The sequence below is a fragment of the Biomphalaria glabrata genome, chromosome 6 (assembly GCF_947242115.1).
Source record: "Biomphalaria glabrata chromosome 6, xgBioGlab47.1, whole genome shotgun sequence".
Lineage (NCBI taxonomy): Eukaryota > Metazoa > Mollusca > Gastropoda > Planorbidae > Biomphalaria > Biomphalaria glabrata.
This window is the reverse complement of record NC_074716.1, coordinates 104,732-366,042: the sequence shown is the minus strand read 5'-3', so window position 1 is coordinate 366,042 and position 261,311 is coordinate 104,732. Positions and strand designations below refer to the sequence as shown.

At 35.7% G+C, this 261,311-nt stretch overlaps 1 protein-coding gene, 3 long non-coding RNA genes and 1 pseudogene across 11 annotated transcripts; 4 read left to right on the top strand and 1 right to left on the bottom strand.

Annotated features, from left to right (window-relative positions):
- Nucleotides 1-34,491: 34,491 nt before the first annotated feature.
- LOC129926745 (uncharacterized) lies at nt 34,492-38,654 on the top strand. Its single transcript, XR_008778466.1, has 3 exons — nt 34,492-34,657; nt 36,388-36,461; nt 38,201-38,654. It is a non-coding gene; the product is annotated as an uncharacterized LOC129926745 (long non-coding RNA).
- A 284-nt stretch (nt 38,655-38,938) lies between these two features.
- On the top strand, nt 38,939-185,936 carry LOC106061156 (dynein axonemal heavy chain 6-like; annotated as a pseudogene).
- Nucleotides 116,545-117,608, bottom strand: LOC129926733 (uncharacterized). The gene is made up of 2 exons (XR_008778452.1): nt 117,487-117,608; nt 116,545-116,784 (listed from the first exon to the last, which is right to left on the bottom strand). It is a non-coding gene; the product is annotated as an uncharacterized LOC129926733 (long non-coding RNA).
- Nucleotides 185,937-186,846: 910 nt separating the features above from the next.
- Nucleotides 186,847-200,361, top strand: LOC129926723 (dynein axonemal heavy chain 6-like). Its single transcript, XM_056032475.1, has 8 exons — nt 186,847-186,853; nt 189,381-189,485; nt 190,162-190,276; nt 191,689-191,835; nt 192,238-192,383; nt 192,979-193,065; nt 198,574-198,683; nt 200,201-200,361. Exons 2-7 carry the CDS (start codon nt 189,423-189,425, stop codon nt 198,610-198,612), a joined length of 597 nt encoding a protein of 198 aa, XP_055888450.1. The 5' UTR covers nt 186,847-186,853; nt 189,381-189,422; the 3' UTR covers nt 198,613-198,683; nt 200,201-200,361.
- Nucleotides 200,362-214,585: 14,224 nt separating this feature from the next.
- LOC129926730 (uncharacterized) lies at nt 214,586-236,842 on the top strand. 8 transcript variants are annotated; one of them, XR_008778442.1, is made up of 12 exons: nt 214,586-214,770; nt 226,570-226,711; nt 226,989-227,061; nt 227,172-227,280; nt 227,755-227,847; nt 228,082-228,195; nt 230,490-230,644; nt 231,501-231,687; nt 232,314-232,446; nt 233,741-233,807; nt 234,009-234,142; nt 235,665-236,842. It is a non-coding gene; the product is annotated as an uncharacterized LOC129926730 (long non-coding RNA). The 8 variants fall into 8 exon arrangements; XR_008778440.1 differs by lacking the exon at nt 227,755-227,847 and having other exon boundaries at nt 214,683-214,770; nt 230,490-230,580; XR_008778436.1 differs by lacking the exon at nt 227,755-227,847 and having other exon boundaries at nt 214,683-214,770.
- Nucleotides 236,843-261,311: the final 24,469 nt, after the last annotated feature.

The window sequence follows — 261,311 nt, the reverse complement described above, 5'->3', positions numbered from 1 at the left end:
ATGCAGATAGTTACATTTCATTGGGCAGTGTTGAAAGGGAAACGAATGTTGTTGTTGTTTTAATCATATATATGTATGTGTGTGTAATGTTTGTTTAATAATGTGTGTATAAAACCTTGTTTGACTTTTTTATTTTTCATTCCAAAGAGCAAAAAAAATGTATGTGGTACTGAACATAAAAGGAATGGGGGAATATCATACCTTCTCGAAAATTGTAGTAAATAGGCCATATATTAAATTCGGTTTATGATAGAGAAGGCGGGGTTAAATTGGAACATCAACGATCTGCTATAAGCAGACTAAGTATCTACAAGAGACCAATATTCCATTAAAAAAACATGAAATAGAAATGTTCAACTCATCTGTCTTTTCAAAACATATTTGATCGTGATTTCTAGCCGTTTTGCAATTTCCAACCATATACATTTTATATAAATATTATATTACATAAATTTACATATATATTCAATAAAAATTAATTACCACAAATACTATTTGAAGGAGGTAACACACCTACACACTCACACAATAGATCTTCACAAAGGGCCTCCCCATTAAAAATAGAAAGAAGGAGTGTTGATAATAGAGATTAAGACTGTTTATAAAATATGAATACTATGTAAGTTGATCAGTATATTTTAATTCCTATTAGTAACGCGCATAAAACCTTCCTCCCCATTCCCACTCTAATTTTAACACCTTCAACCTTGGTATACAATGCTGTTCCCTGCCCTGCACTCCAGTGTGTAGCCTTGAGACTCATTGCGTCATTTTCACGACCTAGCTCAACAACTACCCGCGACTAATCCTCACCTTTTAGTGGGAGTGCGTGGAGGGGGGAGGGCTAAGGAGGTGAAGAAATGAGAGGAGAATCATCATTTTATAATGGCTCTTCATCCGGAGTCATTAATTCCACACATTCTCGTGATTGTCATTTTCCCCCGTTTTGTCAGCTTTTCTTTTATATCAAGAAAATTCAGTAAGAATCGTCATAGATGCTATTTTTTTTTTATAACGTCACCGATAGCCCATGGTCTAAGGATGAAATATACGTTAAAATTTTAAAATTATTTTCAAAATTAAGGTCGCTAATTAAAGAGTGCCTATTTTCCAGTGCCTAATTTTCCGTATTGTCAAAAAAGTGCCTAATTATCCGGGTGCCTAAATTTCCTAAATTCGCTAAACCGAGAGGGAAATAGAAAACCAGAAAGAAAAAAAAGAGAAAGAGAAAGATTGAAGCCCCGCCTCAAAGAGAATCTTTTGTCACCTTCAGCCCATCGTACAAATATTCGTGTCCCTAATGACACTCGCCCAGGGCCAGGTCCAGTGATGAGACAGTCTCTGATTATTTGTTATTGTAGTGATGCTATTTTAATTTTTTTTAAACAAATTTTTGTAGGAACCAAAGGAGGATACAAGAATAATTGCATACTAAACGACGAGAGAGAGACAGAGAGAAAGAAACACAAAGAGAGAATAAGAGAAAGAAAAATATAGAGATGTTGACATTGTGCTTATGTGAATGTGTTTGTATATTCCCCTTGGTAAGAAAGCTCCTATTGTGTGTTGTGTGTTAAAGAGTTTGATGTACCCAGCGTCGCATACTGAAAATCTAATATCGACTACCGGCGGACAATGGTTATACTTGCCCTAGAAGTGGTAAAATATGTAGGTCACAGATGGGATTGCGTATCCACGAGAAGTATTGCATTCCTCTTGGGACTCGAAGACAAGCCTTATTATTATTATTTAAGCTAACATAAGAGGGAAAGAGAAAAGGAGAGAGATTGGAGCCCCGATGATACTCGCCCAGCGCCTCGTCCAATGTGTTATTGTAGTAATGCTGTCCTCATTTTTTTAAAATAAATTTTATTAGAAACCTAATGAGGATACTAGACTCAAAGCATACCAGACGAGAGAGGCATAGAGAACGAGAGACAGAGAGAAAGAAAGAGAGAGAAAAAATAGACATGTTGACATTTTATTTATGTGTATGTGTTTGTATGTAGTTGTTCCCCTTGGTGAGAAAGTTCATACTGTGTATACATATATTAAACATAAATGAATAACAGCACCAGGGACCAAGTTTTTAAGAGAGAAAGTAGTGAACTAAAATGCTACGAAAATAAGGGCATGCGCCGACCGAGGCTCGAACCTGTGACACTGGATTCGACACCACAGCCTAGCGATAACGCACCAAGCGAAACTAGCCTCTAGACCATCGGAATGTCCATAAAAACATTCTTCTGATCCAGAGTCATTTCGCCCGTATACAAATTACCACCCCAGTGGTCAAAGGTCACAAGCCCAGCTATCCTCTGCCCCACCCTCGCAGCATCCGTTCACTAACAACTTCGATAGAGCCGACACAGACAGCCGTTAGGCATGTATTAGACATCTAATATCTAATTGTTTATCTCTCACAAAGACAAGTGGACAACATAAACACATTACATATAGAAGCTTCAGTGGGTACGAGCAATAATGCTGTAAACGTAAATGTAAGAGAGTGTGTTATGAAAGAGTCTCGTGTATCTAGCGTGCTGTGTTCTTTAGTGTTATATTAGGTTAATGAGTGTATCATTATTTTAAGCTAACAAGAGAGGGAAAGAAAAAATAGACATAGAAAGAGAAAGATAGAGAGGGAAAGAGATAAATATATATATATATATAGAGAGAGATCGGAGCCCCGCCACAAAGAGAATCTTTCGTCATCTTCAGCTCATCAAACAAATATTCGTGCCCCTAAAGACACCCGATCAGGGCATCATCCAATGCTAAAGTCGTCTCTGAAGACTGGCCACCCTTGAGAAATAAAATACCATTTAAAGATGCTTTACTCATTTTAAAGATTAGAAGTAGTAATACCATCTCCCAATAGAACTAGGCCGTCGCAATAGGACGAATTATAAAGACTCAAGAGATGCCTACATGCCAAAATAGAAATGTGTATTCCCAGACCTGGAAATGTGTCTTTTGAGGGGCAATTGTGTATTTTTCTAAATATAAAGAAATATACTCAGGAAAGACTAAAATCATTCAATCTCGTAAGATACACTAATACAGGCGTGCAGCAATCCAAAAAATAAAAATAAAAATAACACAGTATAAGAGTTATATAAGACATGCTGTAAAGTTTTCAAAATATTAACACTTTTACTCTTTGTCGTAGTTCATAGACTTTTCTAGAATATGAATAAGTTCTTTACATTTGGCAATGATGTTATGATCATGGTGCTTCTAGTGTTTTATTCCTGATTCCGTAATGGCACCAACAGAAAATTCATTTAAAAGAATATGACTTTATGCTAGAAGTGAATTTAGACTTAAACCAGATGCAATGGTTTGTTTGTCTGGATCTAGTGACATCTAGTTTTGTTTATGAGCGATTTCTTTGCAAGCTATAGAGTATGCAGACACTGGACATTTTTTTCACATTTTTAAAGTATTCAAATTTTCATTTTGAAACCATTATTTGCAGACTCAACAATGAAAGCTTTGGCATGCTTTACTATCACCAATAAAAATAAAGATTTGTTTTAAAAGACATACAATCCTAACTAGTCATTGAACTTGTTTCTAATATAGAGTCTGCTGAATTATATAAGCTCCCTAGCTGTTGTAAGATAAGGCTATTTATTCTAGGTTCTTATGCTTGAAAAAAAACAGATGTGTTGAAGAACAGCACATGGGATAAAAAAGTTAATGCTTTTTTCTGCATAAGCAAAGGCTTTTCTTTTGTAATCAAAGTAAGCCTTGAATATTCCTGATGTTATTTTTTGAATTCAGGCTTTCATAAGTAATAGAACATAGTTAAGATACTAGTGACTATAACTGTAGCTTTAGATCTTCCTACTTTCTGTAATTTTTTAATCAGGGCACATCAGTTTGATTCCCTTTGTCATGCTAAGGGAGAGAGAGATTAACCACCATTTTGTCCATTTAAACCTCTGCCCTACTCACTTTCATCTGCTGTATTATAATAGCTTACAAAAATCATATCTAAATCTAGAGCAGTGGTCTTCAACCTTTCTTGGCCTACCTCCCCCCTTTTTTTTTCTTTCAAAAAAAATCTGCCAGCGCCCACTCTCAAAGAAAAACACTTATAAAAAAGGTTAAGAAGGCAAATTTGAACAAAATGTCATTTTTAAATTAATTTTTATGCTGATGAGAGATGACTGCATGCCAAAGGTGATCTTCTTTGTTGCCCTCACTGGCATAGAGGAAAAATACCTGGTAGCAGATGTCCCCTGAAAGAGACAGTTGAAGAGCTATCACACTAAAGCTGCAGAACTAACAATTGAGGCTCAAAGAAAAGCCATTATTGAAGACAGGTGCAAAAGAAGGAAAGAAAACTAGAATAGACCACCAGCAGACAATGGCTTTGTCTGCACAAAATTCTGGAAAATATGCAGGTCTCAACTGGGTCTGCGTAATTATGTGAAACACTGCTCTCACCCGTAATCTTCGGAATTGAAGGCGAAAACAGCCATTATTATTATTATACAAAAATGACAAACAAAAGTTAATCTCACTGTCTTTCTTTCAAATCCTTAAGAATAACCCCCTTTTAAATATTTGGGCCTACTGTTTTTAGTTTAATTGTAAATTTAGTTTTATTCTTTTAATATAAACATTATTATTGCTGAATTCACTACAAAAAGAAATTAAGCTAATGGGAAACTTGTGCCTCCTGCAGTCTGACAATATTAGAAATTTCAAGCTTTAAATTAGCCAAAGCAAGTTAAAGGTTTCCTCTAGTCGCTACATCCAGTCTATTACTTTGCTTATTCATTAAGTTTGTCACCCACTAAATCTTGGTTAACCATGTACGTTGATGAAAAAGCTAAAACATAACTCCATTTTTGACCACAGTTTTGGAACTTTACTGAAACATTTAAATGCAGCCACATCTCAGTTGTGCCTCCAGGGGCGAAGCTAGGAATTTTCCATCATTTGGGGGCCAGGAGGGCTTGAACTCTTTGGGGGCCCCTGCATTTTGCGTAATATTTAATTTATTTAATTAAAAAGACACTCATTTGGGGCCCCACAAAGTGGGGGCCCAGGGGATTTTCAAATTGTTCCCCCTCCTCCCCCCACCATAGCTACACCACGTGTGTGCCTTCTATGTTAACATCCCAGCGAACTTAAGTTTTAAGTCTAATCTCTTTTTTTATCATTTGTTTCACAAAACTGTTGAAAGATGAGATTATTTTTTGGCATGGGTTTGTATTTTATTTACAATTTTATTTAATTAGATTCAAATAGAAAAGAAATTGCAGGCTTAACTTTTTTGTGTATTATAACTTACTAGGTGAATAGTGTGAATAGGTCTGTTCTTTATTCTATATTACTATGAAGTCATTGTTGCGTTCAACCACTGATGGTTTCCTATATGTGGTCATTTATAAGCTACATAACTAGACAATTTTAAAATAATATTTCATCACTAACAGATCAGATGTATAACATGTTTAAAAAAATTTTTTTGTTTTAATCAATTTTCAAACAGTATCATAAGACTTTTAAAAAAGCTATGCATTTTTCTAAGAGGCTACCAAAACATATCCAGCTTTGCCGTTTTATGTTTTTAATGTTGTTTTAATAGTAGATCTTTATAATTGTTCATGAATATTCTTTTAAAAATTATTTTTTATATTGCTATATGTTTGTGAAGCCGACTTGGTTTCATAACCTCATCTGAAAATGCAGTCATTCAAAGTAGAACATACTTTTTATCTAGTGGCAATTCACTAAAACTCTTAGTACGGCTGATACGCCGATAGCGTTCCCATCAGAGACCACTGGTGACTGATCTGGAGGCTGAGGCAGATTCATTAATGGTTTGTTGGTTTTAATGTGCATAGGGCCTATGCCATAGGCTATTTAATTTAAAGCTATTTTAATAATTCTATGGAATTGTAAGCTAATGTCCTGAATGTGAAATACTAGAATCTAGAATTCTAGATCTACTACTAGACTAGTCACTAGACCTATATTTGCCCAATTTTTAAAGCTACAATGTACCTAGTCAGTTAAATTTAGCCTTTTTTTTTAGGTCGATAAATAAAATACTAATACTTAGACTCTTAGTACTTACTTATACTACTTGTAGTAATGCTAAAACTAAAAGAATTTAATAAATAGATCTAGATTCTAGATTCAAAATTTCAATCTAGATAATAAGATATACTTTGTGAGGTTGGAGTTAGATTCATCTAATATATAGAATTATAGATCTATACTCAAACGGCATAGTCATACTCATGATACTCAGGACTCAGGATACTCGATACTGGTAACTGGTTCTACTTTTCTAGATCTATATATATAAATATATATACTAGATCTATATCTATATTATATTGTCTAGTACTCTAGTATATATACTAATAAATATAGACTCTCTAGTTCTAGTAGTAGATCTATGATTCTAGTCTAGTACTAATATTAGTATAGTTACAGTATAGTAGTAGTACTAGTATAGTAGACCTATCTATCATAATCTATGATCTATGGCTATAGCCTATAGAAAGTATATAGATCTACTAGTAACTAGTAAATACTACTATTTACTATTAGTAGGAATTACTTATTACTAGGACTAGAGACAGAGAGACTAGAGTCTAGATTACTCTAGATTAGTCTAGAATTAGTCTAAGTCTAGATCTAGACTATCTAATACTAATAGTAATAATATAAAATAAATATAGTCGAAATAGATAAAAATTAATTAAGTCTAGACTACATACCATTAGTTAACAAGTCTAGGAATAAGCTGACACATTGAAAGGTACTCCACTTTGTTGGCATCAGCAAGATCTAGATATTCTATGTCTAATTAGATCTAGAGTGTAGATGTAGTAATAATTAGTTGAAATCTTCGCGCATCAGCGCAAGAAAAGAAAAAGTAAGAATAATCCATTTCCGGCATGGATGCACTGATCTATATAGTTCTATATGATTGAAACAACTTTTTGTTTTTGGTTTTGTTCTTTTTGTTTTTGTTAGTTTGTTGTTGTTGTTGTTTCTTGTATTAATTTTTTTTATAAATTTTTATAAAAATTTTTAAAACTTTTTTTTTTTGCTTTCGCGGGAGGAATGCGTATTTCCTTTTCAGATGTTAAACCGTACTCGCGTATTTCCGTGTCCATTTGCGTACAAAAATACGCAAGATACTTGTAGGCAACTCTGTGAAGATATAATTATTTTGTGTCAATTTTGTACACCAAAAATTAGGTGATGCTTTCATTATCTGCTGGTGTGTGAGCATTTTAAATTACATAGACTAAGATTTATAAAAAAAAAATAAAAATCTAATTCTTAATCAGTAAAAAACAAAATACAAAAGAAAACTTCGGTGTATTCATAAAGTTGTTTCTGCCTTTTTTTCAGAAGCTAAATCCTACTATAGAATTGTATAGGGCCTATTGATATTTTAATATATAACTATTAAATTTTTGACATCATTATTCTCATAGTGTGTGTTGCTATGTCTCGCCTAGATTGTAATTTGGTTCTAGATGACAATTTCACTTTTTGTGAATCGTGTGAAATTGGGAGGGGAGGGGGGAGATTCATTACTAGTAGAAGAGGAAAAGAAACTAATTATTCAAACAATGTAAACTTATCGCGAATACCGAATAATTGTAAACAGCTGTATATGGGACGGGAGGCGAAGGAGGTAGAAATAAACATTAATTCGGTGACGGGTGCAGATTTAGCCAAGCTATGGTAGGCCATTTATCTTATCTTATATAATACAGACGTTACTTCAAAAAAGAAGATGATAACGTCATACGCGTCATGCTTTTAAAACAGAAAACTATGCTAAAAAGAAGAACTAGAATCTATTCAAGTTCTAAGATAATACAGGGTGAGTAGGGGAAGGGTAGACCTACATAATAAATATGTAAGGCTTTCAAACTTTCAACGGAAAAGTCGGGAAATACAAGTAAATAATGTTTTAATCCATGTCTCTGTGGGATAAATTTTATCGGCACCAAAAGAAATAAATGCACCGTTCTAACATGATCCCAAAGCAGATCATAGCCCAGCGACATAGAGCGTGACCTCCGTGAGCGCATAGAGGGGCTCGCGCCTTAAGGGAGAATACTTTCTCACTGTCAGGACATCGTACGAATATTAGTGTCTGATATGACACTCGTTTAGCGACCAAAGCAAAAAATGTCCATGTTGAATAAAAGACTAAAAAGAGTTTTTGTAAAAAAAATATCCACATTGCAATGAAAAAAAAAAGTAGATTAAAAAAAAGTATTGATAACAATTAGGAGTTTATAAAATCTAGATCTAGTAAATAACATGAAAAATGCATTTGCAAAATGTTGGGTTTATTTCTCATCTTCTTTTTTTATTACATTTACTTAACATTAAATATGAAACTTGTCTTCGAGTCTGAATATTAAAGAGGATTGCATAATTTCTCGTGGATACAGCTGTGACCAACATATTTTGCCACATCCAGCGCAGGCATAAAAATTGTCTACTGCGTGTCCATTTAGATTTTCTTTACGCCGTCTACGTCTGTCATCGGCAGCGGATTTTCTTTTGGTCTGAAATATGTATCCCGCGGCCTTTGTAAGTGATCTCCATCTGTCTTGTTCTGAAGCCGCCTGCAACCAGGAGCTCTCTTCTATGTCAGTTGAAGTAATTTGGTGCCTAAGCAATTCTTTACAACGTTTCTGTGGGACATCTCTGTTACGCTGACTACTTCAGCTCAACAAAAAAGATTGCCTTTGGCATACTGTCGTCCCCCATAAGGGAGACGAACTCTGCCAAGCATAATTGTCGGACTATAAAAAGTCCATCTATACTGTCCATACCGACGTCCGCAAGAATATCGCTGTTTGTAGTGTGGGTTTAACAGTCCAGCGCGCAGCCATCCGTAGCGACATGTGAATACCCACTTGTTCTCCCCCCTCTTGTTTTTTCGTGGGGTTACAATCCGCAGAAATAAGAGAGTGATCTTTCCTTTACTTCTTGCTCGTCCAAACTGTTGAGCGAAGAAGAGAATTATATATATAGATTCTAAGAGGTGCCTTCATAATGTGGTGGAAATGTACATTTTTAGTTCCTATATGTAGGCCTATCTTATAAATACTAGAGACATGGTGTGCATTTGGGGTAATGTTTTATTCTTTTATTAACTGTGCTTTAAATCCTCCTCATAAACAGAGCCTGTAATAAACAGGACCATTTGTATGTTTAGTTGACATTTGCGTATTAAATATTCTAGTGATTTAGCGTAAATCTAGATCTATCGTATCTCTAGAGCAGGGGTGGGCCACATGCGGCCCGCTGAAGTGTTTTATGCGGCCCGCGAATACCTACAGAAATCATGTGTACCCACATTATATACATATAAAAATGCTAATCTATTAAAAATAATTCTAAATTTCCCTACAAATTATCGAAACTCTCTCATTATATAAAGTCAAAGACACAATCTCATGCCAGTATTTCTTCAATGCTTTGAAGAACTGTGTTGAATGTTGGGTATGATTGGAACAAGATGGCAATTGTAACAACTGATGGAGCTCGATCTTTGACTGAGAAAAACTTTTTTTTTAAAGAATATCCCAACCATAAACTCTATACAGAAAAGTTTGCACAAAGCTGCATGAATTCTAAACATATTATGCGAAAGAAAGAATGTTAATAAAAACATTAGACTTACGGTCATAACCACAGGCAGTATAGAAAAGTACTTGTAGATATATAAACTAAATATTCCGATGCATCCGCTGGCTTAGCATGGGCAAGGTAATGAGAAGAATATAAATTCTCAAAGTAGAAATGTCCATATTCTTAGATGGATATTGACTGTGACTTTGAAACTAATATTTCTAATGAAGAGTGGAAAATATTTTATGTTTTTCATGGTAGCTATTGCAATGGGCTGCTTGCTTATGTAATGCATGTTAAATTTTTCAAACAAGGCTTTCTTATTTCTCCAGGCCAGCAGGAGAAAATAGGTTTTGTCATTTTCCTTTGTTGAAAGGTGAAAATATTTCTAGTGAAATGGTTAATATTACCAGACTTATTTGGATTATGAAATTTATGAAGGCAAATTTTAAGACGTCAAGAACCAGTTTTCAATACCATCAGCTCACCATTTAGTGCAGAAGCTGATTCAGCTCCAGAGGACATAACGCCATGCAAATTATAACCTGTAAGAGAAGTTCAAGTCAGTACTTCCACGGTAGCTTAATGGGTGCCAGAAGCTGTATTTCCAAACTTTAAAAAAATTTTGCAGCTAATTTTTTTACATTCTTTTGGTACACATACATATGTGAACAAGTATTTTTCTTGTGGAAAATAAACAAGTGTAATCACAGGTCGATGGTGAATGACTATAATTTGACAGCAGTCACAAGTATAACAACTGGAAAGCTAGTTCCACAATTCAGGAACATTACGCACGAGTGTAAATAGTTAAATTCCTCACATTAAGTACAACTGTACATTTGTGGTGAAATGTAATATGAAAAGACAATAGCAAATTTAAAAAAAAAATTGTTAAATTGGTTTCAGAAATTGCTAACTCTAGTAATTCCTCAATTTGGAATGTGATAAAAAGGAAAAGTGAATGTATAATACAGTATAAATATGAATTAAAAGACATTATACAGTTAACTAGCGTATTTTTCTAAGTTGTAAGTATACACACACACACACACACACACACACACATATATATATGGCTCCTTTTGTCTCGAAAGGCAATGGATGCGCCCAAATGAGTCACTGGTTTTGGCTTAATTTTGAGACGGGTCAGAATCTGGTGTGGCTAATCAAGCCAATTCTAGAACGGCAGACTTTGCCACAATTCGTACATGTGTATGCCTCTGATTTGGGGCTAGCAGACAGGGCAGCTTTCTTTTTTTCCCTCTTGATTATGCGGCCCCCCATTCCCAAAATTTTGTTAATGCGGCCCTCGATACAAAAAGGTTGCCCACCCCTGCTCTAGAATAATCTAGACATTAGATGTATAGAGATCATTGAATTGACTAAAATTTACGGAGTTTTCAGGTTAGGTGCGAATCGTCTTCACTAGATTCACTAGATCTAACGTATATCTAACTCAATCTAGATACTATTTCTAGCTAGATGATTTACGGACTTTCTTACGGTCTTTCTTACAGTTAGAATAAGAAGATTTTAGGTAAGGGTTGAGGGAGGACCCGGAGGGATGTTGTCCACACATTAGGCTGGTAATTGCTCTAATTATAGACAATAATCACTACAAACTAGATCTAGCGCGCCTTTAGTCGTAACAACGAAAGGGAACAACCATTTCTACGCTGCCAGGTGAAATGCTTGCTTGAGTCAAGGTCATCTTCAATCACGAGATCGCGGGTCCCGGCACATTCAACATAGAGAGAGAGAGAGAGAGAGAGAGGGACACGGAGGTCACGGTGAAAGGCGGTGTAAACGCGTCACTGGTCAGCTCATTAACACAGTCAGCCCGTAACGTCATGCGATCAGAATGCCTAGTTACCTGTTGTTTTTTTCCACCCACATTGTTAGCAAGAAATAAGCAAAATTCTAATTTCAAAAAAAATATTGGGTAACAATTTTAGGAGAGTGGACAACATTTTAGGAGAATTCTGGCAATTTTTAGTAGAATTTTAGGAGACTTTTAATTTTAGGAGCGCTAAGAACCCTGTGATAAGGAGAGGGGAGTTTTATTAATGTTGCCAGGGGAAAAAACTAATTTGTATTTCCATTTAAATTATAAATAAATTTTGGAACATAAACCTCAAAAAAAAAAAAATTAAACAAAGACGTCTTTTGAGTAAAAAAAAATAAGACCTTGCTATACTAGATAGGCTCAACAGGTCGACCTTTTTTGTTTCTTTTTTTTTATTTGAGAACTGTCAAATTTCTCTCATTACATATGGATACTGATGGGCAAAAGTTAACTAAAAAGTTGCTAACTTTTAGTTTAACTAAAAAAATTTAGTTAAGGCCAAAGTTTAATTAAAAAAAAAAAGTTTAGTTAAAAACCTAGTTTAATTTTTTTTTTTAGTTACAAACTAAAAAGTTTAATTACAAATTTTACAAACTTTTTTAACATACATACCAATAAATATTTAGACCTATGTAATTTGGGGAATATATATATAACGGAGAATAGAGAGGAGAATAAACTAGCTGCACAGGTCACTAGAAAGCCTTTTGACCTTTTCCCTATAATGGTCGCTATTCCCGCCAATTCAAGGTATTTGAAAGGCGAGAAAAATAAACGTGTTCATTATATTTCTAGCAAGTTTCGCTGCTTGATAAATCCTGATTAATTCCTTGCTTCTAATGTGCTATAGATCTACATTTTGCTGCTTTTTATTAAACACCAGTGTGTTCCTGTATAGCTGCAGGCAAATAATTTTGCTTTACTATAGATGTAAAAAAAATGTCGACTCTTATTTTAAAACTTTTTACTAGATAGATCTAGATCTAGTAACCTAGTTACAGTCTAGTGACGTCTAGTCTATACTACTATTAGATCTATAGTCATAAGTCTATATTTAATTATTTTAGTGTCTTAGTCTTAAGTAGAGTCTAACTCTTTGTAGTCTTAGATCTAGATGTAAATATCTATTAATTGAAATCTATATTACTTTGTACTTTACTTTATTAGACTAGATCTTTTAGTTTAGAGATTCTACTATTCTAGAATTAGAGTCCTGATAAGATCTAGATATATTTAGGTTACTTATTATACTAAGACTTAAGATGCATAGATGATAGATCTATAATGACTATAATACTAATAATAGTCGTCAACTAACTATTATACTAAGACCTAAGATGCATAGATGATAGATCTATAATGACTATAATACTAATAATAGTCGTCACTATACTAGGTCTAATACTAAATTAGCTAAATCTAGACTAGATCTACATCAACTTCTATTATAATTATACTTATATCTATTATCTAGATCTATTAGATCTAGTATTATCTACTAGAGTATATAGATCTAAATACCCATATCATCTAGTTATAATCATAATTATAATAATCTAAAATCTCTAGATCTAGAGTTACTAAGATATCTACTAGACTATCTAGATTTTAGATCTAGTAGTAGTAGTAGTAGTAGTAGTAGTAGTAACTAGTATTTCTTTGATTATTTTTAGATTAAAATATTAATTATTTGATCTAGGTCTAGTAGCTAGATCTAATAACTAAAGTTTCTTAGTTTAGTTTAACTAATTTTTTCAATTTGTGATTAACTAAAAGTTTAATTACTTTTTTTTTTAGTTCAAACTTAGTTTTAGTTTAACTAAAAAAATTTAGTTTAGTTCCCATCACTACATATGAATATTAAAGCAAGCAGCGGATACAGACAGCTGGATATCTCTTTCAAAGGCCGCGGAACACACATTTAAGGCCAAACGAAAATCTACTGCCGAGGACTGATGTCGACGGCGACAAGAAAATCTAAATCCACCAAAATGGAAAATGGTTTTGTCTACGCTGAATGTGGCAAAATATGTAGGCCGCAGCTGGGACTGGTGAAATACTGCATACCTAATTAATCTTCGGACTCGAAGACACGCCTTATTATCAGTATATTGAACGAATTTCAACTGCTACATTAGTTTTACACGTAACGTAATTCATTCAAGCGAAGCAAAACATTGCATTGACCGGAAGTTAACTTTTTTTTTTTTCTCATGTAGAGATAGTTTGAGGCCACCTAGATCTAGAATAGACCTACTTTGAGTGGAAGCAGACGTGTTGTTATTGGTGTTCTTGTGTAAAATATTTCTTTTTCAATCATCTACTTTTTTGGATAATTTAATGTGATTCAACTATTGGATATTCCTTACAACTTTTGGATTATTGAAATAGCACGGATTATTGGAGCAGATTGGATTATTTATTACTCAAAGGTAGGACTCTTCTTAGAATCAAAAATAGAAGAAAAAACTAACATTGAACCTCGTAACTGTCGTAAGTTTAAAATTCATTTGCATGACTATCTTTAGATTCTAGATATATAGATCTAGAATCTAGATAGATCTAGATCAACTGACTTGTCGGGAGAGCGTGTAGATCTACATAAGGAGAATCGAGAACTAGATCTAGATCTATATATATATGATCTAGAATAGATGATAGTAGATCTAGAGTAGGCAAGATACATAGACTGATAGATCATAGAGTCTACTAGACTAGTTGAGTACTAGCTTCTGGATCTAAATGATTTGTCTATAACATTAAGTATTGAGAAATCTTACAAATAATGAAGAAATTATATAAACATACTCATTATAGACTCTAGATCTATGAGAGATTTATTGTAGATCTAGATATAGTCATATAGAGTCTAGATCGATTACTAGATCTAGATCTTTTAGCATTTTCTAGTTTTCATTTGATGCTCAATGAAATAAAGATCTCTAGAACTACATCTACTAGTTTAACTAGAATCTAGATCTATATTTATATATTTAGTCTATCTACTAGAATCTATGTAGATCTAGATCTTCTTCGTTCTCTAGATTTAATTTATAGCTACAATGCAGATTTTTTTCTTCTATTTTTCTTCTTTTTACAAATATAATCGAATGCATCTTACCCGTCCCAAAAACTTTTAATTATTTAAATTACTAATTATTATACGCACGCACTTAAAACACACATCAGGGTCGGCCTTTGGCATAGGCAAACAAGACAGCCGCCAAGGCCTAGGGGGGCTACAATTGGCGGGGGCATCGCACAGGACTTAAAACATTTTTTAAAAGAAAAAATAGCAAAACTTGTGCCCAATCTTATTGTTAGTATATACTAGCCAGGTAGCCTAACTAGGTTTTAAATAAATTGCTTAATTTTCTTTTTCGCGTTTTTTAAAATATTTTTTTGATTTGATATGGGGATACCAAATTCACTTTGCATAAGGCCTGCAATTATCTAAGGCCGGCCCTGGACACACACGTACACACTTAATGCACTCACACAAACTCACACACACACTATGATGCTTAATCTCCGTTAATCGTGCTGCAATTGACGTCTGCCACTGTAAGGTTGGAAAGAGCAATCCAATTAGCCGTAAGGTAAGTGAAACTCTCAGACATTCACAACAGTTGTTGCTGCATCAAAAGTTTCAAGCAATGACTGCACATACAACACCACAATATAGAATAACACTTTTAATTCCCATGTATCTCTAATAACCTTACCTCGATTTTTATGTTCTCTTCTGCATGTTTCTTTTTTTTTTTCATCTGTTCTCTTTTTTGTTTGTGATCAAATTCTCACGTTTTCACTTTAGTTTCATTATATTATCGTGTTACATTAGTTTGAATGTTACATTTAAATCGTCAACGTCTCTTCTTCTATCTTTTTACGTAGAAATAGTTAAAAAAAACTTTAATATTTTTCTGAATAATAATACCCCCTCCCCAATCTAACCTTTGTAACATAATTTAATTTTTAGATTTAGAACTAGTAATTGAACATCAAAAATAAGATTACTCTCGTGTCATAATTATTATTTTGCAATTTCTTGATACATAATCTAGAAAGATCTAGGTAATCAATCTATTTAAATGTACATAGATGATTAAAAGCAACAGACATGAACTATTTCGAGCTAGCTTTTTTGAAACATCTCAATGTAAACTAACAGGAAATGGCTTTGTTTCAAATATTAGCTTGAATATATAGTTATAGGATTAATAGTCCATTCTAAAGAAAATCCGAGAAATGATTTTGCATTATTTCTAAACTTTGAAAGCTAAAGATAAGACATTATTTCTAAGCTTTGAAAACTAAAGATAAGACATTATTTCTAAACTTTGAAAACTAAAGATAAGACATTATTTCTAAGCTTTGAAAACTAAAGATAAGACATTATTTCTAAGCTTTGAAAACTAAAGATAAGACATTATTTCTAAACTTTGAAAACTAAAGATAAGACATTATTTCTAAACTTTGAAAACTAAAGATAAGACATTATTTCTAAGCTTTGAAAACTAAAGATAAGACATTATTTCTAAGCTTTGAAAACTAAAGATAAGACTTTATTTCTAAGCTTTGAAAACTAAAGATAAGACATTATTTCTAAGCTTTGAAAACTAAAGATAAGACATTATTTCTAAGCTTTGAAAACTAAAGATAAGACATTATTTCTAAGCTTTGAAAACTAAAGATAAGACATTATTTCTAAACTTTGAAAACTAAAGATAAGATAAAGATCATGTCTTTTCTAAGACAGAAAAGATTGATTGGAGTGACTTCTATTAGAGCTTGAATAAGAGTTGCGTATATAATATATATCTATGTGTGTGTGTGTGAATCGATCAATCATGGATAAGAATTAGTTTCCGGTTTCCAGTCTAGATATAATATATAAGTTTATGATTAGGACTTAAGCAGCTCTTTTATTTTAATTATGACTTTAGTAACTCGTACTATTTAGATTATAACTTAACTTTTTATTTAGATTATAGATAATTAAAATTATGGCTTTAGCAACTTTAGGTTTTGGCCTAAGCAATGTCTGTCTCATTAATGCCTTACAATGTATTTCTATAATCACACGTGCATTTCATCTGACCAATACATTATTTATCGATTTCTATCAGTTAAAAGATGCAAGTAATTTTGATAGGAAATGTCACCTAACTTTAATAAAACATATTCTAAGAAGTATTTTCTATGGACGAATGTTTAAGAAAGGCAAATAGAGCTGCTATATAAATTTGCTTTTAAATATTTTTAAATTTAAAAAATTCAATCATAGTGTTAATGTTAAAATAAAATTTTGATGTGATAACTGTTCACATTTATTGTATAAATTTAGTGGCGTACGTGAAGGTCCTGACCTAAGTGTGATGAGTTGACATGCTATCACATTGTGGTGTACTTTGTCTCGACCTAAGTGCTATTACTGCACACAATGTCATTATAGACTTGTGATGTTCGCATAGGTGGTTCTGATCTAAGTGTAATGAATTGACGCAATGTCATATTGTGTGGGCCAGCGATTTCCAGCATAGGGGCCGGGGGCTTTTTCCGGCCCACTTTGCCATTCTATCCAACCCAATGAAACATTGACCCACAGTGAATGAGTCTGCTGAAGCTCGCTAACCTTGGATTCGACTTCTACTTTTTTTTTTTGGAGGGGGGGGGATTGATCCATGAGTCGGTAATTATTTTTTTTTTACCCACGTTCAAAAAATGTTTGGACATTACTTGTGTTCACTACAAAGGGGTCCCTGCTGTGATCCTTCCTATAATATTTTTAAATATTGGTAAGAATAATTATCGGTATCGCCGCCTGTAAAACATAAATGGAAATCATGGGAATGGCACCCACTCAAATCCAAAAATTTACAAGTCTGGCAACTAAATCCTGCTAATAATAGCTGGTTTTGTTCCTGGATTTATTCCTTCCTATTATATGCTTAAATTTGGTAAGACTCCTCAGTGTCTAGTCTTTGATACAAAAATGGATTGTAAGCAGCTTGTATGCAAGAATAAAATTTGAAACTACTTAGTCTTATAATAATAACTGTTATCACGCAGTCCTTGTTCCTATACTACTTATATTTATGTCCCCTTAATTTGAAGGCGGCAAATTTGACACGCATTATCTCAATCTCGACACGCCTGCTGCACACAGAATCAGAGACGTGCAGACGGAACTCATGAACTGACACGTCTGACCCAGCGGGTCATTCTCCTCTCACCCACTGACCCCATTTCAAACAGACCACAATTGTACTCTACATTTCAGCGGGAATAAAATGCTATCATAATAATTGCAGTGTGGTGTGGACTATATCAACCCACATTTTGTAGTTACGACGTTGTCACTTGATGCCACTTATAGCGGTGGGAAGGAGGGTCCATCTCAGCTTCAAGTTCTGTTTTTTTTTGGTCCATTTTTTTCTTCTTCCAAACAGTCTAATGAAACCAAAGTTAAATTGTCTTTTGTTTTGTTTAAAACAATGTTTCTTTTCTTGAGGTATATTTTGAATTTTTTAAAATAAAGTGACAATGGACCTCATTCATCAATCGTAAACAAACAACATTTAGTCACGTGATCTTATTGATAAAACAATGAAAAAAAAATGTCACGTGACAACCATCATGAATTAAACATGAGATCGTAAATTATATAGAAGAGATAAAGCACCACGTGGCTAAATGTTGTTTGTTTACAATTGGTGAATGAGGTCCATTGGACCATGATTGGACTTTGTAGCCATCTTCGTATTTATTGGAAAATGGCAGAGGTTCCCTGTGTACGCGGCCTCCGACCGAGACTCTAGTCCGCGAGTCCGCAGCGACACTGTCACTGGAAATGACAGCGTCAAAATTGACACAAGACCCTCAGCCAGACAGAACACACGGTTCAATCAGGCCGGTGAGAGGGAGCTCTTGCTCGCTTTTGCTGGCCTAGAGTTTCAAGAACCTATGGTTCAGCTCTACTCAAAATATTGGCGTAGGCCTATATGCTGATTTTTCAAAAGGCGACATTCAAACAGGAAATGCGAATGGACCTCATTCACCAATCGTAAACGAACAACATATAGCCACGTGATTCTCTATCTCTTCTATGCAAAATACGTAATCCATAAAGGCTGTCACGTGATGTGTTTTATCAATATTATTACGTGGCTAAATGTTGTTTGTTTACGATTGGTGAATGAAGTCCATTGTGTTCATCTTCAACCGCGAAAGAGGAGCTGTATATATCAAACCAGATTTGATTTTATATAAATAATAAGAGAAAATAGAAAATAAACTAGCATCTTCTCTTATTATGTGTTATTTAGTACAATAAGTTATCAATAGGTGGACGTCATAGTGAAGGCAGTGGTCACATCTTCGCGAACGATAATATTTCTGATATATGCAATATATGTCTAGTCTGTTAGTGCGGTATGCGGTCTGGACTGTTGTTCGGTCGTCTTGGTGGGCCCTTTTTATTCATTAAATTGTTGAAGTTATCAGCTGGAGTTATTGAATCTATCTCTTAACTGTTCTGTTGATTGTGTCTAGTTCTAACTCGCATAAAACATCTACATTTATCCACACATCAACAGGAATGGCGACTCTTCTCTGACTACAGGCTAGGTCGTCATCTTCGTAGTTTGCTAGATCTAGATCTACATCTGGATCAGTGGCGTAGCATCCATGGCGCGAAGGGGTTCAATGAACCCGGGCCCACGACCATTTAGGGGCCCATACCCGATGGTGTAACAACCATGGGCCAGGGTCGGATTTACCTCAATGCAACATAAGCTTTAGCTTAGGGCCTCCAAGAAATATTTAGCAGTTACATACAATATTTAGACTTATATGGGGCCCCATATCTCAAATAGGTTAAGGCTTTTTCAGCTCTAAATACGGCACTGCATGGCGCGTAGGGGTTTCATATCACTTGGTCCCATGACTAATGACCAACTGTGGCCTGTCCTACACTGTAATTTTGTAACAATGGTTCAAAATTTAAAAGTTTCCTTAAAATATCCTAAACGTCATATCAAATATCATATTAACTTCTAAACATTAACCCGTGTTTTCACCTACAGTCATTGTAAGGAACTGCCTTCATCAGGTTTATTGTAGGTGACGGTGCGTTGGTGTGACAATTGGGTCCCAAACTCCCATTATTTCTTTTTTGTTCCTCTATGTTAATTAAACCGTTGATAGTTTTACCTTTTTTTTGGTGCTTTTTTTTAAAGTAAGCATCCTTTTTGTTTTCATTTTTCTATTATCAGAAATCTATATATAGGCCTAGACTTACAATTAGATATTAAACATACAAAAGAGACATCATATACTGTTACTTACGAAAACGTTAAAGCTGTTGACATTTTAGCTAATTACTATAACTGAATTAGGGAGAAGGCTTATAACAAAACTTTTTTTAGATAGAGCGATAATTACATTTATCATGGAACAGTGTCTTTCACTTGAATGGCTGCCTTGTCGTCTAGTATGTGCACTGGACAGTCGTTCGGATGGTCTCGATGGTCTCGGTTTTATATCCTGACACAGCATCAATGTTGTTAGTTTTTTTGAACCGTATCGTCAAATAAAAGGATAGGCCTAATAATGACTTAACTTCAGCAACAAGCTTGTCAAACATACAGACAACATGAAAGACTGAGAACGGTGGATGATGCAAACAAAGAACACATTGAAGAAGTTGATAATTACTGTCTGAAAGTAATTAATCGCATTGTGAATGTTAGTTTTAACTTAAGCATGCAACAACCTTTCATTTAGTGGTCATCGCGAAGAGTGTCGTTTTTGGTGACACAAGTAACAACGACAATATCTTAGCAATAAATAAATTCTTAAGAAATCAAAAACATAAGCCTTTACCTCGACTCACAGATTCAAAGATATAATAGACCTGTTGGGCAATGCAATTAAAAAAAATACTAAAGGAGATCCAATTTGATATCATGATTACAGCCCTCAAAGAGAATTACAAATTTATTAAAATTGCATATTCTGAAAATGTTTTGTGAACTCCAATGACGAACTACCCAAAGAAATTGTAATCAGAGAGTCATTTTAAGGTTTTCATATTTGTCCGAACCAGAAGTCTTCAGGTTTGACTGAACAAATACTCTAAATTAATAAAATATCACCATCTTTCTTTAAATTACTTACGATGCCAAGGCCATGATGGTTTTCCAATATGAGTGGACAGTACAATAGCCTTCAGTTATTTTTTTCAACAAAAGCACCCACGGGCGCATTTTGCTCAGTGTGCTAACTAGTACTTAACCATGATCTTAAATGATCCTTTCATTTGGGGGGTGGGGCCCATCAACATATTCTTGAACCCGGGCCCAAGAGTACCTTGCTACGCCACTGATCTGGATAAGTACACTACTGGAGGATTACTGTAGGATTACTGGATTAACATTTGTTTATTCATTGTGTCTACTTGATCTGGTCTACCTTTGTGCTCGTGTAATAGAGTGTTATGGTCATCTGATCATAGGCCTGCGCAAACCAAAGACAAGAGTGTGTAAGGCAGTGCAGTTCAAGACAGGACACGGAGGAGACCGGGATTGTGAGTCGATCATGAAGTCGGTCCTGGCGGAGTCCTCAAGTGTTATGTACGAGTCCAGGAAGAGATAGAGGCAGTATAGTTTAGTACGGTGATGTACAGTGCACCATTAGTAGTTGTTGATTGTGTTGCCAATTGTCTAGTATTGGCTGTTATCTATTTAGTTGACCATTATTAAAGTACCAGATTATTTGGAGCTCTTGTTGTCAGGTTCTTGTGTTGATGTGTTGTGTGTTTAGTAGTGTTTTACAGAACGCCTGATTAGGAGAGAGAGAACAATATTTACAAGCTGACCGTTAGAGTCACCTTGTTGTGTTATTGACTGTTGCAGTGTTGCTGAGCTTGGAATCTACTAGATCTACACACGAGTGATGGTATGCCCTACTACCACACTGCGTGATCGTCTATTCAACCTGTGAGGTTGCTTATTTTATTCTTTGAAGAGAGAGTTGGGCTTAGCCATTTTTTTTATCTCTCTTGAAACAGCACCACCAGCTTTTTTTGGAAAACCTTACCATATCACTATTTAAGTCTTAAGAGGATAAAAAGAGGTTCATTCTTATGTGCATTGACCATTTTATTACTCTGAGCTTCAACTCTTACTGGAAGCAATCATTGATGTAGCAGATAAATATGGAGAAATCCAACCGAAAAATTCTATAGTTCAACATCCAACAAAGTATTGTAGATGTTAGTTTCAAAATATTCGCGTATGACTATATGATGATTTTTCAAAAGGCGACATTCAAACAGAAATACCATGACTGAGAACGGATCTAAAGACAACAAAAGTTATTCTTAAAGAAAATAAAAGTGGGCATTTGCATGTTTCATATGCCACTAAGGCTTTCAAGAATATCTTTAAATCATTTAGCAAAGCCTCCCACCGTTTCTTACCATCTGCTTATCTATGGCGTCATGTGAAAAACGATTTTTAAAATTAAAATTAAGAACTTTTTGAGACAAAGGAACAAACGACACTTTCACAAAGCGGAATTTTATTAAAAATGAGATCGTTACAGACATAAACTTGAAGTTAGCGATACGTTTTCAAGTTAGAAATCCAGAAAAAAAGTGACATTTACTTATGATTGCGTTGTTGCAAAGTTGAACTATAAATTAATGGCAATGTTTTCGATTCCAAAGATTAAGGATGCGTGCATAATTTCACATGACTACGCAAACCCAGTGAAATGTAGATAACTTGTAATAAACAACTGAATTTTAAGGTTTAATATACACGCATTTCTATAGCTGTTGACAAATCAAATAACATAGGTAATTATTGTTATAACCATATTGGCGGCGCGAAAGGGTTAACTGTCGGTTCAGCTGACACACGTGAACTCAGGCGATGGAGAAGGGACAGTACTACGGTTACACGCTAATATGATCAATGTTATGGTCATGTGATCCAAAGCCTGCGTGGACTAGAGCGTGACCTCCGTGACCCCGAAGGCGCTGACTAGAGGCACAGTGTGTAAGAAGGCGGCGGTTCAAGAAAGGACACGAAGGAGACCTGAACTGTTAGTCTGGCTATGAAGTCGGTCCTGGTTGAGTACTCAAGTGTTATGTACGAGATAGAGACAGTAGAGTTTTGTACGTTGATGTACAGAGTAACATTTTAGTTGTTGATGTGTTTGTTGCCAATTGTCTAGTATTGGCTGTTATCTACTTATTCACTCATTATTAAAGTAACAGATTAACCAGAGCTCTTGTTGTCAAGTTCTTGATGTGTTAGATGTGCTGTGTTGTGTTTAGCAGTGTTTACAGAAGGCCCGATTAGGAGAGAGAACGTACCATTATAAACTATATGTATTACCGCGCAACAAACAAACGAAAAAAAAAGATTTTTTAAAGGAGGGGGGGTGACACCTTGAGCTGACCGCACCGGGTGACACCCACCATAGTGACGCCACTGATAGTTACCATTATATTTAGTTAACACCTAGTGTTGTGAACTCCTGACATGGCTTTGACATGGACATATAACCTTTTTCTTCCAGGGATTAAGAAAGAAATATAAATTTAATAAAAAGCAATCAGAATATCTGTGATTATAGACAATGCATCAAATGTTAAACTATTAAATCTACACAAACTGCCTTGTACAGTACTTAAACTATATGATTAGACTTCAAAACTCATGCCTCTGATTACAATAACGATCTCCCAAGGGTCGTAACTGTACTTACAGACCAATGAAATCATAACATAGAAATCGTTATATCTTACAACCAAGATTCTATCAAATGCTATATGTAATACTGTATACAAATACAATCATCACACCTAGAATATGATAAACTTTTTTTTCTGCCTTGGGGGAAAAGTCCTTGCCAGCTATCTTTCGATTTGACATATGTGAGAGTTTCTTTGAACAAGCTTGAAGAGTGCAGTCATCTTGGTACATGTATTTGCGGAGTTGCGGTCAGTGTTAGCGCTCGATAAAATAGAAGGTTAACGTCCACCAGTTGACGATAGAAGAAACTTAAGAAAGTTCTTCACTTGCCATTGTCTTGAGTCAAAATGTTGATTTGTATCGACGGAGCTCTGGCAGCAGCAAGAAACAAAATACGAGCAGAAGCATCATGAATGAACTGCGTTTACTGGGTATTTTGGTGATAAAACTGCAGATATCTCTGGCACTGAATAGATGTGTTTGAGCATTGGTTTTGTTAAGGACGATTGTATTCGAGAAGAATTCATTTCTTTTGTCACTATTGTTAAGAGGGACGCACTGCCTGTGTCTAACGTCATTGTCAGCCAATACATTATGTACATTTTACACATGAACAAACTTCTCGGCCAAGGCTACGATGGCTGCCCCGTGATGGCTAGCATTTAGTACTATGTTCAGACAAGGATTGGTGAAAAATATCAAAAAACAGCCTTTGTCCGTTGCGCGTCTCACATTCTTAACTTTGTTATCAATGACCTGAATGACGTTTCAGATATACGTATGCTGTCAGTGTCATGAAGAAGATTATCTATTTCTTCCGTAACAGTCCCAAGCGAGAGCGTTTGTGTTAAATTTACCTCTTTTGAGTGAGACAAGATGGACTGAGAAATACGAATTCATTCGCAATTTAAGTCAAAACTTTTGTGTCGCGTGTCTCAAAATAACGGCTGTAAGTGAAACCAGACAAACTGCATATGTGTAATCAATGCCTATTTCTCGTGTGTTTCTGATTTTTCTTTTAATTGTCCTCAATTATTCATCTGTTCTTTAATCAGTATCCCTGATGTTGCATTCTGTCCAACTTAGCAAAGTTCAACAACACATCAGCAGTCACATTGATGACATTATCAAAAACCAACTTGACCATGCTGAGGTACACTTAAAGGATGGCATCTTGAGGAAGGCGAGACTGCTGTCAGATACACTTGGTATTGGATTGGTGCAGCCGAGAATTTGCATTTGACAGACACACCGAGCGAAAACCACATGTTCGGATTTAGAGAGTTATTACAGAACACAGCTTTACACTCCGTATCTTGATTCGATAGTTTCTTCATTAACGTCTAGCTTTTCAAGTAATAATAATGCTCAGTTCAACTTGTTTTGTCTACATCAGGGGTGGGCAAATTACGAACCGCGGACCACATGCGGCCCGCCGGAGTGTTTTATGCGGCCTGCGGACACCTACAGATATATAAGGTGTACCCACAGTATATACATGTAAAAATGATATATAAGGATATATAAGGTGTGCCTACAGTATATACATGTAAAAATGCAAATACATTAACAATAATTCTAAATATCTGTATAAATTATTGAAACTGTCGCATTATAAAAAGTTTCAAGTAGACGAAGCTTAAGCTAATTGACTATACTTCAATACACTCAGACTTCACTCAGTCTAAGACACAATCTCAGGCCAGTATTTATTCAATGCTATGAAGAACTGTGTTGAGTGTTAGGTATGCTTAGAACAAGATGGCAAATGTAACAACTGATGGATCTCGATCTTTGACTAAGAAAAATAGTTTGTTTGTTTGTTGTTGTTTTAAAGAATATCCCAACCATAAACTCTTAACAGGAATGTTTGCACAAACCTGCATAAAATATCACATTATTGTCTCATATATTATTGTGATCTCGTCAGTTCCAACACATATTCAAAGATTTAGAAACAAAATATTCCGATGTATCCGTTGGCTTAGCATGGGCAAGGCAATGAGAAGAATATAAAATCTCAACTAAGAAATATTTATGTTCCTTGAAGGACATTGACTGTGACTTTATTTCTAATGAAGAGTGGAAGACAGATTTCATGTTTTACGTGGCAGCTATAGCAATGAGTTGTTTGCATTTGCTATGTAAGTGCATGTTAAATCTTTTCAAACAAGACCTTCGAATTTCTCCAGGCAAGTAAAAGAAAAAAGATTCAGTCAGTTCTTCCACGCAAGTTTAATGGGTGCCAGAAGCATACATTTGTGAACAAACATGTTTTGTTTTTAGGAGACTTAACAAGTGTAAGCAAAGGTTGATGTTGATTGACTGTAATTTTATAGCAGTCACAAGGATGACAACTAGTACCACAGTTCCGGAACATTACGAACGAGTGTAAACAGTTAAATACTTCACATTAAGTACAACTGTACATTTGGGGGTTAAAGGTTGTGTTGTAAAAAGGCAATAGTCTTTGAGAATCGTTCATAGAAACGTTCTTCAAAAGAAAATAGGTAGCCGAACATATTGACCTGATTCAATGGAAAGTCTCTCTCCTCTTTTTTACATTGCGATGGCTGTGTGTCGATCAGCGAAAACATTTTTGCTTTTTTAGAAGAGTGGCTTAAACCGTTCGGCTACCTACTAATTTTGAGTTCAAAACTCGAGTTGTGTTTGCTGAGCGTCTAAAGGAAGGGAGCTTAAAAACTCTCTCCCATAATCCCCCCCCCCCCCACACACATACAAACGAAGTTGGACAAGAGAGTACTGAGCATGTTATAAGTATGAACGCTGCGCTATAGAAAAATATTTCAGATTATTTTATCTTGAGGAACTCTGAGTAAAATAATATTAGGAACAAAAAAAAAAACGTAAACACGGTTGGTGGTTGTGCCGGCCACGTGACATCCCCGTTAACTGCGGCCTCAGAAACAAATGACCTTTACATCATCTGTCTCATATTTTTTTTTCTTTTAGGATACCTCAGCTTTTTAGCTTTTGACTTCAGTTGTCGAGCTGCTTACATCCTGGGAATCCTTGGGCCTTTGCCTTTCTTTTCTTTCTTTTTTGGGCATTGCCTCTTTTTTTGGCTATTGGCCTCTTTATTGGGCTTTTTTTTATTTTTTTTTAATTTTTATTTGTATTTTATTTTTATAAAAAAAAGGTGCATATTTTATTAGTAAGCATACAAATTAAGTAGTTACTTTTTAAAGTACAATGATTGCAAAACATAGCAATGCATATAGTTACATTTAGGTTGTCATAATATTTTAATGTTTTAAATTGCTTTGTATATGGCGTTATTTTTTTTCCAATAGCATATAATGAATATTTTTGAAATTTAAGGTCTTAAAATATATGTGGTGAGAATGTCAACAATAGGTAATTAAATAGAAACAATCAAAGAGTGAAAGTAGAAACTTAAATGATATTAAAACATTTTAAACATCGTAGTCACATTTTTATTCCACTCTGTCTACATTGCTTATGGTTGTTTCCTTTGTGCTTTGCTACATTACCCTAGTTCTTTATATTAACTTCTATCAAACATGCATACACATCTATGTGTGTACACACTTATGCGAACATAGGCATTTAAACTTTTATATTGTTTCTTTTGTTGTCTCCCTTTTAAAGACAATTTTTGATTTCCTCCCTTGAGATTTGGAAAACTACTTCCTCATCATCAAGGTGGAAATCCTGTCTGCTATAGTCAGTATATCGGGAGTTTCTGTTCAGAAACAATTTCTCTGTGGCTGGTCACAGGGACCAATTAGAGTCGTTCTGAAAGTTATTTTATATGTATCTTTTTATCTCTCTCTATATGTATATATATATATATATATATATATACTTTTTTTTTTGAATATTTTTCCCCTTCTCCTTTTTTTCCCCCCTCTGTAGACTGCACAAGCATGCGCAATATTGACAATGGTAGTGGAGATTTTTTTTTTTACAACTTTTGACAATGAAACTAAATACTAATTTAGTAACAATTTGATCTAGAAGCTTGTTGAGATATGAAGTTATGTTGATGCTCAATATTAGAAAAACAGAAGAAAAATAATATATGTACACACTGTAAACTTCTGCAAGGTAGTAAGAAATAATATATTTGTATGTAGACTGCACAGGTATGCACAATACGGATAGTGGTGGTATTTTTTCAATATTCGTAAAGAAGTCACTATGGACATAATTGTTAAAAAGTACAAATTTATACAAAGAATTGTTTGCTTAGATATCATGTGGTCATGCCTGATTCTCAATACAGTAACAACAGAAGAAAAACAATGTTTACATAAAACGTAAAGGTCTGCCCTTGTTCTTGATTTCTTGGAGTTACTCTTTTCTTTCCCTTTTCTTGGGTTTTCACGTGTTCGCTCCTGGTTCCTCATTGTTTTTTCCGTTCCTTGACTTGACGGCCTAATGTTCCATTTCGATATGATTCTCTGTTTTAATCGAATGAGATCTCTCGTTTTCTCCTGCCTAACTCGCTCGTCTTTGTAGATCAAAACTTTGGTTAAAGTCTTTACAGTCACAAGGTCAAGGCGTGGCCTTCGTGATTGTGTACTGTCTTGAATTGTCTTAACTCTTGTCAATTTTAAGGGGCGATCACTGTTTTTTTTTATTTGGAGTACTAGCTTTTTTAATGATATGGTTACAGGGTCTTCAAACGTATAAAAAGGATCATTTAGGATATATATCTATACACACGCATACACACTCGCATACACATATTCATATATATATATTCCCTTTTCTTTAAGTTAATGGACAATCTTGGTATTTTTATGTAGCGCTATATTGTTTCACTTTGCGTTCAATAATTTTCTTAAAAATGTGATCTAATAATACTTTGGAAGATTGTTTATTATGGTAGACAATTTGTAAGTAGGTATTCCAGATAAGGTTTCTATATTCTGATAAAATAATTACATTGATGTCTCTTAGTTTTTTATTTATGGCTTTAGGTACTTTGTTAAAGAAAATAGCAGTATTTACATTTGCACAGGTTTGACTGTTTGCGTCAATAATATCTTCTAAAGTTTTTTTTTGCTTCCTCAACCAGCTCACATTCACTAAATAAGTGTTTCTCTGGGTTTTGGTTTTCTTTTTTACAAATTGCACAGGTATATTTGGACCCTGTTGTAGTTGAGTCTTCCTTTTATTGGGATCATCCCGAAGAGTAATCTGTAGGCTACTTCTCGTGCTTTGGGTGTTATGTATTTGTTGTGTAAATGCATGAATGTGTCTGTCCAGTTGGTTGGTTTAACCCCTAACTCCCTGACCCACTTTATTCTAACTTCTAGGTTTTCTTTCAACTTGTCTCTGAGTATAGTGTATATTGTTTTTGAGTCGTGGTGTGTTATGTTTTCATTGCTGGGTAGGTGTCTTGTGAGTGATCTATAGAATGGATGTGTATGGTTACCAAAATAATGGGGTGTGTTGTTTTGAATGGGGAGGAGTTTGTTTAGTCTCCAAAATAATATAATACTAAGGGGAAGTTATTGGGAGACCTTACTACTTTCCCTACAAATTTTATTCTAAGCGTTTTGATTTTTGTGATTTTTGTGTGAATGTCTTGTAAGCCTATCCCTCCTTCTTTTTTGTCTTGTATGAGAGTTGTGTGTTTTATGTTCCTTATTGTGTTTTTGAAAATAAAATTTCTGATAGTGGTATTGATGTTGTTTATGAAATTATTAGGAGGTTCTACTATATTTGCTAAGTAGATTATCTTCGGGATGACCAAGTTGTTTATTAATATAGCTCTCCCAAATATGGTTGTCGCCATGTACTGAAACATTCTAATCACGTTCTTTGTGTGGGCCAGAATCTCCGCCCACTGTTCACGGCAATAGTGTGCTGGGTTGCTAGTCCACACGATGCCACATACTTTTATTTCTTTCTGTATTTTAAGGTTAAAGGGAATGTTGGGGGGGATTTCCCACCTACCTAGTCCCATAATTGAGGATTTATTTATGTTTATTTTGGACCCGCTCGCCCTCCCAAATAATGTAAATTTCTCTATAATTTTAGCTATGTCTTTTTCTGAGGTGGGGAAAAGGGTGGTATCGTCGGCATAAGCTTTAATTTTTACTACGGGGGTTGTACCGGGGATTTTTATTCCTAAAATTTCTTTGTCTAACCTAATATTCTCTAACAGGGGTTCTAGGCAAAGGGTGTATAAAAAGGGGGATAGGGGACAACCTTGCCTAACAGATCTTCTAATAGAAATCTTGGTGCTTAGTGTTTGATTTATTATTAGTGACTTGTTGCATCGGTGTAGACTAGCTTTATGTATGTTATCAAAGTCTTGTCTATGTCAGTCTTGTCTAGTATTTTGAATAAGTAGTCATGGTCAATTCTGTCGAAGGCTTTTTCTTGATCAATGGACATGAGGGCTGCTTTGAAGTCTTTGCCTTTACAGTAATATATGATGTCTCGTAGAAAGTGGTTCAGTTCGTCTATATTTTTTTCCGGGTTGCTACAGTACTGGTCTTGTCCTAGTAGGTGGGGTATAAGGGGCCTAACTCTTAAAAAAATCATTTTGGTCAGCAGTTTATAGTCAGCATTTAAAAGGGAAATGGGTCTAAAGTCACTAGGTGTTGTGTTGTTTTCAGTTTTTTTTGGTAATAGTGTGATGTATGCAAGATTAAAGTCTGCAGGCGTCTGTCCTGTTTCTAACATATCATTGTATAGTCTTAGTAGTAGGGGTCCTATTTGGGAGAAAAAGGTTTTATAGAATTCATATGTCAAACCGTCTGGGCCAGGGGATTTGTTATTTTGTGTTGTGTCTAAAGCAGCCCTCAGCTCCTCTAATGTAAAGGGTCTATTTGTCTTTTGTTTTTCTGATGGAGGTAATGTTTTACAGTGTTTTAGAAGTATGTTTTGTGCGTCTGTATCTGTTTGTTCTTCATTATACATGTTGACGAAGTGTTTTGTAAAAATTTCTATAATTTTGTCGCTCTCCTGTATTTTGTTTCTTTCTTTGTCTGTTATGTTGTTTATTATTCTATTTTGTTGTGTATTTTGTTCTAGCGCCAAGTATAATTTATTAGGCCCTTCCGACATTTGGGTGTTTTTGCATCTGATTTCGGCTCCTCTATATTTGTGTTTGTATAACTCTTCAAGTTGTGTGGTTAGGTCTGTTTTTTCAATTTCATCCTGCGTTTGAGTAAGCAGATTTTTTATTCTGTTTTCTTCATTTACCCTCTTTGTTTGTTTGATTCTTGCTAAAATTTTGAATTGTTGTTTGATGGAATTTTTAATTATTGTCCACGTCTTGGTTAATTTGTATTCGTTTTCTATGTCTTGTGTTGTTGCTAGCAGGAGTTGGTTTATTACTCTTTGGATTAGTGGGTCTTCCAAAAGGTTGTTGTTTAATTTCCAATGGGATTCTTTTGTTTTTTTTCTTTTTATTATTTTTTTCCAAGTTCCAAAAGTACACCTTTATGGTCGGAGTAATGTAGGGTTTCTCCTAAATGTGTCACACTAAGTATGTTGGTGTCCGTGGGTGCGTAAAAACGGTCAATTCTGGTTTCAACCTGGTAGGATCTGTGTCTTAATGTAGTTTCCTTGCCATTCGGTTCTAATTTCCTATAAGCATCTACCAGGTGGAAATAGTTTACTATTTCTCCCATGTAGTTGTGTGTTTCCGCTACCGGCTGAGAAGGTGGATATTGTGTGTGTGTGTATTGTTTGTCTAACTGTGCCTCTATAAAGTTAAAATCCCCTCCTATTATTAGTTGTTCTCCTATGTTTATGGTTTGTAGTGTGTCATTGAGGTTTTGGAAAAACTCACGTTTTTCTCTCCCTCTCTGAGCGGGTGCGTAGATATTGACTAGTGTGTATTTCTGTTCTTGTGAAACTACTCTAAGTATTACTACCCTCCCATTGTTGTCGTTGTGAGTGTGTGTGATTTTGTATCTATCGGATGTTTGTAAGATGGCTACCCCCTTATAGTCTCTGCCTAAGCTAAAATAACCTCCCATGAATCCCAAGTGTGTTGTAGTTTGTTTTGCTTGATATGTGGTAGAAGTATTTGTTTCTTGAAGGAAAATAAAATCCGGTTTATATTTTCTAGCGAGATGTACTATGTATTTATGTTTATTATTTAAGCTACGGATGTTGAGAGTTAAGATTTTAATGTCTGCCATGAATACGTGATGATGGGTTGTGTGTATATGAGTGTGGGTGTGTATGAATGTTTGTGATCATTTTATAAAATGTTTTTCATTAGCCTGTTTTGTTGTTTATTTACTGTATGGATGTGGGGCTTCCCCCCTCGTCTATTACTAATTTAGTCGAGGAGTCGGAAGAATTCTCCTCGATCTCCCCCTCTTCTTCCCCTCTCTCTTCCTCCAACCGAGGATCTTCATTCGTCCTCTCTAGCTGTGTGTCCCCGTTAGGGTCGTCTGAGGAGGAGGATAGCGTTCTTTTTCTTGTCAATTTGGTTGGGGAAGTTGGTGTTGAACTGTCCCCCATCGTTTTCATTTTTTTGTGGGTTTTTTTTCTTATCGATAGGATTTGTAGGGGAGAGATCCCAACCTCTTGTATCTGTGTCTACTGTGTTGGCCACGGCCCCATCCCTTTTGTGGTTACCCACCAAAATAAAACCATCTCTCTCTAGCCATGTGCCATTTTGTGTTTCATTTTGTGCGTTTTGTTTAGTACTTTTTTCTACTGTTTCCTCCCCCCTCAGGACCGAGGCATGGGTACCTTTAGCATTGTGCTCCTGTTTTTTATCGGGGATTTTTCCCTTCCCTTTCAGGGTGGTCCTATTTGGACACTGATTTGACCAGTGTTGGTCTTGTCCACAGTGCCAACATTGCTGTCTTCTCCCCGGAATGGTGATAAGCACTTAATATACTCTGGGATCATCTACATATTTCAGGTGGATGTAATGAGGGACTTCTGTCCCTTTCTTGATTTTCAACCAAGCGGCCCACTTGTCCGAATTGCCTAACTTGACAGGCTCTACTTTGGAACCTTCTTCACTGAAGGATTGGAAAATCTCAATGATTTTGTTTTTTACAATAGTGGGTGCCACCCAATGCAGTGTTATTTTGACCTTTTCATCCTCAATGGTTGAAACTTCAACTTTGAGGGTGCTTTCAGTCCCAAAAGTCTTTCCTAGAATACGGGCTCTCACCCTTGGTCTATTGGGAACTAAGAACCAGACGAAAAGGTTCTCGAATCTATAGAGAGAACCCACTTCGTCAGGAGACAGACTTAAAACAGTCATGAGGCTAGCCATGAAGCCTTAATAGACTCTTGCCCTATCAATTTGAGCAGCAGAGTACCAGAAGGGTGAACCAAACCACCTTCCAAGTCTTTCTTCTCAATTAAGAAAGTTTTTATTGACATGACTGTGTAAATAAATGTAAACTCAAATGAATTAATCAAATAGTAAATCAAATAGAAGTAAAGATGAACGAGTGAACAAAAAATTGAAATATCTAGAATAGAGTGTGTAGAGTGAATACACGAGTGAACAAAAAAATAAAATATTTAGAATATAAACACTATGGAGTGTGTAAAGTGAATACCAAAATAAAAGGGCTTCTCACGTCACACTAATAATCCATAGAATAACACAATAATCCAATAATGAATACACAAAAAATACACAAAATACTTTTAAGAATTCATAGACAGAGACCGTCAAGATCAACTCAACTCGACAACCTCAAGAACGACAACAAAATTAAAAGAAGGTTGATTTTGTACTTTTTGGAATATGTGTCTCATATATAGCCAGGTCTGAAAGAGAAACTTTTACTTTCACGAAAAAGTAATCTTTCTGTTCTGAAAATTATTTCAAATTACAGGTAAAGTGGTCGAACAATAGAACATCGTTCAAATCAATAGTCCATTTATGATCTGCATGATCTGTCCTTTGTGTTCCTTATGGAACATAGGGCCTAAGTAAAAAACACTGCATTTTCCACCGTCTCTCGTTAGTCTTACCAACTCTTTCCTGTCTTCTCAAGATTCCTCTAGTACAGAGATGCCCATCTTAATTCGGCCTGCGGGCCATTTTCATTTCCTACACTAGTGTCGCGGGCCACATCAAAGAAAAGGTAAATAAATTGGATAGTGGAAGTTATTGATTTTTTTTTACGGAATTCGGCTTAATTTCTCTACTTAAAATGTAAACAAAATTGTAACAAGCTTTATTACTGACTCATTTTCTTGTTTCTTTTTGGTAAATATTCTACAAAATCTTTCAATCTCTAGGCTTAGTTTAAAAATCTTTTATTTGCCGTTCAAATCAAGAATGACGTCATATTTGTTTCACAATACCGTTTATCTATTGTTGTTTTTTTTAAGTATCAAAAATTTCTTTATAAAACAAATTTGTTGGCTTATTATCATGTTTCACAAACAATTAAAGATCCATCTACTTTTCCTGGTAGACTTAATTCAGAATCCCAGTCATTAACAACTAAATGTTAACGGTCATGGTACCGATCCTTCAGAGAAATAGTGAGGACCCCAGCGTAAGTAAAGATACATTTTTTTCAACCTCTTTTTTTTTTATGAAGGGAGGATTTTCTACACTTTGTGCCGACGTTTCGCCGGGCCTGATAGAACCACATCGTGGGCCGGATCTGGCCCGCGAGCCGCATTTTGGGCATCACTTCAATAGTACAATGTGTCACCATGTTTGTTTTTTTTTGTCTTCCTCTGCGTCTTATTCTCAGGGAATTGTAATTTAAGACCTGTCTAGCTCTGTTGTTGACATCTTTTCTTAGGGTGTGATGGTGGTGACTTGTAGCACCAAACTGCTGGTTGACAATTTTAACTTGTAAAACTTGAATATAACTTCTTTATGAGCAAAACTAAATATAACTTTTATTAAAATTTAGACCAAATCAACTTGTGATGATGCACAGTAATTTGTAGTAGACTTTAGTAATAACATAAAATGGCATTTTAAATAAAATCTCACTCACTACAACAACTGGTCAGTTTTCTGTTTCACGTTCTGGAGTCGTCTGTCCTAACTAAGACCGCTGACGACAATGCTACTTATCTTGCATCATTCACTGCATAACTAACCATTACCCGCCGTCACCATAGAAACACACACACACACACACACTCCATAACACCCCAATATAACGCATTTCTTATTCTGTTGTTGGCATCTTTCTTAGGGTGTGACCAATCCATCTCAATTTCTTTTTAAGATCTTCGCCTATATTCTGCGTTCACTTCATCTTGATTAGTTATTTTTGTGTGTTTCAAAATAATATATAAAGTAATGTATTTTCTAAATACTATGACAGCACTATAGGAAACGACAGAGTACACAAGATGAATGAGTTTACATTTTAAAACTTCGACGGGCGTCTGATAATCCCAGCAGTAATGCGACAACTATAAGGTTTGTGTGAGAACGGTTCATTTCCCAAACTCTATATTTTGAGATCACTAAGGCCATTGTTTAACTAGAAAAAAATGAGGTTGTTCCGAATTTTTTTGTGAGCCACGTGGATGTGTTTCTGTTTCTAGTGGGAATCTGATTAGTGGGTTAGGTCAATATTTAGTGGTCTTAATCAATTCATTTGCGGCGAACATATTTTTTTTAATTGCAGGAACATCAAGTACACCCTTTTATAGTCTTAAGACTTATTATTGAGATCTATTAAGTCTAAATCAACAGCTAGGCCTATATAGATCTAAAAGCATTAGGGTAACCAACTCTAGAAAAAAAATCTTAATCCACACCCTCTCTGACCATAAAGTAAATAGACCGTGTCCAACTGATTTTAACAACCTGGTCAGCTAGACATACACATGACCACATGTAGGCCTAGTGTACTGTACGTGTGTAGTCGATAATACTGTAAGACTACCCTTCATTAAGCCTTATGCAATAGTGTTTGCTTAATGTGGAGAGGTCAGACAAGAAAATAACACACTGGCGTGGCTAGTCAAGCATGTTCGCAGATATATCTGTACACTAAAATAGTTATACACCCTCCCTGCCCAGAAAGTAAATATACAGTGTGCCCGACTGATTTTAACAACCTGCCATATAGACGTAGGGCCTACACGTGTAGGTCTATATAGTGTACTGAGTGTGCAGTCCATAATGACAAGATCACCCAGTTTTTTTTTTCTTGAGCGCGTTACGGTTATGCACTAGTGTTAGTTGTATTTTTAGTGGTCAGACAAGAAAATAGCACATCTGCATTGTTAGTCTAGCATGTATTTTACACTATAAAATAGTTATACAGGTCAAATGTTTCTTAAAACTCCAACAATTTCGTTTCTATTTCTTTGGATACTAGATCTAATTTGAAATTCTAAATCTATGTTATTTAGTGAGATTTTAAACTTTACCAGTATAAATAAGATTTTCCATTATATTAATATATAGTTAATATATTAAAAAAAAGAGTACCATTATTTTCTAAAGGTTTTAATTCAAGGCAAAAATACAAGCACACATATTTATTTAGACATTTTATTTTATTGTGCATTAACGTTTTTGTAGGAAACATATTCCTCAATACTGATTTTATCATAGATAAATATTACTAGAATGTTAAAAGAATAAGATTGAAACGTATGCATATAGTCGGATGATTATATCTATATAGGTCTAGTTCAACTCCGCCCCCCCCCCCAAAAAAAATAGTTTGTAATAGTTTAATTAACTTTCTTTAGTCTAACTATCTTTTGAAATTCATGATAAACTAATAGTTTAACTACTTCATTTTAGTTGGAAACTAGTTTTAGTTTAACTTTTAAAAGTTAGTTTAGTTCCCATCACTGCCTGTTTGGCGTTTTTGACTTGTGCTTTATGCCTACATTTCTACCGACATTCTGCCCCTCGTTACTTAAGCCACATTGTGATACATCGCTTAGGTACCAAGCTTTTAAGAACTGTTGTCAGATTTTTCCATATTGTAACTTTTATATGATTAAGTTTAAGAAATATAACAGGAATGAGATTTGGCCGAGAAGTATCGACTATTATAATTTTTCTTTTGGTCACCACATCATTAAATGTGACTGATTTTTTTCTTAGCTGGATTTCCCCCCCCCCCTCTTGTACTTTCAATATAAGATTTATCTTAATTACGTGTTCCTACAATTGTCATGCAGAGCTTCAACGTCCAGCATACAATCATAAGACTCTTCCTTCATGGATGGCAAGGAGAAGTTCATTTTAACCGTAGGTAAAGGATGAGTTTATGGCATCACTACCATAATTAATATCTCCAGCCATCCCCCATTCACACGCCCAATGAACTAGTAAAGTTTCCCTTTCAGACATTCCGATCTATAGGGCAGATCGATGTAATTATCATCTGTTGCTGTGGCCCACGATTAACGAGGGTGTCATGTGGCCAGGACAACGACCAAACGCCTTTACGTTTCTCACACTAATGTCAGGTATCCATTAGAGCTGATTGGACAAGATCCAGAAATTAAGAATCCCAGTCTTCACCAGGATTTGAACCCGTGACGCCCGGTTCGGAAGCCAAGCGCTTTACCACTCAGCAAGCCTCCTCCGAATGTACTCAAATAGAACTAATCTGTTAATGCAACAGAAGATTCATTCTCTTGACAGTGCTGCAAGCTAATGTCCTTTCACTATCCATCATGTCAATCTAATGATGAAGATAACGGAGATATTTATTCCCACTCCAGACCACGGATTTTCCTCCCCTCTTTTCTGCTTGACTGATGTAGGCTATAGATGTAGGATCACATGACAAGCTCTTCAGAATTAGAAATCATCCAAATTGATTCCACATTGATCTTAGTATTCAATTCGAGCGTCGGGCCTATTAATTTAAAATATCGTGAATTCCCGATAACACGTCCTAAAGAGAAAAAAAATCTCACGAGAGTCAATATATCTTAATCAAAGACCTATTCGATAGTTATGGTTTTGATTCTTTCTTATGAAGAAATATTATTATGAAGGGAGATTGAAAAGATATATGTAGATTTAGTTTGCTATACGCGATAGTGAGCAAGATAGTTCCCCTTTCAGACCCTGCGATTTATAGGCGAGGCAATAACGAGGCCACGGTTAACGAGGGTGTTATGTGGCCAGCACAACTCTCTACCCCTTATATTATATGATTAAAGGGAGCTCTCAATGTTTGGCCTAAGCTCGTCCTTTTGTTTCTGTTAAGTCATACTATAAATAGACATGCAACGAAAAAAAGATGACAATGAAAATAATTTAATGTTAAACTTTATAAATGCGTTTCTTGGCCGAAATTCAAAACCCGAACCCGAGACCCTTTGCTTCGGAAGCCAAGAGCCTTACATCTCAGCTCCCAAGCAAACAAAATTACCATAACTATAGTACTTTAAACATTTACAATTATCGCATCTCGGCGTAAAAGATTCTTTATCTTTGTGTTTATCTGAGTATTTTAGTAGGTTTATGTTTTTGTATTTGTAAGTTTATGATTTATAATCTACATCTAAGAGTTTCCACTTACTTGGGATCCTTCAAAATAGTTTCCAGAGATATTTTTAATCGTTTTGAAGAAATGGACAATTTTGATTACAAGGGGCCCCCTCTCTCAAAAAGCTTAGGGTCTTATTAAGTTTAAGTCCGGTCCTGATGTTATCGCTACTTTTCTTTTTGATATAGATCAAGTACTGGCTTTGACTGCTTGCGGCAAAATATGTAGGTCGCAGCTGGGGCTGCGTAGCCAATTTAAATACTGCACTCCTCATTAATCTACGGACTAGTATCAAACATGTAACATATATACATTTGCATATATACATTTGCACACTAGCGCGTCAGTGCAACACCGCTTGTGTTTACGAAATATTCACGAAATAAATGGAATTCCTAATATGTCTTCCCTCTGAAACACTAGTTTGTTATTTGTGTAACACAAGTATTGTTTTAAACATTGTTTTTCTTTCATGACATTAAATTCAGACGAGCACTGAATTATCAGGTTCTAAGACTCTTCTTCCGAGGTTAACTTCGAAAGTTCTTCATTAGAAATCCAAACACGCGTAAGTTGATGACGTCATTTGTTCGCTTTCATAATACAAGTTGAATTTAACCTTACTCTTCAAAGGATGCTGTTTGTATATTTTAATAAGCTAGAATGACAGGACAACACTTAATATAGCTCCTGGTGGCAAGTCTGAAATTTGACGGAACTATTGTATTAACTTTTTGCTGTCTCTGTTGAGGAGAAATGCATAGAAATGATTAGTAAAGAATGTATTCTCCTTTGAAAAATCTGGCCACACAAGTTAAACTAAAGAAGCCAGGAAGAGTTGGCTACTTTTAGTCATTTGACTTTAAAGGCTATAGAGCCCTATTCTGAGACAATGTCACAATCTTCCACACACACAGGTTGATGTGGCACTCGCTTTGGTGGTAGATCAACAAATTATTTTACATTTGGCACGATTTTCTTCCAGAACCAGAGGCGGCCTTAGTGGGACGTGATTTTACGCTTGTTTCCCCCTCTTGTTATTATTCATCCTCTTTGGTTAAAAAAAAAAGAAAGGTTGAAGGTCATTGTCGCTTTAGTTTTTGGAATGTTCCAGTTTCAAATGAACATTTCAGACATTGTAAGCTTTGGTGCTTTATGTGTTGTAGGTTTGGACTGCAGTTTTCTTGACCTCGCTGTTGGCCTAGTGTTGTGTGTGAACTACGTCACCAGAGTGTGTTTGGATGACGTCAGCCAATACGAATGGTAAGGAGTTACATGACAGTCGCATCGGGTTAAAAACATGTGTACACACTTCCGGCGTGTTGACTGTAACATCTTTCTATGATTTTTATTTGTTTTTAACTTGATATTGTCCAAGAATCGGAATTTAAGTTGTAATGTAGGCTACTACTACATTACTACTTCTACTACGTGGGGACTTGGTGGCTGAGTGGTAAAACTCTTGGCTTCTGAACCAAGATATTTGGGTTGAAATCTCAATGAAAACTTGGATTTTGAAATTAGGTATTTTTAGGAGTTCACCCAACTACAATTAATGCAAAGAAAATGAAAGTAGACCCCTATTAAAATGATTATAATTTCCAAGCATAATCTAGAGTGCAAAGCTTGCTTTTGTCCTATCTCTAGTCACTTAGAAAACACAACTTATCTTGAGTCAGTACATCTTGAGTCAGATCTCTAGTTTTTTTTGTTTTTTTTTTGGGGTGGGGGGTTGGGGGGGGGGGCAGTTGAGCGACACGTGCCAACAACACAGCATACTAATTTATATGTGCCTTACTTTATTTCAATTTGAACTGTTTATCTCCACGTATCATTGAAGTTAATAATAATAATTATTGTAGTAGTACGGATTGTCTTTGAAAACAAAGATTGGAATGCAGTATTTCCCGTGGATACGCAGTCTACCTGCGACTGCCTGCTACCTAAACATTTTACAACATACTGCGTAAACCAAACAATTGTCTGCCAGTGGTCAATTTAGGGTGTCTTTTCGCCGTCTACGTCTGTCCATGGCAGTGGATTTTTTTAGTCTGAAATATGTATCCCTGGGTCTTTGTGAGAAATCTTCAGCTGTTTTGTTTGTAAGTCACCTGCTGCCAGGTGCTCTCTTCTATGTCAGGTATAGCTAGCTGACCTTTAAAGCGTTTCGGGGGAAAAATGGGGGGTGGTGGCTAATTTCCATCCATCATTCAGCTCACTAAAAAAATAATACCTTTGGCATATGGTAGTCCCCTATACGGGATTCGTATCTATCTATCTATCTATCTATCTATCTATCTATCTATCTATCTATCTATCTATCTATCTATCTATCTATCTATCTATCTATCTATCTATCTATCTATCTATCTATCTATCTATCTATCTATCTATCTATCTATCTGTCTGTCTATCTGTCTGTCCAATTGTCTGTCTGTCTGTCTGTCTGTCTGTCTCTATCTATCTATCTATCTATCTATCTATCTATCTATCTATCTATCTATCTATCTATCTATCTATCTATCTATCTATCTATCTATCTATCTATCTATCTATCTATCTATCTATCTATCTATCTATCTATCTATCTATCTATCTATCTATCTATCTATCTATCTATCTATCTATCTATCTATCTATCTATCTATCTATCTATCTATCTATCTATCTATCTATCTATCTATCTATCTATCTATCTATCTATCTATATATCTATCTATCTATCTATCATCTATCTCTATCTATCTATCTATCTATCTATCTATCTATCTATCTATCTATGTATCTATCTATCTATCTATCTATCTATCTATCTATCTATCTATCTATCTATCTATCTATCTATCTATCTATCTATCTGTCTGTCTGTCTCTATCCATCCATCCATCCATTCATCCATCCATCTATAATAATAATAATAATAATAATAATTTTATTTATAAAGCGCTGTTAACAAACAAAATGTAGGCTTAAGGCGCTGTAATAACATTACAAACACAAACACGACAACGGAAATCAAAAAGTAATCTAAAAAAAAAAATGTTATTCTTAAAAGTGGTATAGCGTGTTGTCTGTCTGAGATCAATGGGGAGTGAGTTCCAAACCTTTGGTCCGTGCCCTGAAAAAGCCCGCAGACCGTAGCTTTTGAGGGAGAAACGTGGCACCACTAAAAGCGTTGAGTCCATTGAGCGCAGGGCTCTCAGGGGGACATATGGAGTAATCAGTTCTCTAAGGTACAAGGGCATCTCATTGTTATATATACACTGATGACAAAGTGTGGCGACCTTGTAATCGATTCTCGCTTTTACGGGAAGCCAATGGAGCGTGCTCAAGAGCGTAGTAGCAGAATCTTGTCTTGTTTTTCTAAGTACTATTCGTGCGGCGTTGTTCTGTATACGTTGCAGTTTAGCTATTTCGTCATTAGGTATACCTGCTAGCACGGCGTTACAGTAGTCAAGGCGGGCGAGTATGAATGCCACAGCTAGCGTTTTTGTTGACTCCGTTGTTAAATATGGTCGGATCTGGCCAAATCTATGCAGCTGTAGATAAAGACCCTTGCAGAGCTGACTTATGTGTGGGTCGAAAGATAGTGTTGAGTTGAAGAAAACTTCCAAGATTCCGCACTACTTGGACATAAGGAAGCTGGCAGTTCGTGATAAAAAGAGAATCTGTGCTGTCAACTTTTGAGACGTTGTTCCGAGTGTCAATCTTAATTATTTCTGTCTTATCTTCGTTCATCTTGAGTTTATTTTCAACCATCCAATTGTTCACTCACCCTTGCAACGGTACTACTGATTTTCTCTGCCAGATGCGACACCTCTGAGGGTACTGAGGAATCGTATAACTGTGAGTCATCGGCAAAGAAATGGTATAGGATCTATCTATCTATCTATCTATCTATCTATCTATCTATCTATCTATCTATCTATCTATCTATCTATCTATCTATCTATCTATCTATCTATCTGTCTGTCTGTCTGTCTGTCTGTCTGTCTGTCTGTCTGTCTGTCTGTCTGTCTGTCTGTCTGTCTGTCTATCTGTCTATCTGTCTATCTATCTATCTATCTATCTATCTATCTATCTATCTATCTATCTATCTATCTATCTATCTATCTATCTATCTATCTCTCCATCTATATTTAATAATGTTTATTTAGGCAACCGTTTCCCGGGTAGTCAACTAAAGAGACTTTATTTTAGGGGTGTGACTGGGTGATAGTGTTAAAAATGACGTGCATAATTTTCTAGTATTTTGTAATGAAGAAAAAGAAGCATTACTTCCCCTTGCAGATCTAGCGATCCAAAAGGACGGATAAAATATAAAACTTATCTGTTTATATAGCCGACGATTAACAAGGGTATCCTGTGGACAGCACATCGACCAGCCGCCTTTACTTTTTCAAACTAATGACAAAGATCTCTTGTACCAACACAGTCGTAGACCTGAGTGCACGAGGCAAGCAGTTATTGGTCACGATTGACCACTTGTTGCCACGATCCCGCAAGTATTTTCCAGTCACATAAATTGATTATGCATTCGTCAAGAGTCCTTTTTAGAGTTTATATGCATGTACTGAGTTGATCTAATTGAGAGCACTTTCCATAGCTCACTGTAGAAATAAGTTTGAATTAACTAGAAAACCAATAAGCAGAGTTTGAGTCTCAGCATGAACCACTAGATAAACACATGGATGCTGTAATTATCTTCTCACTGCCATTGATTCCTAACCCAACTGGTTTGCCTTCTAGAAGTATGACTAAAATAAAATGCTTCAATTTTGTCTTCAAAAGTTATGGATATTTCTGTGGTCAAGTTGACAACACATCGACTAATGAAAGAGAAGTTCTATTCGCTAAGACTGACTTCAACTGGTTTGTTGACACACTGATCTATTTTTACATAGTTTATATTAACTCACTGCGTCTGTCTGTCTGTCTGTGTGGATTCTTAACACAATTTTTTTTTCAATTTTTTAATTTATAATCAAGTGGAAATTTCGCACAATTATTAATTGTCTATGACGATTCTATGACTGTTTTGACAACACCTGAATTAACAAGGTTACAAAAGACAGTTTGTGTGGAAACACAAACTCAAAATCGGTCCCCGAAGTGGTCCACCCAGGCAGGCTTCAATATTTTCAGAAAGAACATCCGAATGAAATTATATCTTAAAGACAAATGAGAGATAATGGAGAAAGAAGGTTAACAGATCTTGTGTAGTGCCCCAACGGTCCCGCAGATCAAAGGATAGGTGAAAGTGAATATAAAGTTAGATGTGAACCTGGCCTAACTAGTTCCCCTTTCAGACCTTGTGATCTATAGGGCAGATGATGTAAAGTTCATCTGTTTTTGTGGCCTACGGTTAACGAGGGTGTCATGTAGCCAGCACAACGACCAACCGCCTTTACTTTTCCCAACTAATGTCAGGTACCCATTAGAGCTGAGTGGACTCAGAGGCGCCCAAAGATTCCAAAGTTGAAAATCCCAGTCTTCACCAGGATTTGAACCCTTGACCCCCGGTTCGGAAGCCAAGCGCTTTACCGCTCAATCTCTTATTCTTTTTTTTTTCCCAAGAAATTACAATTCATTTAATATCTAATAATTTGTTGACATTTTCAAAAAAAATAAAAAAAATAAAACATGAGTGGTCAAGAAATAACAATTCATTTAATATCTACTAATTTGACAACGCTAAGGTTGTCAATTGTAGTCAACCTGACTTTAAGTTATCTTATCTTGTAGACATTTTCAAAAAAATTAAACGAAGCAAAAAGAACTCTGTAGTGTAATTGTATCCAATTAGTTTATGTTTCCTTTCAAGCACTTGGCATTTGTCGTTGTCACTTTATGGCTAAAGGGGACATAATGTATTGAACTTGATGGTAGTGCGAAGAGGAAAAAGTGACTGATTTCATCCTAGGCCTCCATTCTGTCTCATCAAATAGTATTTTAGACATATAATAATATTTAATTTTACACAACAGAACCTCATCTTTTCTACGAAGTAATACAGAGAAAAAGGACTTCCTTGATAAGTAGACTCAGTATTATTGCTTTAACAGTAACAATCTTCAACATAAATGAGTTCATTAACAAAGTTGCACATTAACAATCTTTCAGGACATTGACTTTGAAGCAATGCTATGTTCCCAGGTAGTAGCAAGTAATTAGACAAGGCAAGCCAATATAGGGTTTTATACCGCTGCCCTGTATTTAAAAAAGACTGGTCAGGGAACAGGTTAATCCCTCTCACGACAATTTTTTACGGGTCTCCTTGAGATGTAAGAGGGCTACTCTGGTATCATCAAGGTGGCCCGTGAGTCTGTTAGTCATTTTGGGATAGTTAACCAAGCAAACGTACTGCTGTATCACAATTGTTCGGGGTTCTGTGTAAATTATTTCAGGATAGGGGTGTCGATTAAGGATTCTTTTTTCTCTCATTACGAGGGGTTTAAAAAAATAGTTAATGTCTTAAAATATTACATTATTCATAAAAGATTCTTGACTTTCAATTGTCTGCCCTTGTCTATATTCTTTAGGATTATGGGTTTTGGTTATTTTTGTTTCTAGTCTCTTCGCAGGCTCCATTCAGTTGCGTCTTGTTTTCTTATTCCTTTGTTTCCCAGTATAACTAGGATGAGGCTGCCGCTAAGATATAGACATTGTCATAGTGTTCTTGTTACGTTTCCACGGGCTTGCCGTGTTCTGTGAGTGTACTACAGACACACTTGATGTTGACTTGTGACATGCTCTCCGATCATGTGATCAAAGAGGACGTAACCGCGAGGGAGAAATAATTCTTCAAAAGTGTTGACTTCCCTTTAAAAGACAGTTCTTTAGTAGTTTTCCATAGATAAATAAAGTTCAACTTGATTCCTATCCCGCATCTCTCAGCCCAAACTCTCTTTAACCCAGGTACATACACACTCTCACACACTCGCATAACCACTTAAACTAATTGACATAATACCAATAGAGTAACTTTACAGATTGATTACAGTATTTAGATTTTTATCTCTGAGGCCTGACAATTTAGTCAGGGACAATAAATTATACAATAATTACAATTTCTATCTAACCAGTATAGTTATCAATTCTATCTTCAATTTTTTTTCTAAATATTAACTCTAGATCAGTGATGCCCTGCCTAATTCGACCCGCGGGCCACTTTTATTTCCGACACTCGTGTCGCGGGCCACATGAAAAAAAAAGTAGGCCTAAAAAACGATATTAACTTGAAACCCGTAGATCCTGTGCTTCATTAATTAATGGGATATTTGAAATGTATCTTTTTTCCCCGCGTCAGAAGATGGCTTTATTTCTCTACTTAAAATATCAGCAAGTTTGGGCTTCATTTCTGTGCTTAGAATATGAGCAACATTGTAGCTAGCTTTACATTCAGTTCACGGACCAAAGGTTTGGAACTCACTCCCCATTGATCTCAGACAGACAACATGCTACACCACTTTTAAGAAGAACATTAAGACCTATCTGTTTAAAACTTTTTTAGATTAACTGTCATTTCAGCTCTCGTGTTTTTGTTTGTAATGTTGTTACAGCGCCTTGAGCCTACATTTTGTTTGTTAACAGCGCTTTATAAATAAAATTATTATTATTATTATTATTTTCCTGTCTCTTTTTGGTAAATATTCCCATCAATCCTCCAATTTCTAGGCGTAGTTTAACAATCTTTTATTCGCGGCTCAAACCAAGAATGCCGTCATATTTGTTTCATAATGTCGTTTATATGTTGTTGTTTTATTTTAAATAGCCACACTTTCTTTATAAAACAAATATGTTGGCTTATTATCATGTTCCACAAACAAGTAAAGAACCGTTCACTTTTCCTGGTAGAAAACGTACATTCTACACTCAGATACCTATTTCATAATCGCACAAATGTTAAATGTCAAGGAACTTATCATCAGGAGAGAAATTCAGGGCCCTAAGCCCCTAACGTAAGTAAAGATACATTTTTACAATTTTTTTTTTGGAAAAAGGGGGGATTTTCTACACCTTGTGCCGACATTCCGGCGGGCCGGATGGACTCACGTCGCGGGCCGGATCTGGCCCGCGGGCCATACTTTTGGCATCACTGCTCTAGATTATAATGATTTAAAGATACATTGTTATTAACAACTTTAATTCTACTGTGCCACACAAGACTTCTGTATTCACTCACTATTATTAGATTAAATTTATGAATCATCTTACTTTTGATTTTAGGCAATTTATTTAAAACAATAGCTAGGTTAAGATTAACAATGGTGTTACAGTTTGCCTCTAGTATGTCTTTCATAGTGCATCTAACATTATCAAATATTTTACATTTTAAAAACATATGGCTTTCATTGTTACCATTATCTGTGTGACATAAAACACGTGTGTACATTTCTTTTCTTACTTCCGACAGGGGTCATCCCGAAGATTAGTCTGTATGTTATTTCTCTGGCTTTGGGTGTAATGTGTTTGCTGTGTAGATTTATAAAAGTGTCTCTGAAATGTATTACACCTAACTCTCTACTCCATTTGATCCTATTGAATAATCTTTCTTGTAATTGTTTCTTAAGTGTTGTGTATGTGTCTTTTAATTTACTGTGTATTAGATGTTCATTGCCGGGGAGTATTCTTGATATGGATCTGTAAAATGGATGTGTGTTTGTATCAAAGTGGTGTGGGTTGTCATTTTTTATTGGAATTATTTTATTTAACCTTAGGTCGTAGTAGTATAATGTTCATGGAAAATTGTTTGGGTTCTTGGCTATTTGTCCTATGTATTTAAATCTAAGTGCTTGTTTTTTGGTTCTGATGTCCTGTAAGTTTATCCTCCATCCTCTTTGTTATGTATAAGTGTTGTGTGTTTAATGTTTCTGATAGTGCTTTTAAATATAAAATTCCTAATGATTGTGTTTATGCTTGGTATAAAAGTTGGTGGAGGTTCTGTGATGTTTGCTAAATAAACTATCTTCGGGATGACCAGGTTGTTTACTAGTATTGCTCTACCAAATATAGTAGTTGCTGCATAATGAAATCTTTTAAGTGTGTTTTTGGTTTTCTTTAAAATATTTTCCCACTGCTGTGTGTGGTAATATGTTGGGTTGCTTGTCCACGTGATGCCGCATATTTTAATTTCCTTCTCTATTTTAAGGTTAAAGGGGATGTTTGAGGGGATTTCCCACCTGCCCAATCCCATAATACAAGATTTATTTATGTTGATTTTTGACCCGCTTGCCCTCCCAAATTGAATAAACTTATCTGTGATTGCGGCTATGTCTTTTTCCGAAGAGGGAAAAAGGGTGGTGTCATCAGCGTATGCTTTAACTTTAACTACGGGCGTGGGCCTGGGATTCTTATCCCCGTGATTCCACTATCTAGCCTGATGGTTTCTAAAAGGGGTTCTATGCAAAGGGTGTATAAAAAAGGTGAAAGGGGACACCCTTGTTTAACAGATCGTCTAATAGGGATACTGCCACTAAGGGTTTGGTTTATTATGAGTTTGCTTGTGGCATCAGTGTAAACTAGCTTTATGTATTTCTTCCATCTGTCTTCGCCTTGTCTAGTATTTTGATTTATCATGGTCTATTCTGTCAAAGGCCTTTTCCTGGTCAAGTCTTTGTCTTTACAGTAATATATAATGTCTCTTAAAAAATGGTTAAGTTCGTCGATGTTTTTGTCTGGGTTGCTACAGTATTGGTCCTGTCCTATTAAGTGTGGTATGAGGGGTTTTAGTCTTAGAAAAATCATTTTCGTCAGGAGTTTGTAGTCGGTGTTTAGAAGTGAGATAGGTCGAAAGTCGCTAGGTGAGGTGTTGTTTTCTTGTTTTTTTTTTTGGTAGAAGTGTGATGTGTGCTAAGTTGAAATTTCTAGGTAACTGTTCTGTCACTAACATGTCGCTGTATTGGTTTATAGTAGGGGTCCTATTTGGGGGAAAAAAGGCTTTGTAAAATTCAAACGTCAGACCGTCTGGGCCAGGGGATTTGTTGTTTTGTGTTGTATCTAAAGCAGCCCTCAGTTCGTCTAGTGCAGGGGTTCTCAACCTGTGGATCGCGAACCCTTGGGGGTCGATTGACAATTTGCCAGGGGTCGTCTAAGACCATAAAAAATATGGATTGTTATTGTCTATTCTTCTATTGCTGTATGTGTGTGTGTGAGGTGGGGTCGCGGCAGAGTGGGAGATTGTAAAAAGGAGTCACCGTGCTTAAAAGGTTGAGAACCGCTGGTCTAGCGTAAAGGGAGCGTCTATCTCTATCTGTTCTGTCATTGGAATTTCTTTGCAGTTCTGTAAAAATACTTTTTGTGCGTTGTCGTCCGTTGTTCCTTGTCATACAAATTAGTAAAGTGTTTCGTAAATAGGTCTGTTATTTTGTCCAGGTCGTGTATAGTTTCTCCTTTACTATCAATAATGTTGTCAATAGTTCTGTCAATTTGTATGTTTTGTTCTGCTGATTAAAAAAGTTTGTTAGGCCCTTCGGTTATTTTTTTACTTTTGCACCTCAATTCCGCTCCTTTGTATTGATAGTTAAATAGTTCTTCTAGTTGTTTTAGTATATGTGTTTTGGCTGCTTCGTCTTCTTCGTGTGTTAGTAAATTTTTAAGTCTTTCCTCTTCTTTTTTCCTTTTTGAGTTGACTAGTGTGGCCAGTATTTGGCTTTGCTGCTTAATGGAGCTTTTAATTAGCGTCCATATTTGTGTGACTTTGAAATGGGGTGTGTTTGAGTCATGTATTATATATTTGAGGAGGTTTGCGATTGTTTTTAAATAGAGCGGGTCATTTAGGAGGTCGTTGTTAAGTTTCCAAATCGGTGTTTTTGTTTTTTCTGTTTTAGTTTTGGGTTCAGCAGTTCCACTAAGACTCCTTTATGGTCTGTATATTGTAACGTCTCTACGAGATGTGTTACACTATTTGTTTCGCACGCCCTTGACACTCTATCTATCCGTGTTTCTATTTGGTGTGCCTTGTCCCTGAACGTGGTGACCCGGCCCGTGACCTCTACTTCTCTATAGGCATCTACTAACCGGAAAGCCTTGATGACTCCCCCCCAAATAGTCATGCGTTTTAATTGTTACATGAGGAGCAGGACCCTCTGTGTTTGTGTTTTGCTTGTCTAATTGGAAATCAATGTAATTTAAATCACCCCCTACTATCACATTTTCTCCTGCGTACTGAGTGTGTAGAATGTTACTTAGCATTCCAAAAAACTCGTGTTTCTCTTTTTTTTTTTGAGCGGGTGCAAAAATGTTGACTAATGTGTATGTGTGTTTTTGTGAGCTTGTCCTAATTATTACTATCCTCCCGCTATTGTCTTGATATGAGTGTGTGATTGAAAACCTATTGGATGTTTGTAAAATGGCTGTTCCTCGTGGTTTTCTACCTTAACTAAAATAACCCTCCTGGAGGCCCATAAGAGAGACTGCTTTTTTGGCCTTGTACTCTGTGTGTTGGTCTCTTGCAGAAAGATAAAATCTGGCTTTTATTTCCTTGTGAGGTGTGCTATGTATGTGTGTTTATTGTTAATCCCTCTGATGTTGAGTGTCAAAATTTTGATGTCTGCCATGATTGTGTAAGATTGGTTTGCGTGTTTGTTATTCTATTGTGTGTGTATGCATTTTATCTTTAAGAGTTGCTATGTTGTTTATGTATTTGAATGTGTGTTAGGGTCCTCGCCCTCATCTATGACTAGCACTGACGGGGAGTCTGGAAAGTTCAGCTCGAGCTTGAACTGTTCTTCCTCTCTTTTCTCCTCCTCTACTCGGGGATCCTCGTTTAGATCCTCTGATGAGGAAGAGAGAGATAGAGGGCCCTCTTTCTTGTTATTTTGGTTTTTGGTGGTGGGTGCTGAACTTGCCCCTCCGGATGTTTTAATTTTTTTTTTACTTTGCTTAGATTTGTTTTCAGGGCTGTTAGGTGGGGGGGGGGAGACCACTTGGAGTAGCTCCCATAGCTTCTTTTTGTTTTTTTCCCCCCTCCTTTGCTGCTTTCAACCATTGTGAAGCCATCTTTTTTAGCTGTTGATCAATCTCGGATTGCTTTTTCTCTCCCTCCCCTTTTAGGGCCATGGCATAGGAGATTTTCCCTTTGCACATTCTGTTGGGTTTTGGTCCCGTCTGGGGTTCGCTATATTTGGACACTGGTTTGACCAGTGCTGATCCTGTCCGCAATGCCAGCACTGTTGTCTACGTCTTGGGATGGTCACGAGGACCTTGTAGGTCCTCGGATCGTCCTCGTATCGTAACTGAATATAATGGGATGTTGCTCATAAAGATTCGTGTATGGTTTGCTTATTCGGCTGTCTCTCACTTATCTGTTGTTCCAGGTTCTCCTTCGGGGTGGGGTAAGTTGAAACTCCGTTGTGCTGGCAGCCAGTTGCTGGTGGCCTGCAGGTAGGCAGGCACTAGTGTGAGGAATATGAGGATGCCACGCGGTGGGCTTACTCCTGCGGTAGTTGCAGACCGGTCCTGGGACTTCAGCCTGGAATGCCTTCAGTTCTGGTCGAGGGCGATGAGTGACTCACCCTCAACGGGAATGTGTGGAGAGCTGCTGAGGACTGCCTTCAGGCAACAAAACACGCCTGCCCTGGTGTAGGAGGCTATGAAATGAGACATGAGAGGAGCCTGAATTATTAAACCATACAGGCTGGTTGGCGAAGGGCGCATCCTTGATAGGAGCGTCTCCCTCAGACTAACTAAGATACATGTTAACGACAGTTCACAAGGTCTGATAATAATTACTATACAAATGATATAATAACAATATTACGAATACACATATTAATGTACAAGGCAGGGGCATAAATGAGGAGGGAAACAGGGGGACCGTATTACTGGGTTGTAGCCCCTGTGACCTCATTGACCCACAGGTAAACAAGTCCACGATCCGTGACCTCCGCACGATCGCTCTTGACCAGAGGGTCGTGACAAGAAAAGGGGGGGGGGGTAGAAAAGGGCACATAACTATGCAGGCTGACAAGCCGAAAATGGTGGGGTAGACACGCGAGACTGATTCTCGGGCCTAAGGATGCATGGTAACAGCACAGTATGTGCATAGCAAAAACAAGCATAATTATAATGTATATATATATGCACATATACAGTTACATATGCACAGGCAAGGAAATAATCTAGACGCGAGTAGGTCCAGATGAATATGGATATGAATAAATAACAAATGCATAAATAGACATTAGGATTAACTAAATTGTAAGGTGGATGTCCACCGTTGGGAATACAGTCAACATTGACGAGTTATTAAGGAGCACATATTCATAGAGATTTACAAATATAATATTTGGAAGCAAACAAGTGTTAACATGGTAATGATACATGAACGTAAATGTTACAGGCGAAGACACACTAAATAATAATGATAAAGTTTTTCCAACTCACCCGCTTTGCCTTACACAAGTTCCCAAATGAATCGTTGACTTGAGAGTCTTCTGACTTCTCAGTGATTCTGATCTAGAATGGCATTAACCTGAAACTTTCGAATCCGGCTTTTATAGGTTCCCGAGCGGTATGTTAAGAGTAGTGACGATCCAATGGCCAGCGAGTCTTTTGAGTTTAGAATTGTTAAATTGGACCAATCTTTTCATTTGGGGCTCACTCACATGACTTCTTTAACCCGCGACCCGGGGGGGGGGGGCGAAGGAGGATGAAAGCGGAACCATGCAACAATTATCAGGCTGGACTATCGCTCGATGGTACAGCGGATGGGAACAATTTGAATAGCCCTGGGCGTTAGGAGTGTCGACTCAAAGGGATGTACGTGGACACCAAAATTTAATGTCCCTGGACTCTACGGTTGCGTGCTTTTGTTTCGGCGTTTGGGGCGTAACTTTCAATTTTAATGTTCCTGAACTTAACGGCTGCGTACGTTTGTTTCGGGTGTAACTTGGGATGTGTGTTTATGGCCTATAATTTGGGGGTTGGATCTAACCTTGGTGTAATAGGATGTTCGTCTTCTACACTGGTCGGTTTAGTGTAAAAAGGGGCTATACAATGCTAACTAGTGGTTAAGAGGGGGGGGGGGGGTTAGTTTCGCACTGGTCAGTTATGTATTGAGAAGGGACGCGTTTCGTCACAGAGAGTTCAGTCTGTTTGCGGAGTTTTATCCAAGCCGCCCACTTATCTGAGTTGCCTAGCTTGCTTGGCTCTATCTTGGAGCCTTCTTCTGCAAAGGCTCCAAAGATTTCTCCTATCTTTGATTTGTTTATGGTTTGTGCTACCCAGTGAAGGATAACCCTGATTTTTTCGTCTTTTAAGGTACAGACATCTACCTTGAAGTCCTTCTCATTCCCAAATGATTTCCCTAGTATACGGGTTCTCACTCGGGCGGATGTTGGGACCAGGAACCAGACAAAGGGGTTCTCGAAGCGATAGAGAACTCACTTCGTCCGGTGTTAGTTTCAGGCACTCTATTAGGCTCGCCATAGTGGCCTTAACAGCCCCTTGGCCTGACAGCTTTAGAAGCAATGTACCTGGGCGTGGACAGGTCCACCATCCAGGTCCTTTTTTTCAATAAGGGTTTATCACAAGTACAGAGACAGAAAAGAGACGATAACTACACTACAAACTACACAGTACTTTACTACACAACCCTCGCGCCGTCCACTCTAAACAGTAACACAAAAATCCACAGAATCACAAAAAAAACCCACAGAAACACAAGTAATCCACAGAATAAATCCTCAAGTGTTAGCTACTCAATCAATCTCTTATTCGAATGCTCAAAAAAAAATAATTTCCGCAATAGAAAAAAAAAGTTAAGGAAAATGAAGTTTACAAGATTACTATTCGTCTCAATGATAATAATAATAATAATAATAATAATCTTTATTATCCGTAAGGAAATTTGTCTTACAATTTGGTCTAACTTATAATGCATACTAATTAGCTTTTTCTCCTTAAAAAAACTGAACTGCTTGCATAACTGATTTTAAAAATTAGATTTTTCGCTTTCAGAAAAAAAAAGTAGCCGTTGCATCAGAACTTTAAATGGTCTAAAATATTGTGATGTCGGATTTTCAATATCTTTTGTAGTTTACGAGATCTAAACGGGACAGACGGACAGACATTTCGCACAAAACTAATAGCGTCTTTTCCCCTATCGGGGGCCGCTAATAAAACATTTTTACCAATTAGTTAATCAATTAGTGATAATTGATTAATTTTGTTGTACATAGAAAAAGAAGAGATAAGTCTTGTAATATTGAGAGATATAGCCGCGATTGATAGAGACTCTCCTTTCACTCAATGCTTTGTTGTTTTTTTAAAGTGGCCTTTTTTTATTTGCTTGTTTACATTTTTTTATTCAGCCCTCTAACATCTCTGGCCAATGTTGCCTTCTCTTTTCTAAGGTAACCATGTTTATTTTTTTTTTTAAACATCTACGTCCATCCCCTGTTAAGAAAATTAAAAAAAAATACATTAACGTCTTTGATTTATCTTTGACAGGTATGTTTTACTTTTGGTCCATCGGACTTGAGCCATCGTCCTTAGAAATATGATTGACATTAATTTGTCTTTTTAAAGCACTCTTGTTGATCGCTATGTTACATGTTATATGATGTAGCACATAGACGTAGTCCGTGGAGTAGTCTCCCGTTTTCCTGATATTGTTTACTATTATGTTGTAGAAAACTACAAATTATTATAAAAGAAAAAAATTAGAAAATTTCAGAAATGCTTGACAAGCAAATGAGGGTCCATTGTCATGCCTGATATTTTTGAAATGGACACCCCAGAGGCAGTCATTAATGGTCAAACAAAACAGCCAGAGAACGTGAGCGATACAAATGTGCAACAGGAACAGACTAACACTACCAATCCGCCGCCTGTAATAACTCGATATGGTAGGCAAGTTCGGCCACCAGTACGTTACCCTGACGCAGATAATTAGATACATGTATATCTTTTTATTATTATGCAATTTGTATATAATTAATGTCTATTTGTAAACCTAGACTGTTATTGTTTTTTTTACTACACATTTTATAATTTATATTGCTACTATTGATAATATTAACAATTGATGTATTCACTTTACTCATTAGTTTATAGTGAGACAGAAATCATTTGTATAGTCAATTGATATCTCAAAGCTTTTAAGGAGGGAGATGTGATAGTAAGTGTATGTGTTTTGCGTGGCTGGTAGTGCAGTGTGTGTGCCTGTGTATGAAATGACCAGTGGACCTTGAGTGTACATGCTTGAGTGTGTAAAAGGAAGTCAGAGTATAGAGAACAAGTGGCTGGAGTAGAGAGCATAAATAAGGACGAATAAAATCATTGTGTTTATTGAAGCTCGTGTTGTTTTAGTCTATTACATATTCTCCCTTAATGATAGGCCCGTCTTTTCCTTTATGTTCTTTTTCCATATCTGTCTCTGTCTGCCTTTTCTTCTTTTTCCCTGAAGGAAAGCCTTTGCGAGCCATGAGGACGTTGTAATATCGCCATCTAATTTTAGTTTTTTTTTTTTTTTTACAGTAGTTAGCATGTGATCGTGCGTCCAATCGCCGTAATAAAAGATTTTTCCAGTGTTTATACAATTATTGTATAGGCTGAAGACTCTCATCTTTATTACGTCACATCCTTTCAAGTAATTTCTCACATAAACTTCACAACAAACAATGAAGTAATATAAACATATTAACTCTTCCTTCCTTTTAACCCTTAAAGTGCTGAGCTGTTTTTCAGTGGGGTGCAAACAAAATCGAATTACAATTCTGATGTTTAGAGGCTAAACTGCCATACGCGTTTTAGGGGTTAAGGTTGTTATCACATCCTTCATTTTAAATTTCTTAAGATTGATATCTACTAGGAACTTTAACAACTCGACCACTTCGGGTTGTCTTGACTGGCACAAGTTGTGTAGACGTTGATCTATAACTGTCTGTTTTATTTGTTCAACAGTTTGCTGTTCGTTGTCTTCATCGGTATCATAGTACCCAGAGATGTCTTCTACGAAACGTATTTAAAAAGCATTGATTTCGTTTGTAGGTTTTTCCATCGTTTGTCTTTATGATGTAAGATCTGTATGATGTTTTTTAACAACTGCTTTCTGCCATGGTTGTCCTAGACGAATTCTCACTTTCTCTCCTACAGAGTAATTTTAAAGTAATCTTGCATGAACATCGTATTTCACTTTGTTTCTCATATGTCGTTCTTTGAGTAATGTCTCTGCATTTTCAGCTACCGATGGTTTTAATAGTTTAGGATCTGTTGGAATGATGCCCCTCATCACTTATCGGAGTATTTCTATACTCGAATATAGCGAGATATGGATCCTTTCCACTTTGTTTCTCATATGTCGTTCTTTGAGTAATGTCTCTGCATTTTCAGCTACCGATGGTTTTAATAGTTTAGGATCTGTTGGAATGATGCCCCTCATCACTTATCGGAGTATTTCTATACTCGAATATAGCGAGATATGGATCCTTTCCACTTTGTTTCTCATATGTCGTTCTTTGAGTAATGTCTCTGCATTTTCAGCTACCGGTGGTTTTAATAGTTTAGGATCTGTTGGAATGATGTCCCTCATCACTTATCGGAGTATTTCTATACTCGAATATAGCGAGATATGGATCCTTTCCACTTTTGTATGTTTTGTTGAATATCTGCTTTACGATACATACATACACCTCACTTTGACCATTTGATTGAGGGTAAATGGGGCTTGATGTTGTTTTCTTGAAACCCCATTCAGAAGCAAACTCTCTATATTGATAGCTGTCGAATGGCATATTGAATGTTGAATGACTCACTATTTCTTCTGCTATGCCATGACCAACAAAAATACCTTTCAGTGCTCTGAAAACACTTTCTGCTGTTTTGTTATAAAAACAATAGGCCTACTGTAGACATTAATAATAACAATTAATAAATAGAGACTTTGTGTTGATATAAGTAGACTTTGAAGACTCTCATTTTTATTACATTATCCTTTCAAGTACTTTCTCACATAAACATTCACAACAAACAATGACGTAATATCAACATATTAGCACAAAACAATTATTGTATTGGCTAACCATCTATACTTTATTATAGTTTTCACAAGCTGTTTTTCGGATGTAATATTGTCTCACAAATGGACTTGACATAAGCAGATGTGCCTCTATTTCAACACACTGATGATTTACTGCAGTAGAATATATTTTCCTTGAGTTTAATGTTTCCGGAATCAAACTACCGTATGCCAAAGGCAATCTTTTTGTTTAAGGAAGTCGGAGTAACAAGTGCCCCGCGAAAACGATTTCACGATCAGTTTAAACGCCGGATGCTTAAACTCTTGATCTTAAAAGAACACCTTTTTACTTTAAAGGGAAACTCCGATGGTTTTTCAAATTTGAGTTATTGACATATTTAAATTCTGCGTAAAAAAGTTGTAATAGTAAATATTTTACCATTTTTTATTTAAATGCTTAGAAACATTTATATTTAATAAATTAGTTAGTAAATTCTTGACATCTAAAAAAAAAACGGGGTTCTATGAGATTTTGTTTTAAGCTAGTTCATACGTCACTTCCATCAACAACACTGAAAGAGAAACTAGATTTGACCAATCGTATCGCTTCATTCGTACAGTAGCTGTTAGGCTTAGTGACGGGCTAGTCCAGAGATATGATACAGTTATATATATATATACACACACACATGTATAGATAGATCTAAAAGCATTAGGATAATCAACTCGAGAAAAAGAGTACCATTTTTTTTTATCTAAGCCTTTCTCTGTCCCAAGAAGTAAATAGATCGTGTATACACACACACACACACACACATGTATAGATAGATCTAAAAGCATTAGGATAATCAACTCGAGAAAAAGAGTACCATTTTTTTTATCTAAGCCTTTCTCTGTCCCAAGAAGTAAATAGATCGTGTATATACACACACACACACATGTATAGATAGATCTAAAAGCATTAGGATAATCAACTCGAGAAAAAGAGTACCATTTTTTTTATCTAAGCCTTTCTCTGTCCCAAGAAGTAAATAGATCGTGTATATATACACACACACACACATGTATAGATAGATCTAAAAGCATTAGGATAATCAACTCGAGAAAAAGAGTACCATTTTTTTTTATCTAAGCCTTTCTCTGTCCCAAGAAGTAAATAGATCGTGTATATACACACACACACACACACATGTATAGATAGATCTAAAAGCATTAGGATAATCAACTCGAGAAAAAGAGTACCATTTTTTTTATCTAAGCCTTTCTCTGTCCCAAGAAGTAAATAGATCGTGTATATACACACACACACATGTATAGATAGATCTAAAAGCATTAGGATAATCAACTCGAGAAAAAGAGTACCATTTTTTTTATCTAAGCCTTTCTCTGTCCCAAGAAGTAAATAGATCGTGTATATACACACACACACACATGTATAGATAGATCTAAAAGCATTAGGATAATCAACTCGAGAAAAAGAGTACCATTTTTTTTATCTAAGCCTTTCTCTGTCCCAAGAAGTAAATAGATCGTGTGTCTGACTGATTCGAATAAGCTGGTCAGTGTAAGGCTAGTCGAGACTACGTGTAGTCGGTCATGACAAGACAACCAAGCGATAGTGTTTGTTGTGTGTTGAGTGGTCTGGCGAGACAATACAGACTGCCGTGGTTAGTCAAGCATGTAAATCTATTTAATACGCATTTTTTCTTTACTTACAAGATCTAGATCTAACTGCATAGACCAAGATATATTTCTTTTACAACAATGTAAACTTTGCTTTATGGTCTTCTGTTATACAATAAGTCAATAGATTAAAACACATTTGTGGCGTCACATAGAAACCCGGTGAAAGTCTGACTGTTTTGGATGCGCAGGAAAATTACGTCGGAAAAACATCAAATACTATTGCAAAGGAAAAAAAAGAATCATATATTCATTATCTGTACATCAAAACACATATTATATCAAAAATTGTCAAAACCATCGGAGGGTAATTTCCGCTTTTAGCTGGCGTATTTACGTCTCTAGGCAGCACCTGGCAACCACTGGCCAGATTTTTGCGATGCCTCAGCGTTGAATCGATTGTAAAAAAAATTATTTTCAGGGGGAGATAACCTAGTTGATTTTTAATATCGCCAGCTGAAACCATACTCGAAGAGAGAGGAAATAAAAACATATCCTATACTCTTAAGCGAGCAATTCTTGTATGTATATATATATATATATATATATATATATATATATATATATATATATATATATATATATATAAAAATTTTTATTTCGAAAACGGCTCTAACGATTTTCTTTAAAAGTTCATGGTATGTGCATAATAGTGAGAAAAAAATTCTCAACTCATTGGCCACATCGGGAAAACTCGAGGTCGACCGTTATATCGGTTTGAAAATGGCTCATTATCGAAAAATTAATTTTGGCTAGAATGTTTTATGAATGAAATTTTCTGTATGACGTCAATGGGAAAAAAACTTGACACCGCTTACGTCACTAGGCTCACAGCAGTACACTAAGACATTTCTTCGCAAACAAGAACAAGTTTTAATGATTCAATTGGCGTAATTAAACATTTGCGCACCATCTTATTGTACATTGATCCATTAGGAATTTATGGAAGAAAAATAATGAAATTAAATATCTTAATGTAAGATTAGTTATTGTGTTTTAAAGGCTTTATAAGTTGTTTACACTTTAATTGCTTATACCCGTAGGTAGCTTTTACTTTGTTATTATTTTGCTAGTGAATTATTGCAATGTGTTTAAGCTTCGAAGTCTGCTGTCCAATACCAAAACATAGGAAATGGTCATAACACAGCATATCTATGCCTTACTTGCACAATCAGGGCCGGCCCTAACATTTGCGGGGCCCTATGTGAAATGTGAGGATTGCGCGCGGATCAGTAAGGGTAGAGATAAAGATAATAAGTGAAAATAAAGATTTTGTATTAGAAAAAAATTCGTATTTGCATTACATTTTTATTAAATGAAAGCTGACGATGCCGTTTTTTTATATCACGCGTAGGACTGGCGTTTACCATATTGATTGACACCCCCAAAGTGACAATTTTGTCTTTTTAAAGACATTTTTATGAGTTTCAGGAGATTTCCAGGAGCTCCTTGAAAACAATGAGACCACGGGAACCCTATTATAAATTATAATGGTTTAATTTAATAATTTACACCTAGAATTAGCGCGGGGCTTTTGAACCTTCGGAGTTTAACACTGTGACAGCATAGGCCTAGGGCTGGCCCTGATGATATCCAGCTCGCGGTCAACGAATTTTCATCACGCTGCTGCCTTTTTTTTATTTGTTAACCTATAAACCTCGGTAAAACAGAAGTCATGTTCCAAAAGTCACCCAATAAAACCTACTCAGCCCAAAGATCACTGCGCATAGACATCCCTTAAAGTGGTAGATAACTTCACATTATCTGGGAAGCATTTTATCAATTGACGCATTGCTTTAAAGAGAGGTTGATATGTGATCATGGATAGTCGTGCTTTTGGACGCCTCCAAGCGAGAGTGTGGCGAAATAAATCGCTCCGCCTGTCTACAAAAATCAGTGTCAACCAGTATTCTCTCAACCCCTCTATGTGGATCTGAGACATGAGTACTTTATAGAAAGCATCTAAGACTTCTTGAACGACTTCACCAATGACCACAATACAAACAGCGATATTCTTGCAAAATGGTATGAAATTCGAGTCCGAAGATAAGTGAGGAATGCAGTATTTCCCTTTGCTGTGCAGCCCCAACTGTGACCTACATATTTTGCCACATCCAGGCAAGCATAACCATTGTCCGCAGGTGGCCGATTTAGATTTTCTTTTCGCCGTCTGCGTTTGTTCTCGGCAGCAGATTTTCTTTTGGTCTCAAATGTGTATCTCGCGGCCTTCGTGAGAGACCTCCAGCTGTCTCGTTCTGAGGCCGCATGCAACCAGGTGCTCTCTTCTATGTCAGCCAAGGAAAGTTGACGACTAGGCTGGTCTTTGAAGAATTTCCGTGGAGCGCCTCTGTTACGTCGACCACCTTTTAGCTCACAAAAAAAGACTGCCTTTGGCATTCGTTCGTCTCCCATACAGGATACGTGCCCTACCCGGTGCAACTGTCGGACCATAAGAAGTCCCACTATACTGTCCATACCGGCGTTGGCAAGGACATCGCTGTATGTAGTGCTGTCCTGCCACCGTATGTCCATGATGGAGCGCAAGCATCTTTGGTGAAAGCACTCAAAAAGTCTTAGTTTTTTCTGTAAAGTGTCCATGTCTCAGAGCCATAATAAATATACTAATTGCAGTATTAAATGTCATGAAGTAACCATTTTAGAAGTTATACTGCAAAGACTTTCTTACAAGCCTATAATAGCCCAATAGTTCTACATGAAAGAAGCAATGTAAAACGTTAAGACGTGAGCTGTGGTTTTCTATAGGCCTACTATTGGAGGGACTTTCTATTCTAATCGCCATGTACAATTACATTGAGAACTGAAAGAACTAAAAATCAACTCTTCGGATTGATAGTCTTTACCCGATAGTTCATTTTTGTAATTACTTCGGGTAAATATCCTTCCTTAACAAATTATTCATCCGAGCGAGGCTCGGTCACCTGATATTAGAAATAATCGAATTAATAGCGCTGTAGAGCCGACTCACAGACCTATATAAATATCGCCAGCTTATAGCGGATTGCAAGAGAGAGAAAATAAAACAAATAGAAATAATAGGAATATTTACTATTGTAGTAGAAGTAGGACTTTAAAAAAAGGAATGGGGAGGGGGAGTAAATTATTATTATTTAAAATTGGAATGACATTAATAAAGCGTAAATTTAGGTACCTATTTTTTTTTTCATAGAAATTAAAGAAATTGAATTTAAATAGATTTAGGCCTATATTGCCCTATATATGATGGGATTATTTATATAGATCTATGAAGTTATATTTTAAATGATTTGATAAAGATTTAAGGTGCTGACAGCTTGTAACATTTTTCAATAAAGCTGAAATGAATGTTGAATTTAAATAGATCTAAATCTAAGCCTAAATCTAGTGGACTAGTCTAGTGTAATGTGTGTTATGAGACTTGTTGCATTGTATCTAGAATGTGCTTGAGGATACATGCAATAAACAACTGATGTCCTTATAGAAAAGAATTTCATATATAAATATTTATTCATTTAATAGAAATATCCCAGGTAAAATGACTGTCTTCTCTAATCTAGCCTCAACAAGAGTCAAGGAATGTGGCTAGGTAACCAAGGTCACTGAAACTGACTGACTGGCTCAAGAAATTGTTGAAACTTTGGGAGCGGGCTGGGAGGGTCAGGGGTGGGGGTTAAACAGCGGGAGCAGACTGGGAGGGTGGTCAGGGGGTGGGGTGAAAATGCGGGAGGGGTCAGGGGAGGGGTGAAACTGCGGTATGGGGCTGGTAGGGGAGGGGTGGGTGTGTATAGCTGGATCCTTTGATCGGGAAACAACAGATTGACCAGAGAATGATGAAGTCCAGGTCTTACTGTAATAGGGCGTGTCGAAGGTGCCGAATAGGGCCAGATGCATTGCGCAATCCTGTCACTGTAGGCCAATGAAAGTAACTATCAGTGCTTGCTTACAGGGAACTTCTACTGTCAAAAACAGTCTTTAGATCTCTATCGGCATTTTCTCTTGTGACCAATCCATCTCCACTTCCTCTCTAAGATCTATATTTTTCTGCCCACTCATCTCCCACAGTTTGGTGTTTTCTACTTTGTCATACCAGTGTATTTTTAGGATATTTCTCAGGCATCTGTTGATGAAGGTCTGTACTATTTTTGTTGTCACTTCAGTTGTTCTCCATGTTTCCGAATCATTCAATAGGACAGCCTTGACAATAGAGTTAAAGATTCTTAGTTTAGTCTTGTTTGAGAAGTGAGGAGATTTACAGTCAGGTTGGTATTAGCTGTGTAAATCAGTAAATGTCTGACGCGCTAGATTTATACGAGGGTTAGGGTTAGGGTTAGTAATTTTTTTTGTTAGATTTATCTGAAATTGACAAATTTATCATTCTGTTCTGCCTTCCCTTCCACAAGCACATCTTAAAGGTTAAGGTAGTTGGGGATAAGGCGATTATATTTATCGTCATCACACCCGATCCGACTCTGTATCTATCATCGGAATCTTTTGCTTTATCGTTTAAAGGGGGGGGGGAGCTGAAATGGTAAAATTCAATACTCTACCATCAAACTTGACTTTGCATTTACTACTGACTTATGAGTGGCTGAATTTTACATTAGAGAGAGGTAGCGACATAATATATATTTAAAAAAAAATAATAGGAACAATTAATCTAAAGGGTTGGTGGTGGATGTGAAGCATTAAGCGGGAAATCATCTCTACCTCCCCTCCACAGAATCCTTTGATATGCAGGCCTAAATTATATAATGTGATTTTCCCCCGCATTCTTGTGATTGTAGGCCTACTTTTTTCCGTTTGTCAGCTTTTCTTTTGATTCATGAACATTCTGTTGAAAATTAGTTATTGTTGGTATTTTCGGAATAAAACATGCGCTAAAAAAATCAATTATCTTCTAAATTAAGTCTCTATTGAAGAGTGCCTAATTTTCTGCCTTGTCAAAAAGTGCCCGATTTCCCGGTCCCGGGTGCTTAAATTACTGGTAGCTTAAATATTTCCAGACACCAGTCGATTGTGAGTCAGAAAGAATAAAATCATATGTTAATAGTTAATAGCAGAGCTGAGTTTGTCACCTAGTCCATCTACTGTACATAGACACACACCGTTTTCCATTCATTGGACCAAGGCAGACTCAGCTTCGGGTCACAGAGGTCGTTTAGCTTCCCTCCCCTTATCACTGTTAAAGCAAAGAGGGACACCGATGAGCCGCTAGCCGAAAACGCCATCGTCTGGATGTTATGTCATCCTGGATGTCTTGCTAACTTCGGTCCCCCCCCATCCCAGTAAGACTTAGTTTTCTTTCGCCACTTTCTCTTCCCTCCCCTCTTCTTGACATTCTTTCATTTTCCATATATGACTCCCCTCCCCTCCTGTGAATGGTAATTGGTGTGCGTGTGAGGCGTATTGTATGAGTGTGACTTATATAACGCACCTGTGGTGTATTGCTCCAGTGGTCAAATATGGGACGTCTAGTAAGTGAGGTATGTCTTTGATGGTTGTGAGATATGAACAATATGGGTATTTGGCGCAGTGAAAGTGGGCGCTGTTTTCTTTTGAACTTCCAGACCGCCGAGCAGCAACTTTAGAACAGAATTAGAATACGACTAATTTCGTATTTATCACCAACTACCAGGATCCACTTGTCCGGGTATTACGTTATGTTGTAATTATCTTTGACTCAACTCTTTTGACACACAAAATAATCAGCTCTGCAAAGGTTTAAAGTGCTTTGTTAACAGCGCTTAATAAATTAAATTATTATTTTGTAGTTATTTGCAGGAGCTTGCATACCTAGATAAACCTAACTCTATCCTAACCCTAACATTAACGGTACCTAAACAGTAGGCCTATATCTAGAGGAAAAATGTCGATTTTTGCACATTAACGTAACCTGTAGCTAATCAGTTAATGAGCAGATTAGCTAGCTTAAATATATGGCTCCTCCTTCGTAGCTGAAGATGAGATTATTTCCCATTTTCTATGAATTTGAAGATGGCTTTGGAGTCCATTTTTTCTTTTAAAAAGCCGACCACATAGATGGCATGGATTGCTGCAGATATGCCTGCTTTATTTCTCACCTTCCTTTTTTTTTTTAATCTTAGATCTACGTTCTTTGTTGATTACCAAGCTCCTTGCGTTATATCATGAAACACGACACTCACGGCCGCAGTCAATAAGAAAGGACCCAGAGCTATAGCGTTTCCCTCACACTCCTTGAGAGAACTCTTAAGGGTGTCTTTGTAACGTTTGTGTTGACCCTCCCACGCAATTGTTGCTGTGGCATGGATACTGTTTATCCGTAACAACGTCTGTTTTGTGGTCAAGCCAATAAACCAAATGGATTATTCTTTAATGCAACTCTAATGTCCAACTCAAACCAAAGACTAGCCAAGTAATGTGCACATTGACGGATTTTAAGCTTTAGCGGTACTGTGTCAGCGTGCACTTGTCTCCTCTACCGCCTTAAAATCGTTTTCTAAACTAAAATGTACTAAAATGATGGTACTGATAAATCTACCTTAGTCTAGTCCCCTGCCTAGAATGAGAAAGGAGGGGATGGTGGAATTAATATGTCTCATTAATTGTTTTACCATTAATAAGATACTTGATAAGCTAAGTATTTTTTAACTCTCAATAATTTTATATAAAATACACGCGCAAGTACGTACGCACACACATACACATATATACACACATATGTACATACACACACATAATGAAATAAAGCATCATCAAATTAAAAAAAAAAGAACATCTATGTGAAAAAACAAAAAAAAATACCGATTTTTTTTTTTTTTTTTTTTTTCAGATTCAATAGAACACAAAAACATGTATTCTTAACAAACTCAATCTACACCAACACATACAAAATAAAATATTGAGAAATAATATAGATTCACACTAGTAAAATGTACATCTATTTCCTGTTTAAATAAATAGGTCTACATTCCCTCTTATCTAAATGTATTCAGATTTTATTCATGTAATAGTTGGCAGCACACTATAACTCATTTTATTTATTTTAACCAACAAAATCCATCTGGCAACAATTCAACAATTGGTTGCCTGGGAGCTGTTGCTATCATCATTTTAATATGGCGGCCGCCAGCTAAAACATGATCATACCCCATCGGAGTTTCCCTTTAACATTTTTAAGAGAAGTATATTAAATATTACAAAAGATGCTTTGTGCTGGCCACACGACAATCTCGTCAACCGTGCCAATAGAAACAGATGACTTTTACATCATGTGCGCTATAGATCGCAATGTTAGAAAAAAGGAACTTGTTTTTTTTTTACATTAAATTATTTTCTTTAAAGGGATCAATCATTTTTAAAAAATCTAATGGAGGTGTAACTGTTTATAGTTTTTTTTTGTTTTGTGATCGACCGCAGACTTCCATGTTCCTATTATGTACTTATTGAATACTGATATCAAAATATTTAATTGAAATTCTACTTGGGTCTAGGCTTAATTAGGATTATGGGCTCATTAAATAACAATTTTGATATAAAAACGTATTGTCAATCATAACAAAAACTTCGGTAAAAATTAAAACAAAACAAAAGAAAAAAAAAGTAACTATTAAGCTTAGGCAAATTTAATAATTTTTTGTACACCCAAATCTTTTTACTTGAAATTTCTTTTAAAGCCTTGAATTTTTTTATTGTTCCTGTTATAGGGGCATACGACTTTGTGCGTAATTCACACACTATCTCAGTATCTACACTGGACTCGCATACCTCTAAACCAGGGGATAATTACGGCCCGCGGGCCACATGCGGCCCGCCGGAGTGTTTTATGCGGCCCGCCGACACCTACAGAAATCAGGTGTGCCCACAGTACATACATATTAAAGTGCAAATATATTAAAAATAATATCTATATAAATTATTGAAACTGTTTCATTATAAAAAGTGTTAAGTAAACTAAGATTAAGCTAATTGGCTATACATCAATACACTCAGTCAAAGACACAATCTCATGCTAGTATTTATTAAATGCTATGAATAGATGTGTTAAATATTGAATATGCTTGAAACAAGATGGCAAGTGTAACAACTGATGGAGTTCGTGCTTTGAATATAAAAATAGTTGTTGTTTTATTATTATTTTGTATATATCCCAACCATAAACTTTAAACAGCAAAGTTTGCACAAAGCTGCATATAATTGCAAATTTCTATTTGGGAAAATTTACATAGTAATAGTACTGGTTTCCAGATCTGGCAGTTCTCCAAATAGGTTTTGTTATATGGAAGGGTTTCGGGGTCTGAGTGCTGTTCGGGTTCCTTGTTTTAGTATGCACAATTGAATGACATGGTCATCATAATCTGGTGATGCTTAACAATGACAGGCTTAGCTCGTCCCGACATTTAACTTTCGGAACATATATTGTCTCATTCAGTGAATAAACATTTTTCAAAAACCTAAACAGGTATAATCACTGCTCGAAGTTGACTGACTGTTATTTGACAGCAGTCACAAGGGCAACAACTAGTAAGCTAGTTCCACAGTTCCGGAACATTATGCACGAGTGTAAAAAGTAAAATACTGCACAATATGTACAACTGCATATTTGCGGGGATATTGTTTTTATAAAAAGACAACTTCAATTTTTTTTAAATCGTATATGCGGCCCGCCATTCCCATTTTTTTTTAATGCGGCCCTCGATGCAAAAAGGTTGCCCACCCCTGCTCTAAACTCTAAACCAGGGGTCTCAAACTCATATCAGCATGTGGGCCACAGTGGAAAGTAACAATAAGTCAGCGGGCCACACCACGAAAAGAGAATGCTTTTTCATTAAATTTTACAAACACTACTGTCACTGCAGTTAAATGCTAAAATAAAGTTTTTATATAATTATTAATTACATTTATTGTAGTTTATACATGCACAGGCAGTTTAGTTTACTAAAATAAGTTGACATTGCCTCTGTCACTAATAAAAAAAAAAAGCAGAAACTGTAGTCCCCCCAAAAAAAAACAACAAACAAACAAACAAACTATAATTACTATGCCTACTGCAGATGGCTCGTCACTCATGTTTCTGTCCACTCAGCTGAGAGCGTCTGGCAGAGACCAGACCATCGACGTTATGCCTGAAGTCGCGTGTAGTGGAATTATAGTTCTGTAACAAAACAAAGTTACAAACAGGCCTGTTGAACAAAATGTATCACTTACAAATGAGATTATTACTTAGGTGTCTGTGAGGGTGGGTCGGGTTTGGTAGGTTGGGGGGGGGCTCCATTCTGTCTAGCGCAATGTCATGTGCCAAACTGTCCAATGGGGAGAAATGGAGGAAAGGAACGACGTAGGTATTAAGAGGATTGACCTTAATTACTGGATGGCATAGATATGTTAAGATTAGAGGACGATAGCCACATAGCCGTAGGGAAAGAGCAAACATTCGCATGTATGTAAATAGAATGTATATACGGCGTACCGGCACCTTTTTCAATTTTGGGAAAAATATTACCGAATAGAAGTAAGTATGATGCTGATACCATCCCCTTACCAGGCTAATTGACCCCACTTTTTATTTGGGGGTGGGGGGGGGGGGAGTCAATATGTCCGTGTTTTATGGCCGACCGTCTAGGGAGTTTGATAGCAGACGTGAGAAGAACTATTGCGCCGGAGAACAGAGATCCTATACGTTGGTTATGGTAAGACACAACGCCGACGGGGCAGTAAAGCACGCGTAGCAAATAAATAGGAAATGGTGAAAATGTTTCAAATAACTATACAAATGGGATTTTTATATAGCTTATTTAAATAAACACACTTTTTATTTAATTATTCTAATAATTAGCTAAATAAATAAACAAAATCTACGTATCTCTCTTTCTGTGCATCCATTTATCTATCCTCTCTCTGTCTAACTTATCTCTCTCTCTCTCTATCTATCCCTCTCTATCTATCTATCCTTTCTCTATCTATCCCTCTCTCTCTCTCTACCTATCTATCCTCTCTCTGTCTAACTTATCTCTATCTATCTATCCCTCTCTCTCTCTATCCCTCTCTCTACCATTTATTTATCCTCTCTCTGTCTAACTTATCTCTCTCTCTCTCTATCCCTCTCTCTCTATCTATCCCTCTCTATCTATCTATACTTTCTCTATCTATCCCTCTCTCTCTCTACCTATCTATCCTCTCTCTGTCTAACTTATCTCTCTATCTATCTATCCCTCTCTCTACCTATCTATCCTCTCTCTGTCTAACTTATCTCTCTCTATCTATCTATTTATCTCTCTATCCATCTATCTATCTATCCTTTATCTCTCTACCTCATCTCTGTCTATCTATATATCTAAAATGTTTCTTTTTAAAAGCTATACAGTTGAAGATACATTAATCTTTTTAAGTAATAAATGTAGGTTTATATACTCAATACATACAATACATCATGAGCACGCAGGCCATATAAGACAGATGGACATGTTACGTAACTCCCTCGCCACATGCTAGACTGTCAACATCCACCCATCCCTTCCTATCACCCCCCTTGCTGTTTTTTCATGTAACCCTCACTTAAATGGTCAAATCACACACATTTGGATAACCCACGACAGATTTGCATGATTGGTTTGTTTGTCTTAAGTCACATGTCCACATTTTAGTTAGGGCAGTTTATTATCAAGCTATCCAACAGTGAACATCGCATCGTCGCTTTCCCTTTTTTATTTCTGCTTGATACAAAACCCAGTGTGAGTTTCAATCTTTTCAATTCTTTAGTTGTCTCATATAGTTTCATGTCATGACATAATTTAATAGATTCCGTTAGCTTATCTGCTTCTCACTTTCCCAACTGATTATTTTTTTCATAATTTCCTATTCACTTAATGCTTACTTTATTACATTAGAAGTTAAAACTTACGTCACTTGACTTTGTCTCTATAAATATTTCTTTGATCATAAATTGGTACCTAGCTGTAATTCACTTAAACATCAGTGTAGAAAATGGGGAGACATATGTTATCATTATCTATTAATACAGTTGATATCAATTCACTTCACTGGTTTTATGTAAAAGCCTTAGAGTTGCTTCTAGTCTCACTCTAGTGTAGCTGAAATAAGTATTTAATTTAATTATGACATTTGCGAAGTCTATGTGGACATAAAAGTAGTCGCTATAGTTTAAATATATCATTCTTCATACATACAATTAATGATGTAGCTCGAAACTATGTCTATCCCAAATTAATACCGAGCGCTCATTTATTATCGGTTCCCGAAGACAAAAGTGGACATCATGGTCACACGTTAGAACTGAATCACAAATATTCTTATATTTGAACATCTTCTAGTTTAGGCTTAGCTTTCATCTCTTTTATTTTTTATATCTATATTCGTTTATACGGTTTAAATGCAACTGCAACTTATTTCATTTACATCAGCACTGAGCCTTTGTATTGTATAGCACATGTCTCCTCTACCGGCTTTAATAAATATAAAAAAAAAAACCAGTTACATTTTAGTTAAAATGCCGGTAACTCCTCCGTTGTCTGGTTCCAAGTCCAGAATGTGAAAGGAGGAGGGGCGAGCATATGTTAGGCTACACACTACTCCTCATAAACATCTAGCGGTATACCCATCTAGCTACTGTTATTGAAAATGCGTGGATTTCAGATAAATATCTGTACTTATAAGGAAACCCATCAAGTTTAATTTAATTTGAAAATAAAATAAAGAATATGTTGCACATATACGAAACCCAGTATGATTGGTTTACTTCATAGACTATGGTTTACTTTAATTTTAAAGTAAAATTACATTAAATCAATAAATTAAAGAATAATAATTTAGGTCTGTAAAACATTACAAATGAAAAAAAAAATAGTGTCAGCAAAAATATATAAATATAGGCCTATAACCCGTACATATATATGATAACGGTACCATACATTTGTGACACAAACAAACAAAAAAAAAACAAAATTAAAAAAATAAAGATTAATTCATTCTCATTATTTATTTTTTATAGCCTTTTTAATATTTTTTTATTACATGATATAGATCCAGAGTTTTCATATCATTAGCGAATGACTAGATCTATCACGAACTATTAGGCCTACATGATACTACCGACACCGTCTAGCCGGTAGTGACCTTGTGACCTGATTACCGTAGCGATAAACAGCGCGGTGCTGCCACTTGCGTAACATTCTTCAAAAGGGTCCTTCGATGTAAAGTTTTACCTTTAAAAAATCTCTGCAGCACTTTTCCACTACTCAACCAACTTCCGTATGATACAGCAACTCTTCGTATTCTGTTTCCAAATCAGCTAGACATGACACAAACTGTCTGTGGTTGAGACCACGTGCACGTATGAAGTTCGCCGTCTTTACGACAACATCCATCACGTTCTTCATTTATAGACTTTTGCCACAGAGTGCTTCTTGGTGAAGAATGCAATGTATGGCTGCAAAAGATCCCGCCAATCTGAGCTGATTCCGTTTCTCTACCATTAATCCAACAACACCAACCTTCTCTGAACACATTGCTGGTGCACCATCCGTAGCTTCTGCAATAAGTTTTTCCCACTGTAGCCCACACACCTGTCAATACAAGCTTCCAGTTCTTGAAACACGTCGCGTCCAGTCGTCGTTCCTTTCACAGCGTCCAATTGCTCTTCAACAATGTTCAAGTTTTCGTCGACCCCACGAATAAATACAGCACAGTATGCGGTGTCTGTTACACCAGTAGACTCGTCCAGTACAATGGAATATGCTACAAAGTCTTTTGCAGCGGCACTCAGTTACTGTTGAACATTTGTCGCTGACTCGGTGATCCTGCTTGCAACTGTGTTCGCAGACAAACTTATGCCTTCGAAGGGCTTCTTTTTCTCGGGGCAGATAATTACACACGCCTGTAGCATACACTCTTTTATAAACTGGCCTTCAGTGAATGGTCGTGATGCCTTTGCTATCATCTCGCTAACAACAAAGCTTGCTTTCACAGAATCTTGACACATGTACCCCATCCCTCCCCATCTCCCTTTCTTTCTCCTGTTTCGGTCGGAGCAGTGATATAATGGTGACCAGATTCTAGCCGCTATCGGCCAGCGGTAAGAATCAGGCCACCGTTCACCCAGCTGAAAGCGGTCGGTGGGCGACAGTAACACCACATTTACTTTGTGCAGTTGTAAATCATTTCACGGCTTATATGTGGTCATTGTAAATTTTATCTATTTTTTTTAAATTCGCGGACGTGGTCGCGGGCCACACAAAATACGTGTTTGAGACCCCTGCTCTAAACACTACACAAACCTAACCTATATAACATATAATAATAAAAGGCTTGACTTATATAGGCCTTATATTAATTATTTTTATGGGAATGCAATTTTTAAGATTAATTTTCTATTTGAAATGCAGGTAGCAACTCATCTTAATCAAAGAGATTGAGGCTAGATCTAGAATCACATAGATTGATAGCTATCTATTGCCCTAATATTATTGGATTATTACTATTTAAAATCCCCTCGTTCTATATACTAGGACAAATTTGTACAAATACGCCTTCTTCCCTAGTGCTATTAGAGCATGGAATGGGTTGCCTGAGCTAGCCATAAAAACCAGTGACTTGGCAGTATTTAAGTCATTGGTTAATATGCATGACTGAATGCATGACGCGTTGGACGTAATCATCTTTTTTTCTGAAGTAACGTCTGTATCAAATAACATAAGATAAGGTAAGTGATGCGGAAGATCTTTCTGTAGCATCTTCTTTTTTGAAGTAACGTCTGTATTAGATAAGATAAGAAGATAAGATAAACTTTGAAAACAGAAAATCATTACTTTTCTGAGACAGAATAACAATTTCCAAGATTCATAGTGCGAATTCCTTTGGCCTACAACTTGAAAAAAAAATAATTACGTAACGATTACATAAAGCTCTGTTACGAAATCGGACCGTTTCCACTCTAGACAAATAATATAGGTCTGTGGAGCAACACTAATTATAGATGGTTTAATTTAGAGATCAAGCATTATAAAAAATCAAATGGGAACTGTAATTTTAATTATTTTCAGTTTGTCAGAGTGATCTTTTTCTGCTTCTTCTTTGGACTGACCACATCCCACAATCACGATATCATCAGCCACATTAATGCATCCTTCTAATCCTAACAATGCTTCTGTTAACTTCTTCTGGAATATTTCTCCACTTACACTTGTTACCGCTGCCACCATAATATTTCAACAACAACATCACAAGATGTGATTAGAAAATTGAAAGGACAATTTGCTCGTTTTGGTGCTCCAAAAATGTTAATAACAGATGGGGGTCCACAATTTAGTTCAAATGAGTTTTTGAGATTCACAAGGCGATGGAACATCAATCACATCAGATCAGATCCTGGTTATCCGAGACCAAATGGGAAGGCGGAAGCTGCTGTAAAGATAATGAAGAATTTAATACTGAAAAATAGAAATACTTCTTCTTTCCCGGTGCTATTAGAGCATGGAATGGGTTGCCTGAGCTAGCCAGGAAAACCGGTGACTTGGCAGAATTTAAGTCATTGGTTAATATGCATGACTAAATGCATTACGCGTAGGACGTAATCATCTTCTTTTTTGAAGTAACGTCTGTATTATATAAGATAAGATAAGAAAACTAAACATAATGGTGATGATCCATATGAAGCTTTACTGGAACTCAGAAATATACCTCGGCAATGTACTGGATTTAGCCCAGCTGAAATGTGCCTCAAAAGAAGTCCTCGGACATTCCCAACACTTCAAAGTGTTTAAGTGAACATGTTGTAGCTGAGAAGAAAGAGAATTATAAACAACAAGTAAAAAGACAATATGATAAGCAAGCTCGGGATTTAACAAAACTCCATCTAGGGCAAACTATTTATTACCAAAACCCAGGTCAAACTGGGTGGTATCCTGAAATAATCAGGGAACAACCATCTCCAAGATCTTATAAGATCAAGGAGGATAATGGAGGATTCTACATACGTAACAGATTTCATATTAGGCAAAGGAAAACTATTTTGAAAGACACTGATGTCTATGATGGGAATGTCTTGGATGATGATGATGAAGATAATGAAAGGCCAGATTTTGCTGATATTTGTTCTCAACATGCAGCACAGTCTGGAGTAGTTTCTCATGTACCACACAATAATTGCGATAGAAATATGCCAGCAAGAATTAGCACTCGAGAAACAAATAGACCTGTGTGGCATAGGGAATATGATATGTACTAAGAATTTTTATGACAATATTAATATGCATGTTGAAATATTTATTCTATATGTGTCACACTCTCAATTGAAATTTATTTTTATGTTTAGTTGTTACAATATTTATAAAATAAGATGAGTTATTAATGTTTGTTATTTTAATTGCAAATATTTCTGATATGTATTTTGTTAGCTATAGAAAGTGAAGGATGTTGATGTGTGTTTTATATAGGTTGCACCAATCTGTATTTGGGAGTAACATCCCTTGTAACTGTGGTTGTCAAACAGTATGGCGTTAGATTAAACAGCTGATTTCATTTCTTATACGTTCCTGTTATATCCAGAGTCTTGTTATTATTCGTTCATAATAATCAAGTAACAGTAGTATCAGTGAGTATCACAATCATTCAGTAATCAGATGGAACGATTAAATTCTATTCAATGATTAGATTGCCAGGGGAACAGAAGAATCTTTGTCTGTTTTTTAAATAACTATATTACTATATAACCATTGGACTTCATTGGACTTTTATACAGTCTTGCTAGACTAAGTCTAGCTAAATCTAAATCTAGATATTTTATAAATTTATATTGATTATATTGACATTGAGATCATAATGCGTTTTACGATCTCAACCTCACTCATTTTATGTAACTTGATTTGGAACTAGATCTAGTCTAGATCTAGAACTAGGATCTAAAAAATAAAATAAATCCAGATCTAGATCTATTTTTAGAACTATTATACTAATACTTTATACTTATAGTCTAGTCTAGATTCCAGATCTGACTAGGTCAACTAGGTGTGTACTAGACTTAGATATAAAATTATTCTAGAGCTAAATCAATTAAGATCTTATTATATTATATCTTATCTTATATATGCAGATGTTACTTAAAAAAAGATGATTATGTCCATTACTATAGAAACTACTGACTAGGTGTAGTAGCACTAGGCTACTACTATAATAGTTTCTAGTAGTTGCTCTAGGAATCTAGACCTATTAGATATAGAGTTAGGTGTACTTAAAAGCAGCTATTCCTGTCATCTTACAAAGAGATTTATTGATGTGCTTTATTATTCTTTACAGAATCTAAAATAAAATAGGGGCAAAATTGGCTGAGCTAGTATTTCACATTCAGAACAGTACTGTTGCTTTTGATTTTTAAAATACATTTAAAAAGCCTATAGACTGAAACCGAACAACTGGTAATGAAACTGCATTTATATATCTTATATAATACTGATGTTACTTCAGAAAAGAAGATGATTACATCCTACGAGCCATTCATTCAGTCATGCATATTAACCATTGACTTAAATTCTCCCAAGTCACTGGTTTTCCTGGCTAGCTCAGACAACCCATTCCATGCTCTAATAGCATAGTGTCTAGGACTAGATTTACATTCTAGATTTTTTTAAGCCACTATATTCAGGAGAGAGTTCTTTTGAGATGAAAGTGAGAAGGGCAAAGGTTACATTGTCAGAATTGGTGGTTGAGCATAATATCTTTCTTAGCAGGACAAAGAGAATCAAATTGATTGTTTAAATTTTGAGATGCTCTTTCAGAGCTGAGGATTATAATCTACTTACTACCCCTTTTAAACCTATGGCAGGATGAAAGGAAACGGCAACAGGGAGGGTATGAGCCCAAGACCATCAAGACAACCCAGAATGCAATAGCTAGGGAGTTTATCTATTCAGCAGACTCATTAGCCCAGCTTCTTAATTACAAACAAGTTCAAATGACTAATTAGGATTATGTCTGAAAAAAAATCTTAAATATTTTTGTTATTAGTGATTATTGAGGTATTGAGGATGCCAAAGCATTCATTGCTGACTCGGCCAAGAATGGTCTGAAAGATTAAAATCTGAATTCTTTCAAATGTGATAAAATATTTCCAGTGTTTGCATATCTTGGAGGCGTGGTGGCTGAGCGGTAAAGCGCTTGACTTCTGAACCCAGGACCGGAGTTCGAATCCTGGTGAAGACTGGGATTTTTAATTTCGGGATTTTCAGACGTCTCTGAGTCCACCCAGCTCTAATGGGTACCTGACATAAGTTAGGGAAAAGTAAAGGTGGTTGGTCATTGTGCTGGCCACATGACACCCTTGTTAACTGTAGGCCACAGAAACAGATGACCTTTACATCATCTGCCCTAATTAATTAAATTAATGACCACCTATTTATCCTATTATTCTTTAGTTCTTTTCTTTTAAGTGCTAACAGCGGTTTATGGTCACATTTAATTGTAAAGAATCTTCCTAGCAAATAATGTTTTAGTTTGACTATGCTCCATACTATAGCTAATAGTTCTTTTTCTATAATTGAATATTTTCTTTCTGCTTTAGAAAGATTATATTGTGAGGTTACTCAGTTAAAATACTTTGACTGATATGTACAATATCATTGTCCTCATTTGTATCTGTTTCATGATCTACCTGCCTTGATAAAAAATCAGCTAATATATTTTCATGACCAGGTATACTTTGTAGGTCAAACTTGTAATCAGACAAAATTAATGACCACCTATTTATCCTATTATTCTTTAGTTCCTTTCTTTTAAGTGCTAACAGCGGTTTATGGTCACATTTAATTGTAAAGAATCTTCCTAGCAAATAGTGTTTTAGTTTGACTATGCTCCATACTATAGCTAATAGTTCTTTTTCTATAATTGAATATTTTCTTTCTGCTTTAGATAATGTTCTACTTATATGGACTATGGGTTTTAGATCTGACTCTTTCTGTTGCAGTAGGCATGCTCCTATACCATTATTGGATGCATCAGTGTACAGTAGGAGTTGTGAGATAGGATCAATACTCCCTAACTCTAATTTCTCATTAAACTTATCCTTTAGTCTAGTTAGTGCCTCTCTGCTGCTATCATCTAAGTTTATTATATTTGAGTGTTTCTTCTTAGTGAATTCTACTAAGGGCTGAATTAGTTGGGCATAGTTGGGTATGAATTTTCTATAAAAGTTGCACAAGCCTAATAGTGCTCTGACATCCTTTTTTGTTTTAGGTTCCTTAATATTTCTTATTTTACAGATGTTTGCTTTGGTAGGAGTTATTTTACTGTTAGTGATGTTGTAGCCTAAAAATTGAATTTCATTCTTTACAAGATTTAATTTATTGGGAGCAATTGTCATTCTATGTTGTTTTAAACTAGCAAATATTTGTTCTAGTGTGTCTAGATGTTCCTTTTCTGATTTAGTGAAAACACAAATGTCATCAACATATGAGATTACATTGTCAATGCCTGCTAATAGTTTGCTCATACATTTTTGAAATGTGGCTGTGCTATTAACTAATCCAAATGGCATGACATTCCATACATATATCCCTTCAAACCCGGGTAGTATACATTTGAAAGCAGTATATTGTTTAGACTTTTCTTCCATTTTTATTTGCCAGAATCCTCTATTTAGATCCATGGTGGTAAATAGTGAGGCTCTGCTTAGCATATTAATTATAGTTTCTGTATCAGGTAGAGGTTCAGGATCTATGATAGTACAATTGTTTAGCTCTCTATAGTCACAACAGATTCTCACACTGTTATCTTTTTTTTTGACAATCACCATAGGTAAGAACAAACATCTGATTTTTCTATCTTGTTTTCACTTAGTAATTTCTTTAGTTCTACTTTTACTAATTCCTCATAGGCCTTTGGGATGTTATATGCCTTTGTTTTAGATGGTAGTGTCTTATTTAAATGTATTGAATGCTGAATTAGATCAGTGCAGCCTAGTTTCAATGTAATGACATCATTGTATTTTTCTATCAAGTTATCTATATTAGTTCTATCATTACTGTAGTCTTGGGTGGTAGTATGAATGGATATAGTATTTGCAGCATATTCTTGCATAGTTACTATTGAATCTGTATCCCTATCAATAACTTCTATCTCTTCAACTTTTCTTTTGGGAAATTTTACTAATTTATCTATGCTCAGCTTACATTCCTTGCCATTTCTGTCTACTTTGTACACTTTGTTATTTATTTTTCCTACTATGTCATATGGGCCTTCATTTTTGTTTTTACTATACTTATTTTCTATTTTTACAAACACTTGGTCTCCTATGTTCAATGTCCTTAATTTTCTGTTCTTATTTTTTATATCTCTATGTCTCTTTAAGTTTTTATCCATGTTTATATCAGCTAATTTTATTCCCTGTCTTAAATTTTGTTTTGTTTGTGTTATCCATGGATGGTATTCTTCATAGTTCTCTAGCTCTAACATATTATCAGCCCATAGTTCTAGTGGTCCTTTAGGTTTCCTATCAAAAACTAATTCATATGGACTGAATTTTGTTGTTTCATGAGTAGTAGTGTTGTAAGCGAAGATAGCATAATTGAAAGTCTGATCCCAAGTAGTCATTGCTTCTGTTTCTAATTTATAGATTATCTCTTTGATTGTCTTGTTCCATCTCTCAATCACACCGTTTGACTGTGGTGAATAAACTGTACTATGCACTAGTTTTATGTTAGTCATAGCTCCGAAAGGTTTATTTAAGTTTGATCTAAAGTTAGATGCATTATCTGATAAGATTTTGTTTGGGAATCCGAACTTTAGGAATATTGTTCTTAGTGAGGTGCATATATCTTCGGCCCTGATATCCCTAAGAGGAAAAGCTTCTGCCCACCTGGTTGCTATGTCTATGATCCCTAATATATATTTATTTCCCTTGGTACTTGTATTTAATGGGCCCATAATATCAATGGCTATCTTGTCCCAGAAACAATGGGCTTTATCTGATTTTTGTAGAGGTGCCTTGAGTCTTGAGTATGAGTTTTTGTTTAGTACATTCTGCACAGGAATCTATATAGTCTTTAATTTGAGTCTTCATCTTAGGCCAAAAGAATTTTTGTGAGATTTTAGCATATGTTTTCTTTTTTCCAAAGTGGCCTGCTGTTGGGTCATCATGGGCCATTTTCAATATTTTGGGTTGTAGACTTTCTAGAATTATAATTTGAATTCTTGTGCTATCTTTGTTTCTGTTACATCTAATGGCTAGGTTGTTGGCTAAAAGATGATGGTTGTTTAAATTTATTTTGTTATAGTCTTTATTTAACAAATCTTGTATTATAGGGTCACTGTTTTGCATTTTGATTAATTCTTGTCTGGTGGTTCCTATTTCATTGAACAAAGTATTTGGTAATTCAATTTCTGGCACTATATTTTTGTGTGATCTAGTTTGAACAGCTAATATATGATGTTGGTCTAGATACCAATTTCTTTGTCTGTTTTTTATCCATGAATCTAGCTGAGTTATTGTTAAGTCTTTGACACCATGTGAGTTCCCTATTATGAGGTCTTGGGCGGGTGTATCCATTACTACTACTTTTATCTCGCCTGTGATCCAGGGAGATTCAATCCAGACCTTGGCGGTTTTACATATATCAAATTTTTGTATGTTGGCATAAATGACCTTAACAGTTTCTTCTAAATATTGTTCTGGTTTGACTAGATTGGATCTTACTATTGATGTTGTTGCACCAGTATCTCTCACTGCTTTAATTTCTACTGAGTTTACATATGAGGGAAAAACATTTACCTTAGACATGTCTGTTTGTAAGTAGGCTACATTCTCTTCTCTTTGTGTATTGTTATTGGTATTGCCTCTATTTCTATTCCTGTTTTGATAGTTGTTGTAGTTGGACTGATGGTTGTATGTGTCCCTCCTTGATTGTCTATTAGTATTATAGTTATTGTAATAGGAGTTGTTATTCCTAAGGCTCCTTCTTTCTCTGGGGCTTGCACTCTGGTTGGATCTGTAGTTTCTATATTGGTTGCTATAGTTACTATGATTGTTGTAATTATTTTGATTGTAGTTGCTAGGGTTGTGGTAATTGGTGTAACTTCTATATCTGAAGTTGCTAGTGCTAGTTTGTCTGCATTGGCTTTTAACATGGCCCTTCTTCCCACAATTAAAGCAAGTTTTTGAATTAGAAAATTTAAATCTATCATTACTATTGCTATTATTAGCTGTATTAACTGTGGCGGCCAATTGATGTAGCTCTCTTTTGTCCATAGTGTGCCCAGGATGGCTATCTTTAAAAAGGTTTAAATTAGTAATGAGATCAGTTTCTGTCTTTACTTTCTTTTCTTTAAGAAAAGTGAACACTAAATCTGTGACATTAGATAGTACATTGTCAATTAGGATCATGTCTAAAATTTGATTAGGATCTTTTATATCACATTTAGCTAGCTCTAACCATTTAAGCATATTTGCCTTCATGTCAAAAATTATTCTGTTGAAGTCTCCATCCTTGTTTAGTTTAATCTTTTTAAAGAGTTTTCTATAATAGTCTTCGCTTTTCCCAAAATGTTCCAAGAGTCTAGTTTTAACAGCTATGTAATCTTTCTTTTGTTCAGTTGTGAGTGTGCTTATTATGTTTAGGGGTTCTCCTGATAAATTTGCTAGCAGATGTTTTGCCATATCCTCATTGTTTAGATTGTAAGTAGATGAGATATGTTCAAACTGAACTAGGTAATTTTCTAATGTTTCCTCCTTAATGTTAAATTTATGACATTTGGAGATAAATGGTTTGTTACTGGTTTGCTGGGTCATAATGTTGGGGTTGATTTTTGCTGCTTCTAATTTAGCCAACTCTACTTTGTCCTGACTTTTTTTTTGTTTTGCCTCTAACTCTTTTTGTTTAGTCTCTAGTTCTTTTAGTTCTTTCTGATGAGCTCTTTCTGCAGCTCTTTCTTCCCTATCTTTATCCTTTTCAGCCCTATCTCTTTCCTCCCTTTTTTCTTGTTCTGCCTTTGCTAATTCCCTTTCTATAAATTGTCTATTTTTATCACCTTCTAGTTCCATCACTTTCACAAGCTCTAAGATTTTATCATATGCTGCCATTGTTATTATTAATGTATCAACTTATGTCTAATGAGTAGTCAAAGAAGTAGATCAAAGTAAGATCATGTAAAATATATGTTCAACAGTCCTTTTACCTGCTTTGAAGCCTGCCTATTCTTCAGAAAGGACCTCTCCAGATTTTTATTGAGTCTAGTGAGAATTATTCTTAGCATTATCTTACTTGGGTGACTGATCAGACTAATCACTCTATACTTTTGGCATTTTCTCAAGTTTCCTTGCCAATCGATATGTCTGGTTTAAGTCTAAGGTTCATATTTTTAGTCACATCCACCAACAGCTTAAACAGATTATTCTACAACTTTTGTTTGATTTTGTTAAAAGCATTAATAACAAAACATCACCTTCCAATCTATAATGGCACTAGGCAATGAATTTGTCCAAGAATATGTCTTTCTGAGTATTTAATTAAGTTTTGTTTTTCTATTTGTAAATAAATAATGGTTCAATGTTTTATGTATTATTTTTAATTTTCTTTTTATTCTTCAATTAGAAATTGTGTGTTGTTTTAATAATGAGTCTCTTGTTTATAACAAGTTGCTTTTTGGTCTGCACAGAGTTGACAGTTGGATGGCTGCCTGGTCGTGCTGTTTGCATGCTGGACTGTTATTTGGATTTATTGAAGGTCTTGGGTTCAAACCCTGCCCAGTCCCATCCCCCATTGTCCTGCAGGAGGTTTGAACTAGGAAGTAAACTATCTTCAACTGTGAAGGAACATCCAAAACATATAAAACAAACAAACAGACAGAAACAAATATTGAATCTACATTGCTCTATATCTTCCCAGCAGGTCACTATGATGCAAGTACTTTAACACTTTTACAACTTTCATGGGTTCTATAGTCTTTGTTCAACTTGATTTTTTAAATTTTTTCTTTTATGTGTTCTAACATTCAAAATTTAAATAGTGCCATTCATAATTTAGCATATATTTAAACATTTACATATTATTTTTTAAAGATATTAATAATAATAATCTTTATTATCCATAAGGAGATTAGTCTTACAATTATGCATTACACCAAACAAAACATTCTAACTATAGAAAATCAATTTATATATTTACAACAGACTCACTCATAATTTAATAATGAATATATATATATATCTCAACTGTCAAGAAATATTTAAGATATCTATAAATAAGAATGTTTACTCCTTTAAAAACAAGAGTATTAAATCTAAAAATAATAATACCCATCCCTTATGATTTGTATTTAATATATTATTTTTTTTATTATCTATTTAACAATATCTTTTAATGATGTTACATGTGCTTGTACTAGAGATGGGAAATGAATCGAACCTGAACCAAACAAATTGAACTCAAACCTCACTTACAACTGAACTGAACCCGAACTTTAAGACTGATCGGTCTGAACTGAACTTAACCAACTGTCCTTACCTTCACCGAACTGAATCAAAGATTTTTGCAATATTTTTTAGTAAGAAAAGATAAAAACTTAGTATCAGTGAGAGGATTGGACAGTTATTTTTAATTTTTGGATAACTCAGCTGGATCATTTTGGATTGTCTTCTTTTGATTCACAGCCAATGTACTGTAACATTTAACATTTGTGCTTTAATGAAATGGGAGAATCGAAGAAACTAAAAGTAGACTCAGAATGTAGAAACTACCAAGAAAAGTGGACAGATCTTTGTCTTTTTATGGAGTATGAAAATAAGTCAATATTTTTTATTGGTATATAGATGTTTGTAGCTTTTTTTAAAGAACACAACATTAACAGCATTATCATATAAAAAAACAACAACAAATATTGCAGCATTCTTAGTTTGAGCCACAAAAAAAAAAATTGCTAAGAAACATCTAGAAATCAGAAGATTGTTTTATCTAATTATTAACTGAATTAAACATTATTACATATACCTAATTTTGCTATTACCATACTGCTTCATCTTGGTGTCTCATCAATACAGTGTGATATTTAAAAGTTGGTTTTGGATAAACATCCTACATCCCATGAATAAGTGTAAATATTATATTCATGTGGGAGGTGCTGTGACTAGGTGGTAAAGAGCTTGACTTGCGATCCAAGGGGGTCCCAGGTTTGAATCCTGCATCTTAAGGTGGTAGTCTCTGAGTTCACCAAGCTCTATTGGGTACCTGACATTAGTTTGGGAAAAGTAAAGGCGGTTGGTCATTGTGATGGTTACATGACACCCTCGATAACCGTTGACCACAGAAATAGATGACCTTTACAACATCTGCCCTATAGATCATAAGGTCTGAAAGGGAACATTTTTTAAACTATGTCCACAGGTTTATAATAAAAGTGCTTTATTTTTATTTGATGTTTTTTTTTAAAATCTTTTCTGTTATTTGGCCCGCGAAATGAGTGTTGGAAATTAAAAAGGCCCACTGGCTGAATAAGGTTTCACATAGCTGTTTTATCTAATCATTAATTTAATTAAACATCATTACATGTACCTAATTTTACTATTACCTAATTTCATAACATCAAACCGAACCCGAACTTTAGACCTGACTGAACCAATCTGAACTATCCTTATCATCATACCGAACCGAACCCAAACTTACATCTGAAAGAATGGAACCAGAACTTTAAAAGTTAGGTTCGATTCCCATCTCTAGTTTGTACATGTGGATGTTTGATTGTATTAAAAAAACTATGTAATTTTATGAATGTGATAGAAAAATACCAGAATGAAATAATTAATTTTAATGTTTATAAAAAAAAACCACTGTAAAATATATGCTTTAAAATTAGTGAGTTTTAAAGGCCTTTCTTTTCTTCACTTTCTTATCATAAAATGAAAATAGTATTATAAACAAAAAGCACAGCTGTTCATCAAACATGATTATATAATGCTGATTTAAAAGTTGGCTAAATGAGGTTAATAATAGCTTTAATGATACTTAGAAACATTTTAATGAAACACACAGGGTTAAAGATTGCTAAATAGACTAAGACAATTACAAGAAAGGTTGACAAAGTAGATAATTATGTTAACCTGATTTAATAAAGTATCCCTAATATAGTAATTAAATAAAGTAAAAAAAGTTTTAAAGATCCTGCCAGCATGTGGTTTGCACTCTAGAAGGTAGTTTGATGGGTCACAGGGTTGAACCCTGCCCAATGACATCCCCCACCAGACTTCTGGAGTTTTGGGCTAGGATGTAATAATCTACAAATTTGAAGGAACATTCCAAACATGTAAAAAAAACAAACAATAATCATTACACCTGTGCTACACTGTACTGGACAAGTATTCATTTATAGTGGCTTAGATTCTGGATTTTACCCATTCACATAATTGTTGATACATGTCCTATAGTGACCGCTACCAAGGGACTCCACATATCCTGATCAGAGATTATAAACTAGTTGATTCATTCTATAGAGTGTATTTCTTCTACAAGTTATCCAGACAGTCCTTGTTTCACTTTGTGTAGCCTGTCAACTCTTTAAAGCTAAGTTCTACAAGTTATCCAGTCAGACCCCCATCACATCAAAAACTATTGTTACGAGCATCTGAGACTCTTAAGTATACACCAAATAGAGCCATCAATAGAATTTTAATCTTGTTCAACAAATAATAATATGTTACATCTCGTTTACATTTACTCCATTTTTTGATCCATCTCTTATCTTTCCTTTTTCAACACACATTTGTACCATTTCACTTTCACACTATTATGCGCATGTAACATCTTGGATAACCAACATTTTGTTTAGTAGTGCAGAAAAATTGAGAAGAACAGATCAGCAACAAAAAACTGGCTAGATGCCAAAGAATAAATTGTTTTTAATATTATGTTCTAAACTATCATGAATTGTATATAAACTTAAATGGAGTTCTATTTATATCTTTTGATATTTTTTTTCACATCATTTTCTTGAAGATAATGATTGCTTGGATACACCAGGTGTCCTCCCATGTTCTATAAATTTGTGTTTTAACATAAATTTTAAAAAATCTTTTCATTACAACAATAATAGAAAAAAAGTTGTTACATAGTGCAGAAAATATTTATCTTGAACTAATTCTAATAAAGTTTGTTTTTTTCCTTTGCTTAATACATACTTCATTAATGAAGAAAGCAGGTCATAACTTTTTAAAAATTGCTTTTGTGTAGCACATTGTTCATGTTTATTGCATGCTCAGGGGGCTATGGTCTAATCTTTTTTCCTTTTTTTTTTGGATCTGTGTGAGGAGGATCTTTTTGAGCTGCCTTTAGATGCTCAGCAAACACAACCCAGATTGAGTTGGGTTTTTAAATCAAGTCCCCTTAATAGGTAGCCTAGTGGTTTATGCCATTTAGCCACACATCCATATTCATAAAGTAAGCTGTTTAGAACAAAGGCGGCAAAGAAAAACAAAATGCAGAGGGATGTCCTTATTACAATGATTATGATGTTTGTCTATTACAGATAGTAATGTGAAAATATCTGTTATAGTTTATATTCGAGTTGATTTTGTGTATTTCAGGTGGAAGAAAAGCCTGAGTTTCTTTAGCATAGCTAGACTCTTTATTAAGTTTTTCATCTGGTAGTTTCAGTGAAAAAAAAAGTTATAATTGTACATTCAATGACTTCTCTGTTCTCATTTATATGTTGGAGGTTTCAGACAAGTAACCCCATACCTAGGATGAACTGTGCAATGGTTTTCAGATCTGGTAGCTCTCCTAATAGTTTTTGCTCTATATAGGGCCCTATAGTGGTTTTTGGGACCGGTGTCTTATTCATTTAATGACTACTTTACACTATGAACGTAGAGGATGGTATTGGGAAAATACACAGATATATAACATTATTCTAGATGTGACTCTTCATTGCTTGTGATGTCACACATTTATTTATGTTGTAAACAAGGCTGCTAATTACTGTCAGAATTGTGTCTGTATTTTCAAAATTTAATGAAAGAATTCTTGAAAAAAAAAACTATATGTTTTTACAGCCTCTCTTAATTTGACATTGTTGATCTGTTCTTAGTCTGTTTTACACTCTCTTTACCACCACACCCCATAGATTAAAGTAAAAAGTAAAGTAGTTCCCTTTTCAGATCATGTGTCTATAGAGCAGATGATGTTAAGGTCATCAGTTTCTGTAGTCCACGATAAATGAGGGTATCGTGGCCAGCACAAAAATCAACTGCCATGTCAAATCAGTTTTCATGATATGCATTCAATTCTATTTTATTTTTGTTTGTAAAAAATGTTGGTATTTATTAAATTTTGACTAGCTTATTCTTGTATGGGGTGTAGTATGAGTAGTAAAGCACATGGCAACAAGCAACAGGTCTAGAGTTCCAATCCTGGTGAAAATTAGGATTTGAAGATCAGGATTTTTTAAGATGCCCCTGAATATACCAAACTCTAATGGGTACTTTTGCTGGGGAAGTAAAGACAGTTGGTCTTTGTGCTGGCAACATGACTCATTAACCAATGGCCATAGACATCATCTGTGTCCAAAATATGCAAGATCCGAAATGGGTACCTTTACTTTTTACTTCTTTATGTAATACTTTCTGGGTGCCGGAATAATCAGAGAATTTTTCGAAATGGCTATAGCTAAAAAAGCTTGTCTTTGATGAAGTAGATGCTGTAGGAAGTAAGTAATTGAATTCCTTTTTTAAAAAAAATAACTGCAAACACATATTACTGATGGGGGCGCAGTGGCTGAGTGGTTAAGTGCTCGGCTTCTGAACCTGTGGTCCTGGGTTCAAATCTCTGTGAAGACTGGGATTTTTTATTCTTCTTCTTCTTTCTCATTGTTATGTTGAGTGTTCAGATGACTAGACCAATACATGAGATGAACTGCGCAGTGGTTTCCAAATCAGGGAGCTCTGGGATTTTGAATTTCAGGATTTTTTGGGTGCCCCATAGTCTACCCAGCTCTAATGGGTACCTGACATTAGTTTGGGAAAAGTAAAGGTACTTGGTTGTTGTGCTGGTTACATGACACCCTCGTTAACCGTGGGCCACAAAATCAGATGACCTTTACATTGCGTGCCCCAAAGTTTGAAAGGTTAACTTTACTGTGAATCAAGAGTGGGATTTTTTAATTTCAGGATTTTGGAATTGATCTTTATTTCACCGAATTCTAATGTCTACTTGACTTTAGAATTTAGATGAAGAAATCAAAGGAAGTTGCGCTTGTCACATAACACTCTCCTTAATTATCTGACATAAAAATGAGTGACCTTTACATCATCTGCGCCATGGTTACATATGCTAATGTTATGTTAAATTAAAGATGTTCCTACTGGTCGTTGACATGTAGCACCATACTGCTGGTAGACAACTAAACCATTGTAGGAGTAATATATCTTAACTAATAAAACTTCAAATAACTTGAATAACTTTTGTGAACAAAACTAAATATAACTTTATTTCTAATATAGACAAAATAACTTGTGATCAAATGAAATAAATTTAGTAGACTTTAGTAATAATATCTTTAAAAAAAACTAGCTCACTATAATAGCACAATCTTTCAGTCTCATGTTCTGGAGTCGTCTCCCTTAACTAACACCAAAGGATGGCAATGCCACCTATGTTGCATCATTCACAACCAATCACTAATCTCTTCCTACAATCACCATATAAACACACACACCATAACATCTACCAAATAAAAACAGTCTTAAAATACATGGCAATAGAATTTGATGGAACCACGAGGTTCTGACCTCAAAATGGGGTGTAACAAGTTTGGATTTAGTGGAGCTAAGAATTTAAATTGTTATATTGCAAGGTTGATTTATGTGGCTGATCAAAATGTCATGTGCCTCTTGTCTCCCAGGTGGCTGGGTCTATGTTGAACGCCTTTAGAGAAGTTTAAGGGTGTCCCTTAAGGGTGTTTCTTTGTCCGCCTAGCAAGCGGTTTCCTTCCCTTAATAAACAGAGCTTAGTTTAGGCTCTATTTAAAACTTTTTTTCCCCCTAATTCTTTCGTCCTGTGCCACCCCAGGAGTTTCGATTCTATTTGAGTTCCAGAAACGGGTCGCCGTGCTTTTTTTTTTTTTTTTGGCTTATATTTTAATTTTCTGGATATGGTTGTCGACCACATTTCTCAGTTCCTCCTCTAGTCTCTCCACCGCCGTCTTTTCTTTGCCTTTCATCCAGACTTTTGTCCTTGTCATCCACACCAGTTGTCTGTATGTTGCGGCAATTATGTTGCCGAGGATGTCCGCCTCCCTCCTCCTGGCTGCCGGAATCTGGTTTGTCGTGATGGCCCTGTCCACGTCCACCGGGAATTATGTTGCCGAGGATGTCCGCCTCCCTCCTCCTGGCTGCCGGAATCTGGTTTGTCGTGATGGCCCTGTCCACGTCCACCGGCACCCCAGTGCTCCCGGACAGTAGCCTTCCCAGGTTGTTTTTTGCTGCTTGGACGACGGGGCATCTTAAGAAAAGGTGCCCCTCATCTTCCAGTTTTCCGGTCCTGCACATTTTGCACCCTTTCTTTGTGCCTTTTCTCTCCTAGGTCGGGGTCATGTTGAGGATCAAACGGTAGGCGACCTCCCGTGACCTCGGAGAGATGTGTTTGTTGTGCAGGTTTCTGAAGGCCGTCTGGTAGTCTACGTCTCCATTATGCCATTTAATGCGTTTTTGGAGGGGTGTTGCTTGCTGCCGTATGAGTGTATATTTCTTTTGTTGTTTTGTGTATGTGTTGGGTGTTGTCTTTAATGCTCCTAATGACTGCTTCGTGAAAAGGTGTTGTGTATGTGTTTGAGTAGTGTGTGTGAGTGTTCTGTATTGGTATCAGCTTCTGGAGACGTAGACCGATTAGGTAGATGGCAAAACCGTTCTTTTCCGGTGCCTTGGCCAGTTGCCCCACGTACTTGAGCCTCAGAGCCCGAATCTTAGTTGCAAGGTCTTGCAGTCCTATGCCGCTGTTATGTTTGTGTTGTATTAGTGCTGTGTGTTTTACGTTTGCTATTGTGTTCTTAAAAATAAAGCTGCGAGTGATTTTGTTAAGTGTTTGTATGAACTGTGGTGGGGGTTCTGTTGTGGTTGCTTGATAGATGACTTTGGGGAGTATTAGTGTGTTGTATATGTGGGCTCTACCAAAGATTGTCATACCTATGTGTTTGTATTTATCTAGTGTCTTTTGTGCTCTTTGGATGAGTGTATCCCATGTTTCACTGTGTAGGGGTTTGGCGTCCTCGTGATCCCGCATATCTTTAGGGTCTTTCCGCTTTGTAGGCCTTCGGGGAAATCTTTTCTGTGTTTCCATTTGCCTACTCCCATTATGGCGGATTTCCCTAAATTTATTTTGGAACCACTGGCTTGGCCTTATTTTTTAAAATGTTGTATTATGTTCGCTATGTCGTTTGTGTGTGTTATGAGGAAAGTGGTGTCGTCTGCGTATGCTTGTATTTTGATGATGGTTTGGTCGCCCGGGACTGCTAGGCCTTTTATTGTTGTGTCCTCCCTAATCTTTTGTAGGAGAGGTTCTATACATAATGTGTATAGTGTGGGGGAGAGGGGGCAGCCCTGTCTAACTGATCGCTCCACTGGGAATGGGTTAGACAAGGTGTGGTTCACTAGTAAGCTGCTCTGTGGGTCAGCGTACATTAGCTTAACCCACTTTATTATTTTGTTTCCTGTGTTGTTTGTTTTCAAGAATTTTGAATAGGAAGTTGTCTACTCATTCGAATGCCTTCTCCTGATCGATGGTCAGACTACTAGTTGTGTGTTATTTATGTCTGCGTATGTTCTGATGTCGCGTATGCGGTGGTTCATTGTATCTATGTTTCTTCCTGATGTGCTGCAGTGTCGGTTTGGGTGTAGTTTGTTCGCTAGTGTTTTGGCTAGGATTTTGTAGTCTGTGTGAGAAGGGAGATGGGTCTGTAGGTGTTTATTAATTTTGGGTTGTTTTTGTCTTTCTCTAGCACAGTGATGTAAGCCTCACTGAAGAGATGCGGAAGTTTGCCATTTTCTTGTGCATTATTAAAAATTGTTAAAATGATAGGGCCTATAAGGGGCAGAAAGGCTTTGTAGAATTCGGCTGTTAGGCCGTCTGGTCCGGATGTTTTATCGTTTTGAAGGCTTTTGACTGCTAAAATCTCTGTCACGGAGTGTGAGTAGTGTGTCTATTGCGGTTTTGTCTTCTTTTAGTTGTTTGCAAAATTTTAGTGTTTCATTTTGTGCCTCTGCGTCTGTTTTTAGCGGCCCCCGAAAGGGGAAAAGACGCTATTCGTTTTGTGCGAAATGTCTGTCCGTCTGACCGTCTGTCCGTCCGTCCCGTTTAGATCTCGTAAACTATAAAAGATATTGAAAATCCGACATCACAATATTTTAGACCATTCAAAGTTATGATGCAACGGCTACTTTTTTTTTCTGAAAGCGAAAAATCTAATTTTTAAAATCAGTTATGCAAGCAGTTTTTTTTAAAGAGAAAAGGCTAATTAGTATGCATTATAAGTTAGACCTAATTTAAAATGAATAGTAATCTTATAAACTCCATTTGTATGAACATTTTTTTTATTGCGGAAATTATTTTTTTTTGAGGGTTCGAATAAGAGATTGAGCCTTTTCAAAACAATTGGATCGATTATAAGACATCAGTTAGGCCAAGGGAGACGCGGTGGCTGAGCGGTAAAGCGCTTGGCTTCCGAACTGGGGGTCCGGGTTCAAATCCTGGTGAAGACTGGGATTATCAGCTTTGTAATCTTTGAGCGCCTCTGAGTCCACTCAGCTCTAATGGGTACCTGACATTAGTTGGGGAAAAGTATAGGCGGTTGGTCGTTGTGCTGGCTACATGACACCCTCGCTAATCGTAGGCCACAAAAACAGATGAACTTTACATCATCTGTCCTATAGACCACAAGGTCTAAAAAGGGAACTAGTTAGGCCAGGTTCACATCTAACTTTACATTCACTTTCAACTATCCTTTGATCTCCGGGACCGTTGGGGCACTACACAAGATCTGTTAACCTTCTTTCTCTATTCTTATCTCTCATTTGTCTTTGATATAATTTCATTTGCATGTTCTTTCTGAAAATATTGAAGCCTGCCTGGATGGACCTTTTCGGGGGCCGATTTTGAGTTTGTGTTTCCACACAAACTGTCTTTGTAACCTTGTTCTTTCGTGTAAATGCTTTGGAAGTGTTGTTTGAATGCCTCAGCTATATTTTTATTGTCTTCTTGTGTTGTTTTTTTATCTATGTTGCGTTTTCTTTGTATATTCTGTTCTATGGTTAGGAAGGCTTTGGTTGGCCCTTCTGTTATGGTTCTTTGTCTGCATCTTTTTTGTGCCCCTGTGTATTTATAGTCTAATAGTGTTTGTAGTTCTTATGTTGTCTCGATGTCGATTGAGTCTTCCTGTAGTGTTTGGAGTTTTTCTTTTCAGATGTTTTTCTTGTGTGCGCTGCTTGTGTTTTGAGTGGCTATTATTATTGTTTGTTGTTTTAGGCTTCGTTTAAGTAGTGCCAAATGTCTTCTGTGTTAGTGTTTGGGTCTGTTGTGTCGAAAGTGTTTTGTATTAAAGTTGTTATGTTTTTAAAGTAATTTGTGTCTGTTAAAAGTGAGTTGTTGAATTTCCAGTGTGGTGATTGTTTCTGACTTCGCCTCGTACTGGTCACATTGCGAGGTTACGTGACTCAAACACACTCGCACTTATATAGGGTCCATAGGCTTTCTAGAATTGGATGGAACGTCGCTTGACCTCTGGTTGATCACAATCGCCGTGACTTGTGTGCGTAATATTTACAACACGTGTACGGGTCTTTGCCAAACTGGCGTGTACTGTTTTTCTTCGCGGTGGACCGCTCGTCTAGCGCTGGCCTGGGGCGATTTGCGTAGTCCAAAACACACACAGCACTACCCCCATCTGTCTCACCACCAGGTTTATAACAATAGTTATACAATGAAAATGACATGTGATTAATGATAATAATAAATGAATATATATATATAATGATATAGTTCAAATTAAATCTGTGGCATTTTACGTCTCGAGAGACGATCTTTTCCCTTTTCAACTTCTTGTGTGACTAAAGAGGCCAATCCTTCATACACAGCTGCAATCGCAGGTTGGGCATATGTGATCACCAGGCGCCGTTGCGTTATCACCCTTCTTTCTGCTTCTGTAGTGTATGGCATCTGCAATCCGAGACCCTTCCTTTATGCTCTCTCTCCATGTAGATCTATCCATTGCTACTTTTTCTCAGCTGCTAGTGTCGATTTTTAAGAGCTTCATGTCGCGTTTGCATAGTTCAATTTAAATTCTTAAATAGTATTGTATAGAAATAGTATTGACCTCATCAATATTCCATTTCAAGACAAAGATTCTGTAAACTGTTCAAGGTAACATTAGTATCTTCTAGCCAGGTCGAATGTTCACCGACGATGAAGAATCAAGGTTCAGAGTAATATCAAAACTCCCAACGTCACAACGTAAACCTAGAATTAGCGCGGGTCCTATGAAATTGCGGGGCCCCCTGCTGTCGCAAAGGTTCGGAGCCCACTGCGGTCACCTAAAGCCGACACTGCAAAATAGCGGCGTATACTACGCCGCCGGTCGAGTAGTGAAGCAACAAAAAAATGTTTACTATCACAACTTTTTACGCAGAATTTAAATATGTCAATAGCCCGAATTTGAAAAACCATCGTAATTTTTCTTTAAATAATCAGCCACATCGCCCCAATATCAGTATATCTAATTTGAAATCTACTTAGTATCTAAAAATAATTTTGATTTAAGTCTTATTTTGGAGGCGTGGTGGCTGAGTGGTAAAGCGCTTGGCTTCCGAACCGGATCCGGGGTTCGAATCCTGGTGAGTCCACCCAGCTGACATCAATTTTCTTAAGCAAGGTCTGAAATAGGATTTTTTTTAAAAGGTCTTATTAAAAAAAAATAAAACCCTCTATGCTAATTATGAGAAGAAATTTTCAGGGATCAATCATATAAACGATAATAAATGTAAAGCGTGCTACGAAACATCACAATTATATGCCCATGACGGTTTGTAGTTCGACTGCACACTAGGCAGACCGTATGGGAGCAACACTAACTCATTTTGTGTCAACCTGGTTTAAAAAGTGTATGTTCTTTCGAAGAGCTTTGATCTATATATATTAATAGTATAAAAAAACAGCACTCCTATTGGTTCGACGCGTTCGTTTTCTGTGGCGTGCTCGCCCGATTTCCACGCAAGGGACCGCTTCGTCGTCACTCTCAGTTTTGTCACGCACAGATTGAAAACTAGGTCACTTAAAGTATCGTCGTGTGGAGCCAAGAATTAAAGTCGGCAAGGTGGTAAAAGATAAGGAAAGCTTATGTAAGCTATAGCATCTACATTTCCAAAGTTTTGAAACAAGAGCACTGTGACACTAGGTATCTCCTCAAAAGCCATATCTCTATCATGAACCCAATGAACTCTTTGGGCGCACCACCACTGAAGCTAACAGTTTAGCTCACTACAACAAACACATCACCACCACTGAAGCTAACAGTTTAGCTCACTACAACAAACACATCACCATCACTTCTCTGAGATTCAGACTGCCGCCCGTCTCCTTCTTCCTGGTGAGTTGGCCGAACACGCTGTCAGTGAGGGTACCAAGACCATCACCAAGTGCACCAAATGTTGATAAAAAATGTACAGCCACTTCGATGTCTTTGTTAAAAGATGGGAGGTCAACTTTTTTTTTAAAGCTTATATCAACTCACTCTGTCTGCCTGGTAAAATGTTTTGTACACTTTATTTCTCACATATGTTTCCAATCGCACACAATTATTATCTTCTTATCTTATATAATACAGACGTAACTTCAAAAAAGAAGATGATTACGTCCTACGCGTCATGCATGACTTAAATTCTGCCAAGTCACTGTTTTTCCTATTAATATTAAGTCTAAAAAATCTAGATCTATTACAAGTTGGATTACATAACTAATACAAAACAATTGATACAATTATTCTAAATATAAGCTTTATTTTTTTTAAGTGATATTTTTTTTCTTTTTCTTGTTATGTGATACTTTCCCACTCCAACATGAATTAGGTCAATGTCATCATCTTCCTTATTTCCCGCGTTTAGCACAGGTTAAATCACGTGACAATAACACGTCTAGTCTACAGGATATTAAGGTCAACGTCTTCTCCCTTTTTCCTTGGTCTGCTGGACCGTTGGGGCACCACACAGGATCTGTCAACTTTCTTTGTCCAATCTTCTCTGTCATTAGCTTTTGATAGAATTTTATTCTGATATTCTTTCTGAAAATATTGAAATCTGCCTTTTTACCTGCCTGGGTAGACCACTTCGGGTGCTGATTTTGAGTTTGTGTTTCCATACCAACTGTCTTTGTAACCTTGTTTAAAATAACTTTGTAATTGTTACACTTTTTGAAATGGCCATACCCATTGCTCCCTTAGTCCACAATGTTTCATCTAGACTCGGCCAGCTAATTGTCTCTTCTAACACAGTTTTTCCAAAGTGTGGTAGCCTACGCGAATCCCAAGGGATGCAGAAAGAGTTTGAACGGAATGCGCGTTGCATTGCATTATTTATGATGTTTTAAAATACTTATTTATTTTGTTCAGTTAATACATTAAATTAAAAGTCAATAACTTTTCAATCACATTGTATTTGATGTATTACAAACTAAAACACCGAATATAGAAAGAAGAATGTGAAGATGAGAATGTAGAGATGAAAATGTAGAGATAAGAATGTTAATATGAGAATGTGAATATAATAATGTGGAGATAAGATTGTGGAGAAAAATGACAGCTGCACCTGCAAAAAATTGAAACAACTGAAAAGACAAAGCCATAACCCTCGACACTAAATTCAGACCGATGCGCTCCCTGGTCACTGCCACATTCGTATGTGTGTGAATCGTGGACGATGACTCTGGAACTAGAGAGAACGATTCTAGCAATGAAATTTAGATGATATATATTTAATATATGAGGGTCCTAGACATCCCATACAAAGTCAGCATCACAAAGGAACAGATAAGAATGGACCTCATTCACCAATCGTAAACAAATAACATTTAGTCACGTGATCTTATTGATAAAACAATGAAAAAAACTGTCACGTGACAACCATCATGAATTAAACATGAGATCGTAAATTATATAGAAGAGATAAAGCACCACGTGGCTAAATGTTGTTTGTTTACGATTGGTGAATGAGGTCCATTAAGATCACAACGAGATTGGACCCCAAAACGACCTGCTAATAACTGTCAAAAACCTCAAACTAAAACTTTATGGCCAAATCACAAGGCCTCATTTCTTGCAAAGATCTTCCTTCATTAAACAGCACCAGAATAAAGAAGAATAGGCAGACGGAGAAAGCGATGGGACTCTGGGAGGACAACGTAAATGAATAGTCGGGCCTGTAAGATAGAGAGGAATGGAGAAAGATGGTCGACAGATCATGTGTGGTATCCCAACGGTTAAACAGTCTAGGGTACGTGTAGTGCTTGGTCTCTTCAATTATTAATTTCTGTACTGCTTCTCTTATTTCACCACAAAACCAAAACACGAATATGTTCATAGGAAATAAATTTCATGTGTTCGTATCGGCGTGTGTGTGTGTATTTGTGTTTATGCGCATGTGAATGATGATCCTATACGATCAACTGTTTCAATTCAAGTCGCTATGTTGACACGTGTATTTTGGGTCGTGTTTTTTTTATTATCATGTGCTATAGCTTAAGATTTTAGTATAGGCCTATGAGTTTCACCTGCGTGGCTAGTATTTAGAAACTAGCTGTGTTGTTCTTCATTAAACTCTAAAAAAAAAAAAAAGGTGACTAGTCACGCTCTATTAGTTCACATAGCACTTAACTCAATGTTTCTCATACTGTATCCGGGGACCTCAAGAATCGGCATGACGAAAGGATTTCCACACAACATGAAAACTGTATATAATTTAAAATGAATTCTTTTCTAGAAGCCAGTTTATCCAATAGGATAATTTCAGCAACAATCGACTCGCCCCTCACTACTTTATAAATATCTATATATAAATATTTAAAAATGCTCCGCGACAGAGATGTCTTACTTAGCACGAAGATGATCTTTAAAAATATCACGCCCATTACTGACGTCCGTGTGCTATATATACCTTTTGCAGGGGCGGACTGGGTATCAAAATCGGCCCGGGCATTACCAAATAAACCGGCCCACAAATGGCATGTCATATATTTTCGGTTGGGGGGGATTTTTACCCCACTCCGCAATTTATATATATATATATATATATATTAGGGTGTGTGTATATGTAATTAATTAAATTATGATCTTTCATTCTTTCAAAGTTTTTTCTACCCTAGAATACTCTCTTCCTATAATTAGTGGAAAGACAGTACACACCGCCAAAGGGCAGCTAGGGAGTCCGGGGGAGCGCTGTGAGCTCCCCCCAGTGGGGTCCGGGGTGAAGCATTATTTCCGTTATTTTAACCTTAAAAAATGCATATTCTGAGGTATCTACAGTGCAATTAGCCTGCTACTCTTCTGCTAAAAAAAAAAATAAAAAACCAAATCAGCTATTCAATGGAGTCCAGTGTTTGGTAGAAAATGGTAAAATGCTTTAGTTTTTGTATAGGAGGGGGAAGGGAAACCACAAAACCCCTTTTGGTTACGCTCAGTTTGGTAACTGTAGTTTGCTTTAAGTTGGCTGCACTGGGGCAGTAAGTAAAGTTTCTCTTTTAGACAATGAGGTCTGAGGCAAGTGATGGTTTGAAGACCCTCCCCTCACGGCTACGCCCATGTGTTATATTATAGGTGTAAGCCTAATTCTCTACAAAATATATAAAGTTTGATAACGCATCGAAAACTGGATTGATGCATAGTCATGCATGTTGATCTGTGACTTAAAATATGCTAAATCAAGAGTTTTCCTGGCTGACTCAGGCAACCCATTCCATTAAAAGATAAGAGAAAGCAGAACGGTTAGAGAGGCACTTACTTAATGTGAAAAGCTCTTGCTTCCTCCTAGCATTCTCAAAAACGCGATTTGTATATGAATATACCATGACCCATTATTTAAAATATAAATCTCCTTTCAATAAATATCGGATGTGACAGTGTTATATAAATTATTGTAATTATTGTAATAATTTTCATCATTAATGACTTCATACTAAGCATAAGTTTGCCATTAATTATAATAGTATAAAAATTGATTTAGATCTAGATTTATTATTTAATTAAATATTTTTTTATAAGCCTTAAGTGTAGTATTTGTAGATCTATGTTATTAAAAATAAACAAAAAAAAACTTTCTTTTTCTTTCCAAATCGCAGAAAGTAGAGCTTTATACCCATATTGAGCTGTGAATAAGTTGGGTGGTTTGCTATTTCGCGGCTGTGTGGATGTGTTAAAGTTAATTTCTATTAAGTATTGTTAAAGAGCTAATTGTCGCACCTATCTTTATTTATTTATTTAATTTTTTTTGATGCGTTATATCAATGTTTTCTAATTTAACCTCTCTCATCCCTCTTCTTGGTTAAATTTCATTGGAACCATTAAAAGACGGGAGAGGGAAGGAGCGAACAAAAATGGAAGTGCCATCAAAGGCCCATGCCGACCTGCAAAATGATTAGGCCAAACACAACTTCGAAGACTTCAAAGCAGTCCATGCCGTTCGTGCGTAGCAGAAAGTACGAAAGTACGGCCTAACGTTTTGCAAATGATAATACGTACAGTTTATAATGTTTTGTTTTTCATATTCTTGTTGAATTTCAAACAAAATTAATTGTAATAAGAAAAAAAGAAAATGTGTTGGGGCCTTTGTGTCTTGCTGCTGTCACTTTTTTTTAAAAAAGTTGTCTGCATTGAATTTTTTTTCCTTTCGTCGCGACCAGACCGGCCCATTTGGTACCGGCCCTCCGGGCATTTGCCCGTTTGCCCATATAGCCAGTCCGCCCCTGTACTTTTGACCTGGAATGTTCCTCGAATTATACTATTAACCATGGCTGCCTCTTTATTACTAGATTATTTTGTTTTACTGAGATGAATAGTGCGTTGTAAAAGAAAACTCATTAATATTGACCTTTTTTTATATTCTTTCTTCTTATTACGAAAAAAAAGGTGTAAAAACAAGGAGAAAGAATTTCTGAAGCTGTTAACACCACAATACGCTGAGCGCCGGGACCTGGCCTCGAAATCAGACCGCTTGCCGGCTTGAGCAGAAACCCGCCGAGTGTTCAATTCTATCTCCAGTAAGAACTTTATACAACGCTTAAAATTATGTAGCCAACACTATAAAAAAAAAACACTAAAGACAACGAACTCGTTTTAGTAAAATTTCATTAGGCCCAATGTAATTTTGGATTCTAAACATAGCGTTAAATTAGTAAAAATGAAAAGTGAAACTTATTTGCGTTTTACTTATGACCAACTTTTTTCTCACGGACCTACTGCGGGAGCCTACATCACTCCTCTAGGTCCCCAGCTTCTAAGAGAGTCTCGAACGTAAATTTTATCATGTACGGGTCGCCACCAGGAAATGCCTTAACCTGCTTTAGGCCTATTTCAAGTCAATGTATAATGACTTGTACTTAGGATTATTTATTTTAAGACTAAGACTGCTTTATTGATCCTTACGGAAATTTGTTGTGATTACAAGGACTCTTTTCTCATATAAAGACAACACAACAGAAAAATACACATAAATACAACAGACAACATAAAGAGTTCATTCAACGACTACACACAGGTATCTTGGTGCATTTCATGTTCCCTGATCAATGAGGGGCGGTGATAGAGTCTGACCGAGCGTGACCTCCGTGTCGAAGGCGCCGGACCGAGTGAGGTACGAACGAGTTTTTGTACCGCTCCGTTCTTGTTTTGATTGACAGCAGTCGCTCACTTCGCAGGGACCTGACGTAGTTCTGAGGGAGCGGGTGGCCGTTGTCTTCCAAGATTTTTTCGATTTTTCTTAGGCACTTTTGTTCAAAATGTGGTAATGTTGTGAGTGTAATTTTTGATGCTTTTTTAATGATGTTTTCTAGACGTCGCAACAGTTTAGATGAGGCGTTGTCTTGCCAACAAGTTATTCCGTATGTTAGCAGATTTTGTATAGTCGCGCCGTAAAAAGTCTCAAGGATCTTCTTGTTTAGTTTAAAGCTATTGAGTTTGTATCGAAAAAAAGAGTCGATGGGCTGTTTTCTTTGTCAGAGTTCCAAGGTGGTCTTCCCATGAAAGCTTGTTGTTGATGATAACGCCTAGATATTTATATGCCTTTACTTGTTCTATAGATGTAGTGTTTATTTGCAGTTCACGTATAGTTTGTTTTTTTCTTTCTAAAATCTATTAGTTCTTTAGTTTTTGTTACATTCAGTTCTAGAAAGTTGTCGGTGCACCAGTTTGTAAACTCTTCTATCGAGTTTCGATACTGAGTTTCGTCTCCTGAAATAAAACTGACTATGGCAGTATCATCAGCGAATTTCATGAGTTTAAATTGAGTCATAGATGCTTCTTATGTCATTAGTGTAAAGAGTGTATAGTACAGGAGAAAGTACACAACCTTGTGGAGCACCCGTACATAGTACTCGAGTTGGGGATTTGGTGTTGTTGACTTTAACATACTGGGCCGTTGGGTTAAAAAGTTTAGAACCCATTCTTGTAAGTAAGGGCTTACATTTAAGTTACTCAGTTTTATATCAATTGAAGAAAAATATTCAACACTGAGTTGCTTCATTTTGTCCTAGAGGTGTGTTTGACAAATTTATAGGCACTTCCGAATCCAGCGTATGTTAGATGATTTGTGGACAAAATGCACATCTCTCCAAAATACAATCGTGATAATCATTATCATTAGTTTACGAAAAGTTGAAAACGGCCCACCGTCAAAGGCTTTTGTGTTTCGAGTCACTATATTCTGAAACTATCGGTCCATTTAGGAATAAATAAATAAAAAAGACAGTAGAGGTACAAAAGGAGTAAAAGATCATGGGAATATTAATTCTGAAAAGACACGAATATAATGCTCTTTAAAAGAAAACAATATATATGCAACGCATTAAAGAATGCATGATTTCGAAAAGCAGCCTAAGCAATCCTTTATAGAATGAATTATTATCGGCAATGTCTCGCTTTGAAAGGATCCACAAATAGGTTCTCTCTCTCTCTCTCTCACTCACTCACTCACTCACACTCACTCACACACACACTCACACACACTCTCACACACACACACTCACTCACACTCACACTCACTCACACACTCACTCACTCACACACTCACTCACACACACTCTCTCACACACACTCACTCACACACACTCACACACACACTCACACACAAACACACTCACACACACACACACACTCACTCACACACTCTCACACACACACAAAACAAATGTATTTGTACCAATTAAGACAGGCAATTTCAAAATTTGAGTGAAATAGAAAATAAAACCCTTGAAATTGTGTAAGAGAGAGAGAGGGGGGGGACCTTGGTCTTGGGCTGTCTCCTCCCACATACTTTGGTCGATTAACACATGGATATATGTAAGACATATATATTTTCTGTGTTGAAGATACATCTCTAACTTGTAGAAATAACACTTGGTTTTACGAATTTTGTTTTAGATACGGAGAGCAGATTTCTCTTGGCAGATCAAAGTGGCAACTTAACAGCCCTGGAAATGGTGGGAGATTCTACCACAGCGGTTCTCAACCTTTTATGCTCAGCGACCCCTTTTTACAATCCCCCACTTAGCCGCGACTCCCCCCCTCCCCCGCACACACACAGCAATTGAAGAATAGACAATAACAATCCATTTTTTCAATGGTCTTTGGTGACCCCTGGCAAATTGTCAATCGACCCCCAAGGGTTTCGCGATGCACAGGTTGAGAACCCCTGTTCTACCACATTGAATCTCAGCTGTAGGGCAGTATATATGCACCAAAGTTACCTGTAGCGACACGATTCTATAGTTTCCAAAATAAAATGAGTACTCATTTATAAGTAACATCTTCACTTCTCTCGACTAATTAGCTCCTCTACAAAGTTGACCTTTCGTTCTTCTTGCCAGTTCTGAAATCTAATATATCAGGTCCAATCAATCAATACAAAAACTAGGCATTATAAATATATTTATTTATGACTGTGTAACGCCGAACGTTCGTAAAAGGGAAATAACTGCTTTTTGTTCGATTCCAGCTGAAGGCTGGGATTTTAAATTTCGAAATTTTCGTGTGCCTCTGAGTCCATCCAGCTCTAATGGGCACCTTACATTAGTTGGGGAAAAGTAAAGGCGGTTGGTTGTTGTGCTGGCTACACGACACCCTAGTTAACCGGAGGCCTCAGAAACAGATGACCTTTACATCATCTGCCCCATAGACTACAGGGTCTGAAAGAGGAACTTTACTATGCTTTCTCCCTAAAATAAAGCAGCAATTATACATAAAACACTGAACCATAATCTTCAAATACAAAAACAAATTTAATAAAATACTCAGAATGACACAAAGATAAATGCACATTCCTCGTCCCATATGCTAGGACAAATTTGTATAAATGCTCCTTCTTCCCTAGCGCTATTAGAGCATGGAATGGGTTGCCTAAGCTAGCCAGGATAACCAGTGACTTGGCAGAATGTAAGTCATTGGTTAATATGCATGACTGAATGCATGACGCGTAGGACGTGATCATGTTATTTGTTGAAGTAACGTCTGTATTATATAACATAAGTACCCAGGCAATCCTGCCTCTTTTGGGACCAGGTCTCCTGGTCACGTGACAATAAAATAAATAAAACAAAACAACGTGTACACACACTCGTATGTGTGGATGTGTAGCAGAACAACTGGTCAAATACAGTCCTGTCCTGACTTTGAAATGTTGACCCCAACTGACCTCTTATCCTTGGCTTAAAAACAAACAACGATTCTTAGCATACATGTAGGATGGCTGCATGGTCGCGCGCTATGCGCGCTAGACTGTTGTTCGGACTTGTCGATGGTCTCAGGTTCATACACTGCTAGCTCCCATCCCCCATCGTCCTGCGAGAGGTTAGGACTAGAATTATTTTCAATTTTGGAGGAACATCCGAAACATGTAAAACATTAATGTCAAACATGGCAGCCCCCCCCCCCCTTAAAAAAAACAATACAAATAAATTGGGAAAATGAAACGTGCTTATATCAATTTTCTTTAATTTTTCAATGAAAACTTCTATCATGGATTTTAAGCAGAGAATTTTATAAAGTTATAAATAATAAACAATTATTTAAAAAAAAGACAAACACGGAAATGAACATAAGACTCGAGTTTCAATAAAAGGAAATTTAAAGAAGATATTAGTTTAGTCATTTGATGGAGGTGAGCTTCAGAGAGAGAGGAGAAACTGGAAAGATTGCAAAATTTGTTATCATCGGGTGGCTATGCTCTTAGCTTCGTACTCTGGTTCATATGTGTTTTTATTATAAACTTATTCATTTATTGAATGAATTAGGGGCATGTCACTCAAGGTCGAGACTCTCACTCTTTCCATGTAACCATTGCGCCCAATAAGTATATATAGGCTTTTATGCAAATACAACGTACGATGTGTTAGTAAATGTGTAGAACATCGCAGAAGATCTTTTCATAGCAATGACAGAGAAGCACGTATTTATGACTTACGGCAACTCTACACATGTGCCGTTAGGTGAGTCTATAGCTCAATAAAAAAAAAGATAGGTGTTAAAGTCGTTGTTGAACCCCAATACAAGAGCTAATTACTACATTGATAGATAGGTACAAAACAAAGAAATGTAAACGATTCTATTTTAAAAAACATTAGTTGTTTATGAAATTTTAATCATATTCATAATTGCCATTACAATTTTGTTTTACAAATATTTATCGAATGTTTCTTTAGAATAAAAAATATATTACATCCTAGCCCCAAATTCTCTCATGGCGGCGGGCGACACGGACCACCTAGGTGACAGTACGAAGTTTACGCGACCAGAAACATGTTTTGCTTATTATTCTTTAATGAGCTGCTAAGGGAAACAGTAGGCCTATTCAGAATACGTTGTCTGATTTATCTGTGGCATTTTACGTCTCGATAGGTAGTGTTCACCCTTTGCCAATCCTTAATACGCGGTCACAAGTTCACAAGTTGAGCATCTGTAGTCACCAGACGCTTGAGCACTTTCACTCTTCTTTCTACCCAGTGTATAAAAACAATCTATTCACCATAGTCTAATACATCTTTTGTTCCCTTGTCTATTAACTAAGGTACCTGGCGTCTGCGCTTCTGATATTTTGTTTCGGCAATGTTTCAGCAAAAATATCACGTTGTTTTGATATGGAGAGAGACCTCTTATAAGCATTTGGATCTAAGGTCTCATCTTTTTCATCGAGATACATGTTGAAGCGTCTCTAGCTTTTGTAAAACAAACAAACTAATTTAAAAAATACTTTTAAAAAATTTACTTAGAGGAAGCACTGCACAATCACTGCTACATCTATCAAAACTGCAAGGCTTGCCTATCCATTTTCAATATAAAACAAAATTTATTACTTACCACTAATTGATAAACTAACTGGTTATTATTTTTTAATTGATTCATGTATTGTCTTCGATCAACATTACTAACAACAATTGTGCAAATGTGCCACTTGATTCGAGAATGGGAAAAGGGAGAAAATCGTAAAATAATTCTTCCAGACAGACAGACGGAGTGAGTTAATATAAATATAAGTTTTGTAAAAAGACGTTTGGCAATAGTCCTGCTGCTTCTTTTTTTCAGTGTCTACCCGTATATTTGAACACAAGGAACTAAGATATAAGTATCTAATAATAATAAGGCTTGTCTTCGAGTCCGAAGATTAGTGAGGTGTGCAGTATTTCAAGTGGCTGCGCAGCCCTAGCTGTGACCTACATATTTTGCCACATTCAAGGCAAGCATAACCATTGTCCGTAGGTGGTCGATTTAGATTTTCTTATTGTTGTCTGCGTTTTTCCTCGGCAGCGGATTTTCTTTTGGTCTCAAATGTGTATCCCGCGGCCTTCGTGAGTGACCTCCAGCTGTCTCGTTCTGAGGCGCATGCAACCAGGTGCTCTCTTCTATGTCAGCCAAGGAAAGTTGACGCCTAAGCTGGTCTTTGAAGCGTTTCCGTGGGGCGCCTCTGTTACGTAGACCACCTTTTAGCTCACCAAAAAAGACTGCCTTTGGCATACGTTCGTCTCCCATACAGGATACGTGCCCTACCCAGCGTAACTGCCGGGCCATAAGAAGTCTCTCTATACTGTCCATACAGGCGTTCGCAAGGACAGTATCTAAGTATTCTATTTATAATCATCATCATCTGTTCTTTGAATTTAGTCGTAGAGGTGCTGTGACAGCTCGCATAACAAAACCCTCCACTTTTTAAGGTCAGCAGTGGTTCTTAGCAGGATATCAAGGGAGAGGCCGGTCCATTTATTAGTATTAAAAAATATTTGAGATGCCTGTTTTTATACTTCTTTTTATTTATTTATTTTTATTGTCAATAAAATGTGGAGGGAGGTCAAAAGTTGGAACGAGGTAAAAGGTACAAGTATTTCAAGCTCAAATTTCGCAAATAAAAGTATTGCTGATGTTGCAAACTGTGTTTGCTTATTGTAATGGTAGGGATAAATGTATAGTTTTACTCTACTATGGCTTGCACGAGATAGTGAGATTGTGATCAACAGATCCACGTGAATGTGTGTAGGGAGAGATGAGATGTAGGAATTTTTAAGTTAGTTGGTGACTGGGCTCCGAGAGAGTGAGAGTACGGATATTGTCAGAGTCGCAGACTAAAGTTAGAGAGAGAGTTAGTGGAGAGTTTTGAGAGTAGAAAAGTTTTTTCCTATCGTAGATAGTCCATGTTGGACGATGTATTTTTGTTGAATGGACCTCATTCACCAATCGTAAACAAACAACATTTAGTCATGTGATCTTATTGATAAAACAACGAAAAAAACTGTCTCGTGACAACCATCATGAATTAAACATGAGATCGTAAATTATATAGAAGAGACAGAGCACCACGTGGCTAAATGTTGTTTGTTTACGATTGGTGAATGAGCTCCATTGATCTGATGATCCACAAACGTACTAGCAAACAATGTGTATAGTCAATAAAGTGTTTCATTAACTATAAAGTTCTGAGTTGTGTATCTTTGTAGAGTATGTTAATCCTCCACTATTACATAAGATGTTCCAGTCGTCAAGAGACTGAACTAGGGTTTGGAGTTTCTCGCCAGTGATCCAACCCTCTAAACGACTTTCACATCCAGCAGGGGTAACCTCCCGTGTATAGGCGGATTGTGACAGCTGGATAGCTAAGTTGATCGAGCATAGCGCTAATAACAAAAATGTCGTGGGTTTGATTACATAATGGCCTTTGTTTCACTTTTTTTGTTTGCACAATGACTAATAGGAATGTTCAGTTCATTCTGTTATTTGAACATTAAGTATGAATAAATTTTAAAAAAATATTTGTAGCTTTCTTTTGCAAAAGTTAAATTTATTCACTGTGGTGTCAGCACTGACGGATGTCACCTGGTGAGTTACCTCCGCCCCCCGCCCTAGCTAGGTCACTTGCTATGTAACTATTAATACATTAACCATTCATCTCACCATTGAATCACCCATTCCATCAATTGATAGCGTAACTTCACACCTTAAAACGACACGAGAGCATTTACATAAAGAGGTTTCAAACTTCCCATAAGTCAATAGTTATCCAACCTCAGTGCCGTGTTTAGAATTGAAAAGTCCCTGATCTATTTGAGATATGGGGTCCTTTTACGTGCCGGAGATTCTAGAGGCCTGTAAGCTGAGATTCTAGAGGCCGGTAAGCTAGGCATCACTGCCATAATTAGTATCTCCGGAATCCAGATATCCCCCATTCACTCGCCCTATGAACTAGTACAGTTCCCCTTTCAGACCTTGCGATCTATAGGGCAGATCGATGTAATGGTCATCTGTTTCTGTGGCCTACGATTAACGAGGGTGTCATGTGGCCAGCACAACGACCAACCGCCTTTACGTTTCCAAAACTAATGTCAGGTACCCTTCCCGAAATTAAGAATCCCAGTCTTTACCAGGATTTCAACCCGTGACGCCCGGTTCGGAAGCCAAGCGCTATACCACTCAGCAGGCCCCTCCGAATGAGCTCAAAAAGAAATAAACTGTTAATGTAACCGAAGATTCATTCTTCTCATGACAGTGCTGCAATTTTATCTTCTTTCACTTCCCATCATGTAAATCTAATAATGAAGATAACGGAGACATTGTTCCCACTCCAGGCCACGGATTTTTTTCACTGTCTTCTGCTTGACTGATGCATAGATATAGGGTCACATGTCACGCTCTTCATGATAAGAAATCATAAGAAATCTATCTTCTGCGTTTATCAAAGTATTTTAGTAGGCCTTAAAAAGGGAGAGGGGGGGGGGGCGAATTTCTTGATTTTACGTCTAAACGTTACAAAAGCGTTTGTTTCCCTCTCTTTTTATTATTCATCCTGTTTGGTTAAAACAAATGTTCGAAGGTCTTGGCCGCTTTAGTTTTTGGAATGTTCCAGTTTCAACTGAACATTTCAAACATTGTAAATTTTGGTGTTTTATGTGTAAGTCACCTGCTGCCAGGTGCTCTCTTCTATGTCATTTAAAGCAAGCTGACCTTTAAAGCGTTTCGGGGAAAAAAAAAGGGGGAGGGGGGTTATTTCGACCACCTTTCAGCTCACTAAAAAAATATTGCCTTTGGCATATGGTAGTTGTCACAGCTTTCCTATTATATAACTCTATCTACTTATTACTCGATAGAATCTACCATAGATCTCGCTACGTTTCTATGTGTCCCTGGTTCAGATGTAGTTAACGAAATAAAACAATTAAATCACTAGATCAAATGCATAAACTTTAATGATCTTTACGGCATATCACACAAGCTGGGCTCTGTCTAATCACCCTCTGAGAACAAACACACTTCCGGTCAATCGCGCAGAGTGTAAAAATAGATTAGAATTACATACATACACACATTCAGCCGTGACATCTCGCCCCTCCTAAAATTATAATCGATTTTTACAAAGATTACTAAATATAACGATTATAAAACAAATAGTAAACATTACACCACAATACAACAAAAATGTTCGTTCGATAGGCCACAAAGGCTCTGAATATGCCACACAGGCGGTTATGAAGTCATTCAGACTTAAACATAGTCACAAAGATTTCAATGTAGTCACACAGACTTCAATGTAATAGGCACACAGTCTATATTTAAGACACACAGTCTTAGTATAAGAACCACAGTCTTAGAAGATAAAGACACACAGTCTTAGAAGATAAAGAGACACAGTCTTAGAAGATGAAGACACACAGTCTTAGTTGATGACACACAGTCTTAGTTGATGACACACAGTCTTTGATCAGGCAACACATGCTTGTAAGAAGCCACGTAGGCTTATATTCATGATAAGCGTGACAGAATGTCCGCTACCACGTTTCCTTTACCTGGAATATGCTGCACTTCGAACTGAAAGTCCTGAAGCATCAGGGCCCAGCGAGTTACCCTGGAATTCACCGACTTACTTGTGTTTAAACAACGTAAGGGTGCGTGATCTGTGCGGAGTACGAATGTTCTGCCTAACAGGTACCTGGCCAACTTGGTTACTGCCCAAACAACTGCCAAGCACTCTCTTTTTACGGTGCTGTATCGTTGTTCTGCTGAAGACAACTTTCTACTGACGTACATAACGGGATGTAGAATGCCCTGTGATTCCTGTGCTAGGCATCCCCCGATAGCAACAGCAGATGCATCAGTAGCTAGTATGAATTCCTTCTGACATTCAGGTAGACGCAGGATCGGTTCCTCAGCAAACGCCTTCTTTATCTTCTTATCTTCTGCAGCGATATTTCACAGTCATGTGACCATCTGATCACATTGGGTGTTCCCTTTCTGGTCAGGTTTGTGAGTGGCTCAGTCATCTCCGCAAAATCTGCTATAAATCTTCGATAGAAGTTGCAGAGTCCTAATAAACTACGGACCTGTCTCTTGGTTGTTGGCTGACGAAGATTCATAATCCGTTGTCGTAGTTCAGGTTGCGGTTTCAGTGAGTGTCCTCCAATTACATATCCTAGAAAGGAAATGTTCTTGCAACCAATCTCCACTTTAGATAGTCTCACGGTTAAACCATTTCTCCTCAATGTATCTAGAACCATTTCTAGATGTTGTAGGTGATCTGACCAAGTAATGTCATGAATACAGATGTCGTCTAGGTAGCACAGTACATGGGGTAGATTATTGCAATACCTTTCTCATCATTCTGCTGAACATTGCTGGTGCGTTGACTAGCCTGAAACTCATGACATTAAATTGAAATAAACCAAAAGGACTACTAAACGCTGTAAGTGGTTTAGCTTTATCTACCAAAGGTATCTGCCAATACCCACGGGTCAGGTCTAGCTTTGTAAAAAATGCTGCGTCTGCCATTTGAGGTAACAAGTCTTCAGGATTGGGTAATGGTTCCGAATCAAGCACAGTAACTTTGTTAAGCTTCCTGTAGTCAACACATATTCTTACTGCGCCTGATTTTTTCCTAACTACCACCATAGGTGCTGTGTAAGGTGCCTCTGTTGGTGATATAATGTCTAATTTCAGCATCAACTGAATCTCTTCTTCCACTTCCTTCATATACCCTAAAGGTACTGGATACGGTTTCTGTTTCACCGGTTCAGAGTCTTTGAGAATGATGTCGTGTTACTGCGCCTGATTTTTTCCTAACTACCACCATAGGTGCTGTGTAAGGTGCCTCTGTTGGTGATATAATGTCTAATTTGATGTCGTGTTACTGCGCCTGATTTTTTCCTAACTACCACCATAGGTGCTGTGTAAGGTGCCTCTGTTGGTGATATAATGTCTAATTTCAGCATCAACTGAATCTCTTCTTCCACTTCCTTCATATACCCTAAAGGTACTGGATACGGTTTCTGTTTCACCGGTTCAGAGTCTTTGAGAATGATGTCGTGTTTAATTGCTGCAGTTCTCCCTGGTACATCCGTCAATATACCATCATATCTAGAAAGTACTTCCTTCACTTGCTTATTCCTCTAAATCTTTCTTAGAAAAGTGGATACAAGCTTGCAGTGCCTTTCCCTGTGACAATGTGTATAGATGACTTCCCCACTGAGTTTTAGGTCTTTCTGTAGCTTGAGCATGTACTTCAAATCTCGCCAAATATGCATCCATTTGATCCACGTTCTCATTAAAAGGTGGCAACTTTGGTTTCCATACAGGTTTTATATGCTCTTTAAGTTCTCCTTTCGTCTCCCTAAGCTCCAACTCTCTTACTCTCAATTTGTGTATTTCTACATCAGCTTCTTTCTCTTTAGCTCTCACTTTCCTCTCTTTAGCTCTTTCATCTCGATCTTTGTCTTCTCTTCTTTTTTTTTCTACCCACTTTTGTAAAGCGGTTCCAGTCAATCCCATCTCTTTTCCAGCGGCTATTATCTGTAATAATTTGTCTGCCATTCTTGTTTATGTGTGTAGCATCAAATATAAACAAAACAAATTATTTTATCACTGTGTCTGACCTAGTTTCGTCTCGGCTGATTGACTTAGTTTTTTTCTTCCGCCGTTGCACGTGAGCGCACACACTTCACGGCCTTCTTGGTCCTTGACCTTTTCACAATGGCAAACCGCAGTTCTGCCTGTCTTCCAAGACTAAGTCAAGTAACTAGATAAACGAGCCTCCAAAATATGTCACAGCTTTCCTATTATATAACTATCTACTTATAACTCGATAGAATCTACCTTAAGTCTCGATACGTCTCTATGTGTCCCTGGTTCAGCTGTAGTTAACGAAATAAAACAATTAAATCACTAGATCAAATACATAAACTTTAATGATCTTTACGGCATATCACACAAGCTGGGCTCTGTCTAATCACCCTCTGAGAACAAACACACTTCCGGTCAATCTATATTTAATCATGTTTATTTAGGCAACCGTTTACCGGGTAGCCAACTAAAGAGACTTCATTTTAGGGGTGTGACTGGGTGATAGTGTAAAACAGTGATGCCCAAAATACGGCCCTCGGGCCAGATCCGGCTCGCAACGTCGTTCCATCCGGCCCGCCGAAACGTCAGCACAGAGCTTAGAAAATCTTCCCCCTTCCGAAAATAAAAGATGAAAATGTATTTTTCCCCATGTTAGGACAGTCACGCTTTCATAGATAGATTGGTACCATGACCTTTTAAACTTCAATTTGAAATCTTCCTGGAAAAGTGAACGACCTTTACTTTTTTTTTTAGGAACATGATAGTGAGTCAACATATTTGTTTGATAAGATACTGTGGATGTTTTAAAAAACAAAAACATAATGAAACAGGCATATCTGGTACCGCTTAACTCTTGGTATTTACGGTATAAGCAGCAATATTGCAATAATAGAGGAGTTAATAGCTATAAGGAGGATGCATGGGACCATCACGCAAAGATCTGTTCAAAAAGGTTTCAACCATCATAAAGGATATTTTTCTTGGGAGAAAGTTATGAGAGTGACTTCTGATGGCGCCAGAAGTATCTTATCTTATATAATACAGACGTTACTTCAAAAAAGAAGATGATTACGTCCTACGCGTCATGCATTTAGTCATGCATATTAACCAATGACTTAAATTAAAAGTATGGTTGGATTCCACTGTGGACTGGAAGCAAGAGTTATTAGAAAGGTTGTCGAGTCAAATGGAACCAAGTGTCTGCAGCTTCATTGCTTTATTCACCAACTAAACCTCTGTGACAAGGGTTTAAACCTGGAGCATATGATGAGGTACTAAAACGTTTTTTTTTTTAAAATCAATATTTGAGACAGAGCATTCAAAGCAAGTATCTCAACTGAACTACCACACAAAGTTGTGGGATTTGGCTATTTGATGAGACATTACATCACATCGGAATGAACTCAATATCAAACTAAAATTTGATTTCTCTTAGCATGTCTTATGCTGACATAAGCGCTTTCGAACAACATTGCAGCTCTTCATTCAGCATGGGAAGGGGTGCATCTTTTCAAGTTCTAGCCTGTATCGCTCTACAAAAATACAAGCAGCTTAATATGTCTATCCCAAAAAGATCAAAAAACGATCTAATTTCTGAGGCCAATGAAGGATTATTCACTGAAAGATTTATCGATTTTGACATTTTTTAAAGAATGAAATAAGTCTTTTCGAAAATCCATTAGCGGCTGATGTGTCAAGAGCCCTGTCATCCCTGTAACTGGAACTGATTGACTTACAAAGCCAGACATCACTTCTTGATACATTTCTAACCATGCAGACAATTGATTTCTACTCCGTGGTGCCTGCAGAAACTTGTCTAAATCCCCCGAAACAAGAGTTAAGGATGATCACCTTGTTTACAAGCACAAACTTTTTCAGTGATGAAACAGGCGAAACCAATATTAAATCATCGTATCACGGACGAGAGTCTGGATTCAGTGCTCTGACTTTGTGTCTCATCTATGCAGCTGGATATTCAGAAGTATGTTTTCGAATAAATTTCTAACAAGCAATTAATGTGTGAATAATTACATAAGAATGATTTCAAGTCAATTTTCTTTCTTTCTTTTTTATTTGATCATTTTGGTGGTGTGGCCCGCGACACGAGTGTTAAAAATTAAAATGGCCCACGGACCGAATTAGGTTGGGCATCACTGGTCTAAAATGTGAAAATGTCCGGCTTTCAATTGTTGTATACTACAAAGCCAAATTATAACGCCATCTAAATCAATCCTTTACATCTTCTTCTTTAATCACTTAAACTCACTCACTAATGATGAATTGAATGGGAGATGGGTTTTGAATTATAATCATTTGTGTGACCAGAAATACACAAATCATTTAGAGAACAGAAATATTGCATTCTACGTGGATTCTTAGAACGCTCCTACGTCCACCTAATCTAATCCTAATTCTAACTCTAATTTAGCCGGACATCTTTTAAACAAATATCCATATAATAAAGTACCGAAATCAGTCTCAAGTCTTACGTAACAATCTCTTGTTTACTTCTACTCTAATGAACTGGGTTGCTATAAGAATACTTCTTATCTGATGTTTATAAATTACATGTTTCTCAAAAAGATAATTACGTCCTAATTGAATACATTTGTTAATCTAGTCACGCGTGTTAATTGGGAACTTAAACTCTCAGGTTTTTTGGTTTTCCTGGCTGATTCAGGCAATCTGTTTTATGCTCTAATGGCACTATGGAGAAGAAGTACTTGCAAAAATGTGTTCTAGTATAAAGGATAAGAAATGTACCTTTATCGTTGTGTCTGAGTTTCTTTTTTATTGAGTTGTATTTTTGCATTTGTAAGTTATGGTTCAATGTATTATTGCTACTTTATTGTTATTCTTCTGTGCTAAAGTGTCTATAAATTGCGTGATTTGACTATTGGCGTTACTCTAGTCAGATCTGAATATTTGTTTGCTATAAATCTCGAGGCCGCGTCTGTTCGAATGTCTTCATGTTTTCTTCAGTTGAAGGTTTGCAAAATGTTTTACGTTCGTATGTTCTTTCAGATTTGAAGATAATTTTATCCGAGCTCAAACATCGAGCAGGTCAACGCAGGATGGCAGTGGGCAGGGTATAAACCAAGGACCAATGAGACCTTTCGAATGACATTCGAGTGTGCATACCACACGCCCAGGCAGCCAACCCAAACAAAGGACGCATATTGAGATATTCTAATATTCACATATACTGATGTCACATAAATTAAATACCCGATTTGAAATTCTGAACTCGGAATAAGAAAAAGGGAAAACATAACATAATCTGAATATTCTGAATGAACTTGTTTGACATCTTGATTAAGTTGGCAGCTTTGAAGGACGTGGTCAGCATTCTCTAGATTAGTGTTTCCGAAACTGTGTTCCGCAGAACTGTAGGGTTCCGCGAGGCCTGAATAGGTGTTCCGCGGACTACTAGAATAATTAACTAGTAGGCCTGTTGTTACGGCGCCTTCGATATATCACGAAAGTCACGGTTGTTACCGGTCGTTGACTTGTAGCGCCAGACTGCTGGAAGACAACTAAACCGTTGTTAGGCGTAATGCATCTTAACTTAAAAACTTCAAATAACTTGAATAACTTCCTTTTATGAACAAACTAAATAACATTTTAATTATAATATAAACAAAATCAACTTGTGATTAATGTTTGTTTGTAAAATGTTTTACATGTTTCGGATGTTCCTTCAGAGTTGAAGATAGTCTACTTCCTAGTCCAAACCTCCCGCAGGACGACGGGGGATGGGAGCGGGCAGGATTTGAACCCTCGACCATCGATAAATCCGAACGATAGTCCAGCTGTTTTGTTGATCTTCATTCTGGAGAAAAACTGTTCGCAAACGTACGTACTCCCAAACATCGCTAGAATTCTAGCAGCTGCGCAGAATAAGTTTGGAAGCTTCTCTCTGGGAAGAAACTGGTAGAAAATCTGGAACGCGTATTTTTGCTTCAGAACAGTGTCACACTGCAGGTCCAGTAGATCCATCTGGACTTCCTCTGGAACGTTTTTCACGTCAACTGCGATACAGCAACTCTCTGTATTCCGTTTCTAAATCAGCTAGAAATTACACAAACTGTCTGTGGTTGAGACCCCGTGCACGTATGAAGTTCACCGTCTTTACGACAACATCCATCACGTTCTTCATTCGTAGACTTTTGCCACAGAGTGCTTCTTGGTGCTGAATGCAATGTATGGCTGCAAAAGGTCCCGCCAAGGTGAGCTGATTCCGTTTCTCTACAATTAATCCAACAACACCAACCTTCTCTGAACACATTGCTGGTGCACCGTCCGTAGCCACTGAAACAAGTTTTTCTCACGGTAGCCCACAGCTGTCAATACAAGCTTCCAAATCTTGAAACACGTCTCGTCCAGTCGTCTTTCCTTTCATGGGTAGTAAGTCCAATAGCTCTTCAACAATGTTCAAGTTTTCGTCGACCCCACGAATAAATACAGCACAGTATGCGGTGTCTGTTACACCAGTAGACTCGTCCAGTGCAATGGAATATGCTACAAAGTCTTTTGCAGCGGCAATCAGTTGCTGTTGAACATTTGTCGCTGACTCGCTAGCGGCCAGCGGTTAGAATCAGGCCACCGTTCACCCAGTTTCTTCTGAAAGCCTAAGCGGTCGGTGGGCGACAGTGACACCTCATTTACTGATTTGTGGAGTTGTAAATCATTTCACGGCTGATATGTGGTCATTGTAAATTTTATCTATTTTTTTTTTAATTTACGGAAGTGTCCGCGGGCCACGTGTTTGAGACCCCTGCTTTAAGGAAACAGTTTGTGAAACACTGTTCTAGTGACACACGTTTAGTTGCTCATGCTATAGCGCCGACTTTTATCTAGGTTTGCTCTCAGTGGACAGTGACTTGAAATACCCTCCCGTCTAAAAAATTAGTATATGAAAAAGAAAATATTAAAAAATACTTTTAGAAAAAAACTGTACAAACTTTTTACCAGACAGACAGAGAGAGTTGATATACGCTTAGTAAAAAAAAAATGTGTGGCCGCCTGTTCGAGTGATTTGCGTTTTAATGCTAGTCGTCAATGACGTCATCCCCTGACGTCACGCATGAGGTTTGGTCTGGAATGAATTATCTTCATTTCAAAATAAGTGTACGAAACTTGAAAAAACAAAACTTTAAATTGGGAGATCACTTACACAATCAACCTGTCTTTACACAGCTTAGATCAACTCACTCTGTCTGGTCTAAAGTTTTAACACGTTATTTCTCTCATACCCATTCTTGGATCCTGCTTAAATTTTGCACAATTATTCCTCGGTGAAGTAAATACATGAATCGATAACAAAAAAAATTAACCAATTAATCAATTTTTAAGTACTGGTAATTAAATATTTTGTTTAATGCCAACAAAGGAAATTAATCATTTAACAGTCACAGATATGCTAAATATGTAATGTAGGGTTTCGTCCCCATAGATAATTGTACACGTTATTTCTCCCACATCTATTTTCGGATCAAGTTGAAACTTTAAACATTAATTTTTTTTGTACCTAAAAAAAACATGAATCAATTAAAAGTTAACCAATTTGCCAATGGACCTCATTCACCAATTGTAAACAAACAACATTTAGTCACGTGATTTTATTGATAAAACAACGGAAAAAACTTTCACGTGGCAACCAACATGAATTAAACACGAGATCGTTAATTATATAGAAGAGATAGAAAACCACGTGGCTAAATGTTGTTTGTTTACGATTCGTGAATGAGGTCCATTATATATTGGTTATCAATTATTTTGATATGGAAAAATTAAAATAGCTTCTACAATATTGAAATTTATTGTTGCGAAGGTGGAGTTCTTCCTCCTATAAAAGTTTTTTTTTTAAAGTATTTCTATATTTTGCCTTTTTCTTGTTCCTATTCGTGTCCAGATTGTGTATCCAGTACTTCTGAAAGACCTTTTTGTTCCAGGTTATTTGCATTGCTGGATAGGAGTAAGATCATTCAAAAATCTATTCAGAAAAGCAACAAGTACACTACAAACTTAAATTCCTGTTTTTTTTTTATTTTTTAAATTAGCTATCACAATGGCTTGTTCAATTAAATGAATCATCTGAACATGTTAAGAGGTGGGGAAGTTAACAACGTACACACATTCTACATTCGTAAAATGTTTTATATGTTTCGTATGTTCCTTCAGGAGTTGAAGATAATTAATTGCTAGTCCAAACCTCCCGCAGGACGACGGGGGATGGGAGCGGGCAGGGTTTGAATCCGGGACCCTCGATGAATCTGAACGACAGTCCAGCGTGCAAACCGCACGACCAGGCAGCCATCCTCGACCAGGCAGCCATTCAAACAATGAATGACAATTGATCTATATTTGTTTTGATAGTATTCCTTCTTATTTAGATCGATCTAAAATTACTTAATTCGAGATCATCTAAAATTTAGAGTATTTAAAGTTTAAAAAAGAAAAAGCGAAGACCAGAAAGTGAGGACTTAAAATTATAAATGATGGCTCCCCATGTCTTAGAAGACAATGGATGCTCCCATTAGATCTATAAAAAAAGATGACTTCCGCAACACGTTTTTATTATTGACGTCTGAAACTAACATGACTAGCTAGCTCTATTGACTATTAGACTTTAATTTACAGTCTGGTATATAGACGCTAGATATTTCATCACGGTAATCTAGATCTTTATAGTTACTAGATCTAGAATCTACTCTAGTATTTTCTGAATTATTCATAAATTTCATACGATGGCGATGAAGACCACAGCCCAGGTACACTCACTCAGCCGCGAGTGGTACAGTGTAACTTTAAGTTAGTGTAACTGTAATGAGTGTAAGTTCAATATAAGTTCAAAAGTTGTAAGTTACTATAGTAGTTTATGCTATTCGGACACCTATAGGCCCAAATTTGAAAGTTTAACTCTGACAGCGCATTATTTTACAATGATTTGACATAGAAAAGAAAATGACGTATATCAAAATCTTCTTTACTTAAAGACCAACTGAAGAGGTTTTGGGGTCAATCACAGAAACCGTTTTAATACTTGTTTTCTGTAATATAATGCTTTAAAAAACGTGTATGCAAAATATTTTCTATAACTTTTCAGACGTTAACGAGATATTAGCATTTTAATGTGGGTTTTAGGGACACTAAAAAGTCTTAGTCTCGTAGCCATTCGAGATGTCTTTCTCCCTCACTACACTGGTCCGTGACGTCATAGTTTGGAAACTAGGTCACGCTACTAAATTTAGAGGTAAGCGAATTAATGTTCGCCGGATTAGCCTAGATCCAATCAAGCGTACTAGTATCGAGTTTTAGTCCACCGTACAACGTGGATCAGTCTACTATACCTCTTGTTACAGTCCACGTGTGGTTTTGTATGACTATGAGTGTAAGCTAATCACAATTAGCAAGCCGGTTTAACTTAGATCCATTCATGCGTACCCAGTATTTGACCACAACACAGTGTTTCTGTCCACCATATCGTGCAGTACAGTTGCAATTTTTTTTTATCACCAATTCTTTCAATTACCGGTATTTTTTGTTCTGATAACGATGATAGTAAAATAGATCTATATGCTAGAAACTATGGTTGCAGAAACAGCTCCTTGACTAATGGAATTCACTTATTCAAATGGCCTTGGAATGATAATGTGTAATTGTGTGTAGAGATGGGGTGGGGAGAAACAAGTCAAAGCTAGATAGTTACTTACACACTAAGTACAAATTCAGCTTCCTTAACTTATATGATCTAAAAATTTATGAGTAATCCCCATATTGGAAGCAGTTAGCTCAATGAAAAGCTGATAGCAATGAAGAGCTCAATTTGTTTTTCCTAATGCTGTTATAAAGCAGAATTGCTAACTAATAGTTCACTTTTACTTTTTCTTATATTAACATATTTTCAAAGTAATAATAATAATAATAATAATAATCTTTATTGTCCAAACAAAAAACATTATAACTATTAGAATATTATCAGAATACTTTAATTTAAATAAGATAATAAGAGCAGAAACAGCTGAGGTAATATATTTGATCAGTTAGGTTCAAGCTATTAAATATTTCAAGTTCTAATATTAAATTATTTATCTGGCTAAATAACTTTTGGGTGCTAAATTTTCTTTAAAATATCTTTGTAAACAGTGTCTTACTGGAAATATTTACATTTCATTAACTAATTTATAAATATAAACAAACTATGCATTCCGCATTTGTAATAATTTAATTTTTTTTCATCGTCTGCGTCTGTCTTTAGCAAGCTCGTCAGAGCTTTTCAGCTGTTTCTTTCAAAGACAATCTGCTTTCCTATATGCCATAGAAACCACTGGTTTGTCTGTATAATGAATTAGATATGACAAAATATACAAGTTGCAATTGGGTTCGTATGATCAAGAGAAATGCTGCATTCATCCTTAATCTTCGGAATCGAAGATAATGCCTTATAACTTTATGCTTGCATTAAATATAAAGGGCATGTCCCACAAAGTTGAAATTTATCCAAAAGAATATTTTTTCATTTTTGAGTATTTATAAAGAAAATGTAACAAATTTGTTAATTCTAAAAATTTAAGACAACGTTAGCTTAAAACAAAACAACTGAAAATATGATAATAATAATAATAATCTTTACTGTCCTTGTATAAGACTTATTTATTAAAGATTATTGTCATAACCATATAAAACTGACAGAATTTCTTCTAAGCCATTGAGTGTCATAGCATCAGCTTTTAGATTTGTAAGTAAAAGATGCTCAACAGTCTTATAAAATAACAGTCCAGCTGGCATAACACACAATCAGGCAGCCATCCACTGTTGGACACATCAGATCATCTTTTAGCCAATGTCAGGTTTCTACAATAAATAAAAAAAAAATATATTTATATATTTATTTAGTAATAGATACACACATAAATGAAAAATTAAGTAATATTAAATGAATATGAACATTAATATCAGCCTAGAGGAAGTGCTACTTTACTAAAATATAAATAGATTATATACTATAAAGGTCTATAGTAGATCTATCTTAATTCTTATAATTCTTGGAGTCTAATGATGAAAGAGTTTAATAAGTCTAGATTTTATTAATTTATAAATCTAGATCTATACCTTCCTTAAGAATGATATGTAAAAATTATATGCTTTCTAAAAACTATTGTTACTATAGACACTATAGTGACTATAAGTGATAATAGTCTTCTAAATCTTGTAGTAGGCCCTACTACAAAACAAGAATAGACTTATTTTTACAGACCAACTAAAGATTTAGACAGAACCTTCCCCAGGACATAGAATCTATATATTAAAGAACACTAGTGAAGTGACCTAGCCCTATAGCCTAGGCTAGTCACTATATAAGTCATAAGACTATATTTTTATATTCCTATATTATTGTTTTTTTGTATTTATTTTTTATAGTAATTTATTTATACTAAATTAGATCTACGACTAGAATTCCTAGATCTACATCTAAACTAAGACTAGTAAAAAAAAAAAAATAGATCTATGTAGCTAAAAATCTATTATTAGATATCTAAATCCATATCTAGTTACAATCTAGTAATAAGACCAAATTGTCTACGTTAAGCTGGTCTTAATAACAAAAAAACAAGATCTAGAATCCTCTAGGCGGTCTAGCTAGATCTAGTGTCTTGAGCTCGACATTTTTCCGTGATTTCCATACTATAACGTCACTTCCGCTTTCGGCCATGACAAAGCCATTTCAAATCTCGTTATTTTTTTGACACTTTCAAATGACTTCTTCTAGTATAAATATGTATTTCTTTTAACTCAAATTTTTAGGAACTATATTTGATACCATCTACTATCATAATCAATAGTTATCTCAATTTCGATAAAAACCTCTTCAGTTGGTCTTTAAACTTAAAGGAGAATAAGGATGACTACTTATATTTGTTCCCCTAACCTATATTTGTTATTATATTTAAGGTCAAAGAGGCAGTGTGTTTTCATTTAATTTGGACACATTTGACCCACATTATTTGATTCCGGACACCATAATTTATTTCGGACAGTCTCTATATTTAGGCATCAATAAACTCAGATTTTAATTCTATATTAACATTAACTAAATTTTAAGATCCCCAGGCATAGCCCCTCACATGAAATCATTACGATGTTTTCAAACTATGCATTAATACGAACACAAAAAATAAAAATATGAACACACTTATTCTACCAAAATTAGGTCACTGGAATAATGATTTCTGCACCGACTTCTGGAATTATTTTATGTTTGTTTATTTTATGTGTGTTGAATGTTTGGGGTTTTGCATGATTAGATGTGTGTTGAATGTTTATGTTTTTTTGTTTATTAATTTAATAAATTTCTAATACAGATGATCTTTTGTAGTATAGTAGGCCTAACTGAATCCTCTATATTCTCTCTATATAAATCTAGATCTATCTAGTAGGTCTAGATCAGTTATTCCCAAAGTGGTCTATATAGACCCCCAGGGGTCTATGAAGACTTCCAAGGGGTCTACGAAAGTGAAAAAACAAATTGGGGGTCTATGAGATGTCCACGGGGGTCTACGATAATAGATTTCATTTAAGCACGTTGTGACATTAATATTTACATCCTATTAATTTAATTCTTCACACTAACATATAATGTGTGCATAAGTTAATCCTTCAAATATTTATCCTGCTATTCAAACGAAAAATTGTTGTATTTAATTTCAATAATTATTTAAGTAACTTAATTGTGTCTACATGTAAGTAATGTTTAGCAAAAAGAAATGTAAACTGTATAGCGTTGATTATTTAAAATTGTTCATTCCTTCCTTATCAAACATGCCAATTGCCTTTTTATGGCGATATTAAACTAATTACGCTTGAGAATCAACTGAGACAATGTCACCCTGACAAAAAAAAATTAGAAAAACTTAGACCCACAAAATCTCTTCAACATCATATAAAGAAGATCATGGTTTGTGGGTGTCTTACACTATCTGTTTACTTATAGCAAAATAGGTGCTTGGCTACTGAACCTGGGCTCCTGGATTCGAATCTCTGAATTTTTAATTTCATGATTTTTAAGGCTCCCCTGAGCCCACCCAACTCTAATGGGTACCTGACTTATGTTAGGAAAAGTAAAGGCGGTTGGTCGTTGTGCTGGCCACATGACACCATGCTCGTTAACCGTTGGCCAAAGAAACAGATAATCTTAACACCATCACAAGATCTGAAAGGGAAACTTCACTTTTTTATGACAAAACACGTAAAACATTAAAGGTAAAACATTGATTTTACCAGCCGTTGTAGTTGTAAACACACAAACCTACACCTGGTATTATTAAAAGAACTGCTTTAAGCAACACTACAGTTCAAGGACACGTCAGTGGCATGAGTTATAAAATTAAAAGCTTATTATTATTTGCAAACGACATATATACAGTTTGGGATCAGCGGTGTCACAGGCTATGACAGGGTGTAGTGATGTGTGTTGCAAACTGCATTAGAGTCGCCGGCTCCTTTCTTTTTTTTACTCAGGATTGACCCACAAAACCTTTCCCATGTTTGAATTTAGTTGCAAGGCAGGAGAGTTTTGAATTCATTACTTCGGCTAGGTGGGTAGCCAGCCAAGGCTAATGAGCCCTTCATGCTTGACGCTTACTGGCTTCGCCCCTTCTCCTGATAGTGATAACATGTTTGCGGACTCAATATATGAGCAACACTTGAAAGATCAAGAAATACGCCAGAAACTGCTCTTTGCGAAAACTTTATTAAATAATTAATATTTAATGTTTGAAGCACTACTTCATTGAACAACAAATTCCTGTTTGAAACACATCTGTAGCAACGGATGATAAACCTGCAAAAAGACATTTCCAGTTTGTTTGGTGATTCCTGCAGTACATATTAATTTTTATTTTAATTTGTTTCAATTTGAATTTTATCAATAAAAAAAAAAAAGATAGATCTCTATAATTTAATATGTAGCTTTAAATTACTTTTTCACTTTTCAACTCACTACAGATAGAAATTAGTTGTAAAACAATGTTGTTGAATTTGAAAAAATTTGTAAGTTAAACAGGGGGTCTACCGAAAACCAGAAAACAAGGCAAGGGGTCTACGAGAGAAAAAAGTTTGGGAACCACTGGTCTAGATCTAAGAATTTAACTTCATTCAATGTACCAAGCTCACTCCAAACATTTGCCCATTGATTCTCTATTTAAAAAAACAACAACAAATGAACAAATATAATATAAGATCATTTTTATTGATGTCCAAAACTGGCTGTCCGAAATAAATTTTGGTAAGAAAATCGTAATTTAATTCGGACACCATATTAATTTTTTTTTGGTATGGAATTAGAAAACTTGGCTTATGAATCAAATAAATTAGCTCCAAAAACAGAATAAATATTGCCGGGCTCATTAGTATAGACTTAACCAATAAAAAAATATAGTCTTAACTCTAGGAAGAGGTAAAGTCATCCGGGTAACAGGAAAAAACAACAATCTGACTAACTAATTTGAAATTCGTTTTTCTTACATAAAAAGACAGCTAAATGGAAGGAAATTGGAATAGCACATTATACAGCGCGCTAGTTTTATAATACATTTTAAAATAATTATTTAATGACCACAAAAAACAGCGAATGTCCGAATTCATGTAATGTCCGAAATAAATAAACTACTATAGTAACTACAGTGACTCACAGTGACAGTCTGAGTTAAGTTAAGAGTCAGAGACAGTCTCTTACTCACACTCATCACTGACGACACTGACATCAGTGAGTAACACTTACAGTACAGTGAGTCACAGTCACAGATTAAGAGTTCAGTCTCACAGTAACTCACACACCCACGCCAACACTAGTCTATGATATAGATCTAGATAGAATCTATAAGTCTATATTCTATATATCTAAACAAAGGTGTGTTTCTCCATACAAGATCCTCTGGAAAACTATTTAATGTATCAAGGCTGTGGGCAAAAACCAAGGTTAGGAAGCTACTCGTCAGGGAACCCCTGTATGCTGATGATGCAGCTATTGTGGCTGATTCTGATATTCAGCTACAGTCCATGGTTGACAAACTATCTGCTGCTTGCCAGAAGTTCGGCTTAAACATCAGTCAAAGCAAGACTAAGATACTTGTCCAAAACACAAACACTGCACCTCAAGTAAGCATTAATGGCCAACCACTAGCAGTTGTTGATCACTTTTGTTACCTTGGCTCCATCATATCCAACAACACTCTACTGGATAAAGACATAAACAACAGGATAGCCAAGGCAATGGCCACCATGTCACGGTTGCAGAAAAGAGTCTGGGACAACATATTGCTGACTAGCAGTACCAAAGCCCTAGTCTACCGGACCTGTGTGTTGAGCACCTTGCTGTACGGAAGTGAAACATAGTCAACCTACTCATGGCAGGAAAAAAAGCTGAATGTCTTCCACCTCCGATGCCTAAGGCGGATCTTTAAAATAAGGTGACAAGATAAGATAACCAATGAGGAGGTGCTACATAGAGCAGGATGCCAGGACATCCGCTGTTATCAGCAGCAGACGCCTTGGCTGGCTTGGCCACGTTCGTAGAATGCCAGTAGGTCGACTTCCACTGGACATCCTGTATGGCGATCTAATAGAAGGCAGGAGAGCCGTTGGTCGCCCACTTTTACGTTATACGGATGTATGCAAACGCGACATGAAGCTCTTCAAAATCGACACTGGCAACTGGGAAGAGGTGGCACTGGACAGATCCACATGGAGAGAGAGCATAAAGGAAGGGTCACAGATTGCAGATGTCATACACAACAGAAGCAGAAAGAAGGGTGAAAATGCAACGGCGCCTGGTGATTATATATGCCCAACCTGCAATCGCAGCTGTGTATCAAGGATTGGCCTCTTTAGTCACACAAGAAGTTGCAAAGGGAAAAGATCGTCTCTCGAGACGTAAAATGCCACACAGATATTCTTTATATATAGAAATCTAGATCAATGTGGTCCCTACTACTTAGTACTAGATCTAGGTATTCTAGTATTACAATAACACTTACTAAGAAAGTGAAAGTGCTGCCTGTAAAGTGTAATGCTGTATTGTTGCATGATGTAGAATCTTAATGCATCTAGAAATTTAGTCTGACCTATGACTAAGTCTGTACGATTTATGACATTATGTATAATCTATATGATGATCACATTATATTATCACATATATGATGTCCTCATAACTAGGTTTATCACTACATCTATATCCTATAGATCTAACAATAAAGATTACTATGATAACTTTGATATGACTTGAATCTATCTAGATCTTTAACTTAAGTAGTCTTATTCTTAGTCTCAGAATCAGAGAATGGCTGTCAACTGTCTTTGTTGTTGTCACCTTCTCCTTTCAGCTTCTTCAGAGAGTAGGCTTTTCAAGAACAAGAATCATGAGTCTATAATATTCTTAAAATATCGTTGCTTTAAATTTAGTATGTAGTTTAGAGTTTAGTAAAATCTTTCCATTCAGATCTCTCTTTAGCTTTTTATCTCTATGCCGAAACTCTAAGTTGTTGTAGATCTGTCGCTATATCTTCAATCCATTTTATTTATGTTCTGCCCTTTGTTTTTTGTTGGTATACTTTTTTTGCTCCTCTGTTCTCTGACATTCTTTTGGGCAAATCTTCCCAATGTAATCTGCTCTTTTTTATACATTTTTCTAAGGATTTGTTATCTCCAAGTATTTAGCAGAGTTTCTGTAGTTTTTGTCAGTGCCCAGGTCTCACTTGCATACATGGCTACTGGTCTTATGATGTTTATATATACTTTTTTTTTCTTTTCATTGATATACACTTTACTTTTGCTTCTAAGTATGTGCTGGGTGCTATAAAATGCTTGTAGCCTGCTGCTAGTCATTCCTTTTATTTCAGCCAATAGGCTATTTTAAGATCTGCTTAGCAAAGGAAGTTTTATTATTATTCTCCTGTGTCTGCAACTCTTAATAATGAACCAATTAGTTCATTTTTTTTAATACATTCTGAGACAATGATCTTTGTCTTAAAAAAAATAAAAGTATCATAAGGTTCCCTTTGATTCTCCAGACCATCACACTAATGAAATAACACAATAATTTTCTGGCATAATGATCTCCACCTAACAAACCAAACTATGTCAGTGACATTACTTTAGCAGATGGTGCTACTGTTTGTCAACATCACTTGTTTTTTTATTTAGCATGTGAGGCTACTGAAAAACAAATCCTCTCTCAATATTTTTTGGAAATAAATTTATTTGTTTGGTTTTATATATTGTAATGATTCTCTCCAACAGGCCTTCTGTAAAACACAGATCAACACAACACATCCAACTCAAGAACTTGACAACAAGAGTTCCAAAATAATGTGGTTCTTAATAACAAACAAATCACATCCAGTACTGCACAATTGGCTACAGGATACACTGGCTAAAAATGCTTTACTAAACTCTAAATTGCTGTACTGCCATACTAAACTCTCTATCTATTCTGGACTCATACTGCTTCACTTGAGAATTCACTATCCCCTGTCATCATCTCTTGCAATTCTTAGGAGGTTTGTGTTAGGATGTAATAAATTTTCAAATCTGAAGGAATATCAGAAACATGTAAAAGCAACAAACAGCATGATCAATGACCACATGAACAGCAGGCATTCATCTGCATTACTAGTATCTAATTCAATAGATATATATATATATATATTTATATATAGATTTATATACTAATATTTAATTATTGTGCTTTGTAGCCTAGATATAGCCTAGGTATTGTGCTGTATACTGTGAAATATATGTACTGTATAGCCATATAGTGCTACAGAATGTAAAATATAGCCTAGAAATTGCACTATAAATTTAGTTTTTGATAGAGTTACATGAGTTTATTTGAATATATGATTAGTTAAAATTAAGTGACCATGTATTCTCTGACCCAGTTTCTAGAGTCAATAGCTTGCCTTATTTTCTGTCAGTAATAAAATAAACATAAATATAAATAAGTTGACACTTGAGTTTTCTCCTTGATTTCCTTCCCTTAAGTATACTGCACTATTCAACACATTCAGAGAGGAAGCAGCAGCACAAACTTCACAATTTTTGAGTCTGTTTTGTTGTTGTCATGTTCTCCACTGTTGGATATGGAGAATTTTCCCCTGACATTTGGCTGGGCCAACTCTTTATGATTCTAACCATTACCCTGGCCTTTGTTTTTATACCTAGCCATGTAATCATACTCAAGTCTCCCAATCTAGCTAAGTAAAGGGATACTTTACTTTACTACAAACATTCCAATGGAACTTAAACATTTTAACTCATTTCTTCTAACTGGTTCATTGTTATAAATCCATTCTAGATTCAAGGAATCTTAGCCACATACATGGAAAGAGTTAACTGTGGTGGAGACTACAGTTTGGGTCTATCTAAGATCAAGAAGCATGTGATTGTCTGTTCTACAACATTATCTCTTGACAGCCTGATAGACTTCCTGAATGAGTTTTATGGTAATCCTAACTTAGAGGTGAGGCCATTGCTTAAATATAGGACCATTAATAGCACTTTAAAAGAGTTGTACTTTAAGCCTCTTATAAAATAACAAAACTACTACAGATTTGATGAGGTAACCTCAGCTTGGGAGTCATTTTACAGAAGATTGAATCATATCAACTTGCAAAGAGATGTGGCTAAATTTTTTAAAATTGAATAACAAAATAGTTTAATTTTGTCAGCTATTTCGCTTTGATTCTCATGGCATAGAACTTATAACAAAACAAACACAAATGAATAGTTAGACTACCACATGATAAAGAAAGGCTTGAGGTAAGTAATCTTTAATCATGGGTTATGTTGGCAAATGACATGCAGGTTTTTTTTCGTCTTTCTCCCACAAAACTTCAGAGGCCTCTAGGATATGGCAGGGTTGCGGGTGGTCATGACTTCCACAGTATGATGTGGAGGGTTATAAGGGAAAACCTGCACAATCTATTCACCCTAACACAAAAAACTTCCCACAAGCCTCAGCTGAAGGCACGGTGGCTAAGCGGTAAAGTCTAGTAATGTGCTTCTCCAGTTCCGCCGTATGGTAACGTGGTCGATGTGATTTTCTGTTTTATTGTCTGGTGAAACCCATGTCACTTTGTGGCATTTTTTGTGGGGGGAAATGCTGACTCCTATAACTAATTCATTAAATGTGAAGAAGTCTGCAAACATTTCTTCATTTTCATTTATGATGGCAAGTCCCAGGGTGCCCAAACTTTTCTCTCTCTCTCTGTGTCACTTCCCACTTTGGCATTCGAGTCTCCCATGAGGATCAAAACATCTCTTGTAGGTATTTTGTTAACTATACTTTGCAGTTGGTCATAAAATGTATTTTTGTCGGTATCACTTGCAAGGTTGGTGGGAGCATAGCACATAATGATTATGAACATTTTTGAACTTAGACAAAAATTTTGCTCTAATTATTCGTTCTGAAACTGAGACTTTTGAAAGCTTCCTTGTTTAGTAGTAGTGCTACACCATTTTCATGTAAGTCATCTTCTTTTACCTTTCCAGAGAAGAGAAGAGTTTCTCCTAATTGCAGTCTTGTTTCACCGAATGTGTTCCATCGAACTTCACTCATTCCCAGGATCTGTAGTTTGTAGTTGGCCATTTCCTTTGCAATTTGTGCACATCTACCTGGTTCTAGTAAAGTACGGACATTCCATGTTCCCAAGTTAAATGCTGCCTTCTGAATAAGTAAGTGTTTCTTTTTCATTGGTTTAAGTAGAGTGGTCGGCCTCACAGGATTCGTTCGACTTTCCCTGCATAGCTTCATAAGTCTCCTTTGTGGAGGTCTACTTTCGCCTCTGACAATGTTTAGTGTTTGTGTTTTTGTTCTGGTTTCTATAACACTATTTTTTCAATGGACAGGTTGTTAGCCTATCAAACAATCCCTGTGTCCTGGGAAGGGGGATGCACCTTTTGTCTGGCCTCTTTCCTAGCAGACCTGTCTGGCTTGGTAGTACCTGCCAGGAGTGATGAGCTCCCGCCGGTATAGCTCTGAGGGTCATTGAGGCACTCAAGCTGTCACACCACGGCAAGGTATGTGCATCAGGTGTGCATCTAGCGCGTCAGATATTTATACAGTTAAAACCAACCTGGAAATCTCCTCACATCTCAAACAAGACTATGGAGAGTGGCATGTTTTTGTCAAGGCCCTATGTTCCATGAGGAACTCAAAGGAGTGACGATGATGATGGAAACTGAGCATCACTAGTCTTTGGCAAACTCACAACAAACATTTTTCAAAGACATGAAACAGCTGGGACTAAGGGTTAGATTATGTCAGGGTAGACAAAATCATAGGCAAATACAATAAGTTCTTAGCAACAATATGGTGTCTAAATGTAGCCTTCTTTATTTCATTGTTGTAATGACAGACAATTAATGCGTGTATATTTTGCATTCCACATTTTTCATTCCAACAAGGACATCTGTACAATAAAGTCTCTATTTTCATATTTATTTATATATATTTTTAATATTTTTTTTCAGATTAACAATTGACATCCCCCCATGACAATGTCATCAGGTTTTGGCAAAACAAACTTTCACATCAGGCTAGAACCAAGATCTTTGTGCTGCTTAGAATGGGGAAATTGGGAAAGGTAAACTTAGATCTTAGTTGTTATTTTGAAAAATTCAATTTTTCTTAGCACTCTCATAATATAACATACCCTTGGTGAAGCAAAATCAAACTTGCTGCCTTGCAGGAAGTGGAGGTATCTACAATGGGTTAGAGCAGCTTACACAAAAATAAAAGGCAGCTATTGATAGGGGCAAAAGGCTCACTCCCCCAGACGGTTGTGCGCAGGGCTAACAACTCTGTCATATAAAATGAATACTCTGACGAAAGCTTCAATTTTTCTAAGCACACTTATAATATAACCTTATGTCTCTAATAACATACTTTATGGCCAAGATAATTAGGATGTATTAGAATGCATACTCCAACAAACCTCTGTCTAATAAAGATAGAGAAATTCTGGATTTGTAGGGCATAAGATAGTACAGTAAGAATGCAAATATAAATAATATGTCAAATAATAGTAGGTCTAAAAAAATACTGTAAAATAACAAAACATGTTTTTCCTGCTAACAATGTGTCATATACTGGTTCATACAAATAACAAACCCCCAACCTATAAAAGGCACTGACGACATAATAACAGAAAACCTTAAAAAGGCTGAAACCTTCAATAAATATTTTGCCAGCATTAACAAGTCAAAGCCAAGAAAACAACTGGACCAGGCCTTCAGTAATATCTTAAAGAAAGAAGAAAAAGCTCCAACAGTCAACTGTCAGATCTTTGACACTCCCTTCACTCTACATGAGCTCAATACTGCCCTAAAAAGCCTCAAGTCAAGAAAATCCCCTGGACCCGATAAAATAACAAATGAAATGATTCGGGGACTAGGACCACAGGCCCAAAACTGTATACTTAACTTTATCAACCATACATGGAAAACTGGAACATACCACAGGAATGGAGAACCGCAAACATAATACCCATTTTAAAGAAAAATAAACCACCTGGAGACTCAAAAAGTTATAGACCAATATCTCTAACATCCAACATTGGCAAAATGGCAGAAAAAATTATCAATAACCGACTTTATTGGTGGCTAGAAAGTACTTGCTCACTCCACAATGCACAAGCTGGCTTCAGGAAAGCAAGTAGAACAGAAGACCACCTCTTTCATTTTATCCAGGACACAGTGGAAGGGTTTCATGAAAAAAAGCACACTACAGCAGTATTTATAGATTTGCAGCAAGCCTATGATAAAGTGTGGAGAAAAGGTCTATTTTTGAAGATGAAAAAAATGGGCATCCATGGAAAAATGTACAGCTGGATCAGGGCATTCTTAAAAAACAGAACCATTCAAACCCGACTCGAAGGTGCCATCTCTAGTAAAAAAAAGTTTGGAAGAAGGACTACCACAAGGTTCAGGCCTTAGCTGCACTCTCTTTCTAATCTTCATGAATGACCTCCCGGACTTCATTTCGGTCAATAAGGCACTTTATGCAGATGACCTTTTAATTTGGACTACAGAGAAATATCCAGTGCTGACTAGATCCAAACTAAATAGAGCCCTCACAACTATCTCCACATATTCATACAACTAGCAGGAAATGAGAAGGCTGACACACTCGCCAAGAGTGGGAGAACAAACTCACAAGTAAACTCTGCTCTCTATCCAGAAGAAATGAAGAAATTAATTGTAGATAAAATAAATGAGAAATGGACGAGCTCCCATCCAAATCACAAGAAAGATGATGCTTACTATAAGCTATCCCGACAAGACCAACGTCTAATCTTTCGACTCAGGACCGGACACAACAGAATGCGACAACACATGTTCCGGAAGCTCAAAATTGGAACCAGTGAAATCTGCCCATGTGGAGTATCACCAGAAAATGCCGACCACGTCCTCCAAAACTGCTCTCTCTACCAAGAGGCCCGTATAAGACATTGGCCCCAAATCACCCCAATAGAAAGAAAACTATATGGAGAGCTCCCTGATTTGGAAACCACTGCGCAGTTCATCTCATGTATTGGTCTAGTCATATGAACACTCCAACATAACAATGAGAACGATGAAGAAGAAGAAGAATCTTTAGCCACAGCAACAAAACAGCAAAACGAAACTACATCCTAAAAATAGACTCTCAGCCAATAAATAAAGAAGAAAATCCAACATATCTTGGTGTAAAACTAGACCAAAGACTGTCTCTAAAACACTTTATGGCAGATTTAAAAGAAAAGGCATCACAAAGATTAAACATAATAAAACACCTAGCAGGAATATCCTGGGGAGCTGAAAAGAAAACCTTAAGACAGTTATACACTGGATATGTCAGATCTGTAATGGATAACTGTCTCTCCATACAAGTAGCTGCCAACAAAACCTATCAATCATCATTAGATACAATCCAAAACCAAGCCTTGCGGCTAATTAGTGGAGGTATGAGAACTACTCCCACAGCAGCCTGTGAAATAGACTCCAATATTGAACCTCTTAAGTTAAGGCGCAACAGAGCAGCATTAGAAGCTATTGAGAGATACAGAAGGTTGGAGGATGATCATCCTAATAAATTACTAACACAGAGAAATAGGAAAAACAACCAAAAAAAGCAAAGGACTCTGATCCAACTTACTGACGAACTAGCCCTAAAACACCACCTACCCAATAAAAGAGAAAAAATTACCAGGTTTTCAAACATTACACCCGGACTAAACTACAAACAACCAACCATCAAAACACATTTACTAAATAACACCTTAACAAAAGAATCAAATCCACTGGAGCTCAAAGTAGGCACGCTTGAAACAATCGAAAGCTATCAAAAAACAGCTATCCATATTTATACAGACGGATCGGCTTTCAAAGCTACCATCAATGCTGGTCTTGGTGCCTTCCTGGTCTTCCCTAAAAATAAACACTTTGAGATAAGCGCACCCTGTGGTGATTACTGCTCAAACTTCCAAGCCGAAATTGAGGCAATGACCATAGCACTCCAGACAGGGGAAAACAAATTATATGAAGGAGTGCAACCACCATCAGATATTGTTGTCTTTACAGACTCCCAATCTACTCTGCAAGCACTTAACAGCAGCACCTCAAACAGCTCAAGAGAATTGACAACACTCATTGTGATAATCCACCAGATGATATCAAAATTAAATATCAATATTACACTACAGTGGATCCCTGGACACATTGACATCATGGGAAATGAAAAGGCATATAAGCTATCAAAGGCAGGTTCATCTATGGAACAACCAGATAGACCTGTTAACTACCTCACCCTAAGGTCAATGTTAGTCAACAATCACAAAGAGGAGTGGCTCAACCAATGGGCATCAGGAAACACAGGCAGAGCCATGTACAGAGAAATGACTACTCCTAACAAACTGGACAGTGTTAACTTCCTCCCCCGCAAAGAACAATCTACAATCTTCCAACTAAGAACAGGACACACACCACTATTAAATTACCACCTGAGCAAAATGAACTCCACACAACTACCCCTTTGCAGACATTGTGCCCACCCCTTTGAAACCGTAAACCATATCCTCTTTGAATGCCCCTCCCTAATCCACCTTAGGCAGACCCTACTTCCACTACAGCCCAATAAAACCAACACCATGTACGGCAGTGCTGAACAACTGAAGAAAACACACTTTTTTTTTCCTTGGCACAGTCTGCAAAAGAGCTCACAGCTCAGCAGCACTAAAGTTGGCTAGAAGAAGAAGAAATACTGGTTCATCTATCTCTGTGATGTTTTTGGATAACAATGTTGAATTCTTGATTGAAAAAAAATTAAACTTATCAAAGGGCAGTAACTTTGGTCTACACTACATATAAAGTTCAGTTTCTGAACAACTTACACATCAATGTTATAATGTACTTTTGTTATCCAATCATTGTGTTTCATTTGTCAGGTCTTTCCACATTGTGCTTACAAGAATGCCACCAGGTGATTTAACCAGTTAGTTAAACTCTTGGCAGAGCATGCTTCAGGAGGAATATTCAACTTTATCATTCCCTTGTGATTTTCTTCCATTGACCCATATGCTTTCAGTCCAATAGTTGTGTTACTTGAAGACCAGTAAGTATAATAAAATATTTTTATAAGTATAGGCAATGAAATAAAAAAAATTCCTAGGTCTCATCATCTCATCTCTGCCTGTTGTCTTGTCTGTGGCATAGGCTACCAACCATCTTCCTTTAGGAGTCTCAGTTCTGGGCGAGTCTCTCCAACTGCTCTCATGTCTTAAAAAAAATAGGTAAAGTTCCCATTTCAGACCTTGATGCATATGATGTTAAGGTCATCTGTTTCTTTGGCCAACAATTAATAAGAAAGGTGTCATGTGGCTAGCACAATTACCAACCACCTTTACTTTCCCCAACTAAATTCAGGTACCCATTAGAGTTGGGTGGACTCCGGGGTGCCCTAAAAATCCCCAGGTTTTGAAGCTAAGCACTTAACTATTCAGCCACTGACTCCCCCTCCCATGTCTTGCCCATCTTAAACCTTCAAGCTGGAGGTCCATCTTCTTCCAGGTCTGTGACCTCTGTTTATTTGCCATTTGTTTTCATTTTTAGTTGTTTTTACTAGTATGGGTTTATAAAGAAATATCTTGAATTAGTATTGTCTATCAAAATTTTTTAGCATTTTTTTAATAAAGTGAATATTTTAATAATAGCCTTTTGTTTTTTTTTAAATGTTTCAGGCCTGACGCTTTGTTCCTGGATACATTAGCTCATTTCCCATTGGTCTGTTACATGACTGGAAGTATTTGGAGGTACAGTATCTAAAGTATTATCAGTAACTGATCCTGTTTCTTGTTATTTATAGACGTATTGGTAGTTACTATTAATGTGTTAATCTAGTTGTTTATTTGTTCTATTTGTGCTTTAATCTAGTCATTCATTTTTCCCTATCACTTCGTTTCATTTGTCCCTTGACTTTTGGTCTAGGGGTACTTTGACAGCTCACATAACCAAATGCTTCCACTTTACCTCATCAGCAGGTGTTCTTAGCAGGATATTAAGATCCATTATTTTATGTTATCCAGCCAGATTGACCCTTTCTTCATGTTCCCTCCACTGTACCTTGAAGAAGGATTTTAGGCAATGAGTCATGTTTTACAATATGACCAAACCAGCTCATCAGCTTTCATCTCTTCACAGTATTGAGGAGCTCCTCCTTTTTGCCAGCCAGTCTTCTTTTCCTGGTATTTGATACCCTGCATTTTTCTGTTCTGTTCTCTCAAAGACTTGGATTTTTCTTTCAGTCAACCTCAGCATTAAATTGGTATGTTGAAAACAGTTCACTATTTCCTTGAGCTCTGTTGGTCTGTTATCAGATTTTCTTTTTATGTTTTCAATATGGTCGGCATTCTCTGGTGATACTCCACATGGGCAGATTTCACTGGCTCCAATTTTGAGCTTCCGGTGCATGTGTTGTCGCATTCTGTTGTGTCCGGTCCTGAGAAAGATTAGACGTTGGTTTTGTCGGGATAGCTTATAGTAAGCTTCATCTTTCTTGTGATTTGGATGAGAGCTCGTCCATTTCTCATTTATTTTGTTTACAATTAATTTCTTCATTTCTTCTGGATAGAGTGCAGAGTTTATTTGAGAGTTAGTTCTCCCACTCTTGGCGAGTGTGTCAGCCTTCTCATTTCCTTCTAGTTGTATATGGGCTAATATCCATTGAATAACAGTTTTTTTGCTCTTGTTGTTGAGCTTTGTAAGTGCTGTTCTGAGGTTTTTAATATAAGAGGAATCAGAGTTTTGCAAGCTTTGGAGGGTTGTTTTTGCATCGGTTAGCAAGACAATCTGATTGTGAGGGGAACTTGGATGATTTGCTAGCATGGTAGCAGCTAGTGCTAGTTCTTCCCTTTCTGCTCTGTGACTGTCAGAGAGCTCTCCAGTTGCAATGGATTTTTCTAGTTTTCCTCCATCTGGCCATTCGATAAGTATTCCAGCTCCTCCATTTGTGGTGGCTTTATGGGATGAGCCATCCGTGTAAACTCTGATCCACTGATTGCTAGGGTAATTGGTATGTTGAAAACAGTTCACTATTTCCTTGAGCTCTGTTGGTCTGTTATCAGATTTTCTTTTTATGTTTTCAATATGGTCCCTTATAGTAGGAAGAGGGCTTTCGTCCCAGGGTGGAAATTCGTTATAGTGTATCGAGGATTCCAGAGTAATTTTTTCAAGTTGGTGTTTCTTTTTTAGGTTTAGAGATTCCTGTATGAAATTGGTCCTTTTGAGATGTTTTTTGTGCCAGTTTTGTGGATTTTTGTTCTGAGTGGGTGCCTTTCAAAGGTTTCCAATTTAGTGAATTGGGAAAGGATTTTTATTTCTCTTCTTTCATCCAGAGAGATCAGGGCAGTGGTTTCCTCCATAGCTCTAATGGGTGTTGTTTTGATTGCTCCTGTCATTATCCTTAAACCAATATTTTGAACCTTGTCTATTTTTCTTAGGTTGGTTTGGGCTGCTGAGCCCCATGCTGTGGCACCATATTCTAGTACAGGTCTTACATAACTGGTATAGGTCTTTTTCAGGATGTTGTGATTAGCTCCCCAATCTGTGCCAGCTAATTTTTTCAAGAGGGATAGTCTCTGGATGCCTTTACTCTGTGTTTTATCTATTTGGTTTTTCCAGGTTAGTCTCTGGTCCTAGGTGACTCCAAGATAAGTAGGGCTGTCATTTTTTTCTAAAGCTTCCTTATCTAATGTTAATTTTATTGTTTGTTGTTTTGTTGACAGTGAGAATATGGTATATGTTCTCTTTTTTGTCAGTCTTTGGACCAATTATTGAGTTTATCAAGAGCATCTTGTAATCGAAATTTCGATGTTCCTACATATTCTTCTGTGCTAATTAAGGCAAGGTCATCTGCATACATGCTGCTTTTAACTTTTTTGGGTAGGTTTTGATTTAGATCGTTTATGAATATTAGAAAAATTGTTGGGGATAGGACTCCTCTTTGGGGGACGCCATTTTTTATACCCACTGTGTGGCTTCTTTGTCCTTGCATGCAAACTAAGGCTTTTCTGTTATTTAGGTATTCCTTTATCCAGTTGTATATTCTGTGGGATATGTGATGCTGGATTAGCTTGAGCAAGAGACCTTGTTCCCAGACTTTGTCAAATGCTTTTTCTAAGTCAACCCACACAATTGTTGTTGGTTTCTTTTCTTGAAAGCCGTCTTCTATTTCTTGTGTGATGAAGGCAATTTGATCTTCTGTTGATCTGCCTTTTCTAAAGCCAGCCTGGGCTTCAGTGAGTAGGTTATTTGACTCAAGGATCCATGTCAGCCTTCTATTTATCACTCTTTCCATCAGTTTGCAAGTACAGCTAGTTAGGCTGATGGGACTGTAGCTATCCAGTTTATTTCTTGGTTTGCCGTGCTTTATTATAGGGATCATAATGGCTTTTTTCCAGATGTTTGGAATTCTGCCAGATTTCCAGCTAGCATTGAATATTTGTAGCAGTTTTCTTTTGGCTTGAGGACCCAAGTGAAGAAGCATGTCATTTGATAATTATTCTGGGCCCGGGGCTTGTTTTGGTTTGAGGACTTTTAGGGATTCATCTAGTTCCTTCATTTTAAGATTAGTGGTCATTCCCAAGGAGTAAGCTGGATTGTTTTCTTTAATTTTATCTTGGATTTCTGAGTTTACATCTTTATTTCTACTTTCATTAATTTGTATTTGTCCTACGCTTTGGAAAAACTTAATGAATTCATTTGCTGCTATGTTGGAGTTCAGACACATATTGATCTCAGACTTTTGTATATGATAGAGCTAACCATTTTTATCATTGTTCTTCAACATCAATTCTGTTCTTAGGTTGTTCTAACAATATGTCAAATGATGTGGACCCGTGATGTCACAGCTATTCTTAGAGACTCTCGAACAGTTATCAGGGGAATGAGGGACTTCGAACAAAGAAGCTTTACAGTAAAAATTTTTATTTGATTTTATATTTCACAAAACTTATCTTTTCTACCGTTATGTATCAGCACTTAAAATATATCAGTACTTTCAAAATCACTTTCTATCAACAGGAGTTAAATCTTCTAGCTGGGGCAGTGAGAGGAGAACTTCCTAAACTGGCATGAGCTACACTCTGCGCTCTTATTACAATCAATGTTCATGCACGGGACATAATTTCAGAAATGGTGAAAAAACAGGTCAGACATTTTTTGACATTGAACTTTTTCATCTTCCTAATATTATTAAATTCCATTTGATGGCTAAATCAATTTTTTTGACATCATTAGAAAATACATATTGCTTCATGCAACTAAGACCTCTTCTTAAAAGATGACTGGTGAAATGTGCATTAAAAATATTTTTAAATGAAATGTATTCATTGTAAAATCTGTAATGACAACACCTTATAGTGCCCCAAGTACCCTATCTATCCCTCCATGCTGTGCAAAAAGAAAGACCATTATGTGTGACCCTTTAGGTAACAGAAATGTTTTACATGCAGCCCTGAGATTACCAAAAGCTTTAAAATCTTGTATTAGAATGTAATATCTATAGCTAATATCTTACAAATAGTATGTCTGAAAAAAAATCAAAGCTTTACAAATTAATCAGTCAAATGGAATTTTAAAAATGGTAATCCATTGTAAAAAAGACAAAATCCTAATTGTCCCAAATGTGGTTAATTATGCCTATATTAATCAGCACTCAATTCTTCATGGTCAAAAAAAAAAAGAGCATTTAGAAAAACATCGTTTAAATAAACACAAGATCTTCTTTTTAAAAAGATAGAAAGGAAAATCACAAGTTACAGTTTCATTCTTTCGCTTTTACAAACTGTGTTTTGGGAAAATTTTTTGTTTTTAAAAATAAAGAATAGTTTTGGTAATGGTGATGAAATGTAGCACAGTGCTTTACCTCTTTTACATTTGTAACTATAGGACTCATTTTAGTCTCTTTAGGTCTGTGTCATTATCATCTGCATATAAATAAAAAATCTTTCTGGGGATCAGTATAATGCTAGGAACAAAACAAAAACATTTTCTTTTCTGCACATGAATGGAAACATTGCATGTGCATTCAAAACATTTACAATCTAGAGGAAATATATCTTATATATATTTCAAGTTGTAAGTTGTAGCTGCTGGCAGTTTTAAAATCTCTTTAGCCAAGTTTTTTGGTGTGGCATTTCTTTTGATCTACTAGATTCATGAATCTGGCCTTCTTTCATTTGTTTGTTAAATGAAGAAACAACAAAACTTGTGTTAACAGGTATCAGAACTTTTAAGTTTTGACTGGCAAAAACAACTCAGATATTATTGGAATATGGAAGTGGACAACTGTGTTGTCTGAATGTCAATTGCTGTCTACACCTATGGCTATGAGTACCTTGGAGCCTGTCCTAGACTAGTGATTACACCTCTGACTGTAAGTTTATTGATATGGGTATCGTTGGATTATTTATATTTTTCCAAGTGACAGGCATATTTGTTTGATCAATTGATAGGATAAAACATATGAATTAATGTCAGGATAAAACATTTGAATAATATGACATGACCTGACTAATTTTCAGAACATGCCTACCTGACTATTTGAGGATTCAAGTGGATATTTCTATTGAATTAAAAAAATAAAATATTTGAATAACTAAGTTGACATATCCATTTCATCAATGATTATTAACTGGGCAAACACGTTTAACAAATTTACTGAACACAACAGAATTAATTGCTAATAAATTCTTTAGTTTTAAATAAACTTAATAGCAATGCTTTTAGTTTAAAAAAAAACAGCTACCACTTTTGTGTAGATCCCTACTTTTAAATTGTAAATTCTCAGTTGCTTAACTAGCCTGAAGATTTTATGATTAACATATTAGTACCTTATTCATTAGTAATCTAGTAGAATGGGAGCTCAAAATCTGTAAGTGATGCCAGATGTTACTTTTTGACAAATAGTTATAAGCACAATCATAGAGACATTGACAAAAAATTTTCTCCCTCCTAGAAGGATAAGTTTCATCTTTCTAGTTTATGCATTAAAACAGCAACCATCTCTATCTTTAGTTTTCTATTCATGCCACATTGCTCATTCATAGGACAGATGCTATCTCTGCCTTATGGGAGCCCTACAACTTGATCTAGGTGGAGCACCTGTAGGTCCAGCTGGTACTGGAAAGACTGAAACAACTAAAGATTTGGCTAAAGCTTTGGCTATATGGTGTGTAGTGTTTAATTGTTCAGACAGCTTGGATTATAAGGTGATTAGGACCTTAAATATAATTATGTTTCTTTTATAAAGACTTTATTTGAATTAGTGAATATTGAATATTTAGTTCAAATTGTTCATTGACTTATTATTATTATTATAGCTTTTATATAGCGCTACTTTCATGCTTATAGCATGCTCAGAGCGCTTTTGGTCCAATCTCATTTGTGGACCGGTGGGGGGGAGGGGGTATCTAGGAGTTGGTTTTCCGTGCTGCCTTTAGGCAGAGACACCATGGCTGAGGGGCAGACAAACCATAGAGAAGCTTACTTTCATTGAAAAACACCATGGCTAATGGCTTACATACAGACATGAGACTGGGTGACATAAACACTACAAAACTGAATGACATATAACTCCACAAGGCTCAGTGACTTAGATAATTATATAACACAATATATTTTAAGATAAATAAATTCTATAACAGAAGTAAATTAATCCTCTCTAGATTTATATTTTTGTGTGTGTTTTTATTGGCGATGCTCTAGTGTTCTAAACTTCATGTATTTCTTAATATGCTATTGGAAGGGAAGGCTGCTTCCATTTTCATTAGATTAGGCTCACAAGTCTGATAAAACTAAAACTCACCCCAAAAAGATGCAAGTCTACAATACATGCGTTCTGAGTACAAAACATGGTCAATGTATGTGAAACAAGTCCCCACCTCTGCCAAGTGGATGTGATCAAAAGGAAAAAAAAAAACAACTTTTGTGGTGATCCCTACATTTAAAAAGAAAATAGTTGCTTAACTATCTTGATGATAAAGGTGTGATCATCATGTACAAATGAAGCTTTCAGAATGCATCAAATCATATTGTTGTAAACCTGGTGGTGACACAGTTGGGGGTAGTGCTGTGTGTTTTTAGCCTACTCAAATCGCCACAGTCCAGTGCAGGATGAGCGGTCAACTGTGACCAGTGACAGTACACGCCAGTTCGGCAACGACCTGTGTGTAAATATTACGCACGCAAGTCATGGTGATTGTGATCATTCTGAGTGACCAAGAACGTTCCATCCCATTCTAGAAGGCCGGTAGAGACTATATAAGAGTGAGTGTGTTAGAAAGACTGCACTTCACGTTACCTCACAATGTGACCAGACGAGGCGAAGTTAGAGACAGACGGTATGTGAAGTCAGGCGGAGCTAGGCTAGGTTTTGGACAGTTAGTGTGATGTTGTTGCCAACCGTACAGTATTTCTAATGTATTTGAAATTAAATTGCTACTGTTACTTTGGAGCCCTGATGAGTTGTGAGGTTCTTTGAGTTTGTTGTGTCGTGTGGTGCAGTTTGAAGTGAGCCTGGGCAGTAGAGGAGAGATCGTAACAATAACGAATAGAAGAGCATATAAATGCTTGGGAAGACATGGACATAGATCTAGACTTCACCATGTGTAGAGAAGTGGTAGAGAGACACTCAATGAACAGCCATGTAGCAGCAATGCAGCAATGATGTAGCAGCAATGATGTAGCAGCAATGCAGCAATGATGTAGTAATGATCTCAGCTGACCTAGCCAGTTAAATGGAAAAGACTGGAACTACCAGGTTCTACATAGTATGCATTGGCGCTATAGCCCTAACAAGGAAGGCTCTATGGGATAGCCATAGTCATCTTAGGACAGAGGTCTGTCAATGATGATAATAATTACTCTATGGCAGTGATGCCCAAAGTACGGCCCGCGGGCCAGATGACGTGGTTCTATCCGGCCCGCTGAAACGCCAAACCAAATTAAGATAATCACCCATACCTTCTGCCCCAAAAAAAAGGTTGAAAAATGTAACTTTACCTACGTTAGGGCTCTCTCTTTTTTCTAATGGATTGGTACCATGACATTTAACACTTAGATGTAAAATGTAACAGAAAAAGTGAACAGATCTTTACTTTTTTTGTTCGGAACATGATAATAAGCCAACATATTTGTTTTATAAAGAAAGTGTGGCTGTTTAACAAAAAAAAAAAACAAGCATTTGAACAGCATTATGAAACAAATATAGCGGTATTGATGGGAATATTTAACACAAAGAGACAAGAAAATGGGTCGGTGGGAAAAGCTAAAATGTTGCTCACATTTGAAGTAGAGAAATAAACCCATTTTTCGATGTGTGAAAAAAAAATTCAAATATCCCATTAGTTAATGTAAGTACTACATCCATGGGTTTCTCATAAAATTAGTTTAATGTCAATTTCATTTCTGCATTTATTTTTGTTACTTTTTCGTTTATGTGGCCTGCGACACGAGTGTCGGAAATTAAAATGGCCTGCAGGTCGAATTAGGTTGGGCATCACTGCTCTATGGTTTGACTTCTTCAGCTATATTAAATACTGTTTTATTGAGCAATTATTAGATGTTAAAATTTTATGTTATTTTAACATAACTGATAGTTTCAATTTCCATTGTATTCTTCCAGATGATGGGAGGATTCTTCTCTGGGCTAGCACAGTCAGGGGCCTGGTGCTGTTTTGATGAGTTCAACCGAATCAATATTGAAGTTTTATCTGTTATTGCTCAACAACTTATTACTATCAGAAATGCCAAAGTAGCTAAGGTAGGAATCAAAAGTACATAAGGCAGGATTCAAAAGTAACATAGGCATGAAGCTAAAGCAGCTAATATGAAGCATGTCTTACCATCAAGGGAAGTGTCAATTATAAAGTGTAGCCCAAAAATAAATCAAATAATAACTAATCAAGATAAAGTGACTTTTATCAAAATGTAATTACTTTAATACGGTTATCATAATATAGGATAAACTGTAATAAAGACAAAAAAAAAATATTAGCAAAAGAATCTAATGAGAAAATAATATTTTCATATTGAACATTGTGCATGAAAGTAAATACTTGGGTTCTAGGTTTCTGACTGAAGATTTCTTGTGTTTTTATTAGGTCTAACGACCCAGATGAAAGTTTACCTTTATTAGATTACACTTCGGCATGAAACTCAAGACCTATATGTTTTTTTGTTGTTGGTTTTTGGCGTAAAACTCAAGGACTACATGTTTGTTTGTTTTTTTTGACATGAAACTCAAGGCCTACATGCTTGCCTCTTGTGTTTCAATCTAGTCCTTTATTAATCTCCATTATTGCCTACTAAAAGAAGAGTGTTTTTTTTAAATATTATATGGAAAGGGAGTTAAACAATCAATGTAATTAATCAGACTAAAACATTGTTCTCTAGAAAAAGTGGCGAACATCGTTAGGCTTAGTTTTTTTGGAAGTATTATTTATGAAAAGTGTTGCAGACTAAGAAATAAATAACTTCAGTTGTACAAGGCACTGTAAATAAAAAGACACCATATTAACTCCAATAAGTCCATCATTATAAAATACAAAGATCAGTGTGAGAAAATGTACCTCATTCCTATAATTTTATTCAACTTATTCTGCTCCTCACAAGTCTATAGACTTCTCTAAGTTGTAGATTTTGAATAATGGGATTGGAATTTTTATACTAAATACTACTGCAAACTTTCCATATTATAATCAGTAGATACAAGTGTGTATGTAAATGTGAATAAATCAGCAACTCTGGTTTAAAAAGCGAAACAAAATCAATCTTTCAAAGAGTTATCAGAATAACACACCAATATTTCATCAGAATAACACACAAATATTTCATTAGATGAACACACCAATATTTCATCAGAATAACACACCAATATTTCATCAGAATAACACACCAATATTTCATCAAATGAACACACCAATATTTCATCAGAATAACACACCAATATTTCATCAGAATAACACACCAATATTTCATCAGAATAACACACCAATATTTCATCAAATGAACACACCAATATTTCATCAGAATAACACAACAATATTTCATCATGGGCAGTGTTTTTGTTTTACTTATTTTTCCAAATTCTATGTGTCAAGCAGTTTCTTGTATTTTCTAATGTTGCAATTTAAAACTTTCATATATTTTCTTTTTTACACCACACCATATATTCCTGAGATCGTCATAATCATTATTTCCAATTTACTGTTGACTATTCATTATCATTACCTCTGTTTTAGTGATGGTTTGAGAGGTGGGTGCGTTTATTCTAAGTTTTAAAATCCTTAGATAGAAGCTTGGTAATTGCATATAGTGCATGTATGTTTCCATGTAGGTTATGGTCAAGGAGATTTGTTAATGAAATTGGTTAACCTGATTGGTGTTAGAAACAATAAAAAAAATTGTCTCTCTCTTTAGATTACTAGACTGGTAAGAACAAAGTTTTCTATGTTTTCTCCCTCTATAGCTCAATAGGTTCATGTTTGAAGGGCGTGAGATCAAACTGGTTCATACATGTGCAGCCTTCATCACTATGAATCCTGGTTACGCTGGACGGACAGAATTACCTGATAATTTACAGGCTTTGTTTAGACCTATATCAATGATGGTACCAGATTATGGTAAGAGGATGAAACATCTAGAAGGTCTTTTCCTTAGTAGTATTCAAAAGCCACAAGTACAACAATGGCTAAGTGTTTAGAAAAATCCTAAAAGGCCCAATTCTGCAACTACATATGATGCCTGTCATGGATGCCTGAACAAACTGTTCATTGTGCAGAACAGGCCATTGTCGTGTATTGTCTTGTACTTTGCATGGTTCGGGCCAAAGTTTGACTCCTAAGGACATTTATTTATGTATTTAATTTATAAGACAACAAAAATAGAACCTAAACCTATGAACCAGTTTAAAGTTGAGTGATCCTTTTGAATGTTTTATTACTTTTATCTCTGGTATCACATGCAATTTCTTTCTCAGCCTCTGATGGCTTGGATCTTATGCTAGATTTGCTATATTGTCTCTATTTAGATGATGGGAACTTGGGCTAATTCATTTCATCTCCTCTCAATATTCATTCATTTTCAGCTGTAAGACAAATGAAGCTTTTTCCATTAATGCCATTAGTCCTTATGTGTTCTCTTTTTCTTTTAGTTTATGTATGCAGCTGCAGTGTTTATTATATATCATTTTTATCAACTTACAGTTGTAGTTTATTGTCACTCCTGTACAAAGTGACTCCTTGTAGATAAATTATTTCCAGTTCTAATATTTTATTGCTTCTTTTCTTTTAGGTCTGATTGCTGAAGTTATCTTGTACTCAGAAGGATTTGAGTCCTCCAGAACATTAGCCAAGAAAATGGTTCAAATGAACAACTCTCGCAACAAGATCATTATGACTTTGGTAATAACCTTGACACATTCATCAATAAGTATTTCCTAGAAAAAAAGTACACACTCATAAATAATAATGTCCTAAAAATAGTAGACACTCATGAATAATTATATCCTAAAAATAAAGACATGTACACACTCAAATAAAATATGCAAATTTATGATAATATACACATTTTGTTTTAGGTATGCGAGCTGTAAAATCTGTCCTGGTTATGGCTGGCAGTTTAAAAAGACAGAATCCTGACAAACCGGAAGATGTAGTTCTGATTCGAGCGCTTCGTGATAGCAATCTTCCAAAGTTTTTGTTCAACGATGCTAAACTGTTTCAAGTAACTCGGTTTTTACTTTTTCATTTATTATTATTATTAGTATAAGTATCACTATTATTTGTTTATTTTTATGCTTTGAACTGTTATAAAAGACTAATAGCTATATATATAAACTCTTCCAACAAATGTCAAAACAAAAGAAAGATGAAGTAAAAACCACAGTGTTAAGCCCTGTAATAAATGTGAACCATTTGATGAATGGATAAATCAATCTGTTGATTAATAAACCACTATGTCTATTTTTGTAGGCCCTACTTCTGACTATAAGCTTACTGAACCATACAATAGTAAAGACTGTATATTATTATTATGCCATAAACTAAATTATCACTCATATTACATGTTAATAATGTGTATTTACTTACATGGAGCTTAAGCTTTTAATTAGTTTTTAGACAAACATATAGTTATCTATGAATTATCAATTCATTTGTGGAAAGTTTTCTTATGGTTTTATCACCAGCATTAAACAGAATATTTCTTACAGATAAATCAAAATTTTAAAAATTATATTTTGGGTGGAATAAAAAAAAGTATTAATAATGTGAAGAAATAGTTATGAAACTTGTTCACTGAGTGGTTTTATAATGTTTTGCAGGCCATACTTTCAGATCTTTTTCCTGGTGTTAACATACCAGAACATGATTATGGCCAGCTGAAAGATGAGATCATGAACATCCAACTAGAAATGAAGCTCCAAGTGGTGGACACGCAAGTTGTGAAAGTGATACAGTTCTTGGAGACTATGATTGTCAGACATGGTGTTATGTTAGTTGGACCAACTGGGGGTGGAAAGACCACAATTTACAGGGTAGTGTATTACATTTGTAGCCATTCTAATTGTAGTGTTTTAGAGCCACTAACTTAAAAACACTATTCGACAATGTCGACCCTGGGAAGGTACTGGGCTTTATCCGGGAAGTGGGGTTGTCTACAAAGATCTGATTTATGAATCTGTGAACATGTACTATTTACATTAGATTTTTACCAAATTATTAAATTTTTACTACCCTTACTATTTTAACTGTGAATAGACCTTGATTTTAATGATTTAACTGTATAGAATTTAGCCCCTGTTATGTAGGGAGAGAGTAGTCCTTAAGGGACTGCAGGCACGACATGGCCTAAATTGTGCTGATGTGCCTAAAATCCAAATCAAATCAAATCTAGGTACGTAAATATTAAACTTGTAAGTTTTCATTCACTCTGTGACTCACACAATTCTCAGTCATCACATTCAAGCATATTTTCTACAAATGAAAGATTGCATTTGTTTTTAAATTAATGACTTTATGTTCTTGCATTTGAAAAGTTTGAAACAGGGCCTAAAAGCAGAGTTTAATGATGCTAATAAGGAATCCATCAAAAGTACATGATCTACTAAGCTAGTATTTAAAAAAAAATATATAGTCATCTATCCACATTATGTCCTTTTGTTGTACAATGACCTTGTCTATACATTGAAAGTTAATAACAATCAATAATTAAACACATTCAATATCAACTTTCTCTGTGGCACCAGTGAGACAAAGACAAGAAATAAAAAAGGCTCCTCCCTTGGAATTATGTATAACAATTTGAACAAATTTAACTCTTTCTCTCCATAATTATTTACCACATTCTGGTGGAATCAACGCTGGTATCGTCAGTAGGAGAGAAAGAGTTAAAATATATTAAAGACTATCTTTTACACTTAGAACATTTAAAGATGGACTGTTAGATGTAAAAAAATACATGTGTTGTTTTAGCTATTTTGGACAGATTCTGAGTTTTCTGAATTTTTTCATGTGTAGGTGTAGGTTAAGAATCATTGATATTTTAAGGCAATTATGTCTTACAATGCATACAGCTGCTAAAGGATTATCTGAAATTTTTTACTCAACCAAAATAAACAATTATTAACTGTTGTCAAATTTTCTTTGAAAATATTCTAACAGCATCATTAAAATGAAAAAAGAAAATAAAAGACAGTTATTTGGAAAGTAAAAAGAATCAATACAAATTTTGACACCTGGCAGGCTTTGTTGTGCAGTTGTTTAAATGATCTGAGCTCTTTGTTACCTACCCCTGATGTTTTGTAGGGTAGTCAGACTCATTGCTAGTTATTTGGTGCAGTTCCTTCCTAACTATTTAGCTTGTAACCTAAACACTTTTCATTCTGTTCATAATATTTTTTTACACAATTTAAAAAAAAAAATATTCAGTTATTGTGAATGAAAAGATTAACTACTGCCAATGCCTAAAGTTTGGTGAATGTGTATTGTGTAGTGTTTGTGCTTCAACCTTATTAAGGCATTAGATTAAGCATCAGATCTGATATTACATTGGAAAAGACATAACATTAGAATAGGTATAATATGTATTTTAATTCTAAATCAATTTACCTTTACCTATCCCTTAGTCTGTTGGACCATTGGGGCACCATGGCAAGATTCATCGACTGTCTTTCTCCATTCCTCTCGGACTTTTGCCTTAGTTAGAACCTCTTTCAATGGCAGGCCCATCCATTCTTTTATGTTGTCCTCCCATTGATTTCTCTGTCTGCCTCTTCTTCATTTTCATGGTACTAAATCAATAAAAACCCTATCTATGTAAGCAAAAAAGTGTTTTAAAGTTTTGATGACTTGTTTCATTAGATTCTAGAAAAAGCCTTGACCAGTTTGTACAATCAAGGTGTACAGAATGAATTCTATCAACCAGTTCATGTGTATGTTATGAATCCAAAATCTATTACTATGAATGAATTATATGGAGGTGTGGACAAATACAAAGTATCTTAAAGAACTATATCCATACCAGTAAGAACAAATTAGTTTCAATGTAGACTTAAGAATTCTCAACATTTAGATCTGTACTCTTATTTTCCAGGTAGATATCAGCAAAATAAACTCATTTTGTAAATTGCTTGAAGCCATTTTCTTCTACAAGCTTGGTCAATTTGACTGGTCACTAGAATCCTCCAAGATGTTTCGATTTCTGTGCCAGATCTTTGTGTTTTGTTACCTTTGGGCTCTTGGGGGTAACCTCATTGATGAGTACAGAGATGCTTTTGATCTGTTTATATGACAACAATTTGATGAAAATCAAGATGCCAAGGTAACTGAAACAATATTATGTGTTGATAGTTTCAATCAGATATTCTATTTATACATCATAGACAATTTAGTGCTGAACTGGCTCAGAGTTGATTTCATTGTTGGATAATATAACAACAAATTTGGACCTTAAAGAACTCTTCTACTCACTAAACCTATTGACTTTATTAAAAACTAAACCCATCTAGTAAAAGACTACATTGGTAGTGATAGTAGAAAACAATTAACAAAACATACACCAAGGAGTCTTCTTTATAAGCATAAAAAATAGTTTTTTTGATTGGATACAGAGACGCGAGTCTTGAGTGCATTTTGAATACTGATGCTTGCTTATAGCTTACTTCATTGAGTAATCTAGTAGCTGGAAAGAAGTCTAGATGTAGTGCATTCTAGATGCACTGCTGAAGTACTATTGAAATGACAACATGTTCTGTTTAAATTTGATGTTATGTTGTCCTTAAAAAGAATACTGAAGTTATGAACATTGAAATTATTTGCAAGATGGAATGTTTCTCTATTATTAATATAACCTTTCAGCTGCCAGGAACATATCCTTTATGGAGCTATTACATTGAGGTGGACTCAAAGAGAATGGATCTGTGGGAACGTCTTGTCTCATCCTTTCGATTTGACAAATCCATTTCATTTTTTAAAATGATGGTGCCCACTGTGGACACAGCACGTTATGGCTACTTCCTAGAGTGGTTACTTTCTGTTCAAAAACCAGTGCTCTTTACAGGAGGGACAGGCGTGGGCAAGGTAGTATGAAATTAGTTTACCAATTTACCTTCATTAAAGATATGATTATAAGATGTTGATTTAATGTTTTTGTTTAAACTATAACTAAAAAAAAAATGTTGCAACTTCTGAATATTTCTTGATTGGTTAATGTTTGTGTAATTGAAATAATTGACTGCATATCTGAAAGAATGAATATATTGTCTCCTTCAACTTGCTCTAGTCTGTGATAGTAAGAGATTTACTTGATCGCATCTCTGAGAGAATGAACTACGTACCAGTTTACATTAACTTTTCTGCACAAACCAGCAGCGGAAGAACTCAGGAAATTATTGAAGGGAAGTTGGAGAAACGAAAGAAAAATGTTATTGGTAAATTTATTTTTTTGTCTATAACTGTAACATTTTAACTTCTTATACAGTCTTATGTTTTAAACTAAATGTCTGATCTCAGTTTTTTTTTGGGTTTTTTTTTGTATGTCTTTTTGGTTAATATCCTGACTTATTAATTTCTTTATTTACTCTCTCAAGATATATTTAGTACTAAAATTAATTTCAGTAATTATAAAATTAAATATCATTTTATGCTAAAAATTGATTACTTAAAATAAAATAATTTTCTATATTTTTAAAACCCTACCAATTGAGTCAAGGTTTGCAGGCTATATAGGCTACTGTTTTGATCTTATGTGCAAAAAGAATCGACAGGGGCTTATTGCAAAAAAAAATTTACATGAAGAGCGCAAGTTGAGAAAGAGATCATGTTCTTCCTCAACTACTAACAAACATTTTGTGTTCAACTGCTAATATGCACTTCTCTAATGACCAACAAAAATCTTTTAAAAACTAACATATATGTCTTTAATGACTAACACACATATAGTTCTATAACATCTTCAATGTTTGAAACACATATAAAAAAAAGTTATGTTCACTTGATACGCTTTGCCAGCTATGCTTTAAGGATCTAGAGTGGTTCCCTGCCCCAAATGATTGTCTGGATGGGTTACATCTGTTTAACAAATGATGTCTGGATGGGTTACATCTGTTTAACAAATAATGTCTGGATGGGTTACATCTATGTATAAGTAACACACTTCACACATTGCAACAAATGCATTCAAACAATTAGTAGAACAAACAAAATAGGCTACATTTCTTTTTTTTTTAAAGTTACATGGCTTGGGGTAACAAATCACCCACACACACATCACCATAATTGGATCATGGTTGTGGCTAAAAGCAGTATGAAAAATGTTGTTTTGTTTGTAAAATGTTTTACTTATTTCGGATGTTCCTTCAGAGTTGAAGATAGTTTACTTCCTAGTCCAAACCTCCCGCAGGACGGCGGGGGATGGGAGCGGGCAGGGTTTGAACCCGGGACCATCGATAAGTCCGAACGACAATCCAGCGTGCAAACCGCACGACCAGGCACTTTGGGACTTTGACCTTTCAATATACCTGCTGGTGGTGAAAGAGTGGTTTTTATATCCTGTTTTGGACAGTTCCAATAGCAGCTACAACATTTTTTTTTCCCTTTCAGCTTTGGCATTTCTTTTTATAATGCCCTGACCCAATGAACTCAGCAAGCTGATTTTTAGTCTATGCTTTGTGTAGTTTTAGTTCTTTTTTTCCTGATTCTCTCAGGTCTACCTAGTAAACTCATGAAATGTTTCTGAGGCAGTGATCAGTTGCACCATTAAATGTTTTTTTCAAGTTCTTTCAAGAAAACTTGTCAGGTCTTAATTTAACCTGCATTTCTTTTTTCTTGTTTGCTTTCCACACATCAACTGTAGTTTTGTTTTGTACATAACATTGTGCTGTTAGGTAGTTCAGAGTAATGACAGCATAGTGACATGGTATCTGCTTGTAGCCTAATAGTACTTTTAATATTTCCCACATGCTTCATCATGATTGGAGGTCAACATGTCCTAGAGCAATTTTTAATACATTAAATTAACTAACTTTTTGATTGATTGAAATTAAGAATAAGAACAATTTCAATGTTTAACTAATGCATGGTAACATTATAGTCTAAAACTGACCTAATGTTTCAGTAGTATTAATGTTTAATTACAAAATTTCAGAAAATTGAACTCCACTTTTAAACAATTAAAAAAACAATACAGTCCAATAGATGTAGGTTGGGAACAAAGAAGTGGCAGGGGCTATAATTGACCATCATTTATACATGTTTCTATAAGCATCTCAACTGTAGTCTTACATTTTCGATTGCGCATCAGATTATGTTTTTTTGAGGATTTGTGACGACCTGCCCTTTTGACTTAAAGCCCCGCCTTTACTTACATATTTGTAAAATGTTTAACATGTTTCGAATGTTCTTTTAGAGTTGAAGATAATTATTTCCTAGTCCAAACCTCCTGCAGGATGAGGGGGATGGGAGCGGGCAGGGTTTGAACCCTGGACTATTGATAAATCTGAACGATAGTCCAGTGCGAAAATCACATGACCATGCAGCCATCCTATCCTTAATGGCTGTTACGGTGCGCATCTTAGTGTGAATGTGAAATGGTGCGATTGCGTGTTGAAAGGAAAGAAGAACCGAAATGGAGGACTATGAACAAGAAAGTGTTTTCAGTGTTAATAAAGATTAAAGTATTTATAAACTGTGATTTGTCGTTTACATGTCTAAATAGTCTCATCCAATATGAAAACGTAACAAGTGGCGCCCAACGCAAAGGTAAAACCCACGTATCCCTCTATACACAGTGGATCTCCTGTCAACAGACAGTAGAGATAGTAAAGTCTAGATCTAGAGACAGGAGAACATTCGATTCGATATTATTAGTAATCGACTATGGCGGACAAGGCTGAGATAGCAGCGTTGAAGGAAGAGGGAAGGTTGTTGGAGCTTGAAGGGGCAGAACTAAGAAAATACGTACAAGAAAGGTTGATGGAGAGGGAGAGATTAGCTATGGAAAGAGACAAAGAAAAGGAGAGATTAGCGATGGAAAGAGACAAAGAAAAGGAGAGATTAGATAAGGAGGACAAAAGAGAAAGGGAAAAAGAAAAGGAGAGATTAGCGATGGAAAGAGACAAAGAAAAGGAGAGATTAGATAAGGAGGACAAAAGAGAAAGAGAAAAGGATAAGGAGATAGTAGCAATTGAAAGGGAAAAGAAAAATGAACTGGTCGCCATTGAAAGAGAAAGATTAGCATTTGAAAAAGAGACAGCAGAGAAAAAGTTAAAAACAGACCAAGGAAAAGAGAATGATAAAAGAAAGAGTGAATCTACAGGGAATAAACTGGCAAAATATAAAGGTTTGATATTCAACGAAGACAAAATGGACATAGACATTTTTTTGAAGAAGTTCGAAATAGAAATGAGAGAACTGGAGTACCCTGAAGACAAATGGACATTCTTATTGTCGAGATCATTTACAGCGGAGGTGCCTTCAAAAATATGTATGAACCAGAGTAACTACAGCATTGTGAAAGAACAACTACTTCGAACTTTCGGGAAAACAGAAGCTTTCTATCGCCAACAGTTTGTTAATTGTGAGATAGAACCAGAGGATGACCCGCAGACCTTCTTGGACAAAATGAGCAGCCATTTCGATAACTGGATAGAAACCGCTGAGGTAGAAAAAACCTTTGACAGTCTTAAGACATTTCTCATGCTGGACAAAGTGATGTACGAGTGTCAGGAGGAATTAAAAATATTTCTGTTGGAGAGGAAACCGAAATCCATAGAAGACATAGTAAGACTGATAAGGGCTTATAAAGTGGCACATCCCGAGAAGAAATTATCTAGAGGCAGTGATATAGAAGAAATAGTTGCATTTAACAGAACATGTGAGACACAGAATAACTCTCACAGAACAAGGGAGACACATGATAGACAGTATAGAAGTGGTACATATGAAAGACAAAATGATAGCCGCAACGGAAGATATCAAGGAAACAGACAGGAAAGAAAGGACTGGGAGAAAGGTAGAATAGAGCAAGGCTTATCATTGTCATCTGATACTGGAACATTGGAGATTTTTCAGACATTCGTAGGGAACAAGGCAGCCAAGACCATCAGGGATACTGGGAGCACTATTATTGGAGTGAATAAGAATTTAGTGGAAGACCATGAATATACAGGCGAATCTAGGAAGTGTGTTATGTTTAATGGGAGTATTGTACAATTACCGATTGCTAAAGTTAGTATAGACACACCGTATGTTAAGGGGACAGTGGAAGCTTGTGTTGTAGATCAGGGTGAGATAGATTTAATTATTGGGAATATCCATGGGGTGAAAATATGTTCAGTAAGGGAGATTGAGAATTGGAAGAAATATTATGGGATAAAGTCTACGCGAGGTAGAAATGGGGATGTGGAAGAAGACATAAAATCTCATACATCAGATGACATGGGTAGCAGAGAGCATGAGAAGAAAGAATTAACAGATAAGGTAGAAAGCAATGCAATAGGAATGGGTCCAAATCAAAGTAAAGTAAGGCAATCAGTGGTACAGGGAAAGCGATTTAAACCCACATATAGACGTACAAGTCCATACATCTTATGCTTTAATTGTGGGAGAAGGGGGCATATTAGAAGACAGTGTCAACAATTAATTAGAATTAAGGATTCAAGGTACAATAGTGAAGAGGCGTATACGAGAAAAGAGAGGGATATTAGCAGCCTAGAAAACAGTACAGCTAGAACATTCGGTAGTAGGATCACAATGGGACATCATTGCAAAGGAGAGAAGCGGAAAGGATGGCATGTCAATAATGTTAGAATTATATAGATATGATGAGAAAAGGTGGGAATGATGGACATTAATTACTGTTCTATTCTACAATGAATAAATATATGTGTAATGAATTGAATATTGTTGTACATTGGTGTTTTGTACAGGCATACGATTATGAGTGGGGAGTTGTATTAATAGAAATATGATTACTTATAGATATATGTTAACAGAAGTGGTTTCAATTACTCATAATAACAGTTATTATTGTGATGAATATAATTGTTATTCCATGTTGGAATATTATTGGTATTAACATGACATTGTGTTTGATTTTGTTTAGTTATTACATTATGGTTTTATATGTTACCGATTTGTTTTAACTTGGAATAGTCTGATAATATATTCAGTGATTTGTAATTTGGACGTTCGATGTGCATCGAACTTGTTAAACAGGGGGGGTGTTACGGTGCGCATCTTAGTGTGAATGTGAAATGGTGTGATTGCGTGTTGAAAGGAAAGAAGAACCGAAATGGAGGACTATGAACAAGAAAGTGTTTTCAGTGTTAATAAAGATTAAAGTATTTATAAACTGTGATTTGTCGTTTACATGTCTAAATAGTCTCATCCAATATGAAAACGTAACAATGGCTGACATACAAGACCATAGTAGTAACATACAACTCTTGAAAAGTACCAGTAGACTTACATCTTAATTCCTCAAAACTTTGATCAATGTTCATTATTCATACCAATGTCCTTCTGTCATGCTTTTCTCTGTGTACAGGTGCACCTCAAGGTAAACGAGTGGTCATATTTATTGACGATCTCAACATGCCCAAACTGGACACGTACGGCTCTCAGCCACCTATTGAACTTTTACGACAGTATCTAGACTTTGATGGTTTATATGACAGAGAAACAATGACCTGGAAAGAGATTCAAGTGCTAAAAATAATTGCGAACGTTTTTTTTTTCATAAAGGATAACAAAATGTTTACTGTTTGAGTGCATGTGTATGAGTTGAAGATTTTTGATTAAACTGATAATAATAATAGTTTTATTTATAAAGCGCTGTTAACAAACAAAATGTAGGCTCAAGGCGCTGTAACAAACACAAACACGACAATAGAAATAAAAAACTAATCTAAAAAAGTTTTAAACAAGTAGGTCTTAATGTCCTTCTTAAAAGTGGTATAGCATGTTGTCTGTCTGAGATCAATGGGGAGTGTGTTCCAAACCTTGGGTCCGTGCACTGAAAAAGCCCGCAGACCGTAGCTTTTGAGGGAGAAACATGGCACCACTAAAAGCGTTGAGTCCATTGAGCGTAGGGCTCTCTGGGGGACTTATGGAGTAATCAGTTCTCTAATGTACAGGGGCATCTCTTTGTTTTTATATACACTGATGACAAAGTGTGGCGACCTTGTAATCGATTCTTGTAAACTGATGTACCTGGCATGATAACACAGCCAAAGAACAATGGGGAGAGTCTTGCAATGTGGACCACTTTTTTTTACCCTTTATATATTTAGAGGGTAGCATTCTTAATATACTGGCTCGCCATGATATAAAATGTTAAATAATTTTAAAAGATTCAGAATGGCTCATACTGGAAACCCTCTTTGACTGCAATTTTGAAATCATTAAAACTAATTCTACCTTGGACTGACAAGCTGTGAAGAGACTATAAAGTTGTTTTAAATAGGCATTAATATAAAAGTATTCAATTTTGTCATTGCAAATATCATTTAAAGAATTCACCTATCCCTTAGCCTGTTTAACTGTTGGGACACCACGCATGATCTGTCGACTGTCGTTCTCCATTCCTCTCTGGTTGTTTTTTTTTGCCTTTAATAGAATCTCTTTCAATGACTGGTCATCCATTCTTTTATGTTGTCTTCCTATCTCTTTCTGTGCTGCCTCTTCTATTTCCTGGTTCTGTTCCCTGCAGAAAGTTTTTTGCGAGCCCTGAAGACCTTGTGGTCATAAAGGAATATGGTCATAAAGTTTTAGTTTTCTGTTATTGACAGTGGTTAGCTGGTCATCTCTGGGCCCGATTGTCATTGTGATCCAGTATCTAATCTTTTGTTTATGTTTCAGTCTTTGTATGTGATAATTAGGATCATTCTGTAGCATATATCTATGGCCAGGATCCTCCTCTATAGTTCTGCAGTTCAAGCATATAAGAATGTGGCCATGGCCAAAGTCTGATTTAAGTGTGGAGGGCTATACCTTTGTCTTTCTAAATTGCTATGAGTTAACCAAGTGCTCCTGTGAACTGGCCAGTAGTTCAGTTTTGGTTTCTTTATCTGAAACAATAGCTCTTAGGTATTTAAATTTACTTGTCAACTTTCTTTAAGCCTCCAATACTAATGTCTGTTGGCTATTAGAGTCATAATTAGTGTTTTTTCAACATTGATTTGCACACCCTATGCTGTGGAAGTCTTGTCTTTGAGCAACTAGTAAGCTAGTCCCTGCCAGACCATCTATGTATTCAGCAAAGCACAAGTTAGTAATATTTCTTCCTTTAATGCTTGCAGTACCTTTGTAACCTTTGATGTTGAAAGCTTTCTTAAAATCTATTAAGACTTGACAGAGTACCCTGAAGCTTAGGATTTTTTTCTGTTGTGCTGTGACCTTGTCTAAACCTGCTTGTCCTACTAAAATTTTTGTCATCTATTGGTTTTAGATGGTATAATATAATTTTTAACAGGACTTTGCTGGGATGGCTTATGAGGCATGGTAGTTTTGACAGAGTTGCAAATAGCCTTTTTTTAGCAGGGTGATGATGAGTGATTGAAACCAGGGCTTGGGCCAGTCTCTTGACTGCCAGATCCTGTTGCAAATCTTAAAAAGTGTCTTTATCATCTTTACTCCTCCAGCCTTGTAGAAACTTACCCCAAAAAAAAGTATATATGTGTGTGTGTTAATGTCATTAAATGATGGGATAGATTTTGATAAGAGAATAAATAGGCTTTGCAACACAGAAGTTCAGATGATCAATTTAATTCAAATATTTTCACTCAGCAAAGAGTTTCAAGTAGCACTTTTAATATTTAACATTCTTAAAGATATTTTGAGTGTTTATTTCACTTAAGAAATTTGGTTTGAAATGATAGTCCTGTTTCTGAATCTATTCTGAAGTGAAAGTTGGGCTACCAGAAGTTATATTATCAGAATTATATAGAGAATTTAGTGCTGCCAAGAAGGTACAGGTGTGGAGATATATAGGCTTTCACAAAATAATCTATCATCAAACCAGAGAAACCATTACTGACAATCAGCAAAGTGGACATATTTAATCCTGTGTTCAAGATTCCATGAAATAATCTTTCAAATTCTCTTTTAGTCCATTTTAAAAGAAAAAAAGCTGATGCACTGCTACACAGCTTTGTGCACTGACTCAAACAATTTTTTCTGTTACAGGATGTAACCCTTGCTGCTGCCTGTTCGCCTCCTGGTGGCGGTAGAAATCCTGTGTCACCAAGGTTATTTCAACATTTTTCCATGTTCACCATCCCATCCCCAACTGAAATGAGCCTAAAACAGATGTTTTTAGTAAGTTGTTTTTTTTTATGGATACTTTTCTTTAGTACAATATTTGTTTTTGCTTTTTATGTGTTTTCGATGTTCCTTCAAAATTAAAAGATTATTACATTGTAGCCCAAACCTCCCTCAGGTAGTGGAGGATGGTGACTGTGTTTGAACTAGGAACCATTCAGACAATAGTCCAGAGCTCCTACCGTATCATCAGGCAACCATTTTAACAAGGGCCTCACTTAAACATGTTATAATTTAATTTTTAATGGTATTGATATTTTATACTTAAAATATTAATATTGAGTGTAATATATATTTTCAGTTAAAAAATAGTGATTGTAAATTGTATTGACTGCATTCTCAAATGTCAGGGTAAACTGCCTGGTCATTTAGTATTTGTGAATGTTGTCATGTTGGTAACTCCTGTCAGGTCTGGACTAGGATGTTCTAATCTTCAATTCAGATAGAATGTCTGTCCTGTAACACACATTGAAATAAATTACAATTTATTGAAATATAAAATGTTTTCAACTATTTGTGGAAAAAAAAAAGATAATTAGATAAAATATAACTTTTTTGACTAGTAAATTAAAATACATTTCATAAAGACTTTGTTGGCCTCTTTCAGTCATTGAACAAAGTATTTACTTAATAATAAAAACATAGTTTAGGTTATTGGGCCTATTATGTTTGACTTCACTTTTACTTCCAGGCAATCATCAATGGGTTTTTACTAGACTTCTCTCGCAATGCCCGTACATTAGCTGAACCAATAGTTAACTCAGCTGTTGAACTCTATTTTAGAATGAGCTCAGACCTACTTCCTACGCCTGCCAAATCTCACTACGTTTTCAATCTGAGAGACCTTTCTAAAGTAGTCCAAGGTCAGCATTCTACTTTATAAATTGTCTGCTACTAAGCATTTAAACAACAAAATTTCATGAAATTTGCACCTTTTCAATATCCCATATTATAATAATTACTGTTGATATAATTATAGATGATATGAAAATAGCTTTAAAATACCACTGAAAATATTGTTCGACTAGTACTGTGAATCAGAAACTATGAAAAGAAAACAAAGCTGTAGAATGTCTAAGTGAAAGAATTGTTGTTTGAAAATTATTATCACCTCAAAGCTCGAGAGTGACCATAAGGCCTAGAATGCAGACTGGTTCTGATTACAAATAAAAGTAAACTAACATTATTGAGAAACAGCTCTTCAATGAAGAAGTTGATAAATTCAATTTCATATCAAACAACTTTAAATAGTTCCACAATAAAAGCACAGATTTTTTAATTAGAGCTACATTAATTTACAGTAACAAAAGCAGGGGTTAATTAAACACATTTTTTAAAAATAGATTACAAAGTCTCACAAAAATGGTTTGGACTTTCTGAATTTTTTTTTTTAATAGTATTTTTAGATTGATATTTTCATAGGATGAAATTAAAGCAAAAATTCTATTTCTTCTTTCACTTTTACTCTTTTTTTTTTTTTTTTAACAAACCATTTCCTTGTAATTTTATTGCTAGAATCTCAATTTCATTTTCTGTTAGAATTTTCAAATTTGTAATGACATTTTATTGTTTTGTAGGTATATTGCAGGCTGATGCAGGAATCTTCCGTGAAAAAATTCAAATTGTTCGTCTATTTATTCACGAGACTCAAAGAGTGTTCCATGATCGACTGATTAACAATGAAGACAAGCTTTTCTTCCACAAACTTATGGCAGAAATTGTGTACCAAACATTCAATGAGGTTATGTTTAAATTACTGTTATCATTATTTTTAATTTATTTAATTATTGTTTCCAATCTAATCAGTAATGTTAATTAGAACTGAAATAAATACAATCATCAATAGAAGTAATAGCATCAATAGAGGCAAAATAATCTTTATTAATAACTCTTTAAAATGTGAACATTTAGGTCAATGCTCTTAAATTGGTGTAAGAAGTGCAAACAGTCTTGTTCCTATTCATATTACAATGTGAACATTCATTCAGATTGATGAATGTTTGTATAGAAATTTATTCCATTGTTGATGAGCTTGTCATTGTGTTGTAGTTCTAGTAAGCATTTAGCTTACTTGATACAAAACTCTAAATAAATTCTGAAAATGTTTCAACACCTACAATCAACACACATTCTGTCTCTCATCTCCTACTTCTTTCATCAGCTGCTAAGCTTCTTTTACCAACTGTAGAAATCTGAATTTAGCAGCAACAGTTCTCTGTCAATACAAACATGGGCACACACTCCATAACATACATGTTTAATAGTTTTTAGTTAGCTCAGTGCAATGGAATTTATATTTCATTTATAATTGGGGGGGGGGGAGGATCTGTGAAGAGTGGCGGAAAAGCTTAAACTGCTGTGCTATCCATCAAAGGGGCTCAAGCTCATAACCCAACTAAGATCTGAGTTGTGTTTGCTGGGTTCCTGAAGGCAGCACAGAAATTTCTCACAGATAGCCCATACTCTCACAAAAAAAGAGATTGGACCATAGCGCACTACCATAAGCATGAATAATGAAGCTACAAACCAGCCTAAATCTCATTCATTCTCCTGACCTGAACTGAGATTGTCAAGATCTTACTACCCTATTTATTAGACCATCATTTTATCACTTGGCCATCCTATCTAAAATACAAATGTCAATTTTTTTTAATTTTTAAAATTAACTCCAAACATCTGACCCTCATCAAATATCAATGCCAATTTCAGTAAAGAATTCTTTTAATTATTTTCAGAACTTTGATCCGCATTCATTTATCAAAGATCCTTTACTGTTTGGTAATTTCATGAAGATGGGATGCCCACCAGAAGAGAAATTTTATGAGGAGATATCTGACATGAACAAACTTCAACATGTTTTAGGGGAGGTAACAAACTGCTATTTAATGATTTCTAAAATTTATATTTTGTAATGAAAATTTCATATGAAAATAACAAAATAGAACGATAAAGTTCTAGACATTTGGAAACTTAGTTTTATACTTCAAATAGTTACATAGGTATAATGTTTTTAACCATTTCAAAAGTTATCATCAAGACTAAGACTAAGACTAAGACTGCTTTATTGATCCTTACGGAAATTTGTTGTGATTACAAGGACTCGTTTCTCATATAAAGACAACACAACAGAAAAATACACATAAATACAACAGACAACATAAAGAGTTCATTCAGCGACTACACACAGGTATCTTGGTGCATTTCATGTTCCCTGATCAATGAGTGGCGGTGATAGAGTCTGACCGAGTGAGGTACGAACGAGTTTTTGTACCGCTCCGTTCTTGTTTTGATTGACAGCAGTCGCCCACTTCGCGACGACCTGGCGTAGTTCTGATGGAGCGGGTGGCCGTTGTCTTCCAAGATTTTTTCGATTTTTCTTAGGCACGTTTGTTCAAAAAAAGCACTTCATAGTCTAACCTCTATATTTTATTAAATCAACTAAATTAAAATATATAGAACTCTACAAAGCTTTTAATACTTACTTATGTAGAAATTCCTTCTGTTTGAGACAGTATCTAGATGACCTTAACCTTACATCACCTAAAGAAATGCGTCTTGTGTTCTTTATGGATGCAATGGAACATATTACTCGACTAGTCAGGATGATTCAACAAGAAAGAGGCAATGCCTTATTGGTTGGAGTGGGAGGAACAGGAAAACAGTCATTAACAAGGTTCAATATATAAATATCTATAATATTTTTACCAGATTGTTGAGTTAAAATAATCATTTTTTTACAGTTTTAAAAGAACATTTATATATACTAGTAGATAAAAACACACCTAAGTATGTGATTTATTTTTTTTTGTGTGCAGATTGTCTGCCCACATGTGTAACTATCGCTGCTTCCAGATTGAGCTCTTTCGAGGCTATGACTATTCTTCATTCCACGATGACCTGAAAAAATTGTATGATACAGCAGGCATTCAAAATAAACCCACAATTTTTTTATTTACTGATACACAGGTTGGCAAAAGAGTTTATATATATATATATATATATATATATAGAGAGAGAGAGAGAGAGAGAGATACATATGTATGTATGTGAATATCTGTGTGATCATGTGTGTTTGTCAAACTGTATGTATGTGAATATCTGTGTGATCATGTGTGTTTGTCAAACTAATGTGATACATATTAATATTTGAAAAATCTTATACTGGTACTATACTATATGGCTTCTTCTATTTGAAAGACAATGGATAAGCCTAGATGCATCATCGGTTTTAGTTTCTTCTTGAGTCTGGGCAGAATCTGGTGTTATTAAACAAGCCAATTCTTAAGTGTCAATGTTTGCCACAGTTAGTGTATATGAATGCACTTGTTAAAGGGCTATGTGACAGGACAGCTTTCTTTATCATCTTTTTGTCTCTAGCTGCTTCATTCCTTTTGTTCTCAATGAGGTTTGTACCAGTATGCACAGTCTATCTTTATGCTGACCAATCTTGGGTGATGTTTGTACCAGTATGCACAGTCTACCTTCATGCTGTTCAATCTTGGGTGATGTTTGTACCAGTATGCACAGTCTACCTTCATGCTGTTCAATCTTGGGTGATGTTTGTACCAGTATGCACAGTCTACCTTCATGCTGTCCAAACTTGGGTGATGTTTGTACCAGTATGCACAGTCTATCTTCATGCTGTTCAATCTTGGGTGATGTTTGTACCAGTATGCACAGTCTACCTTCATGCTGTTCAATCTTGGGTGATGTTTGTACCAGTATGCACAGTCTACCTTCATGCTGTCCAAACTTGGGTGATGTTTGTACCAGTATGCACAGTCTATCTTCATGCTGTTCAATCTTGGGTGATGTTTGTACCAGTATGCACAGTCTACCTTCATGCTGTTCAATCTTGGGTGATGTTTGTACCAGTATGCACAGTCTACCTTCATGCTGTTCAATATTGGGTGATGTTTGTACCAGTATGCACAGTCTACCTTCATGCTGTTCAATATTGGGTGATGTTTGTACCAGTATGCACAGTCTACCTTCATGCTGTTCAATCTTGGGTGATGTTTGTACCAGTATGCACAGTCTACCTTCATGCTGTCCAAACTTGGGTGATGTTTGTACCAGTATGCACAGTCTATCTTCATGCTGTTCAATCTTGGGTGATGTTTGTACCAGTATGCACAGTCTACCTTCATGCTGTTCAATCTTGGGTGATGTTTGTACCAGTATGCACAGTCTACCTTCATGCTGTCCAAACTTGGGTGATGTTTGTACCAGTATGCACAGTCTATCTTCATGCTGTTCAATCTTGGGTGATGTTTGTACCAGTATGCACAGTCTACCTTCATGCTGTTCAATCTTGGGTGATGTTTGTACCAGTATGCACAGTCTACCTTCATGCTGTTCAATATTGGGTGATGTTTGTACCAGTATGCACAGTCTACCTTCATGCTGTTCAATATTGGGTGATGTTTGTACCAGTATGCACAGTCTACCTTCATGCTGTCCAAACTTGGGTGATGTTTGTACCAGTATGCACAGTCTACCTTCACCCTGTCCAATCTTGGGTGATGTTTGTACCAGTGTGCACATTCTACCTTCATGCTGTTCAATCTTGGGTGATGTTTGTACCAGTATGCACAGTCTACCTTCATGCTGTTCAATCTTGGGTGATGTTTGTACCAGTATGCACAGTCTACCTTCATGCTGTTCAATATTGGGTGATGTTTGTACCAGTATGCACAGTCTACCTTCATGCTGTTCAATCTTGGGTGATGTTTGTACCAGTGTGCACAGTCTACCTTCACCCTGTCCAATCTTGGGTGATGTTTGTACCAGTATGTCCAATCTTGGGTGATTCTTCTCCCACATACTTTCATTGAAGCCTGTGATCATCAAATCATCAAATCTTGCTTGGTTAGTCTTGGACATCCCTTGGGTGAGACTCCATAATCTTGGCATAGTGGTTGGGCTTAGGAAACTTTCATTTGGCATGCAAGTGACATGTCCAAGCCAACTTAGTCTTTTTCTGTGTCATAATATTATAGATATTGTGTGTATTGGCTAATTTCAAAACTTCCTGATGGGAGACACAAACCCTGCAGGAAAAGGACATTATGTGTCACAGGCAGTGCAAGGGTAAACTGTTTAATCTATTCTCGTGATGTATGCTTGTTGACCAGCTCTCACTACCATTAAGAAGAGTTCACACTATGCAGCTTTTTTGGTCGCTGTGGTCAGTTTGGTATTTTCCCAGACATAATTAGAGAGTCTTGCCACTGCTGCAGAAGCTTTTTCTTGTGCAAGACTTGAGTCTTGGTGAGACTTATTGTAAGTCTGAACCCTTGACATGCAACAACCAGAGCATTTACTAGTTTTTGTGATTTTTCTTGCAAATGGTAGGTGTGCACCTTATTGTCGTGAACAGCAGTCCCTGATCAGGATATGCAGTTTCTTCATTTTGATGATAAGTCAAGACAGGTTAAAAAGCCATTGGATCTACTGTAGATAAAAGTAGATTGGTGTAAACTGTCTATTTGATCAGTTTCATAGTCATAAATATTTGATATTTAAATAACCTAAAAATTGTATATTGCATACACAAATATTCATTTTATGCCTATACTGAGATCATTAAAGATAACAAACATTTTTAAAATCATTAGATCTATATGAAAACATGATTTGTAAAATCCTGTATAGAACTATGCATATAGTACTTATTTTAATTAATTAGTCCATATTATTATGTCTTATTAAAATATTTAGTGTTTATGCACTTTTTATTTTTCAATTAGCAACAATAGAATCTACATTTTAACTAGTTTTAGAAATTGTTTTTTCTTGCAATGCAACCCTTCTCCCATCCTCTTGGAATTTTTTCCAAAACAAAGCAATCCATTATCTTGAAGCCTTTCTCAGTACAATTACCTTTGACTATCTGTGTCTTGCCTTTATGGGTGTCCACTTAATTTGTTTAGATAACATTCCTTTACAAGTAGGTCACAATGATCCCCTCTAAATATGGCCACAACAAAATAACATCCACAAAACTTGTCTTACAAAAGATGGTGGTCAAATGCCTTGTCATCAATGTTTCCCTTGCACTAATTTCAATATAATTGACCATAAACATCAATAATCATACATGTGCACCACTGCTCAATAGTTTTTTAATGTGCTAGCTATACTACATAAAGACAGAAAAAAATATGTGAGTTTTGTCATCTTACAGATTGTGGTAGAAGAATTTCTAGAAGATATTAACAACATGCTGAACTCTGGAGAAGTTCCAAACTTGTTTGAACCTGACGAGTATGAGAGGTTGATAATAGGCTGCAGACCAGGTGCTAAAGAGGCAGGAATTCCTGAAGTAAATAGAGATGCTATCTATGACTATTGTATCCATTGTGTCAGGTACAGTTGACATTATTGTTTTAACCGTCAGGCACATATGACCTTACTATATTTCATGTATAAATGACACTAGACCTAACTGTATCCATTGTGTCAGGTACAGTTGACATTATTGTTTTAACCGTCAGGCACATATGACCTTACTATATTTCATGTATGAATCCGAACGACAGTCCAGCGCACAAACCGCACGACCAGGCAGCCATCCTTCACCATACCCTGTCATTTAGTCCGTCGGACTGTTGGGGCACCATAAACATCTGTTCAGAGAATTGTGCTTGTCACTTGACTGGTGTGTAGCACTACATACATATGGGTATCTTCACCTTACCCTGTCATTCAGTCTGTTGAACTGTTGGGGCACCATAAACATCTGTTAACAGTTTTTCTCCATTTCTCTCTCTATCAGGATTAGAGTTTCTTCCGTAGACAGCCCCATCCATTCCTTAATGTTGTCCTCCCAATCCTTTCCATTTACACCACCTTCTTTATTTCCCTGGTACTGTTACCTGCAGACAAGTTCTTGCGAGCCCTGAGAATCTCACTGTACAGTCTTAACTTGTGTTTTTTAACAGTGGTCAGAAGGTCATCATGGGGCTTGGTTGCCATTGTAAATTGTAATCCTGTTTTGGATTTCCAAGTTTGAAAATATAATCTTTGTATGTGATACAAGTTAACAATTTGTGCATGCGTAGGTAAATATATATTTGACGAATGAACAGTCACAGTAAAAGTTAAAAGTTAGGATGGCTGCCTGGTCATGCGGTTTGTGCGCTGGACTGTCGTTCGGATTTATCGACGGTCGAGGGTTCAAACCCTGCCCGCTCCCATCCCCCGTCGTCCTGCGGGAGGTTTGGGCTAGGAAGTAAACTATCTTCAACTCTGAAGGAACATCCGAAACATGTAAAACATTATTTTACAAAATAAAAAAAAAAGTAAGTAAAGACAAGATGATTAGAAGGCACTCAAGAATGAACTATTAGTTGCAGATTTGTTGAGAGCAATTAAAGTAAATTTAGAGTATAGATATCATGTTGTGATAGAGTCAACACTTTTACCCTTTAGATCTTCATTTGGACATTCTTAAAAAGAAAACAAAAGAGCTGAAATTACAAAAGTGTTAAGGTCTAAAATTAATGTGCATAACTAGATTAACAAGGAATATCTGTAGACTGATAAGATAGAAAAACTATTTTGATGGTTATGAAGAAAACTTTTCAGAGAAATAAATTCTTTAAGACTCTGTACTGTTGTAATATTTTAATCCAGACATAATAAATTTGTTTAATATTATTTTCTGTAAAGCTGTCCTTTAAATTTAATTGCACTTTATCGGTCTGTATTTTTTTCCAGAAATAATCTGCACATAGTATTGTGCATGTCTCCGGTGGGCTCTGCCTTTCGATCAAGATGCCAGATGTTTCCATCTTTGGTCAACTGTTGCACCATAGACTGGTTCATTGAATGGCCGAAAGAAGCTCTTTTAGGAGTGGCACAGTCTTTCTTTAAAACCGTATCTTTAGGATGTTCAGATGAAATCAAAGTAAGTTTTACACTAAATTATTATTTTATTGAGCATTAGAAAGAAAATGTGATTCTCAAATATCTATGATCATTAACATTCACTCAAGTCTTCAATTGAAAAACTTGACTTGCATTTTTCTAGAAACTACCACTTAAAAAATATGAAGCAAACTAATCTTCAAACAAATAATGTTTACTATTTAAGTAAACAAACAAAACTCAATAGTTAAAATTGTTCTTAAAAAAATATTAATATTGACACTTAATACAAATAGACATACAAGAAATGTTTAATTTAGAGCAAAACAAATTTGAATATTTTGTAGCAAAATATTTTGTCAACAAGTTACAATTAAGTGTAGCATCTGAACCATTACAACAAGAAAGTTCTTATTCATTTTACATTGGTGTTTTATCAAAAGGACTTGATTACATAGGTTTGACATTGCTATTTTATTGCCCTAAACACATATTATATAGAGGTTCCTCTTTCTGAACTTGTGATCTATAAAGGCAGATGAATAAAACTTGTGTTGCCTGATCAAGCAGTATTTACTCCAGACTGTCATCTTGATGCCCCGGGTTCAAACTCTGCGCACTGGTTTCCCCTGTCAACCTGAAGGAGGTGGGGGCTAGGAAATAAGGATATTCTATTCTGAAGTAACATCTGAAACATGTTTAACAAAATAAGCTTATCTGTTTCTATAACCAAAGGTTAACTAGGGTGTCACGTGGCCAGCACAATGCCAACTGCCTTTTCTGTACCTATCATATATCAGGTACCCATTAGAGTTGGGTGCACTCAAGGCCTCAAAATAAATCATATATCAGGTACCCATTAGAGTAGGTGCACTCAGGGGCATCCAAAAATCATATATCAGGTACCCATTAGAGTAGGTGCACTCAGGGGCATCCAAAAATCATATATCAGGTACCCATTAAAGTTGGGTGCACTGAGGGGCCTCCAAAAAATCTCAAAATTAAAACTCTTCACTGTTTTTCAAACTTGAATCCCTCTCATCAGTTTGAAGCCAAGTGCTTCATCATTTGACTATCATGTCCCACAAATTTTGTAATAGTTTGAGTATTTCATTTACAGGACAATGTATCTAAAATGTGTGTAGAAATTCATATGAGTGTTACAGAAATGTCAGAGAGATTCTTCACCGAGCTAAAGCGTCGTTATTACACCACACCCACTTCCTACCTTGAGCTGATCAACCTGTACATTACCATGGTACAAGAGAAAACAAGGTACACTAATTTCTTCTAAATAAATATAATTTGAAAGAAGTGATCATAAATTGCACTTCCTATTAAATCCTAGAATAGAAACTACCGTCTATTGTTCTAATATTTCAAAATAAAAATGTCAGTTCTTCCTTATAAATATTTTTTTATTAAATAAAGCCAGACTTATTTCACATTTTTGGATGTTATTAATGTAAAAAAAAAACATTTATCTTGGATTGTACTAAATCTTGCTCTTCCTTTTCAACCATTGCACAAATCTATCCTTTTCAGAGAGACTCTTCTCAGCCCTTTAATCTTTCTCTATTTTTTTATCCTTAAAGTAATGTTCTTTTGCTTGACTTTGACATAAGTATATATTATTGGTTTAGAATAAGTTATTAGATTTGTCAAATGAGGTTAGTTAAAAATAGCTAAGTTGTAGTAGAGCTGATGGCTGTAAATATAGTAAGCTAAATCTGGATATAACGGAAGAAGTTTGATCTTTCTATCTAAGTTATGACTGTCACTAAATGGTTCATCTCCTTGGTTCTGGATGCACTGATATATATTGCTGGTGGCTAATTCTTAATGCTTATCCTAATTTAGTCATTTTTTGTGCTACTATTCTATAGTGCAGTTGCAGGTCACAGCTGGGACTGTGTAGCCATGTAAAATTTTGTACTCCTCATTAATCTTTGGACTCAAAGAAAAAGCCTTACTATTATTATAGTGTAGTTGTATTTAAAAGGGATAGTTCAAATGGTATCATTATAAGTGTCCACAGACATCAATTAGTTTTTTAGACATATTTTAAAGCTAGGATTATCTTTAGTCATAATAAAAGTAATATATTTGTTACTCAGACATCTTATAATGTAATCAGGATCAACTAAAGAATACTAACGTATTAGATTAGGCTGTAGAAAATGTTAATAGCTTTACTCATTGTCGCTGCCTGGTTCTGGTTGTAGGCGTTGCGACGCGAATGTGTCCGAGTGTTGTAGATATTGCTGTAAAGTTCTTTAATTAAGTACTTTCTCATACGCACTAGATTTGCAGGTGCGTGAGTACACTAGCACAAACATTCTGAATTATTAATAAACGCTCTTGTAGCAGACAAGAATTTTATTACATATAAGATATAGATCACAAAAGATATTGGTGACTTCAGCCATCACAAAATATAAACCAATAAAATACTGGCTGCTCATGCCATGTAGAATAAGTAATCACATCAACGAAATGTTCACAATATAAGTTCGAAGAAATCTCTTAAGTTAACACTAGATCAAGAATCTCTTCCAGTGATAGGCTTGTCCACTCTTTGATGTTGTCTTCCATTCACTTTCTTTGCCTCTTCTTTTTCCTGGTACTGTTCCCTAAACAATTGCAGTGTAATAAAATTCACTGATAATAACAATTATAAGTTGAGTGATTATTTAAGTTAATATTTGATGTAGAAACCAGTCAACATTTAAGAACAAAAGACCTCCATCAGTATTTCAATGCACTAATGAGATTCTAGGCTGCTTTTGATCTATTTTAGTATGTTCTGATTAGGCTCAGAAATGGCTGCTGTGGATTGTTTCAGAGCTCTAATCAATATGAAATATTTAATATGTATGGATAACAGTTTCTTTCAATTTATCAATCAGGTTCAGAAACAGGTGGCTATCGATGAAGCAAAAGCGAAAACAACTGCTGAAGAAACTCAGGCTATAGCAGATGATGCTCAGCGAGACTTGAACGAGGCGCTACCTGCGCTGGAAGTTGCAAAGAAAGTAAAACATTTTTATAAATTACAGACACTCTTTCTAAACAGAAGAGAGTTATAGATTAAGCATATCCATTTGTTAATCTAGTCATGTAAGTTAATAACAGACTTAAACTCACCTAAGTCTTGATTGCCCTGGATGATTCAGGCAACATGTTCCTTGCTGCAATAGCAATAGGGAAGAAACACTTGTACCAATTGTCCTACCAGATGGAATAAGAAATGTTACTTGTTACTTTATCTTTGTGTCTTTTGGAGTATTTCATTAGGTTGTGTTTTTGTATTTATAAGTTATGGTTAAGTGTTTTATGTATTATTATTCCATCCCATCCCATGGAGGGCTCTGGCCTGTTTCAACACATCCTTCCATTCAGATCTCTCCTGGGCCCTTCGTCTCCACGCTCTAACCCCAAACTGTTAAAGATCTGCTTCCACATCATCAATCCATCGCATTCAGGGTCTGCCTTTGGGTTGCCTGCCTTTTGTTTTTTGTCTGTATACGATTTTCTCTCCTCTGTTATCTGACATTCTTTCAAGGTGACCTGCCCAACATAGTCTGTTCTTTTTTTATTTCGGTCACTATTGGTGGGTCTTCATATAATTGATATATCTCTTGGTTAATGTGTGTCCTCCACCCAGTTTCATCCTGTATGGCACCATAGATTTTCCTAAGAATTTTTTTTCCCAAGTATTAATTAAATTTTCAGATGTCTTAGTCAGTGTCCAGGTCTCACTTCCACGCATTGCTGCTGGTCTTGTTATGGTTTTGTATATTATTTTCTTGGTTTTCCTTGAAAGAATGTATTATTACTTTACTTTTTAATCTTCTGTCATTCACAAAGTGTCATTACATGACAAGGTAGTAGTTCCTTCTCTGTCATTAAAAAATGATCTCATTTTCTTTTAACTCAAAAACTGCTAGGGAAGATTATCTTCATTTGAAAAACTGGACGCACACATGGCATGAAAAGGTTGGGTATCTTGAGAGTTGCCCAATTTGATAAAAAAAAAATTTGCGAGAATGTTCTTTACTGATGACCATAATCTCCTTGTCTTCAATCTCATAAAGCTGCCATACACGGCTTCATGCCATGAGGTGCAATAATAAATAGCATTTCACAGTCATAAATGTCAATTTCATTTTCTTTGTGGGATCTCTTGAGAGTTGCCTATATATCACTTGGGAGCACTTTCCAGCTCATAGCTCCACATAAAATGTCATTTGGGGAGGCAATTTTCAGGCAAAAGAACTACATGTTCAGCCCCTCATAGTTCTGACCTTTTTGCTGTGGCAAAAGATCTTAAAATCTCATATGTAGTCAAACATTTTTCACTGGTTAAGTTTTTAGACATCAGAGATGGTAAGAGTTCAGCTTTTTGATGTGACTGGAACATAAGGTCCAGGAATCTGAAGCATAGAAGGACTACAGTATTGTCAATTTTTAATTTTTGTACAAGTGCTTAGTCTTCTTGACCATACTTGTTTTTAAAGTCTGAGGCACTGTGGCATGCAACAAGGAAGTCTACCTCAGCATATAGGCTGGCATTTAGTTACCAGATAGACAAACATTTTTATGCTTACTAGTTTCTGGCCATCTTTAAAAATGTCTTGTTTCTTGGCAATTTTATTGGGAGGAGGTTGGTACAGAACTTTTGTCTTTGCTGCATTGATATTGAAGCCAAAGTTTTTGCTTTAGTGAAGAGGGTCAAGCTCTTTTGAAGACCCACTATATTTGAGGGAAGTAAAGTGCAGCCATATGTGAATAGCAGATCTCTGATTTAATCATATTTGACTTTTGCCTTTGCTATAAGTCTCTGAGATTTGTCTTGTTTTATGCTGTTTTTTTTTTCAAATTTTAAACACATAAATAAATTTTAAATTTCATATTAACCACTTCATTAAAATTTTAAACACCTAATGTTAAGTTAAATTTAAACTTTAAAAAACTATATATATGTGAACTAATGAAACTCTCAGAAAAGATCTACACATAACCACTATGCATATGAAGTATTGATAACTGATCACCCTAGAAGAGTTGATTGCTGGAAAGCACTGAAGAGTTTAATGCTGGGGAAACAATACATTAATTGTATTAAACTCATGAGCTCTACCACATTTTCTCATCTTCTTCATCTACTCAGCTTAGCTGTAGGCTCTCTGCAGTGGCATGCTGTTCTTCCTAGTTGTTCCACACTGCCTTACAGAGTGTTAGTTATTCTAGGTTGTTCAGTTCAATTAAATTGTGACATTCTATAAGAAAATAATTGACAGTCTTGTAAGAAGATGACTACATCCTACGCGTCATGCATTTAGTCATGAGTATTAACCTGTGACCTAAATTCTGCTAAGTCACTGATTTTCTTGGCTAGATCAGGCAACCCATTCCAAGCTCTAATAGCACTGGGGAAGAAAGAGCATTTGTACAAATTTGTCATAGCATATGGAACAAGGAATATGCCTTTGTGTCTTTCTGAGTATTTTATTAGGTTTTGTTTTTGTATTTGAAGATTCTGGTTCAATGTTTTATGTATAATTGATTCCTTACTTTTGACTCTTCTATCCTGAAGGCTTTCTAAATTTAGTGATTTTACTAAAGGTGTTACTCTAGTCAAATGTGAATATTTGTTTGTTATAAATCTCACTGCTCTATTTTGTGTCTGTTCCAGTTTCTTAATGTTTTCTTGAGTTGAGGGGTCCCAAACAGAGGATGCATATTCTATTATGAGCTTAACAAACATTTTAGTTATGCTTAATGCTTTGTTTGATTTTTTTTGATAGTTTAATCAATATGGGGATTCCATGGCAGTTTTTCATTTATCATAACACCTAAGTATTTTGCGTTTTTAGTCTGTGTTACTGGTTAACCATGAGTAAGATAAGTGGAATTTATTTGTTTTAGTTTTTATAATAAGAATGACAATGATCTGTTATGACTCTGCGCTTTCAGGCTTTGTTAGCACTAGACAAAAATGACATTGCTGAGATACGAGTATTTACCAAACCTCCAGAACTTGTTCAGACAGTTCTAGAAGCTGTTGCCATACTCTTAGGCAACAAGTAAGTGGAATAAACAAACGAAACATTAATGTTTTATACTTGGTGAACATCTAATGACCGTGACCTTCAGTAATTCATTGCACTAAAATGTTGATTGCATATGCAATAATTTCTTTCAGGACAGACTGGGCGAGTTGTAAAGCCATGCTGGCAGACACAAACTTCTTAAAAAAAATGTATGAATATGACAAAGAAAATGTCCCAGCCGCCAAGCTGGCTAAAGTCAGGAAATATACATCCATGCCAAGTTTTGTACCTGACGTTGTAGCCAAAGTTTCAAAGGTAACTAATTTAATTGTTAAATAATTTCTAAAAGTCATTAAATTATTTCTAAAAACTCATTAGACTGGATAATGAAAAGGTAAAAAGCTGGCAACACATGCATTAAATGGACAAAAAAATGGAGGATCTAGATTTCACAATATGATATCTGCCTCCAAAAACTACAACATGCTCATATAAAATTAAACAAGATCATTATAGAAGTGGAGAAAACTGGTTTAAAAATCAATGAAAAGAAAACTCAGATGTTGAGAATAAATAAAACCAAGAAAAACCACAACAACGTCAAGGAGAAAACCTAGTAGAAAGAGATGATATTGTCTATATTAAAAGCAAAGAGGGATGATTAACATACATGTTTAAAATTAGATCAACTAGGCTAGTCATGTGTTTAATATTCTACAGAAGATCTGGTGTTAAAAAAAACAACTGTCACTACACAACAAAATGTGAATGTGAAATCATTTCTTTTATTTGGTTCAGAGACTTGAAGAGTAACACAGTCTAACATTCACCCACAAATGTTGTACTAATAAAATGATCTGTCTAATAAGTTAAGCCCACAGTATGTCAAAACAATTCCACTTTTCATTGAATGTTGTTTTGTTTGTTTTTTTGCTTCTTTTTTATTTGCCAACCAGCAGTCTTCTAAGCAGAAAAACAATTTCTGTATTTATTTTTTTTTTAGTAGACATTATATTTTGTAATCACATTGTTTATGGAAAAGTTTCATAGTGAATGTACATCTTAAATCATTAACTACTTACCTGAAAATATTTGTGATTTAATGTTTTGAAGATTGTTATAACCACAGAGTAATGATGGAATGTTGTTTGATAAATCTATTCTTCGTCCAGGCTTGTAAAACTTTAGTCCTATGGGTTCGAGCAATTGATGTTTACTCTGCTGTAGCTAAACAAGTTGAGCCAAAGAAACAAGCGTAAGTAATTAGCAGTCAAGGCATTAAATAATTAGCAGTCAAAGCGTTGCTATTTTTTAAATCATTCTAGGTCTAAGTAAAAAAATATTCAATTATATTTGTTTTCTTAGACTTGTTTTAATACAACTTTAGTGGTCATTAATTAGTAAACTTTGTACTAAATCATAATGATGTCACTTTGACAGTGGAACATGGGATATATATATATAGTATTATTACAGAAGTATATGTATAGTTGGTATATTATTATTACAAGATGTATTATCTCTTCCTTGTCAGACTGGCTGAGGCTCAAGACATTCTCAATGAGGTTTTAAGTGTCCTCAAAGCTAAACAAGACCAACTGGCTGAAGTGGAGAAACAAATTAAAAATCTTCAGGCTGTCTTTGACAAGAGTATGGCTGAAAAAAAAAGTTTGGAAAGAAACATGGCTGTGACTGCCGCCAGATTGAAACGCTCTTCCAAACTGACAACAGCTGATGAACAAGTAGGTTATTTTAAAATCTATGAGAACTATTATAACATTAAAATATGATTCTTAGTCAGACTTGGCCTACTGGGCGTAGTTTTTATAATATCAAAGATAAATTGAAATGATCAAACAAAAATATCACCTTGAGGAATAAATTAACGATTTGAAAATATGTGCATTCATTCACTAAAACCATATTTCCATACTGGAGATGAGACATGCATGGCACACAGTCTTAGAAAGAAGTGTGAGACTACAATGATTTTGTCACTTTTTTGGTGTGATTTTTTTTTCATATTTCTACTTTAAAAAAATATACATTTCAATAGCTCAACTATCTTTGAAACAACATCTCAATCTCATGATTTCATGTTTAAATAAGGATGGGACATTACTAGAAACTCATTTAGTTCTCATCTTTATCATTGAAATATTTATTCTCTGCTCCTTGAAATATTTATTCTCTGCTCCTTGAAATATTTATTCTCTGCTCCTTGAAATATTTATTCTCTGTTCTGCAAGGTTGTTAAAAGTGGTAATGGATATAAGCACTCCACTACCTAAAAAATACTTTCAATGGCTTTCAGATAGCCTCTGACAAACAGCCTCTACCCGTTAGATGTTAGATATGGGAGAATTGTTATCACTAACTGGGGAAAATGTGATGTGTAACCAGTGCCTAAACCAGTAAGCTTCAGGCTTAAGGGGCTCATTAGCCTTGGTTGGCTACCCACCTAGGAGAAGGAAAACTGAATTCAAACCTCTGCTGCCTTGCGGCTATACCCAAATATGTGAAAGGCTTTGGGAGTCTATCTTGAGGAAAAATAAGGAGCAGACAAACCTTAAGGCAGTTTGCAGAGCCTGCGCCACCGCATTTCGCATTCTGTATCAGCACTTGCTGTTCCTTTGGATTCATCAGCTGTGCTGAGAAATTGGAAAATAGCTGTTTGGGTTACATTGTTCCAACCATAACTAATGCCCAGGCATTCATCTCATTTCTCATTTCCATAGTAATTTTGCAACTGAAAGAGGCCATAGTATTTGTTCTCTTTCTACATCATGTTTCTTATAGGTTCGTTGGGAGGAAAGTGTTGCCAACTTTGATGTACAGTTGAAAAATGTAGTAGGAGATGTTTTTATAGCAGCAGCTTGTGTAGCTTACTATGGAGCCTTTACTTCTACTTACAGGCAAAAACTTGTAGAAGGTAAGTCTAAACATAAAAAACAATGTACTTTTAAAATGTTTAGATACAGACACCCTTGAAAACTAGTACCATTGAGAGAGAAAACTGGTCGTGTGGTATGCCTTTAGAACTGTCATCAGTTTGAACCCTTCCCACTGCTGTCTGCTTTGGTTCTCAAGAAGTTTAGATTGGTACATGATAATCTTAATTTCTGAATGAATGTCCAAAACTTAAAAAACAAAACCTTTATTAATGCAATGTCTGCTTATACCATATTAACTGATTGTTTTTTGACTAGCTTAAGTATTGTGTTGGATACATAAATAAATTTTTTAGACCTTTGTAGCAGCTTTTGATTCATTTCAGTTGTAAGTTTTCCTAATTGCCCATTAATCTTGATACATGGCAACTAATCATCCTCAATAAGAAAATATGAAAAGTACAAAATGAATTAGGTTTTGAAAATGGTGAAGGCTGTTTCTAAAAAATGTTTATAAAATGTTTTACATGTTACGGATGTTCCTTCAAAGATAAAGATAATCTACTTTCTAGTCCAAACCTCCTGCTTTCTGCTTTTGAATTGATCTTTTGAGACTGTATACCTTCCTGGCCAAACATCAAATTATACAAACTTCTTGTTCTCATAACTCTTGAAAATATTACTAGGTCTAGCTTGATTTTTCATTATTTAGTTATGCTTTACTCTCAGATATATGATTTAGTAGTTAGAAACAAAATATTTTACATCAATTATTATTAACTTAGAAGGCGCAGTGGCTGAGCGGTAAAGGGCTTGACTTCCTAACCGTTGTCCGGGGTTTGAATCCTAGTGAAGACTGGGATATTTAATTTCAGGATCCTTGGGCGCCTCTGAGTCCACCCAGCTCTAATGGGTACCTGACATTAGTTGGGGAAAAGTAAAGGCGGTTGGTCGTTGAGCTGGCCACATGACACCCTCGTTAACTGTAGGCCACAGAATCAGATGACCTTTACATCATCTGCCCTATAGACCACAAGGTCTGAAAGGGGAACTTTACTTTACTATTATTAACTTAACTGTATCTTGTATTTCTCACATTTAATTATTTGTTAAAAACTTTTAGAAATATTTATATTAAGAAAGAACATTTTTAAGAAAATAACATAACCTAAATATTACCACAACGACCAATTGATATGACTGAAATACTCTGATGTATCTAGCATGAATACTTAGATTCATTATAAGACATTTGAATGTATTTAATAATTTGGATACAAAAACTTTTCTACAGGTTGGACTAAACGATTGATTGAGCTTCAAATACCTGCAACAGAAAATATGACTCTTGTGTCAGTCTTGGCAGATATATATGAAATTCGACAATGGAATGCTGACGGTCTGCCAAGAGATGCTGTGTCAATTGAAAACGCTGTTCTTTCTAACTAAAGGTCGCAGGTGGCCTTTGATGATTGACCCACAAGAACAGGTAAAGTTTCTAAGTAAACAAATAATGTTTCTAGTATGTACTTGTATTGATTAAAGCTGAGTATTATTGTTGACACTTCTTTCAGGCCAACAGATGGATCAGAAATAGAGAGGCTCTAAATAAGCTTAAAATTATTAAATTATCAAATTCCAACTTTCTGAGAACACTGGAAGCTTGCATAAGAGCAGGTTTACCTGTTTTGATGGAGGATGTTGGTGAAGCTTTGGATCCAGCACTAGAACCTGTCTTGTTAAAACAAACCTTTAAACAGGTAACATTTTTCTATTACATCTAAACATTTAAACACTTTATTGTATACCAAAATTTTCTCTGTGTGTGTAAAAGCTGTGTTTGTAAAAGCAAAAAGGTTTAATGATGGAGTAATGTCTCCTGACTTGTTACAACTTCACGTAATCTACCCTTGGACTCCAATATGTTTTGAGGGTTTGGTCAGTGCAGCATTCAATTCATTTCTCCATCTATAACTAAAGTGCTTTACATGACAAGTAACATATCAAGCTTTAAACTCCTTTAGGTAATTGAACCTTTTATGTAACCTTATTGACTTTTTTCAGTTATATATTTATAAGTAAGGTCACTTTTATCAAATTTGACATTATGAAAATGCTTCATTTCTAAGGACTTAACATGTTTCTCTATAAGAGTAGATTCAAAAATTTTGAGTTTTTTGGTGTTCCTAATTAGGTATTTGTGAAGTAAAGCTATTGCTTGCTTTAATCCCAGGATTCTCAAAGAGATGCCCAGAACAGTGTTAATGCAGAGTGTTCAGATGCAAATGTATTGTTGAACAGAGAGGAAAAAAAATGTTACTGTAATCTTTTAGAACACTAATCTTGGTTGCTGAAGTTATCAAAATATATTTTGTACAAAAATAAATAGTATAGTGTTGTAGGTAACTGTGAATGAAAAAATGCGAGGCTAAAATGATAATACATAAAAGGTTAAGGATGATTTTATGGAATGCCTACCCCCTTCCCATTTGCCAATGCTTTCAATGAATTTCTTAGTGTTGTATCTGGTCTCCTTAGTGGTTGTCTTGGAATGTTCCTGGTTTTTTTTTAATAGAGTATATGTAGTCATAACGTATTTCCAATTAGAAAATTATTTTCTGGTCAGAGCCTACTTGTTATATTATAGCAGAGAACAGATCATCTTATCCTATCTTGTCTGCTTACCATATTCCTTTGTAGATTGAAATCTAGATAATGATATTTTAAACATTCTCGAATATCATTCTCATTATAACTATGTTATGGGCTGATTTATGATAATTTTTCTTTCCTTTTCTAAGGGAATGAACTAAGTTTTATGTTTAGGCTCACAATAGATTTTATTGGAATTATAAGAAAATATAAGATGGAGTTCATTTGCCCCTGAGTCCACCCAACTCTAATGGGTACCCGACTTTAGTTGTGGAATGTAAAAGCGGTTGGTCGTTGTACTGGCCACATAACACCCTGCTTGTTAACTGTTGGCCATAGAAACAGATGACCTTAACATCATCTGCCCCATAGATAGCAAGGTCTGAAAGGGGCAACTTTACTTTTACTTAGCTCCTGTCTCATGTTTACAGGAAATATTCAATGAACAGCTATTTGGATGTAATCTTTAAAATTAAAACAAAAGTTAGTTTATCTTGTAATATTTCTAAAAGTAATGAAGTCTATTCACATGTAAAATATTTCACATGTTCCTTCAGATTTGATGGTAATTTCATCCTAACCAAACCTCTCGCTGAACTGTAGGATATGAATCTGGTACTATTGAGACCATCCGAACAACAGTCCAGCCAGCATATCACACTACCTGACTCCCATCAATTAAATAATAAGGACAAATTTTAGCATGAATAATATTATAATAAATGAAATGACCATAAATAGAATCATGATGAATCAACTAGTAATGAATGAGATTATTATAAATAAAATCAACATGAGTGAAATTATAATTGAATTTGTCATGAATGAGCTTAAAAGGAAATTGGAAGGACAGAACTTGCAGTTAAAAACTAAATTTTCAAAGTGATACCCAATGTATAGAGTTTTAGGCCAACATTCTGATTTAATAAAAATTACTTTTTAATCTTTTTTTTCGTTGTCTTTTTCAGGGTGGGCGTGTGTTGATTCGCTTGGGGGATAGCGATATAGACTATGATCGAAACTTTCGCTTCTATATGACCACCAAACTTTCTAATCCACATTACTTGCCAGAAGTCTGCATCAAAGTAACAGTTATCTATTTCACAGTCACCAAGAAAGGCCTTGAAGATCAACTTCTTAGGTTGAAAATTTCTTTCGCATCTATTTTTTTTTTTTTCTTGTTACATACATTTTATTTTAGCTCTGGCTTAACATCCAAAGCATTCTTTCAAGACTAAATTAACCAGTCGAATTGTTAAAAAGTTTAAAAAAAAAAAAATAAGATTGGTTAAACTAAATACATTACAATTTTTATTACTACTATAAAATCTACTTTTATGTAAATGTTGTTTTATTGTTTTGATTATGAAAATATATAATTTTTTTGGGAATACAATCTGTTTTTAAATAGACTAATTTTTAACTAGGAGCAGTAAAAATTTCAACTAGTTACATTTAATAGGTCAGACATGAAAAGGTTGTTTTTCTTTCTATTGGTTGTAGTGATGTTGTCAGTTTAGAGAGACCAGACTTGGAAGAACAAAGAAATGAACTCATCATGAGAATCAATGCTGATAAGAACCAGCTGAAATCTATTGAAGATAAAATTCTGAAGTTACTTTTTGAATCGGAAGGAAATATATTGGACAATGAAGAACTTATCAATACATTGAATGATTCTAAGGCAAGTATCACATAGGCCTTGAAATGTGAGAGTTTCACATGTGTGAGTTTCACTTGTTTCCATTGGTAATGTGGGTGTTTATGACCATTAAAGCATCAATCAAATGTCCCAAGTACATCTTGAAGATCTCTCATTCCTTATATCTCTCGGCAGAAGTAACACAGCACTAAAATATTTTTTTTTATAATTCCAGTAGCAGAGTTTAATATATAATAATGATCATATAATTATAATGTGATTTAGAAAACAAAGATGTAGAAGACTAGAAATCAAATAGAAAAAATACCATTATGTTTTGTTAGACTTGGTTCAAGAAAAAACAATGTGCATAAGGTTAAACAAAATTCTAATAAGATTAAGATGGGTCTGACAATATTACCAGAAAATTATATCATGAGGGTGTCTACCAATAAATTTTACTGCTATTGGGAAAAAATTGGTTTTAGTTGCCAATTTAAAGTAAAAACATCAAGTAACAGTGTATTTCTGATCAACTTAAAGAAAAATATTTAACCCTGACAGGTCACCTCAGCAGTTATCAAACAAAGACTTGCTGAATCCGAGACAACAGAAGAAAAGATCAGTGTAGCCCGGGAGAAATATCGCTGTGTTGCTGAGAGGGGTTCTGTTATGTACTTTGTGGTGTCTGACATGGGGGAAGTAGATCCCATGTATCAATTCTCTCTCAAGTATTTTAAACAGGTAAAGGAATAGATAAGCCATAAAATCATCACATTAGTATGTGTACTTTACATTCTTAAACCAATAAGTATTGATCTTAGTACCCAAAGTTGATCTCTTTCAAATTGCAGTGGGCCCATGTATAAATATAAATTTTAAACTTTACCCATATTTACTTAATATACACAAGTATTTAAAAATGATATTGTTATAAATGAACTTATTGATGTGGGTAAGGTTAGATGTGCATATGACACGCTCACACAGGTGACAGAAGCCAGCTTACTGCTAGCAGTGAACAGGGATGAGGGACGGCCCTTCAGGGACACTCTACTTGAAAATAGGTTGTGATGTGGTCATGTGATTTGTCTAAAAAAGGTCTGGGGACATTCTGTCATTTCCTAGTAGGCCTTCAGGGGCCCTTTATAAAGAGTAGAGGTGGCAGAGTCAAGATAGTCTGGTGGAGTCCAGTATGAGTTCAGGACAAAACAGATAGTCTAGTATGATTCAATTAAGTAGAGCAGTACCTTTTTGTAAGGTTATCTACAGTGAAGCGCTTGTGCAGTCTTTCAAACTTCCAACTGTACAGTATTTGACATAGTTTATTAGAGTTGATAAAGTACCCGACAATCTGAGTCCAGTGTTTCCAGGCAGCCAGATAGATAGTCATAACAATTAAAAACAGATAATTTACTCATGTATAAGCACATGTGTTTTTTTCTCATATTCTTTGACAATCAGTATATGTCTTATCCAAAATATCCATTATTTACAGTTAAAGTTTGAGATAGTGTCATTATTAACTAATTTAGAAAATTCATTTTAAAATGTTTAGCTTCTTTGTGTATTGTGTTGCTGATGGGCAGAACCACTTTAAACATTACCCCTGTAAGCCGATAATAATAATAACCTTTATTATCCATGAATGCTTTGCTAGATGGTATATTAGATGACAATGACGCTAACCTGCAACAAATTTTAGCACTGCAGCTATGGTTCTTGACAAGGCTAGATGGGATTCTTCTGTAAAATCCATTGTTTCTTTGTGATTAAAAGAATTAATTACAAGGTGTCAACATTTTTGTCATCTGTGCCTCTGTAATAAATTGGTAGGGTTCGAAAACAGGACAAGACAGTAGTAAAAGGACCAAGGAGCCATCTGTATGAGTATGGTGTAGAAATTAGTTTGGTGTATATTTTAGAAAATCTGTAACAAATTTGAAAAATGAAATGATGCTAGAATAGAGTAGTTTTCTCCCCTACACCCACATTACTAATAAAATAAAAAAATAAAAATCTCCCTCCCCATCATCTGATTGTCTGAAAGGAAAATTGATCCAGTCCAAAGTTAGAAAATCATGTCTGAGTTTAATTTGAATTTTAGCCTTTATTTTTCCAATGTTTCAAATGCTTAGGATTCAGTCAGAAACATCTTAACCATTTTATTATTTTAAAATTTTATTCAGCTATTTAACAATACAATCTCAACCAGTGAGAAGTCTGATGACCTTCAAACACGACTGGACATTTGCTTAGAAGAGACTACAGTATGTATTTACAAGAATGTTTCTAGGTAATTCTTGTATTGTTACCTGCATTGTGTCTCATGGTTTCAGTAGTATTGACATTACTGGAATTGGTGTTATGCAAATAAGCACTCCACTGCCTATAAAATGCTTCCAATGTCATGCGTCTCAACTAGCCTCTGACAACTAGTCCAACTCAGATATTGGATCCGGCTTGAACTGTTATCTGTAAAGAAGAGCACTGGTGCTTTAACAAGTAATCTTCACGCAGGAAGGGGCTCCTTAGATTGCTGGCTACCCACCTAAAATGTTTGTAAAATGTTTTACATGTTTCGGATGTTCCTTCAGAGTTGAAGATAATTACTTCCTAGTCCAAACCTCCCGCAGGACGACGGGGGATGGGAGCGGGCAGGGTTTGAACCCGGGACCATCGATAAATCTGAACGACAGTCCAGCGTGCAAACCGCACGACCAGGCAGCCATCCAGCCACCTAGGAGAATGAAAACTCTAATTCAAATCTTTATTCATTGCAGCTATATCCAAACATTGGGAAACTTTTCAGGAGTCAACCCTGAAGAAAAATCAAGAGCCAGTGACCCTTGGGTAGCTTACAGTGCTACACCCTGGCAGAGTCTGGGATGCCGATAAAATTTACTCCTTAACTTTATTGGCATTAACCTTCATTTGGATAGATCAGCTGGTTGGGAGGGGGGGGGGAGGACTGCTGCGTGTGTGACATGGTTCCAATCATAGCCTATGTATTCATCTCAATTACATGAGACCAATAGTTGTTTCATAACTGAAGGAGGCCATAAAATAATCAAATGTATCTCATAGTGCCTCTAGTATATGGTTTTGTGGGTCATGCTTTATTTTGTAGTATGCTTGGTCCCCTTTCACATCCTTCAGATGCAGATGATGCAAAGGTCATCTGTTTCTATTACTGATGGTTAACAAGGGTGTTCTTAGCTAATGCCAAGTACCCATTATTTATATTGCAAATCTTAAAGAATTCATTAACTAAATTAACTTTGATCTTACTTACAGATTAATGTGACATGTGAAATGAGATATTCCTCTAGTGGTTGCTTTGATTTTCTTTCAGAGGTCTCTTTGAAAAACACAAGCTTGTATTTTCATTTTTGCTTTGCTCAGAGATTATGAAAACTGAAGGGGAAATAACTCCCTTGGAGTGGAATTTTTTTCTCCGTGGACCTATTGGAGGTATAGAGAAGGTACTAGACATTTTGATTAATATTTCTCTTCTTCTCTTATTTCAACTTCATTTATTTTAGGAAATGCCTTCACAGAAATGAAATGACTTTCTAGAGATCCTAGAGATATATAAATATGTTATCATTTTATTATATACATTAGGAATAAAAAGTTTTAAATAATAGTACACTTGTATGGAGTAGTGATTTTCTGTGACCGTGGCTGTGTATCGATGATTAGCCTCTTTATGCAGAAAAGACAGAAGAGAAGTTACAAAGGGAAGATTATAAGTTTCAAGAGATGTAAAATGCTGAATGCCACAGAATTTTCTGTACATCTTAAAGATTGTAGCTTATTCAAATCAATTAGATTTGAGAGTTTAAATTTATATAACCATTGAGAATCAACACACTTTGTCACCACTGACAACTTGACATATTTATGGATTATTTAGAATCTCATTGAAAGAGGAAGGTTAAACAATTATAGAACACACAACTTCTATCAAAATAAAAACTTTTTTTCTTTTATTGTAATTAAAAGCCATTACATTTTCTACAGCAAAATGTCCCCAAACCAGAAAACACAACGTGGCTTCCATTAAATGTTTGGAAAATGGCCTGCGAGATGAGTGACACATTTGAAGACTTCCGTTACATCCATTATGATTTGGATAAAACACCTGTATGGATAAGACTGGATGAAGGCCCTGAGGTAATGATAACGATAACAAAATGCATTACCCATATAAAAAAATATTAAAACAATCAGTCTCAATCAAACTGAAGGCTACATATCTTAATAATTAGGACATATCTTCAATAAAGATCATTTCATTCTGTGAAATCTGTCTCTTTAATCTATTTGTACATAATAATGAGAGACTTAACTCTGCAAAGGCATTGTTTTTCTGGCTGATTCAGGCAACCCATTTCAGGCATAGGAAATAAATAGCACTTTTAAGAATTTCTCCTAGCATTTAGAATGAGAAATATGCCTTAATCACTTGTCATATATTAAATTGTTTTATTGTGGTTCTAAATTATACAAAATATTTTACAGTTTGTGGCATAGTAACCATGGCACAAATGGGTTCCGTGAGCCCAGGCTCATTACCAATCTCTTAAAAACAAAATGTGTTTTAATGTTTTGAATTCTTACTTTTATTTCCCATTAATTCTGTGATTAAAATTTTTAAATCGTCTGCAGTATATTGTAATTTGATAAAGAAACTGATGGGGCCTCCGTACAGGATGACTAAATTTAGTTTTGTCATTCTAGATTCATTGTTTTAATCCTGTGCCCAAGAGTCTCTTGCTACCCCTTCTGTTTACTCTGTAATGCTAGCCAAACACATTTTCTGTAATAGTATATAGCCTGGTGAGCCAATACACATAAAGCGATGAACAATCAAAATAAGCACTATATTTCTTATGGTCATAAAGAATTCACATTAGTCTGAACACATTTGGATGAACCTATAATAAAAATCTGTCGTTGAAATCATTAATGTATACTGTGTACAGCTCTCTGTACTTTAGTTCCAGTGTTACTGAATTAGACTCAGATGGCAAGTCCAGTCACATTTATTGGGTTGGTTAGTTCTTAGCTTCATATCAGGATTTCCTGACCACAAACTCACGAAGCTCTATTACTATCTTAAAAAGCTGAACACATGGACCAAATGAAGATCGTAAAATTAAGAGCAGATAGTTGCTATCTTTGCACCAAAAATGCAACAGCTTTTGTTGAACCTTATGATGATAATATTCATGAGGTCGAAATGCATTTTATTGATCAAGCCAGTTACCTGATGAAAAAACAACCACAAAAGTGCAAACATAAAAAAAAAACAAAAGCAGAAGATGCAGATTAAGGAGACGCCCACAAAAATTCAGACTTAACAAACAACCAGCAAGCTTGCAGACAAAAGAAACAAGCATGAAGATTAAGACAAGAAACAATTAGCAGAAAATGCAGACATAAGAAAAACACCTTGAAGATACAGACATAAGGAACAACAGGCAGAAGATGCAGACATAAACCTTTAAATTCAAGAGTGTAAATTTGAGCCTCCAACTAGGAACAATTAAGTGACTTGGCATCTTTCACACAAAAATTGTAGTGCTTGTGACAATAACAAAACAATAGTGCCTTGTGACAAAAATAAAGTTTTTTATTTCACTTTCTCTAGTGGGTATTCCCATTTTACATAATGATTTATCAATCTATGTAAGCAATGGACATAAAGTTTATACAATAACTGTTGGAAATAAAGAAAATGAACAAGATAACAATTATTTTGGTGTATGATTAGTTTAGTTCTTTCCTTGTAAATCCTAGGCACAATTTGAACCGAAGGGGGTCTGGGGTGAAGGTTATGAAAGTGATTTAATGTATCAGTTGTTGTTGTTATGTAAACGTGTGCTTGTAACTATCCATAAGAATGTGTTCAGCAAATATTAGAGATGTGTGTTGTGTAGTCATTCAGTGTATTTTGACTCTATTGTACTATTATGTTCCTAACAGGAGGCAAGAGAAAAAAGTGTTTTTCTTTACAATAACTGTTAACAGAATTTTAAAAAGGCTCATTTTATTAACAAGGATGTATTTTATATTCAGCTTGACTTGGGCCTTTAGGTCTAGGTTTTACAATGTTATGAATGCAAGAAGCTTGTGAAAGTTTCTGCGTTTTAAAATTGTATAGATTATAACTGAGAAAGCATGATTTTTTTTATATCAAAAACTTTAGGTTCGAGCCAATCCTCCTCCGGAGCGCTATCTCTACGCTGTCTTGGATCCCCCTGAATATAACGATGGTGATCTGCCTCTTCCAGATAGAGTTTATGGAAATTGGAATGATCGCCTGACAGCTTTTCAAAAATTAATGTTTGTTAAAGTTTTCCCTGAGGAAAGGGTGAGTTTTCAATTAAAAGTTTTGTTGTGTGCCCAAATGAAAGAGCATCATACTCACGTCTTACAAACCAGTACATAGACCTACTATTCTAACTGTGAAACTGGCAAATGGGATCAAAGGATCTTGCGCCATAGCCTTAAGTTTTCTTACCTTGGTCATAGTTTAAATATTAGATCTATGTTCTGCGGCACAGGTTCTCTGTAAAATCACATCACATCTTAGATCCCTGGGTTAGGGCAGTCAATTGGATAATCTAGATCTATGGCCAGCTAACCAAACTCCTTCCCAGTTAAAGGCTCATTCTGGCTTTTTACAATATGATGAATTAAAAACAATGCTTACACTCACAATGTTCAAATGTTTAAAAGGAGTTGATATTCTCTGTAACATGAATTAACTTAATGTTGAGGTAGAAAGACTAATGGAATAGATCTAGATCTAGATTAATCTAAATTGATACCAGGGTTATCCTTCAATGCTAATAGATATCTTGGGGCTATTGAGACTGTTGATCCATTGAAAATTATAGAAAAAAGTAGCAGTTAGGATCAAAATAATCTTCTAACTATAAAGCACTGTGTGTAAATTTTTTTCAACATAGATATTTTTCTTGGGTTTTATGTGAAAAAAAAATTAATTATATCCTTTTTGGATTTATTGTTAACTTTTATATTATGTCAATTCTGTTTTTATCCTAGACAACATTTGCAGTGACAGAGTTTGTTTCTGAATGTTTAGGGAAACAATTTGTTGAAAGTCCTCCTGTCACATTGCCAGAACTTTATGAAAGTATGTCTAAGACTACTCCACTGGTCTTCGTTCTTTCTCCAGGATCAGATCCAATGACATCATTTCTACGTTTTGCTAAAGATATGGGAGTTCATGAAAAGTAAATACAGACATTTTTTCAATAAATATATTCATTAAATTAGTTTTCTACCATAAATGTCTTCTTTAAATTAAGCTAAATTCTATGGGAATTTAAATATGATTGTTATGGAAAAGAGAAACATAAAGCTTACATGGAGAAACTGCTGCCATTTTTGTGACATCTTTTTTGTCTGGTGTCAGTCTGCTGCCCTTTCATATCAGTTAGTTACTTCTTGAAAATTAAGTTTTAACCAAAACAATTAGCTTCTTTTCAACATAGGGAACTAGATTTCTTTGTAACACTAGCTTTTAATACAAGTAGATCTACATCATCTCATTCACAAAGTCAAGGCTCTAACTCTAGTTAGACTGAGAGTTTCTTATTACAGTGTTCCCCCTGCTTCCTCATTTTCCAAGAGTTTCTGAAATCTCAAATTTACCCATATGACTGAAACAGTTCAGCTTTGTCTTTTCACATTATAGACTTGAGAAGTTCCTCCTTTTTTTGTCATCCAGAGTGTTGACTTGTAAGAGTAAAAACCCCAGCATTTTTCTGTAGCATTTATTTGAATTTTTTCTGTCTGTGTTCAGTATCCAACTTTCACAACCATGTGGGGGTTCAGAGACCACTAGAGAAGAATGAAGTTTTAATTTGGTTGGAAGCTTTTACTTTTCCAGATTCTCTAGTTTGCTCATGACAGCAAATGCCAAGCTTAAAAGGGTTTTTATTTCTTATTGATTTGAAGTCCATCTCTTCCAATGTTTGACCATAGGTATTTAAATGAGTCAACATCTTCTAATGTTAATTCGTTCGACTGTACCCCAACATCCGCAACATCTCATTATATCTCCAGCACAAACTAGTATTTTGAATTTATCAGCACTGATTTCCATGCAGACTGCTCTAGTATACAGTTTTGAAGTAATATCTTGTTTCTGGTCTGAAATTTCCCCAATGAGGTCTATATCGTCTTCAAACTGAGATGAACAAAGGCTGCCTATATGGTCAAGTAGGAGTAAATCCTTCTAGAGTTTCCATCATAATATGCTTCAGAAATATGTTAATTAATAAGAGCTTGAGAGAGAATGCATCCTTACCACACTCCTATGGATGTCCTAAAACTTTCTCAAACTTGGTTGTTCAGAAGTATTGAGCTATTTGCCTTTTGGAATAGGGCTTTGATAATATTGATAATGTTTTTATCCAAGCTGAACTCCCTCATCACTTACCACATATCATGATGCCAAAACCAGTCAAAAGTTTTTTGAAATCTGTGAAGTCGTGTACAATTTATTTTGGTGTTAAAGGCTTTTTTTTGTTTAACAGTCTAATGTTAAGTATATGTTCAAGAATGCTTCTACCTTTGCAAAGGACCTCCTCAACTTTTGAGTCTGTTGAAATTATTTTTAGCATTATTTTGCTTGGTTAACCATTAGACTTTATCGTTCTATAGTTTTGGGCTTTTTTATTGTCTCAAGTTTTCTTTCTTGAGCATTGGAATTTTAAAAAATTTGGATCTATTCTTGTGGCAATATTTTTTTTAATCCCATATTTTCTGGCAGATAGTCCTAGTTATATTTGAGCCATTGTATTTTGAAAGTTCTTTGGTATGTTATCCCTCTGATGATACGATAAAATACCATCAGAAGGCTAGAAGTGCTAATTATTTGAAACCTATAAATTTTTTATGTGTTTTATCTTTATACAGTATAATTATATATTTAATAAATCCTTTGTATAACTTTTAATTTGGAGCAAGCTGGCTGAGGGAAATTTAATTATTATGTTCTTATTAGAGTTAACAAAAGACATGACATTTCCTAAATTTTATTTATGTATAATTAATTATTGCTTAATTACATGGTGGTTGTTTTTTTTTATTAACTCCTATTCACATTTAGAAAGTAATTTGTAGGTTTGATTCCTTATTTTAACTATTCACTTATAGTGTAAAATCCCAGATTTATAAATATATTAATTAAAAATTTGATTGTATTATTTTTAAAAGACTTAACATTTTTTGCGTTAAAAAGTTATTTAAACCAAAACATTTAGTTTAAATTTAACTTATTAAATTCTTTTTAGAATTGCCATTTAGCTGCTTCATGGATGAATGGATGAATGCCATGGAAGACATTATTAAAAATATCCAGGAGACCAGTTCACTTTTACACAGCAACTTTAGACTCTGTCTTCAATGCCCGCCAAACATTTCCCTGTCAGTGTTCTTCAGAATAGTGTCAAAGTCACTAATGAGCCACCTAAGGGCATTAGAGCCAATCTAAGAAGGGCATTCATAGATATGTCAACTTCATTTTTTGAAGACCACCGTAAGACTTTTTTGTTTTTTGTTAGAAAATTTTTTAATAATTAACAATAAATTCCAACACTATGATAGTATTGAGAGATGATAATGTAGTCCTCTGTGTTAATAGTAATAATGTTATTTACACTATGTATTGTGTATGGATTATTATATTGTTGGTTTAATCCTGTGCACTCCCGGGGAGCATAGGGCCACACCTCTCCACCGAACTCAGTTCTGAGCAGCTTTCTTCATCTGCTGCCATGTCATTCCAGTACCCTCAGCTTCACTGATGACTGACCTCTTCCAGGTTTGCTTGGGTCTGCCCACTTTCCTCTTTCCTTGTGGGTTTCAGTGCCTGCCTTGCAACATTGGTAGCTGGTTTTCGCATGGGGTGTCCTATCCAGCTCCATTTTCTTTTTGTGATGTCTTGGGCTATGGGCTTTTGTCTAGTTCTCGCCCACAAATCGATAGTAGTTATCTTTTCTGGCCACCTAGTTCCTAATATGCGGCGTAGGCATCTGTTAACAAAGGTCTGGAGCTTTTCCATATTTGTTATATTTGTTATTATAGTGTAGGTTGATTGATTTTTTAATTTAAAAATGACAAATAAAAGATATTTTAAAGATTAGTAATAATAATGACTGACTTAACTTGTCTTATTGTTTCTATATAAATTAAACATTTTTTATAACAGCTCTGGGAATGGACTGGAGGAAGATCATTTTTGGCATTTGTTTTTTTCATGCTGTTATTCTTGAGAGGAAAAAATTTGGACCATTAGGCTGGAATATTACAGTAAGAGTCATGTTAAGACTGTAGAACTGGAATATTACAGTTAGAGTGTAGAACCATAATATTACAGTAAGAGTAATGTTAAGACTAGAACTGGAATATTATCTATTAGTGTAAGGACCCATTCAATTTTTTATTTTGAACAGATAGGTCTTAATTTTCTTCTTGGAATGTAGTAGTGAAGCAAGCTGTTTGTCTGAGATCAATGGGGAGTGAGTTCGAAACCTTTAGACAAGCACTGAAAAGGCCCACAAACTGTAACTTTTCAGTGAGAAACATGTCACATTGAGTCCATGGACTGCAGGGCTCTCTGAGGGACATATGGAGTGATCAGTTCACTCAAGTAAAAGGGTGTTCTTAGTTTTGTAGTCGATTCTTGCATTCTTAGGAAGCCAATGGAGTGTACACAAGAGAGCAGTAGCAGAATCACTTCTTGTTTTTCATAGGACCATTCGTGCAGCATTGTCCTGAATTTGCTCTAGCTCAGCGGTTCTCAACCTTTTAAGGTCGGCGACCCCTTTTAGAATCCCCCACTCTGACGGGACCCCCTTAACAGCAATAGAAGAATAGAAAAAAAACAATCTATATTTTCGATGGTCTTAGGCGACCCCTGGCAAATTGTCAATCGACCCCCAAGGGGGTCGCGACCCACAGGTTGAGAACCCCTGCTCTAGCTGAATGATGGTGTTGTCCTGTATACCTACCTGCTATCATGAGGATTGCAGTAGTCAAGGCAGGAGAGTATGAATATCACAGCTAACTTTTTTTGTTGACTCTGTTGTCAAATATGGTCAGATCTGGTCTAATCTGCCCAGCTGCAGATAGAGATCTTTGCAGAGCTGACTTATGTGTGGGTCAGAAGAGAAGAGTTGAGGCAGAGAAAACTCATATTAGCTTCATTTAAAGAACTAAGCCACGAGCTAGCACCAGTGCTCAAAATACTTTTTCAGGCAACACTTAATCAGGGTAGGGTATCTAAGATTGCAAACTAAGTGGATAAAAGAAACCTGGCAGTTCATGATGAATAGGGAATCTATACTCTCTACATTTGTCATGTAGTTTTCTTAATTGCTTTTGTCCTCTCTTTATTCATATTATTGCCATTACCACCTCCAGCAAAGAAAACCTTACAATCTGAACAATGAAAAGGAATAGATAAGCAATCTCAGCAACATGTGTCATGAAGTTATTTAAAAAAAATAAAAAGTTATTTATGTTAAAAAATAGATGGAAAAAAAACAACAGTGAGGCCCTAAAGAAAAAGCTTAAGAATTGTGTTGTTGTTTTTTCAGTGTTTCTATTGTTATTATTAGAACTTAATGTTTGTTTTTATTCCAAAAGAATCAACTTGTTTATTAAGGCTTGTCCCATTAAATTAATTATGACATGAAGCTGATATAAAGTAATAAATTGACTAGAGTTGGCCTTAATTAATGCTAATTAGGCATGGGGCATCTCACTGTGTTAAGATTATTAAATTTCATTTAGTGCTGGATATTCGAAACTAAAAACTTTTCTCTAGTTACTAGGAAAAAATTTTGTTAAACATTTATAATTGTCTAACAACCTTTTTTTTTTTCGAGAAAATTCATCTACCTGGTATATTGAAAATACATTTTTTTACCTTTCCTTATAACAATTGTGAAAGACTATACATGTATAGAGTCAGAAGTAATTGAAGCGGGTTGATTACTTATATAATATTGTTATTAAATCTTATTTGGATAAAAGATTCCTGTCAGACATTAATCAACTGGCAAAGGAAGTTATGTAAGGTATAAGAAAAATGTATTCCCTGTGCTGTGTAGAAAAAAAAAGAGAAAGAGATAATCAATGTTTGAGAGGCTGTATTATGGGAGTAGCTACTGTGATAAATGGTAGACTAGATTTGTTCAATTTAAAATAGAAAATGCAATTAGGGAAGAAAAATGTGTTTTTGTTCAGTACAGACCATCCTGGCAATGCAAAAAAGCTCTAAAATGAATTGGTGGCTCATGAATATAAAAAAAAAAAAGACAATGCTCAACACACACAAAAATATAATAAACACACATATAAAGTATAAATATTTCTTTTATTTTTTAAAAAAGAAAAGTTTCAGCATCAAAACATATGGACCTGTTAATTAAACAACTAATAAATCATAATGAACCTAACACAGTTAACAATAATGATATTGTTGTGTCTCTCTCCTTTGTTTCTTGATTGAAATCAAAACAGCTACCACCAATTGGGAGAATGTGGCAACTCAGATTCCAAATAGGGTGATACTTTATTGAGTCTAATGTATTACATGCCAAATAGTGTACTATTGGCGACACAAAATTTCTAATTGAATAACTGTTGTACTGTACTGATCTTGTACTGGACTCCACTGTGCTAGACTGTCTTGACTCTGCAACTCTCTCTCTCTCTCTTTATATAGGGTTTATAAATGTGACTAATCCTCTCTGGATGATCATTTCTTCACTTTCCTAAAGTAATTCATTTCAAAATATTATCTTTTTAGAAAAAAAAATGTATGTATACAGTTTTTCTTATAAATAAGTCGTATCTATTTTTATTTTAGTACGCTTTTAGTGATAGTGACAGAGAGTGTGCATTGCTCAACATGGAAATGTTTTGTAAAGATGGTTACATCCCTTGGGAGACACTGATCTATATAACAGGAGAGGTTGAGTATTGTGTGTATTGTCATTTGCGCAGCATGAGATATAAATATTTTAGTTTCTTTCTAAAACACTAAGCCAAAAATATTTATCTCTTGACTTTTCATGGCTTTGTTATAAACGTGTAATTATAAAGAAAAATTTTAAAGGAAATCATTGTAATAGTTTGAGACAACTTAATTAATAATTTTGTAATTGACCAGACTTGGATGCCCACCTAGGTTCTTATCCGTTTTAAGCAGCTTCATGTGGAGCGAAAATGACAAAACAGTGCACATTATATCAAAAATGGTTATAGACTTTCTATATGGATTTAGCTCAGCAGCTAGACATGCAATATCAGGCTGGATCAAAGGAGTAGCAGAAGTGGGCACATCTTTCTAATGATGCCTTAACTAAATTGAGTCAAGAAAGAAAAGTATCATTTTGTCATAAGACCAAAGATGGCCCACATTTAATTATTATTGCATTTCTTAAAATGCAATTGCGCAAACAAATTTTAACATTTTTAAATAAAATACCACTACAATTTTCAAACTACATACATCCATAAAAGACTTCATATATTTATCTATACTCATTAATTTCCAAATTTTAGGTTAACATTTATGAATGATTATTTTTTTGTACAGTATAATACACAATTAGTTGAATGATTAAAAACTTCTTTTATCACCACAGATTACCTATGGTGGTCGAGTCACAGATGCCCAAGATCAAAGATGTCTAAGGACAATTTTAAAGTTTTTTTTCAGACCTGAAACCTTAAAACCAAAATATAAATACTCAGAATCAGGTAATTGTAATGTATATTCAATATAAAGTACATTATAAGGGAAGTCCTTTTAATTTATTTGCGGCAGATGTTGATGTTTATTAGTAGGTTTCAAACTAGAACTAAAAAAAATTGAGTATGTTTCCTTTTTTTCTTTTTATACACCATATCTGTGATCTAACCTTTGAAAGTAGCATCTTCGTCTTCGTACAAGTATTACTTCATTCAGTACACACACATACACACATTGTCCTTAACACTGATCAACATATTTTGATGTAAAATACAAATATTCAAAATTGATTTCTCATCAGTAAGTTTGTATAATGTTCTACTAATAATTTGTAAAAGATTAAGATGCTGGTATAGTCAATAGCTTATGGCACATCAACATTATTTAGATCTCTATTGATTGTAGAGAAGCTGCAGGGTTTAGAAGCGTTGACAACTGATCAAAAAGTTTGTATTGCTATTAAGATGCATGTCATAGAGAGGGGTGTAACATGCACTTTAAAATAGTTGCATGAAGTGATCAAAGCAAAAATCCTTTTCAAAATAGGCAAACAAAAAAACATACATAAATTATAACCAGTTACAGAATTGAAGTATGAGCCTAATCAAAATTGATATAACAAATTAGAATAAATCCATTCTAATCTGACTTCAGAATCCTATGCAACTTGAGCAAAGATTTAACATAGTGAAAGTAGATTTGATTAAGACTGTTTTGGTCTGTCAGGTTGAGGAACTTTTTAGCTCGTGATACATTGTTTATTTTACTATTCCTCTTATCAGCTGGCAAAAGGGTAAAAAAAAAAAAAACTTGGATGGACACAGATTTTGAAAACTGCTCTAACAATTTTCTTAGAAATTTACAGTTTAAGTATAATAGCTAATTGGCCGCACTTGAAAACTCTGGTTTGACCATTATAATTTTTCAAAATATAAATTTCTTACAATTAAATTTGGTCAGGAGGTCCAGATAATCTATATATTGAATACACATACATCAGCAAATATTCCTGCATGTATTCATCAACAAGTTCAATAAATACATGAACTTTTTCAAGAACATTTTACATCTTTGAAACTTTTATTACTTGTATTAATATCTAGATCCAGTATTCTAGTCTAGGCTACCCTTTTTTTTAATATTGCCATGTCTGCATCTGTATCATCTAATTAGAATTTTATATATTCTGACTAGATTTATACATGCCCTTAACCTTGATTTATTTCAGGTATGGGGGAGAGGGAATTGTTCTTTTGTTTAAAATGTATTATTCATTAGTAATTAAAAGCAAAGTAATTGCTTACCAAAAGTCATCAGCCTCATAAGAAATAATGTCTTTGAGAAAAAAAAGTTATGTTGTTTTGTATTAAATACAATGGGCCATGGAAGGTAATTGTTTAAATTTAATCTATTTTTGAAGGTATTTACTATCCACCTCTTGTCAAGACATTGGCTACTGTCAAGGCTTACATTGAATCTCTACCACTTATAGATGAGCCAGAAATGTTTGGGCTCCATGAGAATGCAAACATAGCCTTTCAGTTGAATGAAACCAATGCTTTACTTGGTAAGTCTGTGTTTGTTTTGGTAACAGTCGCAATTGACTGCTATATACACTTACACTGGTTTTGTTTTGATCTTATGCTCTATGGACAGACTCCTTTGCCACTTTTCTCTCTAAAAAGATTCAGATTGTGGGTCGTTTAGAACTTTCTTTTTGTTGATCTCAGGAGAACCACATTTGATTATGTTCAAGAAGAACATTCAAACCAGTTAGAAACTCTTACTTTATATATCTGTTTTGTTCACCTATTACCTTGAGCCTACTGTTTTGTTAGCAGCACTAATAAATCAATTGATTCTTCTTATTCAAATAAATCAACAAAAAAAAAAGGGTGAGATGTTTGGAATTTAAAACAAAAATTTTTGTTCATGCAGAACTAAAGGAGTAAAACAAATTTTTATCTAGCTACAATACTTGATGTTCAACCGAGAATCGTAGCAGCTGATGGTGGGATGTCTAATGATGATATTACTTATGAACTTGCTGAGGCTGTCCTGGATCGATTGATTGACAAACTGGATATTGAAAGAGCGAATCCCAATATGTTTACAGTACGTACTAATATTATTAGTTCCAAGTAAAAATGGTAGTTTTTAATTCTTAGTACTTACTTTACTTAGAGTCCATCACCCCTATTGAAGTATGGGCCACCAGCAATGGATTTCCATATTCCTTTATCCTGGGCCATCCTTTTAATTCTTAGTAAGCCTTTCTGTTTCAAATATTGTTAGTGATCCTATCATTCCATAGTTCCTAGTATTACATGATAGTCTTTTAGTTCTTGTGATGCTTTAGTGTCTAGCTTTATATAGCAGTGTCTTAGTTTTTTATCATGCAATACCTAACATAATAGATTGCTCTCTTGGCATGCAATAATACCTAACAATAGATTGCTCTCTTAGCATGCAATAATACCTAACATAATAGATTGCTCTCTTAGCATGCAATAATACCTAACATAATAGAATGCTGAATGTGAAAACTACTACATTATTAAAAGCTTCTTATTTAAAGAAAAACAACATAATAGTGCATACAATATTTTTTAAAATATCAAAAACCATGTTGTTGTTTTTTCAATAATATTAGATATGCTTAGTAGTAATTGACAAATTGATTGCAAAATATTGTTTCTTTATCCACTAGCTTGACGCCAAAGGTCGCATAAACTCTTTAACCATAGTATTGATGCAAGAAACTGAAAGATTCAATAAACTGCTTATAATAATCAAGGTACATGTTAATAAGATTTAAATATATAATAATTAATGAGTATGTTTTATAGTATTGTATACAAAGACCTTACTGATATTATAAAAGGTTTAATGTAAACGAAATCTGAAGCCTAGATTTATTTAACGAATAGTTCATGAGGCAAATTACAAGAAGATTGCTTATGATATGATATTGACACAGAATAAGTTCCCCTTTCAGAGTTTGCAATCTTTATGGCAGATGATGTCAAGGTCATCTATTTTGCTAGCCAAGGTTAACGAGCAGGGTATCATGTGGCCAGCACAATGACCTACCGCCTTTTCTTTCCCCAACTAAAGTCAGAATTTGGATTAGAATTAAAATTTGAATTAAATTAAAATTAGAATTTGGTGGACTCAGGGGCGTCCTAAAAATCACTAAGCCAAGCACTTAACCACTCAGCCACCACGCCCTCAATATCTCATGTAGTGAAATCAAAAATTCTTAACTGGCCATTTCTTGTAAAAGCAAGTTGGTAGCTCCATTCAATTTTCTAGGCTTTCAATGCATTCAACAACTTGAAAAAATTACTCTGGAATCCTCGATACACTATAATGAATCTCCACCCTGGGACGAAAGCCCTCTTCCTACTATAAGGGACCATATTGAAAACATAAAAAGAAAATCTGACTACAGACCAACAGAGGTCAAGGAAATAGTGAATTGTTTTCTACAAACCAATTATCCTAGCAATCAGTGGATCAGAGTTTACAGGGACGGCTCATCCCATAAAGCCACCACAAATGGAGGAGCTGGAATACTCATCGAATGGCCAGATGGAGGAAAACTAGAAAAATCCATTGCCACTGGAGAGCTGCAAACATTTATGATAAACTATAGTCTTTTTTGTTTGATTTCTTTATTATGTCAATATGGGAATTCCAAGATACTGGTAGCTTTTCATTTATTTAGGTATTTTGAGTTTCTAGTCCTCACTCTTCATTCAATGTATCTAAGATTAAACATTCATCAAGTCAATATATATGAATTGTTGTAGTGGTGTTTCTTGTTTGACATAATTGATTAACTGTGTCAGGGGGCCAGGACAGATAAGGCAAGGCTTTAAAATACAACCTGACACATGTATGGATCAACTTTCCATTCATTATGTTTTTTCTAACAAAATCATTGTTGTGTAAATTATATGACTTACTCAATTTCAATAGATTTTTAATTTGGTTAGGGTTATTTCTTTCTGTTTGTAAAGCACAAGTTTCTTGCTTTATAGCAAGCTTCTTGAATTATAGTCCAATTCCTTTTGTGGATCAGGAGGAGACAATGGGTTGCCTTCAGGCACTCAGCAAACACAAGTCTGTCTTCTATTGACTGAGTAGAAGCCATCTGTCTTCTACTGACTGAATAGAAGCCATCTAACTTCTACTGACTGAATAGAAGCCATCTGTCTTCTACTGACAGAATAGAAGTCAACTTACTTCTACTGACTGAATAGAAGCCATCTAACTTCTAATGACTGAATAGAAGCCATCTGTCTTCTACTGACTGAATAAAAGTCATCTGTTTTCTACTGACTGAAGTCATCTTACTTCTACTGACTGAATAGAAGCCATCTAACTTCTACTCACTGAATAGAAGCCATCTGTCTTCTATTAACTGAATAGAAGTCATCTTACTTCTACACAGGCACAGGATGAGACTCGAATACATGGTGTGGGCTTTGCTGTCAAGAACAGTCTTCTTCCCATGATAGTCCCTCCAGTTGGTGGCTCGGAACGGCTACTAAGCATAAGTATGATGACAGCATCTGGAAAAGTCACTCTAATTAGTGCCTATGCCCCCACACTATGCTCGCTTCAGGAGGACAAAGACAAGTTCTATGAAGACCTCAAAGAAGCCATTGCAAACATTCCTCAAAAAGAACATATGATCCTTCTAGGTGACTTCAATGCCAGAGTAGGATCAGATCACACTACCTGGCCAGACTGTCTTGGGCTTTTTGGAATCGGAAAGATGAATGAGAACGGACAAAGACTGCTTGAATTCTGCACATACCATAAGCTCTGCATTACCAACACATACTTCAGAACAAAGCCACAGCACTGTGTCTCATGGAGGCACCCTAGGTCTGGGCACTGGCACCAGCTGGATATGATACTGACACGAAAAAAGGACATTGGAAATATACTGCTGACACGTAGCTACCAAAGCGCGGATTGTGATACTGATCATACTTTAGTGTCCTGCCGGACAAGACTGCTGCCAACTAAGATCCACACTTCACAGGGAAAAAGAAAATCACGCCTGAATACTACTAGCACAAAAAATCCTGATCTTTGCACCGAATTTGAGAACAAATTAGAGGAAGCTTTTAAAAACTTCTCTGTGACTGAGGTAGAAAAAAGCTGGACGTTTATGCGTGATACAATCTACCAAACATCATCACTGGTCTTTGGAAACAAAACCAAGAAAAGCAAAGACTGGTTTGAAGCTAGTCTACCAGAAATGGAAACTGCCACTACGAACAAGAGAGCAGCCATGCTAATCTACAAGAAGGATCCCACCCCAAGCAACTTAAAAAGGCTCAGAGCTGCACGTAACAATGCCCAAAGAGTAGCGAGACAATGTGCTAACAAATACTGGCAGGAGCTATGCGAAGATATTCAATCTTGTGCCGACTGTGGTAACATAAGAGGACTATATGAGGGCATGAGAAAAGCCTTTGGACCTCACACCAGCAAGTGTGCTCCGCTCAAGTCAAAAGATGGCTCAATCATCAGCGATCGTGCGCTGCAAATGGAACGATGGGTAGAACACTATGCAGAACTCTACCAGATTGAAAACGCCATCTCACCAAATGCTGTTTCCAACTTCCCATCACTTCCAGTTTTGACGGAATTAGACGAAATGCCCTCAGTAAAGGAGCTGAGCATTGCCATTGACATGCTTGCACATGGGAAAACACCCGGAGGAGATGGCATTCCTGCTGAAGTAATTCAGGCTGGAAAACATGCCCTAATCAAACCACTCCATGAACTGCTAAGCTTGTGCTGGGAACAAGGAATGGTCCCCCAAGAATTGAAAGACTCCAACATTGTTACAATTTATAAAAATAAAGGCGACCGCTCTGATTGTAACAATTACAGAGGCATCTCACTGCTTAGCATAGTCGCAAAGGCTTTTGCTAGAGTATTACTAAAGCGATTACAGATCCTGGCAGATCGTGTTTATCCAGAGTCGCAGTGTGGCTTTAGGGCAGGTAGATCTACAACAGATATGATTTTCTCTCTGCGGCAGCTACAGGAGAAGAGCAGAGAACAAAAGCAGCCCCTCTTCATAGCTTTTATTGATTTGACCAAGGCCTTTGACCTTGTTAGCAGAAGCGGTCTGTTTGCTGTACTAGAGAAAATCGGCTGCCCAAATAAGTTAAGAAAACTAGTGTCAGCTTTTCACGAAAATATGCAGGGTACCGTTCAGTTTGAAAGTTCTTCCTCCAGGCCATTCTCCATTAAGAGCGGTGTAAAACAAGGATGTGTACTGGCCCCTACACTATTTGGCATCTTCTTCTCAGTCGTACTATCCAGTGCTTTTAAATCCCTGGAAGACGGAATATACATCCATAGCAGATCCGATGGAAGGCTCTTTAACCTGGCACGTCTTAAAGCCAAAACGAAAAGGCGTCGTATCTTGATAAGGGAGCTGCTGTTTGCAGATGATGCGGCACTCGTATCTCACTCACAAGGAGGTCTACAGAAGCTAGTGAACGCCTTAGCAGCTGCTTGTCAAGAGTTTAGCCTTACTATAAGTCTCTCCAAGACCGAAATCCTGGCACAAGACGTCGCAGAAATACCTATAATACAAATTGGGAACCACACCCTTTCAGTGGTGCAGGAATTTACCTACTTGGGTTCAACAATTGTCAGTAACCTAGACTTAGACATCGAGCTGACAAAAAGGATAGGAAAAGCTACCACAGCATTGGCAAAACTCTCCAAGCGCGTCTGGCAAAATGGTAAATTGACCACAGCGACCAAAATCCTAGTCTACAACGCCTGTGTTGTGAGCACTCTCCTTTATGGCAGTGAAAGCTGGTCAACATACATGTACCAAGAGCACAGATTGAATAGTTTCCACTTGCGCTGCCTGAGACGCATAATGGGCATCTCTTGGAGGGACCATGTCTCCAATCAGGAAGTTTTGAGATTGGCCAATATGAACAGCATGTATGCTCTCCTGACACAAAGAAGATTACGCTGGCTCGGACATGTCACCCGAATGCCAGATGGTAGAATCCCGAAAGATATCTTATATGCTGAGCTTGTGGAAGGAGTCAGACCCAAGGGCCGCCCAAGACTAACATATAGAGATGTCTGCAAGCGAGACATGAGAGCCTCAGGCATCAGTGAAAGTATGTGGGAAAACATAGCCAAAGACCGGAGTGCATGGAGACAGACTGTGCGTGCTGGGACAACCCTTGCTGAGAACAAAAGAATTGAAGCGGCTTTAATCAAGAGGGAAAAAAAGAAAGCTGCCCTGTCTGCTAGCCCTAAATCAGAGGCATACACATGTACGAATTGTGGCAAAGTCTGCCGTTCTAGAATTGGCTTGATTAGCCACACCAGATTCTGCCCCGTCTCAAGATTAAGCCAAAACCAGTGACTCACTTGGGCGCATCCATTGCCTTTCGAGACAAAAGGAGCCATATACTTCTACTGACTACTTCTACTGACTGAATAGAAGCCATCTAACTTCTACTGACTGAATAGAAGTCATCTGTTTTCTACTGACTGAATAAAGCCATCTAACTTTTACTGACTGAATAGAAGTCATCTGTCTTCTACTGACTGAATAGAAGCCATCTGTCTTCTACTGACTGAATAGAAGCCATCTGTCTTCTACTGACTGAATAGAATTTGTCTGTCTTTACTGACTGAACTGAAGTCATCTCTCAGTGCTCGTTGAAGTTCAAAAAGCAAGTTTGAAAACATGTTTCAACTATAAAAAAAATGACTGACAAAATGGAAGATCCAAAATAATGCAAACAAATATTGTTAGACTTAGAGAAAGTGATGACAGAAATGAAACCAAGAGTGTCCTAGTCTCGTCACAATTTATGTGAACATGACTCTTATACACACTACAAAAAATTCAGCCTGAAGAAAAAAAAATAAAATTAACTCAACTACATAGGACAATGTAATTTAGAAATGCATTCCCTGGAAGATGAAAATCTGAACCAGCGACACAGACCCAAGTAGAATAGTTCTAAAAAATGTTGTTCAGATCTGTGCTTTTCTTCATAAGAAACTGGCCTCAAGCTAACCTTATAAAAGTGTAAAAAGAACTAAGCAGTTTGAAACATGTAGGACTATTTATGACCTCCATCAATTGACCGTAATATATAAAAAAAGAAACAACTTTCTGTTTTGATAGTCATATTGAGGGGAACAAATCAGAAAAAAAGAAATTACTGCTTTCATTATTTCTATACAAATTGAGTCATTTAATTCTTTGTTTCTAAATGATATCCAGTTTGCCTGTAATGCACATGGATCCTCACCTAGACTATGAACCAGATTTATCTCTCTATCCAGCGCCACTCTACAAAACAGCTGCAAGAGCTGGCACACTTTCCACTACAGGTAACAAGTTAACAAATTTCTTTACAGCTGGAATCAATGTTCTCACAAAACACTTTCTATCTTTTGTTAACTCCTACCATAGCTTTCATGGGCATGTCTGGTTAAATCTTGCTACAGCTCTCACAGGTTTATTTTCTCCAAGACCTACTTTAAGATCTAGCTCTCACTTGTTTCTTCTTTGTATATCTCTCACTGATTTACTCTGTATATAGATATTGTTAAGGCTTCCGCACGGTGTTGATTCTTTGAAATATAACTAGTGTAGATCTACGTCTGCCTGGAAGTAACACTGAACTCAAACTACTTCAGTAACACCGGCGAAAGGCCGAAACAATCAAAATATGTAGTCGACGCTGATGTTGTTCTACAAATATATTTAATAATCAAGAAGGGAATTGTCAGCTATGTCCGTAAATCTGTATATCTATGTTACTGCTCTACACGAAGCGTCTTCTTTTTAGCGTCACTTGGAGCGTTCTTGTTTTTTAAAGATCTGTCACGTCACTTGTCACTAAGTAAAACTTTCCCCTTATTCCCGAAACAAATAACTAAATCCTAATCATGTCATAACAATATACAACATTTTTTTCTGTTCATAACAAGATTGGTTAAATATCAAGATAGATTTTTGTGTTCAATAGTTTCTGTAGCTAGTACAATTAGTCTTTCTGTGAATAAGAAGAGGATTCCTGAATTTCTCAATCATTTCTGTGTTGAGAACATCCTCATTTGCACAGCTATTCATTCAAAAATTCATTTAGGAAATGGACTAAAGTCATGCCTACTACATACCCAGCCCAGCAGAGTTTGGACTTTTTTTTTTAAAGTATGGACACTGTTTATTTGAGATGTAAAGGATCTTACTATTACATGTGAAATTTTTCTTAGGCGGCACAGATCAAAAAAGAGTTCAGCTATTGAATGTGTCAAGACTACAGAGACCATGGCTTATAAAAGTGAGGGAAGAACTGTGGACTTTCAGCTTTGTTGATGCTGAGTCCTCGCCTTGGTCCTCCTTGTTCTTGAAGTCTACCAAATGCTGCACTAGTATGTGTAACACAAGTTTGTTTAATCATCTATATTAGCATATATTGTTACAGTGCTCCCCAACTGGACAAATTATTGCATGCTGACTCTTTGTTTTATACATTTTGGATGTTCCTTTAGAAATGAAGATTATTACCTCTTAGCTCATTCCTCCTGCATGACGGCCAGCTGGCAGGCTTTGAAATCGGGACTAGGTTGATGACTATTCAAAGTGCATACTGTGCTGTCAAATTATTACCATTGTCAAAAGTATTCATTATATTCATCTAGATTATAATAAAATAATGACATGCAAAATGTTTTCAGAGTTGAAGATAATTACTTCCTAGTCCAAACCTCCTGCAGGAGGATTGGGAATGGGAGCGGGCAGGATTTGAACCCTCGACCATCGATAAATCCGAACGACCAGGCAGCCATCCAAATATTTGTACTCCACTGTTTTGACTTTGCTTTCCTTGTTTCTTTGGCAGGACATTCTACTAACTTTGTTGTAACTGTCCACCTTCCTTCAAGCAACACACAAGATTACTGGATAGCCAAAGGTGCAGCACTCTTATGTCAAATTTCTGATTAATTTTGCTTACAGATAAGTTGTAAAGCATTTAACAATAAAAACAATGTCCATTACAAATGGTTCTCTAGTTATTACTTTGTGTTTGTTCGTTTGTAGGCTCACACAATGTTAGTGTTGATCACTATCTAGAACATCTTGTGTTCATATCACAAAAATAAAGTCTTGAACTACTTTAAGATAATTATATTTTTTACCACTATAAAAATGAAGTAAAAAATTCTTTATAAAAATTTCTATTTAGTCATAATAAAATACAATTTGTATACATTGAGCTACTCTGACACATGAAAGAAAATAATACGAGACTATGTTTCTATACAGTTGAAATTATATGATCCAGGCATTCAAATCCACTCTCATTCAGTTAGAATCACATTGCATAGTTAAGCAATAAATTATTCTCAAGGTCCGCAAAGTTGTAATTGTTGGAAGTGGTAATGGATATAAGCAATCCACTACATATATCTGCTTCCTAATGGCATATATCTCAAATAGCCTTTGACAATCACTCTAACAACCAGTGTAATTCATGTGTGGCTCATATATTTGAGTCCGGTGGAAGTTGGTTTGGTTCTTAGTGGGGTATCATACCATGCCCTCAACTGTAGAAAATCAACTGTGCAAGAATTATGGATGTGATACTAAATGTATAGCGCAATGAGTACTGGTCATTTAAAGTATAGATATTTATTGTACTCGGATCATTTAAAGTATTGTTACGATCTTCTCTACCAGGCCTTCTGCAAACACTACTTAACTACAAAACACAGCACATCTAACTCAAGAGCTTCTAGTAACAAAGTGGCGGTTTAATGACAATTACATCAACAGCCAATTCAACACAATTGGCTACATCAAATTCAAATGCTTTAACACAATAGAACTGCCTAACTTAACAAGTCTCTCTAGCTCGTACAGCTACATTTTCGAAGGTACCACAGTCCTTACTGCCTTACTGTTCTGGACTCAACTGTCTCTCGTTACACACCGTGTCTCTCGGCCGTGAAGGCTCTTGATCACATGACCACAACACAGGTCATACTTGCGTGAACTAGCAGTACTGTCCCTTGTCTATCGACACCCGTTGACCTGTGTGATTGACCTGAGTCGTGTGTATCAGTAGGCCGCACACACATTAACCCTTTCAGTCCGCCACTGGATTTACTACAGTATAATAAATAAATATTTATATCTATTTATATTCAACTTGATGGAGATGACACAGAAGTCGACTCTCTGATAATATTATTATAGACCGCACAAACTAGTAAGCTTCAGGCAGATGGGGCTCGTTAGCCTTGGTGAACAGGATACTGTATAGAGACTTGAATTGATGCATTCATGACTACATAACTTATTGTATTTAAAGGCTGGTATAATAGAAATATGGAGTGTCCCGGCTTGGCCTCCGGTCTTTGCATAAAAGAAGGTGTATCATGGTTCCAGTTAAAAATCTTACCTTTCCTAATTTTTATATTGAGGATTAACAAAACTCCCACGGGATGTCAGGAAAGGTTTGAACCCGGGATTTTCCAGACCACATATCACTAGACAATATCCCACGACCAGGCAGCCATCCGTAGTTTCATAGCTCACACTATGCACAATAATAAATGTGATATATTATTTATTGCATATGTATGTTTGTGTTTCACATATGTTGGCTTGAGCTTAGACTTAGACTTACTTAGGCTTAGGTCCTCCCGCGCCGTTCGGCGCATTGGGCGGCAAGCTGTCTCCATAATGATCTGTCACTGGCAATGTCTGAAGCCTCTTCCCATCTGGTGTCCACTGTTCTGAGGTCCTCCATGAAGGTGTGTCGCCAGGTAATACGAGGACGTCCCTGTTTGCGCTTTCCTCGTTTTGGCTTCCATGTTATCGCAACTCTTGGTGTGCGTAATTCATTTTGACGTAGAACATGTCCCGCAAACCTCATGCGACGCTCAGTCACAACCTCACTAAGTGTTCGACTCCCAGTTCGGCAAAGGATTTCCTTGTTTGAGATCCGGTCTGTGTAACTGACTCCCAAAATCCGTCTCAGCCATCTCTGTTGAGCCACATTTAGTCTTTTCTCAATTTTGACAGATGACTTCCACGTCTCACATGCATATGTAGCAGTTGGAATGACGATTGTGTTGAGAAGGTGTATTTTTGTCTCGAGTCCAATGGCTTGGCTAGTCCAAATAGGCTGCAGCCTTTGGAAAATGCTCCCTGCCTTTCCTATTCGGCATGCTACATCATGGTAAGCATCTCCATCATTTGTTATGATGCTGCCAAGGTACGTGAACTTGTCCAGCTCTTCAAGCTTTGACTCGCCAAGTCTGACGGGGACACCCTTTGCCTTATATCCCACTCGCATAATTTTAGTCTTATCCAAGTTTATGCGGAGGCCAATTTTGGGTGCCTCTCTGTCTAGGCTCTCCGTCATTTCTTGAATGCATTTATTTGTAGCCCCGAGTAGTGCAACATCATCAGCAAAGTCCAAGTCCGTCAATCGGCTTGAGCATGTTTGTTTATTAAGTGGAACATTTTTTAAATGGTTAATTTAATTTTATTAATTTATGGACTATCCAGCTATATATAGGCCTGCTACATTTAGTGAGGTCTTGTCTTCAATTGTTTGCCTTTATCTGTGCCAATAGAAATTCCTGTTACCAAAATCGTCCTTACCCAAAATAATTTTTTTTCAATTAAATCTACCTTTTAAAAGTTTCTTAGCTTTTACAGACATTTTAGCCTAAAAGTCTTTTGGAAATAGAAATCAATGGATCTAATTTAATGCGCTTGGCAGAGCTCGAAAATAATATAGGGGGGAGTGAAGCTTGATCCTAATAAAATGACCATATGTCCATGCGACCCAAAAAAATTAATGCAACATTACCAATACCAGGCAAGGTTGACTCATCCAGCTGCACAGCCATAGAATAGGTCAGCTTGTGTGTGTGTGTGTGTGTGTGTGTACTGTATCGTTATGAACTGTTTTGTCATTCGTATGTAAAAAGCCTTAGTGTTCTATATATATGTCAGCGATGATAAAAATGTAAAAAAACAAACAAAAGGAACATGAAAGGTCATCTGACGTCATCGAGACGTACATAGAAGTCTAACTTATAGAGCGCTGGTTGTAAGTATGTATGTGTTCCGTGTGCGAATCTTATTCGTATTTGCATCTATATTATTATGGTTACAGTAGTTACTTGAGGTGGTCAGTTCTAGACAAACAATTTTCATTTGATTGGGTCTATAAAAATTATCTTGTCTGAAAACAGAACATAATAAAATACTTAGAAAGACAGATGGGTAAAACACATTACTTGTTCCATATGCTAGGACAAATGTGTACTAGTGCTCCTTTTTCAATAGTGTTACTAGAGCATGGAATGGGTTGTCTGAATCAGCCAGGAAAAGCTATGACTTAGCAAATACTAAATCACTAATTAACTAGCATAACTGTATTCTCACAGGCCGTAATTATATTTTCTTTTGAAGTAACGTCTGTAATTCATCAGATAAGACAGGCGCAGTCGACGCAAAAAAAAAAAAAGAACTTAGACCCCAGAGAACCTGCTTTTTTGTGGCAAAATATGCAGTTCGCAACTGGGTCTACTTGGCCACTTTAAGGGCAGGAGAAACACTCAAAAATGATAGTTTTGGGGAAAAAAATGTGTATTTGTACACTTGTATTCGTATGTGTATCTATATCGTGCATCTATATTGTTATTGTTACAGTAGTTACTTGAGATGGTCAGTTCTAGACAAACAATTTTCATTTGATTGGGTCGATAAAAATTATCTTACATATTACAAACGTTACTTCAAAAAGGAAAATAATTACGTCATATCACGTGTCAATCTAGTACCAAGTGTCTGCAGTCAATCCCGCAACGTGTCATACAGCCCAAAAGTATCTCCGTGCTTCAACACAGCCATCGCGTGTGTCCATTAGCGCACGAGTTTCTCGTCAAAATAGTGTCAACATTGGCAAGACTGCACTGGGTCGGAAATAATAATAATAATAATAATTTTATTTATAAAGCGCTGTTAACAAACAAAATGTAGGCCGTGAACTGAAAAAGCACGCAGACCGTAGCTTTTGAGGGAGAAACGTGACACTACTAAAAGCGGTGAGTCCATTGAGCGCAGGGCTCTCTGGGGGACATATGGAGTAATCAGTTCGCTAAGGTACAAGGGCATCTCATTGTTATATATACACTGATGACAAAGTGTGGCGACCTTGTAATCGATTCTCGCTTTCACGGGAAGCCAATGGAGCGCGCGCAAGAGCGTAGGAAAGTAATTCAAGACATTATAATAGGTTAATGAAGGCCTGCTGACCACTGTTAAAAAATATATTATGGCAATACCATTATGTCCTCAGTACTTGCAAAGTCCTTCATTCAGAGAACAATACCAGGAAAAAGAAGAGGCAGACAGAGAAAGCGATTAGAAAACAAACATAAAAGAATGGGAGGGGCTTGTCTCTGAAAGGATAGACAGGGATGGAGGAAGACGGTTGAGCTTCTGTCCGTTTTTTTTTTTTTTGTTTTGTTTTTTAGTTGTTTTTTTTTAAATGTCTTTGTAACATTGTTTTTGTTTTTTTTTTGTTGTTGTTTTTTTTTTTGTTTTTTTGTTGTTTTTTTTTTGTTGCTTTTTAAAAATGTTACTTTTATGTTTTTGTTATGTTTTTTTTTTCAATGTTTTCCAGTGCCTAAAGAGAGAAAGAGAGAATCTTTAGTCACCTTCAGCCCATTGTACAAATAAATATTCGTGCCCATAATGCTATCTTCAATTTTTTTTTAAATACAGTTTTGTAGAAACAAAGGGAGGATACTAGAATCAAAGCATACCAAACGACGAGAGAGAGAGGAAGAGAAACACAAAGAGAAAAAATTAGAGATGTTGACATTGTGTTGATGTGTATGTGTTTGTGTGTAGAGTTATTCCCCTTGGTAAGAAACCTCCTATTGTTGTGCGTGTTATGTAAGAGTGTGTTATTAAACTAGTGTAAAGAAAGGACAGTTGAGTCCAGGACAGCAAGAGAAAAACTGTGCAGTACCTTGAGAGTCCTCGAAGATGTAGCTGTACGAGCTAGAGAGACTTGTAGAGATTAGTTAGGCAGTTCTGTTGTGAAGAAAAGCATTTCAGTTAGTGTAGCCAATTGTGTTTATTGGCTGTTGTTGTAATCTGTCATTAAACCGCCACTTTGTTTATTGAAGCTCTTGTAGTCAAGTTGTTTTAGATGTGTTGTGTTGTTGGCAGTGTTTGCAGAAGGCCTGATAGAGAAGATCGTAACAATATAAACACACACATACACAATCCATATTAAGGCCACCAAGTGAAAAACAAATAAGCGAAAAGTTTCGCTAAATACTCAGAACGTGCGAAGTGTTTGGGAAACACTGCACTAGAGACACAATAGCGCTGACTTTGATCTAGGTTTTCCTTCAGTGGACAGTGACTTGAAATTCCCATCTTAAAAATTAATATATGAACAAGAACACATAAAAAAATACTTTTTGAACAAAAAAACTACAAAACTTTTTGACCAAACAGACAGAGTTGATATAAGCTTTGTAAAAAAAAATGGGGGTGGGGGGAGGGAGTATTTGAAAATCCCCACGGGCCCCCCACTTGAGAGGACACCCAAGTTAGTGTGTATTTTACATAAAAAAAATAAATAAATATTACGCAAAATACAGAGGCCTCAAAAGAGGTCAAGCCCTCGACCCCCCAACGATGAAAAATTCCTAGCTACGCCCATGGTGGCCGCCTGTTCGAGTGATATGCACTTCAATGCTAGGGCCTGGACTAAACTATTGATCAATATTTGTTTTGTTAGTATTCCTTCATATTTAGATCGATCTCAAATTACATAATTCGAGATAATTTAAAATTTAGAGCATTTAAAACGAAGACCAGAAAGTGAGAACTTAAAATTATAAATACAAATTACAAAAAAGATTACTTCCGCAAGAAGTTTATCTTATTGACGTCTGAAATACAAACATGGCAAGCTATAGAGTCAATATTTAACCATTGGACAACTAGAGTGGCCGGGAGTCGCCGCTACTGGTAGTCAACTAGCTGGAGGAAATTCCAGCTACCCGTCGCCACAGCGTGGCCCTCCGGTGGAAACGTCTAGTGGTGGAAACTAGATAGTCTAAGTACGTGTAGCGAACCAGGCCCGGCCGGGCTTCCCTGTGTGAGCTTTTGTTTTTTCTCTCACTCGGGGTTGGGATGGAAAAAACGCCCGGAACCCATTCCAAAAAGTCCGTCACGCCGTTCCACAAGGGTGCCGTCATCAGTGTCCCGTTAGCTGGAGTGGCGGTCCTTGCATGGAACAGTGGCGGTTACAGTGTAGGAATATGAGACAAGCTCCCATCAGTTTGCACTGTTCTCGGCCACTTGTAGCGAGTGGGGCCCAGGTGCGCTGTGTACACGTCACGGTCCGGTCTGGCCCAGTCAATCGATATGGCCGTCTACCGTTGGGAGCCCTCAGACAGGACAGGGGTGAGGAGGCCCACGTAGTTAGATAAAAGCCTTTCTAACCACCAATGGGATAATGGCGCCTAGGGCGCCGACGCCCTTCTGGACTTCACTGAGGGTAGACAACTAGAGCGTGACCTCTATGTCGAAGGCGCCGACTAGAGGCGCCGATTTTGGGTTGTTTCGTTTACGAACGCACTGCTAGTTTTAAATATCTATTTATACCTTTACTAACTCTGACCTAGAAGAGCGATAGTGAAGTTATTTTTAGGTGTCTGCAGCATGTTGGAATAGATTTTTAAGATTTTTAGAAAATTACGTGTTTTTTCAAAATGGAACATGTGTAGGCTTTAATAGAATAAGATTCTAATGGGAATATTAATGTTTCAGCTGTAGAATATGGATATAAATAATGATTGAGGCAAGTAATGACTCTAGAAAAATACTCTAGATCTAGATCTAGATTCTGATCCATTTTTTTTGCCCATTACTTACTAGATCTATATAATATATTATATAGATCTAGACACAACTAGACTCTAGATTCTACTAGAATTCTAGCTAGATCTAGATCTACTAGATCTAGTAACTGTAAATACTGTAATGAGTGTAATGACGTAATGTATCACTCACACTGTATCTAGGTCAGTTTATCGAAATAATTAATATTAGATTTAGATCTAATTTAACTAATTAGTTTTTTCCTGTGAATTTAGTCATAAAATTGATTTTTTAAAATAACTGATACAAAGACGTTCAAAGTTATAAGTTATAGATCTATACTATAATTCTATATCCCTTCTCGTACGACTTAGCCTGTCTTAGGGATAGATAGTTTCTGACAACTGTTTAGTGGTGAAAGTGTTAATAATAAATAGACTAGAATCACTAGATTGTCACTAGATCGGTAATATACCATTTGGCGGGCGAGGTCGCCATTACTATGTTAGCGTCCTTAGCTGATAAAAACATTGATGAAAATATTAGGCATCATTCCTTGGAAATGATAATCAAGTTCTTCATTGTTATGTTTTGAACTTGTTTCTCAAAATAAATGGCATTTACATAAAACACATTATAAGAAGCTTGTGGATCTTCTGGAGTTGGTGACTTATTGCATGTTATTGTTTAAAGAACCATGGCCAGCCTTCTGACCTAGGCGGAAAAGAAAGACATTCTGAACAGCACAACAATGAATCATGTTATGATAACCTGAATGTCAAACAGGAAAAGCACAGTGTGCGCAATGTTATAAAAACAAAACATTTTGTTATGAATAATATGTTACCTTATTTGTGAAATCACACTCAGCAGCAGGTAATACTTTTATTTATTGTTGTAGTGGATTGCTTAGAGTTCTAATTTTGGAGCAACTCATAACTCAAAAATGGAAGAGGATACAGCTTTTTTGTTCTCTTCCAATTCATGTTTCTTAAATTTTTTCTACAAAACATATGTGAATTTCATGCAGAAAAATACTCAACACATTTCAACCTTTGGCATAAATGGGTTAATATTTAGTCCTAGAACAGTTCAGTAACACTTACCTATATACTTAAGTCTTTTATTTTTACTTTGAGTTTTAAAATAAAAAAAATCGACAAGTCTGGTTTATGTCTTCTTCTGTTTATGTTGTTATTTTAACTGTGTGCATGCATTTTGTGTTCCATTTCCTTGCACTATGTGTCTTTAAGTCTAGAGAGTTTCTAGTGTAGACTTAGTAAAAATGATTAACAACAAAACTGGACGAACAATTTAGTAGTATACAGATCTCATCTCAACATCTACTGTGGTCGTCTAAATGTGATCACGGTTCTCGCAAAACATTAATGAACATTGAAGCTTTGAGTGCTAAAACAAATTATAAATTAACATAACCTGTAACACTGTTACATATAATGATAGCAGCACTAAGGTAGCTCATTTGTGTCATTAATCTAATTACTAGCACTTCAAAAAAGTTTTTTTTTTTTTTGGAGTGCGGGACAGAGAGTGTTAGAATGATACCTGGTCACGGCGAGACAATGGTGCCGTGTCAGTTTAGTGGTTTGACTTCTACAAGGGACATGTCTATATTTCTTCATATTTTCTTCTCTGTGATTTTTTATTTCAGTATCTTTGGGCACCTCTTGAGTCCACCCAACTCTAATGGGTACCTGACATTAGTTGGTGAAAGTAAAGGAGATTAGTCATAGTGCTGGCCACATGACACCCTTGTTAACCGTGGGCCACATATATAGGCCACATATATGATATAAAGGTCATCTGTCCTATAGATTGCAAGGTCTGAAAGGAGAACTTTACTTTTTTACTCTTCTCTCAATAACCTTGGTAGCTTAGTGCTGCTTTTATCATAGGTTATGTGTCGTGATTCTTTAAATAAGTCATTCTACATTCATATAAATAATAGTATAACCAAATACAGTTGGTACAGGTGCAGGTAAATGGTAAAAACTTAAGAAGCAATAATACACAGAGCACAAATTTTAAACTAAATATGTAAGGAATATTTTTTGTAACTGAAGAACTACTGGTCTTTAAATACTTAACAATTTTCTATTTACAGCTATTTTTGAATATATAAACATACAAGCAGACAATTCAATGTTGTAGTTAATTCTGTTCATGATTAGTTACATATTCTACTAATATAAAAGGTGCACAGTAGATTAAATAGTTATAAAATATTGACTATAAATATTGAATTAAAAATCACTCCTCTGTTTCTCCAATTGAAATTGACCATTCTTTCTGAAGCTATGTGTATGCTGCCAAAGACATAATATAAAGTATTCAAGCACTTGCTATTATAAAGTGGAAATATTTTACCGCTATAATAAAGTTTGAATGCTTTACTACTATTTAGCCTGATTCCGCCCAACTCTTATAGAAGTACCTGACAATAGTTGGGGAAAAGTCATTTCAGTTGGTTGTTGTGCTGCCCACATGACACCCTTATTGTTAACCATGGGCCAGAGAAACAGATTACCTTTACATCATCTGCTCAATAGATTGCAAGATCTAAAAGGGAACTTTATTTTTATTTTTTTTACTTTAGACCACCATATTAGGCTACAATAGTTAAGTCCCACCTACTACTAATCAAGTAGATTTCTAATTATTCTAGAATTGTAGACCAAGAAATAGAATATAGACCTGCTAAAATGTAACATGCGCATCTCGTATTGGCCTCTTTTAATTATATTAAGTTTTGAAAGCGAAATATCAACTCTTGAAACATATTACTCTGCTTTTTGGAAGAGGGGAGGGGAGGATGTGATGGCCGAACGGTCATGGGCTTGACTTTCGAATCGAGGTCCCAGGTTCAAATACCAGAAAAGAATGGTAGACTATTTGAATTTTTTTTATTTTTAGGACGCCCCTGAGTCCAGCCATCTCAAAATGGGTACCTGACTTAAGTAGGAAAACGTAAAGGCAGTTTGCCCATTGATTTTGTTCACCTGCAATAGCTATGTATGTATGTAGACATCCTCGTTGTGAAATATAACTTGCACTGTTACGGATTTGTCTTCTCTTTACACATCTCGAACCGTTTGTAGCGTGTAACATGGCAGAACATTCTACAGTTGTCCCCTCGAGGGCATTACATGTAGCGTGTAACATAGCAGAACTATTCTAGAGGTGTCCCCTCGAGGGCATTACATGTAGCGTGTAACATGGCAGAACTATTCTAGAGGTGTCCCCTCGAGGGCATTACATGTAGCGTGTAACATGGCATAACTATTCTAGAGGTGTCCCCTCGAGGGCATTACATGGAGCGTGTAACATGGCAGAAAATTCTAGAATTGTCCCCTCGAGGGCATTACATGAAGCGTGTAACATGGCAGAACATTCTAGAGTTGTCCCCTCGAGTGCATTACATGAAGCGTGTAACATGGCAGAACATTCTAGAGTTGTCCCCTCTAGGGCATTACATGTAGCGTGTAACATGGCAGAACTATTCTGGAGGTGTCCCCTCGAGGGCATTACATGAAGCGTGTAACATGGCAGAACATTCTAGAGTTGTCCCCTCTAGGGCATTACATGTAGCGTGTAACATGGCAGAACTATTCTGGAGGTGTCCCCTCGAGGGCATTACATGTAGCGTGTAACATGGCAGAACTATTCTAGAGTTGTCCCCTCGAGTGCATTACATGAAGCGTGTAACATGGCAGAACATTCTAGAGTTGTCCCCTCGAGTGCATTACATGAAGCGTGTAACATGGCAGAACATTCTAGAGTTGTCCCCTCTAGGGCATTACATGTAGCGTGTAACATGGCAGAACTATTCTAGAGGTGTCCCCTCGAGGGCATTACATGTAGCGTGTAACATGGCAGAACTATTCTAGAGGTGTCACCTCGAGGGCATTACATGTAGCGTGTAACATGGCAGAACTATTATAGAGTTGTCCCCTCGAGTGCATTACATGAACCGTGTAACATGGCAGAACATTCTAGAGTTGTCCCCTCGAGTGCATTACATGAAGCGTGTAACATGGCAGAACTATTCTAGAGGTGTCCCCTCGAGGACATTACATGTAGCGTGTAACATGGCAGAACTATTCTAGAGGTGTCACCTCGAGGGCATTACATGTAGCGTGTAACATGGCAGAACTATTCTAGAGTTGTCCCCTCGAGGGCATTACATGTAGCGTGTAACATTGCAGAACTATTCTAGAGTTGTCCCCTCGAGGGCATTACATGTAGCGTGTAACATGGCAGAACTATTCTAGAGGTGTCCCCTCGATGGCATTACATGTAGCGTGTAACATGGCAGAACTATTCTAAAGTTGTCCCCTCGAGGGCATTACATGAAGCGTGTAACATGGCAGAACATTCTAGAGTTGTCCCCTCGAGTGCATTACATGAAGCGTGTAACATGGCAGAACATTCTAGAGTTGTCCCCTCTAGGGCATTACATGTAGCGTGTAACATGGCAGAACTATTCTGGAGGTGTCCCCTCGAGGGCATTACATGTAGCGTGTAACATGGCAGAACTATTCTAGAGTTGTCCCCTCGAGTGCATTACATGAAGCGTGTAACATGGCAGAACATTCTAGAGTTGTCCCCTCGAGTGCATTACATGAAGCGTGTAACATGGCAGAACATTCTAGAGTTGTCCCCTCTAGGGCATTACATGTAGCGTGTAACATGGCAGAACTATTCTAGAGGTGTCCCCTCGAGGGCATTACATGTAGCGTGTAACATGGCAGAACTATTCTAGAGGTGTCACCTCGAGGGCATTACATGTAGCGTGTAACATGGCAGAACTATTCTAGAGTTGTCCCCTCGAGTGCATTACATGAAGCGTGTAACATGGCAGAACTATTCTAGAGGTGTCCCCTCGAGGACATTACATGTAGCGTGTAACATGGCAGAACTATTCTAGAGGTGTCACCTCGAGGGCATTACATGTAGCGTGTAACATGGCAGAACTATTCTGGAGTTGTCCCCTCGAGGGCATTACATGAAGCGTGTAACATGGCAGAACTATTCTAGAGTTGTCCCCTCGAGGGCATTACATGAAGCGTGTAACATGGCAGAACATTCTAGAGTTGTCCCCTCGAGGGCATTACATGTAGCGTGTAACATGGCAGAACTATTAAAGAGTTGTCCCCTCGAAGGCATTACATGAAGCGTGTAACATGGCAGAACATTCTAGAGTTTTCCACTCGAGGGCATTACATGTAGCGTGTAACATGGCAGAACATTCTAGAGGTGTCACCTCGAGGGCATTACATGTAGCGTGTAACATGGCAGAACTATTATAGAGTTGTCCCCTCGAGGGCATTACATGTAGCGTGTAACATGGCAGAACTATTAAAGAGTTGTCCCCTCGAAGGCATTACATGAAGCGTGTAACATGGCAGAACATTCTAGAGTTTTCCACTCGAGGGCATTACATGTAGCGTGTAACATGGCAGAACATTCTAGAGGTGTCACCTCGAGGGCATTACATGTAGCGTGTAACATGGCAGAACTATTATAGAGTTGTCCCCTCGAGGGCATTACATGTAGCGTGTAACATGGCAGAACTATTCTAGAGGTGTCCCCTCGAGGGCATTACATGTAGCGTGTAACATTGCAGAACTATTCTAGAGTTGTCCCCTCTAGGGCATTACATGTAGCGTGTAACATGGCAGAACTATTCTAGAGGTGTCCCCTCGATGGCATTACATGTAGCGTGTAACATGGCAGAACTATTCTAAAGTTGTCCCCTCGAGGGCATTACATGTAGCGTGTAACATTGCAGAACTATTCTAGAGTTGTCCCCTCGAGGGCATTACATGTAGCGTGTAACATTGCAGAACTATTCTAGAGTTGTCCCCTCGAAGGCATTACATGTAGCGTGTAACATGGCAGAACTATTCTCTAGAGGTGTCCCCTCGATGGCATTACATGTAGCGTGTAACATGGCAGAACTATTCTAGAGTTGTCCCCTCGAGGGCATTACATGTAGCGTGTAACATTGCAGAACTATTCTAGAGTTGTCCCCTCGAGGGCATTACATGTAACGTGTAACATGGCAGAACTTGATCGTTGTGCTGGCCACATGACATGCTAGTTAACCGTCGGCCATAGAAACATATAACCTTTTCAACATTAGCCCAAAATAGACCACAAGGTCTGATAGGATTACTTAACTACTCTGCTCATTTCAATATTTCTCAAAATTTCTTTCATAATATTATTTTGACGGAACATGATAAATTGATAAAAAATATAAAAAGACGAGTTTTTTTTTAGGCCTATAGCTTAATTCAAATTTAATCAAGAAACAATCTATGATTTTACAATGTAGAATTTTAATTGTGACATCATTGACATATCTTGATAGATCTACAAAGAGCGGCGAAAACTTTATTCAATTTGACTTGCGTGTCCGAATGGTGTGGGTATAGAAAATGAAATCTAGATCCTTGTGATTGTCAAAAGAGTTGAGCCGAAGCCTGCTTGAACAAACCGTTCTGTCTGAAAGAGGTCCAAGTCAATGCCTATGTAAGACATTGCTGTTTCCGATCGCATGGACTAGAATACATGGCCGAAGGCCGAGCAAACCGGGAACACCCCGCCATTTCCCTATGTTTTACCAAGCTAACCGTGCAGGACTCGCCATTATTGTAACGGTCCCTTGAGGAACGGCACATGGATTATCGACAGGGACGTGGAAACTTTAAACTCCGCACCGTGCAATGGGAAAGCTCTCGCATTCCCTTGTACACTCCCACAGTTTTGTTTTGCTATTCATTTAGCCTAATTACTTCCTTAAGTAATCGTTTCCACCCAGTGTGCCACTTTGAGGCAGAATAGCGTACCCTTGGAAATCTAGATCTACTTGTTTTATAGCGCTCGTCATTCTTTATATTGATCTAGGTCAGATAGTAGTCTAGATTATGCTGACAATAAATGCGTATTATAGCCACGGGAAATATGAATTCCTCGTTAATCTTCGGACTCGAAGAGAAGCCTTATTATTGTAGAAGAAACAATTAATTGACTAGATCTAGGTTTGTCATTTATTTTTATGCTACAGGTTTAGTGAGTTTAAGTTATCAGAAGTAGATATAGTCTATATTCTCACTCTAGATCAGCGGTTCTTAACCTCTTTAGCTCCGCGACCCCCTAACACAACTTTTCACTAGGAGGCGACCCCCAACCATAACAAAAAAAATTGTCATGGATGCAAGATCGCCAGCTATCCGGCATGCCGGCAAAATCGAAGTAAAAAAAAACAACTTGCCGGCAAATGCCAGTACGACTGATTGCCGGCTCGGTATAGGACTTTTTTTTTTTTTTTTTCACATTCACGTTTTGATCTTTCAAACTAAAACTTAATAAGTCGAATTCAAAGAAAGACAGGAAGTTACAATTCTTAAGTTACGGCGCATGCGCTTTTTTCCGATTTTTCGCTTTTTATCAAAAACGTAAACAAAATTTAGAAACAAATCAGTAAGGCCCCGGCCTGAGACGCCTAATTTAGTAAGATCTAATTATAATAAGTTTGATCTGCCGGCATAAAAATTGAAACCAGGAAACCAAACCTAGAGGCTAAATCAAGTCTAGAGATCTAGATTCTAGATCTATTTCTACAGCGTAGATCAAAAGTAGATTATCTATTATAATGATAAATATTATTATAATATTTATAATCTATTATCAGATATAGATCTAAAAAAAATAAATAATATTCAATATTCTACTTTTAAAGTCTAGACTAGCTCTAATTAAATCTAGATTTTAGATCTAGACTAATTATAAAAAACGTATTTTAAAAATGCAAGACTCTAGATCAAGTAGATGATTCTAGCTAGGGCTAGTCTTCTATCATTACTAAATTAGTGTCTAGACCTAGATCAAATTTCAAGATCTAGATCTAGAACTAAATCTAAAGTAATTTGGATTTAGGTTTAGGCTAGACTGCCGCTAGACCTAACTAAATCTAGAGAAAATATAATATCTAGTTAACTAGTAGCTCTAGCAGTACTCTAGTGGCACTCTATTCCTAGACAAGTTAAAGTCTAGACTTAGACTCAGAGACTATTGTGAGTATGTCTAGATCTCTAATACTTAATACTTACTAGATTCTAGATCTAGTTTGTTTATTAGACCTAGATATAGATAGGTGTAAATTGAAGGATCTACTCTTTTACTATTATAGAATTAAAATGACATCTTGATTAGATCTAGACTAGACATTCTTGATTATCTAGTTCTAGTATAAAAATCAGTCTAAGTACTCAAAGAGTTAGAAGATCCAGTTAATTAGCTCTATATTTGATAAGATCTACTGACTACTCTGTCAGCCAATAAATATTTATAGATCTATTAGATCTTTTATTTAAAATAGAGTTAACTTTTAACATAGGTGCTACAAAGTTTGATTTATACTAATATAGTAATATAGACTATAGTAGTAGTAGGTAGGCCTATCTATGTGAATATTATATATAAAAAAATGAAATGTTCAAACATACATGTAGATTATAGTAATTAAAGTAAAAGCTTAGAATTTATAGTTTGTATTTAAAGATATATATATATGTGTGTGTGTATATATGTTATTTATGTTGTGAAGATATGACTGCAAACAGTTGATCCAGAATTTTGTAATTGACATTGAAGAGAAATATTTAGATGCATTGCTAGATGCATTGCTATTGACGTTGCTAATATATGTCGATAAATCATACAGTGAATTAGGATGAATTCTTATGAGGACTCATTCTATACCAAAGATAGAACCTCTAGACCGACATCCAAGCATACTTAGAGCACCATCTGTTCAGATGCCACAATTATTTTTCCTAGAAGTCTTTTGCTTTTTCAAATTTAACCAACTTTGTCAATTACATCAGGTGCTGTAGAGGTCGTTTATAGAGTTTTGCATTGAAACTAATCTTTGAAAATCTCCTTTGTGTATACTGGTATATCTTACCGGAACTAGTAATTGTGAACAATTTACAACGCCTGTGGATTCATCAAGCTGGATGCTAAATATTGTAAAAGAAGCAGATATCATTTCCTTAATATCAGAAGACATGTCAACTAATCTCCTGTAAATAGTGTCATTATTTATGCAAATTACACTAAATTTATTAATAAATTTGGCTCCAATCATATCTTTAGCCACTGACAATAACTGCTTGGTAGTGGTGTGAGGTTTCAGAACTCTGGCGATTCTGACAGCTACCAAACAAGAAGATTCATAGGCTGATATGTTTCAATTATGGTACTTGCCATATGAGTCTAAACCATCTAAACTAAACCACTGTATGTCATAATTGGCAAAGTTCGGATGTTTGTTCGACCTCAATACATATGGCAGAGAGAACTTCATTACAAATGTTGCATCGGGTTTCTGCTAAAACTATACCGCAAAAAAAAAATATTAAAAAATCGTCATTCTCTTTTATTTTATTAACCTTCTTTTGTTACAAGTCCGTGTTCATGAGTTGTTACATAATGAACTTTTTTCCATTGACTATAATACGATGGCGTATTTATTAATTGAATTTTCTTCACTACGTGATTATATCTTCACCAAAGAAATGTTTGATCCCACAATGGTGTTTCGATGCATTGATAGACAGTAAATTTATTTCTTGAAAAATATATTTTGCAACAACAAAGATGTGGTCTGTAACATCGATTTTTGAATGACAATTATAAAAAAAAAGAAACACAAAGAAGAACAAATAAAAATAACAAACTACTATCAAACAAGGATGTTACATTCACTAAAAGTACCCTCTGTATCGTCTTGCAATATATAGGGTATGTCTTTGTTATATGTAGGTCACAGCTGGGACTGCGCAGCCATGGGAAATACTGCATTCCTCACTAATCTTAAAATTCAGACTCGAAGACTAGCCTTATTATTATATTTGTCACCGCCACTTTTTTTTAAAATTGAAACTTGACGATCGTTTCTAAATTTATTTGGTAATAATGCTATTTGAGTAATGTCCCATCTCTATAATTTGCAATATAAATCTATATCCACTGTGGTACAAAAATGTTACAACACATAAGAACAAAAAAAACTAGCGATAAAAATTATAAATCCCCCCCCCCCCCCCCCCATCCAATTTTCTGATGGTCTTAGGCAACCCTGTGAAATGGTCATTTGACGTCCAAAAGGGTCGCGACCACAGGTTAAGAACCCCTGTTCTAGATCTAGGTTTATAGTTGTACAGCATTCTCAACATTTCTCAGGGGACTTTTTGCTTATACACCGTAATATTATTGTTGACAACGGTAAAAGCATCAATATGGACTATGGTGGCTCACATTGTTATGATTGTATTTTCTTTCCTTTTTTAGATAGAATCTATGTCAAAAGAAGAACGAGGTTAAATGACGTTCTTTTGTTCAACAAATGAAAAGTACCAGTATTAAATATAACTTGATTATTGTACTTTTTGTGTGTAGATTCTTTATGATTTTACATCATTGCATTGATTTCATTGAAATAACAAAACATTAGACTTGATTAGAATTAGATCTAGATCTAGACTAGTTACTAGATTGAGTAAGATTGTCTAGATCTAGTATAATAAATAGTCTAAATTTAAATAATAACGTAGACGTAGACCGAAGATATGAGTTATTAAATCACAAAAGTAATTGCTTTTTTTTTTATCAAGACTAGATTTTTTTCTAAATGTTTGATTAAAATGTATTGTACTTTATTAACAGTACAGTCACTGAACTGTAGTACAGTACAATACCGAAAATAATAGGCCTACTATGCCCTGCACCTTGCCGTAAGATGCACTACAGTCCTTATATGCACCTAATATTTTGAATTTAGGCCACATATTATATCATATAATCCATTCTATCATTATCAAAAATGTGTATAAGGCTAGTATACACTGTACATTTTATAAAAAGATCTTTAAAAAGGTAAAAGGACACCTTTTACAAAAAATATTAAAAACTTAAACAGGCCTTAATATCATTCAAAGGGCCTATTCAGTGGTCCACTGGTCCAGTTGTAGTGTCTACCCATCAGGCATTTGAACATTTGCCAGAATGCCCATTAAGCCAGTCCATCTTTGCTTTGATAGTACTAATGACCTCTCTTGTAGAAATAGCTATATGAAGAGTATTGTTAAGAATAGTATAGTTTAAATGAGCGTGTAGTTCGTTTCATGAATCAGCTGGGAAAAACAATTACTTAGCAGAGTTTAAGTCACTGATTAACATGCATGACTAGACTGACACATGAAATTCATAATTAGAAAGACATAATTATCTATTTTTTGAATAAACGTATGTAACCTATATAATTAAATAAGAGGGACACTTGGTTTACTGTGTTCTATTATACAGGAATTGAGGTACCATTTTTAAGAGCCTTGCTGTTTTCTGTATCTAATCTTTTGTATAGTTTAGACTTTATTACTGTCACTTCAATGTATTTTGTGTATGACTAGATATAGATTGTATTTATTTAATCTGCCTTTATACAGTTTGATTGGGAAGCTTCATTTCAGAATGTTAATATTCTACAATCTATCATTAATATAATACTGGAATTGCTTTATCAAGTGTGATCTTCACCGTTAAGAAGTTAATAGAACTAAGCACCTTAACACACTGCAGCTAGTTCTAATTAACCCATTCATAAGTTTTCAATTAACCAGTAATTGTAAGTTGCTTGCTTGACATAGAGCTCTAAAAAGGAAGTAAACATTAAGTAATTTTTTAATTGTATACTTCAAATTAGTTTTTAAAATAGCCCAAGAAAGCTAACTTTAGGTCAAAAAATATTTATTGTCCTCAACTTGTATAATTTTTTTTTCCTGTGGTTGCAAAGCATTGGCAAATATTTCTATTTTCTATTCTATATTTCTAGCCTGTAATGGTTTGATCAGCTAGCCCATAAACATTATAGAAAACTTATGGCTTGAAACTTTGATTTCATCTTAAGAAATTTATGCTACATGAGATCTTACAACTTTGTGTTTTAGGAATTCCTTTGTTAGTTGAAAGGAAAGATGAACAATTAGAATAAATATATCATTATATTAACTAAAAAATTACAATTATTAAAACGTGTGTGCACACTAGAACAACTCTAAGTACTTTTAGGCTATACATTATTAACATTATTAGGATTTGCTACTTTACAATATGGAATTAGGCCTGTAAAAAAAATGTTAAGATTCATTTTGTTTTGCGTATTAGGTTTTTTATAGTGACAATAACATCATCATAAAAACAAAGACTAGAGTTAGACATGAAATAAAGACAGTTCATTTGTTAGCTTCTTTGGATTCTTTTAACAGAATTTAGGACTTTTTTAAAAGCTTAGCTCACTTGGTCTGTGTCTGTCTCCCATTTCCTTTTCACGGATCAAGTTGAAATTTTAAACATATATTCCTTGTCAATGACAATACATGAATTAATGAATCCAAATATAAAATATAGAAATGATGATTACATCCTATGCATCATGCATCTAGTCATGCATGTTAACCAATGACTTAAATTCTGACAAGTCATTGGTTTTCTTGGTTGGCTCAGGCAACCCATTCCATGCTCAGTCACCACCATCTTTGTGAATGGTACTATTAGTCACCACCATCTATATAAATGGTGATTTAAGTCACCACCATCTGTGTGAATGGTACTATTAGTCACCACCATCTGTGTGAATGGTACTATTAGTCACCACCATCTATATGAATGGTGATTTAAGTCACCACCATCTGTATGAATGATACTATCAGTCAACAACATCTGTATGAATGGTACTATCAGTCACCACCATCTGTGTGGTTCAGTGTTTAATGTATAATTGCTAAGAATGGTACTGTCAGTCACCACCATATGCATGAATGGTGCTATAAGTCACCACCATCTGTTTGAATGGAGTTGTCAGTCACCGCCATCTGCATTATGATACTATTAGTCACCACCATCTGCATGTCACTATCAGTCACCACATTGTCAATGAATGGTACTATCAGTCACCACCATATGCATGAATGGTGCTATAAGTCACCACCATCTGTTTGAATGGAGTTGTCAGTCACCACCATCTGCATTAATGGTACTATCAGTCACCACCATCTATATGAATGGTACTATCAGTCACCACCATATGCATGAATGGTGCTATAGGTCACCACCATCTGTTTGAATGGAGTTGTCAGTCACCACCATCTGCATTAATGGTACTATCAGTCACCACCATTTGAATGAATGGTAATATCAGTCACCACCATGTCCATGAATAGAACTATATGAATGGTACTATCAGTCACCACCATATGCATGAATGGTGCTATAAGTCACCACCATCTGTTTGAATGGAGTTGTCAGTCACCACCATCTGCATTAATGGTACTATCAGTCACCACCATCTGCATGTCACTATCAATCACCACATTCTGAATGAATGGTACTATCAGTCACCACCATTTGAATGAATGGTAATATCAGTCACCACCATCTGTATGAATGATACTATCAGTCACCACCATCTGTTTGAATGGTACTATCAGTCACCACCATCTATATGAATGGTACTATCAGTCACCACCATATGCATGAATGGTGCTATAGGTCACCACCATCTGTTTGAATGGAGTTGTCAGTCACCACCATCTGCATTAATGGTACTATCAGTCACCACCATTTGAATGAATGGTAATATCAGTCACCACCATGTCCATGAATAATACTATATGAATGGTACTATCAGTCACCACCATATGCATGAATGGTACTATAAGTCACCACCATCTGTTTGAATGGAGTTGTCAGTCACCACCATCTGCATTAATGGTACTATCAGTCACCACCATCTATATGAATGGTACTATCAGTCACCACCATATGCATGAATGGTGCTATAGGTCACCACCATCTGTTTGAATGGAGTTGTCAGTCACCACCATCTGCATTAATGGTACTATCAGTCATTACCATTTGTATGAATGGTAATATCAGTCACCACCATGTCCATGAATAATACTATATGAATGGTACTATCAGTCACCACCATATGCATGAATGGTGCTATAAGTCACCACCATCTGTTTGAATGGAGTTGTCAGTCACCACCATCTGCATTAATGGTACTATCAGTCACCACCATCTGTGTGAATGGTACTATTAGTCACCACCATCTATATGAATGGTGATTTAAGTCACCACCATCTGTATGAATGATACTATCAGTCAACAACATCTGTATGAATGGTACTATCAGTCACCACCATCTGTGTGGTTCAGTGTTTAATGTATAATTGCTAAGAATGGTACTGTCAGTCACCACCATATGCATGAATGTAGCTATAAGTCACCATTATCTGTTTGAATGGAGTTGTCAGTCACCGCCATCTGCATTATGATACTATTAGTCACCACCATCTGCATGTCACTATCAGTCACCACATTGTCAATGAATGGTACTATCAGTCACCACCATATGCATGAATGGTGCTATAAGTCACCACCATCTGTTTGAATGGAGTTGTCAGTCACCACCATCTGTTTGAATGGTACTATCAGTCACCACCATCTATATGAATGGTACTATCAGTCACCACCATATGCATGAATGGTGCTATAGGTCACCACCATCTGTTTGAATGGAGTTGTCAGTCACCACCATCTGCATTAATGGTACTATCAGTCACCACCATTTGAATGAATGGTAATATCAGTCACCACCATGTCCATGAATAGAACTATATGAATGGTACTATCAGTCACCACCATATGCATGATAGGTGCTATAAGTCACCACCATCTGTTTGAATGGAGTTGTCAGTCACCACCATCTGCATTAATGGTACTATCAGTCACCACCATCTGCATGTCACTATCAGTCACCACATTCTGAATGAATGGTACTATCAGTCACCACCATTTGAATGAATGGTAATATCAGTCACCACCATCTGTATGAATGATACTATCAGTCACCACCATCTGTTTGAATGGTACTATCAGTCACCACCATCTGTTTGAATGGTACTATCAGTCACCACCATCTATATAAATGGTACTATCAGTCACCACCATCTATATGAATGGTACTATCAGTCACCACCATCTGTTTGAATGGAGTTGTCAGTCACCACCATCTGCATTAATGGTACTATCAGTCACCACCATCTATATGAATGGTACTATCAGTCACCACCATATGCATGAATGGTGCTATAGGTCACCACCATCTGTTTGAATGGAGTTGTCAGTCACCACCATCTGCATTAATGGTACTATCAGTCACCACCATTTGAATGAATGGTAATATCAGTCACCACCATGTCCATGAATAATACTATATGAATGGTACTATCAGTCACCACCATATGCATGAATGGTACTATAAGTCACCACCATCTGTTTGAATGGAGTTGTCAGTCACCACCATCTGCATTAATGGTACTATCAGTCACCACCATCTATATGAATGGTACTATCAGTCACCACCATATGCATGAATGGTGCTATAGGTCACCACCATCTGTTTGAATGGAGTTGTCAGTCACCACCATCTGCATTAATGGTACTATCAGTCATTACCATTTGAATGAATGGTAATATCAGTCACCACCATGTCCATGAATAATACTATATGAATGGTACTATCAGTCACCACCATATGCATGAATGGTGCTATAAGTCACCACCATCTGTTTGAATGGAGTTGTCAGTCACCACCATCTGCATTAATGGTACTATCAGTCACCACCATCTGCATGTCACTATCAGTCACCACATTCTGAATGATTGGTACTATCAGTCACCACCATTTGAATAAATGGTAATATCAGTCACCACCATCTGTATGAATGATACTATCAGTCACCACCATCTGTTTGAATGGTACTATCAGTCTCCACCATCTATATGAATGGTACTATCAGTCACCACCATATGCATGAATGGTGCTATAGGTCACCACCATCTGTTTGAATGGAGTTGTCAGTCACCACCATCTGCATTAATGGTACTATCAGTCACCACCATTTGAATGAATGTTAATATCAGTCACCACCATCTGCATGAATAATACTATATGAATGGTACTATCAGTCACCACCATATGCATGAATGGTGCTATAAGTCACCACCATCTGTTTGAATGGAGTTGTCAGTCACCACCATCTGCATTAATGGTACTATCAGTCACCACCATTTGAATGAATGGTAATATCAGTCACCACCATGTGCATGAATAATACTATATGAATGGTACTATCAGTCACCACCATATGCATGAATGGTGCTATAAGTCACCACCATCTGTTTGAATGGAGTTGTCAGTCACCACCATCTGCATTAATGGTACTATCAGTCACCACCATCTGTGTGAATGGTACTATTAGTCACCATCATCTATATGAATGGTGATTTAAGTCACCACCATCTGTATGAATGATACTATCAGTCAACAACATCTGTATGAATGGTACTATCAGTCACCACCATCTGTGTGGTTCAGTGTTTAATGTATAATTGCTAAGAATGGTACTGTCAGTCAACACCATATGCATGAATGGTGCTATAAGTCACCACCATCTGTTTGAATGGAGTTGTCAGTCACCACCATCTGCATTAATGGTACTATCAGTCACCACCATTTGAATGAATGGTAATATCAGTCACCACCATGTCCATGAATAATACTATATGAATGGTACTATCAGTCACCACCATATGCATGAATGGTGCTATAAGTCACCACCATCTGTTTGAATGGAGTTGTCAGTCACCACCATCTGCATTAATGGTACTATCAGTCACCACCATCTGCATGTCACTATCAGTCACCACATTCTGAATGATTGGTACTATCAGTCACCACCATTTGAATAAATGGTAATATCAGTAACCACCATCTGTATGAATGATACTATCAGTCACCACCATCTGTTTGAATGGTACTATCAGTCACCACCATCTATATGAATGGTACTATCAGTCACCACCATATGCATGAATGGTGCTATAGGTCACCACCATCTGTTTGAATGGAGTTGTCAGTCACCACCATCTGCATTAATGGTACTATCAGTCACCACCATTTGAATGAATGTTAATATCAGTCACCACCATCTGCATGAATAATACTATATGAATGGTACTATCAGTCACCACCATATGCATGAATGGTGCTATAAGTCACCACCATCTGTTTGAATGGAGTTGTCAGTCACCACCATCTGCATTAATGGTACTATCAGTCACCACTATCTGCATGTCACTATCAGTCACCACATTCTGAATGAATGGTACTATCAGTCACCACCATTTGAATGAATGGTAATATCAGTCACCACCATCTGTATGAATGATACTATCAGTCACCACCATCTGTTTGAATGGTACTATCAGTCACCACCATCTGTTTGAATGGTACTATCAGTCACCACCATCTATATAAATGGTACTATCAGTCACCACCATCTATATGAATGGTACTATCAGTCACCACCATCTGTTTGAATGGAGTTGTCAGTCACCACCATCTGCATTAATGGTACTATCAGTCACCACCATCTATATGAATGGTACTATCAGTCACCACCATATGCATGAATGGTGCTATAGGTCACCACCATCTGTTTGAATGGAGTTGTCAGTCACCACCATCTGCATTAATGGTACTATCAGTCACCACCATTTGAATGAATGGTAATATCAGTCACCACCATGTGCATGAATAATACTATATGAATGGTACTATCAGTCACCACCATATGCATGAATGGTGCTATAAGTCACCACCATCTGTTTGAATGGAGTTGTCAGTCACCACCATCTGCATTAATGGTACTATCAGTCACCACCATCTGTGTGAATGGTACTATTAGTCACCACCATCTATATGAATGGTGATTTAAGTCACCACCATCTGTATGAATGATACTATCAGTCAACAACATCTGTATGAATGGTACTATCAGTCACCACCATCTGTGTGGTTCAGTGTTTAATGTATAATTGCTAAGAATGGTACTGTCAGTCACCACCATATGCATGAATGGTGCTATAAGTCACCACCATCTGTTTGAATGGAGTTGTCAGTCACCGCCATCTGCATTATGATACTATTAGTCACCACCATCTGCATGTCACTATCAGTCACCACATTGTCAATGAATGGTACTATCAGTCACCACCATATGCATGAATGGTGCTATAAGTCACCACCATCTGTTTGAATGGAGTTGTCAGTCACCACCATCTGCATTAATGGTACTATCAGTCACCACCATATGCATGAATGGTGCTATAGGTCACCACCATCTGTTTGAATGGAGTTGTCAGTCACCACCATCTGCATTAATGGTACTATCAGTCACCACCATTTGAATGAATGGTAATATCAGTCACCACCATGTCCATGAATAGAACTATATGAATGGTACTATCAGTCACCACCATATGCATGAATGGTGCTATAAGTCACCACCATCTGTTTGAATGGAGTTGTCAGTCACCACCATCTGCATTAATGGTACTATCAGTCACCACCATCTGCATGTCACTATCAGTCACCACATTCTGAATGAATGGTACTATCAGTCACCACCATCTGCATGTCACTATCAGTCACCACATTCTGATTAAAAGGTACTATCAGTCACCACCATTTGAATGAATGGTAATATCAGTCACCACTATCTGTATGAATGATACTATCAGTCACCACCATCTGTTTGAATGGTACTATCAGTCACCACCATCTATATGAATGGTACTATCAGTCATTACCATATGCATGAATGGTGCTATAAGTCACCACCATCTGTTTGAATGGAGTTGTCAGTCACCACCATCTGCATTAATGGTACTATCAGTCACCACCATCTGCATGTCACTATCAGTCACCACATTCTGAAAAATCTAAAGTGGAACCCATTCAGGTCTATAATTCAAGTTGTCATTGAACGCTCTTGCATCTAAACAAAAATTATCAAAGAATAAGAGTTACACTGACATAAAAATAGAATGCCGACCAATGAGTGGTTCTATTTTATTCTCGTTAAGATTGATTTTGATCAACTCATATTTTTTTCGCCTTATAACTATTTTGAAAATGTCTTGACCACATAGTCCTTGCGGGCCCCTAAGACCTTGTAAGGTGGCCATAGATTTTTAGCTTATGTTTTTTTACTATAGTTAGCAGGTCAGCTCCAATACTGATGCCCCTTTTAAAGTTTTAAGTTAATAAACAGATTATTGATTGTTGCATTTTCTCCATTATGTTGCCATCTATTTACTAAGTTGTACGTTTTTCAGAAAAGTGAAGACTGTGTGTGGAAGTTTGCCAGAGGCAAGCTTTGGATTTCTTTCATAGAGCAATACCTTTTGATATCATTCCAACACCTATAGCTGTGGTGAGACTATTTCGAGGTCTCAGGAATGTATTTCTTATCAATTGGTAAGTTTGTTTATTACTGTTACTAAAATAGCACTGTTGGTAAATAAAATTTTAATTGAACATGGAGACTATGTCAAATAAACATTTAGTGGGTAAAGCATCCACTCACTACATAGAAACTTAACTTTATTTGAATATTTTTTGTATTTTGTCTAAATATTGTTTATAGAAATTAACACCATAATATTTTTTAAGATGAATGTTTGCTGTTGTATTTAGAAATGGTAAATCTTCACAGACATTGCAATGTTATCTTTTGAATTTATTCCCTAATCAGGTAATCATGCATCACATGCCCTCAGATATGTACACAAAATGAAGTTTGAGGAGAAAGAGAAAGGATCAAGATGGTATACTTTGAATTCTACAAATTAAATCCTACTTTACTCAGTTAAAAAATCGAGTTTATGTGTAACTACTATGATTCTACAAATATTTTTTGTTTGTTTGCTATGCACAGATTTACAAGACACTAAAGTTATCTATCAACTATACTCAATGTATGAATGACTTGCAGCCAGACTAGAATTATAGAGAAAGATGTTTTTCTGCTGGCTAAACATGTATGGGTATGTTTGTCTGTCTTTTATTATGTCTATCTAAAAAATAATTGTTTTATAAATGCAAAAGTTTGCCTAAGAAATAGGAATGTATGTATAGAAAACAAAATAATTTGTATCTTTTTAAAACAATAATGATAGTAAGATGGGTAAACAAAAGCTACTTAGTTATGTGAGTAAATGTGTGTGAATCAGTGATTATATTACAAAAAAGCATCATTTCAATTTTTGAGACAATTTGAAGAGATCAATGGCTTGATGCTCAAAGTATTGAGTTGTGTGTTCTCTTCATCACCTTCACCTACCCCTTAGTCTGTTCAACCATTGTCCCTGAAGATCTTTCTGTAGCATCTTAGCTCCATTGCTAGGATCCCTTTCTCTAGATCTGAAGTCAGCATCCAATATTCGCATTCATATAAGGAATGTGGCCGTAACAACATCAGTCTGATTTTAGTGTCAAGGGCTATGCCTTTGTCTGTCCAGATTGTTTTGAGTTTTGCAAGTGCTGCTGTTGTCTAGGCAATTCTGGCCAGTAGTTCCGGTTTTGGTTTCTTCATCTGAGACAAAAACTCCAAGGTAAATACCTTGTTGCTCTCTGTAAAGAAGTTAAAATCATTAAGGCAGTGCCAGAGGTGAAGTTATGCAGTTATTCTAGAACTTTGTTACAAAAAAAAAAAAGTTCATTAGGCTTTCTTAATTGGGTTAACCTTACTTGAATGAAAAAAATATATGAAAGTGTTAAAAATTTATTGATAATCACTGTTCAGAAACCAGAAGTAAGTCCTAATCATTCTTCATTGTATTACTCAGGGTCTGTTCCATCACATCCAGTCAATAAAGGAATAATATCTATGATGTCAGACAACAATAAAGATCCATTTCTGTAGAAGAAGATCTCACTACCATGAACACTCTAGGGCTAGGGTGAGTTGTGATAAAGACCTAAACAAACATTGCAAGGATATGCTTAGTGTTAGGGTTGTGTTTTTACATATTAAAAGACCTCTTGGGGTTAGGCCTGGGCCCCCTGAAAGATGAGTTCACACAATATCAGGATAGCTCTAAACAGTAAACTTAAAAGAATATTAAATGCAATAATTTACAATAATGAGGATTAAATAGCAAAGTCATTTAAAAAAATGATATACAAGCCATTAACTATGGTTGAGAGTTTGCACTCATGCATAAATCTATTTCAAATTAAGAACCATGCATATGTCAGCATTAAGTGTGTGTTGACGTAGTATTATAATATTACACGTAAGACTGGTTACTATTAATGCAAATGTCATGGAATGCTGGGTTTGTGCTTCCTGGAGTCACACATGACAAACATAGATATTACAGACTGACTTAAATCCACTTTGGCAGGCAAAATATAAAGTTTATTTGATGACAATAATTATACTGCACTCCTTGGCAGTTACATAATCCAATACAAGACATTATCACATCCGCATAACAGCAGTATCATGTATATTCAACATGTTAAGTTTTCAGAATAGACTACAAGTAAAGTCCACATCACTTCGGGTAGCAAATACTTCAATACTACAGAACATTATCTACTAGAAATATATATACTGTCTCAAGTGACCACTGGCTTCGACTGCCCAAAGATACTACTTAACTCAAAGTTACTACTCGACTCTCTAAGTCACTACCGTGCAGACTGGACCAAAAGATACTACTGACTGAACTAAAAGTCAATTTAGTCCTTACTTCCTGTTTCTACATCAGGAATTTCATGTGTCTTTTTACCCTCTTAACCCGAGGTGAACATATAACAGGCAATGTCAACCGAGACTGTGATCATAATTTACAAAGATTTCTAAAAATATTTTAAATTTATTCATATTTTTTTTATTACATTCAGCCATCACTATACTATTTAGTAAATGAATCCTGAGGGAAAATTTCCCTACAACTAATTAATATTTTTTCGTCTCTGAGTATGTCTTAGTTTTTTTTTTTTCCCATCATTTGATATGTCATAATTTAGGCTTGAAAATAAAGTCTTTTAGTCTTTCTTCATTCAGCAATTCCAGAAGATGAGCATTAGAGCTCCACCATCTTCTTCATATGAAATATATGTGAAAAATGGTATTTGGAAGTGGCTGAAATTTTATAATCATCTTAAAATGTTACTTTACTCTCTTTGATTGTAGTAGGATACACACACACACACACAAGAAAAGTGATCCAAAACTATTAGCTAACAAATAACCACTTGGATTTGATGGTATTCAAGCTAGATTACTCAAAGAACTAGCACCAGTGTTCAAAATGCTTTTTCGGGCATCAAATTATCAGGGTAGAGTAGCAAAGTAGATAAACTGCAGACCAGTATCACTCATCAGCATCACATGTAAAATACTAGAACACATAATGTGTATGAACATCATAATTACTTAGATTAACATAATGTCCTTACTCTATGACAACATGGTTTTAGGAAATCTAGGTCATGTGTAACTCTTAATAGGTCTAATTGATGACTTTTCAAAGACTTAGATAATAGTGAGCAAACATCATTTTATTTTGACTTCTCTAAGGCATTTTGACAAAGTTCACCACCATAGTTTGCTTACAAAATTAAACAATTGACTTTACCTGTCCATTACACCAATGGATCCAGGATTTTGAAAATAGTTGTAGAATTAACTATAATAATAATGAGTCCAAATCATTACCAAGCTAACTCATGTGTACCTTAAAGAACAGTTCAAGGTCAACCTGTGTTTCTAATTTACATAAATGACCTGGGTTCTACCTAGATTTATAGTTTAAGCCCACTTTACAAGCTTTGTTTAGTTTATTTATACTATAATAAAAATGTTAAAAATCATGAACAGCATACATTTTTTTAAATTTCAGAAATATAAATGTAAACCATCTCATGGCCTCATTGAAGTGGATAGTATACTTTAACTGTTTGCTTATGACAATTATCAAAGTCTTAGCCCTGTCCCTTTTTGTACTCTGAACTATGACCTCTAATAGAGATTAGTTTTTCAAGTGAAGAGTTTTCTGACAATTCCTAACTGCCAACTAACATGATCATGATGATCATCTTTCTAACATAAACTCACATGCCAACCTATCTAGAGATATAGACATTACATAATATTATGGAGTGTAGGTTAGTTTTACAATGATGAAATCATAGGAATTGTGTATATGTTATTTTACAAACTGAAGAAATGGTTTTTCAACAGGAGACATGAACTACATGAAGACAATTTTGGGATGGAGGAAACCACACAGAGACTTCAATGGGGAACAAAAGTCAAATGGAGTGTGTTCAAAGTTAGCATTCAATTCTTGTCACTCAATTCTCCATGATATGTTTACAGGGAGACTAAACATTTTTGTAATAAAATTTATTTATTTTTCTTATTTTTAATTCATTCATTTTTTTTAGCATTAATTAACATTAATTTGTGACTCCCTTGTTTTGTTTTGAAAGTTCCTTTAGAAGTGAAGATTATTACATTCAAGTCCAAACCTCCCACAGGACTTGGAGGATGGCAGCGGGTAGAGTTCAAACTTGTAATTATCATGATGACAGCCCAGAGCACATACCACACAACCAGGCAGCCCTCTACATATAACTTAGTATAACTTAAGAATACATTTAAGATTGGGTTAGCTTTTTGGAGTCACATATCAAAATTGCATCAACAAATAGCATCCAAAGGTTTTTTGAATATTTTGAAAATGCTGCTAAGGAAAATATTATTTTGTATTAGCAACTAATTATCACTAGCAGTATTATTTATGACACCTTAAAACACCAGGATGGTCTGCCTAGTCGTGTGGTTTGCACGCTGGACTGTCATTCAGATTTATCAATGATCCTGGGTTCAAACCCTGCCCGCTCCCATTCCCCATCCTCCTGCAGGAGGTTTGGACTAGGAAGTAATTATCTTCAACTCTGAAAACATTTTGCATGTCATCATTTTATTATAATCTAGATGAATATAATGAATACTTTTGACAATGGTAATAATCTGACAGCACAGAAATAACAATGGGAATCTTGTAATTATCTCCAATGACCAAGTAGAATTTTTACTACTACTTCAAAGACTTGAAAGTATTTGATAGATTTTGATGAAATGAACATGGGAATCATTGGATTAGGACCAGGGGGATTTTTTTTCATATATTGACCTTGATCATTGAGATTGAGCTGAAATTAATTTTTTTTTTTTAAATTTCCCCAGGGACATGATGCCATTAAAATGAGAAAATAGAGTGGAAGAGAGTCCATAGTTTGTTTTGCTCCCTATTCAATAGAGAACAAAGTTAAGATTAGCGATGGAGATAAAAGGAATCTCTAAAACAATAATTCTTATCAAAATCCAACAATCTCTATTCAAACTATTAATCTAAGCAGTAACATGACAACTAGTAAGTGGCTTCTTTTTTTTTATGTACAATTTAAGAGATATTTCAATAAATGATTTTAATAAAACTCCATTAAGCTTTTTAAAGTAAGTATGGCAGGATCACTATGGAACAACCAGTTAACTCTCACCCTAAGATCAATGTTAGTCAACAGTCACAAAGAGGAGTGGTTCTGCCAATGGGCATCAGGAAACACAGGCAGAGCCATGTACAAAGAAATGACCATTCCAAACTAACTGAACAATATTAACTTCCTCCCCTGCAAAGAGCAATCTACAACCTTCCAACTAAGAACAGGACAAACACCTCTGTTAAATAAATCCCACTCCCCTACCTCTTTGTAGCCACTGCACCCACCCTTATGAAACTGTAAAACACATCCTCTTTGAATGCCCCTTCCTAATCCACCTTAGGCAGACCCTACTACCATTTCAAACCAACACCCTGTATGGCAGTGCTGAACAACTGAAGACAACAAAGCACTATTTTTCCTTGGCACAGTCTGCAAAAGAGCTCTGAGCTCAGCAGCAAAAAGCTGGCTAGAAAGAAGAAGTAGTATGTAAGTATAAATAAAAGTTCATTTAAGGAAAATGTACTAATCTGATGTAAGTTTATTTATAATGTTATAGTTTGAATCAAAGAGTGAAGGTCACGTGAGGACAGTTTTCAACACTAGAGTTACAGTACTAGTCCTCGGTGGAATCAAGGAGTCATTAAAGAATCATTCTGGAAGATCAAATCAATACAAGCACTGAACAGCAGGTGAAACCTTTGACATCTGATAACTACCATGTCAATAGCAAGTTATTTTTATTAAAGACTTCTTTAGTTATCCAAAACATTGATGCTTCTTTGAACCACTTTCTGGGTAAACAAAACTACATAAATAATTAGACTTTACATTTCTTATGTGTCAAAGTGCTCTATGCATTACTTTACCTATCCCTTAGTCTATTGGACCATTGGGACACCATGCAAGACTCGTCGACCATTTTTCTCCATTCCGCTCTGTCTTTTGCCTTAGAACCTCTTTCAATGGCAGGCCTGTTCATTCTTTTATGTTATCCTCCCATCACTTTCTCTGTCTGCCTCTTCTTCTTTTTCCTGGTACTGTTCCCTGAAGGAAGTTCTTTGTGAGCCCTGAAGATCTTGTAATATGGCCATAGATTTTAAGCTTGCATTTTCTTACGATAGTTAGCAGGTCATCATGGGGTCCAATCACTGCAGTAACCCTGTCTTTAATCTCTTGGTTTGTGATGCGGTCTCTGAATGTAATACCTAGGATTCTTCTGTTGTAATACCTAGGATTCTTCTGTAGCATCTCAATTCCATTGCTAGGATCCTCCTCTCTAGCTCTGCAGTCAGCGTCCAAGACTCACAAGCATATAAAAATGTGGCCATGACCAGAGAGCGCATCAGTCTGATTTTGGTGCCGAGGGCTAAGCCTTTGTCTTTCCATATTATTTTAAGTTTTGAAAGGGCTGCTGTGGACTGTCAGTAGTTTAGGTTTCGTTCCCTCATCTGAGACAATAGCTCCTAGGTATTTGAAGTGGGCCAAAATGCTCTTTTGAATTTAATAAAGACAAGCTACAGGTTTAATTATTGTTAACTGCATTTGTCGACTGGTTGTCAGTAAAACAAAGACTTGGTAGAATTTAAGATTCTATATATATTGTTACATGGTGCAGCTTTAGTGAAATCCAGCTAGTCTGTAGATCTGGCATGTCACACATTGTCCACATATTTTTGTAATTATATATACTTCTATATATATATATGGTATATTTCTCTTCTTATAAGATTTCTAGAGCTTAATATATTCAGTTGTGTCCAAACTAGTTTAGCATGAATTCCCCTATCACTAAGACTTTAAACACATTATCTTTTATTTGTCAGCTGAATCCCTTCATTATCTCATTAACAATTGTTCTGATCAAGATGCAGACCAAGTTCTCTAAATTAGATCAGCTTATAGACTAATGAAATAATCTCCTATGAGTTACAGGCAAAACTTAAAGTCTACATCAAATTTTTTTTCTTTTGGATAATATTACAGACAGGAATGGAAAATATGGCCAACAGATCTTGTGTGGTGCCCCAATGGTCAAACAACTAAGGGATAGGTGAATATGATAATACATAATAGGTTAGCTAAAACTTACAGGTTAATTCAGGAAATTAAGTTAACTTTCTAATTATTTTTTTTTTACTAAAACTTTCTTTTTAAGTGCTAATTTGATTAAACTATATAAAAAAATAGCTTTCAGTTCCAGTGTCTACACTAATCTTCTTTGTCTAGGTCATTAATTGTAAATGTTTTTCAGATAATGATGCAGAGAATTTCCTGGTGATCAAGAATTAGGAGCTGCACACAGTTTAATGAAACTATATTTTAGGAACAGATAGAAAACAAAGAACTGCAGCAAAGATGGCCTGTTTTTATTCTTCTTCATAGCAAGTAGATTTTTTAAAGCATTATGATATAGTTTCCCTTTCAGACCTTGTGGTCCAAAGGGCGAATGATATAAAGTCATCTGTTTCTGTGGCCTACGGTTATGGTATAGCTATTTTAAATAGAACTTTCTATCTTGGAATGAATGCATAATAAAAAAAAATAGGCAACATAAGAAATTAGATAGAGCCGCATCAGTGCTTTACATTCTGACTCTGTTCTGGGCTATTCCCCATCCATTTCCATCCTGCCAACTTTCCTTCTTGGTCTGCAGGTTTGATCTATGTTTGTGTCACAGATTCCTTATTATATTTATAATAATAACTCTATAGAATCTATCTTAGTTCTCGATACGTCTAGGTGTCCCTGGTTCAGTTCTAGTTAATGAAATAAAACAATGAAAGCACTAGATCAAACACATAAACTTTAATCAGCTTTACTGCATATCACACATGCTGGTCTCTGTCTAACAACCAACACACTTACGGTCATTCACGCAGATTGTAAAAATAGATTATACATACATACACACATTCATCAGTGACAGTTTGCATGGGTCTACCAGACTTTCTCTTCCTCTCTGGGTTCCAGTCCAGTCTTGCAATGTTGTCTGCTTGTTCTTCACATTGTGTGCCCAATGCATCCCCATGTGCCTCATTTGATTTCTTGTTCTATCTCTGTTTACCTTTTTGTTTCCCATAGGCTGTAGTTTGATATTTTGGCTCAATGAATAAGGTTTATACCGTAATAATTTCAGTATTCTTCTCAAAAAGTTGGCTGATTGTTATCACAGATAATCCCAAACTAACTTATTTTATCATCAATATCATCAGCCAGGTGCTCCTGTGTATATAAAGACTGCTCCAAGTTAGCCACCCTTCCAAATCAGTCCATATTCTTGGCCCCAATATGTGTACTCCTCAAAAGTTTTATATGAAATAATTTGTTTTTAAAACAAAGCTAGACATTAAATTTCAGTTGTGATTGATTTCAGCCCACCGACACAAGGGACATACTTTTAGACTTAGATCCTCCCCCTCTGGCACATTGGGTAGCAAGCTGTCTCCAAAAAGATGTGTCATTGGCAGAAGCCTCTTCCCTCATACTTATAGAAATATAAAAATATGCTGACTTCTAGAAAAGAGAAAAATGGAAAGACAAACTAAACTTTGTCAATGTATTTAAAAAAAACAATGTTGAACCAGCTAATAGTTTATGATGAGAAATGTCATCAGCCAGCCACCTTGGCATCAGTACCAAGATTGACTGCTATCCAAAAAACTGCCAAACCAAATGTTAGGCACTATCATCTTTGTCTTGTAGATGGCATTCAAAGAGGATGCAGTTTAAAGTTTCATAAGGGTAGCTGACAAAACATTAATGGAGAAGTGGACTCAAGATATGGATACCATCATTTATATTTATTTAACTTCTGCATTATACTTTTTATATTTTGCATTTTAAAATGTAATTTTTATTTGCAATGCAATTTATCCTAACCCTATCACCTTTTTTTTTTTTTTTTTAGATCAAAGGAATGTACATGCTGCTGATATAGAACAAGTTTCTGACTGCTTCCAGATCAGTGTTCTTAGTTCCGCTAATGATCTACTATTGCACGATAAATAAGCAAAGTCCTGAAAAGCCTGCAGAATCTGGGAGCACACTTTAGTTAATAAGCAGGGTGTCATATGGCCTGCACAATGATCAACAGTTAGCAGTAAAGACATCCTTCAATGAAGCAGCCCTATTTACGCCAAGATAACAATGTCTTTTTTAGTACTGTATTGTATATTATTTTACACCTTAATTGGTCAGTGTAAAAAAAAAACTAAGTGAAATATTTTTAGAGCTATATCGAGTATAATTTATTTTTTTAGAATCCAATGTAGATAATTTGTTTTTTTTAATGGGATTGTTCATGTAAATATTTTTCACAGAGTTAAAGTAAAGGCATTTTCTGCATGGATAATAAAGGTGTTATTATTAATAGTAGTAATAGTATTATGAAATAAAAACTAAAGAATTATGTTAAGACATATTTTATATGGAAGCTCTTTAATAGCATTCAACTAATTACATAATTTACTAGTAGGAATACTTTAAGTATGCAGTATATTTGCTACACTGTAGCAAATAAAGGCCTACCATTAAATATTAAAAACAAAAATAAAAAAAAAAATGCCTTATAATATTAATAGCATTGTAACTAACTAAAAGCAATTAAACTATTATTTAATACACAACAACAGTATTGACCATCACTGTATTAGTTCACATTGTCACATTTTTAAGCTTAATTGAATACTATATCATGTTGTAACCCTATTGGCGGCGCGAAAGGGTTAACTGTAGGTTCACTTGACACAAGTGAACTCAGGCAATGGACAAGGGACAGTACTACGATGACACGCAAATATGACCAATGTTATGGTCATGTGATCGAAAGCCTGCGTGGACGAGAGACACAGTGTGTAAGAAAGCGACAGTTCAAGACCAGAGAGCGTTGAGACCGGCACTGTTAGTCAGCCATGAAGTCGGTCCTGGTGCAGTCCTCCAGTGAAACGTACGAGTCCAGGAAGAGACAGTAGAGTTATGAGTTTAGTACAATGATATACAGTCTAACATTGTAGCAGTTGATTGTGTTGCCAATTGTGTCATATTGGCTGTTTGATTTGACCATTATTAAAGTACCAGATTATTGTGGAGCTCTTGTAGTCAAGTTCTTGTTGTGTTGTGTTTAGCAGTGTTTACAGAAGGCCTGATTAGGAGAGAGAATCGTAACAATATTAATTTTTACATCCATAATAAAGCAAAGCAATTACACAAAATAGTTTCCAAGACACACACAACAAATAAGATTGTCAAAAAATTTATGGTTCTTATTTTTCTTAAAGGCTTCTCTTTAAAGTTACAAATAGCTACATTGGAACCATTGGTTACTTTTAATAAACAATTACAAGCCACTTAGGTTAACACCATTTTTAAAGATAATTCTATCAATTACAAAATGATTAATCATTACCGACATCTCAAGATAAAATAAAACATCTGACTTCATAAATAGGTTTATTTTTGTTAAAGCTTATATCAACTCACTGTGAGAAAAAGTTTGCACTTATTTGTTGCACACCCTATCTTGGATCAAGTTGAAACTTTGCACAATTATTTATTGTAGCCTACCTGAAAACAAGAATCAATTTTGTAAACTTTTGGAAATTAAATATTTTGTTTTGTATCAAACTAGGGAAAGAAATTGTACTTGATACATTTTTATTTTAAATTAAAAGCATTTTAAAAGCAACCATGGTAACATTCATAACATACCCCCTATCTAACTGGTTCAGACAAGTGATAGGATCATAACCTTCAGAAAGCATGAAATTACACTACATAAAAACAATTGTTAATATTTCTAATAGCAGATGTATTGATGTTAGTCTAGAAAAGTGATGCTCAACTTAATTCAACCTGCAGGCCATTTTAATTTCCAACATTTGTTTCACGGGACATATGACCAAAAAGGTAATAAAATAAAATTGGACTGAAAATTTTTATTAGATACCAGTGGATCTAGTACTTACATTAATCAATATTTTTACACATCAGAAAATGGCTTCATTTATCTACTTAAAATATGAGCAACATCTCTGCTAAATGAGGAAATGAAATGATTCATTGGCATTTGGAGTTACCATTTTTAGCAATTTTAATGATAGGAAATACTGGTAACTTTGCTTTCCTATGTAATGGTCTGGTTGTGCTTTTTGTTATGGCTGCTTTAGTGCCATGATATTTTGAAGTGATACCCAGATGTAGTGCCATCAGGACACAATCTGTGATTGTTATCCTGGTCAGAGCTCATCATTGAATATTAGGAGCATTTTTGGCACAGAGAGCTTAAAAATATTTTTTTTTCAATTTTGACCTTTACAATGTGTGATGCACACAGGTTCTTGTTGAAACAATGTGGACATGGAGATTATTGGACTCAACTGCATTGAGCTGGGAAAAGGTGGCACTGGATAGATCCACATGGAGAGACGAGCATAAAGGAAGGGTCTCGGATTGCAGATGCCATACACAACAGCAGCAGGAAGAAAGGTGACAATGCAATGGTGCCTGGTGATTACATGTGCTCAACCTGTGACTACAGCTGTGTTTCAAGGATTGGCCTCTCTAGCCACACCAGAAGTTGCAACGGGAAAAGATCTTTTCTCGAGAGGTAAAATGCCACAGACATGAAATCTTCAGGCAGCATCTAGATCTAATTGATGTTGTCAGCATTAGAATAGATGTAGTAAATTTAAAGGCTGTTAAGGTTATTTTTCTTTCAGCAGCACTTGCATGTAGTATTATTGGAGTTTCAGAAGTTGTTGATCTAGTTGTATTCAAAAAAGGGCTACAATCAAGAAAAAGAAATACAAAATGTTAATAAAAGAAATAATTCATTTGTCTGAAAGTAGACATCTAAATATAATGTTCTTTAAAAATCTATTGTTTATGCGTGAAGATTGTTGAACTTTTTACAAGTCTATAGATTGCATTTTAAGAATCATGTTTTATAATAATAATCAAATTAGAAAAGTCTAGATTTAGAATTAATAGATAGAGATATAGAATTTAGATCTAGCAAGTAAAAATGTAGGATACTAAACAAAAAAAGTTCAAGTCAGTTTTAGTCAGTGCAACATGAGTCATACTCTAGAAAATAGATTTAAAAGAAGCCTAGATTCGACTAAACGCCTAATCTGGGCAAAAGTCAAAGAGGAATGGAGAAAGACGGTCGACGAATCTTGCAACGGTCAATTAGACTAAGTGATAAAGCTATAAAGATCTTATATTATGTTGCTTGATAACATTGACGTCAACAACATCACAGTTTCATAACTTATGATAATCTATGGATTCGTCTCTGTAATAGGTAGGTCTACTATAGAAACTGTCTACGAACATAAATCATGATAGCAGCATACAAGGACTGTCGTTAACTTCCAACCAACAATACAGACAATTAAAGATGCTGACAACAATGTTCAGGGTAGTATCAGAATCCACAGTATTGAACCAACGATGAAATAAAAATAAAACAGTGAAACCCTATTGAAATAAATAACAGATTCTAACGTCTAAAAGTACAAAGACGAAAGAATCCGTTCAAAGAGTATCGTACAATATAAAATACAACTCACCCTAAACAGGGGTCAAATAGTCCTAACAAGAATTAATAGGCTAAAATCCAAGGCAATTGGCACAGGCTGGCCAGTAGTAAAAAAGACATGAATCATTCAGGACCACAAAAAAGTACAACTTGTCTATCAATTACAATATGACGAAAATGCTCTCAAAATAAGAGCTGATAAATTACGTCACAACAAGACTATGCGACAAGGAAAAAAATACATAAAATATTAATACAACGAATGACGTCATCGCCTATTTGATTGTGTTCATTTTTACAAAAATACTCAACAACATTACTAACTGCGACAAGCTTAATTGGACAGTCTTAACTACATTGAATCACATATGTGTATGAGCTACTGTACGTAAGCGTTTATAGTGTATATTGTCTTCTCAAGTAGATCTGTAATGAAACTTGTAAAAGGTAGATATCTCCACAAAAGTCCTGCGTAGGACCTCCTGGCTCCACTAACACAAATCTTATCTGTAGGTTCTGCGCTAGCGTTTTAGTCAAGCATTCATACAAGAAGTTTTCGTCGAGCTGACTTTGGAAGAGACTCTGACCTTGTTATAATGACCTTCAACTTACAAACACACACAAAAGGTAACAAAAACAAGGATCTACGAGGATACAATTTACATTAAACTAATACATTGAAAGACCCCTGAATAGCCTGAATAAATTTGAGGCACAAATATAGGACGCTTTGCAGACCTCAATATGACGGACTCCAATGACCAGGGTGTCGACACACAAATCGATAAGCTTAAATATAGCTGGACGCCGTAAACGAATTCTGCTATCTGGGATCCACAATTAAAGATGACCTGTCTCTAGAAGAGGAGATAAAAAAAAAACGCATAGGAAAGGCTGCCTCGACCTTCGCTAGACTCAGACCAAGACTTTGGGAAAACAATAAGCTAACTACCTTGACCAAAATGGAAGTCTACAAGGCATGCGTTATGAGTACACTGCTGTATGGCAGTGAATCATTGACCACCTACGCAAAGCAAGAGAGAAAACTGAACTCCTTCCATTTGAGATGTCTCCGTAGGATCTTGAATGTTACATGGAAAGAAAGTGTGCAATACTGAGATCCTTGCGTGATCAGGTATTCGCAGCATCTTTACAGCCCTCAGACAACGCAGTTTGCGCTGGCTTGGACATGTTCGCCGGATGGAGGACAAGCGCATCTCGAAAGTCATCCTGTATGGTCAACTCGCGACTGGCACAAGAAAAACTGGTCGCCCCCACCTCCGTTACATAGATGTAATAAAACGTGACCTCAAATCAGTGAACATCAATACTGACAATTGGGAAGACATAGCTCTGGACCGCAACAGATGGAGAGAGAGACAGTGACCAAGAAAGCTATGGACAGTGAAAGTACATGGGTCTCAGCTCAGGGAGAAAAACGTACAATCCGAAAAACGGCCAGCTCCTCTACCACCGAAGCAAAAGGCACCTTAACCTGCGCTATCTGTGGACGAAAGTGTCTCTCCAAAATAGGGCTCCACAGCCACATGAGGAAGTGTGCTCTGAGATGAATCATAGTCGTTCTACGACTGAAGGAGGCCAATGAATGAAAATATAGAAAAATAGAATAATAAACACAGATAGGCTACAGCTCTGAGGCTATTAGTGAAGTTCCACCAGTCCAAAAACAAAACAAAAAAAACAACTGGGGTAACAAAAGATACTCCAACAAGCGATAACAGCTTGAAAAATTGTATGCCTACAACTCAAAATATGCCCTCGAATACAAAAGTGTCCTTTTGATAAAGAACGAAATTTAAAAAAAAAAAAGCGAAGCAGCGAATAGAAAAACAAAATGTCACGAAATTTAGGAGGGACTGAACAAAAACAACAGTAAAAAAAAAAAAAAAAAGCTTAGCGTACCAGCTGTAAAGGACCTCACACCCTCGAATAATTGTAAAACTAAAATAATACAGGCATATCGGCCAAAATTAAAACTGGCCAGTTCAGGTGTGTGGTCATTACTCGATCACTTGTAACTAAAATTGTTTATTCTACTTTGGCCGGCCACTTCGCAAAATGCCGGGTATTCCCTGGCCAATGCCCAATATGTGGATTCAAGTCTGTTAAGTAAGCATAAGGTTGCTGTAACGATAATTTTCAGCTTGCTGCTTTTTCAAGAAAATGCCCTGCCTTCGTCACATCTGTGTGTGTGTGTGTTGTTGTTTTTTTTTTACTGCAGTTTTATTGTTAGTATTATTCCTCGGCTCGTGCGAAGCAGAACGTTTTGACACCGGCATTTTGGTGCTCAATGTATTAGAATCATTATACATTTTCATGTATTATGTCTTTTAAAAAATGATCCTTTTCAATGTTTTGTATGTTTTCGGACGTCTCCAAGCGAGAGTGTGGCGGAAATGGAATAAATCGCCCTGGCTGTCTACATGTCAGTGTCTACCAAGAAGTGGTTCTCCCTACCCTTCTATAAAGATCGGAGAAATGGGTACTATACAGAAAGCAGATACTTCTTGAACGCTTTTCCCAATGACGTCTGCGCTCCTCCAGGAACATACGCTGGCAAGAGCCGCAAGACCGCATCACAAGCAGCGATGTTCTTGTGAATGCGATATGGACATGATAGAGGGATTGCTTATAATAGTTTGACAGCGACGTTGGGCAGGGCATGTATATCGTACGGGGGACGACCGTATGCCAAAGGCAATCTTTTGGTAAGACGAAAGATGGTTGGAGTCTTTGGAGCAAGTATACAGCCATGCTTCACGCCATTCTTTACAGAGAAATAAGCTGATATGTCACCATTGTATCTGATTTGTTTCTTTTGAGACTCGTGCTGTTGGTTCAAAATAGTAACTTGGAAGGCATCCGATCCAAGATAGTATCCTACACACGCCATCACGTACTCACTATGTGTCAGATGTTTTGGTAGTAGATTCTAGTAGTAGTAGTTTTTTGGTAGTAGATTCTATATTTATAGTAAATTTACAATAAAGGTCATTCATGCAAGAGATACCAAACATTGTATTGACCGGGTTTCTTAATGTGTTAGTTTGATTTTTACATGAATTGTTTCAGACACGGGAAAAAAGTTTGACCTATTTTTAGTGAAAGCAGACGTGTTATTGCAGTTCATGCGCGCACATATTTCTTTTCGATCATTTACTTTTTTTTATAGAAATGTGCTTCAGTGAAGTTCAGATATTGGAATAATTAGATTCTTCAACAGATTGGATTATTATAATCATACGGGTATTACAGGCAAAGTTTGGATTATATATTACGCAAAGGTAAGATTCTTTTTCTTAGAAGCTAAAAAAAAATGACATGAACCTCCAACTTCATGAAAAGATCTATTAAAAAATGTAGGCCTAAGTCAATATAAAAAAGACAACTTACAAATAATGAAAAAATAATAATACTGTATAAATGTCTCTGTCTCTCTTTCTATGTATAGGCCTATATAAAGCAATATATATACAGATCTATATACGCAGGGCTTTTTTGTGACGGAAGGCATCGATACGGCGTACCGGCACCTTTTTGAATGTGGGGAAAAAATTTTACTTTTCTTGTATTTTAACGTATATTATTAATTTATTAGTAGTTAAAAGTTAGGCAATCAATCACTCAGTGAAATGCTTATTGTTCTATTATAGTACATTATTGACACGAGACATAAATTCGAAAATTATTTGCATTACAAAGAGAGCAAAAGATTCCAAACAGATGCATATATTCTACTATTCGCATACTATGAATAACAGCACAATAAACCACTTTTTTTAAAGGCAAAACAAATCAAAGTCGATTAAAACTATTTTGTCATCTCAAAAAATTGAGAAACTATTTTAAGCTTACTTTATTTATGTATCATCATTTGTAACTGTAAGTGTTCTTACATAGCTTATATCAATTCACCCTATCTTAATGTTTTCTTGAGTTGATTGCTGAAACCTAACCCTTCCTGCCATAAATAGGCCTACTGCCAGTGGAAGTGTATTTTCAATGTACATTGACAATCAGTGAGCGAAGGCTTAATCTAAGCCTGAAACATAAAAATAGTGATATTTCTCAAATACAACATGCAGCCCTGATTGATAAACTGACAGTAGACTATAATTAGCTACTTTATTTCAATAGTCAACCCTTTTACTGCTTCGATCCTATGTGTAATTTGACTGCAGCAATTTGAATATTTCGGGTTTGATATAGCTAGTGTGTTGTTGTTTTTTTGTTTTGTTTTATCATTGTATGTGTGAAGTTTCAAGTTTTTTAACAAATAAATTGCATTGAACCCAATTACTTAGTTTTGCTATAGCTTAATTTCATAAAATCCAACTAAACTTGAAACCGAACTTTAGATCCGACCGAACCGAACATTAAATCGAATATCAGCATGTCAAAAAAATTGGGGCATCTCGATTCTTTATTCGTGGTTTTCATTCTGTGGTAATTATACGTTTCCAAAAGATTCAAAAGGGACTAATCAGCTTTTTAAGTTTCGGAAATTTTCTCTCCCGCCTTGTGTCCTTGACATCAAATGTGACACAGTCAACTTCTATCTGCATTGTGGGCAGTCTTCTTAGCCACTCGGGTGGAACCATGCTCTTAATTTAAGCATGTGTGGGTTGACCCGACGTTTTTGATTCGCAGAGAAATTGTGTCTATTTTAAGGAACTATACAAAAACATTAAACGATAATATGAAACACAACAAAGTGCGTTTATATAAGTGCTTGCTAGCAGTAGTGGAGGAAATGTTGCTTGAAAGAAGAATGCAGTTAAAACAATTACAAGGCGAGTGTAAAAAAAAATAATTAAAAGTGGGGTTGGTGAATCGTGTAAAGCAACTCCGCTAAATTCTTGGTATTTGTTCGCGGTCTTTGTCAGGATTCTTTATTAATAAATCGGCTCGCAATCCCTCCCACAAAATATTTAGAGGTTTTAAGTAATTAATTAGCACCAAACTATACTTTGTTACTAACAGGAGAATCTTTGTTTTTATAGTTTCAACTTAAACAGATATATTATAGATAGGCCTAAACATTTGACAGATGGTTCGAAAGCGTTGGCCTATAGATCCTATAGTTTGCCGTATTGATATCTAGATTTATTGATCTACACAGACAGTTATATGCTCAGAGCATTCGGGTAATCAGCCCTAGGGAAAAAATGTAACACTTTCATCCACATCCCTCCCTCTCTGCTCTAAACTGAACACTAAAAGTTGGACAGTAGACCATTAGTGTGTTGGATTGGTCAGATAGGCCTAGCGTGTATAGTCGATGATATACGTTGACTAGTTGCTATAAATGATGAAAAGACTGCCTTGTATTGAGTAGCGAACAAATAACATTTGTCAAGGAAAAATCTAGATCTGGATGTAATAAAACGGTTACCTGAGCTAGCCAGGAAAACCAGTGACTTGGCAGAATTTAGGTCATTGGTTAATATGCATGACTTAATGCATGATGTGTATGACGTAATCATCTTTTTTTTGAAGTAACGTCTGTATTATATAAAATAAGATTAAACGGGACCTTAAAACAGTGAAAATTGATACTGGGAAGACATAGCCCTAGAACGCACTACGTGGAGAGAGATGGTGACCAAGAAATGTATGGACAGTGAAAAATCATGGACCTCAGCTCTGGAAAAATAAATCGTGCTATACGAAAATGTCCGGCTCATCTAGATAGACCAACAAAGCGAAATATGCCACCTTAACTTGCGTAAAATGTGGACTGGAATGTCTCTCCACAATAGGGCCCCACAGGTATATACATGAAAAAGTGTTCTGCGAGAATAACCTTAGTCGTTGTACGACTGAAGGAGGCCAACACTTTTACACAGGTCAAGTGTGTCTTACCCCGCCCTATTTTTTTGAAAAAATGGATCTAGCGTGCAGCAGTTACGTGTGTGTAGGATTTTTGTAAATTTAAGATCTACTAGTGACTATTCTAATATAAGCTATCAGTAATACCGCGCTAAGATAATTATTTATTCTTAAACTGTATAATTATTACTGATTTTAAAAATAAAATTCGAATAAAAAAACTGTGTGTCCTTGAAAAAAAAAGACCACGCATTTCCCCTTTGTTAGCACCTCCTACCAGCACAGCTCTCTCTCTCTCTCTCTCTCAATATATATATATATTGCCACAAAGCGCAATGTGTTGCAAAGACACTCCTTTGAAACAGATAATAATGTCATTACAAATGGATAAAATAATACACTCAAACACAAACTCTATTATTCTGTTTACACCCCCTTTCTCCTTACACAATTCCACTTTCCAACATTCACACATTTTCAGTGTAAAGTAACAAATCTCAAGACTCAATCCACGCACAGCCATCAGACCTAGTCAAGACACACTAGAAAAAGTTCAGTGAAAGCGCAACACACAGGTATAAACCAGGCCATCTACACAGCCCCAAAACATTGCTCTAGTTTTTTTGACAACAATGATGCTAGTGGGAGGAGCCAATTATTGATCGACCAAGTAGCTAAGGTCAAGCCGTTAATGAGGTCACAAACACTAAGCATGCTGGTACGTTGATGCTTTTTGTATGTGTGTGCGACAGACACTGAGCGTGCTCGAAGATACGTTTTTTTTTTTGGTCATCCAGGTGGCTTGGAGAAGGCGGAATTTATCTAGATTTAAATGTATAGGTAACACAGTTCACAAGCTATCATAGCTTTTTAGCCCCCCCCCCCTCCGGAAAAATATTCAGTACTGACTTTGGGGCCTTATTCTTTTGTCAGACACTGACTGTGTTTAATATATATAGACTATATAGATTATAGATACTTAGAGTAAGATAGAGCAGCCCATGTTTTGTTTTTAGGTCAACCAGGTAAACTGATGTGTCCTCGAATGCCTAGGCCTAGGGGATGGCGGGATTATCTAGATCTAAATACTTAATATAGACTATAATCTATACGTAGATCTAGATTAGATATATAGTCTATTTATAGTAGTCTAGATACTATAATACTAGATTTAGATATATTCTTAGAATCTAGATCCAGAGCCAAATGCTACATTTAATGATTTTTAATCTAGATGTATTGTATGTCTAAATCTAGAGCTAAATCATCCCCTTTGGGTGTCGAATGACTATTTGCGAGGGGTCGCCTAAGATAATTTTTTTTTTGGGTGGGGGGCTATTTTCATCGGAAGTTTTTTTTTTTTAAATATATTTCTGTGTGTCTCTAACGCAGCGGTTCTCAACCTTTTAAGTTCGGCGACCCCTTTTTACAATCCCCCACTCTGCCGCGACCCCCCCCCCCCACACACACATACAGCAATAGTAGAGTAGACAATAACAATCCATATTTTCGATGGTCTTAGGCGACCCCTCGCAAATGGTCAATCGACCCCCAAGGGGGTGGCGACCCACAGGTTGAGAACCCCTGCTCTAACGTGTTGTAACAAGCATATGTGTTCTATAGTCGAAATACATTTATACTTTTAGATGACGTTGGTTTGGAAAATCATTCAGATTATATTATTACTGGACAAATTATGAAACGATCGTCAAGTATCAATAAAATAAAAAAGTGGGAGTAATAGAGATAGATCTAAGAACACTGACAAATAGCCAGGAGATACGAATGACACTTAAGCGAATGTATCATCAATGAAAGTAGACGTGATTTTTATTGGTAGTTACTTCTTTCTTTTCTCTTTTATAATTGTTATTTGAAAATGTTTGTTGCGGACCACATCTTCGTTGTTGCAGTATACTTTTTCAACAACCGAAATTACTGTCGATTAATTGCATCGTAACGCCATTGCGGAATGAAATATTTCTATGGAGATGATCTAATCAGGTAAATCACATTTACCTCAGCCAATGAACGAAAAAGATTGTATGGTTGGGGTCGCCGTCTAGTTTAAAATTGGATTAGGGGGTCGAGGAGCTAAAAAGGTTGAGAACCGCTGGTCTAGTCTATATAGAATTATAGATCTAGATTCTAGATCTAGCTCTTTATCTCCCGAGCGACGATAATAGCGTCGGTCATTTTGTAAAAGCCGATTAAGCGTCAACATTGTCGTCGGTGCAGTTAAACATCTTTGTTTCGTTCCTATTCTTGGTTAATGATTTTAAATGCTTATATTCTAAATCTACGTGATTTCCGCTTGCAGAAGAGTTCACGGATTACTTCCTTCAACGTGGTTTTAATATTACAGAAAGTCGTCTTTTTTTGTTGTTGTTTATGTTTGGAAATGGGTCGATCCTCTAAAACTTGTAGATCTAAATTATATTCAGATCAACATGTAAAAGACCTTATTGATTCAGATAACAGTGATTTGTTTTAACTGTTCATTGTGATAGTGTTACTAGTTTTACTAGTTTTAGTGTCAGTGTTACTAAACTAATGACTAATCATGACTAATGAGAGTAGTAGATCTAATACTTTAATTAATAGTCTAACTGTCTAACTCTAATAACTGGTGACTGGTCTAATACTTATACTAGCTATGCGAAATTCCCGGATGTTGACAGTTTTACAATTGCGGGAAACCTGAGCGGCCATTTTTAATTTTTTTTTACTTTGAAAATTAGTGACAATGACTTTTTGCTTAATTAGTAAATAAAAAATGTTATTTAGGAATCCATATCGATTTTTTAGGTTTAAAATATACATTTTTAAATTAAAAAACTAAAAAAAAAAAAAAATAATAATTTAATGTAAATTTTTTTGGGGTTGAACTTGAGTGATAAAAATAGTTATTATTTGCAGAACTATTACAAGACTCGTATTGCTTCATTTACAAAAAAATATTGTATTTCGTGTAGATAATCCATTTTAACATAGTTCTAAATCATCTACATTGCTTTGTATGTCCAAGGTTTTTTTTTTCTCTTCATTTATGTGAGGTACCCAAAGTTCATTAATGTTAATATGGCGGCCAATGGGACTGACCTTGAATTTTTGCATTTACGTACACATCTTTGAATGAACAAATTGACACATTTTGTTCTATCATTATTTTTGTGTGTAGTATATGCATTTTTCTGTTACTTCTACATAAGATTTGAAATCTCTAGGCCCAAGGATTTTTAATAATAGCATTTCTGTCCTGCATGTAGTATCTACATTGCGAAAACAAAATAAGTTTCTAATTACAGTCACGTGACTACAGTGCACTAATTTGGCCTATTTTTTACTGTAGTCAGGTGTAAACAATAAAACATCTTCGTAATGAAAATGTTCTCTGGAATTCTAGATCTAGATTATAAGTATAGATTCTTCAGCCAGATCTACCTTAAGTGATAAGTAATAATCTATTGATTGCTCAAATGACTGCACAAATGTAGATTATAGATCTAATTTGTAGACTAATTAAATTTTAATTTATAAATCATAAATTGACATAGATCTAGATCTAATTAAATCTAATTATAATCATAGCTAGATGATAACTTCTTTTAACTAGATCTAGACTCTAGATCTAGATTAAAATTATAATAAATATAGAAAATAATTATAATTAATAGAATCTAAGAATCATATAGATAGAATGCCTTTCTTGCCTTGGGCCTTAGACTTATGACTTTTACTAAGTTATACTTAACTTATGGGCTTGGCCTTGAAAATACTAGGCCTAGATACTAGATCTAGAATAGATTCTAGATGAGTAGAGTCTAAGTGTAGACATTGTAGATATAAGTATAAGATATACTAGGTCTAGATCTGGTATCTTAGATCTAGATTAGATTGACTAGATTTATGAAGTTTTGAAATCAGATCTATTACTGGATCTAGACTTAGACTTAAGTTACAGTCAGTTACTGAGGACTGAGTGAGTTAGACTATTCTAAACAAGCTTTAGAAGACTTTAGCATCTAAAGTGACTAAAGAGCCTGCCTTTAGCCTTAGTGTAGACAGACTGTTGACTTTAAGTAACTATTCTAGACAAGCTTATGCTTAAGCTTAGACTTGACTTAGCCTTAGCCCTTGGGCAGGTCTTCGAGTAAAAATACTTTAATTTTTAATACTAAACTTTAGACTTTAGATCTAACTAGTCTTGTTTAGAAAGATAGATAGCAGATAGATAATATGCTAATTTAGATGGATTGAAAATAATCATCTAGATCTAGTAATGATATGCCTAATAAATATATCTAGATGTATTAAAAAGATAAGACTGTAATAAATCTAGTCCTAGAGTTAAGAGTAATTTATATAATCATAAAATAATTATTATCTATAAAAATCTTAGTCTAAAATAGTCTAAATTTACTATTTTTCTAGTTCTAGTCTTGTCACTATATTCTATGATCTATTTAGACTCAGTAGATACTCTAAAAAGTAAAAAAATAAAGTTTTCCCTTCAGACCTTGCGATCTATGGGGCAGATGATGTTACGGTCATCTGTTTCTTTGGCTAACGGTTAACAAGCAGGGTGTTATGTGACCAACTGCCTTTATTTTACCCAACTAAAGTCAGGTACCCATTAGAGTTGGGTGGACTCAAGGGCGTCCTAAAAATCCCGAAATTCAAAATCCCAGTCTTCATCTGGATTTGAACCCAGGACCTCAGGTTCGGAACCCAAGTGCTTAACCATTCAACCGCAGTGCCCCAGTATTTACTCTACTGTGATTTAAAAAAATAATCATTCAATGTGCAGATGTCTATCCTAGACTTTATAGATAGAAATATAGGAATAGGCAGTCTATATCCAGCTGTAAATCTAGATGCATATATATATATATATATATATATATATATATATATATATATATATATATATATATATATATATATATATAATACACACAGACACGCTCATGCTACACAGATTAATTTCTGTTTATAAATATTGTTAATCTTCAATAAATCAATCAGTAACAGAGTTTAAAACAATAAGGTATATAAAGGAAAAAAAAATAATACCAGCAAATATAGGTATGTTTCGTAAAATGTTCAGCAATACAAGCTATTTACAAGACACTTAGATATCCAGCCTCGGACGAATATCAAATTTTACTATCTGGTCATATCAGGCTCTGGCCGAATATCAAATAGTACTATTCGGTGCACCATTAATATATATATATATATATATGTGTATATATATATATATATATATATGTTTGTGTGCTACTGTCCAAGTCTCCTTCGTCAGTTCATGTGTTGTTCTATATAGCTTTGTTTTAGTTTACTCTTCAGTTTTCATTTATTTCTTAATACATATATAAAATTGAATAAATTAAGAAAATAAAAAGAAAAAAAACAAATCCCTTTTCAGATCTTGTGGTCTGTATGGCATGTGATGTATAAAACTAATTTCTGTGTCCAGCGCAACGACCAACTGTCTTTACTATTCCCCAACTAATGTCAGGTACACATTAGAGCTGGTTGGACTCATAGGTGCCCAAAGATACCAAAATTAAAAGTCCCAGTCTTCTCCAGGATTTAAACCTCAGGGGCCCTGGTTTTGGAAGCCAAGCTCAACCCTTAACCCTAACCCTTATCACTCAACCACCGCACCTTTACAAATTACTAATGCTTTAGCCAAAATGCATTTAAGATGATGAGATTTTAAAAAAATTACTTAAAACTTAGCTCAGGAGCTTACCCAACTCATGAAAAAGCAATAATTTAATGGTTTAAAGTGTGTCGTAAAGCATGACTATTACTATCATTCTAGATCTATCATACTATTATATTTTCAAGCCAGAAATGAGTTATATCTTGTTTGGTAATTTATAATAAAAGATTCGTATATAGAAATAAATTTCAATTTATATATTTGCGTAACCTAGTAATATGTAGCTTCATTATATATCATATTAACCCATCATCATATCCAGTGCCTTAATTACAAACTCATTATTTATCCCTCATCAATTACATCAACCTTCTTCAATACATTGCTTATACTTTCATCAAAAATAATAATCAATTGAATGTCTTCTGATTCACTTATAAGTTGGTGAGTGGGGCAACTTCCTCAGGTCCAGAGCATAAGGGGGGACCCGTGATAGAAGATTCCCTTGTTTCTCAATCATTTTTATGATGATTAAAGGCCACTAAATAATATTAGCACACTGGGGCAAAATCTTACAAGCTGCAAATTTATTACAAAACAGTACATAATGTAGTCAAGCAGCCAACAGTACACTAGCTACGTAAGGTACTATATTTTAGATGTTTGTAATAAAAAGGCTGACAGTATAGAGGGGGTTGAGCCAATAAGTGTGATCTGGAACAGTATATATAGTTTACGCTTACTGCTTCTTGGCCCATATATGGCACTGGCCTGGGGCAATAAGGTCATTCATTATTATATATCTTCAAATTTACATTTACACACACACAAAAATTAAACAAATTAATAAAATATATTTAAAAAGAAGTAAAAAAAACAAAACATCCTAAGCTTTTTTTTTTTAATTGGTTTTTTAGCTATCTGATAAACATTAAAGAAATGAAATATGTTTTTGTTCTATTTTCAGAAAACATTATCCTATGTTAACGCATCAAAAAATATGCTTTTTTTTTAAAGCTGTTTCACCTACAACAATAAACTATATATATTATTGTTTGGTAAATAACAATTGCTTCAATAATCTACAATTTAAACAAATAAAATAAAGCAAAATAAATATTTAATTGCAAAACAAAGCATTAAGATAATACCGGATAGTTAAGAAAATTAGAAAAAAAATTAATATAAATAAAATATTATACAACAAATGCTTTTAGTAGGCACATCCTATGCTTTTTTTTTTATATATATATATTTAGCTATGTAATAAAAATTAGCGAATAGTTACGCATTTTTGTTCAATTTTCAGAAAACCTCATATAGTATGAACAAAAATGCGTTAAAAAAAAAAAATAAAATTAACTTCTTGAGCGTATAGATATAATCTATATATCATTGGAAAGCTCAGAACAAGTGCTTCCATAATGTATTATAAAGAATTTAAAAATCTAAAAATAAAATAATATTTTATTACAAAAATAAATTATAATAATGTCATTTTTAGTTGATTAAAAAAAGAAAAAAAAAATCTGCAAATAAATTTTATAAAACAATTGGATAACTTAATTAAGCACATCCTAAGCTTTAATTTGATATATAGTTTTTATCAAAGTGATGAAAATTAGCGAAATGACATACACTTTAGTTCGATTTTTCAGAAAGTCTCACTTCCTGGGATTCCATTGCTTCAATGTATAAGTGAAAACGCGTCAAATTTTACAACATTTTTTTATCAATTGGACCTATATTAACATTCTATACCTCGTTGGAAAGCTCAGAACAAGATCTTTAATAATTTACTATTAAAATTAAAAAAATAAAATTTCACAAATTTTTATCACATAGCTACTTATACTACTAACTTAGTCTTAGTAACTAGTAGTAATGTTAGATCTAAATTATTCTAGATCTAGATTTTTGATCTGAATCTGATAGTTCATAAGCTGATGAACCTGCCACGACCCTCCTAAAAACTAGACATATTAGCGCAAAGAATACATCTAGATTTCTAGATTAATCTAGCTAGATTCTGGCCTGTTTCAACAAATTTGAAAAATGCAGAGATACGTACTAAAACAGAAAGCAATTTTACATACAGTAACTTCTGAGTAACATATAAGTATATTCCTTCCAATAAGATTATAAGTCTAGATCTACTAATCAAGAACATTTTGCAAACTAGAACCTTGTTGATCATAGATCTAGATCCATTACTCTACTCTGGGCTACTCTTTTTTAATGTAGCCATGTCTGTGTCTGTATCACCAAACTAGAATTTAATATATTCTGGCTAGATTTATGCATGCCATATGCTTATCTGTATGTGTAAACAAAAAATATATTATTTTAAAATATTTACACTGTCTTCTTTCTTTTAAAATTTGATTATACTTATGATAATGACATAACAGTGCATGCTATATCAAACATGATTATAGACTTTCTATATGGATTTTGCTCAGCAGATAGACTTACAATATATCAGGCTTTAAGCACCTAGCTGGATAAAAGAAGTAACAGAAATGGGCCTGTCTTTCTAAAATGAGTTTAGAGAGAAAAGTATTTTATCAGCAACTATATACCAGCTAGACCAAACTTTTTTTGTCATTAGACCAAAGATGGCCCACATTTAATTATTTATAAGAAGTAAGAATGATTATCACATTTTCTTAAACGCAACAAAAAAAAAATAAAATTTTAAAATAAAATACCACTACAATTTTAAAACTATACACATCCAGGGGCGGACTGGCTATATAGGCATTCAGGCAAATGCCCGGTGGGCCGGAACCCAATTGGGCCAGTAGGGGCAGTGGAAGGGAAGCATGAATGCCACCAAGACTCTTAGTAAATTGTAAAAAGATTATATAATACTCTTTTATAAAAAAAAACAAAACAATCAGAGCGTCATGATTGTCTAAGCGTATTAAAGGGCTACTTGTGTAATGCATTTTCCGAAATAATGTAATAGCCTACATCTGTATACACAGTGGCGTAGCATCCATGACGTGAAACGGTTTAATGAACCTGGGCCCACGACCAATAGGGGCCCATAGCCGCAAGTCATTCATTGCGCTTGTGTCAATGACTAACAACCAAAGCCCACTAAAAGGGAAAAAAAAATATAAAAGATGATTTTTGAAAAAAGCTATCCAAATATCCTCAATTTTGTATGTATGCCTAAGGAGCTGCTTTCATCCCGCTTATCTAAATGGTGACTAGCCTAATCACAATGTGCGTTACAACAACTTAAGCTTGATCTTGAATGATTCCGTCAGCTGTGTTCAAGAAGTTGCTGCTGTCTATTCTTGGTAAAAAATGCGTATGTGTTTTATGCTCACAACATAGCAAGATGGGGTGTCTTAAATCTAATATGGAGAGTAAAGTCTCTATTACACTTTGAAAAGTTTTGTCCTACAATGTGGTCATCAAGAAAGGATGCTCTAACAAAAATGAGATTCAGTTATTTTGATGTGCTCAAGATACTATACTCCCAAAAGGAAAAAGAAGTTCATGAAGCTACAACTCTTAGAGTGTAATTAGAAACATTCAACACCGTTGAAATGAAATGATAATGACCAGAATACCAATAACATGGCTTTATTCCACAAAATTAGACCACAGTAAACAGTGAATGAAACCAGCACGTCTCGCATAACACTGATGCAGTCTATACACACACATACACACTGGACATGAAACACACACACTGGGCATGACCTTCTGACATGCTGGACGCACGCAGAAAATCAACTCAGTTACACTACAACCTTATTTGTCAGCTTATCAAACTTAGCATAATGATTTTGAGGAGATGTATAATTCGATCTCCCTCATATGGCATGTTGGGGGCCGGATTGCATAGAAATGCCTGGGCCGGTTTTGACTTCCAGTCCGCCCCTGTACGCATCCATCAAAGACTTAACAGTTTATTAATATTCAATAATTTCCAAATTTATCAATATTGCTGATATTTATGTGTTGTTGTTTTTTTCAGTATAAAACACAATTAATGGAATTTTTAAAAACTTCTTTTACAGATGCTCAAGATGAAAGATGTCTTAAGGACAATTTACTTTTCAAACCTGAAACCTAAAAACCAAAATATAAATACTCGGAATCAGGTAATTGTATTGTATAATCAAAATAAAGTATGTTTTGAAGTTATGTCCTATTCAATTTATATGATGCATATGTCAATGTGTATTAGCAGATTGCAAACTAAAACTAAATTATGGACCGGTTTCCTTTTTCACCAGTAGTGACTTTCCTTTTATACACCATATCTGTGATCCAACCTTCAAAAGTAGCATCTTAGTCTTCGTACAAGTATTACTTCAGTCAGTACAAACACATTGTCCTTAACACAGATCAACATATTTTAATGTAAAATACAAATATTCCAAATTGCTTTCTCATCAGTAAGTTAGAAAAATATTCTACTAACATTTTGTAAAGGGATTCGATTAGGATAAGGTACTGTTATAGTCAATAGTTTTTGGCACATCAACATTTTATATAGATTGTAGAAATGATGCAGGGCTTAGAAAGGCTAAAACTGATCAAGTTTATATTCCTGTGTAAGATGCGTGTCATAGAGAGGGATGTAATCTAATAGAATTGAAGTTGTTATAACAAATTAGAATAAATCCATTCTAATCTGACTTCAGAATCCTATGCAACTTGAGCAAAGATTTAACATAGTAAAAGTAGATCTGAATAAGACTGATTTGGTTGTGTTTGTCAGGGTGAGAAAGTTTTTAGTTCATAATTATCAGCTTGCAAATTCTTCATAGGGTAAAAAAACAAATACTTGGGTGGACACAGATCTTGAAAACTGCTTTAACAATTTTTGTACAAATTTGACCATTTAAGTATAACTTGGGGAAAAGAATAATCAGCTAATTGGCGCACTTGAAAACTCTGGTTTGACCTTTATATTTTTCAAAATATAAATATCTTACAATTAAATTTGGTCTGGAGGTCTAGATAATCTATATCCTGAATACACATACATCAGCAAAGTATTCCTGCATATATTCATGTTTGTTTGTAAAATGTTTTACATGTTTCGGATGTTCCTTCAGAGTTGAAGATAATTACTTCCTAGTCCAAACCTCCCGCAGGACGACGGCAGATGGGAGTGGGCAGGGTTTGAACCTGAGACCATCGATAAGTCTGAACAACAGTCCAGCGTGCAAACCACATGACCAGGCAGCCATCCATCAAAGAGTTCAATTAATAGAATATTTTGCAAACTAGAACCTTATAGATCTAGATCTATTAAATGCTAGTCTAGGTTACTCTTTTTTAATTTTGCCATGTCTGTCTGTATCACCAAACTTGAGTTTTATATATTCTGACTAGATTTCCTGTGGCATTTTACGTCTAGAGAGACGATCTTTTCCCTTTGCAACTTCCTGTGTGACTAAAGAGGCCAATCCTTGATACACACCTGCGATTGCAGGTTGGGCATATGTAATCACCATGCGCTGTTGCATTTTCACCCTTCTTTCTGCTTCTGTTGTGTATGACATCTGCAATCTGTGACCCTTCCTTTATGCTCTCTCCGTGTGGATCTATCCAGTGCCACCTCTTCCCAGCTGCTAGTGTCAATTTTGAAGAGCTTCATGTCGCGTTTGCATACATCCGTATAATGTAAAACTGGGTGACCAGCGGGTCTCCTGCCTTCTATTAGATCGCCATACAGAATGTCCTGTGGAAGTCGACCTACTGGCATTCTACGAACATAGCCAAGCCAGCCAAGGCGTCTGCTGCTGATAACAGAGCGGATGTCCTGGCACCCTGCTCTTCGTAGCACTTTTTCATTGGTTATCTTATCTTGCCACCTTATTTTAAAGATGTGCCTTTGACCATGTTTCACTTCCATACAGCAAGGTGCTCAACACACAGGTCCGGTAGATTAGGGCTTTTTAGTACTGTTAGTCAGCAATATGTTGTCCCAGACTCTTTTCTGCAACCGTGACATGGTGGCCATTGCCTTGGCTATCCTGTTATTAATGTCTTTATCCAGTAGAGTGTTGCTGGATATGATGAAGCCAAGGTAACAAAAGTGATCAACAATTTCTAGTGGTTGGCCATTAATGCTTACTTGAGGTGCAGTGTTTGTGTTTTGGACAAGTATCTTAGTTTTGCTTTGACTGATGTTTAAGCCGAACTTCTGGCAAGCAGCAGATAGTTTGTCAACCAGAGACTGTAGCTGAATATCAGAATCAGTCACAATAGCTGCATCATCAGCATACAAGAGTTCCCTGATGAGTAACTTCTTAACCTTGACTAGATTTATGCATGTGCTTAACAAGGATTTTTCAGGTATGGGGGGGGGTGCGCCTTGGGGCGGGTAAAAATTGTTCCTTTTTAAAAGATTTATTATCAGTAATTAAGAGCAAAGTAATTGCTCTTACAAGAAGTCATCAGCCCCATAAGAAAGAAAGTCTTTTTTAAAAAAAAAATTGTTGTTTATTATTAAATCTCCTGTATGTGCCATGGAAGGTAATTTTTTAATTTTAACTATTTTTAAAGGTATTAACTATCCACCTCTTGTGAAAACATTGGCTACTGTCAAGGCTTACATTGAATCTCTACCACTTTTAGATGAGCCAGAAATGTTTGGGCTCCATGAGGATGCAAACATAGCCTTTCAGTTGAATGAAACCAATGCTTTACTTGGTAAGTCTTTGTTTTGCTAATGCTAGTATAGAAACATAAACAGGCGCAATTTACTGCTATATTATAATATACACACACTTACACTGGTTTTGTTCTGAAATACTTTAGTTTAGAAAATAATTCATTGTCATATAATCTTTTTTACACTGCTTTATTATGGCTTACAACATTGTAGCCATTGTTACATTTATATGTGTATTTATGTTTATGTATGTTGTGTGTGTGTTTGTTTGTTTTCTTGTAGTCTACCTTGTTCTATTGTTCAGTATGTTCACGGTTTACTCTTAAGTGTGTCAGTTGTGTGTATTCACTGTGTATTAGTCTCTGCTGGTTGTTCTCTCCTTGTTTCATGTTAATAAAAATGGAGTGTAAATTTTAAACATCAGTATTGTTAGTGTATTTAACATGGAGGCAGCTTTCTAAAAGTTCTAAAATGGAAGCTGTAAGTAAAACTAACTTTAAACCAAGAATTAACCCTCCACCTCCTTTAAGTGTGAAGAAAGGGTGTGAGGAATGGAAGCTTTTCAAGCAAATGTGGCTGAACTATTGCACTATAGAGAGAATAAACGATATAGATGAAGAGTATGCCAAAGCACTGTTCTTGCAGACTATTGGCCCAGAGGCATTGGCAGTATACAACAGCATCACCTTTAAACCAAAGCACAATGTTCAAGACATAATATGTGCATTTGAGCAATTTGCAATTTTTGCAACCATATGGAAGAGTCATTAATAAGAGACTGAATGGTAGTTGTTGGCATCAGAGACACAAGGACAAAGAAAGAACTCTTACAAGAACATAAACTAACACCCAAGACTTGTATAGAAATTTGCAAGGCAAATGAAGCTGCTGACTTGCAACTAAAGGTACTAGAAACAGGTACATCTGATGCCTCACCTCCTCAGGATGAGGCGTTCGCTGTTTTGTCTCGCAAAAATATTCTACAACAGAATGCTGCTCATAAACAGCGCAAATGTAAATTTTGTGGACAAAATCACCCATTTAAAAAGGAACTGTGTCTTGCATGGGGTAAAATATGTAATATCTGTAAACAAAAAAATTGTTTTGGCATTCAATGCAACCAAAAGAAACTGCAATGTGTACAGGAGGACAGTGATGATTGTTATTCATTATCTTCTAGTGATGAGGCTGTGCTTGCTGTACAAGGTGGACCAAACAATAAGATCATAAAAGCTGAAATGATCATAGCTGGTGAGAAGATTGTGTGTCAGATTGACTCAAGTGGAAAGGTACAACTCATAGTACAAAATCCAAAGACCAACAAGAGATATCGTGTTGATTTCGTGGTTGTGAAAGATGACTTAACTCCCCTGTTAGGGAAGAAAACGTCAGAAAAAATGGGACTAATTACAATAAACTATCATACTTTTGAAAGTGTTGATAAGCCTCTACCAAGGTTATCGACAAAAATAGTTGAACAGTTCTCTGATGTATTAGATGATCAGCAGGGTGAAGGGTTAGGGTTACCTGGTGTTGTACACTTAGAAGTGAATCCTGTCATAACACCAGTTACATGTCCATCTTGTCGTGTACCTTTAGCTATGCAGGCTAAAGTAAAGTCTGAGTTAGAACTGCTAACAGAAAAAGGAATCATTGTGCCTGTTGATAAACTTACTGACTGGGTCAGTTGAATGTGATTGCAACTAAAAAATCTGGGAAACTCCGTATCTGTTTAGATCCTTGTCCTCTCAGCAAGGCACTTAAAAGAGAATGTTTTTCCCTTCCAGTAATGGAAGACTTGCTTCCTAGAATATCTGAAATCCTTTTCATATGTTATACTTTTATGCAAACAAGGTTTACTATATAGTAACTAAAGAATTTTATATTTACTGATTTTTAAATTCATATTAGTTAAAAGATTATTGGATATTTGTACATCAAATCCATGTCTAATTTATAGATCATCTTTTTATGAACCACCAACTTACACTAGAATCCAACTAAAATTCTAATCAATTTACACTAGCATCCAACTCATATTCTTATCAATTTACACTAACATCAAACATATTTTGCTTTTGATCTTACTAGAAAAGTTTTTATGAATATTTACATCTTACAAATATCCATATGTTAAGCTTTACATGTTCATTAAAGACTTACTTTGCTAAGTTATTGGTTTTCCTTGTTGATTAGGCAACTCGTTCTTTGCTGTAATGGCACTAGGGAAGAAGAGCACTTTTTAAAAATTCATATGGGGAAATGTGACTTTCTGTGTATTTTATTAGATTGTGTTTTTTTTTTTATCTGACAAAGCTCATAAATATAATTGCTCTATAATTTAAAAAAACAACAACAAAGACTCACATATTTTAACTAAGTGCAGTGATAAAGAAATGGTTTTAAGCCATTAACCTTAGTCACTGTCTCATATCAAGAAACTTGTCATAAGTTTTTTTCAAAGAATCTTGTAAGAATTTACTTAAGTGTCATATTACTCTTTAAATTACAGGTCTTATGGTGTTGTCTTATGGGAACTGTTGACAGAAGAAGTACCCTACAAAGATGTGGATTCTTCTGCTATCATCTGGGGAGTGGGAAGCAATATCCTTCACCTTCCTGTTCCAGGCACTTGCCCAGAGGGCTTTAAATTGCTGATGAGGCAGTGCTGGTAAAGTATTTTTATCTGCTTATGATTTAAAGAACAGTTTCTTTTAAGATAACAAGCTAGAGATTAGAATGTTATGCAGTCTTAGGGGAGATCCTTTTTCCAGAAGCATGCTTTTTTTTTGGGGTGGGGGGCTATATATGCTTGCAATCTAGCAATTCACAATAGCAAATACATTTTTAACAGCCATCCTATCAACAATTTATCCTGCCATTATAATTTTATAATTGAGACTTTAACATGTCTAGTTTTCCCTTTTTTTTTTGTTTCATTTTGTCAGATTAAATAAAAACAAACAAACATTGTCTTTCACATTAGAAAAATTTCAATACATAAAGATTAGAGGCTTAGAAAGCTCTAGAAATCACATTTTAGGATCAAGTTCTAGGATCATATTTCAGATCAAGCAGGTGCTTTGTAAACAAAATTCAGATTGAGTCAATTCTCAGATTTAAAATTCTAATCAAGCCCCTTTAGTTAGCTATCCAAGGGGTTTATGCCACACATCCCACAATTTAGTATTAAGACATGTACATTAAACAAATGCAGCTTAGAATGAAACTCATTCATTAGTCACAAACATTATCCAAATATAAATCCCTAGTGCACCATGTCCTTCTTTCTTTTTGAAATTAATATAGATCATTGAGAAGGGATATAATGAGTAGATAGCATTGTATAAAAAATGTACAAGATTTAAATTCATTTATTGATTAAAATGAAAGGATATGTGAAGTGTAATCACTTTTTTTTAAATAAAATAATTTGCACACCAAACCAATGAGTAATACCAGAGAATGTAATTGTATTATCTTCCATAAAAAACATTAGCTTACAAAGATGGCAGGCTGGTTCCTAATATTGTTTCATAAACTTTGCTATGAAAGTTATCAAAAAGATTTCCAAGGTTTACCTGTTTATTAATATCATTGATTAAAAGAGAGTTAAAACAAATAATTAACAAGGGGAATATATATGTTATATGTATGAGACTAATCAGATATTAAAGAAACATCACAGATTTGAAAATTTGCCTTTTTTTAAAATATTGTAAACTTTGTTTCAATAACCTGAATGATGACTGCAACCCAACTTGTATTATTTTCAGGTATTTTATGCCTCATTGTATTACAGCGGACCATCAAGGAAATATTTGGTTAACAGATG

What these genes read in the sequence shown, in the direction of transcription:
- LOC129926723 (XM_056032475.1), top strand. Translation starts at nt 189,423, where the DNA reads ATGGAAATGTTTTGTAAAGATGGTTACATCCCTTGGGAGACACTGATC. An exon ending in TGAAACCAATGCTTTACTTG is followed by an intron (nt 191,836 to 192,237) that starts GTAAGTCTGTGT and finishes ATTTTTATCTAG; the next exon opens with CTACAATACTTGATGTTCAA. An exon ending in CGAATCCCAATATGTTTACA is followed by an intron (nt 192,384 to 192,978) that starts GTACGTACTAAT and finishes TTTATCCACTAG; the next exon opens with CTTGACGCCAAAGGTCGCAT.